The sequence below is a fragment of the Piliocolobus tephrosceles genome, chromosome 5 (assembly GCF_002776525.5).
Source record: "Piliocolobus tephrosceles isolate RC106 chromosome 5, ASM277652v3, whole genome shotgun sequence".
In the NCBI taxonomy this organism is placed as follows: Eukaryota; Metazoa; Chordata; class Mammalia; order Primates; family Cercopithecidae; genus Piliocolobus; species Piliocolobus tephrosceles.
In genome coordinates, this window is record NC_045438.1 from 24,742,326 (window position 1) to 24,991,054 (window position 248,729).

The 248,729-nt window shown below is 38.6% G+C and overlaps 3 protein-coding genes across 13 annotated transcripts in view; all 3 read left to right on the forward strand.

The window, feature by feature from the left end:
- The window catches only part of NCOA7 (nuclear receptor coactivator 7), a 149,257-nt gene extending 123,303 nt beyond the window's left edge, over positions 1–25,954 (forward strand). For 5 of the 9 annotated variants that reach the window (XM_023230601.2, XM_023230600.2, XM_023230599.2 and 2 more), the window contains 6 exons: positions 10,272–10,419; positions 15,882–16,007; positions 17,629–17,781; positions 22,502–22,597; positions 23,013–23,086; positions 23,477–25,954. In XM_023230601.2, coding sequence (XP_023086369.1) covers positions 10,272–10,419; positions 15,882–16,007; positions 17,629–17,781; positions 22,502–22,597; positions 23,013–23,086; positions 23,477–23,612 — 733 coding nt within the window. In that variant the 3' untranslated portion in view covers positions 23,613–25,954. Of the gene's footprint in view, positions 1–10,271; positions 10,420–13,770; positions 14,378–15,881; positions 16,008–17,628; positions 17,782–22,501; positions 22,598–23,012; positions 23,087–23,476 lie in introns of those variants that run through there. The other 4 variants (XM_023230596.1, XM_023230597.1, XM_023230595.1 and 1 more) reach the window with 2 other exon arrangements.
- A 22,051-nt stretch (positions 25,955–48,005) lies between these two features.
- On the forward strand, positions 48,006–67,520 carry HINT3 (histidine triad nucleotide binding protein 3). The gene is made up of 5 exons (XM_023230635.1): positions 48,006–48,469; positions 59,203–59,320; positions 59,601–59,670; positions 62,512–62,638; positions 65,345–67,520. The coding sequence occupies exons 1-5, from the start codon at positions 48,269–48,271 to the stop codon at positions 65,375–65,377; spliced, it is 549 nt and encodes a 182-aa protein (XP_023086403.1). The 5' UTR covers positions 48,006–48,268; the 3' UTR covers positions 65,378–67,520.
- Positions 67,521–73,650: 6,130 nt separating this feature from the next.
- TRMT11 (tRNA methyltransferase 11 homolog) lies at positions 73,651–201,331 on the forward strand. Of its 3 annotated transcripts, XM_023230695.3 has the most exons (14): positions 73,651–73,852; positions 81,911–81,976; positions 84,137–84,210; positions 86,410–86,491; positions 86,580–86,672; positions 86,905–87,039; positions 87,807–87,963; positions 96,820–96,900; positions 99,663–99,827; positions 101,167–101,239; positions 101,357–101,488; positions 110,252–110,372; positions 198,324–198,379; positions 201,306–201,331. In XM_023230695.3, the coding sequence occupies exons 1-13, from the start codon at positions 73,781–73,783 to the stop codon at positions 198,345–198,347; spliced, it is 1,275 nt and encodes a 424-aa protein (XP_023086463.1). In that variant the 5' UTR covers positions 73,651–73,780; the 3' UTR covers positions 198,348–198,379; positions 201,306–201,331. The 3 variants fall into 3 exon arrangements, with proteins under 3 accessions (XP_023086463.1, XP_023086462.1, XP_023086464.1); XM_023230694.2 differs by lacking the exons at positions 198,324–198,379; positions 201,306–201,331 and adding an exon at positions 129,661–130,232; XM_023230696.1 differs by lacking the exons at positions 73,651–73,852; positions 86,410–86,491; positions 198,324–198,379; positions 201,306–201,331 and adding an exon at positions 129,661–130,232 and having other exon boundaries at positions 81,912–81,976.
- The last annotated feature ends 47,398 nt before the right edge of the window (positions 201,332–248,729 follow it).

Here is a 248,729-nt window from a genome sequence, read left to right on the forward strand (position 1 = left end):
TTTTTTTTTTTTTTTTTTGGGGTGTGTGTGTATTTTTTAGTAGAGACGGGGTTTCACCATGTTAGCCAGGATGGTCTAGAACTCCTGACCTCAAATGATTCGCCTGCCTCGGCCTCCCAAAGTGCTGGGATTACAGGCATGAGCCACCGCACCTGGTTAGGAATAACATTTTATTTATTTATTTTTTTGAGACGGAGTCTCGCTCTGGAGTGCAGTGGCCGGATCTCAGCTCACTGCAAGCTCCCCCTCTCGGGTTTACGCCATTCTCCTGCCTCAGCCTCCTGAGTAGCTGGGACTACAGGCGCCAGCCACCACGCCTGGCTAGTTTTTTTTTGTTTGTTTGTTTTGTTTTGTTTTGTTTTTTGTCTTTTTTAGTAGAGACAGGGTTTCACCATGTTAGCCAGGATGGTCTTGATCTCCTGACCTCGTGATCCGCCCGTCTCGGCCTCCCAAAGTGCCGGGATTACAGGTTTGAACCACCGCGCCCGGCCTGGAATAACATTTTAAAACTCTGCCACCTTCCAGAAAATACCGGAGCCAGGTTTGATTTAACAAAGGGCACATACAGAAAGGTGAATAAAATCAGAATAGAAGAGTTCAGGAATGAAAAGGAATTGGGAAATCTGCCAGCCCAGATGTCAACAATATACTCTAAAGGGAAAGTGAGGTGTGGGAGGCACTTTGGGAATAAATAAAATCCGAACACTTTTTACAAATTATTTATTTTTATTATTTTTATTTTTTGGAGACAGAGTCTCGCTCTGTCACCCAGGCTGGAGTGCAGTGACATGATCTCGACTGACTACAACCTCCACCTCCCGGGTTCAAGAAATTCTTGTGCCTCAGCCACCCAAGTAGCTGGGATTTTGCAGGTGTGCACCGCTACACCTGGCTAATTTGTGTATTTTTAGTAGAGATGGGGTTTCACCATATTGGCCAGGGTGGTCTCCAACTCCTGGCCTCAAGCAGTCTTCCCACCTCGACTTCCCAAAGTCCTGGGATTACAAGCATGGAATTTATGGATCCAGATAAAGGAGACAGGGGGATGGAAAGGTTGCAAGGTGGGGTGGTGGAAATAATTGAAGAAATTCACCAGGGAGTGGAACCCTTAAAAGTACAGAGAGGAGGTTAAAACAGGTCAAAGAGCAGTTACTGCTTTTGAAGAAAAAGAGTGCTAAGAGGGATGGCAGAGGGAACACATTTTAATAACAGTACAATAGAGAATCTTCCATTCTGAGAGGAGGCAGGTAGGAGAGTGGGGTGAACTTGAGAAAACGGAGGCTAAATAGGTACTGTGTGAAGTAGGAAAGAAAAAAAGCTACAGCCAACTACGGAGCTGTACCAGGAGAGGGTTTTTCCTAGCCAAGGTTAGCTGCCTTTGTAGCGGACCCATTAAGCCCAAATAAGCAAACGAGCTACATTCATCATCCCGAGAGAAGAATGGGAAAGATAATTGTGTTTGTTTCTGTGGGAAGGTGTTTGGAAAGGCAGGTGCAGAAGGATCCCTGCTGTAGGCCTGACTCTAGGGGGCACTGGTGAGGGTGAGCCTGAAAGAGAGATCCTAAAGTAGATGAACCCAGGAGACGCCCAAGGCTGGGGAGAGGAGGAAGAGGGATCAGGGCGGGAGCATAGCTGGTATAGCCAGGAGAAAGACATGGGTGAGATGGAAGGCAGAGGGATCAGAAGGGGAATTTCAGAACTTAAGATCTGTTTCCAGAGGGCAGAGTTGAGTTCTGGGAAATGACCCACTGGGAAAACCCAGTGAATGAAAAGAACATTCCAATAATTAGGTTAAATAAACAAGGCAACTCTAACCTAGAAGGAAAAAAGATGAAATCATATCCTCTCCCCCAACTAAATCTTAAAAATAACATAAACAAAAGATAGAGAATTGAGCAGAAGGAGAGCTGGGAAGAGGGACATTGAGTCCTTCCACCTGGTCTCCAGAGGACTTAGAACTTAAGTAAGCAAATTGATTCTACATGAATCGTAATATCCTCTTGTGGGACAGGCCATGTCCCTTCTTCATTCCCCCTTCTCTTCCCTCAGAGGCATAGCATGCGGGCTGTGTCTACATGACAGAATGAGGGGATATTATGCGGGAGGCTACCGTTGAGGGAAATAGGAGTCTGCCAGTGCCCTGAACATCTCAGAGGAAAGAAGAACAAGCATTTCCTGGCAGAGTGCCCCATTGCAGATGTACCTTTGAGGTTTCCCATCTCACCTCCCCTGAGGCTGCCCAAGGTTGGGGCGACTCTGTTGACTGCAGAGACAGAGCGTACCACCTGAGCGATGGGGGAAGCATTCAAGGTGGCTTCCCCTTCACGCTCCCCAAACACAGAGCACAGCACTGATGGGCTGGCCCCGGTGGTGCTGTGAGTCCCTCATCAGTGGAAGGTGCAGGAGCAGGAATAGCAGGGACTGGGTTGCATGTGCCCTAAGGACCACTCAGGACATCGCACTAATACTCCTTTAGATTTATTAACGAAACCCAAAGCCAAGGAAGTAATTGGCTCATACTGTGACACAAGATCTGACTATGGACAGATATAAAAATGTTCCTGCCTCCTTGGACTTAGCATTTATTTTTAAAAAGCAGGGATTGGGGAACAGTTTAGAATTACTGGAACATTTCCACAGGTGGGGTGTCCGGGCACATTATTCAGTCTTCCCAACTCTCAATTTCCTCAACTTTAAATTTGGCACAGTAATACATACCTTGTAGAGTTACTGTACAATGTAAGGTCCTTGAGGCAGAAAATCACAGCTTTTCTTTTTAGGTAAATGGTATATTTTACCAGCATTGCTTAAAACATAAGTTTGCTTTTCTGCTTAATGTTAAGTGTTTACAACTCTGAGCCTCTATTGTGTGATATATTGAGAGTGCTTTTCCCTCTTCTCTAGAAATCTTCCTCCAGTGGTAAGTCCCAAGAAGCCCAGTGCTTACTCAGTTTAAAGGGTTGGCCATGGCTGCTGCAAAATAGTCCACTCTGGGAACAAACAAACCCAGAGCCTAGATTTACTACTCACAGAAAACCCAGCAGTTCCAAAAGAGTAGGCTTGGGATACGCCCTCTTACCTGGTCACCCCAGATTCCTGTCCTAGGCTGAGATATTTCTTCTAGAGAAAATGGCACCAGCAGGGTAGAATGCATGCTTTATGCCAAAATTGACACCCCAGTACACTCCATCGCACATCTTCTTGTTAAACCTAAGAAACTCACACATATGCACATGCAGCCATTTCCTTCCGTAACATGCCCACAGTGGCAGGGGGCTTGATCTAAGTTTCAGAATCAGTATTACACCATGCCTCAATTTGTCGGCTCCTAAAATGGTTATAGTAAGACCCAACCACTTCTCCAACCGCTTTGGAGAGTTTCCTTTCAGGAACAATGGATTGGAGAAGGGATGTTGTCTTTTTCTGTGAACTGAACTACTCTAGGACCACCCTAATTCATCAGAGAAACCCTAATAATATTGAACTTCAAAAGAGATGGTATTAGGCATTTGATTCCTCCTCAGAAAATCGTGCAGACTTCATATAAATCTTCCTTCTCTCTGGCTTCTTACCCCATCCACTTTCCCAATGGGTTGTAGGAATGATGAGTGGTCTTCATCAAACAGGGTATACTCAATCATACCTCTCTCCAGAATAGTAAGTCCTACTTATATCTGCATAATTAAACAAGACAGTACAATCATGTCCCTGAGCAACTTGATGTTTTTGTCACCACAAAGGGAAATGACTGGCAATTGCAAAGATAGTTTCTCTCCCTAAAATCTGAATTGACCTGGGCTTTTCACACTTCACTTTTCTTGCAAAGTCTAAGAAGAAATGAAAGCTTAACTCTAAATCTGTGATTACAGTCTTGCAATCACGTTCCCTTGCAGTCCCTTGCACAAGAATATTTCATTGCATTAACTCAGCATTCTCAGAACGTTTCCTTTTTCACTTGGTGTTTATGCTTTACAAAGATTTCCCCAAAGGAGAGTAAAATGTTAGAGGAAAAGTGAGCAGTGCCTAATGGAAAGTGGGTCCAAAAAGTGATAAAAATGTGTCTTATGTTGTAACTAGAAAATTACCTGGGAAATGGTTCAGAAACCATTGTGGAATGAGAGGAGGACTTTTTAGTGTGACAGAAAGAATGCTGATTGCCACCTCAGGAGATCTAGTCCTGGCTGTGATCCTGATGTTTTCATTCAGAGCCCTCGTTCTCTGATACCTAGGTAAAGTTAGTTGAATTAAATGCCATCCAGTGTCCAGCTCTAACATTCCAGAAGGTAAGCTTCATGAAGGCAGGGTCATTGGCACACAGTGGGTGCACAGGAAGTGCTGTCAAAGGAAGCAATGCCCTCTAGACAAAGACCAGCAGGAACAAACCTGTAATTGAGTAAGTCAGGTTAACTTGTTGCAGTGAGGGAGAACACACACCATATAGGGAACTATGGGTTACCTCAGTAAGAGGATATTAGAAAGGAGTGGCTCATGCCTGTAATCCCAGCACTTTGAGAGGCCAAGGTGGGCGGATCACGAGGTCAGGAGATGGAGACCATCCTGGCTAACATGGTAAAACCCCATATCTACTAAAAATACAAAACTTAGCCGGGAGTTATGGCACACGCCTGTAATCGCAGCTACTCAGGAGGCTGAGTCAGGAGAATTGCTTGAACCCAGGAGGCAGAGGTTAGAGCGAGCCAAGATCGCGCCACTGCAGTCTAGCCTGAGTGACAGAGTGAGACCCTGTTTCAGAAAAAAAAAAAGGAGTTCTGGGATTTAGGTTTGTGTTAGATGATTTAGGGGAGGATTCAAGGAAGCAGGGCCTTGCTCTAAAGGGGATGCTGTCAGGAAGTACGGGTGATTTTAACAATGAGTATTTTATTAAATCCTATCTAGAAGGAAGGACGACTGGAGAAACTAATGCTGTAATTGGGAAGGAAGCACAGTCATTCTCATTACCCAAATTAGGGGGACATTTGGTCATTTTTGTGGCTGGACAGTGTTTGTATTCTTGTGTTCAGCTCTGATTACAGAGTTCTTGTTTTTGTTGTGATTCATCATGGTCATAGAATGGCCTTATTTAGTGTTGATGTTCTGGAAAATTATGTTAAATAGGAAAACATTAGGCATAGCTGTGAATGCTAAGCCAGCTCTTAGTAACGCTGAGGCCTGGTTGATAGTAACAGGCTCGTTCTCAGGTATTAGGGACTGCATGCCTTTTTCTCTCAAGTCAGCTAGCCAGCAACCTATTAGGAACTAACTCAAGCCCATACATTTTATCCAGTGTGGCTGTGCGCATAATATATATTTCCTTTTCCAAAAGTTATAGTGAAGCAGAGTGGGTTCTCAACTCTACTTCAAAACATATTTAAGATGGACTAAATTTTTAAGTATTGAAAAAACTAAGAGATGTATAATTGTATCTTTATCAAACCTCTCTGGAGTGATTATTTCATGTTTTCTAAGTTAACTTTTAGTAGGGAAGTTCATTCTGCACAACGAAAATAGTTCAGCAGTTCAAGAGAGAGAGATAGCTGGTGGGAGGGCAAAAATAATATAATCCCTATACAGAGGAATGTGAGGTTATATGTGAAAATGACAAGTGAGTTGTTCCTTTTACAATGCAGTTGTACTCTGAGAATGTCCTGTGGCTTTACCTGTACACATGTGAAATGAGTTACATGCAAGTTTAATTCATCACAGCATTGTTCGTTATGGTACACTCTTGAAAACAACCCAGAGAATGGTTATGTAAACTATGATAAATCCAGTTAGTGAAGTACTGTAGCTGTAAAATAAAGAATGAGGGAGCTGTCTATATACTGGTGTGGAAGCTATCTAGGATATATTAAGTGAAAAAGCAAGATAAAGAGTAATGTTGGGGTGATCGGACCCAACACCAGGTCGTGGGGGTGACAAAGTCCTGTGGAGTCAAAGGACTGAGAAAAAGACAGTGAAAGAGAAAAAGGTGGGACACCAGGGGACCATCGCTATTGTATAGAGACTGCGAAGGCGCTGAGCTCTGGAAGCCCACGGTGTTTATTGGTAATCCAACAAAGAAACAGGTGTTGAGAATGTGGTGGTCAAAAGAGTACATTGTATTAAGCACATGATTGACAGCTGTGATGGTTTAGCATGTATGTGGAACATGTTCTACCTGAGATAATGGGAATAGGAGCCTAGGAGGGCTAGAAGCAAGGAGCTAGAAAGTCTAGACACATTCCAAAGGACATTATGCAAGCCCTGCCTCAGTTTCCCTCCCAACACTCAGCTTTTTCCCAACATGCCCCCTTCTTTTTTTTGTAAAAAAGAAGGCATCATTATTACTATCATTATTATTAGCATAAGAGGTGACGTCTTTTAATTGAGCAAGGCAATTACAGGCTGTGCGGCCCTTAATTGCCAGTCGGTGATCCAGCTTCATTTTTCTTAGCCCTTATTCAAAGAAGTCGCTCTGGTTTGAATGCTTCCCACATAGCTCCCCTTTCCCTTTTACAAGAGGACCCTTAATCCTAGGGGTTGCAGAAGGATGAAGGTCCGTCTTCTGTAACTTCTTCATGCTGAATAGGGGCAATGCTACTCCTGCCTAACTATTAGGGTCTTGTGTATTCAGAGTAGAGAGGAGCTGAGTCAGAAAGCATTGGTCCATTAAGCATCGTGACTCTGGTTGGTCTTTGTTCCATCTTCGCATTCAGATTCAACTGGCTCATGACTCGTACTAGAGGAAGCCGGTCCAGGGTTGGGATCCATGGGTCCCTCCAGTCTCCCGTTCCATGGTCATACACATCTTGAGGGCATCCACATGGTTCGTTCATCTCCTGCAAAAACACAAACATACCCTCACTCCCACGTTAGTAAGTCTACTGAAACAGAAACAACTTTCTGTGGTTGTAGCCGGGAGGCATGCCGTTGCTGAAGCATTTAACTCAGTTTCTGCCTCTTTGGTTAATTACTGCGAGGTAAAACTTTCCACTGATAATGAGAAACAGGCCTTCTCTGATTAACAGAAGGCACAGGGAAAGCAAATCGAGGCTTTTAAACCTTCAATTCGTACTGTACAGGTGGGTCCACTAGATGCTGTGGCTCATGATAGATCTTCAGATGTTTGGTGGGCACCCATACAGTCACCTGATTGTCATCTGGAGAGACACAAGCAACTCCTCTTCCCCATAAAATTATCTTTAGGCAGGGATCAGAAGAAGTAGATTCAGAGGTAAGGAGAATTTTGGGGGCCTAATGGCTTCCTGATGTTTGATAGGTGCTCCCTCGGAAGTTAGGAATTCCCTTTCTCTCCATATTGCTGCGTGGGCATGGAGGACTAGGTAAGCATCCTTAGAGTCGGTATGTATATTTACCCTTTTTACCTTCTCCTAATTGGAGTCAAAGGATTGAGAAAAAGAGGAAAAGGTGGGACACCAGGGGGCCGTCACTATTGTACAGAGGCTGCGAAGGCCCCGAGCTCTGGGAGCCCACGGTATTTATTGGTAATCCAACAAAGAAACAGGTGGTGAGAATGTGGCGGTCAAAAAAGCCTGCTGCATTAAGCACATGATTTATAGCTGTGATGGTTTAGCGTTTATATGGAACATGTTCTGCTACTTGAGGTAATGGGAATAGGAGCCTCAGAGGGCTAGAAGCAAGGAGCCAGCAAGTCTAGACACATTCCAAAGGACATTATGCAAGCCCTGCCTCAGTTTCCCTCTCAACACTCAGCTTTTTCCCAAAAAATAATAAGACAAAAAATACATATATATTCATATTTATATCTACATAAATAATACTACAAATATAAGAAGTGAATAAAATGGTCACCTACGGGGCTTGGGGTAGACAGGGATGTAAGAAGGAAACTTACATATGCCTTTTAAAATATAATTTTGATGTTTGAATCATATAAATGTACTACCTATTCCAAATATTAAAATAATTTAAATAAAGATATATATACAATATAAAATGTATTTCTCCTACCCCATTCTATTCCCTAGAAGTAACCATTTTGATCTGTTTCTTTTATAACCTTTCAGAGTAGTTTATTGTATAACATTAGTCAAGGTTCTCCAGAGAAACAGAACTAAAATATATGTATTATACATAGAGATCTATTTTAAAGAATTGGCTCATGCGATTGTTAAGGGCTGGCAGGTCTGAAATGTTCAGGGCAGGCTGTCCAGGCTGGAGACTGGGGAAAGAGTGCGTGTTGCAGTATCAAGTCTGAAGAAAGTCTGAAGGTAGAATCCTTCTTTAAGAGACCTCCGTCATTTCATCATTTTCTCTTAAGGCCTTCGCCTGATTGGATGAGGCCCCACATTATGGAGGGTAATCTGCTCTACTCCGAGTCTACTCATATAAATGTTAATCACATCTTAAAATATCTTAATAGCAACATCAAGGCTGCTGTTTGACCAAAAGCTACGTACCATGGATGGCCACACCGAGTTGAAACATAACCATCATACCCATGTACAATCATAGTATCTATCAATATCTATATTTACTTTTGTAATCGAAATGGTAACGTGTCATATACACTGATACACACCTTGTTTTAGGTGACAACACTCCATGTTTTGAAGGAGAACTCTATAAAGAAATACACCTTTAAAGTATAAGAAAATTGGTAAGTCTGTACTGTGGGGGAAAAGACATGATTAATATAAAAAGGGAAACAACAGCTCGGAAACACATTTGATAGTTGTGAATGTTCACCTTACATAAAGACTCCCACCAACTGAAAAAAAAGAAAAACATTGATACCGCATATCACAGAAAGCCAGTTCACGAAAGAAAAGCTACAGTCAGGAAGAAAATTTTGAAAAATGTTCAGGCGCTTAACACTCAAAGGAATGCAGATGGACTCTGGTAAAACTTTATATAAACTAAAAGGATAAGCAAGGTTGTTATGAAACTGAAGACACAAACTGAAATGCTGATGTCACAGCAAACTAGTCAGCCTTTCAAGAGCCGTTTGGCAGGATGAATCACAAGCGATAAAATCATGCCCCTTAGCCCAGTAATCCCTTTTCTGGGAACTAATCTTGAGGAAATAATTCAAACCATAGTGAAAGGCATACACTGTATGGATATTTACTGTAACATCATTCATACAATTAAAGAAATACAAACAAACTAAATATCCTGACAGTGTAGGAATACAGGCTAATTATGGTTTATTAACTTCATGAAATGTAGCTGTTAAACATGACTACAAGGACTAGCAACGTGGTAAAAGTATATTATATAATGTTAAATACAACAATTATGGCTTGGCTCTGACTGCCATGAAAAGAAAGCTGTATAAATGATGTACACATGTGGACAAGAACAGATAGGAATGCAGAAACCTTAAAAATGGTTTGATCTGTTGGGATATCAGAATTGTCAGTGGTATTTCTGTTTTTGTTTTAGTCCTATTATTATTACAATTTTATGTAATTATGAATTTTAAAAATCATAAGTTAACATTATCCCAAACAGTAGCCTTAAATTCAAATTATCATTTAGTGATTAGAAGATACTTTAAGAATCATTTGATTATATTCATCGCCCTTTCTCCTGTTGTGATGGTTATAGTATGAACCTTGGAGGATATTTCCGGAGCTGCAGTTTTCACAGCTCTCATTCTCTTCCTAGGAACTGGGCATATTTCTATTGATTAAGCCTGGAGAGATACTTTGGAACCTTCATTCAGTAAATATGTATAAGAGAGCAGAGAAGTTGGAAGCAAAGAACATTCCCGTATCAATAAAATTAGATTTCTTTCTAATATTAAAATAGTAGCCAGTATTATTCCTGACACTTTCTAGTTGTCAAAGACGTTTTATTACAATTACAACGCAATAGTACTTTGATCTACATAAAGACCCCTTGCAGTATTGTTTATCTTTGTTCCTCGCTAAAGCTTCAGATGTACATTTTTTTACTCAATGAATACAAGTATCCAATAAATGAAGACTCAATGAGGAAAAAATATTTGGTATAAATATTTCATTGTGTTTTTCAGTTTTACGTTCCATGTCTTGATCTTCCCGTCAAATTGAAAGACAGTTTTAACAGTTTTGCAGTGCCTGTGGACTTTTACTTTATTTATTGGCTCTTAATTTTGAGTATGGAAGGCTACTCGTAGAGATAACCTTGATAGTGGGAAATTTTCCAATTAGTAAAATGGATTTGCCAAGCAGGGAAAAGATGGTTTATGTACTGCAGTCCGCACTAGCACCTGCCAAGAAAGTAGACTTGGTGTTAACATCTGTCACAAATGTGTTTTTCAGGGTGGATCATTTGTACACATTCTTTGTTCAGTGGTCTCCTGATGTGTATGGGAAAGATGCCAAAGAGCAAGGCTTTGTGGTGGTGGAGAAGGAAGAACTGAACATGATCGACAACTTCTTCAGTGAGCCAACAACCAAGAGCTGGGAGGTGAGCACTTGGGCAGGGTTAGACCGTCATAGTTCCTAAGGTACAGTAAGCAGTCTTGCATTCAGATTCCAAGTAACAGGCTAGTAAGAAACTAGAGTCCCCATGCACCTATGAAATCACAGAGGAAAATAACTTTATTCCTCCTTTTGAAAAAAACACCACCAGCAGCACCACCACCATGGACACAGGCACACAGTTCATTCTGACCACACTAGACAGATCCACTTATATTCTCACTCATGTCTCCATGCCTTAGTTCAGAGCTCAGCACATTTTTTTTTTTTTTTTGTAAAGGGCAAGATAATAAATATATTTGGCTTTGTAGGCCATAGAATTCCTGTTGCAAGTACTCATAGCTGCCATTATAGAACAGAAGCAACCATAGTATGTAAATGAATGAGCATGACTGTGTTTCATTTCACATAGTTATTATGTGTCACAAAATATTGCTATTAATTTTTATTGAATCACTTAAAAAATATAAAATCTTTCTTAGCTCAAGTACCATACAAAAACAGGTGGTGGACTGGCTTTGGCTGACAAGCTGATATAGTTTGCCTCCGCATCCCCATGCAAGTCACATCGTAATTGTAATCCCCACGTGTCAAGGGAGGCACCCTGTGGGAGGTAATTGGATCATACGGGTGGTTTCTCCATGCTGTTCTCATGCTAGTGAGGGAGTTCTCACAAGATCTGATGGTTTTCAAAGTGGTAGTTTCCCCTGCACTTACTCACTCTCCTGCCGCCTTGTGAAGAAGGTGCTTACCTCTCCTTTGCCTTCTGCCATGATTGTAAGTTTCCGAAGGCCTCTCCAGCCATGCGGAACTGTGAGCCAATTAAACCTCTTTTGTTCATAAATTACCCAATTTCAGGTAGCATCTTTATAGCAGTATGAAAATGGACTAATACACAAGCTGTAGTTTGCCAGACCCCAGTTCCCTTCATCCAGTCAAGCAAGCATGTATCAAGTACTTCTTTAGGGGAGGGCCCTGGAAATATGATGATGGATAACATAAGCTCTCAGTACTTAACAAGCTTGCAGAACTGGGAAGCTGGGAGATGAGACTAGGAAAAATAGGTCGACCCCTCCTTCCTGTTCTGCTACTCTCTTGAACCACACTTAGTGTTTCTTCTTTCCGAGCTTAGACAGATGGTAAATGAATTCAGACACATCCTTACCAGGACTTCTGAGTTCCTCCACCCCCTCCCATCCGTTGCACCCATCTAGCCTGCCTGCAGTCCTGGATGAACCCACCCTCACACTTTTCTGCTCCTAGGCAGCCAAGCATTGCTGGGGAGAACCTGTCCACCAAGGAGAATGGTGCCATTACAAATACATGGTTCCGAATTCATCTGTGTCCATGTATAAGTGACCCTGCGATACTACTGTAAACTCTACTCAACCTATAGTTGCTTTTTTGATGTACGATAGATGATATTTTTAAAAGTCAATTTTTTTCTAGCACTATTTAATGATTTCTGATGTTTCCTTCATCATGTTGAAAGATCTTACATATGGTCTGTAGGGCTGTCTATCTTGTCATTTAAATATACAAGCAAGCTTGGATACTCTGTGCTTAAAACCTTCAGTGGCCTCCTTATTGACTCTGCTGATTCTTACCCACCTGTTAAAATAACTACCTGGGAATTTTAAAAACCTAAATCCTAGATCCTTATTACTAGAGACATGAATTCAGTAGGTCTGGAGGGAGGAATGTTAGAATCTGTATTTTTCAAAGCTCCCAGATGATTTTGAGGAACTGTCATGTTTTGGAAACACTGACCTGTAGGGTAAGTTCTAAGCTCCTTCATGGCATCAAGGCTTTTCATTTTCTTTGCTCTTGTTCCCTTTTCTATCTCATCTACCTTCCTCATCACTGCCTTCCTTGCTGTCTCTTCTCCAGCCAATGTGAACCCAGAATTCATCTCTGCATTCCTGCTGTACCCTGTCCCTGGAACATCTTCTCATACCCTATGCTTGCTCTCAAACTGAAGCACCACCTCCTCTGTGAATAAGCTATCTCAGAACCCCCCAGGTCACCCCAACCTCCTTTGAGCCTCTGCTGTAGATTTTGGCATCTGTCTCCTATGAACCAAAAGGGATGCCTGAGACAGCTCTCAATCAATTTAGAGGTTTATTTTGCTAAAGTTGAGGATGCATCTGGTTGGGGAGGGAAAAAGAGACACAAGCCACAGCAGGATCTGTGGCCTGCACTTTTTCCAAAGAGGGTTTTGAGGGTTTCAGTATTTAAAGGGGGAAAACTGAGCTGGAGAGGAAGGAGAAAAGAAAAAAAGGAGAGTAGAAAAAATGAGACAAACAGTTACTTTCTTGTGAGGCTTTGATTAGTGTGCACTGAATCCACATGTTGCATGTGCAAAGGAGAGGGTAGAGGAGCCCTCCTTTATGTATGCCTTGTGCACAGTAAATCTGCACTTTACATAAGATACAGTAAACAGAGTCGTGGAAGAAGTCCAGTATGCATTGGTCTGGGGGTGAGCAGTGGGACAATTTCTAGTCTGCTCTTGTTTCCGACTTGTGAAAATAAGCTGTTAATTTACACTGTCCAGGTGAGGGAGACCACCTGGGGAGACAGCTGTTTAGAAACAAAAGGAAAGATGGTTTTTGTTTGTGTGTCTCAGTTTCCAAGCTTAACTTCGCCTCTTGTTGTAGTGAGTTCGTGATCCCAAGATTTTATTTGCCTTTTACAGTCATATGGAATGGCATCCATTTATTTAGAATTGTCTCTCGCCTATCTCCTCACCTGCTGGAGACTGTGAGCAGCTTTATGTGTCTGGCAAAGCACCTGGCACCCACCATCATATAGGAAATACTCAATAAATGTCCGCTGTCCTGGAGTCCCAGGGGCCCAGAGGAGAGTGTTGTCTTGCTGGCATTCTGCCCCAGGTTGTGCTCAGGCTGTTGCATTGAGAGTCAGTTCTGCTGGCCTGGGACTGGTCTCTAAGTATCTGCCAGAGTCTTCTTTATAACTGACCCCCAGTATGAGCAATACAGTACACCCTGATCCCCACAGCTGTGCCCAAGACTGAAAGGCCACTCTGAATCTGGAAGAGTCACAGAAAGATCACTGCAAATTGATCCAGTGCTGATCTATATTTCCTTCTAACCTACTGACATCTGATCTGAAGTGTAGAGGAGGACTCTTCATGCTTGTTAGTCAGTAAGACTAATTCCAAATGTAAAAACATAAGTATTACTCTGCCAACTGTTTTATAAAACTACATGTAAGATGACATCATCACAGCCTCATGTAAACCAGATGTTCTCCCATTCTTTTAAGTCCCTCCCACCGAGAAACATGACATAGTATTGAAGTGAAACGCCGTTTGTTGTTTGTTCTAACTGTAATGACGCCTACCTCCATTGAAGGCTCCTTTTCATCCTTCCTTTGAGATTCAAGCTGATACCAGGGATCACGCATACCATTTTAAATGGAGCTTTAGCCTTAAAGAAGGTGCTGGGGGGAAGAAAAAAAAAGGAAAAAAAACTCTGAAAAGGCAGGGCTAGGAAAGCTATGTTCACTGGAGGGACTGTTAGGACGAAAAGTATAAGAAGGAAAAGAAAAAATAAATGAGAACATAACAATGGGGTTTTATCATAGTGTTGGGAAACCACCGTTTCAAAGGTGAAAGTGTCCTTACGATGCCTGGCAGGAAGTGTGTTTGCTCTAAATCCTAATTTGGGTGTGTTCCTGTAGAAATGTTGAACCTTCTCCTGAGGGAAACAGAAACTCAATCGTGCAGGAAACTAGATACTGAGAAAACAGTTGTAGCTCAGCGTGGCTACAAGTAACTGGTGTAGAAGCAGAGTGGAGAGAAAACTTGTTCCTCATTAGAGAGAGAGCCACGCTTCTCACTGCTCACAATGAGAGGCCAAAGATTATCCTTGGACATCCAGGTTTTCTATTGTGCCAGACCTGACGAAGAGCCTTTTGTGAAGGTATGTTGGAGTGTGTCCTGAGGACTAATAAGGTGCTCGTGAATCCTCAGTGATCTGCCTCCGAGTTTGCTTTGAAAGTCGTTCTAATTAGAAAGTATTGTGCTGTCATAAAATACCAGCAGGTATTTTATTCGCTGTGGAGAGGGTTATGGTGTGGCTGCCTCTTCTTGTTGGAGCCAGAAATCCATATTTGATTTTTTTTCATTCCACAGCTTCATTTTATACTTGTGATAAATACAAAGTTTGCCAAAAACGGAGTGTGTTATTTCATTCATTTACATGCTTGGTTTGTGATTCTTGATAGTGTTTTCACTACGGAAACACTCCCCCAGAAGATGGTAAAATTAGTAAGCTTAATTTTCCTACTTGTAAATCTGGCTCAGACGCCAGCAGGTACTTTGTATCTGTCATTGTGCATATTGGAAATTGAGTAATACACTACTGCCTGACAACTTGCACTGGATTTAACTTAAATGTTTTTCTCTATAATACAAAATAATTAGTACTAGTAAATTTTGGTGAATTAGTTGTCTAATATAATCCTTCACTTGATCTTACACAAAAGGCCAAGAAGCCTAATATACATCCTTCAATTTAAAAATAATCCAGTGATTTATCCATAATTTAAGAAGGGCCAAAAATGGATTTTAGGGTAAAATGAACTTTGATAATTCATAAGCATAGCTATAGTTAAATAATAAATGTTTTGTACAATCTGATGTTTCTGGGTTTAGAAGGGGAGAATATTTTTGTCATCTCTGAACGGTACATAAATAATTGTAACCTGGTTGTAATTTAGACTAAAGCTTCACACTTCTTTGTACTCGTGCTCCCAGTAGCTGTTATCATTCATTATTTCTAACAGAAGTGGTTTCTATGTGTACAACCTAAAGAGAAAACATCAGGAACCTGATTAAAAACTATCCTTATCATTGCAAACTCCCTATGTGTAGAAGTCTTACTGAATGATCTCTGATCAGTCCTTCAACAATTCAGATGCTAAATCTCAAGGCTGAAGGAGAATCATTTAGGGCATTTCAAAGGTAGAAAGCTGTACTTCTGGTGTTAAATACTATTCTCAGTGACTGAGCAATCAGCAGCTATAGTAAAACTGGAAAGCTCGTGACTTTATTTATTTTATTTTTATATAGAGATGGGGGTCCTGTCATGTTGCCCAGGCTGGTCTCAAACTCCTGGGCTCAAGCCATCTTCCTCCTGCCTTGGCCTCCCAAAGTGCTGGGCATACAGGCATGAGCCACCAAGTCTAGCCTTGTGACTTGTGGCTTTAATTTATACATATTAACTGCCTCGACTGTACTGTTTTAAATTGTGCATTTGTTCTGAAACTGAAACATTAGCCATTTCCCCAAAGTCCTGTTCAGCTGATTTCCTGTTGCTGAAGTGCCAAGTTTTCAGGCAGCGGTGCCCCTGGAGTGATTTTTTTTATTAACAGTTAGAAGAAAAGCCAATAAGTTATTTCTCTTGGCTTGTTTTCTCATTTCAGATCATCACTGTTGAGGAGGCAAAGCGCAGGAAGAGCACGTGCAGCTACTATGAAGATGAGGATGAGGAGGTGCTGCCTGTCCTACGGCCCCCCAGTGCGCTCCTGGAGAATATGCACATCGAGCAGGTGGGCTCGCCCTGGCCACCAAGGGTTGAGCTTCCTAGGCTTTTAGAAATATTTCCCTTTGCCAGGCGCAGTGACTCACGCCTGTAATCCTCGCACTTTGGGAGGCCGAGGCAGACAGATCACTTGAGGTCAGGAGTTTGAGACCAGCCTGGCCAACATGGCAAAACCACATCTCTACTAAAAATACAAAAATTAGCTGGGTGTGATGGCGCACACCTCTAATCCCAGCTACTTAGGAGGCTGAGACAGGAGAATCATTTGAGCCCGGAAGGTGGAGGTTGCAGTGAGCCGAGATGGCACCACTGCATTCCAGCCTGCGTAACAGAGTGAGACTCTGTCTCAAAAAAAAAAAAAAAAAAACTTCCCATCCCTGAATGCATTTGCCCTTCTCATTTGGGCTGAAGGATGAGGCTTGTGAGGAAGGAGGAACGCCAGCAGCCCACTAAGGCCAGTGCCCCCTGCTCTGCCTCTGAAAAGTTGCATTCCCTGCTGCCTTCTTGGTAGTACGAGGAGTTGGTCAGACACTAACATCCTTCTCTCAAACCTGAAGGAAAAACCATTTCTAATCTTAAAAAAATAAAAATTGTCAGTGTCCTACCATAGTCCTAAGACACTTTTAAAAGGATCCAAATTTGTCCTCATAATTATTGCAGAGTTCCAATAGCTTTGATGTATCAGGCTCAATAAAAGTAAAATAGCAAATACACTCTGTTTGCTTTATGAAAAATACCTACCTGTGGATAATTTTTCCTTTTTCTAGAATTTTCTTTGTGTACTTTATAGTTTCTGAATGTTTACTTGAGATGTATGAAATATTATAATGAACTTATGTTTGACCTGTAGTAAGGAACCTCTGGCGCTTCCCTCACCAGTCAGCTTAGAGACATGAATTTTAGAGACCTTAAAGAATCCTTAAGTTCAGCTCCCAAGTTTACCGAGGAACCACGAAAGACCCAAGAAAGCCAAGAAGCTTGACCCAGTAATTATAGAGGTGGGAGATTCACACTGACACTGGAACTGATTTTAAGCACTCTGAAGACTCAGCACTTCATGGCCTCCTTTGGTAATATTCTTGAAGAGATATACATTATTGGTTATTTATGGCCAAGTTTAAATATTGATACAGGTGAAAGATATAGGTGCAATAAGAACAGATGACACCTGACTTCTAACACTAAACGTCCCTGTTTTTTTGCCCTCACTTCTGTACAAAGCTGCAGTTGTCAGTAGCAGTTCTGAGCCTCTGAGTGTTTAGAAAGAAAACTTGGGAAAATATGAACTGTTTCGTAAAAGCCAGGTTGAAGTGGAAAGGAACGGCGTGTGTCTAGATTATACCTCTTTATCCCGCTTATTCTGCATCTTCAAATATATAGTAGGATAGGGACTCCATAGTCATGTCCCTGAATGGGAAAACACCTCCTGGGCAGTATCCTTGCCAAGGTAAACACTGTCCAACAATCATTTTCTTGATTTAGAATAGCAAATATTTGCCAGAGTAAGGAGGGGCACTATGTAAGTGTATGACACTGAATTTGAACAATAGGCATTCGTTTTGTGCCACATGTTCATGAGCAAGTTGTGTGTGAACCTTCCGTTTACATGTCTTCCTTTGGCTTTGTAGCTGGCCCGACGCCTTCCTGCAAGGGTGCAAGGGTATCCATGGAGACTGGCCTATAGCACGTTAGAGCACGGGACCAGCTTGAAGACGCTCTACCGGAAATCGGCATCACTAGACAGTCCTGTCCTATTGGTCATCAAAGATATGGATAATCAGGTGAGGCCTGTCCCTCTCATAAAGAATATTTTTTAATGATAATTTTTCAAAATTCCCAACAGTAGAGAGACTAGTACCATATACTTCCATCACCCACATTCCACAGTTAACAGGATTTTGCCTTCTCTTTTTTTATCCTTGTTTTTTCTCTGTTGAAATATTTTGAAGTAAATCCCAATCATTATGGCCTTCCACCCTTACATATTTCAGAATCATCTCCAAAATGAAATGGATCATACTTCCAAATACAGTCACATTCTAAGGAGCTTTATGATATCCTACAGCCTAAAATCTGGAAAGTTGGGGTAGAGTGAGATCTGGATTTGGAAATAGTTGCAGAAATAAGTTCCAGTGCCATACCAGCTCCTTTCCCAGGTAGCCAAAGTAGTGCCCACAAACCTTGCCTGCATTTTGGATATGATGGACAGCCAGTCAAGGCCATAGTGTGTTGTGCCTGAGGGGCCCAATTGTTAAGAAACCACAGAAAATGCACTGTACCATTCTTGATTGTAGTTTTGCCTGTGTTACAGCTGGTCTTTCTTGGAGAAACTAGTGAAAACTAGTTATTACCCCTGTGTCCCTGCACTGTTACCTCTTCCCGCAAGTCAGCTCAGATTGTGAGTGGAATCTGGCCAGGTTTTTTTCAGTCACTTCCCAGTCAGTCTCTTCCATCACGAAAGGAAGGCATCATTCATATCTGCTCATTGCTCATTTCAGTTTGACTTAAGATTTTAAGATGTGGCATTGACCACATTTTCTGGCATTGAAGCAGATTTTACTCAACATTTATTCATTAATTCATTTATTCATCCATTCAGCAAATATCTAGTTAGTGCCTGCTGGGTGTTAGGCACTACTAAGCATTGGGGAGCTTACTATGAAGCACAGCATTTTTATACTGAGACATATCCACGTCGTAATGAGCCATATACATGGGATCATTTTATGGGAAATAGAACTTGGCTGTCATGATTTGTCTTGAGAAAAATTAGGGAACAAATCGGGGTACCAAAGACACTTTCTTAACAGTGATCTTTGTGACTTTATTGTAATATTATTGTAGCTTAAGAGTTGTGGGAATTAATTTAGCTATCATTGTTACTATTGTTATTTCCTGATTGCTGACATTTTGCTTAATAATGATGCAAGCTGAAAGGTGGGTAGAGTCAAGATAAACAAATTAAAATAATGATAACATGTGGTTTAAAAGGGACTTAGGAATTGAGTGAAATGTTTGAGAATTGGACGTTATGTTTTGGATGAAGTATGGCTATATTATCTTAGAGCACACACACAGACTCTCACCTAAGTATAGATTGTTTGTCCTGTTTATTTACCAAATTATCACACTTGTTGAGGAATGCGATGGTTCACACAGAACAGGTATTGATGAAGCACAGTTTTACCAAGCTTCCTGTGAGGTTTGTAAAGGAGGCCTACAACTGAAGGTTACAGTCTTGTCACTGGGTGGAGTCTTGCTGAGTCATGTACCCTGGAGGCACTTGTGTGATTTGAGGACAACCAGACGCTAACTTTACTTTCTGCACCCTGTCTACCCTGAAGGGGAAACTGTGGCTTTGCTGTGTTTGAGAACATGATAGAACAACACCTGCAAATGTGTCTGAAAATGAATGATATGAAATTCTAACATAAAAGTGAAAGAACCTAAGCTTGTAGAAATAACAAAAACAACAATCACTTAAAGTCTCTAGAAATTATTCTAAGCAAATGAGGGAATATTTATTCAAGAAAATCGAATTAATCTTAGTTATAACAGTGGGATTCTGTGGCACTTGAGGCACAACCCTCTCCCTTCCCTAACCTCCCGCTGAGACTGACCGTGGTTCCACTCTGGGCATGTGTGGCCAAGAAGATGGGGCACTGTCTTCCCACAGCTGCCAGTCAAGGGTTATGGTGTCCCTCTCTCGCTGTGGGTCCTCTGCATTTCTTATCTCCCACCCAAGGTCTGTGTTTCTAAAGCTAAAATCCAAGCAGGTGTGGCCTAGAGGTAGGGGGCTTTCTTCTACCCACCCTCCACTCACAGAGCCATGCTGTACCGTAGGCATGGCAGGCTGAGAATACTGGAGTCTCTACTACTCCTGTTTCAGCTCACAGGGCAGAAGTTTTGCACCAGATGAGGCAAGCCAAGACCAGAGGCTACTGTCGCTGTCTAGTCCCTAGCTTCAGAGCAGTGGGTTAGAGATTTTTTCCCCAGGGGAAGAGGCAGGCCACAGGGCATAGAGTTCTAAAGCTCTACCCAAAGGAACTGACTTTGTTTAGACACACATGGGGAAGTTCAAACCAAAGGGCACTCTAGAAAACAATGAGAATTTTGGTGTTAAGAAGAAGGTTGTAGCCAGGAAAGCAAAAAATTAAACTGTAGACCATCTACTTTACCAGAGAGATCCAAGAAAAGAGATAGCTAAGGAGAGCCTTTCTGGATTGAGGGTAAACTTCATAGTCTGGCCAAAGAAACTGTCCATGCAAAGGAACCTACATTTAAGTGAATCAGACTGCAGAATAATTGATACCACCAGGCATTGCTGAAAACGATAGAACAATCATCAGGCAGTTAATAGAGACTAATTACTAACTTCTAGTGAGGTATAGAAATATTGCTCCTATTTTGCTCGACTACATCTTTTAACTTTTTGTGGTACTAATGTTATGCATCTGTATATATTACAAATATAGCAATAGATTGTTATGATTACTATGTTACATAATTTTATGTCTGCTAAGGAAGTTGAGAGAAGAAAGGAGAGCAAATGTACATTTATATGTTTTGTTATATGACTTTCCTTTTATCATTTCTGGGTTACTCTTCATCTATTCCCTTGGATTCGTTTGTTCTGCTATTACTAAATGTATTACGTTTTTATATGGTATAGGCTGAACAACAGTATTATATAAAAGTTGTTTTATATAATTTCTTTTTAAACACATTCATAGAAAAAAAGACATTTTCTCATAATCACAATGCAATAGATCTAACAAAATTAACTGTAATTCCCTAATATCATCCAGCCCTTAGTCTTTAAATGCATTTCCAGAATTGCTAAGAAAATTTTAGCTATAAGGCCAGGTGTGGTGGCTCACACCTGTAATCCCAGCACTTTGGGAGGCCGAGACAGGTGGATCACCCGAGGCCAAGAGTTCAAGACCAGCCTGACCAACATGGTGAAACCCCGTCTCTACTAAAAATACAAAAATTAGCCAGACTTGGTGGTGTGTGCCTGTAATCCCAGCTACTCAGGAGGCTGAGGCAGGGGAATCACTTGAACCTGAGAAGTAGAGGTTGCAGAGGGGCCGAGATCACACCATTGCACTCCAGCCTGGGCGACAGAGCGAGACTCTGTCTCAAAATAAAAAATAAAAAAAATTAAAAATTAAAAAAGCGGGGGGGTGGGGTGGAGAATTTTAGCTAAGAAAGAAAATAATTATTTAAAATTCTGTGAAGGTTGTGAAAATAAAGATAACTTTTCTTGTTGACTGATCAGAGAGGGACTCATTTTCTTCCATGTATGGCCACGGCCATTTTTGTCATATTTTAATGCCATGCTTTAAAAAATAGATGCCTATTTTGATTGTATTTTAGTTATTTTTCTGGACGATCACCAGAAGAAGGGCAAAGTATTTTTTTATGTTTTGTTACTGTGCTATATTTCTTTGTTCTTGGCAGCTCTAGGGAAAGGTTTGGTAGCAGGAAGTACGAAAAATACTGGTTAGAAAGAGTTTCTAGCCTTCTACCTAATATTTAGGTGTTTCAAGTAGCCAGGAACTGAGTGTAAGTGGTGAAAAAGACAGCAGAGATTGTGATCTAATTGAAATAATTGTTGAAAAATGCTATGACATTTTCCAGATAACCTACATTTAAAGCAATGTTCTTCAAATGGGATTTGAAATAGGAAGAATGTCTGAATCACCTAGGGACATTTTCAAAATACATGTGCTCACCCCTGCAAGAGCTGCTCAGGATGTGAACAGAAGGATGAGATGCTGAGGCTGTGGGCGGACACATTCTGAAAACAGTGCTCCTCATGTAGCCTGGCTCCCCTTCCAACCCCGACAAGAAAAAGTACAAGAACCATTGATTTAAACACATCTAAGTTACCTTTCAAGGCCATGATATTACGGAGTTATTTGTTTCTTAAAAGTCACTTTGAACTAAACTATAGTAAATCGGTCATTTTTAAGCATATAATTTTAATTGAATAAGCATATTAATAACTCATTGTTACAAATCAAAAGAAAGGAAAGTTCATTTTCTCTGGGGAAATGCCCAGCCATGACTCCACTTATAAAATACGGAAGAGATGTGACTGTGTTTTCCCAAGCATTCATTTCTGTGCGCAAGATGTATCTTGTTGCTTAATGTTTCTATTATGTTACGCATGTTCAATAACAGAAATTTGTCTCCATAGTGAACTTTGGAAATCTTTTAAAATTGGAACAAATTATTAGCCTTTGGCAAACAAGTTGTCTGAGCTTTGTCAGATGAATTTTGCATGCATCAGGAATGCTGGCTACTTGGGTTCCAGTTAGAGCTGAGGATACTTGTTTATTCTTTTATTTGTGGTCTTTTTAAGTTTGAGTGCCAGTTTAGTAATAATCTTTGCGAAATAGATCTCAGAACATGATGTATCAAAAATACTCCAGAAAGCCTTGCTTTGGGGATTTAGGTTTGAATGTAGGTAACATTTCTGTTTTCTTTTGACAGATTTTTGGAGCATATGCAACTCATCCTTTCAAGTTCAGTGACCACTATTATGGCACAGGCGAAACTTTTCTATACACATTCAGCCCACATTTCAAGGTACGTAGGTAGGAGAAATATCCAACTCCCATATGTCAACAGTGTCCGCAGTTGGGGAAGGGGATAGGCATTGGGGCAGTTAGCTGTCCTGTAACTTCTCCTGAACTGACTCCAAGCTGGGTCAGCCCTTTATGACTGTAGCTCACAAACTGCTTGGGGTCCTGGCCTTCTGGGCTGCTCAGGCTGGGATCCAGAGAGTCACAGGTCAGAGACACCATGTGTCTGAAAGGTTTTCCTTCCTTCATAACCCCTTGGGAGGTCTCATCCTGGTGCGGGCCAAGTCTGGCAGTCAGAAACTTCCTCAGTCAATGGGGTGAGGTGGTTCCCTTTTACACATAGATACTATTTCATATTTCCTCATTGCTAATTCTCCAGATTAAAATGTCTGTTTTCTTTTTTGTGTTTCTTCCCCAAGGTCTTTAAGTGGAGTGGAGAAAATTCATATTTTATCAATGGAGACATAAGTTCTTTAGAACTTGGTGGTGGAGGGTAAGGTTTTTGTTGTTTTTGTTTTCTTACTGTTATTTTACCACCTGACCTGAGTGGGTCTGTTTTGACCCACGTAGTTAAAACTTCGGTGTCAGGTTATTTTAGCTAGTCCATGTGCTTAGAGGAATTAGGACAGTGGCCTAACACATGACACAAAGAATCAAAGATAGAATATTTATGTGTCTAAATGAGGGACTGTTACCACTTGTCTTTTAGGAAGACTAGTCATTTAAATGAAATAAAGGAAATGTCTCCTGGTTTTATAAGCAGTTAGGAATTTTGCCTGTCAATAGTGTAAAGGACAGAAGATGGGGGCAAGAGAGAACAGTGTGCCATATGCCATGTAAGACAGAAGTGTTTTCACCATTTTTTTTTTTTTAACCTTTTCAGGGGACGATTTGGTTTATGGCTAGATGCTGATTTATACCATGGACGAAGCAACTCTTGCAGCACTTTCAATAATGATATTCTTTCCAAAAAGGAAGACTTCATAGTTCAGGATCTGGAGGTGTGGGCATTTGAGTGAAATTCAGACTGCCTTAAAATATAACATTTAAAAGACTGGGTTCGACCAGCCCTCCTAAAGCTGGCTGGAAAAAGAAGCCCCAGCCCAGGCTGCCTCATCCCACCCCAATGCTTCCCTTTTGCCATCATCTCAGAGCATGATCACATTGCAGAAAGGTTCTGGAAGGTCCACGTGGAGGGCAGACATTGAAGAAAGAAACTTAAAATCCAGGTTGTTGAAAAGACTTTGTACTTCCACTTCCTTCAAATCCATACAGTGAGGAATCAGAGTGTTTATGGATATATGAGTTGAATGCAATTTTTATTTTTGGTAACTGTGAAAAAAAAAAGATACTGTGGATATATACATGCCTTGTGTATTTATCAGCATAATTTTCATTACCAAAATGTACAGCTATTATTTGCCATGGAAAAAGTTAGTCTCGTTTAGAAAAATTGTAAGTGCACAGCACTTAAAGGGAATATATGAGGTTTTTTTTTAAAAAAAAAAAACAAACTTTTATTTATTATTTGTAGTGTATTGTCTGAAATGTGTCAGCAGTTTTTTTTCTTTTAATGTGTCAAATCTTGAAATATTAAATGTATACATTTTGTGCTATGTTTTGGGAACAAATCTGTTTGATTTATATAGTTTTATATTGAATTTTTTTTTTGCCCTGATTGTTTAGGGTGATAGGTCCTAAGCAGCATATGTCTATGTATCTGTATGTGGATATATAAAGATATATGTGTGTGTGTATGTATATGTACATATACATATATATGAGTGTATAATTCTAAATTTCTAAAAACTCATTATGAATATTCATCAATTTGACTATTATAGGCCAGCTTTCCATTTAGTCAATAAAAGGGTACATTTTTAGTTACTTACCTTGAACATATTCATGTGAAAAAGAATACATCATTTCTCACAGTCTTAAGTTGATATTTATAGAAATGAATACCTTTGTGAACCTAGACTTAGAACACATCCTGCTTTTGAAAAAAAAAATGTTTTGCTTCTTATAAAATCATGTGTGTTAATAACAAAAACTTTATTTTCGGAATGTTCTTTGTATAACTTTTCCAAACTTTTACATTAATGAGCAGGCCTCTGTCTTAAAAGAGACTCAGTATATTAATTTCTGCATTTTTAAAATCAAATGAAAAACGTCAGATTGACCAATTGTCTTGGTTTGTAGACTCGTTTATTTGAGAAAAAAATACAAAGAAATGCATTCATATCAAAATTGGAATAGAAAGGAAAACCTATTTTTAAGATGTCAACTTATTTTCACATCATAAAACGTCTATTACATAAAATAAAGGGCCAGGCACGGTGGCTTTTGCCTGTAATCTCAGCACTGTATTAGGCCGAGGCAGGTGGATCACTCAAGGTCACAAGTTTGAGACCAGTCTGGCCAACATGGTGAAACCCCTTCTCTACTAAGAGTACAAAAATTAGCCGGGTGTGTGACAGGTGCCTGTAATCCCAGCTACGTGGGAGGCTGAGGCAGGAGAATTGCTTAAATCTGGGAGGTGGAGGTTGTAGTGAGCCAAGATCGTGCCACTGCACTCTATCCTGGGTGACAGCAAGACTCTGTCTCAAAAATAGTAACAATAATAATAAAGACTTAACCAATATTATTGATTACCAGACTTTTATGAAAGCCAAAGACTGCTTGCTAGTAGGAAAAAATTTCTAATAATAGCCAAAGCTGAAAAGTGGTCTGTCATAAATTATTTCCCCGGTAATTTTTGAAAGGAAAAAATTTATAACAAGTACTATTTGCATATCCGCATTAAAAAAAACCAATTCTTAGAATATTTCCTTTACATTATTCTCCTATTTTAGACAATTTGTAAAAGAGAACAAATTGTCCAGTGGCCTCCTGTCAGATCAACAATTATTATACTCCTTACATTCCATGCAAATGTAAATGAATGCTAGAAAATTTTAAATCTGTAGCCTGGGCGTACATTTCACTCAAGTTCTCCTACTGAGAACTCTTGACTAACAGCATACTGGCAGTTTCACCTTAGCCTGCTCGCTAAATAATGTGTTGGTGTGAGATATAAGGAATGTCTCATGATATCACGTTTACCATTTACACCATCTGCAACCATATGCTATTAATAAATAAAATGGAAAAAAACAAAATGGTCATTTTGCATATACTTCACTCTGACCTATTTTAGTCCATGATACTATAATTGTGAGAGCATATCCACATGCTGTGTTCTCTATGTAAAACAGTATTGTCCATTCAGAAATGTGTGACCCTTCATTTATGGATATTGACTATATGTAATGCAGTGCTATCCCAATATTTTCAATAAAGGAATTTATGCATTCAATGATTTTCTTTCCCAAAGATTCATTCATCAGGTATTTGCTGGGTACCGGAGTGTTTACTTTTGTGAGAAGATGGTGAAATATCCAAGACTAAACAAGGTCCAGAGCTCATGTTTTCACTGCTGCCCTGGAAACTCCCTCTTCATTCCCTGTAGCCACCCTCCTAATTATCTCATCAGTGCATGGAAACTGCTCTCGTTATATTTACCAGAGATAACTCTTGGCTGTATCTAACGGTCTCTTTTCTAATCTTTCTAGCTGTACTATGAATGACGACTTCCTCCTCTCAACATCTGTCTTAACCTACTTCATAATTTCCATGAGAGACATCTTAATCTCTGATAAATTTTTTTTGGCATCCTGACACCTAGGCCCTAGATGTCAGGCTAGATGAAGACCCCAAGCAGTCTTCATTGCTTCATAATTCCTCAGTTCATAAGTCCATATCAAAGGACTTGGGTGGGAGGGGGCAACCAAATGTTTCTTCAGAATCTATTGAAAATGATTAGATGCATCTCCATGCTACAAGCCACCAGAGACATCCTGCACTATTATAAGTATACCTTCCCTTAATTTCGTTTCCCTCTCCTTGATGCCTTTTAAAGTTTTACAGACACATTGATATGGTTTGGCCCTGTGTCCCCACTAACATGTCATTGGAATTGTAATCCCCACATGTTGAGGGAGGGACCTGGTGGGATGTGATTAGAACATAGGGGTGGTTTCCCCCATGCTGTTCTCATGATAGTGAGAAAGTTTTCGTGTGATCTGACTGTTTAAAAGTGTTGGGCAGTTCCACCCTCAGTCTCTCTCCTGCTGCCATGTAAGATGTGCCTTGCTTCCCCTTTGCCTTCTGCCATGATTGTAAGTTTCCTGACGCCTACCCAGCCATGTGAAACTGTGAGTCCATTAAACCTCTTTTCTTTATAAATAACCCAGTCTCAGGTAGTTCTTTATAGTAGCGTGAAATGGACTAATACACACATGAAACAGCATTAATAAAAGAATTACTCTCCTTTTGAGGAAGGCATTGAGAATCTCTTAAGCCAGAAAGGGGTGTTATGTTTCATGCTTTTCTTAGGATGCCTAACCTATTTTTACCAATTTAATTCGATACAGAAAGGTAAGGAGGTCAGAAACCAAGGGAAATTCCAGAAAACTCAAGAAAAGTGAAGCCACACTCATTTCTTGTACATGTTATCAAAAGTGCCTTTGACCACTTCCTTCTGCCCAGTGAGGTCACATACTCTTAATCTGAGGAAGCCCTGACTTCAAAGCATCACATTCTGTGTCACCTCCTGGCTTATGACCATTATTCATAGTAAGCCCCTAACAGAAGGTGTCTTTACTGAAAAAAATAAGCTTCACTCTTCACACCAAACTCTTAAGATCTTATTCCCTTTCTATTTCAAATCTCTAGTGGTTCAGAATAAAAATTCGATATGAGCTATCTGGTGTGGTCAATCAACCCAACAAGATATTGTCTCTTGACAGAATATCTTTGAGGACTTTTTGTTTCTCTCTTGGATCAGCACCGTTCAATAGAACATTCTGCAATGATAGAAATGTTTCACAAATTTTCACCGTCCTTAATGATAGCCACTAGCTATCATATTAATGTTGAACAATTGAAATGTGCCTTGGGTGACTGAGGAGCTGAACTTTTTATTTAATTTTAGTTTATTTAAATAGCCACATGTGACTGGTGGCTACCACATTGAACAGCACACCTCTAGATCAGGATGTTATTGCCAAATTGTATTTTCATTGGCAAGTAAGTCAGACTATGACTCCTTCACCAGCAGAGAACCTTTAGTTCCCAGCACTTTGTCCATGCCATTACAGATCTTCACACAGATTGGTACCATCTAAGGTTATCTAGTATGTCTCTCACTGTTTAGGTAGTTAGCTTATAAAGTGACCAGATAGCTGAGTTCCCTAACAGTCTCCCTAAACTGAAAAATTGGATCAACATGGGATTACAGGTCCCCATCTCTAATCAAAGGTGATGAAAACTGGCCAGGTATGGTGACTCACACTAATCCCAGCACTTTGGGAGGTCGAGGAGGATGGATCATCTTAACTCAGGAATTCAAGTCCAGGCTGGGCAACATGACAAAAACTTGTCTCTAGAAAAAAAAGAAAAATTAGCCAGGTGCGGCAGCATGCACCTGTAGTCCCAGCTACTCAGGGCAGAGGCAGGAGAATCGCTTGAGCCTGGGAAATCGAGGCTGCAGTAAACCAAAATCATGCCATTGCACTCCCTCCTGGGTGACAGAGTGAAGCCCCTTCTCTTAAAAATGAGGCTGAATGTGGTGGCTTACGCCTGTAATCTCAGCACTTTGGGAAGCCAAGGCAGGTGGATCACCTGAGGTCAGGAGTTTGAGACCAGCCTGACCAACATGGAGAAACCCTGTCTCTACTCAAAATACAAAATTACAAAATACTAAAAATACAAAATTAGCCAGGCTTGGTGGCACATGCCTGTAATCCCAGCTGCTCGGGAGGCTGAGGCAGGAGAATCGCTTGAATCCGGGAGGCGGAGGTTGCGGTGAGCCGATTGCGCCATTGCACTGCAGCCTGGGCAACAAAAGCAAAACTCCATCTCAAAAACAACAACAACAACAACAAAAGAAAGGTAATGAAAACCTCTCCTAGTGCCCAGGCCTTGTCTGATATAAAGTTTTCCAGGCACGGCCTTCCTCATGTGTTTTTGTTCCTGTGCTGGGCATTCCTCCGCTTATGGCAGCACTGTAGTATATCATATCCCTTACCAGGCACCCTCTACAGTGCACGATGGTCTGCTGAAAATACAAACAACCCATTCCTTACATAGAATTGTGCATTCACTCCCAAACCAACAGGAATAATGGAGCATCTCAGAATGCCTTACACAGTGCTATTCAGTGACCAATGAAGATTCAGTAATCAACCTTCCTTAGCAAGTTTGGCAGCTGGGATGCCCACTAGCCCTTCAAAGAACTTGCCTGTACGTGGAGAAAGTTTTCAATAGCAACTTGTTAGAATAAAAGGCAATCAAAAGCCATAGGGGATAACCCATGAGGTAACTTTAGTGTCCGATTTACCATCAACAAGGGCCCATCATTTCATCAATCTCTTCACTTCCAGGGTTAGAAAAAGTAACCCTGACCTAGCTTGACATAACCTTTGAGGAAAATGCTAAACAAGAAACACAAGAAACATGTTCACTGTCAACAAGCTTAGGTGATAAAGCATGTCTTCTTGTGCCTCTGCAGCTAAAAAAATCTTCACCTTGACATCACTTTGAAAATATAGGAATTCAGCCAAGTAATTCAGCTTTCCATCTCCATGGCAGTCCTTCTTGGCTTAACCTTATTTTCTACTGGCTGATGGATCAGCCACATTTTACCCCACAGTTGCCTGAGATCAGCCCTTTTAGCTTTAAAGACAGCAATTAAGAAGAATGTTTCAACAAAGATATGCTGTTATGCTGTGTTGAGGTTTTGTGTCGAACTTGAGAGCTGTTAGAAGGCCCTGTTATTACTCCACGTGCAAAAAGGCCCAGTCTTGTTCTCTTGTAGCATCTTGCTTTTCCATTAGATCCTGCAAAAGATCAGAAAAGTGGATAGGTTTGACCTGGAAGTATCCTAGAAAGAGTTTGGGGTGTATGATATGAGCCCCTTTGCAGGTTATATAATTAGATCACCCAGGTAGACTATGCTAAAAATTTCTAAAGACTTCAAGAAGCATGGCTGGGCGCAGTGGTTCATGCCTGCAATCCCAGCACTTTGGGAGGCCGAGGTGGACAGATCACTTGAGATCAGGAGTTCAAGACCAGCCTGGTCAACATGGCAAAACCCTATCTCTACTAAAAATACAAAAATTAGCTGGGCATGGTGGCAGACACCTCTAATCCCAGCTACTCATGAGGCTGAGGCAGGAGAATCGCTTGAACCTGGGAGGCAGAGGTTGCAATGAGCCAAGATTGTGTCACTGCTCTCCAGCCTGAGCGACAGAGTGAGACATCGTCCCCAAAAAAACAAAAAGCAAAAAGACTTCAAGAAGAAACAAAGCATGGTTAAGGTATAGATTCTCTAGAGTCAAATGTCCAAAGTTTGAATCTCAGCTCTAGAGCTTACTAGCTATGTGACTAGCTATTTTACCTCTATGTGCTTCAATTTTCTTATCTGTAATGTGGGGATAACAATAACCAGCACCCATAATCATACAATGATTAATGCACTTAAAATAGCCTGTCATGAAATAAGCATTACTAAACACTAGGTAAATAAAATAATGGAGAAATTCCTTCATCTTATGGAGGAATAACCTAGTGATGTAACTAACAGTTGCAAAGGAAAGTTCATCTTTTATGATAATAACTTATTTAGTTTTTAAAACTAATTTCAGAAATATTGTAATGCCTCTTATTTGCTGTTTAAATATTTTAACTAAGGTTTTGTTTCCTTCTTTTTTAATTTAAAAGTAATATATGTTCACGGTAAAATTTTTAAACAGTACAGAAGAGAATTCAGTAAAAGGCAATGTTTCCCTTTCTACATTTTCAGTGGTAACAATCACAAAAATTCTGTTTCCTTATAGAGCATTATTATGCATATATAAGCTAATTTATATCTTCTTCATGTAAAAGGAAATGTACTCTATATACCATTCTTCGGTTTGCCTCTTTAACAATATGATGTGAACATTTTATATCAATATATGTAGCCATCTCATTCTTCATTGCATGGGTCTATCATTGTTTAACAGTCTTCATTAATGGACCCTTTTTTGGCTGTTACAAACAATTCTTAGGAACAACCTTGTATCTAGAGCTTTGTGCATTTATGAATTGCATATTCGTAGGATAATTTTTATTAGCGAGTCAGAGTAAAAGTACCTTTTATTTTATAACATGCTATCAATTATTCCTCCTCAAAAATTACATTGGTTGGCCAGGTGAGGTGGCTTACACCTGCAATTCCAGAATGCTGGGAGGCCAAGGTGGGCGAATCACAAAGTCAGGAGAAGACCAGCCTGGCCAACACAGTGAAACCTCGTCTCCACTAAAAATACAAAAACTTAGCCAGGCACGGTGGTAGGTGCCTGTAATCCCAGCTACTCAGGAGGCTGAGGCAGGAGAATCACTTGAACCAGGGAGGCAGTGGTTGCAGTGAGCTGAGATCGCACCATTGCACTCCAGCCTGGGCGACAGTGCAAGACTCTGTCTCAAAATATATAAATAAATAAAAATAAATAAATTACATTAGTTAACATCAACTGTGTATGAGCATGCCAGTTACCACACACCCTCACCAATACTGGTTATGTCTATCTCTTTTTATTCTTTGCCCAAATGGTATCTGTTTTAATTTTCACTCTTTAATCATAAATGAGGTTGAACATCTTGCCACATGTATTGCCTGTTTGTACGTCCTTTTTCCTGAAGAGTCTGTCCATGCCCTTTGTCCACTTTTTATTAGTTATTCATCTTCTTGCAGAGTTGTAAGTGTTCTTTGTATATTCACAAAATTAGCCCTTTGTCATATATATTGCGAATATTCTGCTAGTTTATATTTTTAAAACACTTTTTATACATAAGTTTATTATAATTTCTTTGTAGTCAGATTTCTAATTTCTAGACCATACTTTTTCAAATCAAGCCTGAGGACTAAGCTCTGATTTTTTTATCTTACCCAAATTCCTACCTAAGGGGTCTGGGGAGTCATGCCCTGCAAACCATAAATTATCATCAGATGGGTTTTATTTGATGCTATATATTGTGACTTACTTTTCAGTCTGACTCTGGTATAACATTATGAGACAAGGAAAAATATTTAACCTCAAAATATATTTCCTTGCCATACCTTGAAATTGCCCTGCAAAGTCCCTTGTGGGAAAAATTCACATTCCATAGAGCATCTCCTTCCCCCTTTGCTTTCCTTCCTTTCTTTCCAGATCCAGGAGATAATCAGCTAAGAGCCAGGCACTCTTTTAAGTCCAATAAGAGACCATTTACAACCTGCTCTCTCTGAAGGCTGCTGTTTGAGAGCTTCCTCTGCACAATAAAACTTGGTCTCCACAATCCTTTGTCTTTAACCTAAACATTCCTTTCTATCGGTCTCAGGTCTTTAGACAAACTCAACCAATTGTCAACCAGAAAATGTTTAAATTTACCTATAGCCTGAGAGCCCCTGCTTTGAGTTGTCCCACCTTTCTGAACCAAATCAATGTATTACTTAAATGTATTTGATGTTTCATGCCTTCCTAAAATATATAAAACCAAGCTGTACCCCAACCACCTTGGGCACGTGTTCTCAGGACCTCCTGAGGGCTGTATCATTGGCTGTGGTCACTCATATTTGGCTCAGAATAAATCTTTTAATATTTTTTACAGAGTTTGACTCTTTTCGTTAACAAGTCAAATTCGTTCAGCATGATTTTCACTTCTCAAACGTCTCCCAAAATTATGAATTAACAGCATCTTTATCAAAATGCATCCTCTTGCTTCTTCTATGCTAAACTGCATCTTAACAAATACTTCAGAACATTTAGAAATAACCTTCTTGGAATCAATTTTAGTTTGCACTGGCCTCTTAACATTCCTTTAATGCATGTGAACATCTTCAGGAAAGATCTGAGGGCAAGAACTGAATGTTCACCTCAATGACATCCTCTAGTGAGGAAGCTAGGACTAAGCAAGGTTGATGAACAGATATCTACCTAGATCTCCAGACCCTGTCACAATGCCTGGCTAAGGAGCAACTTATATACTAATAATAGTGATGAAGAGGAGGAGGAGGAGGACAGGTAACATTTACTTAGGATGACTATCAACCCTCCTTTTTACATACATTATCTTATTTGATCTGCAAAATGAAGATAGTACAATTATTATCTCTGTTTTAGAGACAAGGAAACGGATTCCTCAGAAGGGTAGGTAACTTGCCTAATATCACGAAGTTAATGAGGGTCACAGTGAGGATATCTCTGTTACTTTGGGCCCTAGAGCTCTTACATTGGGCCCCAGAGCTGACCTCTTACTTATAATAGTATGCTAGCATTGTTCACTTTTCACAATGTTTCCACCACCTGGATACCCACAATCTGCTTAGCCACCTTAGCTACCATGATGCACAGTCCTGTACTCTAGAAAGAAGCTCCTGAATGGCTGGAAAACTCCTCTATGACCAACTGTGTCTTATTCATCTTTATAGCCCAAAAGCCTGGCCGGGTGCATGGCACTTAGGAAGCTTTCAAGAAGTGCTTGTCGGGTTTAACAGAATGGAAGCGTAGAAGTGAGGGAAACGAGCCCCAGGGAAGTTAATGGATTTGTCCAGTATTCTACAACTAAGTGGCAGAGCTGAGACTAAAGCACAAGGTTTGGATTCCCAGCTCTCCTCCTGCCCCACATACACTGCTGAATTACAAATTTACCAGCATTATTCTTAAGAGGAAGCACTGTGATGCTGGAAGGAATGATCTCCCTTCTAGCTGCTGGTTCTTCCTTTAAGGTTTTAAGGGTGAAAGTAAACAAATGCTGGGAAGGAGATTTCTGGGTGATGATTGTCCTGGGAGAATTCCTTTATTTTCATGTCTCTTATTAAGTTATTAGCATTCTGAATAATGTAGACTGAAGGAAAATTCCAGGGCCTCAGGGCGTTAGGGCGTTGGCAGTGAGTCACATTCTGGGTTTCCAAAAATCATGCTTGGAAAATGGTTCAGAAGATTACTTAAATGAAGTTCAAACTCTCAGTTCATTTTGCACTTAGGTGATAGAGCTGGGAGAAGAATGCAAAGGCATGTGATTAACCAGATTCTCCAGTCCTAACTTGTTATGTTAATTTAGGAAGACATATCTGGCAAAAAAAAAAAATATGACATTTTATAAAAAGCATCTTTCATGAAACAGATGATCTAGGCAAAGCAGTACAGTGGCTGGTACTGTGTATGCATCAAAGAAATGTTAGCTAGATCTTGGCACCTTCACTTGTTAGCACAAGTTACTTGAGCTCTCTCTGCCTCAGTTTTCTTATCTATAAAATGAGAGCAATAGTACCTACCTCTAATAGAGAATTAAATGGGTTAATATATGTAAAGTGTCATTACATTATATAGCTTTCATTGTTAGAAACATACTCATTTCCTTTGCCTTCAAGATTGTTCTAAGATTCATGGCATTACTGTAGATATGTGTCCCTTGTGTACGTGTGTGTGTGTGTTTGATATTTCTCATGTGAACATACTTCTCTACCACTATTTATCTACTCTCCTGTCAGTGACAAGGTTGCTTGCACTTTTGTGCTTTGGGGGTATGTGAATTTTTGGCTTTGTAAGGTAAATAACATCACAATGTTTTGCAAGGTGATTGCACCATTTATATGCCCATCAGAGTATCTTTTCCAACACTCGATATTGTTAGACTTAGCTTTTGCCAGTATCAAGCGTGTGTAATGTTATCTCACTGTGGCTTTAATTTGCATTTCTCTGATTACTAATGAGGATGAGCATCTTTAAATGTGTTTCTTAGCCATTCTTTTTTTCTCTTTTGTGAGATCTCTTTTCATGTCTTCTGCCTGGTAAGTTTTTTTTGTTGTTTGTTTGTTTGTGTTTGGCGAGACAGGGTCTCACTCTGTCACCCTGGTTGGAGTGCAGTGGCGCCATCTCGGCTCACTGCAACCTCTGTATCCCAGGCTCAAGTGATCCTCCCACCTCTCAGCCTCCTCAGTAGCTGGGACCACAGGCACACACCACCATGTCTGGCTAATTTTTTGTGATTTTTGGTAGAGACAAGGTTTCACCATGTTGCCCAGGCTGGTCTCAAACTCCTAAGCTCAGGCAATCCACCAGCCTCAGCCTTTCAAAGTGCTGGGATTACAGACATGACCCACTGTGCCCAACCTGCCTGTTTTTTAAAGTCTGTCTTCTTGGAAGAGGTCACCTAATGTCCTTGCCATTCCTGCCTTAAAAATAATAGACATTCATCAGTCTGTTAATCTTATATACTTTTGATGAGGAAGACAAACAGCTAACATGATGGTGTCAGACAGTCTCAGGCTTTACCAGGGAATTTTCTCAAAAGTTCCCTTAAACAGGCAATATAGAGGGAGAGGAATGAAAAAAGAAGATTTTTGTCAGTTTGTGTTTTACTTTGCACATCTGGACATATATTTGCACTTATTAATTTGGTTACATGACTTTTTTAAGGAAATAGCATCAAGAAGTTCAGTCGTCATAAGATTAAGCATTTACTGAATACTTATGTTCTAGGTACTATTCTAAGCACTTTACATATATTACTTCAATCTTCATAATAACTTGTGCTAGTCATGAATAGGTACTACTACTATTTTCCAGCCAAGGAAAATGGAAGCCATAAAAAATTAAATGATTTATTCGAAGTGGAATCACTACTAAGTGGTAGAAATGGGCTTCAAATTGAGGGAGTCTGGATCCCCCAGTCTATGCCTTAAACCACCAGGATAACTACAAGAAATAGAAAATTAGTTGGGAGTACAGCAGAAAGAGAGAAGCTGTGGTGGGCGCCCAGAAGGAATTCAGGGAATTAGTGGCCGCTAGAGTAGGCTGGATAGGGAAGGAAGTACAGATGGGAGGGTGGCTGGAAGAGTTAAAGAGAGAAAGATCAAGAACAGAAATTGCTACCATGTCAGGAGAGTACAAAAGTTGCTAGGACAAGTGCTGACAGAGCTGTGAACAGTCATTGATGTTCAGGTTTCCAGATAATCCGGGTGATTATAAAGTTTAGATTTGCCACAGAGGTGAGTTGTGTTAAAGAAGAATAGAGGCAAAGGGCATTGAAATCCAGGTGTTTGAGAAGCGGTGAGTCACGGACAGTGAAGTTGTCTAAGATAACAGCAGGAGCTTGGCAGTGTTTGTTAGCCAGGTGCTGAAGCTCTCTGTGAATCTGGGCGTGATCTAGAAGCGGGTAGATGAAGGTGATTATGCTCCATGCTATAGCATGAGACTCCAAAGAGGGCAGAGGGCTGGGGACTGTGGCTCATGCCTGTAATTCCAGTACTTTGGGAAGCCGAGGTCACCTGAGGTCAGGAGTTCGAGACCAGCCTGGCCCACATGATGAACCTCCATCTCTACTGAAAATACAATATTAGCCAGGTTTGATGGCACACACTTGTAATTCTGGCTACTTGGGAGGATGAGGCAGAAGAATTGCTTGAACCCAAGAGGTGGAGGTTGCAATGAGCCGAGATCGTGCCATAGTACTTGGGTAGGAATGGAATAACCTGGAGCTGGCAATTAGAAGCTAGGAGAATGCCAGCCCTGCTTCCAAATCTCTCAGCGTGTTGAGAGGAGAGAACAAGCAGTTTTTGCTTGTCAAAGCTCAAGGGAAATAATATTCTTGCAGGAAATCCAAGTTTCAGTTAAGGAAAGAAGGTGAAGGTATCGCTCTGCTAAGAGGTTGAGAGTATAGATTAGAGTAAGTACAATAAAATTGTGTTTTTTTTACAGTAGAAAGAGCTTCAAAAGAGGTTAACAGTGGAAAAAAGTTTGGGGAAAAGAAGCGTGGGAAAGTTTGGGTATGAGTAAAGACAAATTTTTACCTTGAGGGTAACTAATGAGAACAAGAGTTAGTGGTGTGGATAAGATATATTGGCCTTGAGATGATGAGGAAATATAGGTGTGAGCTTGACAAGAAAATTGACATTAACTTCAAGATGTCGGAGGTATGCTGATTTACATGGTAGCTGTTTCCTGCTGCTTTGGGGGAGATAAGAAATGCCCCCTGGTGCTGCTAAAAGGCCTTCAAGACAGACCCATCTATCATCCACCAAGTAAATACATCTTCCTGTGTCCTATTTTCTCCATTTCTAAAATAGGGATAATAATATCCTCTTCTCTGAGTTGACATGAGAATCAATTTGTGTATATGAAAGTGCCTTAGAAAATTGTAAAATGCCAGACAAAAGTAAGTTAGAAATATGATGGTGTTAGTCACATCAAACTTTGTTTATGCTGAATTCTTTTTTTTTTTGAGACGGAGTCTTCCTCTATCGCCCAGGCTGGAGTGCAGTGGCGGGAGCTCAGCTCACTGCAATCTCCGCCCTCCCGGGTTTTCGCCATTCTTCCCCCTCAGCCTCCTAGTAGCTGGGACTACAGGCGCCCGCCACCTCGCCCGGCTAGTTTTGTATTTTTAGTAGAGACAGGGTTTCACCGTGTTAGCCAGGATGGTCTCGATCTCCTGACGTCATGATTCGCCCGTCTCGGCCTCCCAAAGTGCTGGGATTACAGGCTTGAGCCACCGCGCCCGGCCATGCTGAATTCTTTATCAAAAATACAAAGTCCAGGTGTAGACGTGTTCCTGATTAAAAAAAATAAATAAATAAATAAATAAATTACTTTCAATGCTTTAAGGACATGGCTTTTAAGATTAATATTATAAAAAACAGAAATGTCTGCATTATATTCTGTAGACAAAGCAATTTATCAAAGAAATAGGGATGGGAAAGTTTTGCTTTTGTCATTCTCTCCATTAGAAATAATTTACACTGTTTCCACTTAACAACAGATCGGGACTTCCCTTAATGTCGGGCCACCGGCCAGTATTTGTTCAAAGAGAGCTGTGAGGCAGTTCAGTAATCAGAAACTGGAAATTTCTCTTTTCCCACACACAAGCACTCCTTCCTCCCCTTATTTTGCCGAGACATTTCACACTTATTACAACATATGGAGGCCAATATACATGCAACATTTAGTACCAGGCAACAGCCACCTTAGCCTTAAGTCTTTCTTTTATTGTTTTTCTTAAGGAGGGAGAAATGTTTTCATGCTTGTTATTTTTTTAGCTTTGGGAAAATCTAATATTCTTCAGACAGTGGTGAAAGAGCAAAAATTTATTGGTATTTACTAAATATAAGACAGGAATGGTCTTTGTATTCGTGCTCAGGAGATTTCTATTTAGGATGCAGAAAATGATATGCCTATTATCAAGATGATATTTTATCAGATTAGGACAAACCCACAAACACACTTTCCACATCTTCACTATAAAATGGAAAGAAACATGACATTGTATCATGCATATGGTCATAGCAGCTCAATAGTCCACCTCTGCCAGAAATACCACGAAATCTGCATGAAAATGCCCTACATCTTCTGACATGTCATGAACAACTCAAAAATATATGGAATAGGATTATTTATAATGCAGAGAATTATTAGAGGAAATAAAGTTCATCTGGAATCCTGAATCTTAAAAAAAGTTGATCAGGATGTTTTACTTGCGACAAAAGTTTTGGTGAACAAGTAAAATGTAGAGATAAAAGAGAGGGAAAAACATCTACCTATAGTATGTCCATCCAGAGACCATGAGTGAATTTATTTTTTCAGCCATTTTCTTATAAATACTTAATTATATTTAATAAACATGGAGTCATACTAGCCATACTCTTTTGTAATCTATTTAACATATTCAAGTTTCCATCAGACTGCCTGGCTCTGGGTTCCAGCTCTGTCACTGACGAATAGGATGACATTGCACAAGTTACTTAATCAACCTGCTGATAAGAATGGGAATTTTGAGCAGAGGAGTCAAAGGCTCTAGAGCTACAAAGATTAAGTTGTCATCAGACAATGTTGGAAGTCTGTGAATAAAAGATTTCTAGTAAAAAAAAAAAAAAAAAAAAAATCAGCAGTTCAATCTATCAGACACCTGAATGGAAATATCAAGCTTGAAGCTTGAAGCTGAATGGAAATATCAAAGCATGAAGAGTTAGAAGTGTAGGAGTCATGGACATATAGATAATTAGAGCAGTGAGATTGGATAAAATCAAGGGAGCAACTGTAGATAGAGAAGAAGACCAAGAACTGAGCCCTGGAGTATTCCAACACTAAGAGTTTAGAGGGGAGATACAAAGGGAAGGGAAAGAACTTATGAAGAAAAAAGGAAAACAAGAGAATGCAGTGACCTGGAAACATATGAAGAAGGTGTATTAAGGAGACAGGGATTATTAAAATGTGCCAAATGCTGCTAATCAGGTAAGAAAAGGATTGAGAATTGGCCATTGAATTTGGCAATGTGGAGGTTCCCAAGATCAGTGGGTATGGAGAGAAAGTTTGAAAGAAGAGAAGGTTTACAAGAGAACTGGAGGAAAGAAATTGGAGAGATTTTGTATGGAAACTTATTTCAAGATTTCCTGCTAAGAGCAACAAATACATGGGACAGGTCTTGGTGGGAAAAGTAGGCTCAAAAGAAAGTTTCATTTTATTTTTCTAGGGTGGAAGAAATTATAGCTTGTTTGTAAGTGGATAGAATGGTCCCGTAAAGATAATAAAATAGATGACGTAGGACGTAACGGGAATTTCTGAAGTGGTGTTCTTGCGTGAGCAAGAAGGAATGGAATCTAGCGTGTAAGTGGAAGAATTAGTTTTGATATGAGCATGGACTGTTTATCTTTGGTATCAGTCAGGAAGGCCAAGTGTATGAGTCATCATTTTGGAGGGAGTCAGTTGAAGTTCTCTTCTGAGAGCTTCAGTTTTCCCATTATGTCCTTTTTCCTTGTTCATGTGAATTACACGGGAAGCGTCAGAGTCCCAGGGCACCCCTCATTTCCAGGTCTCTAACCCTCATAGAGCTCTGTAATTCCCATAAATGGTCTCCTATCCTCCCTCCTGAAACTCTTTCTTCATGTCATCAGAAATGTAGAGTGCATCATGTCAGTTGTGTAGGAGAGTGTTTATTTTCCTGTGCCCTCACGATACAAATGCTATTACATAAAGGAATTTTTGCCAATTTAATTGGGGAAACGCTTATTTCATTGTTATTTAATGTAAATGTCTTCAATTTCTAGTAAGGATGAATATTTTCTTCACATTTTTTAAATTGTACTTTTTCTTTTAATTAACTACTTTCATAAAAGCTGCTTATTTTTTCTGCTGGGGTTTTCAACTCTTTTTTTTTTTTTTTGAGATAGGATCTTGCTCTGTCACCCAGGCTGGAGTGCAGTGGCATGATCTCGGCTCACTGCAGCCTCTGCCTTCCAGGTTCATGCAATTCTCCTGCCTCAGCCACCTGAGTAATTGGGACTACAGGAATGCACCACCATGTCCAGTTAATTTTTGTATTTTTAGTAGAGATAGGATTTCACCATGTTGCCCAGGCTGGTCTCAAACCACTGGCTTCAAGTGATCCACCTGCCTCAACCTCCAAAAGTGCTGGGATTGCAGGTGTGAGCCACTGTGCTGGCCTCAAATCTTCCTCATTGTTTTGTAAGAACTCTTCCTATATTAGTTTATTAATCCTATTTCTCATGCATGCTACAAATATTTTCACTCAAATTTCCACTTTTCTTTCAATGCAGTTTTTGGCATTTTTAGATACTTTAAAAAATCTTATTTTACATCAATCAGTAATTTATTTAATGGAATCCATTTTGAGCACATAAGCCCTTTCCTTGCCACCCCCAAGGCCAAGTAAATATTCACCTACATCTTAAAGAAACCCGTAACAGTTCTTTGGTTTCAGTTGTTACATTTAAATAGCTAATTTCATCAGAAGTATATCTGAGTGCATGGTATAAAGAAGAGATATAATTTTTTTGCCCCCTGAAATGGTGGCCAGTTGTCACAACTGTCTTTAAGAGCTAATCTCTCGTACTAGAAGGGTCCACTATCCCCTTCTAAGGGTACGGCCCAGCCAGCAGTTTCCTGCTGAGAGAAGATGCCCTGGAATGCTCTTGAGAAAGGATTGGTCATCAATTAGGTTGGGCCTCTGTGCCAAGGCAGCCTCTTAGGTTCATGACGGCCTGCCAGGAACAGCCCCACCCAGAATACTGATATTAACTGGTGTTTGAAGCAGCAATAAGAAGAGTATTATGCATTTAGCATCAGGGAGAGAAATAAAAACCCACAAAAAGAAAAGTTGAACTTGAAAGGACAATACCAGTAGCTATGCCATTAGTGATGCCATTGAGAAAATCAGATTTCACTGTCCATTTTCTGATATGTACAATGCATCTATCCATTCCCACAGTTAATATTTTTCCACTGCCTACTGTGTGCCAGGTACCAGGCTGGATGTTATGATAAAGAAGGCCACATCCCACCCACAGGGAGTTTGCATTCAAGTAAGTATTGGGAACTGACAGGAACATCTAGAAAGCATCTGTCCCAGGTGTAGGATGTAAACAGCATATAATAATGGAATAATTTAACAATACATTAATAGATAAATCAACATATCAGGATATACAACTTGCAAACTGAAGCAAGTGTATACAATGTTTTAAATGTGATAAAGGTAGAGTTAGAAAGCTGGTGGGGAAAGAATGGTAAGTTAGTTGAGTTTCCTGAGGTTTCAAGGAATGGAGACACCTGAGTAACTAAACAAGAAGGAAATGTATTTACTTTGTGTTGGTAACAGTGACTTTGCTCAGCCACTCCAGCGTCTCTACCTATTCTGGTCTTTATCAGTGTAGCTCATAGTCTCTGATATGTTTTGTGTACCTTCTCTTTTTTCCTATGAGTAATCTCTTTGGTTGTTGACTTACTGACTTAAATTCCATTTTTATCACTCTAAAACCAACAGGAATTTGGTCTTTCTCCCCAGCTCTAACACTAAAACTTCTTTTATCAGCTTTTCCAATGGCCTCAGCTCAATTCTAAGTCTTCTTCTTTCTCATACTATTAGTGGCCTTTGGCATAGTTGATCACGCCTTCCTATTTGAAACACTCTTTGCTTTGCCTTCAGGACACCATTCTCTCCTTGTTCTCCTGTGTCATAGGACACTTTTTCTCATTCCTGTCTGACTATTTCTCTGATTTCACAATGCTAGAGTGCTCCAAGCTTGGTCCTTGGAATTTTTCTCTTTTCTACTTCTACTTACCCCCTGGATGATCTCTTCTAATTTGATGAATGTAAATACTGTACTATATGCTGAAAATTCTAAAATGTGTATTTCCAGTTTGGACCTCTGTCTTGAACCTCAGTCTCAAAGGTTCAATTACTAATGACATTGTCACTTAGATGTACCAAATAGGCATCTGTAGTGGAGTGTATTATTGTTCATAATATATGTTGCCTTGTCCAGTGCCAGCATTATATTTACCCCGTTCTGCTGATGTCAGGGCTGGCCATGGGATTTGCTTTGGTCAATGCCATGCGGTGCAAGTGACTTAAGTCGTTTTTGAGAAGAAGTCTTAAAAGTCATCATGTGGCTCCATTGTGTTATTTCTTCGCTCTGCCCTGACACCAGAAACATTCCAGATGGAGGCTGCTCCTTCAGCCGGGGTCATGAGATAAAGTTCACAAAGACACAGTAGGCCTGCAGTGGACACAAATGTGAGTGAGCAAGAAATAAACTTTTTTGCTGTAAAGCATTAAGATTTTTGGAGTTGTTTAGTTTCCTTCAAGAAAATATTTATTGCATATTATTAGTGATTATGTTTTACAGCAAAATTAAATATATACACTTTTCACAAAATGGGAATCAAGGCAGCTATCAAATTTAAATGTTGAACCAAGTCCTGGTTTTCAGAATTCAGCAGTCAGTCATGATTCTGCACCAGCGTCACTAGTCCATGATTTCCAATAGTTGAGGATCTTTTCAGTAACTGGGACAAAATCTTCTTTATATGTGACCATCCTTTCCACATAAAACCCTTTTGGGCATTCAGATCGTTCACTGGGTACTTCACTTGTTGGGATATCCTTTTGTTCTACTTCATCATCTGTTGGCTTCTCCTTTTTCTGGCCAAAGTAAAACATTGAGCCCACCAAGGTCCAGGTGCTGACCACGGACATCCGCCAGTACCAGGCTGTGAACTGGTTTTGATATGTGGGGATGCCAGCGAGGGCCTCTATCCTCCTGGAGTTGTTTACTGCAAGAGACATAGCCTAAACTGAATGATATAGCATCTCAAATTAACATACCCAAAACAGAATGCCTGATCTTCCCTGTCCAACCCCCAAACTGCTCTGCCCACAGAGTTCCCCATCTTGGTAATTAGCAGCTTCAACCTTCCAGTTTTCAGATTAAGAAAGTTGGAATTGTCCTTGATTACTCTCTGAATCTCACACTCCACATATAGGCACTGAAAATACATCAATGAACACAATAGACACAACAGATAAAAATTCCTGTTGAGATTACATTCAATAGGGATGAAGCAGACAATAATGAAAATGAATAAGCCCAGTAAGCTGAATATGAGGACTTCAATATATGTAATACATATTACTATATAATACTAAATATTTAAATGTGTAGAAGTTAATGCATGAGATGGAAAACACAGAGCCAGTTAAAGGGGAAGGGAGTACCTGGGGTGAGAGTGAGCGTGTAGGTTGCAAGGGTAGTCTGAATTCAACTGATGGAGACAGAAACATTTTAGCAAAGGCTTGAGAGCTGAAGAACTTTCGGCATGTAATAACTCTGCCCAAACCTCTACACTAAGAGATGACTAAACTGCAGCATTGCTTCTAGCATCATAAGACCATGTCCCTAAGATGGTCCTGCCATCCCCATTCTCAGTGTATGAACAAGCCCAATAGGCATGAGCAGAACTCAAGGATCTGGCTTACGTTTTAAAAGGATCACCCTAGCTGCTATGCTGAGACTAGACAGTAATGCGGGTTGGAGGGTAAGGTTAGAAGTAGTAAGACTAATTAGGAGGTTGTCAAAATAATTCATGTGAGAAGGGATGGTAGCTCAGTCAAAAGTGATAGTAGAGATAACAGCAATGTCTAAATGTACTTTACAGAATTTCTTTATGGATTGGCTAAGAGTAGCTAAAGAGAAGTGTCAGCTGTGATTTCAAAGTTTTTGTCCTGAGCAGCTGGAGGAATGGAGTTTCCCTCAGCTGAGATGGTAGCAGGTTTTGGTGGGGTGAAAGAGGAGCTCTCCCCATAGTAGCTCATTCAGGCCAATTTACAACATTTATTAAACATGGGTATGGGGTGGTTGAGTAGGCAGTTGGATATTTGAGTCTGAAGATCAGGGGAGAGGTCTATATTAGAGATTTAAATTTGGGAGTTATTTGCAAATATATGGTATTTAAAGCCATGGACTGCATGAGACAACCAAAAAAGTGAGTGTAGCTAAAGAGAAGAGAACCTAGGACCAAAACCCTTAAATGATGAGAGAGGTTTGGAAGAAGAGGAAGTAGCACAGGAATCTGAGAAGAAACAGCCAGTGAAGTAGGAGGAAAGCAAACAAAAAAAAAGTGTGGCATCCAGGAAACCAAGAGGGGAAAGTTTTGTCAAGGGAGAGGGAATGACCAACTGTTGCTGAAAAGATGAGGACTGAGAAGTGACCATTAGATTTAGTAATATAGTCACTGATGATAACCGTAGTTTGGACCAAGTGGTGGCACTAAAAGTCTGATAGGAGGTAGTGTGAGAGAGAAAAGAAGACAGATTGAGAAACAAACAGATACCTTTTTTGAGGAGTTTTGTTGCAAAGAGGAGCAGAAAAATAGATCCATGAGTGATGGGAAAAGCAATGTTCAAAGTTGGCTCTTAGAGTTTGTTACTGATAACAATAAGATTTATATCCATATCCTAAGTTACTTTCAAACAAGTAATTTGATGTGTCATTCTCATGGTGGCAGGAGGCAGACAGGTTCCCAGGTGGGAAGGGGCGGGTCCCGGGTGAAACCTCAACTTCAAGCCAGTGACAAGCCAGCTGGGCCTGGGATTCCAGCTCCGGGTGAAATCCATGGCTTTTACACAAATCAGCTGAAACACACTCCTCACCCTCGAACATGAACCCACACTTGCTGCACTGCAGTACATGTGAAGGAGAGAAGAGCTGTGGCCCTTCTTGTAGCCCAGACCTTGGAGCTCCCTGAACCAGGGCTGTGACATACTGTAACACCCTCTTTGGGGCTCTGTGGTTCCTGGCGTCTCTGAGCTTTCCAGCATCACCACATTTCCCTTGTCCAGATGCTGGTGCCCACAGCAGAAGCTGCTTGCGATATGTCTGGTCCAGATGCTACCTCATACAGAGCCAGGACCTGTGCGGGTGCCTGCTCCACTGCAGCAGCCAGCGTGCCTGGCTGTATGCAGGGGCCAAACCGCGCGCTCCCTCACACACCCCTCACTGCTCTGCACCTGGCTTGCCTTTGGCAAGTGTGGGATCCGGGCCGGTTGTATGAGCTGAGCGCAGCCTGCTGGTCCGAGTGGGTGGAACAAGCCCAATGGGCACGAGCAGAACTCAAGCAGAGGGGCTGCTGGCCACAGAGGCTTCCAGCTGGCCAAGCGCCTCCTGAAGGATCTGTGACAATTCTACATGCAACACGTTCATGCATTAGGCATCATTATTATCCCCATTTTATAGATGAATGAACAGAAAACCTCAGCACAGGAAGAGAAATAATTTGTGTCTCAGCAGAGAAAGAAAAATAACATAGCCCAAGTTTTCACAGACGGTAAGTTGTAGAGTAGTCTGACTCCAGAGCCTGCTCTGAAGCAGGGCTCCTGCTAGCCCATATGGTACCCCTGTGAAATTAGCAAACAGCACTTGATTTCACAAGCAGATTTTAAGTTAGTATATTGTTATGGAACCGGAATGGCTGTTCCCCAGGAGGGTTATCCAGAACACCCACTGGCAGTAGTCTTGCCTGTGTACACACAAGTGCCTGTATTTTTGCCTGATTCCACACAGGACACATTGTCTACACAATTTTCAAGTACTTCATGTTGCTCCCCTCATTTCCATGGTGGGAAATGATATCAAGTTCAAAGTTGAGGAATGAGATGCAAGCCTTGGAAAGTGCCAGGTAAGTGAGAGAAGCAATCTCAGGTGTCACTAGGAGTGCAGTCAGAACAGATGCAACTTATGAAGGTGCATGTGCTAGTATGTAGGTGAACTATCCCGTAAGTGTATGTGTGTGGCCATATGCACCCAATGGGGGTTCATATACAAATCAGCTCTCCACTGCTCCAGAACTTAGCCTGGAATCTCCAGTTCTGCTTGTGCTTTTCCATAAGTTAACATATGTGTATGATATGAATCAGCACACTCTTATCTGTGGTACCCTTGCACACTGTGAAACCTGAACACTCTCATGCAGTGACCTTGCTCCTAACCAGTCTTCATTAGAAAATTGTTAAATATCTACCTACATGCAAAGCACTGTGTTGCGGGATAATTCAGGAACCAGAGAGACCAAGGCGTTGAGGAGGACTTATTATTTAGGTGCACCGGCCCAGTCAGATTAACATCCAAAAAGACTGAGACCTGAACAAAGGGTCAGGTTACTTTTAAGCATTTCCTGGGGCGGGGGAGACCTATGCAGGGGGAAGCATATTACAGAAGCAAAAAGCAAAGACAGTTATTTAATTGAGACATGCATTATATCATTTTTTACTTTTCAAGGAAGAACATGTTTCATGACTTGAGTTTATCTGTCTACTGACCTTGCAGCTGCACAGCCAGAGAAACGGGGTCTTCACAATGCCTGGGAAAGGGACAGATAAGGCTCACTAGCCACAGACAGAAAAATAGGCAGTTAATTTTTAAAGGACTCCACCTCTTTCTCTTCCTCAGGGGGAATTGGGTTTTCTTACACACAACTGAGTTTTTGCTTACACATTCTTTAATTTCTTTTAATTCCTGTTCCAACTGTACTAGGCATTATGGAAGATTCACACACCCAATCTTGTTGTCAAGAAACATAATTTCTAGCAGGATAAGTATTACATAAATAGCTATAAGATACAAAGAGACAAATCCTACAAGAGAAATATTGAAAACCTGTTACATGAATTTACAAGAGGATGTGTTTAATTTCAGTTTGGCTAAAGAAAATTTCATGAACGAGGTAGCATTAGAGGGGTGGTTTGGAAGGTAGAATTTGGAGTGAAGAGATGGAAACAAGAATATTTAGGAGGGAACTGTGTGAATCAAAGCAGAGTGATGTGAGAGTGCAATACAGGCATGGAAACTGTGAATACCAAAATTTGGCATAAGTCTAATGTATTGATTCTGAACTCTGCCTTGGGCTGCTGAGGGGCAGTGAAGCTATTGTAGTGGTTCCCACAACTACTGGCCAACTACAAAAAGGAATGAAAAATGTCTTGAATGTATATATACAACAATTCAAAACACATACAACCAATTTTTTATTACAATACAAATCCATTAAAAATCATTCCTGAATTCCCAGTTGGTTTGTTATGTATTTTCTCAATCAGCAAATACCAAGGGTATAACTATATAGTGAGCTAGTCCAACAAATTTTTTGGTGTTAAAAAAGGAGTGCTGCATGTCAAAAAGGTTGGTGGGTTTTGGAGTTAGAAAAACCTTGATCTTAAACTCTGTCACTATTAATTAGTTGTGTGGGACTGGGCAACTCTGAGTTTGTTCCTTCATCTCTAGGGCGATGGTTATAAAACCAACCTTGCCTTGTTTGACAATTAGAGAAATACATGGCATGTTTTAGATGCTCAGCAAGTGCGAAGTATCACAAAATGAAAAGTTGAGGTCAAATCAGAGTCCACCTTGAACACCAAGCTAAGGAACTAGTACTTTTTAAGCACATAGTTACTGAAGGTTTTGTCTGAGTGACAGGAAAATCAAGAAATAAGTTAGAAGGTGATTGCGTTGGTCTAGGTGAGGCATTATGAGGCACTGGCATTGAATTTCTGGGATATTTCAGACTATTAACTATAGGACTCCACATTTACCTGTACGTGAGGAATGTGAGATTAAAAAAAAAGGTCGCTATTTTGATCTAGCTGTTCTGTTAACAACAATAAAAAGTCAACAGAGATGTAAAGGGTTAGTTTTGGACATTTTTAGCTTAAACTACAAATTATCTTGGCTGAAAATGCAGCAAACATGATATTTGTTGAAAACAAGGCTTTAGGAATTTTGCTCATTCTTTAAAAACCTACAAATTTTAAAAATCAAACTTTAAAAAACGTTTTTTTTGAAAAACGGCAGCGTAATACAATATTTGGACACGCTATACTATGGGCTTTGAAGAAAGCCTGTCCAGAATACCCAACATGCTCCCTAATGACAGACGCTCCCGCGCCTCGGTGATGTCACCACGACCCGCGGCGCGCTCTGCGTCTTGGCAGACGTCGTGCGTCATTACCAACGAGGCGCAGGGATCAGGACGACTCTCGGCAGCGCCATCGCTCGCCCTCTAGTGGCAGCTGGTTTTGAAGTCGGCCTCAGGCTTTGAAGTTCCCCACCGCTTCTCCTTCCTCCTCCCCTCAGCCTGGATCACCGCCCAGCTTCAGGCGAAGGGGGACGCCTCGAGGTAAAACGGAGGAGGTGCGGGACGCGGAGCCTGCGCGGGCCGGGTAGCCCTGGAGAGGCCGAGACTCTAGGCCGCGAGGGGCGGGTGCGATGGCGGAGGAACAGGTGAACCGCAGCGCCGGCCTGGCGCCTGACTCTAAGGCCTCGGCGACTGCAGAATCTACGGTTTCCTCAGTGGAGACCCGTGAAGCCGCTGCCAAGTCACCGGACCCCAAGGATTACGACAGCACCTGCGTGTTCTGCCGGATCGCGGGGCAGCAGAACCCGGGCACTGAACTCCTGTACTGCGAGGTGGGCGGCGACGTGCGGCCGGGGGTGGGTGAGGACCTCGCCGCCCCTTGGAGCTCCGGCAGGGAGGCCTAGCCGGTGTGGACCGGGTGCAGAGGATCCCGATCGCTGCTCAGCTCGCCGAGGCTCGGCTGCTCTGTGTGGATGGGGCTCGAGGCAGCTGGGGATACGCCCACTACGGGCCTTTCTGCGGGGTCCAGGTGCGGATGACAGACGCAGCCCTAGGGGACGGGCAGGCAGTGGCTCCAGCGGTATCTTTGCTGTTCCGAGGGGCAAAGAGTGAATGACAGGGCCGAATGCTTTGGCCTGTGTTTGCAGGTACCCAGGTACTTGATACAAATAACATTTTGTGGCCTCTGCTTTTATTACAAGGATTCTCCCCCACCTTCAAGATACTGATTTTAGATCCTGCACACTCTAATACCGATACTCATGAGAAAACTAGTAGAAAATAGGTAATGATAATTGTGAAAAGCTGTCTGTTAGATTGGCAGAAAATAGGCTGGAGGGAATGGGTCTTAGGTGAAACTATTACTGAATTGCCTCTGAATTCCACTTTGTCAGTTGGGATGCGTGGACATTTTCAGAGCATGAAGACTTTGCCCAGATATTTTTAAATGGATAATCCGGTACACACTTTATTCTGTTGGTTTTACTTGTCCATATAGAAACAACTTTTTGAGAGAATTAACTCCAAAGATTGTGTCTTTTGTAGTCAACCTTCCTTTCTTTTTAAAAAATAAATAGAATTCCTTTTAAGCACCTTGTTTTGGAGGTTGTTGAGCAAGATAAGGGACAGTCTGTGTCCAGATTTTACAGTCTAAAGGGCGGAGTGTATACAGAGGAGGTAGCCAATTACGATGCCTCGTGCTGTGGTCAGGTGATTTTACAGTATTTTGTAAGCTTATGGGAGGAGCATCTAACCAGATCTGAAGAATTAGGGAAGGCTTTCCAGAGGAAATGAGACTTGAAGAAGTAAGTAGGAGTTGATCACATGAGGAAATGGAGAGAATAATGTCCCAGGTAGAGAGACCCCCCCAAGAAGTTCAGTTTGTGTGACAGAAAAACGAACAGAAATTATCTAGTGCGTAGAGTTTGAGAGGATGAAACACAAGGCTGGAGAGGTAAACAAGGGGCCAGATTATTAAGTGTGTTGGAATTCATGCGAAAGAATTTTGTCTTTAGAGCAAAGTGAAGCTTCACAACGTTTAATGGTGGACTGGGAGGAAGATGTTGCGGAGTTATAGGAAGGAGTTTGATCTTTGAAAGGTCATTCTGGGATCATTGTGGAGAATGATTTGGAGGAGACCAGCCCGAAGGTATGGAGATCTGTTAGAAGGCTATTAGAGTAATCTACCCTGATGATGGCCTGAAATGAGAATGTGGTAGAGGAGATTATGAAAAGTATATCAATTTAAGAGATACAGTATTCAGGAGGTAAAACAGGCAGGACTTGATAGATACAGGTCAGTGATTCTCAACTGGGGGCAATTTTGCCCTCCCAGGGGACATTTTGCAATGTCTTGAGATACTTTTGATTGTAACAACTTCTGGCACTTCTGGGGGTTGCGTCTGGGACCTAAATAATTGGTAAAAGCCAGGGTTGCTATTAACATGGTACAGTGCACAGGACAGCACAGCCACCCCCCCCATCCGCCACCATCAACACACACACACATAAAACAGACTTATCCAGTCCTCAAAATGTCAGAAGTGCCAAGGTTTAGAAACCTTGATTTAGATATAAGAGAATAAGGAAAAGAAAGAGGGGGAAGTAAAAGATGATTTCTGGGTTTCTGGCTAGGGTAAACTGGTAGTGGTACTACCATTTCATTAAGATCAGGAACATAGGAGGAGAAAAGATAACCAGGGGAGTGGTGGGGAGTAGCAAAACGATGAGTTCAGCTATGGAGTCATGGAGTTTCAGGTGAGTTTGAGCCATCTAACTGGAGATGTCTTTTAAATGGTTGGATAGTCTAGCACTCTGTAGAGGGATCTGTATCTCTAAACCAGATTACAGGAACTGTCAGTTTATAGATGGAAACTGAAAAAAAGAAGGGAAGTGATGAAGTCACCTAGGAGGTTAAAAAGTGAAGGGGAGGCCTACACAGAACTCTGAAGAACACTAACATCCTAAGGGACAGGCAGAGGAAGAGGACCTGAAAAGGGAAGAGAGAAGGAACAGAGAAATAGAAGGAATGCTGGGAAGGCCAAGAGAAGGGAGTATATCAAAAAGAAAGGAATTGTCAGCAATGTCAGCAGCCATATCAGCCTGCCTTCATCCTCAAATCTGGGTTAGGTGACCCTTATATGTCCTTGCAAAGAGGCCAAGTCAGATCAGGACTGGTTGTGTCCCCAAAGTGATGTTCGTTGACCTTGAGGAGAGCAATTTTATGAAGTGGTGAAGCAAAAGGCAGATAGCAGTTGATTGAGAAGAACTTGGGAAAGGAAGGAGTGAAGACAGCAAAAACAGACAACTCTCGCAGGAATTTGGCAATCCAGGGGAGGAGAGAAAGGTAGTGGTAGCTACAGGAGAAGTTGGGGATTAAGAGAAAGCTTTTAAAACAGTGAAGACGTTTGTGTGTTCAAATCTCATGGGAAGATGCTTATAGAGAGAGGTTTAAAATGGTCCAGGGGGTAGAATGTTGCCCCTGGGAAAGAGGAAACTCATTTCTCACTGTGTGCCAGGCAGTGTTGGAGGCATGGGGATACAGCCATAAACAAAACATGCAAAACCCCTTGCCCTTATGGCACTTACATCGTAGTTGCAGAAAAGGATAATCCTCAAAATAGTAAGTACAATTTATAGCTTATTAGGTGGCAGAAAATAAAGAGGAAGGGGATGCAGTTTAAAAATTTCAGTCTGAGGCCGGGCGCGGTGGCTCAAGCCTGTAATCCCAGCACTTTGGGAGGCCAAGACGGGCGGATCATGAGGTCAGGAGATCGAGACCATCCTGGCTAACACGGTGAAACCCCGTCTCTACTAAAAATACAAAAAACTAGCCGGGCGAGGTGGTGGGCGCCTGTAGTCCCAGCTACTCCGGAGGCTGAGGCAGGAGAATGGCGTGAACCCGGGAGGCGGAGCTTGCAGTGAGCTGAGATCCGGCCACTGCACTCCAGCCCAGGAGACACAGCAAGACTCCGTCTCAAAAAAATAAAAAATAAAAAAATAAAAATTTCAGTCTGGAAAATCTGCACTAAGTAGGTGACATTTGGGTTAAGCCTTGAAAAAGGAGAAGGAGCAATTATATGGTTATTTACAAGTAAAAGCTTTGAAGTAGCTCCTCTGAAGGCTGGGAGAGAGAATTAGGGAAACAAGGATTGTTGTACAGCGGGTCACGTGAGGTTGAGGACATTCAATTTCAGGTCATGTAAGGTTGAGGACATTCAATTTCAGGTCATACCAGTCTGCTCAGTTGTGTGATTCTCTATCCACTTTCCAGCAGCAGCCTAAGGCTGGGATTATACAAAGTAGGCAGTTGTATTGACCTAGGGTTGGGGTTTTGCTATGTAGGTGTTATAGAAGTGTAGTGAGACACAGTTAAGAAGTTATGGAGATGGGCACAGTGGCTCATGCCTGTAATCCCAGCACTTTGGGAGGCCGAGGCAGGCGGATCATGAGGTCAGGAGTTTGAGATCAGTCTGGCCAACATGGTGAAACCCCATCTCTACTAAAGTTACAAAAATTAGCTGGGTGTGGTGGCAGGCACTTGTAATTGCAGCTACTTAGGAGGCAGAGGGAGGAGAACTGCTTGAATCCGGGAGGTGGGTGAGCCAAGATGGTGCCACTGCATTCCAGCCTGGGTGACAGAGCAAGACTCTATCTGGAAAAAAAAAAAAAAAAAAAAAAAAAAAGAAGTTATGGCAAGCAAGTGGCTGAAGTGGTAGACCATGGAATATATGCTGAATAGGAGAAGGAAGTAAAGACAGCACCTGACAAGGAGAAAGAATACGCACACCAGTTGTCTGTTTGCAGACCTCTATTGGACTGAACCATAGAGTCAGGAGGGACCTAGTTCTGCCTCTTCAATCTCCCTTTATTTTACTAAATATAAAAGTAGGCTAAAGAGAGGTAAAGTGCATTTTCAAACTCAGAGTTCAATATTTAGTAGATCCTTAGAAAGTGCTTTTAAATTTTGTATTCTGCAATTCCAATAATGAAACTCAAGGAAAATAGATATTAGTAGCTCTAGAAAGCTTTGTCTAAAAATAGTCATCAAAAGGGGTGGAATCCAGACTTCTATCACATCCAAGGTGAGAATTTTTCTTGGTTAGGAGCAAAGTAAACAATATGAAGAGCCTGGGGATATTTTCATGGTGGAAATAAGACATAATCAGTACTTTGGACTAATTTACACCCTAAATTAGGGAAATAGGGTGAATATATACAATAGTCCATTGTCAGTGGAAAAACACAAACTGATTTTTTTGTTTTCCCATTCAACAGCAATCAACACAGAACTCTTCTGTGACCAAATGTATGGAGGTGTTCCCACACACACCAAGCAAACAATCAGTTTTGCAGCAGACACCAGCTCAGTGTCCTCCATTGCAATTCTTATACTAACTACCTGGTGATAGCATCAGATCCCACAGGTTGAAGACTCAGTCCCCAAGACTGGCCTGCCCTTCCCACCAGTTGCAAGTCCAGGCCTCTGGAACTTCTGACCGACCAGCTTGAAGTTGGGGATCCCACAACCTTCTCTTTGGGTTCTAAAACTTGCTAGAGTGGCTTACAGAACTCAGGGAAACACTTAGATTTACTGGTTTATTTTAGAGGATATTCCGAAGGATACTGATGAAGAGATGAATAGCCCTAAGTATGGGGAAAAGGGGGCAGAGCTTCCATGTCCTCCTCAGGTGTGTCCTCTCCCAGGAGCCTCCATGAGTTCAGCTATCCAGAAGCTCTCTAAATTCTGTTCTCTTGGGCCTTTTATGGAGTCTTCATTGGATAGGCCTGACTGACAATTCTGTATTAATGTGACTGGACAAAAAGGGTATGATCTAATACTGGTAGATGGAGTGGAGAAACCCAGCAAGGCCTGTCCAGATTCTTCTTGGCCTCTGTGTGCAGCTTTCCTTCCTCCGGGGTATGAGGCAGAATCCCTTCAGAAATGAGAGTCTCATGATCCACAGTCAGAAAGATCAGGGAAGATTATAGTCCTGACTTGGGCAGGTAAAGGGAGGGCAAAAGAAGGTCAGAGAGAATGAAAGAGAGATTCTTTTTCTGAGGCCTGTCTCTGAGGCCTAAAGTGCCTCAACATGATTAAAAAAAAAAAAAAAAAAAAAAAAAAAAAAAAAAAAGACTGTTGGGCCGGGCGCGGTGGCTCAAGCCTGTAATTCCAGCACTTTGGGAGGCCGAGACGGGTGGATCACGAGGTCAGGAGATCGAGACCATCCTGGCTAACACGGTGAAACCCCGTCTCTACTGAAAAAATACAAAAAACCAGCCGGGTGCGGTGGCAGGCGCCTGTAGTCCCAGCTACTCAGGAGGCTGAGGCAGGAGAATGGCGTAAACCCGGGAGGCGGAGCTTGGAGCTGAGATCCGGCCACTGCACTCCAGCCTGGGCGACAGAGCGAGACTCCGTCTCAAAAAAAAAAAAAAAAAAAAAAAAAAGACTGTAACAAGGGCTTTGGGAGTTATGAGCTAGGAATCATGGATGGACCTATATATATATAACACACATATCCATATAATACAGAACATAAGATACATATGCATGTATAATAGTGCTCCCAAAAGTTGTCTATCTTTTTCAGATTGAATTTAAGATGACTATGTACAAGAGCTCACTCATTAAAGATTAAAGATTAATCATTTTAAAAAGAATAATTATATAACATAATTCGATGCTTTATATAATACATTCGTATATTCATTAAAATATATTCATTGTAAACATTTAGAAACTGTTGGGTTTATATAAAGTGTAATTCAAGTATGAAAGAGAAAAATTTCCATTTGGAAAAATTGGAGATACCAGCATCATGAGAGGTTAGTCTGGCAAACCTTTCAGCAAAAGCTATAGAAGATTCTTCACTCCATAAACCTTCATATGGTGTTGTCTAATTGTACACTGCAGATTTAAAGCTAAGCAAATGCTGAACCATGCATTCTCAATGGGGCAAATGACACTCCCAAAGGGGTGAAAATTGGTTTTTGGTGGTGATGGGGCAATATCTTACTTTTTCATATATGAGGCACAGACATACATAGAATAAACAGAGAGTATAGCTGTGGTATTAAAATCTCATGGAGATGGGATTAGGGGAAAAAAAGCCTTAAAAGGCTCATTAGATAAGCAATAATGAAAAAGTAATTGAGTAACACTGGACTAGAATTTACCTTGCTTGGAACTATACTGAGGAAGTAACTCAGTGTCAATTTAACTTGAACGTTGTCCTCATTCTTTAATCAAATTTTCCCTAGCACCTTAGATGATATGATACTGAAATGTTTTTTCAAATGTTACTTTTAACATTTGCTTTAGATGTCAGTCAGGGTCCAGTTGCTGGAAAGAAAAAAAAATTTAGTTACTGAAAGCAGAAATTGATTTAATGTAGGGAATCATTTGCTTAAAAAACTCTTTAGAAGGGCTGGTGGAGCAGGTTCTAGAATATCCTTCAGGAATGACACCCAGACCAGCACTGCAGAACTGTTTATTGGAGAGCTGCTTTCTCTGACACAGTGAGGAAGGCAGGAGTCACGTGGCTGCCATTAGAACTTTAACCTCAGAAAGATGCTTCTTTAGTTGTGATTCAGAGATAAAGACGCAGTATGACTGCTACTTGTAAGTCATGTTTCCAGTGGGAATGCTATTGGCGTTTTGCATACAACTCTACTTTGTTTTGTGGGACTGTTTCTCCTGTTGCAGGATGGTTAGCATCCCTGATCTCTGTGCACCAAATTCTAGCAGTATCCATGATCAAAAGAGCATCTATGTATTTCCATCTCTGGTTGAGAAACACGGCTTCAGAGCCACACTCCATCTGCTGGGTCCATGCTGGCAGCTTTTTCCCAAGAAAAAAATAGATGTCTTGCCATTCTTGATATCCTTGAAACTAGTGATAAGGTATTCAAAAGGGGGAGGAGGTGAAAGATAAAAGAAAGAAAAGAAAAAACCTGTCTTTGTAGTCTTAGAGCTGGCCAAGTTTGGAAGATGGATGATAACAGAAGCAGCAAAAACATGGCTTTTTGATTGGCACGATCTAAATTCCCTCTGGGATTTTTAGCTTTTTTAGTTCTGCATTACAGAAACCACAAATATTTAGAATGGAGGTTGAGTGCCAATCTGCCCTATTTGGGTTTTCAGATTTAAAGAAATCTGAAAGAGTTATTTGTTGTGTTTAAATTGATGATTAGAGTCAGTGGTGATAATGAAGTCAGGATAGGCTAGCTCTTCCTCTCATCCATGTATTACCAAAAGGATAAAAGTTGGTTCTTCCCTGGGGTGGAGCAGAGGTGGCAGGAGAAAAACATTTTTTATTCTTTTTATATGTAAAGCATAGGTATACCATACAGAACATAAACATATATACAATGTATCTGTGACATTAAAACATAATGGGAGGGGGCAATCAGAAAACGTCTATAAAGGCTCCTCAGGGAGGTGATAATGAGAAAAGGTTGAGACACACTGATCTAATTCAAAAATAGCCACAATTCCAATTTAAGAAGGGGTTTTGCAAAGAGAAACTGAAAGATCATAGAAAACCTATCTCTGTTCCTGGAAAACTACTTGAAAACCCAAATGACACACCATTTTTTAAGGGATAGAGGAGGGTGTATCAGTAACTTCATCTTCTGTGAAGCATCTGTCATTTATTTATTCAGCAGTTTGGCAGGTGTACTTTGTTATTCACTTGGAGTTCAAAGATGAATATGGCATGCCCCACATTTGAGGAGCTTTCCTATGATCCAAATTCAGTGCAGGAATAAAAATGTTCTTTTAGTGGATGTCATTAGGGATGGATAGGCAAAATACTGTATTTTAAAGTCACTTGAAATAATTCTTTTCTTTGAATGGAATGATTATGCTACCAAAATGACATACAGTTAGGTTCATTTATTGTTGTTTGTCTTTTATTTTTAGGGATTGCTTTTTTTTTCTTGTGAAGTGTGAAGTATACATGTTAAATATTTACATGTTTTCAGAGTCCAAATTGTAAAGCAAGGTACATTTGGAGAAATCTAGCATCTGTTCTCTTGTCATCTCTACCATGTTCTCTTTCTCCATAAGAAACTTTTAAAAACTTTTTTGTTTATCCTTCCATTGTGAGTAAATAGGTATTCACATGTCTGTATTTCTATTCGTCTTTCCTACACACAAAAGATAGCTTAACCACTCTTCTGCTCCTTGCTATTTTTAAGAAAAGCTTGAATATGTTTTAGAAATAATTTCATACGTATATGAAAATCTTCCTCATTCGTTTTTAGAGCCACACAATACTCCATTGTGTGGATTTGCCATAATTTATTAAACCAATCTCCCAGATGCATTATGAACATTTGGTTTATTTTTTAGTCCTTTGCTATCATGAATTATGCTGCAAAGAATAGTTTTTACATATATATATACACACACACATATCATTTCACATTTTTGCCAGTGTATCTGTAGAATAGGAGGATCGTTTTTCTTAAGATGAACTATGTAAATGATGCCTGGATCAGCAGTAGGAATGGGACAAAGGGTGACATCAGAGCTAGTTTCATTATTTCAGAAAGCTTCATGAAACTCTAATTTAGTCAGGGTGCAGGCTAACTAAAACATCAAGTTTCTTTATTTTTGAGAGGAATTTTATCTATTCCTGGTGATGAGAGTCATGTTGATTGGTAGTTTTTATTAGGATTGGGATTGGGTAATTAATTAATTAAAATTGGGAAAATAAATTATTGATATATGAAAGTTGGTAACCAAAACCTTTCAATATAGGGGTTGGAAGACAAAACTAAGCATTTTGGTTCATTCTTATGGCTAAGTTATGCAGTATGAGACAGCAGATTTTTAGGAACCTCTTTAGCTTTTCTCCTACTAGCCATTAGACTGGCACTTGCTAGTTCTATTAATCTAAAGAAGTGTTATTCCTGCTGTGAGGTAGAGTACAGCTACATCATCTCAAACTAATTTTAACCAGGTTGTATTCTGTACCAGAAAGAATTGCCTCTGGATTTTGAAAAATTAATGCCATAATTGAGGGGAAATAAAGATACATAACATTATTGTGTTATGAATCAATCTGGGAAGTATGATTGTGGCAATTTTCTTGTACTAGATTTAACCCTCAATTTTAATTGTTTCTGAGCTGGAAGTATTAAAGAAATAATGGTAATCCCAGCACTTTGGGAGACTGAGGCAGGAGGATCGCTTGAGTCCAGGAGTTTGAGACCTGCCTGGACAACATAGGGAGACTCCATCTCTAGAAATATATATATATATATAGCCTGGCATGGTGATGTGCATCTTTAGTCCCAGCTACTTGGGAGGCTGAGGTGGGAGGATCAACTGAGCTCAAGAGATCGAGGCTGCAGTGAGCCATGATTGTGCCACTGCATTCCAGCCTGGGCTACAGAGAGAGACCCTGTCTCAAAGAAAGGAAAAAAGGAAAATTTTAAACAATCAAAAACATTGTAGTCCTTGACCTTATCCTTTTCTAAAACATTCCATGGATATCAATTTTTAATTTTAATACTAGACAGAAAAACCATAATAAAATGATAGAATTGGATTAAAATCGATATATAATGGTCATGTTTGTTAGCTTAGGATAACCGGGATTACTGGAATGGATATGACGCACTTGTTTGAATTGAATTTTGGCTCTTGGAATGGAGAACTATTGAGCAGCATTGCATTCATGGATTTTTTTAAAGGGAAACTCTGCTTATACTGATTTTAATTAATTTTTATTTACTATAAAGTACTTATAAATTAATTAAAATCAGTATAAGATACTTAATAAGGTATTCACTATCAGATACTTAATATGGTTATTTAGCGAATATAGATTTTCTCTTAGGAAAGTTTGAAATTCAAATGTTAATGGGTTGAAACACGCTCTTCTTCCTCTCCTTTTCTTTTTTCTGTAGATTACTGTGCGGAGTAATTTAAACCAGAAAACTGATGCCATACATGTATTGTAGTGGGCCCATAAATTAGTACAATATACTGGAATTTATTTCAGCATTTCGGTCTTTTTAATACTGTAAAGTGGCAAGTAAAAAAGTATTTGGATATAATTGCTTCAAAAAATGTTTAAAAAATGCAGTCCCTGGACATGTAAATGCTAGCTGATGTTCTTTTTATAGTTGAGGAAAGTGCTACGTTGGGAAAAAAATTAAATGTAGAAAGGAATTGATCTATCTTGCTGTGATTCTGTAGCCAAACCTTAAAAAATATGTATCAAGAGTGAAAAACTTTAGGGTAGGGATAGAGAAATGTGTAATGAAATAATAAACTCTGAGATTATTGGTAATGAAGTTTTAGTGAACTTTACTCGTAATTGTTTCTCCAAATTTGACTTTATGTGTCTTTTTTTATTCTCTGGAACAAATGAGCATCTCATGAAGGAACTGTTATGAACTTAATGCATAATTATAAAATTGCCCAGTGGGGGTTAGGTGTGACGTATGTATCATTTCCCTGTCAGACTGAGATTAATGATACGTAAGTCATGCCAGAACAGCATTAAGAAATTCTTTTTAAAAATTTACTAGCAAATGTTTTTTCCTTTAGAATGAGGACCTAATTTGCTTCAAAGATATCAAACCAGCAGCAACTCATCATTATCTTGTGGTGCCAAAGAAGCATATTGGAAACTGCAGAACTCTAAGGAAAGATCAAGTAGAACTGGGTAAGATGATGGCAGTATTCTTCATGTTTATATCATCTTCAGTTGGTATCAGTGATGGCAGTGAAGATTAAAAAGAAAAGTACTGTGAAAAAGGAGCACTATGACTTTTTGAAATTTTCACTCTAAAGAATTTTAAATTCATTAAAAAATAGTACAATACTCATGTTTTCATTATGCAGCTTCCACATTTAGGAACTCATGGACAATTTAAAAAAATATATTAACCTTTGTGAACTTAGTGTCTTCTCTAGTGTAATGTTGTGTCTTTTCTGTTTTACAGTTGAGAACATGGTAACTGTTGGAAAAACCATTCTTGAAAGAAATAATTTCACTGACTTCACGAATGTGAGGTGTGTATACTTCCAGATGGAAACCAATATTATACATTATTGGCTTTTTTCGAAATGTTATTTCTCCATGGAAAATGGAAACAGAGGTGGCAGTTTGTGGTTTAAATGTAGTTTTCCTGAAAGTGAGAATATAGTTCATTGGTAGTATAAATGTAATAAAACTTCCTCTTGTGTCTCAATATCTTCCAATAATTTCCACTTGTAGTTTTGACAGACAAGTCTATATGAGCAGTGGGTAGGTAAAATAGTTACTAGTCTACTTTTTAAAAAAATTTTTTTGAGACAGGATATTACTCTGTTGCCCAGACTAGAGTGCAGTGGTATGAGCAAGGCTCATTGCAGCCTCGACCTCCCAGACTACAGTATCCTTCTACCTAAGCCTCCAGAGTAGCTGCGACCACAGGCGAGTACTACCACACCCGGCTACTTTTAAAATTTTTTGGCCGGGCGCGGTGGCTCAAGCCTGTAATCCCAGCACTTTGGGAGGCCGAGACGGGCGGATCACGAGGTCAGGAGATCGAGACCATCCTGGCTAACACGGTGAAACCCCGTCTCTACTAAAAATACAAAAAAAAACTAGCCGGGCGAGGTGGCGGGCGCCTGTAGTCCCAGCCACTCGGGAGGCTGAGGCAGGAGAATGGCGTAAACCCGGGAGGCGGAGCTTGCAGTGAGCTGAGACCCGGCCACTGCACTCCAGTCCGGGCGACAGAGCGAGACTCCGCCTCAAAAAAAAAAAAAAAAAAAAAAAAAAAAAAAAAAAAAAAAAAAAATTTTTATGTAGAGACAGGGTCTCCCTATGTTGCCCAGGCTTGTCTCAAACTCTGGGGCTCAAGTGATCCTCCTGGCTCAGCCTCCCAAAGTTCTGGGGTTACAGGTGTGAGTCTCCACACCCAGCAAGTCTGCTTTTCTTTGTTCCATATGTGCATTCCTATAAAATTGTGTGCAAGTTGAATTTTCTTAGGAAAATTTTATATGATTTAAAAAGCACATGATTATAATTCTAATGTGACATTTACTTGAATTTGTCTGCTGAACTCTGGCATAAGCACATGATGTTCAATTTTTCAAATTTTTCAACTTTTTTTTTTTTTGAGACAGAGTCTTGCACTATCCCCAAGGCTGGAGTGCAGTGGTGTGATCTCGGCTCACTGCAACCTCCGCCTCTCAGGTTCAAGTGATTCTCTTGCCTCAGCCTTCCACGTAGCTGGGATTATAGGCGCATGCCACCACGCCTGGTTAATTTTTGTTTTTTTTTATAGTAGAGACAGGGTTTTGCTATGTTGGCCAGGCTGGTCTCGAACTCCTGATGTCAAGTGATCCGCCCGCCTCAGCCTCTCAAAGTGCTGGGATTACAGGCATGAGCCACTGTGCTGGGCCTTTTCAAATGTTTTAATTTATCTTTTTCTTTTTAAAAGATTTCCAATTTTGCTTCTGTGACCAAAGCAGGTATAATGGAGATTACTTCTAACACTTTTAACCTAGAATTCAGAATAGACTTGAATTCCAATGCCATCCATGCTACTTGTGGTGTACGCTACTTATAATGTCTGTGTTAGTTTAGACATGCCATTTAGCCTCTCCAAGATAATACCTGCTCTGCTTGCTGGTAGGTGCAAATGAGATTCTCTGTGTGAAAAATCTTCCAAAAACTGTTAAGCATTACCAAGTGTGATAATGATAAGGAACAGATGGTGTTTGAGACCCTTTGGCCAGAAGCCACACATTTCCTACACAGTCATAGGATGCTTATTAGAAGAATGAACATTGGACAAAGATTCGAGAGCCCTGAGTCTCAACTCCAGCTCTACGACTGTCTAACTTTGTGACCTTGGGAATATTTTAAACTTTCTGGATCATGGCTTCGCTATCTTTAAGATGAAAAGATTGAGTGAACCTTTGAGTTGCTTCAAGCTTCTAGATTACTTGATCCTACATTATATGACTGTTTGGTAGAAAGAAAACCTGGTCTCCTCTTCTAGGTAGTGGCGGAAATTTCAAAGTATGTACTGCATAGCTGACTCCACATTGCTAGTCCCAGAGGATCACTGCTGCAGTATAGCACTTCTCCTATGCCTCCTTTCCACACTTCCACTCACTGATACCTTGAACAGGCAAATATTTCTAGGCTTTGATTATTGTTACAGGTGTGTCTTGCTCTGCTGAGCATAGGTGGACTTGCAAAACTTTTTGTAAGCTTATTTTTAAGAGTTTAAATCATATTGAAAAAACTTTGTAACCATTTAAAGGAATTCTCGTGTATCTTTTAGAAAGCACATAATTATCATGATCATCTAACTTATTTTAAGTATTAACCAAGAAACCTGGGTGATGATGAAAGTTTTTTATGATGACATAATTAATCTCACTACTGAAATATTGTTGGTTTGGTAGGAAATGTCTGAGTACTTTATTAAAGGAAAAAGTGTGCCATCTACTGGCTATGTATTGAATAAATAACCACAACTACTTGATTGTCCAGTGATGTTTTAAAAAATTCATTGCAAGGGCGTATTTTAAGTGAATGAAAGCTTAAGCTGATAAAGACTGAAGTGATATGACATTATGCCAACTCAGAATTCATAAAGATTATACTGAGGCATAATATGCTTTTAAGGCCTTCCTTGATGATGAGCTTATGTTACTACGAACTTCAACATCAAAAGAAGAGGAAGTGTGTGAATCCTTAGAAGTGCATAAAAAGAAACAGTGAAGTTTGTGACAGTCTATTTACCTTAGGAACTTGTTTTGGATCTCATTAAAATTTATGTGTTTCCACCTGAAAAATGACTTTAAACTATTTTAGAACTGGTTTGTCAATCATGTCTTTCCTTCCTGTTTTAGGATGGGTTTTCATATGCCGCCATTCTGTTCCATTTCCCACTTGCACCTTCATGTTCTGGCACCAGTGGATCAGCTTGGCTTCTTATCCAAGTTGGTTTATAGAGTCAATTCCTATTGGTTTATCACAGTGAGTATTCTTGTTATGTCAGCAGCATACAAAAATATTTAAAATATCCTTTTCGTTGTAGTTTTTTCTTCTCAACAGTAGGTACTTACAGCTCTCATAGGCTTGATTACCTGTTTTAACATACTGCTTGCACATATCCAAAATAATATTTTTAATTTGGGGGATTTTCAAGATCATCAGTCTGTAGGAAGAGAAGCTATGGCTAAGTCTTCCCCATTGCAAGTAGCGGATACGATATACAAGAACCATGGTATTCAGGGTTCTGACTTTGGAGTCAGATCTGGATTCAAATTCTGACTGCAGTGCTTACTTGAGGGTTCATGTAAAAGTTACTTACATTTTTTAAGGCTCAAGTTCTTTATCTGTTACCTGCATATAGGTAATAGTGCCTACACCTAGGGTTGATAAGAGAGTTGATAAGATAACTTATGTGTAAGGCACTTAAAACAGTACCTTGCAAATAGTAAGTAGTCAGGAAATGTTACCTGCTACCTCTATTGTATCATCAACATCATTGTAGAAATTTAGTTTTTGTGTTTTTTGATAGTTTAAACTTCTTAGAAAGGAGTTTTAGTAGTAGCATCACTTACCAGATCTTCGGCCGAAGGTGTTTTTTTTTTTTTTTTTTTGAGACAGAGTCTCACTCTGTCACCAGGCTGGAGTGCAGTGGTGCAATCTTGGCTCACTGCAACCTCCGCCTCCCGGGTTCAAGCGATTCTCTTGCCTCAGCCTCCCAAGTAGCTGGGACTATAGGCACGTGCCACCACGCCCAGCTAATTTTTGTATTTTTATTAGAGATGGGGTTTCACCATGTTGGCCAGGCTGGTCTCTATCTCCTGACCTCGTGATCCACCCGCCTCAGTGTCCCAAAGTGCTGGGATTACAGGTGTGAGCCACTGCGCCCAACCCAAAGTTTTGAGTCTAAAAAATTACAGCATTCTGCTTTGCCAAAGCAAAAGTGGAGTAGAATTCAGCTGTTTATACACCTGTGGTCTGTTTATATACCTTAGTTATTAAGTAGCTCTGGGGTCCCTCTAAGGCCAATTGACCACTAATTTACCAGGGTGTTATTTTATGTGTCCATGATGATAAAGTGATCTATAGTTGCCATATCTGAATAATCATCCAATAGTATTTATTTATCATTAGTTAATGAATGGTATTATTCTAGTCATAGTACAGAAAAATTTAAAAAGTGTCTGATTTCTGGAAACTTCATATTTCAAACGTATTATCCCTGTTTTCAACTTGTTGCCCAGATGATTTTATTTAAATAATATAAAAATACAAAAATTAGCTGGGTATGGTGGTGCATGCCTGTATGCATGTCTCAGCTACTTGGGAGGCTAAGATAGGAGGATCACTTGGGCCCAGAATGTTGAGGCTATAGTGAGTGATCATGCCACTGCACTCCAGCCTGGGTGATGGAGTGAGACCTTGTCTCAAAAAATAAAAAAAAATTAAATAATATGTAAGACACATATATATGTGTGTATATGTGTGTATGTATTTGAAATTTTAAAAAGTGGAATATTCTGCTGGACAGCTGGGGTTTTTTTTTTTTTTTTTTTTACAAAGGTTGTGTAATAGAAAAGGTTTTTTTTTTCCTTATTTGTATTTCTAATTTTCTATAAGAGCTATACCTTTATAATAAAAGATGAATGAAAATACATTTTTGTAATATTTTGACTGTATTTTCTTACAGGAAAGACTTTTTTACTTGGAAAACATCAATGTATAAAAGTATAAGATATATTGTTGGTTCATCCTGAGAATCTGAACTCTTCTTAAATCTGACTTTGTTAGAATATCTAATGAGACTTTGAAAAAAATCAAGATAAAGATATTGAAGTTAATTTCAAAATCTTACATAATGATCCAGATTATATAGTGTGATTGAGAAAAACACTGAAATGATGTAACTCACAGACTTGAGTTTACCTTTTTTAAAAAATAGACTTCATGTTTTAGAGCTGATTTAAGCTCACGGTAAAATTGAGTAGAAACTACAGAGAGTTCCCAAGTACCCCCTACTCCTCCACATGTACAGTTTCCTCACTATCACATCCTACACCACAGTGGTAAATTTGTTACGATTGATGAACCCCATTGATAAATTGTTATCACCACAGTCCATAGTTTACTTTTGAGTTGACTCTTGGTTTTACATTCTGCGGGTTTTGATAAATGTATAAGGACATGTATCCACCATTATAGCATCATACCTAATAGTTTCACTGCTCTAAAAATCCTCTGTATGCTGCCTATTCATCCCTCCTTCCCCTTTAACTCCTGGCAACCACTGATCTTTTTATTGTCTCCATAGTTTTGCTTTTTCCAGAATGTCATATGGTTGGAATCCTATAGTATGTAGCCTTTTCAGGTTGGCTTCTTTCACTTAGTAATATGCATTTCAGGTCTTACTTTACTTTTTAAAACTTTAGTGTTATATTTATTTTCCTTTTCTTCTTGAAACTTATTAATGAATTTGTAATGTAGGCAACAATCTGCCTATTTATATACAATGTAGAATAATTGTATATAGATATTATATTATACTGAGAGTTTTTTTGTAAGATATTTTTAGGAACAGAATATGTAGTACTCAACTCTTCTAATGTGGCATATTATAATAGGGATACCAGTAGAATTATTTGATAGAGACTATGATATCTAGAATTAAAAAGTATTTTTTTTAAATTACAGGCTGATCACTTGATTGAAAAACTAAGAACATGAAAATGTCAAGAGTGGAAGATTTTTCTAATCTTGGTTCAGCACGAAGTGATGTTTAGGTCCCTTTTAAGTCTAACTGCAATTTTAAGATTTGTTGGGTTTTATGAGAGGCTGTTACTTAGTGACCTTAAATCTTTGCTGAATGTCTGTTTCCTGAGATCTTTGATACAGTTATATCAATATTTTGTTACTGACTTGTTTCAATGGTTACTTGTATAAGGATTTTATATATATGATATTATAGATAAAATCCTATGTAAGACAAATTCTGTTAATCAAGAAGGGCTCTGTATTTTTTTAAATTAAAATATTTTCACTTCTCAGTAAGTAGTCAATTACAGTAATGATTTATTTATGAAGAATAAACTACTATCGAAAGTACTTTATTGGAACCTTTATTACTGTGAAGGAGAAAAAGAACTTAGCTATTTCTTGACAGTTCTATAGTTTTACACATAAATTTTCAAAATAAAAAATACCATACTACATAATGATCTCTGATCTTGCTGAGGGAAGGAATGATATATGTGCCACTTTTTCCTCAAATTTAAGATGCCAGTTTTCACTTCTTGAAGCCTTACATCTTTTTAATAAGTCTATCCTGAAAGCTACATAATGTATATAATTTCTATCAGTGAATTTACAATAACTATCAAATTGGCTATTAGAATTCAGTGTAATGGAATTTTGCCTCTAATAACATAAAGGGGGGAGAAACATAAAGTGGTTCTCTTAATAAAACTAGCAGAAAATGTTGCTTTATGGCATGTTTTTGTATCAAAGAGAAATTAGTGGTTAAACTTTGCTTTTATAATGAAAAAGGCCTGATTTGAAAGTAGAGATAGGCTTAGATGAGAAAAATTGATAACACGATATTAATACTATTGATATATCATTTCATGAGGCATATTTTGTTAGAAATTTTTTTTTTGGTGCTAACCTATAGGCACAGTAGTGAATATGAATGAAGAGTAGGTGCTGCAAGTTAATCCTACATTGTGCCAATGTATAATAGTACCATTCATATGAATATGAATAAATGAACATGAGGATTAACATATTGTTGAAAATAGACTGAGGTACTAGTTTTCTTTCTTTTTTAGAGGGGGCATGATATTAAACATAGTTTTAAGTAACAAATTACTTATTAAAAAGTTACAACATGTGGAATCAATACTGTTCTATTTGTTCATTAATTTATTCATTCAGCAAACATTTGTTGAACATTTAATGTGTACCCGATATTGCCAGGATCAGGAAATAAAGAAATAAAAACAGACATTCAGCCTGCAATTGCTAGAAGAGGCCAGAAGAGGCTGTGAAGGGATAAACACTTCTGAGAGTGGGTGGTAGTAGAACTGAGTTTTCAAGACTGAATGTTGGGCAGGTAGACAGTGACTGTTTAGGCTGAGAAACCCATAAGTACTTTCCTTGAGTTCTGCTTCCACTATTACTTACTTTACAATAGATGTTAATGTTCAGATTTCATCTTATTTACTAAAGGTGGAGAAAGAATGTGGAAGTAGGGGTTATGAGCTCTCAAAAGTAGATTTATAGATTTTATTTTAATCACTGTTTTGTGATATAGTTCACTGACCACTTACATAGATTAACAGTTACAAGTTTCCATAAATCAGTTAGACTATGACAAGCTTCAGGGAAAGAATTTTCAACAACTGCAATCTTTGATTGTTTTACTATGGGAACTTGCAGGGATATAATTGACAACATTATAACAATAATAGGTAAAGTATTTAAGGAATTCTCAAATGCTTTATGGACCTCTTCAAAAATGTGGTTAGCCAATTGATTCAACTTTTATAGGTTTATATGCTCTCATATAAACCTATTTGTTAAAAATCCTTGGAAACACATTTTTTAGTAGAGGTTCTCATTTACTTATAAAGATTAATAATAAAATTACTACAATTAATATCCATTTAGCTTTTTCAGTAGTCTAAATATTTGGTAACTCCTTAGCCATCTATAATACTAGCTCAAAACAAGGCTAATTCATAACCTGTATTAAAAATGTTTGAAGTGGTATCAAGAGCATTGTTTATGCATGTTGTGATACTATTTGTGGAATTGTATAAGGAGCTATTTCCAACTGCTAGAAGAAAATGAAATAAAAATGGGAAAATACCATCAAATTTTGCCTGTCTGGACTTTTTAAATAGTACTAAAAACAGAAATTCAAATGAAAGATGTTTTATAAATTGGCTGATCAGTGTATGAAAGGTATGCTGTAGTGATGTAAACACACCTCTTTCATATAAAGAATCCAAGGTTAAGGACACAGCCTTTATTATTGTAACACTTATAACTTACATACGTCTAGATTTTGATATGAAAAAGTCATTTATAAAAGCTGGTGCCCACAACTTTCATTAATTTTTTAGTATGTACTAGGTACAAATACTCCAAGTCACTAAAATGAAACTAATACTTGTTGATTCATCTATTTATGAATGAGCTCTTATCCTTGCAATATAAATACAAACAACAGATCTGACTCAGCTGAAATCAACTTAATGAAAATATCTAAGTCCACTTCTGATTGAGGAGAATGAGATCCTCATTACATGATTAGTTATTTAAAATCACAAAAGTAGAGATGGATTCACAATGAACAATCATGCATTAATTAAACCAATCCTTAAGCCAAATATCTTTTAAGTATAATATTTTCTATTCATATGAAATAGACATCTCAAGCTTAAAATGTTCCTCCTTCCCAACCTGTTCCTTTTAGTTTTTCCCATCTTCATTAATGGCAACTCCAATCTTTCCATTGCTCAGGGCGAAAATCTTGGAGTCATGCTTGAGTCCTGTCTCTCACACTTCATATCTAACCTATTAACAAACCTTGTTGGCAGTACCTTCCACATATATTCAGAATTTGACCACTTCTCATCACTGCTATCACCTTGGCCAAGTTATCATCATCTCTTATCTAGATTGCAGGAGTAGCTTCCTCACTATCTCCCTGCTTTTATCCTTTCCGACCCTATTGTCTCCTCTCAACCCATTTACACATTCAACAAACAGAACATGTATGCTTGAGTGTTCTGTCAGACCCACAGATCCTAAACACTGCCCTCAGATACACACAAAAAGTTTTGGCACGGGGTTGTCCCCTTGAAAGGCCCTGAAACAGAAACCAATTTTCTTTTCAGTGCCTGGTGTCTCTGCCTTTGCTGATACTCATTTTCTCTTTCCTTGAATGTTGCTAGAAACTCTTGACTAGATTTCATGCCTCCAGATACTCCCTTTCTAACACAGCCTCATCAGAGTTCTTCCTAAATTACTGACTAAATTACTAACTTGATCATGCAATTTTCTTATGAAAATCTCACCATTTACCCTGAAGATAATTTATCAGCCTTTTCAGCTTTGTTTCCTACACTTATACCAAAGTGCTAGCCATTTTTACTACTACAACTAAACTGGGCACACCTTTGAAAATCTGTTCCCATTAAAGTCCAAGTTCAAATGTTTCCTAATCCATGAAGTCTTCACTGAAACTTCTCATCCCTAATCTCGGCAATACTGTTTCTTCAGCTTCATTTCATGGTATTTTGTTTATCTTCCTAGAATAGACCTTATACAATCTAGCCAAGATGTAGTGGGATATTTCTTGCTACTGGATTTTGAGCTGTTTTGTGGCTGGGGGATTTATTTTTAAATTTGTCTTTGCATCCCCGTTGCCTTAGTCTAGTGACTGACTCATATTCCTGGTAAGTACATCTGTTTAAATCTCTTGAGTTCCTTAAAATGTTTCCATAATAAACCAAAATCTGATTGAAGACCCTAATTTCAGGCAACTTTCAATCCAAAAATCAAGGGTATAACCTAGATGTTAGCTGGACCATCCTGGCATTATGTCCTTCAGGTCAGTATCCATGATCAATATATAACTCAGTTGTGAAATGTCTTGAGTTTCCAGAGAATTCACCCACACTAGGTAGTTCAAGAATTTAATAGCCAAACTTTTACAGGGCTATATAGCTCCTGCCATCTTCCTTATTGTCTTCCTTCACTTCACTCCTTGCTTTTGGAACACATTTCTTTTACTTTCTCATTAGACATGTTTTAACTTTCTCTGAAGCCCTAGTTCTACCCAACATACCTAACCCATAGGAAATCACCTAACTTAAGTAGGATTATTCTAGATATTTTCTCAGCTAAAGAGATTCTCTCAAGATTAGTTATTGGCCGGGCATGGTGTGGCTCACGCCTGTAATCTCAGCACTTTGGGACGCTGAGGTAGGTGGATCATGAGGTCAAGAGATCAAGACCATCCTGGCCAATATGGTGAAAACCTGTCTCTACTAAAAATACAAAAAATTAGCCGGGCATGGTGGTGGCCACCTGTAGTCTCATCTACTCAGGAGGCAGGAGAATCACTTGAGCCCAGGAGGCAGAGGTTGCAGCGAGCCGAGATTATGCCACTGCACTCCAGCCTAGCAATGGAGCGAGATTCCATCTCAAAAAAAAAAAAAAAAAAAAATTAGTTATCAATCCAGCTAGTAAAAGAAGATTTTCTTCTTGTTACATCTTCCTCTGAGAAAAATATTTGAAACACTTTGCAACATTATCACATAAATTCGCTCCTCAAAAGCAAGTTAGAAGACAATAAAACATGCTATTTATCTGTGGTACCCGAGCCTCCTGGGATTCATAGCCCGTCAATCCATCCTCTTTTTCCTCAGGCAGTTACTCTTAAACTTTCATGTGCTTCAGAACCACGTGCTGGGCTTCTTTATAACACACTCCTAGACCTACTCCCAGAATTTCTGATTCAGCAGGTTTGGGAGTAGGGGAGGATTCTGTATTTCTAAATGACTTCCAGATGATATTGATGCTGTCTGTCCTAGGATGACACTTTGACAACTCCTGCCATAAGTAGTGCTTAAATTTGGCTGCACATAAAATCAACAACTGGGGAGCCTTTAAAAATCTTTATGTCAAGGCCACACCCCAGCCAAATAAAATTTGAATCTGGGGGGATAGATTCCGGGCCTCGGTATTTTTTAAAAACTCCGCAGGTAATTACAATGTTCAGTTAAGTTTGAGAATCTGTGCCCTATGGGATTAAGCATAATTCCCCTTTGGGCCTTGTTATGGTAGACTCTCAAGAAAATCTCTTTTTTTTGGGACCTGAGACTATCTATACTAAATACAATAATTTTCCTACTCATGAGAAGCAAATAGGAGCAAGAGATAGGGATTACTGGGAATTGTGCTTAAACAAGAATCTGTGTGATTTAACAAGCATGTAGAAGATGACAGGCATACCTACTTTAAATGACTTGCCAGAAGTCTTTCTTTCTTTAGAAATCATGATTGCTTCTGATTTAAAGGAGGAAGGAAGGATAAAAGACATGGCTCAAATGAGGTAAATGTGCTGTAACCTTTGTTACCTCTGGTTCACACATTCTGCCAAGGGAAGTAATAAATGGCATCCCATTCAAATGGAGTCTCCAGCCTGTTTCCCTTCACATTTTTTCTATGCATAGAACCTGCTTTCCAGGTAGCAAATTAGAGGGCATAGTTTGTAACTAGGGCTTCAAGTTTGCTTCGGGGAGTCTTTAGAAAAGAGGATGGGATCTACATTTCTCTGCTTCTGGGGATCTTGTTGGAAATTTGACCTCAAGTAGCTGAGTCATACTTAAATCAACTCCAGCTACTTTAAGTCTGAATTGGTGCCTCAGAATTTCAACTCATACAGGCTTGTTTCCTTAGAGTAGGCAGTATTATTTCTCTCTTTTCCTAAATTATCTTCATTAAGATTGACAAGAGGGGAGACCCCTCTGGGACATGAAGAAATTCAAACCTCAGTAATGCTCCGCTACAGTAAAATTTGTGCAATTCTTATGTAACTTATTCCAATAAAATCTTATTCTCCAAACCATTCAGAAGCCTCTTTTTACTAATTGCAAAACTCGTGGTCTTAATACATATGAAGAGAACTTTTCTCCCTCTTATTGATGTGCAAATCCCTATGGTTCTTTGTGATACCTAGACCCTTTTCAAGTGTTAGATGCAGCCTGAGATAGATGCACGGGCAGTTTTGATATTACATATGACCTCTGCTGCTGGGACCTGTTAACTTTCAATTCATTTCTCTGAGTGTGTCTACTAGCCTCAATGCTTAAGTGGCATATTAAAACCAAAACTCAAAATTCCCCTTTCCAATTTCTGATCCTTACTTCCCAGGAATGTCCTCTGATTTTTTTAGTGACAGGCAGCCTATACCATAGTCTTTAATATTTGCACAATAGCTGTCTCACAGAAGGAGCCAGGTTCTAAGAGGTCTGCCCTAGAAGATGGAACATGGAACATGGATGGAACTTTGGGTCAGTTCCCAGAAGTCAGACTATGAACCTCCTTGCTCCCTATAGTTAAAAAAAAAAAAAAAAAAAAATCCTTACTCTCCTGCTGCTTCTTGACCACTCTTGCAAGCTCAAAAACTTTGAACAGTTATGGTTCTGAGTTCCTCAAAGGCAGTTTAATTGATGTCACAGTAGTTCCACACTAACTAGTGGCCTGTGCAAGGTTAACCTCTACTTCTACAATCAGGTATCCAACAATTTAGATTCATGATGTAAATACTCTCCTGATTTTTGAAGTGGAGATTTAGTATAGATTTAGTCCTGAACCGTAGCACAAAGGAGCTGGGTTAAAAATCAGTGACACTTAATTCCATTTGGGTTCTCCAGGCCTTGTAGTCTCATTTGTTATCTCTATATAGCATTATATTAATCCAGGCGTGAAAATCAGCAATTCTTTGATATTCTCTATAAAGTTGCTCCATCAAAATTCCATATTAATTTTGCTGAGGATTTGACAAGTTCTGGGGATGGGGCATATCAAGCACTGCACATTATTCTCCCAACATCTCATTGGTTTTCTGTCCCAACCTTGGTCTCTCTTGTCAAATAGTAAACGACTTTTTTTTTTTCTTGTCTCAAAGTACTTTTATCCCCTTTTATGAAGTTTTGGGGTCAAGAGACATCTATGCTTCTGAGAGTCACTTAGCACAAGTGAACTTGAGACATATTTCTAACAAAAACAGATCTCTTGCTAACAAAAGTTCTCATGTGATTTTCTTAAGAAAAATGTCAAGTGCCACTTATTGACCCCATTCAATATACCAGATGTTATATTCAACACCTTATGAACATTATTTCACTTAATCCTTGTAACAATCCTTTGCAGGAGGCAGTGTGTTTTTCCATTTTTAAAAGAAAACTCAGGCTCAGAGAGGTTAAGAGCACATTGATGGTAAATGGTGGAAGTGAGGTCTGAATCTAATATTGACACCACAGCCTATGTTCTTAATCACTACCACTACGCATCAACTACTTTTCTGGCACATGCTGCTGGGGATATGCCAGATACATACTCTTTTGTACGTTGTGCAATACCGCAGAGGAATGCAAAAGAAATAACTCTCAATGGGGCAAAGGGCTCAGTACTCTCAAAAGCAGAAACAGCCCGGAGGGAAGTCTTGAGCCTGTAATTCTAGCACTTTGGTAGACTATGGTGGGAGTATCCCCTGAGCCCAGGAGTTCAAGGTTTAGTGAGCTATGCTTGCGCCACTGCACTCACCTGGGTGACAGAGCAAGGCTGTCTTAAAAAAAAGTCACATATATACATGGAATATGCAATTAAAATATATTTTATAAACTATCTGCTATGAAATCTGTGCCAGTGTGAACTTTCTCCAAATTTTAATTTATGGCTGGCTGTGGATTTAGTCCTGAGTCTAACAAATAACACAACCTAATAATTATTGCCTACTTTGAAGAAGATACTATTTTGGTTTTTATTAAGAATAGAGTGAACCATAAGAGATTATCTCAGACCTCAAGAGTTTATCCTAGTTGGGTTATAAGGCATGTGCTCTCGAAAAGTTGTTACATAAATACGAAAAGTATACTAAGTGTTAAATGACTGGTCCAGCTAAATCAGTTCCCGAGGACTGTGCTGGTTAGACAAGTCTACAAGGAAATGGTGAAATTTACAAGGAAATGGTGAAATTTCAGTCCAGTTTTGAAGAACGGGTTTTGAAGGGCTGTAGAGAAAGCTGGAAGTACACTCCAAGTGGAAAAATCACTGGGAAATACACTGTCTTACAACCATACGCCGCTCCTGAAAACCACGCAGCCCCGCCCACCAGCTACTAGCGCTGGGAGACCCCCAACCACTAGGCACTCGCAGATGAGGAAGCCCCTCCCACAGCGGCCGGGGTTTCGGACTCCGAGCGCGAGAAACATCGGGATAGCGCCTGCCTTGCCGAGCTTCCGCTTCCGGCCCTTCAGGCTCTGTCTCCGTTTTGGGAGGGAGAAAGAGGTGGGACCGAGCGCGGGCCGCGCAGGCGCACGGTGGGCAGCTGCAATGGCGCCGTCGTGTACCCTTAACAGGTATCTGCTGCTCATGGCGCAGGAACACCTGGAGTTCCGCCTGCCGGTGAGTCCGTAGGGCCCTCCGCAACTTCCGACGGAAGAGGACGCTGGAGTGGAGTGGGTGTGTGGGTGGAGGTGATTTGCATAGCTCCAGGAGGCTGGGATTCGGGGGTCTGTGCTGGTCAGCGCGGGTCACGCGTCCCCAGTCCTCGGGCGGGGTGAGCTTGGCGGAGGGTGTCTGTGAGAGAAGTCCGAGACTAAACCCCTCGGCCTGCTTAAACGTTTTCATTCATTCGTTTGCCCGTGTACCAAGTACCGGAGTTAGGCAGGTGAATGTGACCGGTCCTCTCACTCCCGGAGCTCTTCGTCTAGGAGGATAGAGACATCTAGCAAATGCTCAGGCTAGTGTTTTAAGTATTGGAATCTACGGATCAAGCTCAGTGGAGGGGATGGTGGTAGGGATTAGATGATGGGGCACTTGAGAAGAGTGTTTTATTTATTCGAGAAACGTTTTCAGAATGCATGTAGTCGAAGATGCGTACACTGGGCATATAACGATGATGTAAACAACCTCTGTCCTCTAGGAGCTTACTATTTAAAGGCTGAGCAGACACATAAGCGTTGAATGACAAAATAGTGTTGGTAAGTGCCGTGATAGATGCACATGGAAATATGAGAGCACGTGGAAGGGAAATCTAATCTACTTGAAGGATTTGGGATGTTGGCCTTTAAGAGGGATTCCAGAGGAGATGACACTTGAAATAAAGGATGAATAGGAGTTAGAGGACCAAGGGGAGAAATCAGTAAATTAGAATTACAAGCTGTTCATTATTACTGGATCACTAGTTATGTGGCTGAGAGTGGTAAGAAGAGGGCAGGGGAAGTAGAAAGGGGCAAGAAAATGAAAGCCTTGAAAACCCTGGAGCTTGGAAGGGGGATTTATTGAAGAGCCTTAAGTAAAAAAGTGACCACAAAATTAAATCAGCTTGACAACACTATGGAGGATGGATTTGAAAAAAATAAGACTTGAGCCAGAGAATAGTTAGGAGTCTGTAGGAATAGTCTTGTTAATAGATTAAGAAGGTCTGACCTATGGCAAGGGGTAAGAGGATGGGATAGACTGGGAAAATATTTTGGCCATACAGTAATTAGGGCTGGGTTGATTGAATATGTGGGAAAGGGGCACTGGTCAGGTATGACTTCTGGGGTGTATATAGGTAGGAGTGTCTCCATTTAATATAGAGAACATAGGCAGATGTAAGATTTAAATTTTATTTACACTGAGTTTGATGTGCTCGTGTAACATCAACCTGAGATGACCAAGAGGCAGTGGATATATGAATATGCATAGAGTATGGCAGAGTCATCTGGACTAGTGATGAATATTTGGGAGTCTTCTTCATATGAAGACTAGGAGAGGGGATGAAATTACTCAAAGGGTAAGGTCAGAAGAATAGTGGGCCAAGTATAGATGCTTGGTGAAGGGGTGGTCTACCCCTCCACACCTGTGGGCATTTCTCATTAGGTGGAACGAGAGACTTGAGAAAAGAAATGAGACACAGAGACAAAGTATAGAGAAAGAAGAAGTGGGCTCAGGGGACCAGCGCTCAGCATACAGAGGACCCACGCCGGCACTGGTCTCTGAGTTCCCTTAGTATTTATTGATAATTATCTTGACCATCTTAAAGAAAAGGAAGTGGCAGGATAATAGGATCATTATAGGGAGAAAGTCAGCAGTAAGACATATAAATAAAGTTCTCTGTGACATGAATACTTTTAAGGAAAAGTGCTGTGCCTTGATGTGCATATGTGAACATCTCCATAAACCTTTTTATTGCCTGAAGAGCAGCATTGCCGAGATGTTCCATTGCTCAGGGACGGGCAGGAGACAGATGCTTTTCTCTATCTCAACTGCCAACAACTGCCAAGAGGCCTTCTTTCCTTCTTGTACTGGTCGTCCTCAGCACAGACCCTTCATGGGTGTCAGGCTGGGGGACAATCAGGTCTTTCCCTTCCCACGAGGCCGTATTTCAGACTATCACATGGGGAGAAACCTTGGACAATGCCTAGCTTTCCTAGCAGAGGTCCCTGCGACCTTTGGCAGTGTGCGTGTCCCTGGGTACTTGAGATTAAGAGAATGGTGATGACTTTTAACCAGCAAGCTGCCTTCAGGCACTTGTTTAACAAAGCACACCCTGCACAGCCCAAAATCCTTTAAACCTTGAGTCACCATAGCACATGTCTCTTGCAAGGACAAGGTTGGGGGTAGGGTCACAGATTAACAGCATCTCAAATACAGAACAAAATGGAGTCTCTTATGTCTACTTCTTTCTATATAGACACAGTAACAGTCTGATCTTTCTTTCTTTTCCCCACACTTGGAAGCATTGATATTAAGGGAAAGTCGGAGGAGGCCATGAGGAAGATGGGCAAGTGCCAGAAGGTGTGAGACCGCAGAAATTAGAAGGGTAAAATTTTAGGAAGCAGGGACAAATGGATAATGTCGAATGCAGTTGTTTTTTAGTGAGAAAAGAGTGAAAAAGTGTTCATTCATAGTCCCAATTAGAAGATTATTAATTGGTGAATTTTCCTAAAGCTGATATGTTGAGTTTTAGTAGGAGAAGCCAGGTGGCTTGGTTTAGTAGTCACTGGAAAGTGAGGAAGGGGAGGTAGGATAGACTGAGTGCTCTTAGCTAGAGCACGAGGGAAAGTAAGAAATTGGTTAACAGTTTGAGGAGGACCTAGGGTGAAAGGAGGATTCTCCCCATGGAGAGAATGAGATTGAGCTTGAGTGTATTTGTAGGCTGATGGGAAGAGAAGGGATAAAAGGGCATGGTGGAAGGGGTTCTCTTTTCAGTAGGAGGGGAGATTGGACAAGGAAAGTTAGGTGGGTGTGGAGTAGTTGCCTGAGGGCTTGTTTTGTAGGTAATGAATGAGTGAAAGTTATTTCTTGAGAGATGATGGGCCAGTAGTTGAATGTGGAAATTGAGACAAATAGTAAAACTTGAAATAGTCATTGAGAGTAAAGGGGAGAGTTGACAAGGAAAAGTAAAACGATTGAGTGGAGAACAGCATAGGTATTAGAGCAATGCTGAAAACCAGCTGAAGGTGAAAGTCGTATATCTATAATCATGCTAAGATTCTGTGATTTTCTTCAGTTGTGTTTAACTCATTAGCCTTAGGAGTCACGAAGGAAGATTGTGGCATTGATTCAGTATTAATGTTTTGAGCTTCATGGAGGAAATACATTTTTAATTAAGTCTTAATTGACAAAGGACATGTTCTGTTGGTGAAGAGGATTGGAAAGGCCCCTTCTGTGAGAAACAGAAACAGGCTTAAAGGCACAGAGGTGTGATTGATTATGGTAATTTGGAAGACTTGGGGAGGGAGGTTGAAGTAGTGGGCGTTGAGACCAGAGAGATGGTAAGATCTAGATTTGCAAATATTTTGACACCATTCTAAGGAGTTTGGAATTGTTTTTTTTTTTTTTTTTTGAGACAGAGTCTCGCTCTGTTGCCAGGCTGGAGTGCATTGGCACGATTTCTGCTCACTGAAAGCTCCGACTCCCGATTCAAGTGATTCTCCTGCCTCAGCCTCCCAAGTAGCTGGGACTACTGGTGTGCGCCACCACACCCAGCTAATTTTTGTATTTTTAGTAGAGACGGGGTTTCCCATGTTGGCCAGGATAGTCTTGATCTCTTGACCTTGTGAGCCGCCCGCCTCAGCCTCCAAAGTGCTGGGATTACAGGCATGAGCCACCGCGCCCAGCCAGCGGTTTGGATTTTTAGATTTAATGGGTAGCCACTGACCATTTTTCGTTTTAAGCCAGGAAGTGACAAGATCATTCGTGTTTTAGAAAGATAATTCGGAAGTACCAGAGAAAAGATACCACTTAGAGAATACTGGACTAGAACTGGAGAGGCTCAAGAGTGTGTGTAAAGTAAGGCAATGCTGTGCCAATGGAGTGGTTAGACTGTGGTCTCCATCATAACAACCTTAGTACTTGGTGATTTTTACTTGTTCTTTCCATTGTAAATTCTTCTTAGTCAGTGTATTACCCTTGTGCCAGTTTATTCTTCCAGAAACTCTGTTCTGTTTTACACCTTCATTCTTCTTAAGATGAAAATCTTTAGTCAGGCATTCAAGGTCCACCACTGTGTGGTTCTTTCCTTTGTGCTGTCACTTCCCACCTAGTCCTTAGTGCTGCCAAAACTGACTCATTATTCCCTAAATTCCTGCTTTCACCTTTGCTCTCCGTGCTTCCTTTAGTCTGGTTTGGGTCTTTCCCATTCTTTATTGATTTTTACATAGTATTCATCTAGAGTTATTCACATATTTATTTCTTTTAGCTTTGTATGTTTTACCTGATTCTTTTTCAGATCCACAGTTTCCTTTTTGTAGTTTTTCCTCCTCTGCCAAAATTCTTATTTTTTTCTTCAATCCCCTTCAGTATAGAAAGCATAGTTTTGTTAAAGTATATGATAAAAGGGATCCTGTGGGTCTGTTTCTATTGTTTCTTTGGTTCTCTTTAATGTAGTGTGCTGGGCTATTTTTTAAATATATGCCAGATGTTGTATTTGAAAATTTATTTGAAAACATAATTTGAGGGCTGGGATGATGTACATCCTCTTGAAGAAGATAGGAACACATAGGAGCATGAGGAATCTAGGATGGGTTTAACTCATTTTCAAGCGTTAAGCCCTGTTCGTGTTCTGATTCCCATGTACTCACAGAGTGTAGCTTTTTGACATCCTAGTGTAAATTAGGTGTTTCATCAGGTATCCTTTTCTCCCCCTGGATGGCCCTTTCTCTTTTTTTCCTTTTCTGTCGGGCACTCAGAAGGGCTGTTCATTCTTGCAGCTGTTTTTGCATTTGTAAATATCTCAGGGAAAAATCAGCTCCACCTTGGAATTTTTGTCCTCTCCTGGATGTTGGTTTGGTAATTTTTGTTATCTTTCTATGCCTTCAATTAGATGGCCAACTTTTCTAGTTCTTTTCAGCAGGAGGCTTAATCTGAATTACGTCTTTTGCCATCCCTGAAAGTTGAATTCCTCTGTCATTGGGTTAGATTTTTTTCAGGGATTAAGGCAGTTTCCGTGAAATTTTCCTTCTCAAACTGAAGTAATCTCTCTTGTACTCTAATGCTTTTTTGCTTTTACCTGTTTAAGAACATGTACTGTTTTTTACACTTTACATTTCAGTTGTGAGGTGGTTTCGTTAGTTCTACTAGACCTTAATTTCCCTAAGATAAATGTGTGTGTATTTTTACATAGTTCAGGGACTTGCACATATTAGTTGCTTAAAAAATTTTGTTTTGGGGAGGGCCAGGCGCAGTGGCTGACACCTGTAATTCCAGCACTTTGGGAGGCTGAGGTGGATCACAAGGTCAGGAGTTCTAGACCAGTCTGGCCAGCATAGTGAAACGTTATCTCTACTAAAAATACAAAAAAGTGGCTGGGTGTGGTGGTGTGTGCCTGTAATCCCAGCAACTCAGGAGACTGAGGCAGGAGAATCGTGTGAACCTGGGAGGTGGAGGTTGCAGTGAGCCGAGATCATATCATCGCACTCCAGCCTGGGTGACAGTGCGAGACTCTGTCTCAAATAAAAAAAAACAGGTTTTTTTTTTTTTGGAGACAGTTCTCTCTCTGTTGTCCAGGCTAGAGTGCAGTGGCATGACCGTGGCTCACTGCAGCCTCAAAGGCCCAAGTTCAAGCCATCCTCCCACCTTAGCTTCCTGAGTAGCTGGGACTACAGGTATACCACTATGCCTGGCTAATTTTTTTATTTTTAATTTTGTAGAGACCAGGTGTTGATCAGAGGCTGAGGGTTGGTGCGAGGGGGCAGGGCGGGGTGGGGGTGGGGGAGTTCTTACTGTGTTGCCAGGGTTGGTCTCGGACTCCCGGTCTCAAGTTATCTCTTTGCCTCAGCCTCCCAAAGTGCTGGGATTGCAGGTGGAGCCACCACACCTGGCTGCTTAAAATATTAAAATCAGTGATATAGAATCTCTTCTGGGAAAGGCAATCCAAAGGACAGTCTATACTTTTGGGCCCATCTACTGCATTAGAACTGATAAGCAAGGACGCTATAATGAATGGCTGCCTTTATGAATTAAAATGAGAGATCAGATCCAGTTTTGCCTCTGATAGAATTAATCAGGGCCAGTTATAGTTGGCAGCTACTTAATGTAGTACTTATTGTACTAAGTAATGTTTACTGAAGTTCAAACTCCTGCACTTTATTGCTTGTCCTGAAGCAACCTTTTAAATGGATGAAAAAGCAAGTAGCTGAAATAACAGAAAAGCTCATGGAATTAATGCATCACACATGCCCCAGATTGTGCTACATTTTTATTTCCAATGTTCAATATAAATTCTTTTTTATTCCTAATGTAGAAAGAGTCTCAACTGGAAAGATGAATTTGCCATAAGATTAATTAACATTTTGTGTTTTGCTTTTTCCAGGTAGGTTGATGAAGTACTGTAAACATGTTTTGCTTTTCAATTTGAAACTAGGGTTATCATATTTATTCTCAGTTTTAAGTGGCTGCTTAAGTTTTGGGTAGTAGAGATAATGCTGTGCCATAAAGCTCTAGTCTCTCACTTTTTTTCCCCCACCTAACTCTTAGAATCTTTGTATTTTAGCCTGTTGCAGCTTTTTAACAGTGTATTCCAGGAGCAGCAAACTTTGGTGTTTTAACTTGGTTGTAGTTGGATGTTTTAAATGTAAAGCTGACTTTACAATATGCTTTAATACAGAACAAACAACAATCATGCAAGATCAAGTAACTTAATCGATAACTTTATTTTTTTCTTTTAAGTGCTATAACTATCAGTCTTGGTTGACTTCTTGAGCCACTGGACTTCTAGGACAGTTGTCAGGGTCTTCATCATTTTGATTCCCTTAATAACCGCCTATGTTCTGTGCTTCCCTCTTTGTAGTTCACCTAACGTGATGAGGTAGCTATGATTCCTGTTTTACATATGAGGGAACTAAAAGTTGGAGGATTTAAGATTTTTGTATAAAGCCACATCGCTAGTATTTGGAAGAGCTGAAAATCAGATTATGGTCTATTTGACTTCTAAGTCTCATGATGTCTCCTATTCAGATTTGTGTTTTCCTTGTTGCAACATAACCTTTGGGCTGCCTTCACTGATTTATCAGTAGTCTTTGATAGTTCTTGGTCGATCCATCTGATTGAACTGAATTCAACCCCTCTAACACTGAATTAAAAAAAATGATTTGTTGCATAGACAAAGAAAAAATAGAAATTGTGCTAGTAGCTTGAACTTCTCCTTCTTTTTGATCTTGGGTGGGGGGACCTTCCTGGTCTGGGTATGTTTTCCCTTTTGATGGCTGCTGGGCTTGGTGTTAAAGGCTCTTCCTTCTGGTTGGGAAGAAGGGGGATGGTAGGCAGCCAGCAGTGGGACATTTTCCTCTCATTAGGTTCCATCCTCCGTAAGACCTACAGAGGAGTGTGATTCTACCTGTTTTATGTGATTTAAGGAGATAACTTGTTAGTCATACAAATTATAAAATTTGTATAATCATTTGAGTTTATCAGTACAAAGTGATTACTTCAAAGAATATAAGCACTATCTGGACGGATTTCAACTTTGCATGAATGATGCTTTTAAAGTATCTATTATATTAGTTCTCTTTCTAGTTCTGTAACTTTATGCAGAAAGAAGATGAGATTAACTCAGTTACTTGTGCTTAATGAATACGTAGTGGTATGCCCTGGCTGATTATTTTTTTCTTTTCCAAACATCTTCAAATCATCTGTCTGATTTTCATTTTGACTTTATTCACCAATTGTCAGTCTTACTAATCTGCACTTTGTGTAATCTGTTTTTTTCCTTTTCAAAGTCAGGGAATTTTCTGATCAAGTGTTTGGTAACTCTTCTGTTGTCTAAAATTTCTCAGAAATTACTTACCCATGGTTTTTACTATTAGATTTTTTCTGAACCCTAAATTGTAATTGTCTGATATTGAAGCTTAAATGCCTCAGTTAGATCATCAGCCTACTCTTTTTTATTTTTTAGCTATATAATACCTGTCTTCCTTAGTACAGTTTTAGTTCCTTTTGTTAAAATGTCTTTTCTCTATAATATTTTCAATACAGGAAATAAAGTCTTTGCTTTCGCTTTTTGGAGGTCAGTTCGCCAGCAGTCAAGAAACTTATGGAAAGGTAAGTTAAATTTTCATTAGACCATATGGAGTATACTTAGAAATAGAGCCTTGGGTTTGAAGAGAAGAAGTGCATATCTTAAATTTATATTTGTGTGGTTACTTGTATCTGTTTCGAGAGGCAGTGGAATAAACAGGATATTTTGGGAAACACTGTGGTTTTGTTAAGTAATTTAGATTTATTTCTAGTATTTTATTTGTTTTAAATTTTTAATCAACAGTTGCATCATAATTTGTATCTGTCCTTTCACTTAAAAAAGGGCTGTGCCCCATTGGTGAGTTGTGTTTAGAATTTGAATTTAGAATTTAGCAGAATATTGGGCTCATATTGAGAATCATTTTAAAATTTGAAATTGTGCATTGTATGAGATTGTGAATATATGAGCTTTGTATTTTGCATAATACTGTAGTTTATCAGTGTATGACAGAAGTTTGGAAAATAGAAAAAATAATTTGCAGTTCCTCCTTGACATGACTCATAATTTGGGGATGCTGCCTTCCAGTTTTCTTTTGTTCGTGTACTTTCTTTTTCCCCTATTGTAATTCTACTTCTGCAGCCTGTGTTTCTCACCTGATAATGTCAATATAGGCATAAGTTGTTACTTGGCCTTTATCTCTAACATAGTTACATAATATTTTTCATTGACTAGCTCCACCATAATTAATCTAACCGTTTAATTTTATTCAGGTTGCTTTAAAAATTTTCTCAATAAAAGTAATACTAAGATGAACATTTTTTTCCTGTTTGGATTAGTTTGAATTTTTCTGTTGGGTGGGGTAAATGTTGGAAGAAAAAAGATGGGGTATATACCCAAAGTAATATAAGTCATTCTATTATAAAGATACATGCGTGTGTGTGTTCATTGCAGCACAATTCACAATAGCAAAGCATGGAATCAACCTAAATGCCATCAGTGATAGACTGGATAATGAAAATGTACATATACACCATGGAAGCCATAGAAAGGAACGAGATCATGCATACTGTGCAGCCATAAAAAGGAACAAAATCATGTCATTTGCAGGGACATAGATGGAGTTGGAAGCCATTATCCTCAGCAAACTAATGCAGGAACAGAAAAGCAAACACCAGGTGTTCTCACTCACAAGTGGGCGCTGAATGATAAGAACATATGGACATGTCCAGGGAAACAACACACGCTGGAGCCTGTTGGGGGTGGTGGAGTTTGGGGAGGGAGAGCATCAGGAAGAATAGCTAATGGATGCTGGGCTTACACCTAGGCGATGGGATGATCTGTGCAGCAAACCACCATAGCACACATTTACCTATGTAACAAACCTGCACATCCTGCACAGGTATCCCTGAACTTAAAAGTTGAAGAAAAAAGAAAAAAGCTAGGTGTGACAGGAAGGATTTCTTGCAAAAGATGAAAGAGCTTCAGTTGAAAGTCCTGTAGTGTTGGGCTTTTATTCCTGAATGACTTTCAGTTATTGAGGGGAGGAGGAAAGGAAAGAGAGTGTGGATATAATTGGCTAAGGGTGATGAAATGAGGTCAGGATCCTTTTGGATTTTGCTGTATTCTGGCAAGAGGTGATCTGGGTGCAGCTTACCAGAGCTTACAATCTTGGGTGTTGGGATGGAGGATTGGGAAAACACCCCTCATGCACTTGGAGCTTTTTCCCCCGAGACAAAATGTAAAATAGTAAAAGTTAATGAGAATTTAATAATGTACCTCATGATTTTCCATCATAGTTGTTTCAAAGGGCCCCTCCTTCACCCTCAGATGGCCACAATTACCTAGAAAAAGGTCTCATTTAGCAACTAAGAAATACATTACTTAGAAATTAAAACTAAAATAGCTGTATTATAAGGGATGATTAGCCCTGGTGAATTTCAAGATTATACTTTGGGATATAATATGCATTAATTCCTTTAGTAAAGCTACATAAAAGGGCAGATACAAAATTAATGTTTAATTTGAGGATATATTCATTTATGGGGTCCTTATAAAATGTTTTTACTATATTATTCTAATTTACTCTTTTACTATTGGAACGATTTTTATTTTGGTCACAGTCAGATCAGATATTCTTACATGAAAGTAGCAAATAGGCACTTCTCCTTATTGACTTCTTGAATAAAAGCATATGATGCCATTTAGCCACTTAGAATTAAGTTGCATATTGTTATTTCTTTCAGTCACCATTTTGGATTCTTAACATTCCCTCTGAAGATATTGCAAGAAATTTGATGAAACGGACAGTGTGTGCCAAGTAAGAGAAACTTATGTTCTCCTGCACGAATATTCTGGTACTTCTCGTAACTACTCAGTCCTATTTTTTGCTATATTGGCATAAAGTAGTGTGGAGGCTCAGTTTAGCTTGCAGTTACAAACAACTGCCACTGGGTGGCGGTGGGCGACCAGAGGAAATTTACCCGCTGAAACCAAGAATCTCTGGGGAAATGTAGAGATTTGTTTTCGAATAATTTTTTTAAACTTCCATATTATGTGAGAATATAGTATGAGATATAAACACTATGTTCTTACGCAGGATAGATGCCATGTATAATTATAACCAAAGTGCTGAAAATCCAAAAATGCTTTCTTCATAGATGGTTTTTAATGGGATAAGCAGATTAGTGAAGTGTAAGGTAACAAAAAGTGAGGAATGCCATGAGATATGGTTTACTGTTTCAGTTGGTAGAGAAAAGAATTATGAGTATCAAATCTTGATATAAATTAATGTAATGATGCTGTTCATTATTTATCCTCAGTGTTTCCAGATTTTATCATTGGCATCCACTTTTCTTTCATTTCTTTTTTCTTTGTACTATTGGAAAATTTTCTGCTATCAGATTTGAAAATTAAACTGTATTTTTAACTCGCATCTTAAAGATCAAACAGCTTGTGTTATCTTTAAGCTACTTTTTCTTCCTGAACATTTTGGCAGATTACTGAAAACTTCTTTTTCCTTAGAAATTATATTTGCTAATACAGTGCAAATAAGAATTTACATACATCTAGCTTTATTAACATGGTTAGCAATGTTTTATATCATCATATGTAATTGTTGTATTATGGAATTGGATACAACCCTATATTTAGTTAACTTCATCCTATTGAGAACTACCTGCAGCCTTTAATCTTTTACAGTGAAACTTGTTAACAGGCCTTATTATGAAATAAAAATGACTAGAAAACAGAAACATAACTTTTACAAAACTCTTTTTGAATAATTGCTTGTTGGGTTTAAAATAGCCACTGGAGTACTAAGAACTTGTATGCTTCTTTCAAAACTCTTATCTTCTAATTCATATATTTGATTAATAACAATTAACAATTATACAATTGTTATAACAGTTATACAATTAACAATTGTATAAGATAATTTTTAATTGCTTTTTATTATCTGTATATTTTGTGTAGCTGAGGTATACCTTAAGTGATAGCTAAGTGAGATTAATATTGTAGAAGCCTTTTCTCTGTAAATTCAATAGAAAAGGAAGAAATCGTTTGCAAAGCAAAAAATTTACAATTTAACTGTATCAGAATGAAGGTAGACTTTTATAAAAGCATAGATTCAAACCAACTTAAATTCAGATTTTTCTGTGGTAGAAGGGGATTGAAAGTTAATTTATTATTAACATGAAATATTTTGAGCATGCGACAAAAAGGTGAAAAATATAACAAGTACCTAGGAATATACCTTATTAGATCTCAACATTTTGGGTAACTTAGTTACTAAAATTGTGTGTGTGTGTGTGTGTGTGTATGTGTGTCCCTGTGTGCGCATGTGCATGCATGACAGAGTCTCACTCTGTTGCCCAAGCCGGAGTGCGGTGACATGATCTTGGCTCATATTAGTCTCAAATTCCAGGGCTCAGGTGATCCTCCCACTTCAGCCTCCCAAGTAGCTGGGGCTACAGGTGTGTGCCACCATGCCTGGCCAATTTTTTGCCTTTTTTGTAGAGACAGGGTTTTGCTATGTTGCCCAGGCTGGTCTTGAACTCCCGGGCTCCAGTGATCCACCCACCTTGGCCTCCCAAAGTGCTGGGATTACAGGCATTAACCACTATGCCTGGCCAGCTAAATGTTAATAACATTTTTATTTGGTCATTAGTCTTTTTGTATTATGGAGAAGACATTGGGAATAATTGACTTTTCTGCAGCTTTTTACACATTTATCTAAAATAACTGATTTTACTGTATCATTTGTTCTAGACTAAAAATGTGAAAACTTAGAAAATATCCTGACTTATTGAAAATCCTTCTTTCCATGTCAAGTTTAACTTCTGTGTGTGGTTTGGGCTTAAGTTATATTTGTTTCCAGGGCACATAATTTTCATTTATACTTTGCAAAACATAGGCAATAATCAGTGGAGTGTGCATAAAGAACTAGTAAAATGACTGTACGTGTTACTGTGTGAACTAAGTTCTTTACTGAGGTTAGTACCAATCATTTATTTCCTAGGTCTATATTTGAACTATGGGGTCATGGACAATCTCCTGAGGAGCTGTACAGTTCTCTTAAAAATTACCCTGTGGAGAAGATGGTGCGTAGTAAAATGTGGTTTTACATAGGCATGCATGCAGATTCTGTAGAATTAAAATGCTCAAAAAACTGATTTCCTTTTATTTTAGGTTCCATTTCTACATTCGGACTCTACATATAAAATAAAGATACACACTTTTAATAAGACATTGACACAAGAAGAGAAAATCAAGCGAATAGATGTAAGTAAATTTAGCAAAACAAAAACCCTACAAGATGAATGCAGTCTAGCCATTGTTGATATATAGGAATACCTAATGTCTGTGAAGTGTTTATTTTGTACCACATTGTGTGCTAAGTGCTTTTCATGTTTTATTTAATGTTGACTCCAGGCTTACAAGGTAATGGTATTAGATAAGTGCCATTTTTCATTGTAAATTATTATAAGACATTAGCATTTCTTTTGTTTTTTAGGCACTTGAATTTCTGCCATTTGAAGGAAAAGTGAATTTAAAGAAACCACAACATGTATTCTCTGTTTTGGAGGATTATGGTTTGGACCCAAACCGCATCCCTGATAATCCACATAATATTTATTTTGGTAGATGGGTGAGCAAGTGTTCTTTCTACCTGTGTCAGTTTGTTTTTTTGAAAGCTACATATTAGGCCTTTTGTTGACTCATATGTAGAAATTTAAAGCAGCTAAAGGTCAGAACTACTGAATGGATTAAAATTGGTGAGGAGTATGTGATTATGTTTTGTTTTGTGTTTTCCCAGAGATTCTTAAATGAAGTGCAAGAGGCTTGTTAGATATAGCCTTGTTAGATATTCCAGGTGGTATACCTGGAAATGTTAAAGCAAGACTTACTAGAACATCTGGACTTTTTTGTTTGTTTGTTTGTTTTAATAAAGCAGAGAAAACACAGAGTGCTGTGGTAGTTGAGGAATCTCATTTGTGGAGATTTCCAATCTGGGCCTTCCATTCCAAAAGAAATGGAATTACTGTAAAGCAGTTCTGCTGACTTCTCTGAGGCTTTAAGTGGGTGATTGGAAGCTGTGAGTGGAAGCTGTGACTTATGTTAGAGATTATTGTTACGTAGGAGAACAAAGAAATGGGCATACCTTAACACCTACCTCTGGAATAATTGCATTCAAATGCAGTTCATACTTGTTTTGAAAAGACAAAGTAAATGGAATGACATTAAGCAATAAAAGCTTTTGTTCATAACTACCTCAATTACATTATTTTAAAGAAATTAGAGCAGTAATAAGTGGAAAGAAGTTCTTATCAGCAAAATACAATGGTCTTATTGTGAGTGATTATCTTAAGTCTGTTCTGTATGGCTGTACTAACGTGAGAAATATCTCTGATTTAGATTGCAGATGGACAGAGAGAGCTTATTGAGTCATACAGTGTCAAAAAGAGACACTTTATTGGAAATACAAGTATGGATGCTGGTTTGTCATTCATTATGGCTAACCATGGAAAAGTGAAAGAAAATGATATTGTCTTTGATCCATTTGTTGGAACAGGTATTTTTATTTAACTTTTAAGCTAGTGTAGAGATGTTGCTTATTTATATTAATGAAGGTCATGGTAATATTTTTGCTAAAAGAGTAAATGGATCATTGTTTAATTGTGTTTGGATAATGGCCAAGAGACAACCACGTACTTGTATAATAGCTAGTATTTAACACTTTGCCACTTCAAAGATGATGCTGATAGAATTGTGTGGGTTTTTTTCCAGATAAACTACTGGGGGGGAGCATCCATCTAATTTTTTTGTAGCAGAAAAACTTTCAATACCATACATTGTAGAAATGTTGTAAAGCTGTATAGTTTATTTAAATAGGAAAACTCTTGGTGAAAGAAAGACTTGAATGACAAGATCAAAAAAATGTATTCATCCATGTTTAAATTCATAACTGTATATGTGGATGGAGAAAAATAGTTAATATATCCCATCTTTGAGTTGGTTTGTGGAGGTTTATAAGTAAGTGTGAAAATAAGAAAAGTGTCAAAGTATCAATGGGCTAGATAGCCTGGTCGCTCTGGCAGTGACCTTGTTTTTTTGTGCACATGATTGGGATAATTTTTTATGGAAGTCCTAAAACTCCCAAGTTTACTTCATCTGACTCTGTGTAGACTTTTTCCTACTTCCACTCAGTTTTGCTTGATCTTGCCCATACCCAGCAAATACTTGTATTTATATTTGTTTGGCCAAACTCATTATGGCTCAGTTTGTGGTTAGAGCCTATCCCTGTAGCCATCTTTCCCCTTGGGCAGTGATGATGCAGAGCTAACATTTATTGAATAGTAAATGTATCAGGTACTATACTTTGCACTCTGATGCTACTATCTCGTTTAATTCTTACAACAACTAACATGGAGATACTTTAAAAATTTGCTTGAGGAAATTATGGCAGAGAGAAAGGTGAAGTGAACTGGCCAAGGTTATACAGTATATTGGTTTCATAGGATTCAAACTCAAGCAGTCCAACTCCAGAGCTCATGCCCTTAACTTCGAGCTGCCTCTCTCTGCATTAGGATCTGCCAACCAGTGATTACACCATGTACTAACTTAAGGGATATGACCACATATGCTTAGGAAGAAGTAGTATCAAGGTGAATCAATTTCTGATTGATGGAATGACTTTCTCTGTTTATTGTTGAATTAATTCACTGGTGAGTCTTTCTTCTCTGCCAGTTTCTCCATATCACCTACCCGCAGCCTACTCTGTATTCTTTTGTTCCCCACTCTCATTATCCTAAGTAACTCACCCCAAATTTTAAACTTTTTAGTGGAAATAATATCAAATTTTCAGAAAAGCTACAAGAATAAAAGTAGAACAAAGAACATCCATGTATCCTTAACTTAGTTTAAGCTGTTGTTAACATTTTGCCTCATTTGCTTTATCATTTGTTCTATTTGTTTATATTTAACATAATATTTTCTTTCCTGCATCATTTGAAAGTTGTATCCATCACATCCCTTTACCCTTCAAGTAATTATTTCTCAAGAATAAGGATATGTTCTTCTACATAACCACAGTACCGTTTTCAATGTTCATAGATGTATTAATATAGTACTTTGGTGTTCATATTCCAGTCTTGCCAGTTGGCCCGGTAATATTAATATTTTTGACAGCATCCTTTTCCCCTTCCTGGCTAGGATCAGGTATTATATTTTGTTGTTAGTATTTCTTTGATGTCTTTGATTTGGAACACAGCCAAAGTTTTTTTTCTTTTATGAAATTTGCACCTTTCAAGATGCTATTTCTCTTCCCTTTATTTTTTATCTAAATTTTTTCTCATTTTGGGTTGTTTGATGTCTCCTCAAGATTAGGATTAGGTTATACATTCCCAGCTGGACCCCTATATCAGTGATTTTCGTGGCCTTCTCAGGGCTGTGCGCATGATGGCATTCTGCCCTGCATGGGTATTGGTAATTTTGATCATCTGGTCTAGGTTGTGTTTGATTTTTTCCATTCATAATCATAAACAGAATTACTGGTAGTTTTATTTTATTTTATTTTTTTCTTGCTATTAAGCAATCTGTGGAGAGACACATTAAGACCATGTAGTATTCTATTCCTTATCCAAATTTCCTCTCACTATTCAGGTCGTCAGGTTTAGTAGCCATTAATAATTCTTTCCTGAACCAGTCTTTACTTTGATGGTTTCAAAGGTATGATTTTCCAACTCTAGCACTCCCTCCACAGTTATAAGTCAATGTTCATTATTCTACTGTAAGCAAAAGCCCTTTCCTCTCTTCCATGTATTTGTTTTTCTATTTGTTATGAATATGAACTAGTGGGTTCTTCTTTTTAACCCCAATGGTCTGTAATTCATTATATTTCTTAATTTTCTTTTTTTTTTTTAATAAAATTACTTTTTTAAATAAAATACTTTTTTTAAAAAATTACTTTTTTTAAAAAATTACTTATTTTTAAAAAATCAATTACTTTTATTCCTCAAATTGTGATTTGCCCAGTCAGAGCTCTTTCACATTGAATCTGTCTTTGTGACATGTTCATATCCTTTTTTCTTTGGAGTACTTCCTTCCTTTCTCTTCTATTTGTTGAAGCTCTGGTATCAGTCATTTCTCCAAGGAATTTTTGTTTCTTTTAGCAGGGAGATGAAATCTGGTTTATAGATCCTTTCAGTGGACAAACTAGAAAATATATGTGCATATATACACAATATGCATGTAAGTGCATGTGCAAATATACGTATATATACTCTTATATACTGTGTGTATGCACATACACGGGCATATACATATTTTAGACACTGTGTATTCGCACATATACTACAAATTGCAGTCAGTCCTTACAGATTTCTTTTTGACTACCCTATTCTATGTTTATATGCACCTTCTACCACAGTTAGAACCCTGGTTCCTATCTACATCAACACATTTACTCTTTTTCTCATTTCTATATCTGAAATGGTTTCACAGTTGTTTTGCTTATGCCACTTAAAAAAATCCTCTGAATAAGAGTTCAGGATGTGTTTTCGGTTACTTACTGTAAGGGGCAGTAAAGTCAATTACTGTGCCTGCTTTTTCCCTTTTCATTTAAAATTCATTTGGGTTCATTTGTTCCAGTTTGCCCTCTGTTTTAAGTTTTTATCTCCCATCCCCTACTCCTTGTTGATTTACTTTTATTTTCAAATATGTATAAGATGAACTTGCTTCCAGAAGTCAGAACTACACAAGAAGTGGTACTCAGAGAGGTGTCACTTTACCTTTATAACACTTCCAGCCTGTTCTCCCACCTATCCTAGGTGACTAACTTCATTGTTTTCTAGTTGATTCTTCCTGTGTTTTTATTTTGTAATGATAAGCAGATATATATACATTTTCTTATTTTCGTTACTTTCTTACACAAAAGGTATCATACTGTGTATGTTGGTTTTAATTTTGCTTTTTTCACTTAATGGTATTTCCTGGAAATCACTTCCTGTCAGTTCATGGAGCTTATCTTTATTCTATTTTAGTTTTGCTCCATGAGTGTATGTATGTAATTTATTCAAACAATCTCCTATAATTGGACATTGGTAGTTTTCAGTATTTTACAGTTACAAGTAATGCTGGTAATGACTAACCTTATGAATCTATACCTTTGTAATGTTGGAGATGTAGCTCTAGGGCAAGCTTGTCCAACCCGCAGCCCATGGACAACATGTGGCCCAGATGGCTTTGAATGTGGCCTGACACAAACTTGTAAAGTTTCTTAAAACATTATGAGAATTTTTGCAATTTTTTTAAAGCTCATCAGCCATCATTAGTCTTAATGTATTTTATGTACAGCCGAAGACAATTCTTCTTCTTCCAGTGTGGCCCAGGAAAGCCAAAAGATTGGACCCCCCGTCCTAGGGTAAATTCTTACAAATAGGATTTCTGGGTTGAAGAGTGTATGCATCTGCAGTTTCATTAGATGTTGCCAAATTTGTCTCCATTATACTATTTTGGATTCCTACCAACAGTTGTAGGAGAGTCCCTGTTTTTCCACAATCTCACCAGCAGAGTATATTTTCAAGCTTTTGAAGTTTTGCCTGTTCTGTTGGGTGAAAAATGGTATCTCAGTGTAGTGTTAATTTATATTTCTATGGTTATGCATGAAGTGTCACAACCTTTTATATTTTAAGGGCCATTATGACTTTTTTTGATTTGTCTTTTTTTGTCTTTTGCCCATTTTTTGATAGCAGTTTTGGTCTCTTTCCCCCTCATTTTTCAAGGTCCTTTTGTAAGCTTGGGATACAATCCCCTCACACTTCTCTTCTTTTTCTGTGATGTATGTTGCAGTATTTTCCCTTGGCTTGTCATTTATCTTTTGACTTTGCTACTCATTGATTTTTGCCATGCAGAAGTTTTCCCCACACTCAAGTTATGCAGGAATTCATTTGTGTTTTCTTCTAGTACTTTTGTAGTTTTACATTTTTTCGTTTTAGATCTCTGGTTCATTTGGAGATTATTCTCTCGTATGATGTGAAGAATGGATTTAATTTATCTTTTTCCAAATGCTAAAGCTTTTATTCTTAATCTTATTCTTGGACTTTAAAAACTTTTTCTGTCAATTGAGAATAATTCTTTTAGATACATACATGTACAAAATGATTAATACATATACATACATACAGACTAGACCACAGAGTTAAAAGATATGGTTGCCAGTATGGGTAATATTTTTTGTTGAGTAGATGAGGCTAGATTTTGAAATTATCTTCAGAGCTGTCAATATATGAACCATTCGTAGTATGTCAAGGGTCAGGGAGACCTGCTCCTGTTTGCTTTAGGGCAGCTCCTCACAGTGGGTAGTATATTGGGAACATCTGACTGTTCATATAGGACAATTAATAGAAAATGGGAGGAGAATCTTTACAAATGGACTGCTAAAATATATTTTCATAATTTGTGTTTGTAGTTTAAGTATAGCTTTAGGACATCAGTCAATTTTTGGCACTTTTGTTTTGAAACGTAATAACCAATAATTGTCAATAGACACAGGTCTTAAGCACAGTTTGTCCTCTCTTGGGCCTTTTGCCTCATCAATGGGTAGTACCTTCTGAAGGACTGGAGAAATATGTAGGTCTGTGCCCTCCTCCATGGCCATAGTTTTCACAAAACACAAATTGTTGATATTTTTCTTTTGGTTGCCTTTTAAAATAGTTTTTAAAAAAAATTCACGTGTCTAATCCCCTTTTTATTTTAAAGGTACAAAATTGAAATATATGTAGTTTCCCAAATGTATTGCCCAGTTACTACTCATGGTTTGTGATTTTTCTCAGGGATGTAGAGTAGGGCAGAAAGCTTCTGGGAGACTGAAAGGAGAAAAATAATCTTTTCATGTCTAAATACTTTTCCTTGTTTCTTTTAGACTGTTTGCTACTGTTGTTTCGAATGACATCATGGGCGACAGAAACACACTTTTTTTTCTATTTTAACAAATACATTTGTTTTCATTTCAGTAAATTTTTTTTTAAATTTTGTGTGTGTCTCTACTTTCCCAAAGGGGAAGAGACATAGCATTGTGTCAGCTCTTAGTTATTAGGAAGTGCTACTATTCTCATGTGAGTTTGGCTAAAGGAATGATCAGCATGAATTTATTGAATAACTATTAATGGCACAGTCCTGTCTGTGATACAGTACAAGACTTGTGAATGGCATATATAACACTCTTATTAACAGAGTGTGTAGCTTCTTTACTTAATATAATTTGTTTAGTAGCATATTTTGCTTTTGTTTATCTAATTGGTGAGTGAATATGTTTTTACTTCAATTGGTGCTAATCCCAAAGGAGGTAGTATGATGTAAACAAAAGAATAAATAGAGCAAAGTTTAAATCTTTTTACCAATTAGTATGTGACTCTGGGCAAGATTCTTAACTTGTCTGGGTTTCACTTCTATCATTTGTAAAATGGCAATACTAATATATTGTGAGGATTAAATGAGTCTATATGTATATATAATATTTCTATGAAGTCACCTGACACATGGTAGACATTCAGTGAACTGGAATGGTTATCATTATTACTTTTTAATTATTATTTTGATAAGATTTTAGATGCCTTTTTGGTGAAAGATGTTAGATGTAGCTAATATTAAATGGTGATGATAAAGAGTTTGACCATAAACTCATTTTCTAGTATTCTTTTTGGCTAATTTCCAAGACACTAGTAATTTGCAACTGTTGGCAGGTTATAGTAGCAGGCAAGGGAATTGAAATATAAAATTATAAATGTCTAATTCTTCGTTTACAATTAAAATAATATGTGCAAGTGTATGCCAGTTGCTTTAGGTAGCACAGAGCTCTGCAGCAATAGGTCTGATTCCCTCTCATCCTCTCTGTCAAGTGAGTCAGCTCTTCCAGTGATGAGAATTCACCCAGGAGACTAATGTATACTCCTTGGCCATGTCTACCTTCAGATGACCCATAGGTCGAAGGAAAGGAGTATAGCTCCTTTTGAAGTTTTATCATTGCAAAATAGTGGACACAGAAACCATGTGTTAGGGAACTGACTATCCTGGTTCTGGGAAGAGAAAATGGGGAGAAAAAGAGAAGGTTAGGAGAGTGAGATAATGGATCTCTGTAGGTTTGTATAATATTCTCTTTCCCATTTTTTCTCATTACCCTTTGTAGTCCCCTTTTCCTGGAATCTCATGGTTTGTCTAGTAGGAATCCCATTGCCTAGCCATATTCTTTTGCTCAGCCTGCTAGTTTAATTTATTTAAGTAGAATTCTTTTTTTAAAAAAAGATAAAATAGATGCAATAATATTGCCATTTTTCTTTCTTTTTTTCTCTCAGCAAAACCAAAACCCGGTCTCTCATTTCTCCACATTTGCAAAACTTTCCAGTTTTCTAAAGATGAAAATCATGAATTAGTTTTTACATCGTGGAATAAATTAGATTCTTATTGTATTATTTTGCTTGTAAGATATTACCCTACCCTTAAAGTGCTCATTACTATTTAAGTAATGAGAAATTGAAACACCGAGTTACTAGCATAGATCATATATGCAGTATTTTTACTTTTGGTAACATAAAAAGAAATGGGTGAGTCATGTTACTTGCCTCCTTGACACTTCACTTTTTTTTAGCACCCCTTCTTTCACCAAAAGACTCCCTCAAAAAACTCCACCTGAGGTATAACTAAATGTAAAAAGTGCTTCAATTTAATCAAAAGAACAACTAGATGACTACCAATGATTACCCAGTGATCAGTTCAGATAAGCTAATTTATTATGATTTTATTTTAAAAAAATAAAAGCTTAAAAGGCACGAAGTTAAGTATCAGATGCAGTCTAACAGATTATTCATCTCCTTTCAGCAGTGTACTTGTAGATTGGGTCTTCTCAAAATTCACTGTAACCAAATGGATAAGGTTCTGTTTAAGGAAGCACAGGAAAGCTTTTCTGTTCCCCTTGACAACTAGTTCTTCTAGGTGAGTATCTGCCTTAATTGGCAGAATTGTAGTAATTCCTTGTAATTTGGGTGAAGTGACTTTGTGAATATTCCAAGTCATCACTTATGCTGCCTTTTCTAAATATGGAGTGTTGTTCCATTTCCAGAGTAAGAATTACAAGGACTTTTTAACCTTCCCTCTCACATAAATGCTTTTTGTAGTTAATATGAGAGGACCTAGGTTTTGGTTTCTGCTGTACTTTTAGTCTTTCATTTCTCTTCTTCATGGGTTCCAATAGGAACTAGTCAGTTATAATATTTTCATGAACAAAATATTTTTAACTCCATGCTACCAGACTGTTTTAAATGGCTATGGAAGGAACACCATTAATTTATGGATCTTGACCCTCCAGAGGCACTACCCATCTTAGTTGCAGAGATTACATCTCAAACGGATATAAGGGAAAGAGCCCTAGTTTTTTTTACCCTTGTCCAAGTCTGTGCATATTTTGTGGTCTAAGAATATATTTATGATTTCAGCTTGACTAGCAGGCCTTCCTAGAGTATAGCTAGTTAAGACTTACCCAAGCACTAAAAGCATTTTAATTCGAATGATTAAAAAAAGTGAAGTTTAATTAAAAGTACAATTATTAAAAGTTTAGTTAATTTTGTACAATTTTTTTCTTAATTTAAAAATGCTATTACCTTTTATTTTAAAGAGTTTCATTATTTAACCTTTATTAAGATTTCTCTTCATGCATGAGCTGGTCACATCTGTCACATTACTTTAACTAGTCAGATTGTATTGGGACAGTTGTTCTTTGGTCACAGCACTAATAAAAAGTTTATTAATTATTTTGTGCATGTTTGATAATTGTTATTGAGAAATTTATATTTACAGTTTAAAATGAGATAATTACTTGATTGGTTACAGGAGTAACTATATTAAAATAGATAATTCTTACAAAAATTGAAATATGTCCTAACCTTTTAATTTCTGTAAGAACTAATGTCTCACATATTAATTATGCCCTCTTTATTTGTCTGAAACTCTGACTTCAGTGGGAATCGAGCCTAGTTGTCAGAATTTATTCTATTTGTTGCCAGCTCTTTGTGTAAACAGTCTTGTATGCTCATTTTTAAGAAAGGAGCAGAATGCTTTTGTGTACAGCTCTCAAAATAAGATGAAAATGTCTCAATATATATTATTTTGACCAAAAAAAAAAAAAAAAAGATAAAATAGTGCTGTTTAAAATAATGATGCCAAGGTATACATTAATTTCTCTACTTCGTAACCAGTTTAGTGAATATAGCTTAGGGGTTTGTTTTTTCAGTCCTGAGGCTTACTAAATATGTTATGACCAATGTCATTCTAGGATACTCTGCCTGCAGCTAGTTTCTAAGACTGGATGAAGTTAAATAGGAATGAACCGGAGTTTGGGACTTGCTGGTTAACAGGTCAAAATTGTGTGATTTTTCAGGCGGCCTCCTGATAGCATCTGCTCATTTTGGTGCATACGTATATGGGACAGACATAGACTACAACACAGTTCATGGCTTGGGTGAGTAGAGATTATAGACAGTGTTGTAGTCATTGCTGTGGTACCAAATGTACCTTTAAAAATACAGTTGACCCTGGAAGAACACAAGTTTGAATTGAACAGGTCCACTTATACTCAGATTTCTTTCCATCTCTGCCACTCCTGAAACAACAAGACCAATCCCTCCACTTCCTCTTCCTCCTCAGCCTACTCAACGTGAAGATGATGAGGATGAAGACCTTTATGATGATCCACTTCCACCTCATGAATAGTAAATCTATTTTTACTAAGTAAAGTAAATATAACAGTTGGCTATTAGTAGTTAAGTTTTGGGGGAGTTAAAAGATATATGCATATTTTTGACTGTGCGAGGAGTTGGCACCCCTAACCCCCCATGTTGCTCGAGGGTCAACTGTAGTTTTAGATGGCATTATTTTAATCTTCAAATACAAATCTGTGATATAATTTTACTTGTTTTTATAAGACTTCATTGGGTATCTACTTTTATGAAATAATCCAGTGTGTACAGAGTGATTTCCTGGGGGAACACGAAGATGAATGAGAAAAAGTCCTGCTCTCAGAGGATTTTAAGGAAGTGCAGGAAAGTGATGACCCAGTGACCAGTCCAGAGCTATAATTTATTAGTTATAATTAATAAGTATGCATGATAAACATATTTGTTTAAGGTTATCACCACTCATTTAAAGATTATCACCAAAATTATTCACTAATCATACATTGAGTGTATACTGATTGATAACTAGTCTCTGAGGTACTATTTATGTTTCTAATTTTATAACTGAGCAAAACCTCTTTAAAGTAACTTTAAAGAGTCTGCCTTGAACTGAGGGTACTTCAAACAGTCATTTGCTTTACCTTTCAGGTAATTATGGAAAATATTTTAAACTCTCGAAGCTTCAATAATGATGTGTGATTGGATGGAATTGAATCAAACGGAAAAAATATTTCCTTATAGCTTAATGTTATTAAACATGTCATTTGATTGACGATTTTGAGATGGTTTGTGTTTATGTTGGTATTTCTTTATAGTAACTGGGATCAGCCCTTGTAATACTCTTTTCCTTTTCCTCACCCACTGTAAGTTACTGTATTGGTGAGCATTTATTATGCTTTATTTTCTTTTGAGGAAGTAATTTGATATCTTGTACTGATGACCTGTCTTTTTCCCTACCTTGACTGTAAAGAATTTATTAACACTTATTAGGAAGATGAGTTCTAATTTATTAGGTATAAATGGGCTAGGAAGAAAAAGATACTCTTTATCTGAAATTTGTTTTAAAAAGTACTAAGAATTACTCCAATTTGCTTTTAGTAGAAGCAGTATATTTCTTTTAAGGAAATTGTCTTATATAATTTACTTGAATTTTTATTTATTAAAGTTATGTTTGGAAACTTACGTTGTAACCTTTCGTCTGCTGGGGTAGAAATCTGATTGAGGTAGAGTTTCCTTAGAGCTTATCCAAGTACTGTTAGGTATGCCTCTGTTTCCTGTTGTTCTGAACTCTTACTTTATCCTAAAATATTCTCAAGTTTCTCCTGTTTTAAAAGTACAAAACTTTTAGCAAATCTGTAGAGGCTCTCTAGCTACCACTTTTCCTCTTCTGTTTGCCAAAATGCTTCTTGAAAAACTACTATAACTTCTTGTCTCCTCTTCTTCATCTTTCACTCTCTTCTGGCCATTATTTTCCAGCTTTTGTGCCTATCATTCTGCTGAAAATGCTTACAAAGGCCACAAATTTATAGCATTTGACAGTGTTGACCTTCATGCAGCCGCTCTTGGTTTCCTTGACATAGGTCTCGGCAGGTGGTACTTTCACTTTTTTGTTTCTTCTCAGTCTACTTGAGGCCCTGCAATTTTCTTTGATTTCTGTTTATTTATTGTTTTTTTTCCAGGCATCTACCTATTTTTGACCACTTCTCTTGTCACAATGCATGTTTTTCAGAATCATGTTGTTCTTCTTTTGATTTTATAAGAATAATTATAGAGCAAACATGTAACTACCTCCTAAGTGAACAAAAAGAATGTTATTCAGCCTTATGGAGTCAGTTTAAGATTATATACTGATAACTCCCAAGTCTGTGTATTCTGGCCTTCAACTACCTGCTGCAGGTCTCCAACTGCATATCTTTTTCTGAACGTTCTGCAGGTACCAACAAGGTACACCAAGATTGATATATCTCAAATGAATCTCATCTTTTTTCTTAAGCTTGTTTTCCTTCCTGGTTTCTCCAATATTAATCACTAGTGTCATCATCCTAAACTATCATGTCTCCTAAACAAGGGACTTACGAGCTTCTTCAGCCTTCCATCCACTCCTACTTTAACTTTCACTAGTAACATCTCCATTTTGCCTTCCTTCTCCATGGTCACAACTGCGGCATTTCCCAAGTTCGCTCTCTTTATTTCTGTTCATTTATCTGATTCATACTATCTCTACACAGGACTGTTTACTGCTGGAAGAAAGGAACCATATTCTCTTCAACTCACTCCTAACTACAAAAATCTTCATATTTGAAAATATCGAATGAATGTTTTAAGGCAGTTTTATTTGAAAGTTGACAGAGCAAGATAAGTTAGACATGAGTACATTTTACTGTTGAAATCAAAGTAACTACTTGTATACGTAAAATCAAGATTTTAAATGAAAGCAAATTTTGAATAAATGTAGGTTTCGGTGAGTTAAAACATTACTTTTTCTGCATGACAGGAAATCAGAATACTCTGTTTAATACTTTCTCTCTTCTTTTTTCTTTCCTTTCAGGAAAGGCTACCAGGAAAAACCAGAAATGGAGAGGACCAGATGAAAACATTAGGGCCAATCTTCGTCAATATGGTTTAGAGAAGTATTACCTTGATGTCCTGGTTTCAGATGCATCTAAACCTTCCTGGAGGAAGGGCACATGTTTTGATGCAATCATTACTGATCGTAAGTTTATTTTTATACAAAAGTAGGAGTAGTATTAGTAAAATTTACCAACACATGCACAAAATGCCAACTTGTCAGTGTTTCTCCCATCCACCCCCAACTTCCTCATCTTGCAAGGAGAAACTTAGGAAGGTAGAGTGGATTACATACTTAACTACGTTGTTAAGTGTTTACTGTTTTGTTTTTCTAAACAAATATATTGACTTGCCATCCACTTTTATATCCTTTTATATTAACTTGTCACCCATTTTCCCCTTTAGCTTAGTTTTTTGAGGCATATATTTAGTATTTGTTTTTGTATTGACTATAATTGGTTATTATTATACCAGCTGGAGCTCAGATGTCATTTGCAATTATGGTGTCAAATTTTGAAGAACAGAGTTTCAGATATCACACACTTCTCTATGTGTAAGCATTTGTGTTTTTGTAGTGCCTGTTTTCACTGGCAACTCCTTTCTAGCATTACAAGAAATTTGGGGTTCTGTGGAACCACTGGGCCTGTGAACCCACTGAGCTTCAGGAATGTGCATGAAAATTTATTTTCCCATGCCTCATGAGGTCGTGAGTTTTTTAGGCAGCCTAAGAATAGGTCTGCCTTTTCTATATAGTATTTGACAGTAAATCTGTAAATAGTGGCAAAATTGAGCCCTGCTATCTCAGCTCTCTTTAGTTCTTTGCTAACTTAGATTTTTTTCAAATGTAACAAAAATTATCAAGGCATTATGGTTTCAGTGTGAATATACTTTATGAAAATTTGGTGGTTTTTAAAACGTAACAGTTTGCTTTATTATTTGCTCTCCCACTCTGTGTTTACTTATATAAAATACATTTTTTTTTTTTTTTTCTGATCAATTTGAGAGTAAGTGGTATACATTGTGGCCTTTTACTCCTATACTTCAATGTGTATTTACTAAGAATAAAGATATCCTCTTGGTAGAAATACAGTTATCAATTTCAGCAAATTGATAAAATACTTTCATCTACAGTTTGCCATTCAGTTTTGTCAGTTGACTCAGTAATAACTTTTATGGTATATATTTTCCCTCTAGGACAGGATCTACTCTAGGGTCAGGTATTGCATTTAGTAATGATATCTTTTAGGCTTCTAATTTGTAACACTTCCACAGCTTTTCTCAATGACTTTTATGACATTGACATATTTTAGGAAGACAGTTGCTCCTCCCCCAAGTCTTTATGTTGTACATTTTCAGTTGGATTTGTGCATCGGTAAAGCTCTGTTCTTTTCAGGGTGTCACGTTTGAAGGCAACATGGCTCTTTGTCCTTGATCACTGATTTGGTGACTTTTGACTATCTGTGTTACCTTTGTTTTCTGTGTAGCTCCATATGGTATCAGAGAATCTACAAGAAGAACAGGTTCACAGAAGGAGATACCAAAGGGGATAGAAAAATGGTAAGCGAAATTTAAATATGATGTGTTACTACTTTCAGAAGAAGCATGTAGCTTCCCCAGTAACTTAGCATTCTTAAAATTGTTCACTGATTTTGAAATATTGTTTCTTTTTTGTAGTCCAGGAAGCCATGTTCCTGTTTCCTTGAGTTATCATCTGAGTGATATGTTTCTTGACCTGTTAAACTTCGCAGCTGAGACCCTTGTGTTAGGTGGAAGACTAGTCTATTGGTTACCAGTGTATACGCCAGAGTATGTAATCTTAATTTTATTTTTAATATCATTTTTCTTACAATATTTGCATATCTACTATAATTTTTTCTTTATCTCTTCTTGCATTTGGTGCATCTTTGTATTTAATTTGTAATAGCCTTTGTTTGCCTTCACATGTGTATAAAATAGTCTTTTTATTTATTTATTTATTGAGACAAGGTCTTGCTCTGTCACCCAGGCTGGAGTGCAGTGGTGCGATCATGACTCACTTCAGCCTTGACCTCCCAGGCTCAAGTGATCCTCCCACCTCAGCCTCCTGAGTATCTGGGACTACAGGCATACGTCACCATGCTCAGCTATTTTTTTTTTTTTTAATTTTTTTGTAGAGATGGAATCTCACTGTGTTGCCCAGGTTGGTTTTAAAGTTCTAGGCTCAAGTAATTCACCTGCCTCAGCCTCTCAAAATGTTGTGATTATAAGGGTGAGCCACTGTACTCATCCTCCTTCATCAACTGAATTGTTGTGACCTCCTTATTTTATATCGGGGGGCAAACCATGGCCTGTGGACCAGATATGGTCCTTAGCCTGTGTTTGTAAGGTTCTTGAGCTAGGACTAGTTTTTAGATTTTTTTTTTTTTGAGACGGAGTCTCGCTCTGTCGCCTAGGCTGGAGTGCAGTGGCCCGATCTCGGCTCACTGCAAACTCCACCTCCCGGGTTCACGCCATTCTCCTGCCTCAGCCTCCCGAGTAGATGGGACTACAGGCGCCCGCCACCGCGTCCGGGTAATTTTTTTTTTTTTTGTATTTTTAGTAGAGACGGGGTTTCACCATGTTCGCCAGGATGGTCTCGATCTCTTGACCTCGTGATCCGCCCGCCTTGGCCTCCCAAAAGTGCTGGGATTACAGGCGTGAGCCACCGCGCCCGGCCTAGTTTTTAGATTTTTAAAGGTTGTTAAAAAATATCCACACAAAATAATATGTGACAGAAACATACAGTATGTGACCCACAAAATCTGAAATATTCACTCTCTGGCCCTTTATAGAAGAAGTTTTGCCAGCCCTTTTTGTACCCTACACTTAGCTCAATACCTGTTGATCACAGCTGTTTTACAGCTCTTTTGCCAGTCTTTAGAGGTAATTTTCAGCCGCTTAGCTAAAGGATTCATGCATCTACTACCTTCTAATGCTGGCTTTAATATATATTGGCTATTATGATTATCTTAAATACAATAAATCAAAAGCTAATACCAAAATAAGAGCTGTGCATATATTTAAAGCCCTAATTATGTTCAGTATTATTGCTTTGAGTTTTGTTATTCAGTAACTATTAAATATAAATAAAGCTATATTATTAATAGTAAAAGACAAGATGTTTGAACAAGATGGAATCTTTAAATTTGAAAGGTATTGCCAAGCCCAGTAGGTTATTTCTTCAATCTGCCATAGATATATTTTTTAATACAATTATTTTAATTCCTATATTTGTATTTTATTTTATTTTAGTTATTTTTTGAGACAGGGTTTCGTTTTGTCACCCAGACTGGAGTGCAGTGGCACGATTTCATCTCACTGCAACCTCCACCTCCTGGGTTCAAGCGATTCTCCCACCTCAGCCCTCTTACTAGCTGGGATTACAGGCGCACGCCACCATGCCCCGCGAAGTTTTGTATTTTTAATAGAGACGGGGTTTCACTGTGTTGGCCAGGCTGGTCTTGAACTCCTGACCTGAAGTGATCCACCCACCTTGGCCTCCCAAAGGATTATAGGCGTGAGCCACTGTGTCCGGCCAATTCCTATATTTACTATACATAATTATACAGTGGTAACTGTCTTTTTCTAGAAAGATTGGTAGTCCCTCAGTATTTGGGACCCTCAGCTATTTCTTGTTGTTTGTTTTACAAATGCTGTATTTAAAACTACCATGGCCTCAGTTTAGTTATGCATTTCATTATCAGCTGATCAGAGAGAATACATTTGTACCCAGACCCCTTAACACTGAGTTTGTTTTGTTGCTAATGGCAATCTCATTTAACCTGTTTTAGAAATGAGGAAACTTAATTCCAAAGAGTGAAATGACCTATCTAAAATTAAAAGCCAGCTAGCTAATTTGTTTCCTTATTCCCAGTGCTGTATTCACTTAATTCAACATCCTGCCAGATCTCATATACTTAGTACATGAAATGATAGGTGAAGTTTTATTAATATTTTCAGATAAGACTGTATTTGTTCATGTCTTTGTAGAAAGGGTTTCTACCTTAGACAAACTGAATTCTGGCAACAAGCTACTTGCTTTTTGTTTAATTCAAGTTGTAGGGCTAAAATTAAAAAAAAAAAAATTACTGTGAAATAATTTCAAACTTACAGAAGTTTCAAATACAATACAGAAAACTCCCATCTCTACTTATCCAGATTTTCCCAATATTAACATATATCTACCTCCCCTGACTCCTGCACGTATCTGTTATCACTAATCTTTTTGAAACCGTTTGAGAAGTCATTGGTATGGTGCCCTCTTACCTCTATATATGTCATTGTATTTTTCAGAAACAAGAACATTCCTATCTAACCATGATCAACCCTCCAAGTCTGGAAGTTAGCATTGATAACAGTATTCCATCCAGATCATAGACCCCATTCAAATTTTACCAGTTGCAGTCCATGTAGGAAACGGTGCTGTAATCATCTATCCTATCTTTTTTGGTCTTCTCTGGTCCAGAATATTTTCTGTCTTTCCATATCTTTTGTATCCTTGGAAGTTTTGTAGGACCTGGCTTATATTCTGAGGGTTGACTCTCAACCGGGGCCATCTGATATTTATTCTCTGACCAGACTGAGGTCATGCTTTCTTGGTAGGAATACCGCAGACATGATCTTCGCAGCACATCACAGGGCACACAGAGCCACGCCTCCTGGTAATGCTAACTTTGATTGTCTGGTCAGGCTCTTCTCTGACAGATTTCTCCTCTCTGACTCATCATTTTCTTCTTTGATTTGTATTTTATGGGGAAAATAACAAGATGACACGAATATCTTGTTTTTCATCAAACCACTACTCAGATTGATGACTCCATTGTTGACAGCCACTGCTGTGGTGGTTGCCAAGTGATTCTTCTATTCCATAATTTCTTCTGCATTTGGAAGTTGGTATTCTATAAGAAAGAGCTTTTCTTTCTGCCCCATTTACTTCATTAATTATTTATAGCGGTATGGAGTCATGGATTCCTGTCTTATTCATTGGGTTGTAATTTATTAGTAGTAGTATTTTGTTGCTCAAATTGTCACAGATTTGACCAGAGGGAGTTTCTTTGAGCTGGCTCTTCTGTCCTTTTGAAATATCCTCAGTAGTTTTTTATGTAATTCCTTCCTTTTTAGCATATCTGACTGTTCACTGTTTTGTAGTTTATTATTTAATTATAATTGAAATCATATGTGGTTAAGAATTTATTTTGGAGTTCTTTTATTCCTTTATAAAAAATAATATTGGAGGTTCTTTAAACTGAATGTATTTCTAAAGACTTTAAAAAGTGGCCACTGGATATTTCTTTAATGACTTCTCTATTTTAGTAATTTTAGATGAGGGAAGATTTCCAAATACATATAACCAAAGTGATATTTCAGAAAGGGAAAAGGGAGACATGTTGTAGTGATTTTTTTTTTGTTTTTTGTCTTAGATGTTTTATCAATGTTTTATAAATGGATAGATTTCTTCTAGTTATGGGGCTAACACACATGGGAAGACTATGGTGGCATTTATTTCCCTGAGTTTCTGGCCCCTGGAGAGTTATTTTCAGATCCCCTGATGTTCATTATTACGTCTCTATAGTGTCTTCTCTCTTTAAGCCTAAAGCGATCTTATTAATTATTAATAGTGAACTAAATTTGTATTGCGTTTATGCGAGAAAAATGAACTGTTTTCATATTGAAGGTCTTTACTCTTTTGAAAATTCTTTACTCTTTTGAAAATAACACAGTATCAAGATGAATTTGAGTCTAAAGTCACCTGTAAAAGTTTGAAATAATATTCTTCCGAATTAAGCAGTTTAGAATTAGTTTAACTATGTTATATTGAAAATGTAGCTTTATATTGGACCAGGAATAAAAAGGAATTCAATTTACAGTTATACCTTAGCATAGTTTAATTTTAAGACTTCTGTATTTTTGGTGTGGTGGATGTAGGCTGTTAGTTCTATTACTGAATTAATTTACTCTCAGCCAAACCCTGTTATATGATTCAAGTTACACATTATAACCAAGTTCAGGTATTATTTTAACCCAGGATTGATTGAAAAGTATAAGACATAAAAGCAAAATACTGCCTAAAACCTTAGTTGTATATGAAAAATTGTGAGAGCTGATGATTGAAAAGGATTTTCTCACTGTTTGACAATTTAAATTGCAGTAAAGAAACTGCTACTCAGAAACTTCTGCTGTTCTTTTTCCTTCTAGTCTAGACTCTCCCTACTCCAGTATATCAGACTTTTTGCCAGCATCAAGATACTCTGTGCATTTTATGTCCTTTCACCTTTGTTTATTCTGACCCTACTGTTTGAGATGCCCTTTCTTCTTTCCTCAACTGGTAAAATTCTAGTCATTTTTCTAGGCCTGGCTTAATTGTCAACACTTCTGTGACACTTTCTCAGATACTTCTCAGCAGAATTCATCAGTCCTTCCTCTGCGCTCTCATAGTAGCTTGTTTTTACTGCTTACAGAGACTTAACACGTAAAATTACTGTAGACTGTTGGTATTTGTGAGTTTATTATTTACAATTTTGACTACTTGCAAATGACCCAGATTATCTGTGTTACAATCATGTGTACAGGGCGTCAATCCAGTGTGTACACATACAATCCAGGTATGTTTGATGTCATAGGACTCAGTGTGCTACTGAGTGAGTGTAGCTGCTTGCCCAGGCTCCGTATATCCATTTAGCTCTATCTAATTTCATTGTACACAGATAACTCCTGAAGTGATTAGAAATAGTATTTCTTTGTAAAAGATGACCTTTATCCAGCTGCTAGTGTTAGTGATGACATGATGACATACTTATATTAAAATAGCACATTGTACCCCCCAAATGTATATAATTTTAATTCATTAATTAAAAATTTTTGAAAAGGTGAGAAGCTAATAATGTGCCCCAAAGTAGGACTTGGAGATAAATTTTGATTGTAGTAAGATGAACTTTGCAGTGCCTATAATCAGTGAAGTGAACATGTTTTTCATCTCTTAGGAAAGAGGAAGAAGTGATTTTTTTTTTTCTTTAAGTTCTAGGGTACATGTGCGCAACGTGCAGGTTTGTTACATATGTATACATGTGCCATGTTGGTGTCCTGCACCCATTATCTCGTCATTTACATTAGGTATATCTCCTAATGCTATACCTCCCCCCTCCCTACAATAGGACCTGGTGTGTGATGTTCCCCTTCCTGTGTCCAAGTGTTCTCATTGTTCAATTCCCACCTATGAGTGAGAACATGCGGTATTTGGTTTTCTGTTCTTATGATAGTTTGCTGAGAATGATGGTTTCCAGCTGCATCCATGTCCCTACAAAGGACACAAACTCATCCTTTTTTATGGCTGCATAGTATTCCATGGTGTATATGTACCACATTTTCTTAATCCAGTCTGTCACTGATGGACATTTGGGTTGATTCCAAGTCTTTGCTATTGTGAATGGTGCCACAGTAAACATACGTGTGCGTGTGTCTTTATAGCAGCATGACTTATAATCCTTTGGGTATATCTCCAGTAATGGGATGGCTGGATCAAATGGTATTTCTAGTTCTAGATCCTTGAGGAATCGCCACACTTTTCCACGATGGTTGAACTAGTTTACAGTCCCACCAACAATGTAAAAGTGTTCCTATTTTTCCACATCTTCTCCAGCACCTGTTGTTTCCTGACTTTTTAATAATTGCCATTCTAACTGGTGTGTAATGGTATCTCATTGTGGTTTTGATTTGCATTGGAAGAACTGATTTTTAAGCTGTTTTTAGTAAATGTTCAATCTTTGCAAAATCTGTTTCTCAAATGGAAGCTGAAATTCTAGTGACATTTGGAAAGTAGTTGAAGCATTAAGATTCACAGGAAAATGAGTGACAGTCAAAATTGATTCGTGGAAAATCTAGGGGCCTATGTACACAATTATTTTTGTTTTTTTAAAAAAAATTGAGATAGAATTTGCATACCATGAAACTCACCCTCTTAACGTATACAGCTTCATGGTTTTAGTTTATCCACAAAGTTGTGCGACCATCACCACTAGGTAATTCCAGAACATTTTCTTCACCCCCGAGAAGTACCCCATAGACATTAGCAATTACCACCTCTGGCACCACTTGTCAGTCTCTGTGGATATACCTATTAAGGATGATTTAGCTTTTAAATAGATAACTCAGATTGTAAGGGGATATTAATAAAAATGGGGAGTTAATATAGGATTTGGTACTGTTGTAATGGCCCAGGCAACATACAGATTTATACCTTCTACTTAACCATTTGCCAGCATTCCACTGAAATGAAATATGTTGGTAAATATACAGTGAACTATTTTATTTTATTTTATTTTATTTTGAGACAGAGTTTCGCTCTTGTTGCCCAGTCTAGAGTGCAGTGGTGTGATCTTGACTCACTACAACATCCACCTCCCAGGTTTGAGCGATTCTCCTGCTTCAGCCTCCCAAGTAGCTGGGATTACAGGCATGTGCCATCATGCTTGGCTAATTTTGTATTTTTAGTAGAGACGGGATTTCACCATGTTGACCAGGCTGGTCTCGAACTCCTGACCTCAGGTGACCCCCTCGCCTTGGCCTCCCAAAGCTCTAGGATTACAGGTATGAGCCACCACACCCAGCTGAATAATTTTTTAACTGCTATTTTTAATCTTTTTAGTATGGTACTTTGGGAGTATATTGTTAAATTGATTGGTTCATTAATAGAATAATTGTTAAAAATGAATTAAGATTGAGTCAAAAAAGATCATATGAAACATGCAAATATGTTTTTCTGCTGTTAAACCAAATGCAGCAACTTAGTTCAGCAGTTTAGCATCATTCATGCCATAGATGTTAATTAAAATTGTATTGATTTTGTACTTTGGGATTGGATTGATAAATTTGCTTTTTGGGTTTTATAGTTATATTAGGGATATAAGCTTGAAGAATTTATATCGAATTTATGCTTGTGCATATTTAAGTGACATTTTAATAAAAAATACTTTAAGTCAGTCCACCAGGAAGTAAAAGATTTTTTTCCTTTAAAAAATAGTGTATTACTTAGTTTGACACACACTGTTTCCAGCATCTGTAGATCCTACGGTTTGTAAGTGTAAGGTTAAGGCTATATCTTCTTTCTGTTAGCACTTATTATTTTAGTCTCAACCATGGTGTAGAATATATTCTTTCTACTGTACTCCATCCTGGGCAACAGAGCAAGATCCTGTCTCTGAAAAAGAAAAAAAAAGAATGTATTCTTTCATGTCATAAATGCATTACATGAAGATTCAAAATTTGATGTCAGTGTTATAAGAACTACAACATTTCTGGCTATGTAGTGAACATTAAAGAATTACTAGATGAGGTGAAATCTGAAGTGCTCATTACTTGTTGGAAAGCTCTAGGAAGAAGTCAGAGAATGACTTCAAGATAATTCTTTCCACTGATAATAAAGTGAAGTGCATTATGAATGATGCTTGGGAAGTGGGTGATGATGGGTTTGAGCATATGATTGAGGTAATAGGGAGAGCTCGTTGAAGGTCAGTGGGACCTTGAAAAGTTCAGGAAAGAGTGGTGGGGAAAACAGTGTTGATGCATTAAAATAGGTAGCTGAGATTGTGGTCCTTTACATGAAAAACTAATCAGCGCCTTTGCTATTTTGAATCAGACCTTTAAGATTACCTGTATAATAAATGTGTGCAGACACCATCCAAAAAGGCATACAAAATTGCAAAGGAAACATAAATCCTGGCAACACAGTGTTCTTGAAAGTACCCATGCCTAGTGAGTCCCCTCCCTTGCTGTTCTTTCACATTCTGTTCCATAGCTGTTTCTCCCACCTCTGTTACCTATTTCTTTGGCCAAGATTTATGCTAACCTGTCAGATGCCAGATTCTGAATTCCTGCTATTGACTGTCCTGCTTTCTAGACGTTGTCATCATCTTTATCCATGTAGGACATGTGCTGTACAGCAGCAGTCTCCACCACTCATTGGCATATTTTTGTTTTATTTCCTGGTTCATATGACCAAAAGACTGATGTAATCTGTAGCGTTTATTTTAGTTGTAGTTTATTTGAATAATTTTACAAATAACTTTGGTTCTATATGTACAAACGTAATAGAGGTCTCAAGATGTTATTAAAATTTTGCGGGGGCACTTCATTTTAGAGGGGAAAGTATATGCTGTAGTGGATTATACACTTCGGGAATTTATAAAAATCTACAGATGGTCAGTCTTTCGTGAATGTCAAGGGATGTTCTTGAGTGTATTTTTGTCTACTCTTACGGAGTTCTGTAGGGTGGAATCACCTTGTACTTTTGTGGTTTAAATATTTGGCGTTCTTCAACAAAACATACTTACAATATTTCTTTCTTATTCTACAGGTAAAGAATTTAACTGCATTTTTGGTGTATGATAAAATTAAGCTACTTTGCTTATAGATAGTTTTGGATCATGTGGATAGTTAGCATATGTGGGGAAAAAGAGCACATAGTGAAGAACATCTCACACTACATTGGACGATCCCCATGATTCTTCATGGGCCACACATGTGAGTGTTCCTAACAGTCAGCTGTTCTTCCTTCAGGTACACTGAAGAGATGGTGCCTTGGCACCCTTGCCTGAAACTCATTAGCAACTGCGAGCAGAAGCTTTCCAGTCACACATCAAGGCGCTTGATCACAATGGAAAAGGTGCAGAAATTTGAGGTAAATTGCTTTAGTATTTTTGGGATAAATTCTGAAAGAATCAAAAGTAGTCGTTTCTATATCGTTTTCCTGTGATAGAGTTTGGAAATGTTATTCCATGATATTTTAAAAATTACAGATGAATTTAGCAAGAGGCAGAAGTTGAAGAGATTTGTGGCATCCAGTTGGGATTGAAGGGTAGGAGTTGGATATAGACATAGACATTGAGTAGAGTTCAAATAGATGTTGACCCTCACTTCTCAGGCTTTATTTGACATCCTTGTTGCTAACTCAGTTATAAAACAGCATTCTTAGACAACTTATCTAATTAGCAATGTCCTAGGTACCATTTTTCTCCAAAAGCAGAACCTACTTGATTGCAGACTGTAATGAAGAGAATATGTTGCTTTATAAATAAAGAGAGAAAGTAAATGTCCCCAGTTTGTTGGGGCCCAACACATTCTCTGTCTCCTTTTCTCTCTCTTACATACAAAATTCATTTAAGCTTAAGAAAGAATGAAACGTTTGTTATTTCATGCCCAGACGAGGGTTGACATGAATAGTGCCTCATAATGGAGCTTAATTAAATCTACAAAAGCTCTTTGGGCTGTACTTCTGTCGATTGACAACTCTCTTAATTTCACTGGAAACTTGGATGACCCCCGTTCTTGCTTTGGACCTTTAGGGTAAACAGAAGAAAGGTGGTACTGTGAAGAGTCTTCCTTACTTTTTTTTTTTTTTCTTTTGAGACGGAGTTTCCCTCTTTCACCCAGGCAATGTCGGCTCACTGCATCCTCCACCGTCTGGTTTCAAGCGATTCTCCTGCCGTAGCCTCCTGAGTAGCTGGGATTGCAGGTGCCTGCCACTATGCCTAGCTAATTTTTTTTTTTTTTTTGTATTTTTAGTAGAGACAGGGTTTCACCATCTTGGTCAGGCTGGTCTTGAACTCCTGAGCTCTTGATCTGCCTACTTTGGCCTCCCAAAGTGCTGGGATTACAGGCGTGAGCCACTGCCCCAGCCTGAAGATTTTCATACCCATCTCTAGCCTGCATTTGACTTGTTTTTATATAGTTCTATCTTATGGATTATTTCATAGTGATGAAAACTAATATTTATATGGTGCCTTTTGCATATATTATTTTATATCATTGTTTTCATCCTTTTTATTTCCATTTGCTATCTCTAATTTAGACCGTTATTACCATACACCTGGTTTATGTTCACAGTCTCCTAAATGATCTCCTTCATACCTGTAGTTTATATGTTAAATGAATCTTCCTAAAACACTGCATTCATTATGTCACTACCTTATGCAAAATATTTTTTTATTACTGAAAAACGTTCAGAATTTTCATTGTGACATAAACTGTCTTCTGTAATCAGGCTCCAATATCAGGGCATTTCAGAAAGCTAACCTATACATCTATATAAGTAGTTGATTGGTATCTACTATATGTATATATAGGTATCTGTGTACCTACATATAAACATATGGATGTATAGATATATGTGGTGTAATTAAAATGAAAATGTATGGCAGTCATTTTTAAAACAAAAATACTAGAAGTTTATATTCAAATGACATCCTTGGAGTGGAATCTTTGTACTCATTCTATTTCTGTCATAATTTTTCAGCATATTCTTGAAACTTACCTTTAAGATTTGCCTTTAAAGAAGTTTTTTTTTATTATTAATCAATTATTTTGTTTTATAGTAACACTTTGCTTTTCTTAAAATGATTTTACTGGACTTTGCTGCTCTTATTTTATACCAGACTAATGATTTAAAGTTGTTTTTGGAAATCAAATTCTATTTCGAGGATGATGATTTGCCATTAAACCATTAAACATTTAAAACATTACAGATTCAGAAATTCTATAAATAGTTTCCAAATTGTTTGGCGTCATTACAGCCTTCCAGAATGAAAATTTTAAATGAGTAACATTTATTTGGGTATACAGTAGAAGCCCTCTTATCTAATGTCCGTTTCAAACCCCGTTGATTAACCAATACTGGCCATTCCTTCTCTAAAACACACTGCCTGGGCCGGGGGCGGTGGCTCTCATCTGTAATCCCAGTACTTTGGGAGGCCGAGGTGGGCGGATCACGAGGCCAGGAGTACGAGACCAGCCTGGCCAACATAGTGAAACCCTGTCTCTACTAAAAATACAAAAATTAGCTGGGCATGGTGGCACACACCTGTAGTCCCAGTGACTCGGGAGGCTGAGGCAGGAGAATCGCTTGAACCCGGGAGGTGGAGGTTGCAGTGAGCCGAGATTGCGTCACTGCACTCCAGCCTGGAGACAGAGCGAGACTCTGTCTCAAAACAAACAAACAACAGCAGCAAAATAAAAACCACGCTGCCTGATGCAATAATATGTTGTATGTTGAATACTTTCAGCTGGTGAGTTGCTTGATCTCTACTATATTTATATACAGTACTTCTGCTTCTATCAGCTGATTTATTTGTTTAACGAGTCTATTGTGGTATTCTCAGAGCTGTTTATGCCAATTATATTTGTTACGGTAATTATGTAATCTACTTAAATACTAGTTAGACCAGTGAAATATTTGTGTAAGAATACAGTTGTAATTTCTATAAAAACTGAGTTAATGCTTTAGAAAGAACAAAGTGAGTTGCTAAAAAAAAAGAAGACTTGAACTGGGAATGACTTTGAAAAAAGTAACTGCAATCTAGGTTTTTGCACCCAGATTGCTTTGTAAGCTCTTGCATCATTTTATAGAAGCCAAAACTAGAATTCTTTATAGGTCTTGATTCTGTATGAATATATACAAATGAATATTGTTTTTTAAGTTAAAATAAGTTTAATATGTTTACAAAGCATTTTAATTTCTTCCTGCTTTTATTTTATCCAATAAGCTAATTGTATTAGTGTGCTTGGGCTGCCATAACCAAATACCACAGACTGGGCGACTTAACAGAAATTTATTTTCTCACAGTTCTGGAGGCTGGAATTTCAAGATTAAGGTGTCAGCAGACTTAGCTTCTTGCAGGTGTTCACTGTCTCGCTGTTCTCACAAGTCCTTTCCTTTGTGCATCTGCACTTCCGGTGTCTCTTCCTTTTCTTTTTGTTTTGGATTTAGACAGTGTCTCACTCCATCACCCAGACTAGAATACAGTGGCACTATTATACCTTACTGTAACCTCAAACTCCAGGGCTCAAGCCATCCTCCAGTCTCATCTGTCTGTCTTCCTCTTATTAAAAGAATGAGAGTCCTATTGGATTAAGGCCCCACCTTTAAGATTTCATTTATGTGTAATTACCTCCTTAAAGGCCCTGCCTTCAAATACAGTCATCTTGAGGGTTAGGGACTCAAAACATATGAATTTTAGGGTAGAACAGAATATTCATTCCATTACACTAAGGATTACCAATGTCCATCACATTGAATAAGAGGAGTCTGTTGTATGTTAGAGGATGCTTTTTTTCTCCTCTCCTAGTCACTTACTTCTCATGTATATGTTTGTCTTTTGGTATTTTAAAGGAAGTAAGGCATTTTGATAATTCAGATGGTAACATTACAGCTCTTAGAAATCATAGCATTTAACAGAATCATTCGAGTTAGTAATATAGTAGTACCTAACATTTACATGCCAGGCACATGAGTAATACATGTAAAAAGCAAGCATTACCTGTAGATTTTACAGTTTTAAGTCGTGATATTAGAAAGAAAAGTAAATGGCATTAGCATTCTTTATTGTGTGGCCTACATAAATAGTATTCCAAAGAATTAGGAGGACGAAGCTGTGAAGACTCTTTAATAATTCATGGAGCTGCATAATAAATCAGCCATTCTATTTTAATGGGAAAATTTAAAAATTAAGATCCATTGTGGACTAATTTTTATGCTTGCTTTCTGCTGAGCTCTATTTGTTTAAGAAAGTTTGATATTTTTTCTCAGATTTATAATATTTCCCTAAGCAAATTTATTTGAGACTCAAGGAAAACTGGGCTTTTGAGGATTTTTGTCCTATGTTAAAATGATAAATGAGGGTACTCACCTTTGGTATTTTTAAATCTGTAAAGGCAATGCTTATTTTTGTTGGGTTTTCTTTTTATCATTTTACTTTCTTCTTTTCAAATTGATTAAAAAAAAAAAAAAAACAAGGAAAAGCCTCAAGTAATTTTTTGAAATGGTCTTCCCTATATAAGATCAAATTTAACTAGTGAATTTTTACTAGTATGATGTTTATTGTAACCGAAAATACTTTGTCATGTTAAATTAATCATGTTTGGTTTTTAATTAATTACTTCATTTCTACCTTTTGTTTGTGTGGAGAGAAGTGTATATAATTGCAGCAAGATCTCAGTCCTTTATAATGTAAGTGGTGACATAAAATTGTCAAACAGTTCTCACACACGTCTAACAAATTATTCTTGGGCTTGTTCAGCATTGTTGATTTTGGCAATGGAAGAAGACTATTAGTTTTAGATTTTTACAGTTTTGTATACTGTGTCTCTTCATTTTTGATTTGTCACTTGTTAGGTTTAACTTAAGTATAACTTTTGGCCCGCTTGGTATGTTGTTATAAAGTATTCTCCCTATTCCTCTTTTAAAAGTGTAAGTGTAAGTTACAACAAAAATTGTCTAAGGAATATTGATAATTTATAAAATTTTGAAGTTTTATATTATTGGCCATACCTTTCAGACTGGCTTATGGCACATAAGTAGTAAAGAAGAAAATTATTGACAACTGTATTAAAATTTTGAAATTGCCTGATAAGAAGGGCCAGGTTTTTTCATTATTCCTTGTTGATATATTCTGAAAGCCAAGTGAATGATGAGTAACACTTTTATAATGCATTGTTGTTTACAAAACTTCCCTATCCACTTGACTTTATTAATGTAACCATTTTAGAAATGAGAAAGAGTAGCCTGGGACTATCCCAGTTTGCTTAAATAGTTAAGTGGCAGAGTTGAGACCAAAACTCCTCTTTGTACTTGAAATTCTGTGTCCTTTTTTCTACATCTTGTTGCCTCTCTACTGAAGCATATTTCTACGTTTGGAATATGCCAAGATTAAAAGGTAAATATTCTTTTTATTTTTTATTTTTATTTTTATTTTTTGAGATGGAGTCTCACTCTGTTGCCAGGCTGGAGTGCAGTGGCGCAGTCTTGGCTCACTGCAACCTCCACCTTCCGGGTTTGAGCGATTCTCCTGCCTCAGCCTCCCAAGTAGCTGGGACTGCAGGCGTGCGCCACCATGCCCAGCTAATTTTTGTATTTTTAGTTGAAACAGGGTTTCACCATGTTGGCCAGGATGGTCTCGATCTCCTAACCTCGTGATCCGCCCACCTCAGCCTCCCAAAGTGCTGGGATTACAGGCATGAGCCATTGTGCCTGGCTCTAAAAGGTAAATATTCTTGAGTGACATATTACTAGTTTGTTTTTAAAGATAGTCTTTCTTTGTCCTGCTGTATAGCTAGTGTTACTTTTGGGGCCATGGCGGAATGTGTGGTTTTTTTTTGAGACGGAATCTTGCTCTTTTGCCCAGGTTGGAGTGCAGGGGCTTGGTCTCGGCTCACTGCAAGGTACGCCTCCCGGGTTCACGCCACTCTCCTGCCGCAGCCTCCCAAGTAGCCGGGACTACAGGTGCCCGCCACCACGCCTGGCAGATTTTGTTTCTGTATTTTTAGTAGAGACCAGGTTTCACCCTGTTAGCCAGGATGGTCTCGATGTCCTGACCTCGTGATCCGCCAGCCTCGGCCTCCCAAAAATGCTAGGATTACAGGCGTGAGCCACCACGCCCGGCGGTTTGTTTTACTAGATCTTGCTGTCCCACTTAACACAACATGTAGTTGATGCTGCTATATGTGGTTGTAGTCACAGTGGTTACTTCTATAAAACATTTTTCTTATATGAAATATATAGAATACAAATGCTGATCTCCAGAGTTGTCCACAACAGACTGAGGTGTAATAGTCACATTTTCAATGACGGTCACCTGAAACAATACTCTCTCAACCTTCTCCATAGAATCTACTTGAACAGATGAAAAGAGTATCCAGGGTTGCCTTTTCAAGGTTTCCTTGAAATCTTTTTTAAAAATTCATGCAACTTTTATAGTCTACTCTGTCATGATTAAATGTAAATGATTAAATATAAAAAAATTAAATATAATTAAATGATTAAATATAAAATGATTAAATATAAAAAGACATACATGATTAAATGTAAAATGATTAAATATAAAAAATTAGTTTAGATTACCATTACATTAAGTGGGCCATCATGTGCCCTATTTATTTTGTGGTTTATTTACCTGACACGCTACCTTATATTCCTAGTGGTTTGAGAAGTATTGAAGTTTGGGTACGTTTAATTCAAGATATTATATGGCTATTAATTTAGACTGAAGTTATAATGTATAAATCAGTTGTCTTTTTTTGTATAGCTACATCATATAGTTTAGTATAGCTACATCATATAGTTTAGATTATTTAAAAGAGGAATACTGGAAGGTCACAGTGGCAGCTGATGACAGTTTATGTAATTTTTTATTTTGGATTGAATGAAAGAGTCCAGTAACATGAAGCTGATGAATGCATTAATCAGAATGGAGTGTCGCCAAAACTGAGGGTTTTAACTAAAGGACTGAAAGATTTTGAAGCTATGAAGGACAAGAGAACCATTAGCTTTATAACAGTATTTTTTTAAACAAAGGAGATAATAGACACTGAGGTCACTTCAGAAAATGACTTATAGATGGCTTGAAGTGGAAGAAATTAGTCTTTATGATAAATAGTTTACATATTAGAATTATAATAGTGTTACTGATCATAAACTCTGGTGTTTTGCTGGCATAATGCTGATGCCTATTTTCTTTACACATTATCCTTTCTCAGGATTAATGTTGTTAGTTGTGTTTTTCTTTTGCAGCTATTTGAATTACAGTGTATCTCTTCTGATTGACTTTTCCTTCTGAAATATTTTGTAATTTTTGCCTATCTCTTCCCAAAACTGTGGGTTCCCTTTTGATTAGAAGTATAAAAGATTAGAGATTAGATATGAAGCATTTAAAACAAAGGGTAAGATAGATAAAGGTAATAACCTCATTTATTGGTGAGAAAAACAAGCATGGTGACACTAAAGACATACTGGACATAAACTCAGTCTAGGTCTTCATACAATCCAGTACTTACCACCATCAGAGTATGTGTGTGTATCTGAGAGAAAGAGAGAGTCTTTTTAAAAATTATTTTGCATAGCAAGTCAGAAGGGAACCAATTTGCATTATTTATAAATTACGACTTAACTTGAGGTGCTTAAAAAAGACTCGGAGAAGCAGACAGCAGCCTGGTGATGCTATGTATCATGCTGCCTGAATTCAGTTTTCAGGTTCATTTGGTCCACTTAGTTCCAAATGAATTTTCTTTTGCTGTTGGTGGTACTTTTTCTTGAGTTTACATCGTGGAAGATCATTTTTCTTGTATACTTATGCAAATAAAATGATTTTGTTAAACGGGGTTTTTTGTTAAGTTAATGCTATCATAATAGTTTTAAACTATTGTTTCTGATAAACCATGAAAAAGCAAACCTCTCTTCCCCACTAGCTCCAGGAAAGCAGGCATTTAAGATATCTGGATCCTGCATCTTATGGTTCTGTTTAGAAAGACTATTTTATTTGCAGAAATAAGCAGTTCTCTGAAGACTGAGAGAACGTATGTCTTTTTGGTTCCAGCATGTTTTTAAACTATGCCAGTAAAACAGTTTTTAAAGTACTAGTGTTAAAAGAATCTTTGGCATAGGTCAGTTGAAAATATAAATATAACTCAGGGATTCCAAGGTATGAATGATTTAGAGAAATGGGAAGTTTCTCATGTATATTTTTGTATTTTTCCTCATTGTATATTTTTATATTTTTCTTATTTATCATATGGTTATTTAACTTAGAATTATCTTTCTGGTGTTTTTCAAATTCACATGTAAACTTACGTCCTCTTTCCACTTTATGATCTTCTAAGAATCTAACCCTGAGATTTTTAATGTGTATTTTTTACATAATGTACAATTTAGTACTTATAAAGTGAATGTCCATGTACCTGCCACCAAGGTCAAGGTTATAGAATAATGCAGCACTCCAGAAGAACCCCCCTTTTGTGGCCATTGTTAATCATAAATACCTCCCTCTGCAGTGTAACCACTATTCTGACTTTTATGGTAATCATTATCTTGCTTTTCTTTTGTAATATTGCCACTATTGAATTCATCCCTAAGCAATATAGTTTTGCTTGGTTTTGATCTTTGTATAAATGCATATTCGTTTTTATTAATTTTTATTTTAATGGATTATGGAAATTTAAAAAACTCACCTAGGAGAGGAATAATCTACATTAAAGTGACAGCATATATATGTGCATGCCTGCACATGTTTTGGTCTGCTGCTCAAGAAGGTGTAACAAGATTTTTAGTTTTAATGAAATATTAGATACAGTAACTAATAAGCGGTCATTAAATGTTTATCTAGTGTGTTGACTTTGTATTCTTTTATCATTTGAGATAAAGTTTTGAATTTTATAAAGTATAGATTCTAGCAGATAGCATGTAGAAAGTGTTAATACTTCTGTGTTGTCATGGTAAGGACTAATATCCCCAATGCTTTTTTTATAATTATTAAGAAATTACGTATTGAGTGCCAGCTGTCAAAGTTTAATGGTTGTCACTCATTTTGAACACTCTAGATACGAAGATTTTGATACGTATTAAAATATTTTTGTAGATTTTAGGTAACATGTAGTGAAATTTTTAAAAAGTATAGATTATATGTAAATACCTAATTCAAGGATGAAGATTTCCAGTGGTACCTTGTTCTCATTAAGAATAATGCTAGAGGTTTCTCTTGATAGTATTGGATGCCAGACTTTTGACCTGCTTGTCCTTGGTTTGGAAATGGCCTAGTGCTGTTTATAGTTGTATAACTTTAGCACAAGTGGTTTCTATAGCTACTGTCCAGTACCAGATGTAGAACAGTGGGAAGCTTTGATAAGGAGAGCAGGATTTTTAAACAAAAGCCGGACATGGGTAATTACCCTGAAGCTGAACTGAGCCCCATTATATTCAGCACTGTCATTTAAATTTCATTTCAGTCTCTGCTGATTACAAGAAAATAAACCGACCCATTGTTTTTCTCTTCCATCTCTTTGCCTTCTTCCTCACACCTTACTTAAGAATGTATATCGTAGCTTTAACTGGTTCCATGAATCTAAAAAGGTTTTCCCCACAAAAGCAGATAAACACTACCAGTTTGGTGGCTTTCACTATGGTGACAGCATCACTGGTTTTCACTTATCATAGAATAAATTTCATAAGCCATTTGTATTCAAGCATTTGCAATGAAACTGCTGTTTTGTGTAAACTACTGTCACTTTGAGACTATAAATGACTTAAGGTTAATACTAGTGAGGTAGAAGAAATCATTATCTCATTATCAGGAACTGTCAGTGAGTAAAAGGACAGCTTAAACTTGACCTACAATTAAAATAGAAGCCATTTGGTTTTCTGCTGAATGACTATGGAGCTCTCTCTAGAAAGTGGACGTATCGTATTTTTAAAGAATAGTGATTTTATAATTTAATGATCATCGTTAGATATTTTAACTGAAGTTTCAGGAATTCTATTAAATTAACTCTTGGCAATGAAGGGACACCAGGAGAGAATTTTGTCTTTATCATTATATTGATAGGGACTGGTGCAGGAGATGAGACTTCACAATGAGGTGAGTAGGAGCCAGTTTGTAGTAGAGGATGGGCATGGTGGTTGGGGCAAGGAGGATGATGAGGAAATTCATATCTGATAACTGCTGTTTGCTCTGTAAAGAAGGATGCACTTTTTTTTTTTTTTTCCTGAGAGTAAATAGGCAGATACTAATGTAAGAATTGAGGACAGGTGAACTTTTAGAAAAGGTACTATGACAAATAGGAAAAAAAGCCATTCGCTTAACAATTTTTGCATTCATGTACTTTTCCTATTTTTGTACACTTTATTTCTCTTACTTAATTACCTCTTCCTTGAGAGGAAGGCCATAGTTTTCATCACACGACATGTGTTTATGAGACCATTTGTGTCAGGTCTTGGGGCTGAACAGACTAAGGCTTCTTATCCTTAGAAAACTTGCACATTAGGAGAAATGGCCACTCAAACCATATTCCAACACAGCATCTTGTGTTCTGTAGTGATCTGTGAGAGGTGTTGTGTGAACATAGAAAAGCACCTACCTAAGGAGACGGTGCTTTTGAGGCAAGAGAGGTGGGGAATTTGGTTGGAAAGCCAAAAATTTAAGCAAGGTACAGAATGAGAGGCATTGTGGTACATGTGGGGAACTCTGGACTTCAGCAGAGCTGGAAATACTGAGCAGTGTGGGAGGAACAGCTGGAGATAACCTGGAAGACTAAAAGAGGGAAGCCCAGTGTTGAGGGACCTTACTGCCGTAGAGTTTCAAGTTTATCCTGTTGGTAAAAGGGCAAGCCCATGAGGGATGTTTGCAGAGTGGCAGAAGCTCTGTGTTCTGTGAAGGGCCTCCGAGCTTCACTATGTTAGTAAATTTGAGCTGTGGAAGGATACCTGTGATACCACTGAGGAGGTTCCTGGTATAGTCAGGCAAAGATGATGAGGCTATGAACCAAGGAAGCTAGAATAGAGATTGTAGAGGGCATGGTGGAATTGAGAATTTTGCGGGGAGGTAGATGTGGCAGGACTCGGTGACTAATTGGATAATTGGGGTGAGGGAGATGAGCTAGGGATGAGGGAGATGAGCTAAGGGTGATATTTCAGAAATCTGGCTTGGGACAACTGAGCGGATGATTGCTTTCTTGTATGTTTTTATTCCCCACCCCTGCTCCCAGGACCATGGTGCAGTGCTGCTTTCTTAGGCTGCTGTAATAATCTTCTACTGATTTTTCTGCTTCTGCAGTTTCTTCCTCCATTCCATGTCCTACATGGTGGCCAGAACACCTTTCAGAATATAAATAGATAAGGAAATTTCTCTGCTTAAATCTCATCAGTGGCTTTCTGTGGAATTTAGAATAAAATTCAGAATCCTTTACATAACCTTTATGTCAGCCTGATCTGCCTCTGACCTGTCCAGTCTCATCTTGTGCCACCTTCCCTTTTGCTTGCCAGTTGTTATCCACCCTGGTCGTCTTCTTTCAGGTCCCAGAATGGATTTACCTCCTGTTAGTCTCAGAGTCTTCTCACACACACTGCATTTCCTCTTCCTAGAATGTTTTCTTCCCCTCTTTTCATGTGAGTAAATTTAATTCATCCTTTAGGTCTCAGATAAATTTCACTTCCTTAGAGAAGCCTTTCTTGTCCTCTCCCTTCACCCCTTCTGAATAGGTGTTTCCTTTTATTCTTACTGCACTCTTTTCTTCCCAGTGTTTAATCACGGTTTGTAAGTATATGCCTGGATGTATATTGTTTAATGTCTGTCTCTCCCACCACTATACAAGCTCTGTGAATTCACAGACCTTGACTCTTTTGCTCACCATGCAATAAATATTTATGGAAAGAGTAGTAACTTTTAAGTGATTACTCTGGGCCATTCTAGTATAAAAACAATCATATCAGTGGTATTTAAATCATCCATTTGAAGGAAGAGTACGAACAGATAGTTATGGCTAGCTAAAAGTTTTCTGTTAGAAAATACATTGAATTTTATCATTACCCTGATATTACTCTTCAAAAATCAGTAGGACAAAAACATTTTAATCCTATGATTCCTAAGCCTCATTTCTCATGAGAAGCAAACCAATAAAGCAGCTGAATTGACATGTTGTGGAAAATTATAACACCTTCCCTTTATTTAAGGAGGAGGTGATAAAAGAGAATAGCAAATTCCTGGGAGAAGGCAGTAATTAGGAGGATAGTTTTATCTAAGTGGAATTCTCAATGAAGAATCTTTCGTATCTTGGAAGTCTGAGCAGTTTATGATGGTCAGTTTGAAAAACCCTTTTTTATATATACATTCTCACGGTATAATCCAGAGGGTCATGAGTTGCGTTTAAAGCATCAGTTTCAAATATGACTACAGAACATACAGCTTGATTTATTTTCTTGAGAATGAATTCCCCATTAGATTAAAATTTATTACAAGTGGCTGAAATACTTTTAGCATCTTTTTTTCTTTTTAATGCAGTATTTTTGATGTATGGTTGTAAACGTAAAGATTGACTTGAATAAGGTCACGTTTATATACTTTTTCTTTCTTGTTCTAGAGAGTAATTTGGAATTTTAGGTTGGACACTGAGACAGTGTTACACGTTAGAATCGCTGAGGTGAATATGTAGTCGTCTATTTCTCCATCATTCTTTAAAAATGAAATGGTGTGAATAAATGCTGACATTCCCTGAGGAAAAGGCCAGCCTGGTCATGTTGGGACTGTGGGACTCGATGTTTACAGCAATCCAGGACTCACAAACAGCTATCACAACAGGGTGCTCCTGGCAGATGCATAGTCTGCTGTGCTGTAAGCTATTTCAGTTCACATCAGGAAGTACTCCAAAGAAGGGTTACTATGCTCCAGCCAGCAGAGGGTAGTGTACACATAAAAGTAAACTACCAATTTGTAAGCCTGCCTTTGGTTTCTTTGGCAAGTGTGTTAAAATTCCTCGAGTGGTTTATGTTTAGAATTAGCAGTACTGATAGGACAGGAAATTGGCTGGGTGGGACAGTGGTTAAAGGAGTCCTGCCTAAAAGTTTAGATCTGAAATATGTGCTACCATAATGTTGCTGTTCAGTGAGGAATGTCCTCTAAATGTCAAACTCTATTTTGAATGACCCACTAATCTGCCATGTGGGAAATTAACTCTTTAGCCATTGTTTGATGTAATTTCTACTAAAAAAAAAAGAGAATCATAATGGGAAAAACATGAGTTTTGAAGTCTGATTTAGGCTACAATTCTGGCAATGCTACTTACCAGCTGTGTGATTTGTGGTAGATTATTTAAACTCTTTAGCCTCTTTGTGCCCCTATCTGCAAAATTTAGATGATACTCTTCTGCAAAAAGATACAGAAAATTAAATAATTATGTAATAACACATAGTTGGTAGGAAATGTATCTTCCTTTCTTGAATCATAACTTGTATATTTCTTTTAATGTTTACGATTGCTGATTGTCTTAAAAGGATCAATGATAGGGCTGAATGCTGTGTATCTTCCTTATGTAGCCATTTATGGCTAACACAAATTTACCTACAGAAACTCTTCTGATTATAAAAAACGATAATAGTATAATCAATAGTCTTAATATTTTATTCATATCATCTAAATTACTACCAGTGGTTAAGAAATTTGGAAAGTGTAGTCATTTTATCATCATAGTCTTCTTTCTTGCCATTTCCTAATTCTTGTGTGTTTTTATTTTTCCATCAAATATGTTTTGCTTACTAAACATTGGCAGAATGTGGGTTTTATGATACGTAGATGATATCACAATGACTAGTGGTAGACAGATTTGGAAATGTTAGCAAAACCAAAAGTCAAACACTGGGGTGAGCTTGAGTTAATGGGGGGAGATCAAATATTGTATTTGCTGAGGATACTCTTCTCCTTTTAAGTAAGCACTTTGGCCTTTGAGATACTGTGCTGAAAAAAAAAAAAACTTGCAGATATTCCTGGTTGAGATGTGCAGGGAATGTGAATAGAGAAGAGTCATGAAAAGGTGATGAAAAATATGTAGAGTTGAGTATCACCATCTCAGATGTAAGCCCTGGCGAACTAAACTGAAGATAGGATGAAAGAGAGGTAGAGAGAAAAGAGAAAACAAAAATGAGTTTGCCATTTTTTTTTAGCATTAAGGTAATATAAGTTCTGAATGCTGCATAGAGTGTAGTTTATTTCATATGGTCTGGGTGTATTTTAAATGTGTATTGTTCATAGATATGTGTTATTTATATGTATGATTTATATGTTTTCTCAATAATCGTTAGCATACATTTTAATCATTACTTTTGGATTTTTCAGGCTTTTGCTGTTCATTCCCAGTCTCTGACTCTGATCTTTATATTCTCTGACTTTATTACCAATACTTGCCCTATTTCTATCCCTCCGGTCAAAGACAAGCTATTTTATTAAGCCCTTCCTTTGGTTCATGGAGGAAGCCCATCTTCCGTTGTGCTTTGGGCTTTGTCTTCTGCCTCCCTCTTGTGAGCTGCATAACCACAGCTTAGGTCAGCTAGGTATGCTAGTAACTGAGCCTGGGTCAGTTTGCTGGAGTCATGTTTCTGTCCTTCCTTAGTCTCCTTACTACTGCAGTTCTAGAATATTCCATGAAGTAATCCACAGGCAGTTCAAGGGGGAGAGGGAGGTGATCTTGCATGGCCTAGAGGGGCCATGAGAGTGGTGGACACAAGGGCAGAGCTGGGAAGTACTTTATTGCCTGACTGTATTCTGATTCCCCTTGTACAGAAGAAAGTGAGATGTCATTCTGCAAAGTGATAGGTAATTGAATGTAAGTCCCAAATATCAAGGGAAAAGTCTGAGAATTATGGACAATTTGAACTTATTTAGATTTTAGCCAAGTGGTTGGCATATTAAATTTGCATTTTAATACATTAGATTTGGTCTCAGTATGGAGAATACACTAGAGAAGGAACCGCTGAAGGCAGGGCAGCTGGCCATTTAGGGAAAAGAGGCAAGGATGAGGGAGGCCTAGATTAAATATTGGAGATATGAGTGGAGAGAAGTGGATTTGAGATGTTTAGGATATACAAGCTAAGATTTTAGGACTGACCAAATCTGAGAAGAGGGATTTGACCCAGGTTTCTGATTTTGATGACTGGATGGGGAACGATGCCAAGAATTGTGGGGATCAACATAGTAGCCGAAAAGATGACAGCAACTGGACATAGCTTTAAAATAAAACCAAAGAGAAACATTCTGCCAGGATTAAGCTAACACAGCTCAGGAAGTGGTCAAGTTTTCTAGTGATCTTACTGACATAAGGACAGAATTTCGAATACCTGGAGGAGTAATTGATGGACTTCAGTCAGACTTTTGATAAAAGTTGAAGTAGTTGACATTAAATGGTGGAACATTGTTCTGTGTTGCCGTTGTCCTGGCACAGTCCTGATTATGTGGACCAGCATTGAGTCCACCTGTGGAGTCACTTGTTCTTTCAGGGTTTTGTTATCCTTCAGCTTCCCTGTGGTTCTTATACCTCCTCTTGATATGAAAAGTCTGTGCCATTGAAATATATCCTTAGTTAATAGGCCTTCATTAGTAAGACCTCTTATCCAGTTCTACTCCTTTCTTGGTGGGCAGCTCAGCTGTCATGGCCTCAGTGCATCACCTGTATTCTCAGAGCTCCTCCTGCTTCTTAAGTTGGGGAAAAAGGTAGCTCTTTTGGAGTAAACCTCATTACCTTGTAGTTAAGGGTGCAGTCTTTAGAGTCTAACAGATCTGTGTTCAGAGCCTAGTTCTGCCACTTACCAGGTGTATTATCTTGGTCCTGTACTCTTAAATAATTCCTCATCTGTAAAATGGTACTAATCTTTTACTTATTTCTTAGAACTGACAAGTTTTATTAGGTAGTACATATAAAGCATTTAGTACTGTTTTTGGTCCATACAAAACACCCAGCAAATGTTACCTTTCATTTGGTATCTTTAGTTGTATACCTACACGTTGACTCTCTAAAATTGATCTTTTTGGGGATTGCATGTAGCCTGAAGTTATTAATAGTAACCTTTGACATGTTTTCATGTGCTTGCAGGAGTTTGGAACTGTAATATACTTAGGTGCCATAAAATTTCAGTAGCTACCTATTTCTTTTTGACGAATCAGGAAATCTGGGCATGTTTAATTTGTAGTAATCTGAGTTTTTGGTGTGATTTTAAAAATACATGTGGCAAAAATAGTTTCTGAATGAACAAATGTGCCAACATTATTTTGGCTAAACCTGGATTTTTATTAATGCTAGGTATGATGGAAAAATGAAGGTACTCATTTTATTTTTTTGTTTGTTTATTTATTTATTTTTTTATTGTTATACTTTAAGTTCTAGGGTACATGTGCATAACGTGCAGGTTTGTTGCATATGTATACTTGTGCCATGTTGGTGTGCTGCACCCATCAACTCGTCAGCACCCATCAATTCGTCATTTATATCAGGTATAACTCCCAATGCAATCCTTCCCCCTCCCCCCCCATGATAGGCCCTGATGTGTGATGTTCCCCTTCCCGAGTCCAAGTGATGTCATTGTTCAGTTCCCACCTATGAGTGAGAACATGCGGTGTTTGGTTTTCTGTTCTTGTGATAGTTTGCTCAGAATGATGGTTTCCAGCTGCATCCATGTCCCTACAAAGGACGCAAACTCATCCTTTTTTATGGCTGCATAATATTCCATAGTGTATATGTGCCACATTTTCTTAATCCAGTCTGTCACAGATGGACATTTGGGTTGATTCCAAGACTTTGCTATTGTGAATAGTGCCGCAATAAACATACGTGTGCATGTGTCTTTATAGCAGCATGATTTATAATCCTTTGGGTATATACCCAGTAGTGGGATGGCTGGGTCATATGGTACATCTAGATCTAGATCCTTGAGGAATCGCCATACTGTTTTCCGTAATGGTTGAACTAGTTTACAATCCCACCAACAGTGTAAAAGTGTTCCTATTTCTCCACACCCTCTCCAGCACCTGTTGTTTCCTGACTTTTGAATGATTGCCATTCTAACTGGTGTGAGATGGTATCTCATTGTGGTTTTGATTTGCATTTCTCTGATGGCCAGTGATGATGAGCATTTTTTCATGTGTCTGTTGACTGTATGAATGTCTTCTTTTGAGAAATATCTGTTCATATCCTTTGCCCACTTTTTGATGGGGTTGTTTGTTTTTTTCTTGTAAATTTGTTTACAAGTTCCTTGTAGATTCTGGATATTAGCCCTTTGTCAGATGGGTAGATTGCAAAAATTTTCTCTCATTCTGTAGGCTGCCTGTTCACTCTGATGGTAGTTTCTTTTGTTGTGCACAAGTTCTTTAGTTTATTAAGATCCCATTTGTCAATTCTGGCTTTTGTTGCCATTGCTTTTGGTGTTTTAGACATGAAGTCCTTGCCCATGCCTATTTCCTGAATGGTATTGCCTAGGTTTTCTTCTAGGGTTTTTATGGATTTAGGTCTAACATTTAAGTATTCAATCCATCTTGAATTAATTTTTGTATAAGGAGTAAGGAAAGGATCCAGTTTCAGCTTTCTACTTATGGCTAGCCAATTTTCCCAGCACCATTTATTAAATAGGGAGTCCTTATCCACCACGATCAAGTGGGCTTCATCCCTGGGATGCAAGGCTGGTTCAACATTCGCAAATCAATCAACATAATCCAGCATATAAACAGAACCAAAGACAAGAACCACATGATTATCTCAATAGATGCAGAAAAGGCTTTTGACAAAATTCAACAGCCCTTCATGCTAAAAACGCTCAATAAATTCGGCATTGATGGAACATACCTCAAAATAATAAGAGCTATTTATGACAAACCCACAGCCAATATCATGCTGAATGGGCAAAAACTGGAAAAATTCCCTTTGAAAACTGGCACAAGACAGGGATGCCCTCTCTCACCACTCCTATTCAACATAGTCCTGGAAGTTCTGTCTAGGGCAATCAGGCAAGAGAAAGAAATAAAGGGTATCCAATTAGGAAAAGAAGAAGTCAAATTGTCCCTGTTTGCAGATGACATGATTGTATATTTAGAAAACCCCACTGTCTCAGTCCAAAATCTCCTTAAGCTGATAAGCAACTTCAGCAAAGTCTCAGGATACAAAATCAATGTGCAAAAGTCACAAGCATTCTTATACACCAGTAAGAGACAAACAGAGAGCCAAATCATGAATGAACTTCCATTCACAATTGCTTCAAAGAGAATAAAATGACTAGGAATCCAACTTACAAAGGATGTAAAGGACCTCTTCAAGGAGAACTACAAACCACTGCTCAGTGAAATAAAAGAGGACACTAACAAATGGAAGAACATACCATGCTCATGGATAGGAAGAATCAATATCGTGAAAATGGCCATACTGCCCAAAGTTATTTATAGATTCAATGCCATCCCCATCAAGCTACCAATGAGTTTCTTCACAGAATTGGAAAAAACTGCTTTAAAGTTCATATGGAACCAAAAAAGAGCCCGCATTGCCAAGACAATCCTAAGTCAAAAGAACAAAGCTGGAGGCATCACGCTACCTGACTTCAAACTATACTACAAGGCTACAGTAACCAAAACAGCATGGTACTGGTACCAAAACAGAGATATAGACCAATGGAACAGAACAGAGTCCTCAGAAATAATACCACACATCTACAGCCATCTGATCTTTGACAAACCTGAGAGAAACAAGAAGGTACTCATTTTATACAGGCAAAAATATTTTTGCAAAAATGAAAAAATACTTTGAGGATTGTTGTATTCCAGATATATTTTTATATTTTTAGCTACCATTTTGATACTGAAATCAGGATAAAAAATCATGTTTTCCATTTAAGTCTCCACACTTGTCTTCAACATCACATTAATCTAGGTGTAATTGAATATGAATTTATAGAAGTACGTGGGAAATGAGATTTTATGTCTAATTAGATATTTTTCACAGTTGGATGAGAAGCCAGTGTTCCAGTGTTTCCTGCCAGGAACCTCAATTTTCTAAGCCAAAATATGTTTGACATTTTCACCCAGGTTGATATTACCATTAGATGTCAGTCTGAGCAGTAGTCCTTACTTGTCTGTGAAGTCTACAAGTGTGGAAATCTCTTGTTTAGCCTGTATCTTCATCTACTATGTTCACTTAAAGTTTCCACTAATTGTTTTATTTCATTAACTGAATATGGAAATACCCCCAGACAATTTTGTGTGTCTGTATGACCTCACACAAATGTATTATTTTGTTGGTTCACAACTTTTTCTTGAGTAGAAGCTTCCTTGTTTAGTAATTTTTATCCATAGGCACAGATGACTTCAGCATGTGCTGAACTTGGAATCAGAAGAAAGTTATAGCCTTGACCCTGTTACCTGGAACCATTCTCTTTGCCCTGAGGTAAAAGAAAGAAAGAAATTTGTCCTCTGTTCGGAGGACTTTTGTGAGGCTTCAATGAGGTAAATGAAAACACTTTGGATATCCAAGCATGATAAGGATGTAAAGTGATGGTATATTTCTAATTCAGGTAGTGAAGGAAAATAAATATGCACTAGAGAGTGAGATTTTGCTTAAGGTAAACAACTGCTTTGGTATAAGCTAACTAAAGAAATAATTTTTACATTTTGTATTTTCCAACCAAACAGAATCGGGACCAGTATTCACATCTGCTAAGTGATCATTTTCTGCCATACCAAGGTCATAATTCCTTCCGTGAGAAATATTTTAGTGGGGTAACAAAAAGAATTGCCAAGGAAGAAAAATCCACCCAGGAATGAAAATTAAGATTTTGACAATGAAGAGAGATTAAGAATTTGATTTAGAAAGACATCTGGATGTGAACTTTCATGTATGATCCAGAAAATATGTACTGTTTTAAAATATTTTATATAGAAAAGCTACAAAGTAAATTGAGCAATGCTTTTAAAGTTATCTTTGTTTTATAGACTTTTTTGTTGTATGTATTACAGTCTTTATAATCTTATTTAATGTATATTTGTACTTCCAAGTACTGATGGAGATGGACTCAAAACAGTTATTTTTTTACAATTAATCTACAAAGGGAGTTAATATTGTTGACTTTTAAAACATCTGCTGGATATATTATAAGCAATTAATAGTGGTTAAGAATGCATTCATTTGGTAGATATGTTTATTTGGTTTTTGATGGTCATTGATTTACATTGCCACTAATAAACCATATTGAGAATTTCTAAAATTGTGTCATACCTAGTTGTCTTCAGGGGGGATGTGATGAGGGAAATAAATTTTTATTTAGAAATTCCAGACAAGGAAGTAATAACAGTGCTAATAGTGATGATAAGAAAGGCTAAGACCTGACAACCTAAAAGGATTCCAAACTCCTTAAGGCCTGTCTACATTCGAAGCTCTTTTGTACCTTGGATTTGCTCCTGCATTCCTAACCATTGACTGTTGGTCAAGTTAACTACCCACAATTTTTGGTTTAGAAAGTAACTGATAGTTAAAAGCAGTAACAACAACACAAATGCTTGATGGTTCCCTAATAGTATTAAGCCTAATCAGTGCCCTTTGAAATAGAAGCTGTATTTTTCTTGAAGGAGAAACTTTGCTGAGTCTACATTGTGTCCATCATGAAAATATCTTGCTTGAAAACCACTATACCCATTAATTCAGGATGCTAATAGCTTTCTTGCCTTTGGTGGTCAGATGTACCTCAGCAGGGTGGCAGTAAACGGATCCTCTCTCTCTAACCAGAGCCTATATCATTTATTATTATTATTATTATTATTTTAGTGTTACTGCTGACTTTTATGGACTCAGAGTATTAATGTGCATGACTTAGGACCTCTAAAAGCTCAGTGCTGCCCAAGTAAAGAGACATCAGGCTATCTGCTTTAGTCTCTCTTCTTTTCTTGTCTTGCAGCTCGGGATTTCAGCAGCAGATCTCAAACATTTCACTGATTATTTTGTTTGGGTTTCTGGATGTGATTTGTGGTACACTGGGGGGAAATCTAAAAGTATTCAAGGATGATTTATTTTCAGTATTTCTGTTATAAACCATCTTATTTAAAATGTTTCGAGGTTACATGGGGGGTGAGTTTGAAACTTCGTCACTGACTCAATTTGGAATATGAGATTTTAGCTTAGCCCCTTTTTTGGGTGGTCACAAAAATTAGTCCAAATAGTTCTGGGAAGTTGCAATATTAATTTTAGTCACATTATCCTTAAAAATTATCCAGCACTTTAAAAAATATTTGAAATTATTTGTTATTATTACTAATTGAGGTCTTCTAAACTATAATTCCTATTATGAGGCTTATTTTCGTATTAATCAGGAAGTTCACTTTCCCATTCCTGAAATGTCACTAGGCTCAGAGTATAATTTGTTTAGTTGGTACTCATAAATAAAAAAGAAACCTGATTACTTCCAAACTAATTTTGGTTTTAGAGCATAGGTCTCGAGCCCTCTTAACGAGAGAGTTTTATTTTTTGGCGTTAGGATCTTATTACTTTCGGCGTAAGTTACAGCAGATCATTTCCAGGATTGCTCTTGTTTTCTGTGTTCATTGTATTCCTCATGTGCTTACAGCAACAATATCACCTAGCAAATTGCCTGCATTTCAGATGGTTCTGTAGTCTGGATTTATAGTATAATCTGTGAAGGAATTCCAGGTGGTCTGTGGACTGGCCTATTTTAATGTTTATAATATGACAAAATCTGTAATTTTGTTTCTGGTGTATATTAAATATCCATAAAATCCAGACGGTTACCTTGGTGGTGTTTCATCAGAAGTGCCTCCTTCCTGTCTATTCTGGTGAGTACTTTTTGCTGTGATAGCTGGGAGGGAATAGTGGAGTAGGTGGTCTTTGTGTTTAGCCGAAGTGGCCAGCAGATTTTAAACTTTTTAAAGCCACTTCCTGCCCAGGGTGACCCAGCTTTGGGCCAGCTTGCCACTGACTTCCTTATGACTAACTCTTTAAATACAAGGATTGAGCAATAAAATATTTTCAAACGGTTTAAGCTCTGGGAGGTAAGTCAGTATTGCCACTATTTCCTTGTTGAGAAAACTCACTCAAATGTTGAGATTCCCTACATATTTAAGAAGAATGGCAATTATAAGTAAAAACAAAACAACAATAACCTTATTTCAAGTTTCGTAGGGGAAAGTAGAGTATGTATTAACATCACAGGAGGCATTGGAGTGGGTGTGTTTATTTTATTGAGTTAAAATTGTGCTTTAAAAGTTTGAGACATGGAAATAGCTTTTAAGGTAATATGTTTTATACTCGTAAATTAAAGAAGCAGGGATTTGACTTTTTTTCAACACTGGGAAATTAGATGTTGAGGTTGTGTTACATAGATGCCAATATAAGCAACTCTGGTTCTTGAATAAAAGTTCTTAGTTGTTTGGTGTTAGAAGAACTGCTGACATCTTATGCTGGAAATATTATCACATATTCCTTATCCAAAGAGATATGGAATAAAACATAATGTTTTATTGTTGAAACTGTTGAAACTGAACAGTTGAAAACTGAAGGTGACTTTTTTGGGAAACGATCTTATTTTCCATCCCATTGTAATAAATCTCCCTTGAAAAAGCACAGTGGAACTAAGTTCATGTTAATAGTTCTAATAGGAAAAATATGCTTCGTAGATAAAGCAAGGCATAAATAAACTCATTAATGCATTGCAGTGGTGAAAATGGAGGTAAGTGTTGCCAAGGCAATTGATGACCTTATTGTTGACCTGCTTGACCGAAAGAGAATAAATTATGCCAAAATAAGAACCTTGGCTCTTTTTGCTGGGTTATGGTTCTGTTCTATTATAAAGTTATTTAGAAAACTAAACACTTGCAAGAATCTTTGTTCTTAGAAGGATTGTATTCATAGAATAAGTGAAATCTACTTGGATTTTCAACTCACCCACTCCCATTTTTCTCAGATATTTATCAAGTAATGTGGTTTGTAATCCAAACAAAAAAAAGTGCCTTAACCCAGAACATACACATGGAGACAGTAACAGCAGACTGATGGTGTTTGTACTTTACTAAAACATTGAGATCTTCTCTAAAACAGAGTGGTTTGAGAGTATAACATCTAGAGTGTAAAGAATTATAATGGAATGGTAAACATACTGTGATTCTATCTGGTCACAGAATCGTAGAGACCAGCACATTCCTGTCTATCCTTTGGGGTGAAAAACTAGGGAATCTGACCCTTTTCCCTTAAAAGAGATCTGCCTTACAATGTTCATATGTTTCACTGTGTGGGATAAGCAAGTTGACATTTAGACATAACTGAGGCCAACCTGGAATTTGGCTCTTATCCCTTCCTTTATAAGCCGTTGTAGACAGGGCTCTTTGGGGGATGGAGGTTTAATTGTAATGGCAGTCTCTTAAGCCTGGGTCATGGAACAATATAGGGCTTAACAGATGAATGTTAAGATAAGTCAGCTTCCCTTATGTAACTGTTAGCCCTATTTCTTGTGCTATTAGGATGTGGTTAGTATATTTTTGTTTTAAAATTTGAAAGTTCTTACTAAGATAATCATGTTGTAGTCATGCCAAAATGAATTGCCTAAAAAGGAACCTGTTTTGACCTCTATGACTTTAAAAACCTCTCCTTTAATCAAGCTTCCCTGGCTTTCTCCTGAGGATTTATCGGAGGAACTCCATTTTGGCTAATGTGCAGCAGTAAAGATTAGCTGGGCTTATGTGTGAAGTTAGTCAAATTAAAAGAAAAGGAGAAGGCTGAGGAGAAAATTAAAATTGAAAATGTAAATGGTACTTACGATATTGGAGTTGTGCTTTGATGGACTGCCAAAGTAATGTGTTGTAAGTTGGGGAAGTGGGTCAAGATGGGCAGAGTTGTTATTGGTGAGTTTTAAAAATCTTTAAGAGTCCCTTAATATTTGTGTATAAATCTTGGAGTATCTCACCACAAGTTGGAGTGAATTCTGCACAAAGAGCAAAATGGCTTTTGCATTTTTCCATTTTTCTACAGTTTATACCAATTGAGAAGCAATTCTCCATAGATCTCTTGCATTTCTATATGTCTTTCTAAGGGAGGCACAGAATTCTTGTATCCTGTACTGTCTTTTTGAGGATATTTGTATAGTGAACAATCTTGGAAGATACAGAGTCTCTCCCCTGTCTCCCCCTCCCTTTTAACTTCCAGAGCAGAGGTTTAAGTTTGTGCACGACCTCAGAAGATAGTGTCTTCCCTTCACAGTAAAGGCATGCTTACTGCCCATTATAAAAGATTGGGTTCCCTAAGCTTAAGATTTCTTCTTTGTAATAAAACCTACTGTAAGTGCAGGCACCCATCTGGGCCTAATCTGGTCACTCTTCTGGGACTTAGGTATAAGGAATAACTGATTTTTAAAATGCTGATTATCAGGGCAGGCACAGTGGCTTATGCCTGTAATCCCAGCACTTTGGGAGGCCGAGGCAGGTGGATTACCTGAGGTCAGGAGTTCGAGATCAGCCTGGCCAACATGACGAAACCCCATCTCTACTAAAAATACAAAAATTACCCACGCGTGGTGTGGTACACGCCTGTAATCCCAACTACTCCGGAGGTGAGACGTGAGAATTGCTTGAACCTGGGAGGTGGAGATTGCAGTGAGCTGAGATTACACCACTGCACTCCAGCCTGGGTGACAGAGCGAGACTCCATCTCCAAAAAAAAAAAAGGGAAAAAAGGGATTGTCATGCCCTGCTTACTGTACCATAAGTAATAAAGTTCTTTGTATGTGACCTAGGGGTATGTCTTTTACCAGTGTCGATGAATATGGCAGGCGCTTGCAATAGAGCAAAATCTCAGACCCTTCACAGTTCTTGATGGTTTTTGGTCATGAGGATGGGATGCTGACAGACACATAGCTTTCTGGAAGAGGAGGAGGGCTTTGGGGCTCATTAATAGGATTCATAGGAAGTCCTTAGTAATTGTTAGCAAGCATGTTGACCAAATTTCATGATCAACCTGATGATACGTGGTCCTCAACTTCATTGCCTGTTAATGAGGAGCAAATGGGGCAGTAGTTGCAGGCCAAGTATCTGAAAGTAGGTCCAGTGATAGCTACCCAAATGGTTCCTTGTTTTTTGCTAACCCTTTTCTGGGCATGGGGAGAGGTGTTTCCTCACCAGTTTGCCAGTTAGCTTCAAGTCCACCCCACTGTAAAAATTAGTACTAAGATATATCCTGGGTGCGCTGAAGGATGTACCTCCTTAGACAATAGGTGAATCAGTAGAACTTTGGTTGCTTTGCTTGGGACATATGCTGGCAGGGCACATCATGGTTGTTAAGGAACAAGGGCAACAGGTGGCCTATTTTATGGCTCAGCTCCTCCTGGCAGTCTGTCATGCCAGACTTAACATCCATTCAGAGAAAATAAAGGATTTTTGTTTCCAGTAGGTCTTGGTTGCTTTCAGAGAGCATTGGCATCTCAGGGATATATCCCTGAGACAAACTCCTGTTAGAAGGGATAGAAGAGGCATTAACTAGTATTTGGTCTTTTACTGCCCTGAATTGAGTTTACTATGCTGATGAAGGTGACCTACTGAAGAATGAGAAACTGACCCAGAGAATTCTAGATAAATTCTTGCAGTTGGCCCCCTAACCTTGGAAAAGTGCTCTACCTTTTATGTTAAAACTAGGCCAGAACTTAGGAGATATTTCTTGGTAATGGTGAAGATGCTGTTAATTAAGATGAACTCCTAAAAAAAGAAAAATGTCAATGTAACTCAAGCTAGAGTCAGGTAAAGGACACAAACCCAGTGGCTTCAGTCTGAAGACCATGTGTCCATGGTTGCTGAGTCAAAGGGTCCCCAATGCCAAAACACTGTCAGATTTTGCTTTGTTTTCAGGACCAAAATCATTGGAATTTCATTTATTTGAGCTCCAAGCAGCTGCTATACTACTCAATACTAAAAGTAGATGTAAAGTCTTGCATACTGGCATGGTACCTCCCACCCCAACCCCGTGTTCCCTCGTTTTTCCCTCCACCTTTAACCTGACCTCAGCTGCTTTAAGGAGAAAGATGGTTAGGGATGGGGCCCAGGACTTCTTATCTCAAAGGAGGACCAACCACCACATGTACCCATCTGAATATGCTGGGGTACTTTATAGGAGAAAGGGGTGCAAACTTTTATGGCTGTGTTGAACACAGGTGCCCAGTTCACCATCTCACACAGTCCTGCGGGGGAAGGGTCCACTCAGTTTCAACTGATAGGGTTTGGGCAGAGTTCATAATAGGAAAGGAAAGTTAACATGACCTTGTGGGTATGGCCTGTTGAACCAACTCAATGCACTGTTGTTCTTTTTGCATCTGAATATATAGCAGAAAATGACATGTTATATGCTTGAAATTTTCTGCCCCATATGTGCTAGAGCCCAACGAGAAAGAGCCCCGTTTAGGTAGGTACTGGTATCTTTGAGGCTACACAAACCTAATGATACCTTTGAGCTACAGAATATCCCGTAACTGATTACTTTGCTGATTGGAGACCCTAGTAAAAGGAGACACCCTTCATCCAGAGATGCCCTTGGAGTTTTGGATGCCTGGACTCCTTGACATGGCTGGCAAGGTACATGCCTTCTGAAAAACAACTAAGTATTAGCTACTACTGATATGGACAGAGAGCAGGGAAATTCTGGGTAGAAGAGGGCAGTGCCCTGACAAAGGCCCCACCCTCAAGCCTGGAAACCCGCGGCCCTAATTGGGAACAGGCATTCCTGTTTTTTTTGCCCAAATGTTGCCTTTTGGCCTGCCATTCCCCCTTAGCCTGTACCCATATAAACCCTAAACTCCAGGCTCCACAAGCAGAAGAGTGGCAGAGAAGAAGAGAAGAAGCATCTGAACGTCAAGAGGAGTTTGGCTGGAGACGGTTGGAGAGAAGATTGGTTGCAGGATGGCTGAACTCCAGGAGAAGATCATGGGGAAGATCATCCTCCCACTCCATCGCCTTTACAGCTCCCCATCCACCCCACTGACAGCCACCTCCACCACTCAATTAAAGCCCCACATTCACCATCCTTCAAGTTTGTGTGTGACCTGATTCTTCTTGCATGCTGGACAAGGACCCGGGTATCGAGGTCAGGGTGTAAAGGACTGTCACCCTGACTCTCCACTGAGCTGGTTTAACACTTAGCTGTCCACAGATGGCAACTGCTAAAAGACCATTAATCGTAACACACCCCTAGACACTACTGTAGGGCTGGAGCCCAAAAGCGCTCGCCCCAGCTCCTGCATCTGCCTGTCTGCGTGCTCCCCTTCCCATAAGGGGTTTGAGCCACACCCCTGTCGCAAGTTCCATGAAGGAGTCAGGCAACTCTCCTGTTTCACTACTGGGCTTCTGTCAAAACTGAACACTTGAGCCATCCAGTCTGCCGTTCCCTTTTTGGAGTAGATCAAACAGACCTCATGACTACTAAAGTGGAAAGGGTCCAACTAGCTTTGCTTGTCGTAGAAAATCATTATATACAATAATCATTAATGCAACAGACCTAGCCCCAGTGGCATCTAGGATTTACATGAAAAAGTGGCAGCTAATCCTTTGGGGAAAACTTTATTGCCTATTCCGTTGCCTGAAACAAAGCCCCTGGCTCAGCACCCTCATTTCATAAAGGTTACATGTAGGGGATTTAAAAATATATTTAGGTGGCATTTAGGAGATTCCTCGAAATGCCTGTTGCTTCTTTCACTGACAGATTGGCTAAGCTGAAAACCAGTGCCATTTCAATGGACTGCTATGGCTGTTCAGTCTCTGGCAGGTAGCAGAACTGAAAATGGATGTAGTTGATCTGGTCATTAAGTAGAATTCAAGGCCATTCTCAAAGCTCTGACCAGTACCCTCCTTGAGGGAGCCTTGTTACGTTTTTACTGACTGTTAGGTTGTTGCTAAAGACCTATGGTTTGATCTGCCACTTGGAAAACAACAGATTTGCAGATTGAAGACATCCTTCTTTAGGGACTTCAAACAGTGGAAACAAATTGTGGTGACTAATAGAACTGTCGGGGTCATTCATATTGACATCCATTGTAAAGTCTCATTCTCTGATGAGACCAGCTAGAATCACTCGGTTAGCTAGCACCACCCCAGTTGCCATCATTGCTGCCTGGATCCCTTATTGTACTGGACATGGCAACACATCCACTGTTATAGACAGGGTATAAGTAAAGTACTCAATGTTTCTGATGTAAAGGCTACCATTTGGTGCTAGACTTGTGACTCCTGCCAAAAGTTGACCTTGTTGCCTCTTGGTAAGGAAGAACACACTGCATGGGGTGTTGTCTCCACTGCTCCTGGCAGATTGATTACCTCAGACCTTCCGCCACCCCTCTTTAGCGCTACTGGTTGTTCATCAATTCTATTGACACTTTCTCAGGTTACAGGGTTGCTGTTCCAGTGCAATCATTTGACTCCAGCCACACCACTTTGGCCCTTGAAACTAATCTTTGTCATGTGTTTGGCTTTCTGGATCATTTCATATGACAATGATACACCTTTTATTGCTAAAGCCACTCAGTCATGGGCTACAGTCAAGACATTTGACAGACTTTCCATACTTCCTGCCATCCACAGGCATCTGGAATTTGTGAGCTTTGGAAATTTGCTCTACATTTGTTCTATATTTTCTCTGGCAACCCTTTGCCAAACCTTCACAGAAAGGCTCAGCACCTTGCTCAAAAGTTACCTCTCAACAGGGCAGTCTTCTGTCCTTTGTGGGATGCGTAAATCTTTTAATTGATGGTTTTAACTCAGACAATTGGTGATTAATAGTTTGAGTCTCAGGCTGAGAAGATTTTCCAAAACCAGCACCCGAGAGAGTTGTAACAATCGGTTGAAAAGGACCACTTTACCTAGTATGCTTTATTATTGATGTTGAAGCAGGCAAATAAATATTCTAGTTGACCTATTATCTTCAATCTTCTTTCTCTTTACATTTTTCTATAGATTCCAAGAGTGCTAATTTTTTTTTTCTATTTTAATGTCAATTGTTGTTTCTCTGTATTAGTTGTATGTGTAACTCTATTTTTCCTGTAACACATGTTCTAAGGCTTGTCTATTGGTGATTGGTTGATGTCTGTGGGAGTTCCATGCATGGATTTAAATAATGACAAAGGAATTTACAGTCTGGTTGGGGTGATGAGACCTACACATAAAAAGATAGTTAACACAAGGCAGAATGAATTAAGTACCCAGGAGAAGCCTCAGTGGAGTTTGGAAGGATGAGAATTTTCTTCAGAGTAGAATATTTAATAAAGATTTCACAGAAGATGTGGTGCTTAAGCCAGAACATTACACATTTTTTAAAAATTCAGTTAAGTGGAGAGAGGAAAGAAGCACATTTCAGATTGGGGGTGTGTGTGAATAGTGTGAGGAAAGTTCAGATGTGAGAACGTGTGAGTCAAGTTCAGAAGATGATAGGTACTAACTAGACTAACTAGAGGGAAGGGTTCATGTGTATGATGGTGGGAGAGGACTTTGAAAAAAGTAGGCTGGGGTCATGTTGCTAAAGACCTTGAATGTCAGTCTAAAGAAATTGTATTAATAATTATAGACAGACTGGACATGGTGGCTCATCATGCCTATAATTCCAGCACTTTGGGAGGTGGAGGTGGGCACATCACTTGAGGTCAGGAGTTTGAGACTAGCCTGGCCAACATGATGAAACACTGCCTCTGCTGAAAATACAAAAATTAGCTGGGTGTGGTGGCACACACCTGTAGTCCCAGTTACTGGGGAGGCTGAGGCAGGAGAATTGCTTGAATCTGGGAGGCGGAGGTTGCAGTGAGCCGAGATTGCACCACTGCACTCCAGCCTGGACCACAGAGCAAGATTTCATCTCAAAAAACAAAACAAAACAAACAAACAAAAAAAAAACAGACAATAGAAAGTTGTCATGGGACTAAAGATTTGAGAACAGGGACTGATTTCAGAAAGGTGATTTGGGGTGTTGGTTGCAGTGGCTCGCACCTGTATCCTCAGAGCTTTGAGAGGCTGAGGTAAGAGGATCACTTGGGGCCAGGATTATGAGACCAGCCTGGGCAACATAGTGAGGACCTGTAATTACAAAAGTAAAATTGGCCAGGTGTGGTGGCACGTGCCTGTAGTGCTAGCTATTCAGGAGGCTGAGGTGGGAAGATCACTTGAGCCCAGGAGTTTGAGGTTACAGTAAACTATGATTGTGCCACTGTACTCCAGTGTGGGCAACAGAGTGAGATGTGGTCTCAAAAACAAAAAAAGTGATTTTGGTTTTCTGTTCTTGCGATAGTTTGCTGAGAATGATGGTTTCCAGCTGCATCCATGTCCCTACAAAGGACACAAACTCATCCTTTTTTATGGCTGCATAGTATTCCATGGTGTATATGTGCCACATTTTCTTAATCCAGTCTGTCACTGATGGACATTTGGGTTGATTCCAAGTCTTTGCTATTGTGAATAGTGCCGCAATAAACATACGTGTGCATGTATCTTTATAGCAGCATGATTTATAATCCTTTGGGTATATACCCAGTAATGGGATGGCTGGGTCATATGGGACTTCTAGTTCTAGATCCTTGAGGAATCGCCATACTGTTTTCCATAATGGTTGGACTAGTTTAAACACCGCATGTTCTCACTTATAGGTGGGAACTGAACAATGAGATCACTTGGACTCGGGAAGGGGAACATCACACACCGGGGCCTATCACAGGGAGGGGGGAGCGGAGACGGGGGAGGGATTGCATTGGGAGTTATACCTGATGTAAATGACGAGTTGATGGGTGCTGACGAGTTGATGGGTGCAGCACACCAACATGGCACAAGTATACATATGTAACAAACCTGCACGTTATGCACATGTACCCTCGAACTTAAAGTATAATAATAATAATAATAAAAAAGTGATTTTGGCAATGGAATGCAGGATGTGCTTGACACAGTTAAGGAGGTAAATAAATAGTCCACGTGAGAATCTGTACCAACAGTGGGAAGAGACCACAGAGACAGATGGAAGACACGATACTCATCTATTCATTCATTCAACAGATATTTTGTCCACATTGGTATGTTAGGCACTACAGGGTCAAAGATTAGAAATGATAATCCCTACCCTGAAGAAGCTTGGAACCTTCCATAGTTGTACAGATAAATAATCCTAGCAAGGCATCAAGTGCAGTGAGATATAGGGGGCCCTGTGGGAACATGCAGGCAAGGAATCCAGCCTGCCCTGGGTCTGGGGACGTGGGAGGTGGTTCCAAGAGGAGGTGTTTCCTGAATTGCCTTTTGAAGTTTTTGTATCGGGTTTAATAACTTTATTGTGAGATACATTATTTACACCAAAGAGTGCATAAAGCATAAGTGCAGTTTAATGAATAATTACAAGGGACATCCCTACAGCACTATCCCTGAAATGAGTTTTGAAGGGTAGGTAGTAGTTAGCCAGGTTAAGCAGCAGAAAGATCCGGGAGGACATAGCAAAGGAATAGAGAGCATGGTATGTGGGGAAACCGCATGCAGTTCATGGTCACTGAAGTGTGAACTGAGGATCAACAATGTAAAGTCAGAGAGTAAGGCAGGAAGGGGTTTGCATTTCTGTTTGATTACCTTGGGCATACTACCCACTCCCCCCACCCTGGATTTTTGCTGGGGAAACCATATTATCAGACTTGGTCAGGCCATCACTGTGATTATAGTGGTTTGGAATGGAGGGAGATATGAATACAATCTGGAATGCTGATCAGAAGATTGATGTGGTCATCCAGGTTAGACAGCGGTGGTGGTAGGGATTGAATGGAGAAATATTTAGAAGGTGAGTGAGCAGGTAGGTTGGTGGTTGAGAACCAAATGAGGAGTCAGGGATGATATCTGAGATTCCAACTAGGGCACTGGGTGGGTGCAAACTGAAATAGATGATAATGGCAAAAGGATGAGTTTAGGTTTGGACATCCTGAACAAGAGGAGCCTATGGTACAAACATGAAGAACTGCATAGCAGGCTTTTGAGTATCCAAGAGCGAAGTCAGGCAATGATTACTTATGCGAGAAGTGGAAGATCCCTGTATGAGACCAAAAAAACCCAAACCAAAACAAAACAAAAAACAAAAAAACCACTGAGTCAAGATACGTTGTACAGCTCTAAGATTCCTTCTGTGCCATTTTCCCGCCAGCATGATATATATACATGGCAAAGAGCATTGACATGACCCGATACTCTTGAGACTGAATCAGGCAATTCTAAGTTTATTACAAGAAATTTATACTAGAATTAATGAGATGAAATTTCTCCATTGTGCCGCTTGAAGCTGCTGAGAACAGCACTGGCTTTGGGTGATGTGCTTCTGCCTGAACTGGATGGGTGGACGTGCTACCTTTGCTGTATAAGTTAGTGAGTTACATTGCAGAGTGAGGACATAAAGAAACTGGTAAGCTGTTGTTAGTTGTCTCTAAGAAAAACCTGCTAAAGAAATACACAGGCCACCACTGTTTGGGCTCTGGACACAGAAAAATAACAACCCAAAGGGTTTTCCTCTCCTCTCATCCTTTAAAATTAAAAATACTTCCCCTTCCTCTTTCTTATTAAGTAACTACATAATAGCTTTCGGGCAGCATCATAAAAATTACAGAGTCAGCCAGAATATGGGGAAAATTTTAATTAAATCTGAGGTTTTGTTTGTTTTTTAATTTATTAAAAAATGCCTGGCCAAAAAAAAAAAAAAAATCCCAATTTCCCTCTGCCCCCTCTTTATATATCCGTATGCATTTGGCAGAGCTCATGACAATGTCTTTCCAGCTGTGGACCAGCCGAAAGCCTTTTCTGAAGCTCCTACTAATTTGACTTCAACTGACTGGTTAAAAGCTTCCAGAAATGCTGCCAGGAAAGTCATGAGGTCTTATGACATTTAAATCTATAGTCTTATCTTTTGGACCAAAATAAATGAACAAAGATTTAGTTTTTGATCTTGCATTTGTTAGCTTCTTTTCTTTCTTAGTTTTGGAGAAACAGATCAAGAACCTGAAAACAGAAGAACCATGCTTTTGCCTCCAGTCTGGCTTTCCGAACCCAAAGAGAAGATCTTTCATGACCCTAAGTGGATTCCTAAGGAAAGGAGAAGGGCAGGATGGTGCTATGTGAAGAATCAGGTTTCTAGGGAAGACCTGACCCATTTCTGCTGGGTTTAATGGCCCAGAAGACTTGCTTCTATGGCAGGGGATGTCACCTGATGCATTGGAACCTAGGGCTAGACCTTGAAGTCTATCAAGTTCATCTCTCTGTGCTTTTTTGCCTCTCAACAAGGAATAAGACGTAGTCCTGTCCTCAATGAGCTCATGGTCTGGAGGATGGCGGTGGTATGAAACAAAGAGGTAAGTAGTCAATTAAAATAGTGTGATCCGTTTTTCCACAGGGGAAGCCCAGGGTGAGTCTAAGAGGAGCACCTAGCCACTTCTAATAGTCGTAGTGTATTAACCATGTGTTTCTGATATTTTGACATCTGGGACTTTGCCGATCCTGGAGAGAACAGAACCAGCCAATTCCTAGAAATAAAGGTTTCACCTTCCTTCAAGTGTGTCTTTGATACAAACTAACCAGTCCAGAGTCCACTCACTCTGTTTCCTCTTTTATACAGCTTTTACGCTTTGGGTCACGATTTCTCAGACCTAATCACTTTCGGGCCAGGTATCGGGTAACTTAGGAACAACCGCTGTACTCCAGAGCCTGCTGAAATTATTCAAACTGGCTAATCCTATGCCTGCTTATCCTGCCTCACCTGTTCCTTTCTCTGGAAACCACAACAAAGGCTCTTGTCCACATTTTCCCCTCCCCTCTACCTCCTGAACGACCCTGGTGCTTCCCCACATGGCCCTGCATGGCCTGGTGTATCCTCTTCTCTTGGGAGCTTCAAGGGACAAACTGTCTTTTCAATGACAATTATCTTCTGATCTATTGGTCTCACCATACCTGAATAATAATAAAACCTACATTTAAAAACACGTGTGAGGCCGGGCGCGGTGTCTCAAGCCTGTAATCCCAGCACTTTGGGAGGCCGAGACAGGTGGATCACGAGGTCAGGATATCGAGACCATCCTGGCTAACCCAGTGAAACCCCGTCTCTACTAAAAAATACAAAAAATTAGCTGGGCGAGGTGGCGGGTGCCTGTAGTCCCAGCTACTCGGGAGGCTGAGGCAGGAGAATGGCGTGAACCCGGGAGGCGGAGCTTGCAATGAGCTGAGATCACGCCACTGCACGCCTGGGGGACAGAGTGAGACTCCGTATCAAAAAAAAAAAAAAAAAAAAAAAACAAGTGTGAGAGAGGACTGGGTCAAGGAAGAAGTCTGAGAGAAGATGACATCTAAGTAAAACCCTAAAGAAGTGGAAGTTGCTTGATTATGTCAGGGGGTGAGGGTGGGAAGGGGTATTCCAGGCAGAGGGAATAGCACTGGAAGAGCATATTTGTTTGGGTAACAGTTCAAGTAGTTAGTGTGCCAGGAGCTAAATGTGTTAGCTGAAGAGGAGAAATGAAGCTGGGCAGGTCAGGAGAGCCAGATCCTAAAGGACTCGTCCGCCCTGCTGCAGAATCTGCACTTGATCCTGGAGAAGCCCACTCCCTGTGACCTTCTCTCCCCTTTGGTAATGCCAAGGCTCTTTGGGAAGTTTGAATTTCTTTCAGAATGGTGTCCTTGGCTGAAGTGCTTGAGTTCCTTGAAAAAGGGTGCCTGTGGAGAGGGAGTTTGTGGCTTTGCCTTTGCTCCAGGGTCTGTTTCTGGCTTGGTTCTAGGTCTCAGTTAATGTTCTCTTCTGAGTTGGGTGAGTTGCATAGCTGAGGCTGCCTGAATTAAGGCATTGCCACCGCAAAGCTTCCATTTCCGCATCTATAGAGTCCCCTTAGGTGCCCAGTTACACTGTGGTAAGAGATTTCCCAGATAAATACAGCAGAAACCTCCCTGACCCTGACTGACAGATCCTTGCTCCAGAGCCAAGAAACAGTCTCTTGTTGGCCTCCTGCATGGAGGGAGATGATTTTTATTGATTTCACTCTTCACACAGTGCTGACGGTGTAGGCCTGCAGAAGAGCAAGCTGATGAAAATAAAGATTGTGGGTTGCCAGCTCATGTTTGTCCTTATCTCCAAGGCAAAATACAAACACAGTTTCAGGGAGCTGCTTCTCCACTCCAAGATAAATGAGTTGTTGAAGTGTCATGATTTTAAAATCCAGTGATATACATAAAGGATATTTTACTGATCAACCTCAAGGAATCTGTCGTAAATAAAAAATGGTTTGTGACTCGAGCACTGTTGCCTATTTCAGAATTTCATCTTGGAGCCCACGGTGCTGTCTTCTAAGACACAGGGTGTCCCCCAAAAGAAAACAGCTCAGAACTCCCAACACTTCTCTTTCCCATCTTTCTTTGAAGATGCTTACCAAGAGCAACCAACCTTTTTGAGTCACCATATGCTGATGAACATTTTTGTTGTTTTTTGAGAGAGGGTCTGGCTCTATAGCCCAGGTGGTAGTGCAGTGGTGCAATCTTGGCTCACTGCAGCCGCAACCTCCTGGGTTTAAGCAGTCCTCCCGCCTCAGCCTCCTAAGAAGCTGGGACTATAGGCACATGCCACTTCACTCATCTAATTTTTATATGTTTTGTAGAGACAGGGTTTCTCTATGTTGTCCAGGCTGGTGTTGAACTCCTGGGCTGAACTGATCCCCTTGCCTCTGCCTCCCAAAGTGCTACAATTACAGGCATGAGCCACTGTGCCTGGCCTTGATGACCTTTTAAAAACCCATTACTAATGAGGATGAGAGGAAAGACTAGCCCTTGCTTATGGCCCATCTGGTTTTCTCTAACACTCCCTGCCTGCTTCTCCTTCGCCATTTACTGTGTGCCTGGCATATGCCAGCCAGCAACCACCATGAATATCGGATGAATAAAAGATACGTATCTTATGTTGAAAAGTTGTACACAGTTCTTGGTTAAACTAATTTTTGTTAAATTGTTAAGAAGCCATATTTATTCTGAGTCCCAAATTCTGGCACTTAAAAAAAAAATACACAGAAAACAAGACTATACCACTTTCAATACACGGTTTTCTGGATGAGGTACTGGGTGAGATTGGGAAGGGCAGGAGAGGTTTTGTGGGGTGCAACATCTGATCATAAAGGAATTGACATTTTTTCCGTTTAGTATGTATGATTTCTTTGTATGACTAAACCCGTTTCTTTAAGTGTTTATGTTTCCTCCCATAAAGTTCTACAGCCATCTTTTTCATGTTTCCTCAGTGTTCTATAAAGTTCTACAGTCCATTTTTTAAAGCTTTTTATTTAAAATTTTTGAATAAGCAATAAATTTACATGGTTTAAAATTCAAAAGAGCTCAAAAGTGTATACCCAAATAAAAGTTTCCCTCTTTCTTCTTTTCCTTCCTGTGGGTCCCTCATACACCCAGCTCCCTGCCTTGAGACAATCACTGTCACAGATGGCTTAACTCAATGCCAAACGATACAAGAAAGTCCCAATGTGAAGCCCTCAGTGGAGCACCCATGTGGAACAATGGCAAAAGCAAAGAACCAGGAGTAAGATGGCCCATCCCAGTCCTCCCAGGACAGCTCTGAATTCATCAGTGTCTTATTTCGCACTGTTAACATAAGAATAATGACCTTTCCGTAGCTATCTCTCTTGGAATGAGAACTGTTGGGATGATTTGTATGAATGCATTTGGAAAAGTTTATAAGGGTTATAAAGACTAAGAAAGAGAAAACACAGAGCCTAAAACTAAATCCATTAGGGGAGGAGTTGAATCATGGGAAGGAGTCAAATTGTTCAAGATGTTGCCCAAGAAGACCTTTTATTTGATTTCAAAGCTTCCACTGCTGAGATGTGGGGAGGTTATTGGGCCAATAGGGAAGGATAAAAGGTAGATTTATTTTCTGCCAGTTTTCAGATCCTCTCTTGAATTCTCCCATCACCTAGCCAGAAGCGATAGCCTCTCTTAGGTGCATACCTAAGCAAAGAATGTGACCTCCTTTGCAGCCTCCTGATTGACCACCTTTGGGGTCAGCTGAAGCTTATTTCCTGGGCTACTCAACTCCTTTCTTGTTTGTAGAGTGGTTTCCCATCAAGTAAAGATATGGGCCAGGCGTGAGAGTTGGGAGAAAATACAGACTGCTGTAAGGCTATTACTTCAGGACTGATGTCACCATCCTCCTTGAGGCAAAGCTTGCCATTTACTTCAGAGGAAGTTTTGCTTGGGAAGGAATGCAGACTCTGATGTGCAGTTAAATGTGCATGTGTGAAGGGGAACTGGCCTGATAGCTAAGGGCTGGAGCCCTTCTTTATCCACAGAAGATAGGAAGCGAAGAATGGTGATAACGTGGCTTTCACTTCTGTGTGCCTGCACCTGGCCCCAAAGCTGTGTCTAGTGAGATAGGAGCTCTGGGTTGGGCCCACTGAGGCTTTCTTGGTGCAGTAATTATGGAAGGGACCAATGTCCTTCTGTTCAGTGAAGTCTGGTGCAATTTTATCAAAGGAACCCTAAGCCTATGCCTTTTGTATGTTTCTTCCTGTTTTTAAGTGACAATTATTTATTTGCAGAGTCTCAACAAATAATAAACTTGTCTTGAGCATTATCTTTCTTTTACAAAGCAGCCTGAGCAAAGCTGCAGGATTTCTGGGAGAGTGTTCACGGTTGGCAAGCCTTTGCAACTCTCCTCTCTTCCTCTTTCCTCTCACCCAGTCCTCTGTGGCAAGAAGTAGTCTGATGGTGTCTATGGTTCTCTTGATTTTCTGATGCCAGGAGTTGAATTGAATTCTTATGTCTTCGGTTATCTTTGAGCTACTTATCTCTCGTGTTAGGGAAAAACCAGTACTTTTTGAAGAACTGATGTTGATGAATTATGGTGGGATATGTGGGTGGAGGCACTGATTCTATTAGCTGCCCTATTAGGGGATGTCTAGAGAAACTTTGAGTACCCCATTGATTGGAAGGGATTAGTGGCTTTTTGGTCAGTGTAGAATACAAATCAGAGCTCTGAATACTGTAATTCTGTGATTTAAGGAGAGATCATTCTGTCCAATGGACCAAACAGGCTTGGTTAAATAAGTTGCTTAAAATTCACTGAGACCAGGAGCTTTGTAATATGTTTGGAAACCATTAAAATAGTTAAAATGCTTCTGCCTAGGCAGTAATTAGCCTTCAGGAAAACACAGAATATGTGTCATCTACCCCACCGCAATCAAACCCGGCATCTGCCTGTGAGTTGGTTTTAGCATTTTGACAGCACTGGGGCTCAAGGAACCTAGGTCAAGACCTAATGGCCTGAGCGATTGCCTCTTCATTTCCTTGGTCTTCAGAGTCTTTCTATTAGAGCAGCTTTGCTAACGGGCTGGCAAAGATTGAAGGGCTTAGCTAGAGAGCTCCATCTCCCCAGGGGTATTTCTTTTTTTCTTTCTTTTTTTTTTTCAATTATATAAGTTCCAGGATACATGTGCAGAATGTGCAGCATTGTTACATAGGTATACACATGCCATAGTGGTTTGTTGCACCCATCAACCTGACATCTACACTAGGTATTTCTCCTAATGCTATCCCTCCCCTAGTCCCCCACCCCCCGACAGCCCCAGTGTGTGCTGTTCCCCTCCCTGTGTCCATGTGTTCTTATTGTTCAACTCCCACTTATGAGTGAGAACATACGGTGTTTGATTTTCTGTTCCTGTGTTAGTTTGCTGAGAATGATGATTTCCAGCTTCATCCATGTCCCTGCAAAGGATATGAACTCTTCCTTTTTTATGGCTGCATAGTATTCCATGCTGTGTATGTGCCACATTTCCTTTACCCAGTCTATCATTGATGGGCATTTGGGTTTGTTCCAAGTCTTTGCTATTGTGAACAGTGCTACAATAAACATATATGCGCATGTGTCTTTATAGTAGAATGATTTATAATCCTTTGGGATTATAATCTCAGTAATGGGATTGCTGGGTGAAATGGTATTTCTAGTTCTAGATCCTTGAGGACTCACCACATTGTCTTCCACAATGGTTGAACTAATTTACACTCCCACCAACAGTGTAAGAACTGAAGGAGATAGGGACACGAAAAACCCTTCAAAAAATCAGTGAATCCAGGAGCTGTTTTTTGGAAAACATTAACAAAATAGACCACTAGCCAGACTAATAAGAAGAAAAGAGAGAAGAATCAAATAGACACAATAAAAAATGATAAAGAGGATATCACCACTGATCCCACAGAAATACAAACTACCATCTGAGAATACTATAAGCACCTCTATGCAAATAAACTACAAAATCTAGAAGAAATGAATAAATTCCTGGACACAGAAAACCCCAGTGGTATTTCAAAAGGGTAGGGCCCACAGAGATGACTGAACTGGCCAGATTTTGTTATTATACCTCAGAGAGGCCTAGGAGCCTACCTTGAGTTTTGAGGTTCTTCTCTTGTATTCCCCTGGAGACTGAATTGAAGAATGAATTGGCTCCTTATGCCTCTTCTCTCTCTCTCTGTCTCTACTTATCTCTCTCTTTTTTGTTTTGTAGAGACAGGTTCTTGCTGTGTTACCCAGGCTGCTCTCAAAATCCTGGCCTCAAGTGATCTGCCTGTCTTGGCCTCCCAAAGTGCTAGGATAACAAGTATGAGCCACTGTACCCAGCCTATGTCTACTGTTTATTGGGACATGCAGTCTCCCTGTCAATGCCCAGGAGTTGGAACAAATAACAGCTTTACTATAAATTGGGTTACTTACTAATTTCTGAGTTTCCATCCTCTCTAAGATTTTGGACCCCGAAAGATCCCAGAGTTGGTGCATGCCAAGAGCAAATCACACTATTCAGGGTGGTCCTTCTTACTCTCCTGATATATTTTGGACTGGGCATTATTTGGCTAAAAGGAGTATCTGTGGCAGCTTTTATAAACAGGACAAAAACATGAATAGCAAGAAAAGCAGTTCATGGACACAAGGCAGGGGCTGTGAGTGAGAGATTCACTTAGCTGCAGTACTTATATTAATAATTACTAGTATATGCTAAGTATCTGACATTGTGATAAGTGCATTTTATGTGACCTTTAATCTTCATAACCATTTTATGTCCTAGGGATTATTATATCAATTTTGTAGATGAAGAAATGGAAATTCACAAAGCTTAAGCAACTTGAGCTATTTAATAGTGAGTAATATGGAGGTGGGATTTGAACCTACATCCGACTGATGAGATCTGTGCTTCTGACCATTTTACTCGACTATCAATAGCAATTCGCTTTTGTCTCCTCTAGATAGTAAGTACATTTCTCTAGGATAAAGACCCTGGCCCATTCATCTCAATGTCTAATTGTAGTGTCTGGTTGAATGAAATTAAATCCTCCTTCACAAAACCCTGAGGCTTTCATTGGCATGGAGCTGCATGTCACCATGTCCAAAAAGAGCTCTGAGGAAATACTCAGAAAATGTATCTGGAGGAAAAGAAGGATAGAAGTCATGGTCAATGGAAACGTGGGCAAGAACTGTTTCTGCAGACCATGATGTTGTCACTAGTCTGCTGTGCTCCAGCATTCTAGTGAACATGAACTGTCAAGAACCATCAAGGACCAGAGAAAGAGTATTTAAACCCCATGAATTTACCTGAAAAGCCCAGGAACTTTTCCTCTTCATGAGCAGGTTCTGTTTTATTCTTCCTTTCTTCATGCGGTGGACCTGGTTGCAGGATTTTTATTAGACTTTTTCAATTCAGAATTTTAGGTCAAGAACTCAAATGTCAACATTGAGGAATGTTTTCTTATAAGTGTTAGCTGCTCTATTACAGTCTCTAAAAATACTGTTTAGCCTCAGAATCTGACATCTGCTGTTTCTTTTTAAATTTTATCTTATCACAGGCTCTTTGGCTCAAGCTGTCCACCAGAGAAGTGAAAGGCCAGAGGGGCCGTGCAGTACTCCCACCTCTCCTCCAGGCAACTCAGACCAAGTGTAGTCTAAGAGCCCTGTTGATGCTGCCCTCTCTTCAGAGAGAATAGTCCATTCACGAATGGCTCCATCACTCAGTGTGTCTGTGACACGATGCAGATCAAAGGGCGTCACAGCACCCAGAGAGTCTGGGTTGGCCCTGCTCACAGGATGTGGCTAGTCACTGCTGGAGGTGAGGACAAGGCCTGGGCTCTGTCCAGAAGGCACATAATAGCTGAGTTTTCAAAGTTTCTTCTTTTTTCTTTTGATTGAGAAATGAATCCCCCAACCCTGATGACAGAACAGTGCCCCATTTGAAGGGCTGGGGGTAAGTCACTATATTAGATTTCTGAGTCTTGCAGCATTTTGAGAACACAACATAGACTACTCGTTGTTTGCTTTCAGATCAGAGAACAAAAGGATTGTTTATGTAGTTTCTGTGCTCGGGGACATGGGATCACTGGCATGAGTGAAATCCACAAAACTTATTGGAGTGGGCAGTTTCAACTTCCTTCCCCACCAAATCTTTCTAAGAGTTGCCAACAGACAAGTGGTTTCTAGGAACTGGAAGTGCTGGTGAGAAGTACAGTGGCTAAAAGAGGTCCCACATAACAGAAGGGGAGAATCACGGATCCCTACAGGAGCAGAGTCTCAGTCCTCCTGTACTTGGGCTATTCAAAGTGTTGGCTATGGACCAGCATATCCGAAGCCCCAGAACTTGTCAGGAATGCAGGATCTCAGGCCCCACATCAGACCTACCAAAGCAGGACCTTTATTTTAACAAGATGCCTGGGTGATTTCTATGGATGTTGCAATCTGGGAAATATGGTTCCAAACTCAAAACAAGATACCACACATGCTGTAGCTGTTGTCTGCTGGCGGAGAAGAAAGATACCTAAAGTCATTAATATAGTTCTTAAACTTGTGTTATTTAGGTGAATTATTTGTTTATATAAAGTAAAATGGCCTGCTTTCTCTGAAATCACTTATCGTGCCTCTCAGTAAACTGTTGTTTTAAATCCACAGGCTTCCTTACTTTCTATTTGCATGACAGTTCTCAGAATGAACTAAGGATCAGTCAATTTTTTTTTTTTTTGCTATTAATACCTGTAAACAGTTCAATCTGACATTAGAAAATACTGACTGTTGCTGTTATCTGCCCAGATACCTATTTCTCCTTCATTTGGTAATGGCACCTTCCACGTCAGAAGCCTGCAGGCTGGTGGAGCTGTCACATACAGTCCTCTCTCCTCTGATGGCCCCTCCAAAGTGAGGTCAGCTGGACACCCTCTGATGAGACTGAAGCTCATCTGCTCTATTATACTAGCTGAAAGGACCATTTCCTGCTCGATCCCAGAGCTTCCAGATGACCATCCTGCCCAAGACCTGGCTCTTCAGCTTTTCCTTTATGCTACCCTATATCCAGTCTTTTTCAGTTTTGAGACAGGATCTCCCTCTCTCACCCAGGCTGGAGGGCAGTGGCGTCATCACAACTCACTGCAACCTCTACTTCCTTAGCTCAAGGGATCCCACCTCAGTCTCTTGAATAGCTGGGATGACAGGTGCACGCTGCCCCACTTGATTAATTTTTGTATTTTCTATTTTTTTTGGTAGAGATGAGGTTTTGCTATGTTGCCCAGGCTTGTCTCTAACTCCTGGCCTCAAGAGATCCATCCACCTTAGCCTCCCAAAGTACTGCAATTACAGGTGTGAGCCACCATGCCTGGCCAATATTTTTCATTTTTATTTGCCTGAGGAAGCCAGGATCTCTTTCTGTTGATTCAAACCAACAATGCTAGCTGAGCAAAGGAATCAAAATATAGTTCATGTTGTGGAAAAATACCAATTTTGTTCTTAAGGCAGAGGGAGGGCACTTTTGAATCACTACAACTTTACACTTTGTGATTGTTCAAATTTTATTTACAGGTTTTCTCCTTTACCTTGAGGTACTTTATTATAATATGTATATATCTGTGAAAAGACTAATACTGATTAATAATCATCAGGATATGGGTAACCCACTTTCGTGGCAACTTCAAACTTAACTGTGGTGTGGTTTTGTTTTAGCTTTCAAACCTAGGACTTAGGTCTTCAGGTGCTCTTAGAACATCCAAGTGAGTTGAAAATTGGCCCCAAAACAAAAAAGAACACATGAATAACTTATCAATCTGTCATATGGAAAACAGCAATGTTAATACAGGCCAATCCACTTAATGACCGTCAAAAGATATTACTTAGTTGACAGGTTTTTAGCTTTATCATTCATAGAGCTGCATAAAAATTCCCACATCTTTCCCATAAATGTGTTTATTTTTTATTAGTGAGCATAAAGGACTGAAGCTGATACAAATTTTTTAAATGAATAAATAATACTGCCTTATAAAAAATAAATTGAATCAAGCCTCAAGAACAACTAACATATAGCTCCTATCCTATTTTCAAAATACCTTTGGGAAAGGATGGCAATGGATTCTGGTGAAACACTGGCCGATTTAATATCCTGTATCATCAGTACTCTTCAACCATTAAACAATATCATAAATTAGTATTTACTGGATGTGTTTCATAATAAATAAATAATAAAGGGTATCTATCATGCAATCACATTTTATAATCTGCTATGTATAGTAATGTTACATATAAGTGAAAGTATTCCAATGTCTTACAGTTATCTCTGGGTAGTTTTGTTTATTTTATTTTATTGACTTGTTTATTTCATTCTAGTGATACGTATTTTGTGATTTTACTATCAGATACATTTTGCTTTTTTAACATGAAAAAAAGAAAAGGCTATTTTTGGTTAAAAATAAACTAAAGACTCAGTGGGCTTTGTGCATCAATTAATATGAGAAGATATGTTAAGGTTTAGCTATCCAGACTGTACCATGTTGTACCATGCAGAGTAGTATAGAAAGACTAAATTTCCCTAAGAATGTGGAAAAGTCTTATTAGCTTTTATTTTTAATTAACCAAATTCAATGGAACTTAAATTAAGAAAACATTTCTGTAACCGTCCTGTTTGATTTTGTAAAGAGATCTTACAGTTGGAGATTTTTCTTAAAAGGATAAATTAAACTTCGTGTTACAACAGACATTTCTGCTTTCTAGACCACAGCTTCTCAAATGTTAATGTGCAGACGAATCCCCTGGGGATCTTGTGAAACTACAGATGGGTCTGAGGTGAAGCCTGAGATTCTCTGTTTCCATCATGCTTGGAGGTGAAGCCAGCTGCTGCTGATTCATGCGCCATTCTTTGAGAGGCAAGGGTCTCTAGACAGAAGTTGTCATTCCTAATGACTTTGTAAATCACTCTGAGCCAAGGAAAAATAAACAATCGTCGAGCAAAAGCTTTTACAGCCCAGGGTAGAAATCTGGGAGGATCCGAGCCTTCTGGTTCTGAGGCTTGAAATGTGTCTTCAGGGTGGAACTAGGGTCGGAGATCTAGGAGTAATAGTGAGGCATGGGATGTTGGATCAAAACAGGGAGGTGGGCAGAGAAAGGACCACAGGAGGAGCAAGGCCATGTCACTGATGTGGTTGTGTCCTACAATATGATTTGGCATCTTACATTCCTGAAGCTGCCATTGCAGGGTTCCTTCAGTCAGTGGATTAGAAGGAGCTAGAAGTTGGCAACCTTTGGCCAGGAGAAGTTAGGAGAATGGTGGGCTTGTGAGCATTGGGGGAGGGAGGGAGAAGATGGTGGTGAGTTCTGACTGTTGGTGCTGACTCATGAGCCAAGGTGGGCATGGCGGGGTGGGAGAAAGGGCCCAGGCAACAATTTGTGACCCTTGACCTCTGGTGTGTCTGAGGGCAGCCCAGGTGTCTCTGAAAATCTGCCTGTGAGCTGACTGATGCCCTGGATTAAACCGCAGCTCTGTGGACCCCTTTAAGCCCTTGTAAACAGCTCCAGAAGGATTAGTACCTTCTATTCTCAAAATAGGATTCCAATAAATGTAATACACAGCTGCCAGGGTAGCCAAGAGCAATGGGCTCCTGGATTGAGGCTGTGTAGGGGTAAGCAAGGCAGGAGCTATTAGATCACATTTCCTGACTGACTTGCATTCTGAAACTGGAAGGGCAGTCTCACAGGAAAAAATTAATTTGCCTCCAAGATAAAAAAAAAAAAAAATACCATGAAAGATTAGAGACAATTTTGAAACTGTATTTAATAACCGTGACAATTTATGGCAAGATAAAAACTCCCAAACCATAGAGTGCAAATTCTATTTTGAGATCAAATACCAGATCAGACACACGGTTTCTGCAGGCCAAAAGATTCATGTAAGTTAGGCCCAGATTCACAGAAGAGGAAGGAGCCAGCTCTTAGGCTGCAGATTTATCCTAAGGTCAATGTTTACTTTAAAAATCTTTGATAATTTGTTCCACCCAGAGGTGGTTTTTGTCTTATGTTCCACCTCTTAATCATTTGTTGAGCAGACTTGTTTTATGTTTGTTTAGTTAGAACCTTCTGGTGTGGAGCAAGGATCATTAAAAATTATAATTAGCTGTAATTACTTAATACTAGAACAGAACTGCTTTTACTTTAGATGTATGAGCTGATTCCCCAGGCCGGGTTGGTGATCCTGCTTTGAGTCTAGGAGCATTTCCATTCACGCTGAGTCCTTATCAGCAGAGGTGTATAGAGCCACCTCTCACATGAGAGGACCGAGACAATACGGAAGGAGAAAGAAGAGGGAAGGGTCATTTCTGAAGATAGAAACTACTGGATAATATCTCACTCACAAAATGTGAACTATTTGCCTATAAAAGGAGAGCTAAAAAACCCCAGAGAACTAAGTATGAAATTTTTTCTTTTATTGTTAGGTACATAATTCAACAAGTCTACCTAGTAAAAAGGGAAAATGTTAGCTAGAGTAGTGTAAAGGAGAGAAGATAATTGGTTAAATAATCTTGTTTTTCTATCACGGGTCCACTGCTGGAAAACTCCTGCCATGACGATAAGGCAGGGCTGGAGTGGGAGCTGAGAAGTGACCACAGAGAACCACGACTTCAGGCAGCATGTACAATACCCTCTTTGTGTTTCACTCACTGGTAGTGACCTGCTTTTGGTACATCTGGAGATTTCAAACTTCCAAACCCAATAACCTACCCTTTAATTCTGGGGAACCATCGGCTAAAGTTTGTGGTTAAGCAACCTTGGTTCATTTCTTGACTCCTTCATTCACTAATTCTTACGATCTTGAGAAAATGACAGTTTCTCTGTGCCTCAATTTGTTTAACTGTGAAACGGGAATAATAGAAGTACTTATCTCCTAGGATTGTGGGAAGAATTATAAAATGAATACTTGCGAAGTGTTTAAAACAGTGCCTGATACATAGCAAGTACTCAATAGATATAATATTAATAATAGAAATTCTATTATTATTATTCTTTAGCTGTATAGTCTTGGGCAAGTTGCTGTGTTTCTCTGACATTGTCCTTCAGATGAGATTGGCAGCATTCAGGGTGGTATGACTGTAGACTGAAGTTGTCCTTCACATGTACAATGAAAATAATAGTACCTATCATGAATTTATCATGATCATAAAAGGACAGTTGCTGAGACAGATGCTCAGACTATAGAAAAACGGAGCTCAAATGCTGCTAGACAAAGTTGGGAATGTCCTGGGTGCCTGCATAGCTATTTGCATTTACATGGGAGCAGAGGCTTCTTAGGGAAAGGCACACCACCCTTTCCCTCGTTTGATGGTTGGAGGGAGCAATGATTAAAGCTGGATTGTGAAAGTAGGGGAGCAAGGAAGCCCTCTGGAAGAAACTCACTTTGAGGGCCAGGACGAAAGCTGACCTCTGCCTGTAGGCCAGGGTGTGGCTGGATACTGTGGGGTTGGAACTCATCCTGTCTGTGCCTGGCTGTGAGTAACTCATTCTGTCAGTGCCTGGTTGTGAGTGAATCACAAGTCCAGGCCCTTTGGGTGTGGCCTTACATGAACTGTCAGTCAGTTTGGGCTGCTGTAACAGAATACTATGGACCAAGTGACATAAATGACAAACACCCATCCCTCACAGTTCTAGAAGCTGGACATGCAAGATCACCGTGCCAGCATGGCTGAGTTCTTGGGAAGAGCACTCTTTGTTATGTTCTCATATGGCCTTTCTTGGTGCATGTATGTAGGTTGAGAGGGGAGATGGGAGAGGGAGCTCTAACCTGTTTCTCTTCTCATAGGGACACTAATCCTATCATAGGTGCTCCACCCTCATGATCTCATTTAAACCTAATTAACTCTCAAAAGCCGCACCTCTGAAACCATCCCTTTGGGGCTGAGGTTTTAACCTAAATTTTGGGGAGACACAATTATGTAGTCTGTAACATGGACTGAGTTACAATCCTGCAGTCAGGATACTCCATTCCTTTGCCTAGAGATGCTAGTAAGCCCTAGGTGAATTGTTAGACTTGTCCTGAAGGCAGGGCAGTGGACAAGTCACATGGCTTATCGATGATGAGGCTTGGGGCAGTGCCATCCACCCAGCCAGCCAGGACGTTGGTGTCTGGTTTGTAGCCACAGTGAAAAACAAGGGTGAATTGCTTAATGACTGCAATGCTGGGCAACTGACCAACTTCACTCATGACTAATAAAAAAGAAAAAAAAAAAAAGGGCCGGGCAAGGAAGCTCACGTTTGTAATCCCAGCACTTTTGTAGGCTGAGGCAGGCGGATCATGATGTCAGGAGTTCAAGACCAGCCTGACCAACATGGTGCAACCCTGTCTCTAATAAAAGTACAAAACTTAGCCAGTTGTGGTGGTGTGTGCCTGTAATCACAGCTATTCAGGAGGCTGAGGCGAGATAATTGCTGCCGAGATTGTGCCATTGCACTCCAACTTGGGTGACAAGAGTGAGACTCCGCCTCAAAAACAAAACAAAAAAAAAGTTGTTTTGTCAGTAAAATGCATAAAATGTGCCTATTGCTCAATAAATTGTCACAAAGTTAACTTCATGTAATCACCACTTAGATCAAGAAATAGAATACAGTTTTGCCAAAGTTCTACTTCAGAATCGCCTCTGTGCCTTCTACATGTAAGCAATATCTTGACTTTTAGATAATCCTTCATTGCTTACTTGTATAGTTTTACCACTTAAGATGGCATCTTCAAACAGAGTTTAGCTGCTTATTTTGCTCAACAATTTTGAAGATTCATTTATATTGTTGCTTCTAGCTGAAGTTTGTTCATGTTCTTTGTTGTGTGGGATTTTACTGTGTGACTATACTTCAGTTTAAGATTTTTATCCATTCTAGTGATGATGGACATTTACATTTCTCTAGTTTTTGGCATCCATGAATAATATTGCTGTAAACATTCTTTTACATGTTTCCTGGTGAACGTACATATGCATTTGGTTGGGTTGATACCTCAGAATTTACTTGTTAGATCATGAAGTATCTCTATTTTCTACTTTAACGGATTATGCCAAATTATTTTCCAAAGTGGTTGTACCAATTTACACTCCCATCAGGAGTGGTTAAGAGTTTGAATTGCTCCATATTCTCACTGACACAATCTTTAAATTTTATTCATTTGAGTAGGTGTAAACTACTTTTGCCTGTGTTTTTTAAGAATAATAGCTTGGATAAGATATTGTTTCCATGCCATACAATTCATGCATTTAAAATGTACAACTCTTTAGCATGTTAGTTTTTAGCATAACCACAGAATTGTGTAATCATCACTTACTGCTTATAGTTTTTATTTTTCTGACTCCTAATGAGTATGAGAACCTCTTCCCATGTGTACAGATCATTTGGATTTCTTCTTATGTGATGTATCTTTTAAAGTCTTTGACTCATTTTTCTGTTGGATTGTCCATCATTTTTTATTATTTCATAAGAGTTTTTAAAAATATTCTGCATATGAGCCTTTCTTCTACTTATATTATAGCTTTTTACTCATTTAATAATACTGTCTGATAAGCAGAAGTTTTCATTTTTGTGGCAGTTAAACATTTTTTCTTTACAGTGAGAACCTTTCTGTGTTTTGTTTAAGAAATACTGTATTCTCTTGGCTCAGATCATGAAGTTATATATAATCTCCTATGTTATCTTCTAGGAAGTTTGTTATTTTGCCTTTCAGGTTTGTTTAGATCTGTGGTTCATTTGGAGGTGATTTTAGTGTGTGGTGTGAGATAGGGATGACAACATCATCCATGCCCCACTGCTTGGCAGTGTCATCTTTGGCATAAATCAGTATCAGTTTATGCATGGGTCTGTTTTAAGGCTTTGTTTCTTATTCCATCAATATAATAACACATCTTTGTGCCAATACCATATTGTTTTAATCATTGTAACTTTAGATGTGATTTGATATTTTATATCTGTCTAAGCAAGTCATCCTACCTTTTCTTATTTTTCTTTTTCATTCAAGAGCATATTGACTATTCTTAACTCTTTGCATTTTCCTATAAATTTTAAAACCAAGTCCCACAAAAATACATTAGAATTTTGACTTTCCGTATCCATCTTTTTTCTTTCCATTTTTACTAAGTGAATCCCCAAAAGATTATTTCTTCTTACTTAGTGAGTTACAATATGCCAGGTCTACCAAGTTCAGGTGCACTCTAGAAATGATGGTTGTAACAGCACTCTGGCATTGGTTTCTGTAGGAACTAACCTTTGGGCCAGCAGTTGTGGAGTTGTCCAGTCTTGAGAGCCATCTGTGTTTCTGCCCTATCAGATAGGCCACAAGTAATTCAGATGAATCAGGATATCTGGGGATTCTTGGACACATGAGAAGGCATGTGTCTGGGCAAAGGCAAGAGTCTGCTAATTTGGAAAGTCAGAACTTGGAGTCTTTATAAGTTAGGGTACCTAGGTATACACCTTGAAGCTGAGGAAATCCAATCATTTTGGTTCCATGATGATTGAAGGAATGAAGGATATCTAAGAGCCCCAAACAATATCAAGTCACAGAAGATGCTCAGTAAATAACTGACCTCATCCCCTTCTCTGGCTTTGCCCTAACCACCTGTAAGGCTGTGCTTGACTAACAGCTTACCAGCTGAACAGGTTATATATGTAACCTGTTATAGCTGAACAGGCTGTAATAGCTGAACCAGGTTATAAATGTTGGACCACATGCTACAGCAGCAGTAGACCAATGGCTTTGGAGTTTGTGATCAGGGAAAGGAGATTCTTTTGGCTTTGCCGTGTTGTCCATGATGCCAAGGAGACAAAGCTGTGAACACCACCAGAACAAATGTCTATTGACTGTGCCTTGCATTTTCTTTGCTGTTTCTGGGCAAATTCTGAAAATATCCCCAAAGCAATAATCATTCTGGTGTCTCTGATTTCTATCTAGTTTTCTTTTCTTTTTTTCTTTCTTGCTTTTTTTTTTGATGAAGTTAACTTCTCAAACAAAACAACAAAACTCCAATACTGAATTATGCCTGGTTTTGCTGTCAGACCCTTGTCCGAGCCATACACTAGGAAACAGTCATCAAACTGAGAAGCTGCATGTTATCCTAACTCCCCTTCGTTAACAGCTTTGTGTTGGCGCCTCTCCAGTTGCTGCTGCCAGCAGAGTGTCTCTGTTTCCAGACCCTGTCATCTGGGACTTGCCAGCCTTCAGAGGCATCCTCTTCTCTGGTTATTGGAGACTTTGAAGGAACACTTTTCCTTTTGTTTTCGAAGGCAGTAACTGTGGACATGATGTGAGAGGTTGACAGTAGTGATACCTTTGGTTTCTGTAGATGAAGGTATTTTTTTTCTTTTTTTCTAGTTTTGTTGAAACAAATGAGAATCTGTCAGCAGAAATGTCCTTTAAAATCACCCTTACTTTTGAAGGGTCAAATAGAAGAGTTAAGATATGGCTACTTTCCAACTGGTCCCCCGGGGAGGGTTTGGAGCAGTTAGAGGGTCCTGTGAAAGCAGAATGACATGAATCAAAATAAAACCAAACATATAAATGACACATTAAGTAGTAGCCATGGGCTACCTTTCCTTTTCTGATTTCTCTGGATAGAAACTAAATGCAGGAAAGAGATAAGTATCTGGAGACAGTGCTTGAAGTGTGCTTCCCATCAGAGAACCAAGGAATTTTCACTTTTCGGCTTTCTCTCTGGGACTCCCATATCAGGATCAAGAGACAAGTTGGTTCCTATAGTGGTTTCCAGTTTGCGTGAGTGGTGAGAGTTCAGAGAACTTCAGCAGTGTGCCAGACTTGACTTTGCAGCACAGACACCCTCTTCTCTTATTGTCTTTATTTTTGCCCCCTCCCATATACCTGGTACTCTCACACATTTCTCTTTCTCCAAATTTGAATAAAAATGACTCTCAGATTTTACATTCATCCTAAGGGAGAAATGTTTGCAAAATCAGATAGACTCATGAGATCAGAAACCCGAAATGAAGAAATAAAACTCTATAAGCAGAATTCCAGGAATCAACCAGTTAGTGAGAAAGTTTTGAGTGGTTTCTCTCCTTCCCTCTCTTTTCTTTTGCCTTTCTTTCCTATGACAAAGTCACAGACCCACTGCTTATTCTCCAGAAACATACATCTAGTTAGTGACACCATCCTACATAAACCAAACGTGAGCAGTAATGACAATATAATAGCACAATGTATTCAGCATTTACTGAAACAATGTGCCAAGCAACTTAAATAAGTCATCTCATTTAATTCTGAAAAATAATAATTCTATGATGTTAGTAGTAGTATTCACCGTATTTTTACAGATGGGGAAACTGAGGTTTAGAGAGATTAAGAGCTTACCTAACAGCACACACTTACCAAGTGAAGAGTCGGACGGGTCTGACTTCTAGTCGCTACGCTAATTCAGCATCACACTGTGCCTGGAAGGCCACAGTGATTTTGATTGTAAGAGAAGGAAAGAAAAGGCCAGTGAGGGAGGCTTTTCGGAGTTGATGGGACCTGAGCTGGTCATGAAGAACATGTGGAAGGAGGGAGCAAGTGAGCGTCACGTATGTCCTTCTTACGCCCTCAACCCTGATCAATTCTTTCCTTCAGAAGTAACAGTTCTTCTCCTTCTACACATGAGCCTTTGGAGTCCAGTAGTTTTCCACTCTCAGTGAAAACTGGTTATCATGAATCACTGTGTGCAGCCCTGTTTCCTCGGGGGATGGGGGAGCTTCTTTTGGATGCTGATAAATCTTTCTAATTAGCTGTAAAAAGCATGAAAAGTCGACGTCATGTTTTAATCATAAACCACTTGGGCCATTGGCATTCATGTCCTAGCTTGAATTCTTTTTATTCTTTTTTTTTTTGTTTACCAAATTGCTTTGAGCTTATAACATTTTTAGTAAATCTCCTGTAAGTCCACAGAGCTTGGGATTATAAAAGCTATAAATTGTTTTCAGTAACTCGATCAGACTCAATCAGAGAAAAGCAAAGCAAAAAAAAAAAAAAAAAAAAAAAAAAAAATGGCATTGACACATTGTCAGTGGTTTATTTTCCCATGTGTTGGTGGAATATTAAAGATCTTTGAGATCTTTTTAGATAATTCAATGCAGGCCTGGTTCTAAGAATAAAAGCTGACATGATGATCAGTGAGAGAGTAAATGGGTTTGCTTTCGCTTTTTTTTTTTTTTTTTCCTCAGAAGCTAAAGTGAACTCTTCCAAGAATTGGGAAGAAGAATGTGGGATTAGAAGTCACACTACAATTGTCCTTTAGCGTTGAGTTGTACTGTCAGAACAGTTTCAGAAAATCAAGTCTCAGCTAAAATCTCTTCCATGTCATGGTATATCAATGATACTCAAACTTAAACATGGATCAGAATCATCTGGAGAGTTTTTTATGACACAGATAGCTATGCCCCAGCTCAGACTATCCGAGTTAGTAGGTCTTGGATGGAACCAGAGATTTGCATTTCTGACAAGTTCTCAGATGATGCTGATGCCTCTGCCACCAAATTTTGAGAGTCTGACTTCAATCTAAGCTCAGTGCTAACCAGCTGTGTGATTGAGCACTTCATGGCTCTGTCTCCTCGAATCACTTGCACCTAGTTCAGAGCAGGTTTAGAAATCACTGAGAACCATTGTGATACAGTTAACAGCATCTGCTAGGATCCCAGCTGATAAAAATATGTACTCAGTGTTCCTTCCAGTTTGAGTAGGATTTGCTTTTCCTGAAATGTTGATGGAGATTTTCTATTTCTGGGGAGCTCTGAAGTTGAACTAATGCTGCCCTTTAGCATAAGGTCATAGAACGCATGCTTCTGAGTCTGATCCTCATACGAATGTAAAAGCCCCAACATTGAGCACAGCATATTGTGGCTTGATATTTTCTTTCAGCACTTGTATTATGAAAGGAAATCGCTGTTATTTCTGCAAATCCCATGCTTGTGTTCTTATCTTTGGATTCAACAGCACTTAACAGAATGTCTTGAATATGGTAGGTGTTCAAAAAATGCTTACAAAGTTGAAACATTACAACTTAAACTTAATACCAAGAACACATCTGTAAAATAGCGTATATTGAGTATATAAAAATAATCAGAACAATTACATTTTATATGAGTATCATAGTTCAGTTCAGGCTGCTATAACAGAATATCACATACTCGGTAGCTTAAATAACACAAATTTATTTCTCACAGTTCTGAGGCTGGAAAGTCCAAGATCTAGGTGCCAGTAGATCTGGTTTATGATGACAACCCACTTCCTGTCTTGCAGATGTGTCTTACTGTGTTCTTACATGGCAGAGAGCAGAAATCTTCTCTCTTATGTTTCTTCTTATGAGGACACTAATTCCATTCATGAATGTTCCACCCTCATGATCTAATTACCTCCCAAAGACCCTTACCTTCAAATACCATCACATTTGGAATATAGACTTCAACATATAGATTTTGGTTGGGGGACAAAACATTCAGTCCTTAGCAGTGTGTCTTAGGATTTCAACAGAGTTGGAAAACAAATATTTGTCTTCTTTAACCTTCACAAAAGTTACATGAAATGGTAGAATCTTTGGGATTCAGATTATGGAAGATCCTACTTGAGTTTTAGTGATCCCCTGACCAAGATTTCTAGGAGCAACATTCTATCTCTACACCCTGTGGAAGGCATTTTTCCTGTAGGTATCGATGGTTAGGTGTCACATGTGATTGGACATGCAGCTTAGCAGATACACTGAGCCCAAGTTGAGTACCACTACAAAGGGAGCATTGTCCACCCTGAGCCCAGGAGAATGAGTGCTCTCCTTATGACTACTACAATCAGAGACTACCAAAAAGAGAGAGACTACTGAATTCTCTTCTCTTGGAAAATACAGTCTGAATCACTGAATGCAGTATGCCAAATACATATTGATAATTCCATTTTCAATTTTTAAGTGTCAGGGATTTTACCTAGTAAACAAACAATTCATGTGACATGAACATAAAATTGTTCCTAGTTTTTTTTTTTTAGTCTTCTATTACAGTCAGTAGATATCAAAAAGTTGACTATATAGTAAGCCAAGATACTTTTATGATTCTTATGTTATATTATTTTTCATTGTCTTAGGGAGGACTCTGTGTATTAGTCTGTTCTCACGCTGCAAATAAAGACATACCCAAGACTGGATAATTTATAAAGGAAATATGTTTAATTGACTCACAGTTCAGCATGGCTGGGGAGGCCTCAAAAACCTTACAATCGTGGCAGAAGGGGAAGCAAACACCTCCTTCTTTACATGGCGGCAGCACAGAGAAGTGCCCAGCAAAGGGGGTAAAGCCCCTTATAAACCCATCAGATCTCATGAGAACTCACTCACTATCATGAGAACAGCATGATGGTAACCACCTCCATGACTAAATGACCTCCCACCAGGTCCCTCCCATGACACGTGGGGATTATGGAAACTACAATTCCAGATGAGATCCGAGTGAGGGCATAGCCAAACCATATCACTCCAGGAGATTCTTTTGGATATTACTATTAGGAATATCAGTATTTCTCCTTAACAAATAATTTCTTTTAATAGTGAACAATATGAAACACATAGCTAATCAGGTTTCTCTTTTACAGTAGCTGTTAGGCAGTGTGGACTATATTTGTGACATCTATCAATAGTGTATTTAACTTTATAGAATATGGTTTTGAGATTTTTGCCTTTGTATGTGTGCACATATGTTCCTATTCCTTTCTCACCTACTTTATAAAAAAGACTTTCTGGTTGTAAAATAATGCATATTTATCTTAGAATATTTGGAAGCTATAGAAAAGCAAAAGCAAAAACCAAACCAAACAAACCCAGAATATTTTTGTAGTCTTCTATGCCTATATACATCTCTTTATTTAAGTAAATTGGCATACAGGTATGGTGGTGTGCACCTGTAGTCCCAGGTACCCACGAGGCTGAGCCCGGGTGGTTGAGGCTGCAGTGAGCTGACATTGCACTGTGGTACTTCAACTTGGGCAGCAGAGTGAGACCTTGTCTTAAAAAACAAGAAAGAAAAAAAGAGATATAAATAAATTGGCATAATAGTATGTAAACTCTGTTGTACCTGTGTTTTTCTTTAAATAGCATGCCTCTCTTATCACTTGCTCTTAAGTTACACCATTCTTCTGTTACTTTTAATTTATACCATTCTTCTTTGTTTCATATGTTTCATAAACTACCCAGAAATCCTTTTAAAACAAGGGAGGCTAGGAGGTTCCAAGATGGCCGAATAAGAACAGCTCCAGTCTGCAGTTCCCACCATGAGTGACACAGAAGACGGGTGATTTCTGCATTTCCCACTGAAGTACCAGGTTCATCTCACTGGGGCTTGTCAGACAGTGGGTGCAGCCCACGGAGCAGGGTGGGGCATCGTCTCACCTGGGAAATGCAAGGGGTCAGGGAATTCCCTTTCCTAGTAAAGAGAAGCTGTGACAGACGGTGCCTGGGAAATTGAGACACTCCCATCCTAACACTGCGCTTTTCCAACGGCCTTAGCAAATGACACACCAGCAGGTTATATCCTGCGCCTGACTAGGAGGGTCCTATGCCCATGGAGCCTCACTCACTGCTAGCATAGCAGTCTGAGATTGAAATGCAAGGTGGCAGTGAGGCTGGGGGAGGGGCACCTGCCATTGCTGAGGCTTGAGTAGGTAAACAAAGCAGATGGGAAGCTCAAACTGGGTGGAGCCCACCACAGCTCAAGGAGGCCTGCCTGCCTCTGTAGACCCCACCTCTGGGGGCAGGGCATAGCTGAACAAAAGGCAGCAGAAACTTCTGCAGACTTAAACGTCCCTGCCTGACTGACAGCTTTGAAGAGAGTAGTGGTTTTCTCAGCAAGGAGTTTGAGATCTGAGAACAGACAGACTGCCTCCTCAAGTGGGTCTCTGACCCCTCAGTAGCCTAACTGGGAGACACCTCCTAGTAGGGGCTGACTGACACCTCATACAGCCAGGTGCCTCTCTGAGACGAAGTTTCCAGAGGAAGGACCAGGCAACAACATCTGCCGTTCTGCAATATTTGCTGTTCTGCAGCCTCTGCTGGTGATAATAATGGGAGACTTTAACACCCACTGTCAACATTAGACAGATCAATGAGATGGAAAGTTAACAAGGATATCCAGGAATTGAACTCAGCTCTGCAGCAAGCAGACCTAATAGACATCTACAGAACTCTGCACCCCAAATCAACAGAATATACATTTCTTCTGAGCACCACATCTCACTTATTCCAAAATTGACCATATAGTTGGAAGTAAAGCACTCCTCAGCAAATGTAAAAGAAAAGAAATTATAACAAACTGTCTCTCAGACCACAGTGCAATCAAACTAGAACTCAGGATTAAGAAACTCACTCAAAATCGCTCAACTACATGGAAATTGAACAACCTGCTCCTGAATGACTACTGGGTACATAACGAAATGAAGGCAGAAATAAAGATGTTCTTTGAAAACAACAAGAACAAAGACACAACATACCAGAATCCCTGGGACACATTTAAAGCACTGTGTAGAGGGAAATTTAGAGCACTACATACCCACAACAGAAAGCAGGAAAGATCTAAATTTGACACCCTAACATCACAATTAAAAGAACTAGAGAAGCAAGAGCAAACAAATTAAAAAACTAGCAGAAGGCAAGGAATACCTAAGATGAGAGCAGAAATGAAGCACAAAAAACCCTTCACAAAATCAGTGAATCCAGGAGCTGGTTTTTGAAAATATCAACAAAATTGATAGACCACTAGCAAGATTAATAAAGAAGAAAAGAGAGAAGAATCAAATAGATGCAATAAAAAATGATAAAAGGGATATCACCACCGATCCCACAGAAATACAAACTACCATCAGAGAATACTATAAACACATCTACACAAATAAACTAGAAAATCTAGAAGAAATGGATAAATTCCTGGACACATACACCCACCCAAGACTAAATCAGGAAGAAGTTGAATACCTGAAAAGACCAATGACAGGCTCTGAAATTGAGGCAATAATTAATAGCCTACCAACCAAAAAACACCCAGGACCAGACGGATTCACAGCTGAATTCAACCAGAGCTACAAAGAGGAGCTGGTACCATTCCCTCTGAAAGTATTCCAATGAATGGAAAAATAGGGAATCCTCCCTAACTCATTTTATGAGGCCAGTATCATCCTGATACCAAAGCCTGACAGAGATACAACAAAAAAGGAGAATTTTAGACCAATATCCCTGATGAACTTTGATGCAAAAATCCTCAATAAAATACTGGCAAACCGAAACCAGCAGCACATCAAAAAGCTTATCCACCATGATCAAGTTGGCTTCATCCCTGGGATGCAAGACTGGTTCAACATAGGCAAATCAATAAACGTAATCCAGCATATAAACAGAACCAAAGACAAAAACCACATGATTATCTCAATAGATGCAGAAAAGACCTTTGACAAAATTCAACAACGCTTCATGCTAAAAACTCTCAATAAATTAAGTATTGATGGGACGTATCTCAAAATAATATGAGCTATTTATGACAAACCCAAAGCCAATATCATACTGAATGGGTAAAACCTGGAAGCATTCCCTTTGAAAACTGGCACAAGACAGGGATGCCCTCTCTCACCACTCCTACTCAACATAGTGTTGGAAGTTCTGGCCAGGGAAATGAAGCAGGAGTAAGAAAAAAGGGTATTCAATTAGGAAAAGAGGAAGTCAATTTGTCCCTGTTAGGAGATGACATGATTGTATATTTAGAAAACCCCATCATCTCAGCCCAAAATCTCCTTAAGCTGATAAGCAACTTCAGCAAAGTCTCAGGATGCAAAATCAATGTGCAAAAATCACAAGCACTCCTATACACCAATAACAGACAAACAGAGAGCAAAATCATGAGTGAACTACCATTCACAATTGCTTCAAAGAGAATAAAATACCTAGGAATCAAACACACAAGGGATGTGAAAGACCTCTTCAAGGAGAACTACAGACCACTGCTCAATGAAATAAAGCAGGATGCAAACAAATGGCAGAACATACCATGCTCATGGATAGGAAGAATCAATATTGTGAAAATGGCCATACTGCCCAAGGTAATTTATAGATTCAATGCCATCCCCATTAAGCTACCAATGACTTTCTTCACAGAATTGGAAAAAACTGCTTTAAAGTTCATATGGAACCAAAAAAGAGCCTACATTGCCAAGACAATCCTAAGCCAAAAGAACAAAGCTGAAGGCATCATGCTACCTGACTTCAGACTATACTACAAGGCTACAGTAACCAAAACAGCATGGTACTGGTACCAAAACAGATATATAGACCAATGGAAAAGAACAGAGGCCTCAGAAATAATGCCACACACCTACAACCATCTGATCTTCGACAAACCTGACAAAAACAAGAAATGGGGAAAGGATTCCTATTTAATAAATGGTGCTGGGAAGACTGGCTAGCCATAAGTAGAAAGCTGAAACTGGATCCCTTCCTTACACCTTATACAAAAATTAATTCAAGATGGATTAAATACTTAAATGTTAGACCTAAATCCATAAAAACCCTAGAAGAAAACCTAGGCAATACCATTCAGCAAATAGGCATGGGCAAGGACTTCATGTCTAAAACACCAAAAGCAATGGCAACAAAAGCCAGAATTGACAAATGGGATCTTAATAAACTAAAGAACTTCTGCACAACAAAAGAAACTACCATCAGAGTGAACAGGCAGCCTACAGAATGAGAGAAAATTTTTGCAATCTACCCATCCGACAAAGGGCTAATATCCAGAATCTACAAGGAACTTGTAAACAAATTTACAAGAAAAAAATCAACAACCCCATCAAAAAGTGGATGAAGACTATGAACGTACACTTCTCTAAAGAAGACATTTATGCAGCCAACAGACACATGAAAAAATGCTCATCACTGGACATCAGAGAAATGCAAATCAAAACCACAATGAGATACAATCTCACACCAGTTAGAATGGTGATCATTAAAAAGTCAGGGAACAACAGGTGCTGGAGAGGATGTGGAGAAATAGGAACACTTTTACACTGTTGGTGGAACTGTAAACTAGTTCAACCATTGTGGAAGACAGTGTGGCGATTCCTCAAGGAAATACCATTTCATCCAACCATCCCATTATTGGGTATATACCCAAAGGATTATAAATCATGCTGCTATAAGGACACATGCACATGTATGTTTATTGCAGCACTATTCACAATAGCAAAGACTTGGAACCAACCCAAATAGCCATCAATGATAGACTGGATTAAGAAAATGTGGCACATATACACCATGGAATACCATGCAGCCTTAAAAAAGGATGAGTTCATGTCCTTTGTAGGGACATGAATGAAGCTTGAAACCATCACCTGAGCAAACTATTGCAAGGACAGAAAACCAAACACTGCATGTTCTCACTCATAGGTGGGAGCTGAACAATGAGAACACTTGGACACAGGGTGGGGAACATCACACACCAGGGCCTGTTGTGGGGTGGGGGGAGCAGGGAGGGATAGCATTAGGAGATATACCTAATGTAAATGATGAGTTAATGAGTGCAGCACACCAATATGGCACATGTATACATATGTAACAAACCTGCATGTTGTGCACGTGTACCCTAGAACTTAAAGTATGATAAAAAAAAAAAAAAAGAGGCACTATGTGAATAATCAAACATAAAACAAACAAACATGCATCTGGTGACTTGCTGAAGACTGATAAAGGAGGGATAGAAATCAAACGAAAAGTGAAACATTTAATGAAATCCCTTGTGGTTTCCATAAGCAATGATATTTTTGATGGAGTAACGAATAAAGTGTGTACGCATCTTATAGATATATGCCACCTTCATATCAAAATATATTACTGATCTCCCCCCCAGAAAATATGGCCTCTAAGTGTTGTTTTCATGACAGTGGCAGATATGTACCAATTTAGCCACAGTCAGGTGTTGACACGACTAGGTAAAGGTCCACTCCACAGTCAAGGACCAGAAGGCAGCTCACTGAATCACACAGGGTTTAGGTGCAGGTTTGTTCTTATTAGTCACAAACTAGTTCAACCTGCAGGTCATCACCTGCCTCCATTCTGGCTGGCTCTCTTGGGGTTCCTGACAGTCCTTGCAGGAGAAAAAAATGTGAAATGCTGTATCTTAGCTTCATGGGATGAACTGATGGGCAAAGAAAGTTCTCAAACCAAAGATTCATGCAACACCCCGTGAAGGTTCCTTCTGAGAAATAAAGCACAACTTACTTGGTTGTAAAATCAAGTCTTTTGAAAAGATGTTTGATGACCCGCCAGTTGGCTCCAAATAGATTCCTGAATATCCTGATTGCATAAGAAATGCAACCGGCTATCTTCCTTGCTCTCTTTCCCTCTGTGCTTGAGCTGTCTGCCTGGAATCCCCTTCTTTTGGATTTTATCATTTTACCATAAGCTGAACATCCTTTGTAGGGTGTCGAGTTTCTGCTGTTGTGTTCTAAATGCTAGTTAAGTGCTCTGTGTAAGAAAAACACATATTATCTGAAAATTAATCAGGAAGACACATACAGGATACCTTGAAACAACTGCTTTTCACTCTCTTATTAAAGGAAAGTGTCAATGTAAAGAAGTCTTTACATTGAAATGACTACATGAGATCCATAAATAAGGCTTTATTTAACTGCTAGTTCTTACTGCTCTGCAGGGGCTGTGAAATGGCTTGGATTCGTGTCCCCACCCAAATCTCATGTTGAATTGTAATCCCCACTGTTGGAGGAGGAGCCTGGTGAGAGGTGATTGGATCTTGGGGACTGATTTCCCCCTTGCTGTTCCGGTGATAGTGAGTGAGTTCTCATGAGATCCGATTGTTTAAAAGTGTGTAGCAGCCTCCCTCCCCCACTTACCTCTCTTCCCCCTGCTCTAGCCAGGTAGCACTTGCCTGCTTCCCCTTTGCCTTCCTCAATGATTGCAAGTTTCCTGAGTCCTCCCCAGTCATGCTTCCTGTACAGCCTGTGGAACCGTGAGCCAATTAAACCTCTTTTCTTTATAAATTATTCACTCTTAGGTAGATCTTTATAGTAATGTGAGAATGGACTGATACAGGCTGCTGAGAAATGGTAATATTGTAGTGAAGGTAATTACCTCTAGCTGCTGCAACAGACAAATCCCCAAGTTTCCCCCCAAAATAAAATAAAGTTTATTTTTTGCTCACGTGGGTCCAGTTTGTCCATCCATCTGGACCATAGATTCTCCAAGGTCATGGTTACAAAGGAGATGCAAGATGGAAAAGGCACATGGCCTTTAACTGCCTTAGCCCAGAAGTGACATGTGTCACTGTGGTTCAGCATATTTGGCCAGATCTAATCACAGGGCCCCAAGGAACTGCAGGGGAGGCTGAGAAATGTATTTTATGAGTGCACATATGGTTGGTGAACACTAACTGCTTTTGCCTCTATATTTTTGACAACTAGAATTGTATTCATCCCCCTTTTCTACTTAGTGTGCTAGTAAGATTAGTAGGTTGTGGGGGGTTGGGGGGTGGGAGGTAAGGAGAAACAGGATACAAGGATATGCATAGTGATATCTTCTATCTTTTCTAGTAGAAACATCTGTCTCCCAATTACCGCTCTTATAGTCTGGCTTGACTGTTCCCTGGGCTGGGCATGTGCCCTATACCTGACCAATCGGAGATCACTGTAGGACAGAAGAGCCGGGCCATATCTGCCTATGGAGACAATAATTGTGCCCATGTAATGCCCTCAGTGAATGTGTCTTTTTGAAAATGAAGCCAAATCAAGAGACTGTTGAGCCAAGAGAAAAGAGATAATTTGGATGGCATTGATAGATAGAACCTTTGGATCGAGCACTGTCAGTTCCTATCTTGACTTCCTCAATTATGCCAGCCAGGTATTCCTTTAGTTTGAGCTAGCTTGAGTTGGATTTCTGCAACATGTAAATGAAAAAGATGAGCTAGAGGTTTTCACTCCACAAAACTTCAAAACACCATCCTTTCACCCTTTTGTCTCTAAACTCGAGTAACTACCCATTGCCTTAAAAAGTACTAATAATTATAGCCTCTACCTTTACACAGTAGAATTGTTGCTTTTATGGTACAGGTACCATACAAATAAAAAATGTCTAATGTCCTGTGTGTGTCTCTTCTAACCCTAGTTCAACCATCAGTAGAGTTATTTAAATTAGCAGTTGGCTAATTACTACCTGAATTAAAATGGATTTAATTTTGGCAGCTTATCATTTCTACCTGTGAGAAATGAAATAGAAAAATCAGCTTGTAGAATAGTAAGGGAGAAACTCCCTTCTATTCTGATCATCTCCACAAAAACCAGACTATTAGTCAATAGAAGGTTTTGCAAATATCAAAAGTCAATCTGAGTAATGTTTTCTGTGGCCATGGCAGTGTAAAGACATAGATCCCACAGCCAGATCCAAACTCTGTGGAGTGTTTCAGGGGATTTGGCTCAGTTACCCTATTTAACCCAACACTTCACAAGAAAAGTCTGAAAGAAGATATGCAATAAATTTCTGGTGAACCAAACTATTGCAACCTCAGTCTCTAAATCACATGACATTTGTTTACTTTCTTTCCAATGGGCTGATTAATGATTTGTGTTTATTTAGTGTTCTAAATCAGGAGCCAAAAGAAGTCGGAGCAGCTGGGGCCAATTTTTACATGTAAAACTAACAGAACAATTTGGCTGTCTGATGCCGAACTGAAGAGTGACTTTCCTTTAACTTTGTCATCACTACAGCATCCAACCTGCCCTGTTTCAGATGTGCAACAACTGGGCTTTGAAAGAGTGTGACTAGGAAATTAAACAAGGCACGTGGACACACAAAGGAGATAAGAGGCTCCAAGAGATCACGTTCCTTTCTTGTGTGATTTCTTTCATCTAATTCTGTCAACATTTACTCTATCTGGAACACAGAATTCTTCCTCTTTTACAAGCAAGGCAGTAAATGTAAAGAAAATTTTGTTGTCCAAGATTATTAAATGAACTGAATAAGAATCCACATGAAAAATTCCCTAAATCTTTCCCCATAGAATATTTTCAGGTAATAAGTTGAATTAAACCAAACTTCTCTTACTGGCTGCATAGAGAGTGTTACTGGCCCTAGCTGGGTGGGTGCCCTGGAGAAATCAAGATTCCTTTTCTGGCTGGGTGTGGTGGCTCATGTCTGTTATTCCAGCATTTTGAGAGGCCATGGCAGGAGGATCACTTAAGTCCAGGAGTTTGAGACCCTGTCTCCACAAAAAAATGAAAAAATCAGCCCGGTGTGGTGGCAAACCCCTATAGTCTCAGCTACTCTGGAGGCTGATGTAGGAGTACTGCTTGAGACTGGGAGGTCAAGGCTGCAGTGAGCCATGGTCATGCCACTGGACTCCAGCCTGGGTGAAATAACAAGATCCTGTTTCACTGGGCATGGTGGTTCATGCCTGTAATCCCAGCACTTTGGGAGGCTGAGGTGGGTGGATCACTTGAGGTCAGGAGTTTGAGACCAGCCTGACCAACAAGGTAAAACCCCGTCTCTACTTACAAAAGATTCCTCTTCTAAGAGAAATATATTCTAATTATATTCTAATGCATTTCCTTTATTCCACACTGGGGCAGTTTTTCCTTCAACACACAGAAAGTAAACATTATTTTCTTCACTATGTTAGAGTGAGGATTTAATAACTCAGCTGACAATTTCAAATGGCAATAATTGATACACAGCAAGTTTGACAGTTTTAAGTAGGGCTATTCAGGTAGAGAAAGAAGTTATCATTTGACTACTAGCTGCTGCTTCTTCCTCTTCTTCTCCTCCTTCTCCTTCTTCTTTTTCTTTCTTCTTCTTCTTCTTCTCCTCCTCCTCCCCCCTCCTCCTCCCCCCTCCTCCTCCCCCTCCTCCTCCCCCTCCTCCTCTTCCTCCTCCTCCTCCTCCTCCTTCTTCTTCTTCTTCTTCCTCTTCCTCTTCCTCTTCTTCCTTCATTTTCTGTATGACAGAGTTTCTCTTTGTTGCCCAGGCTTAAGTACAGTGGCACAATCTTGGCTCACTGCAACCTCTGCCTTCCAGGTTCCAGTGATTCTCCTGCCTCAGCCTCCAGAGTAGCTGGGATTACAGGTGCATACCACCATGTCTGGCTAATTTTTGTATTTTTTAGAGATGGGGTTTCGCCTACTGGCCAGGCTGGTCTCTAACTCCTGACCTCAAGTAATCTGCCCTCCTCAGCCTCCCAAAGAGCTGAGACTACAGGCGTGGTGAGCCACTGTGCCCAGACAGCTTATAATCCTAATCAATCATAATCCTAATGATCATGTTAGAACAACATCTTATTGTCAACCAATCATTGAGTATTTGTTGAGGATATTCTTCGTGCTACATTAAGTGAACGCAGGCAGCAGATCAAGTCTCTATCTTTTTCACAACCTAGTTTGGTGAGATAATGTTAGTATAGATTAAGCAATTGTTACTAGCAAAAATCAGTATATCACTAATACTAAGTTATATGGTACAGACTAGAACTCTCAGAAAAGAGGCTGCAATCATAACAAATATGGTGAGAGTCAGAGATCGTTCTGGGCTTTGAAGAGAGGCTTAATCATAGACTGTGCAGCTACCCTGCTGCTGAACAAGACACATCCTTAGTTTTAAGATAGACTGGGGTTTGTGTCTATGGGTAGCTCTGTGCTAATGCATCACCTCACTGAGGAAACGGGGTTTGTATTCTACTTACTGTGGTTTCATTGCATAAATTTTACGCACATTAGAGAGAATATTTACTTATAATCTAGCCCATCCGTTCTTATAAAAGAGACCTCTGAAAGGTAAGAGTCACTTTCCTGAGGGAAATGTAGGACTCTGGGAGAGAGAGGGCACTTCGAGAATGGGAAAATTGCCTGTGAAATCAAATTTAGGGGAAAAGATAGCCCAGCAGCCATACGTAAATGATTCCCTCATGTAGGAGCAATGCTGTGCACTGGGTAATTCAATAGAAAACATTAGTTATTTATCATCCTTAATTATCAGCTATTTCTAACTGCATCTGGTTTGCATTTTTTATTAGAAAGGTTTTTTTTTTTTTTTTAGTTGGACTCAGGCATTTTTTTTCTTCCATTCCTGATTTCATTTTGTTATTCTTTTAAAAATTCCATCACTAATTCCCATGATGTGGAGAGGTTTCTATTTCATAAGACACAATAAATCAAGCAACGCCTCTGTTGTAACGTCGTCCTTACTGCGCATTTGTCATGGGCCCTGGATTGCTGAGTTTACTCAAGGTTAGAGAGTCAAGCTGCTTTGAGGACACACTTGGCCAGTGCCGTGAGTATGCACGTGGCCCCATCAGAGGAGCCGAAGGTATAAAGCCTCCATCAGCTTGAGTGAGCACAGCTGCTTCAGAAAAGTCATGGCGCAAAAAGTGACCCTGGGAGATTTTGGAGTTTGAGGGCTCTTGTCCTGGCACTCTGGACACTGTATGATGGCCACGTCACCCTTTTATAGGAAGAACTCGTGGTAACAAGTCATGTTTTTCTCTCATAGAATAATAGTAACAGCTAATATTTATTAAGAATTTTCTGCATGTTCTGCATTGTGCAATGTACTTTTAAAATACATTGTCACATTCAATTCTCATGATAACCCTTTCAGGGGGGAAATATTATTTATGTCTTTTAGATGAGTAAACCGTGGACTTAGAAAGATGTAGTTGCATGTTAAATTCTCAGCTGATGAGTCCCTGGACCATAAAGGTAAAATAAATCATAACCCTAAGCCTTCAGGAGGTAGGCCTATGTTACAGTGTCTCCAGAGAGAATCATTTTAAACATGAAAATCCCAGGACAAGATAGCTAAGCTCTTCTTTTTTTTTTTTCTATGGTAGAGGATTTCTTTTTTTACTGAAGTTTTAAGTTTATATGTTTAATTTTAAAATAATGGTTGTATTTAACAATTGGCTCATGAAACTTCTGAAAATTTAACAGCCTGCTCTTGTGAGCTGGAGTGAGCTGGCGTGAGCACACTCCTGCCTGTATCTAATGAGGATGAGATGCCACAGCTTCCAAGGCATGATGAGGAGGAGAAAATCTGAAGACTTAGGCTGTTAAAGTGGCTGTATCATGCAAGCTGCACACTCATTCCCAACTATATTCTTCTGGAAAGCGCACAAGGTATCTTCTTCACTAAGACTTTGGTTTTTTAAAATTTTATTTCTTGTTATTTTGTTTTAGTTTGATAGCATGTTAGGAGGAAAGTGAGGGCTGAAAAGCTGCCTATTGGGTACTGTGCTCACAACCCGGGTGATGGAATCATTTGTACTCCAAACCCCAGTGACATGCAATCTACCCAAGTAACAAACCTGCACATGTACCTCGGAACTAAAATAAAAGTTGAAAATGGAAAGAAAAAAAAGATTTTGAACTATACATTAGTGAAGGGACCACCAGCATCTTTGCAAAGCTCCGTGGTTGCTCTCATTTGTAAACTAACTATGACCATAGAGGATGTGCCATTGATATGGGGATTCTGATTTCAATGGGGGTGGTGGATTTCTGGAGTAGTAAAGGCCAAGTAGCGACATTGATCCACCAAACACAAGGCATGCACATTCACTATAGAGAGCAGCAGTGATACTAGTTATTGGAAAGCATTAGATCTTTGGTGGTGGCTAATTGACCTATTTCATTTCTGTGGTCTGCTAGTGTATTTTTTTTTATGTAAAAGGAAAAATAAAAAAAGGCAACTCTGGTTCCGGTTTTTTTTTTTTTTTTTTTTTTGGAGACAAGATGTCACTTCGTTACCCAGGTTGGAGTGCAGTGGCGTGATCATAGCTCACTGCAACCTCAAACTCCAAGGCTCAAGTGGTCCTCTGTACTCAGCCTCCTGAATAGCTAGAACTACAGACATTCAGTTGTTTTGCTTCATTTATTTTTATCTTAATTTTTTTGGTAGAGAAAGGTTCTCACTATGTTGCCCAGGCTGGTTTCAAATTTCTGGCCTCAAGTAATCCTCCCACCTTGGCCTCTCAAAGTGCTGGGAATCAACAGGCATAAACCACCGCTTACAGCCTGAAAAACTCTAGTTCTTATAGCCAAAAATCTGACTTAAGTTTCCATGATGGAGAGTCAGGGTCACTCACCAAGTATACTGACCTAAGCTAATTCACAGATTTAGAGTCCCTTGATTGCAGGGGAGTCCAGATCTCCTTGAGGAAGGATTCCGCATCATTGCTGCAAGTAAATACTCTGAATCTTCATCCACGTGTTTTCTCAAAGAGACCTGTGGCTATTTGTTAGAGTGACTATGCACTTTGGAAAAGGAAATGTCCAGATATTTCAGTAATTACTAAATAATCTGTCTTAATTATGCTAACTCCTGTGACCTAAACTACCCATGGTAGCCCACTAGTTAAAATGGGAGCATTCAATGTTCAAGATACAGATGATATCTGAGCCCAAGTTTAACTCACAGTGGACTCAGTTGGTGGGTTGACCCCCCAGTAGTTATTCCCCCAGTTCCTGAACGTATAATGGGAATAGACATATTTGGCAACTGTCAGAATCTCCACATTGGCTCTATGACCCCTAGAGTTAGAGCCATTATGGTAAGAAGGACAAAGTGGAAGCCTCTGGAACTTCCCATTACTACAAAGATAGTAAACCAGAAGTGATATTGCATCCCTGGGATGAATTGCAGAGATTTGTGCCACTACCAGAGACTTGAAATGTACAGGGTGATACCTACTACATACCCATTTTACTTACCTGTTTGGTCTGTACAGACATTGAATGGATCTTGGAGAATGACTATGAACTATAAATTTAATCAGGAGGTAATTCCAATTTCAACTGCTATCCAAAAAAATGGTATCTTTACTGGAATAGATAAACACAGCCCCTGGCACTTGGTGTGTAGCTAGTGACCTGAAAAATGCCTTTTCTTCCATATCAATATGCAAAAGCCACTGGAAACAGTCTGCTTTTATCCGGCACAGCCAAGAGTAGACTTCACCCTCTTGAGTCAGGGCTATGTCAATTCTCATTTCTTCTATTATACAGTCCACAGAGAAATTGATTAGCTTGACATTTCACAAAAATGTAGGGGACACTGGTCTTCTACATTACAATATTGATTGGCTCGAATAAGCAGAAAGTAGCACATCAGATGCCTTAGTAAGAAATATGTAAACTAGGGAGTGGGACATAAACCCTACAAAAATTCAGGGGCCTTCTGTGAGGTGCTGGGGCTTCAGTGGTCTGGAGTAAGGGGATAAGTTTCTGCTTCTAATACCATCTACCATGAATAAAGGGGTAAAATACTTTGTACGCAGTTAAAAAATTTTTTTTGGAGATCACATATACTACATTTGAGTATACTACTCCCACCTCTGTACTGAGTTACCGAATAGGCTACTAGTTTTGAATGTGGACCAAGAGAGAAGGGGCCCTGCAGCAATTCCAGCTTCAGTGACTGCTGCCCTAAAACCTGGGCCTTATATTCCAACAGATCCAGTGATAATATGTGCATAGCAAATAGGGATGCTGTTTGGAGCTTCTGGCAAGTACCAAAAGGAGAATCATAATGCAGATCTGTAGGGTTTTGGAACTAATCTATGCTCTCTTCTTCAAGTAATAATTTTCCTTTTCAAAACAGTTTCTGGCTTGCTACTGGACCACCCAAAGACTAAATGCCTAACCACGGAACACCAAGATACTATGTGATGTGAGCTTCCTATTATGAATTCAGCGTTGTCTGATGCACCAAGACATAATGTTGAGTGTGGACAGTGCAATCTATGATTAAGTGGCATTCCTTACAATCAACTAAATGACAGATCTTGAGCCTAGTTTAGAGACGGTCTTGCATATTATGCTGATACACTGAAAGTGGACAGCTGCATCATTACGCCTTGGGGGTGACTCTAATAATACGTATGTCCTATTGTTTCTGTTTCTTTGAACCCTGGTTAATAGAATATATAATATTGCTGTAATATAATAAACTGTATTATATTATCAATATATTATTGCATATTTTATTAAAATACTGATATTATATATTACAATGTAATATCAATTGTGCACTATAATATACATATGAAATAATGTAATAGCAATGGATCATTCACTTTGTGTTCTCTTGTTGGAAGACTTGGTTGCCACCTTGCGGAATCTTTATGTTGACTTTTTATAGTTTCTTTTTCACATTGAAAATTAGTCTTAGGTCATATCCTCTATGCTCTAAAATAATTTATAATCAAATTGTGATCTACTCTATGTCAGGTTTCTCAGTGTTCTAGTTTTGAGCCAGGAAACTTTATCAAATGTATAATAGGGACTCATAGAGCCTTGAAACTTAATCAAATTTATAAAAGGGACTTTATTTTTATTCCATTTTTTTGCCATTTTGGAATTTTATATCCTATTTAAATTGTTCTCTAGTTTTTAATTCAAAGGCCACTGTTTTCAACAGATAAAGAAGTAGGTACAAAAATTCACCTTAATACGTTAAGCGTCCTTGAAAAATTATAGTTAAAAACAAGAAGTGGTTAAATAAAGAAGTGGTTAACAAGGAAACAATAAGCAACATGAAACAGCAGCCTACAGATTAGAAAAAAAATTTGCAAACCACATATATCATAAGGGGTTAATATCCAAAATTTATAAAGAACTCATACAACTCAAGAGTGAAGAAACAAATCACTTGATTATAAAATGGGCAAAAGACTTGAATAGATATTATTCCAAAGAAGACATAAAAATGGCTAATAGTGGTTATGAAAACCTCTTCTTGTTTTTAACTATGATTGTTTGCTGGAAGCCTCAGCTTATTTGGAGAGTTTCACTTTTCTGACATTCTTTTGGTCCCTGACAAACTGATGTCCTATCATGGTTTCTCTCTATGAGGTAACCTGAAGTGCCATCATTGAGTTTACCAACAGTAGTCTCCAACCCTTCTTTCTGTTTGGAGTACTCTCCATTTCCATGACCCCAGTGTACATAAGCCTAAGCATTAATATCTTTTGCTCTGGAAGATCTCTGACTCTCTGCACTAGGTTTGATCCCTTCAGTTAGATAATCTGCTATTTACTTCCATAGTATTCCATACCTTCCTTTTCCTAATTTTCAGCAAACTTTCATTATTGGTTAAGTGTATTTTTTATAAATACATTATATTGTGCATATGTAAGGTATACGACATGATGTTACGGGATACATATAGATAGTATACAGGTTATTATAGTGAAGCAAATTAACGTATACATCAGCTTACACACTGCCATTTTTGTTTTTGTTTTTGTTTTTGTGGCAAGAGCAGCTAAAGCTACTCAGCATGAATTTCATATACAGAACAATTTTATTACCTAAAGTCCTCATGGTGTACATTAGCTCACTAGACTTATTCATTGTACATATCTGCTACTCTGTATCCTCTGAACTACATCTCCCTATTTCCTTCCCTCCCAACTGCTGGTAAACACTATTTTGCTCTCTTTCTGTATATTTGATTAAAAATATTCCACATATAAGAGAAATTATTTTCTGTGTCTCATAATGTTCTCCAATCTGATGCATATTGTGATATTGTGGCAAATGGCAAGGTCTCATTCTTTTTTAGGACTGACTAATATTCCATTGTATATATGTACCACAGTTTCTTTTTCCATTTGTCCATTGACAGATACTTAGGTTGTTTCCATAGCTTAGCTCTTGTGAATAATGCTGCAATGAATATAGGAATGCAGGTATCTTTACAAGGTGGTGATTTTATTTCCTTTGGTTACATGCCTAGAAAATAGATTGCTGGGTCATACAGTAGTTCTATTTTTAATTTCTTTAGAAATCTCCATACTGTTTTCCATAATGACTATACCAATCTACGTTCCCATCAACAGTGTGTAAGAGTTCCCTTTTTTCCAAACCCTCACCAACACTTGCTATCTTCTGACTCTTTGATACCAGCCATCCTAACAGTGGAAGGTGGTATCTCATGATGGTTTTGATTTGCATATCCTTGATGAGTAATGATGTTGAGCACCTTTTCATACACCCATTGGCTATTTTTATGTCTTCTTTGGAAAAATATCTTTTGCCCATTTTATAATCAGGTGATTTGTTTTTTTCACTCTTGAGTTGTATGAGTTCTTTATACATTTTGGAATGTTAACCCCTTATCAGATATATTCCAATCCACAGGCTACTGTTTCATCTTGTTGGTTGTTTCCTTTACTGTGCAGAGCTGTTTGGTTTGATGTAGTCCCATTTATTTATTTTGTTTTTTGGCCTAAGCTTTTGGTATGATATCAAAAAAATCATTACCAAGGCCAATGTCCAAAAGCTTTTCCTCTCTTCTAAGGAAACATAATTTTATATTTAGGTCTTTTACATATTTTGAGTTGACTTTTGTATATAGTATAAGGTAAGAGTAATTTTGTTTCAGCCTTAAGAAGAAAATCCTACCATTTGTGGCAACATGGATGAACCTGGAGGATATTATGCTAAATGCAACAAATCAGACACAGAAAGACAAATGTTGCATGATCTCTATGAGCCTAAAAGAGCCAAACTCATAGAATCAGAGAAAGAAGGGTGGTTACCAGAAATTGAGGGGTGGGGAAATGTGGAGATGCTGGCCAAAAGGCACACACTTTCGCTTAAAAGGTAAATAAGTTCTGGAGACCTGAGGTACAGCATGGTGACTATAGTTAATAATAATGATGTTCTGCATATGTGAAATTTACTGAGAGTAGATCTTGAGTGTTCTTGCTCCTCCCTAACAAAATGGTAACTATGTGAGGTGCTGGGTATGCTAATTAGTGTGATTGTGGTAGTCATTTCCCAATGTACACAAATATCAAAACATCATGTTGCACACTTTGAACATATATAACTTTAATTTGTCAACTATACCTCAGTAAAGCTGAAAAAAATTATTCCCCTATAACGTCTATCTTTTTTACCAGCCTGTACATTCTGCTAGGGCAGGGGTCTGACTTGGCTCCTGACATATAGAATCAGTTAACAACTGCCAGGAAGTACTCTAGACCATTAATTATTTAGGGAATGAACCTATTCTAATTTCATAGGAGGCCTTTTTCCCGTTTTCTTTTGGTCTCTTGCTGTTTCGAATTCCTTTACCTTCTAAACATAGCAAACATTAGAAAAATATTTGCTGTGTAAGATGGCATAACATATTTAACATGAAAAAAGTATCCTCAGACCCTGATCATGCCTTAATGTCTTCCACGTACTCACGAAGTCGTACAGTGTCAGTAAGCTGCAACAGGCCAATCCTTGACACAATTGAATTCAACAGTCAATTGACACCCGGCTGAGTTCAAGGTGATGCCTGCCTGTTATCTCTTTTCTAGACCCAGTGGTTAAAACAAATGGATGATTTAGGGCAGTAAACATACTCTGTATGATGCTATCATGATAGATATATGTCAGTATACATTTGTCCAAACACTCTGTACATCAGGAGTGAACCCTAAAGAAATACGTACTTTGGGTAACGATGTGTCAATGCAGTTTCAACAGTTGTACCAGGTGTATCACTTGGAGAATATTGATGATAGTGGAGATGATGCATGTGTGGTCTGTAACTTCCTCTCAACCTTCTGCGCTCTAAAAAGTAAAATCTTCCTGAAAACAACAACAAAAATGACACACACAAAACAAAACACAAAACAAATGAATGAGAAGTGGTATCAGAAGTCTATGGTTTTAACAGTTGGAGGAAAATGTCCTTAGATGCTTCATATTAAAAGGTTGCATTTCCTAGTCTCTAATTCTTAGGCTGATTTACTTTAAACTAACAGATTAAAAGGAAGAACTACTCAATTCAGATATTATCTAAATAAAAGTGTGAATGAAAATTTGCCCAGTTTAATACATCAGATCATGAATGAATTACTTAAACATCCATTGTTACCTAAACACATTTGTTTCACTTAGTTCCCAGCAAAATCTATTGAAGCCACAATGAGTGTAAGAGTGGATAGATTAGTTACAGGCATCGTATCCATCCAGTGTCCTGAGCTAGAAACCTAGATAACATTCTTGATTGCCCTTTCTCCATTCCCATACCTATCCTCATCAAGTCATTCACCAAATTTTGTCAGTTCTATCTCCTACTGCCTCTCAAATTCATCCCTTTTTCTACATTTGAATTTCTACTACTATGGTTCATACTCTCATTATTTCTCAAGCGGATTGCTGCATCTACCTCATCCAGTCTCCCGGCCCTCAGTCCATTTTCCAAATCACAACCTGGGTAAGTCAGATCGTGCATTTCCCTGCCTAGAGTACTTCAGTGATTCCATGTTGTTACAGAGTTAAGTTCAAGCTCTTTGGCATTGCGTACTAGGTCTTTCGTACTTGACTCCTGTTCACTACTTTGTCTTATCTTGATCACTTGCTTTATTTTCTAAGTTTCATTATATCGTGTGACTGAAGGTATTTGTGTATATTGCTTCCTCTGAAGGCCTGAAGTGTTCTTTTCTCTTTTACTTGTTCAGCTATAACCCTTTGCTTTGACCATAGTGGGGGCACCACTCTGAGAAGGGTTTCCTTTCTGGCCTCCCCATAGCTCCCTGTGCATACCTTTATCATGGTATTTTTCATTTTGTGTTCTGGTTCTCTTTTATATTTTTCTACTCCTTCTCAATTCTCCAAAGAATTATAAGTTATTTAGAGGCAGGAGCTGTTGAATGAATGAATTAATGAATACAAGAAAAAGAGTAAATATCTAAGAGTTTCCTACTCCCTTTATTAGTTCACAAACTTGGTCAAGTTAATAGTTTACCAATTATAAACCATCATAAGCTCTATGCGGGAACTCACTTTTGTTCTAACGGAACACACTATTCTTCAAAGACACAAATGACATTAAATGTTTTGTGAATGAACCCACTGGAGTGCAAGAAGAACATTTATTGGAAAACATTAAACAACCTGAAACAAAAAGCAGATCATTTCCCAACAACAAATTGCAAATTAAAGAAAAAAAAATTTCTAAAGCAAGAGTAAAACCTACTTTAAAGTAAGTACTGCCAACACTTTAAAGGGAGGCACAGTCAAATCAAAAGGATGAAGAAAAATGGTAAACTAAAGAACATTAGTCAAGAAAATAAAATGTCAGGAAGCCCACTTGGACAATGAGTGAAAATGAAACAAATTCAATTTTTTAAAATATTTGATTTCTATAGTATTGCTTTGTTTTTCTCCATAAGCTGATCTCAGAATCCTTTGCAGGAAGAGGCTGTCATTTTATCATGGTGTGTGTTTGTTCACATGCCACACAGGCAATGAATTATGAAGAAAGGAAAGCCTTGTAGGAGGCAGGGCCAAGCTGTTCTTGCTTTTAAACTAGGTAGCCACAAATGAGGCTCAGTTAGAAAAAAACAACTTGAAAACGGAGTTCTTCCCAACGTATTACACATCCCAAAAGAAACGCTGAAGTTTCTTCCTCTTTTCTCTCTGTTTCTGCAAATACTATCACTTCAAGACCTTAGTTTCCCCAAGCTTCCAGCTTCCTCAGAGATTCTGACCACTTTGGCCATTTCTCCTGACCTCCTTAAGAGCTTTGGAATCAGACTATTTAATTGTTCATATTATTGCATTATAGTTATCTCTAATGATGTTTTTGTGTGTATGCATTGCCTCTCTAATCAGATTATTCCCTCTGCCAATAACTCTGTTAATCACTTTTAAAAAATATTTATGACCGTTATTAGCACAACGTGCAATATATATAGTAAGCACTCAGTAAGCATTACAGTTAAATTGAATTAAATTTTAAGACAGATATTATTTTCCCCTTTAAAACTATTAATGTAAACAAAAATCAGACTGTGACCATCTTCATCATCCCTGTATATAACAAGTATTTTCTTTTTTCCTTTTTCAAATTATAAGCTTATGCCACACCCGTGGTTTTCAGCTCTGGATGTACATTTGAATCACCTGGAGAACTTAAACAATTACAGATGGTAAGGCTGCTACTTAGACCAATTCTGCCAGAAGGTGTAAGGAGTTTTAAAAGATCCCAGATGATTCTAACATGCAGACGGAGTTGAAAAGCACCGGACTATACCAATTGATAAGTGAGCCAGTCTGTAGGATTTACTGAACGCTAGGGCCAAACTATTCAAGATGACCTTGGTAACTGTTCCTGTGAGTTTCTATCAACTGCCCAGTATTTTAAGTGTGCAAAGCTATATATGAGCTTTTAGGCTTCTCAAATATCCAAATGTCCACTTTGTGTATAGGTACTTTTCTTCTAGACATCTCTTTATATTAATGATATGAGCATCTTTTAACTAGAGAGTAAAATGGGAGAACCAAAGTCCAAGAAATGTAGGGGGTTTGGTAAGAACAGACATTTAGATTGATTTTATATATTTAAATGGAAAATGAGAATTGACTGATGTTGCCAGAGAAATCAAATCCCAAACCGTTTTCATCTGAAACCTACATCACCTTTTTATATCTAAAATAGCTAGTTATTTCAAATTAGCCAGCTAATTCGAGAATGAGAGTTACTTCTCAATTATTTGGATAATTGCTTACATTGCTAGTTTTGGTTGTATTTATTTACAGACCAATATCACCTTGTCTTATTTTGTAATTTTAAAATTATTTATTGAGCTCTCACTACATATTATGCTCTCTGCAAAGCTCTTTACATGTAATCTTTTTTTTTTCCCCGAGATGGAGTCTTGCTCTGTCACCCAGGCTGGAGTGCAGTGGCATGACCTTGACTCACTGCAACCTCCATCTCCTGGGTTTGAACAATTCTCCTGCCTCAGCCTCCTGAGTAGCTGGGATTACAGGCGCCTGCCACCGTGCCCAGCTAATTTTCGTATTTTTAGTAGAGACAGGTTTTCACCATGTTGGCCAGGCTGGTCTTGAACTCCTGACCTTGCGATCCACCCGCCTCAGCCTCTCAAAGTGCTGGGCTTACAGGAGTGAGCCACTGCACCCAGTCTACATGTAATCTTATTTAATTATCAGACTATTTATTTGAATCATGTGCTAGTATAACACCTGTTATACACACAAGGAAACTGAGGCTGGAGAAGTTAAAAAACTTAACCTGGGTCACATGGTTACTGAGAAACAAAGGCAAGATTCAAACCCTGGTCTGTCCAGTTGCAAAGCTCTTGACCTCTGCACTGTGCTCCCAGTAATAACTTCTGCCACCTTGTCCTGCTGAATGAAGAACTGAATGAAATGTTTAACCCGAAATCCAAGGGTGATGGAAAAGAAATAAATTGTAGGGTTTTCTTCTTAATTAATCAACTGTAAGTCATTAGGAATTTATGTCTACTGTAACTGTGTTTGTAACTTTCCACTAGAATGTGTTTTGGATGATCTTGTAAAATTTCACAGAAAATTCATGGGGTTTTTTTCCAGTGTTAAAAGATGAGGAAGAGCAGTAATGTGGTGCTAATGCACAGTTTATTTATAAGGAAATTATAGATTACATTAATACAACTACCTTCAGCTTAAATCCAATGACAGTTCAACTCCTGGCTCTTGAACATGCTGTGCCATTTCATGCATCTGTGAATGTGCACATGTTGTCTGCTCCACCTGGTCATGTGTCCTTCCTCCCCTTGGCCATGTCTATGTGTCAATTGCCAGCCAGTCCTCCAAGACGCTCAGACATCTTTCCCTTATTGAATTCTTTTTACCCCTGCCCTGGGAGCCTAAACTTTTCTTTGCACCCCTATCACAGTCTGTACCTTATCTCCTGCTCTTTTACAGTGTTCACAGATCTCATGGCAACTCTTTCTCATGGCAACTCTGTCTATTGAGGAGTGACAGGACTCTTTGGTGGAGGACTGTTTTTTGATCCTTGTATCCCCAGTGCCAAGCATACAGTATATGTTCAATAGACAGTTGGATGAACTTTTGAGTGAAGTATGACTTAGACAAATTGCAACTTACCTAACAGACCAAGCTGTGAAAGTTGTGCAAAGCCTTCACCCTGATCTGATTAGATTTCTACTACATTTGAAAACCTGTCACCCTCCTAAATTTTTTAAGGGAAGTGTATGTACACATATACAAGTAAACAATTTAATATTGGCTGGGCGTGGTGGCTCATGCCTGTAATCCCAGCACTTTGGGAGGTCCAGGCAGATCACGAGGTTAGGAGTTCGAGACCATCCTGGCTAACACGGTGAAACCCTGTCTGCACTAAAAATACAAAAAAGTTAGCTGGGTGTGGTGGTGGGCACCTGTAGTCCTAGCTACTTGGGAGGCTGAGACAGGAGAATGGCATGACTCCAGGAGGTGGAGCTTGCAGTGAGCAGAGATCGCGCCACTGCACTCCAGCCTGGGCAGCAGAGCGAGACTCCATCTCAAAAAAAAAAAAAAAATTAATATTGAACGTAGACAAAGCCTTCTCTGGAAGCAATTAGTTGATTTACAGTGCCATTGGTGGCAGTTTTATGTATGTGCGAGTGTATGAATGTAAATCTTGGCCTCATGGAGTCATTTCTCTCTTTTGAAAATTTGAGATTCTATGTAACACTAAAATTTAATACAGCAAGACATCCTTAGAACATGTTTGCTCTAATACGTAAGACTGGTTCATTCTGACATTCATTTGTGGCATTTCCATGACTGAAATAACCACTTTGAGAGAGAATCTCAATCCATACACGTGCGGTGTGGGTGTTAGTTAAAATGGGAAACAGTATCTGAATCCAGCCTCTTTCTTCAAAGCTTTTCTTTGAAACAGATGTCCTCTCTTTTACCAAGAAGAGACACTTGGGGCATCTTGTTAAATTAAATTGAGCCTAGGCCGGGTGCAGTGGCTCACCCCTGTAATCCCAGCACTTTGGGAGGCAAAGGCTTGCGGATAACTTGAGGTCAGGCGTTTAAGACCACCTGGTCAACAGAGCGAAACCCAGTCTCTACTAAAAATACAAAAATTAGCTGGGTGCGGTGGCAGGCGCCTGCAATCCCAGCTACACGGGTGATTGGCCAGGGGCGGCCGCTGAGGGAGGTGGAGGTTGCAGTGAGCCAAGATCGCGCCACTGCATTCCAGCCTGGATGACAGAGTGAGACTCCATCTCAAAAAAAAAAAAAAAAAAAAAAAAATTAGCCTAAAGCTGCCTTCTTACATATTTTAAGTTCAGCTTAAACTTACTTCATAAGCAGTGAACTGTAACCTAACTGGATGTATAAACAGGCTGTAACCTACGTGTACCAATCACTGACATTTCGCCACTCACAGGTGGCCAACTGTTTAAATGGTGTTCAAATAAGGCAAATGTTGAGCTGTAGCCAATCCAGCTGTTTCTGTACTTCACTTCTGTTTTCTGTACATCACTCCTTTTTCTGTCCATAAATCTTCCATCAAGCTGCAGTGCCAGAGTCTCTCTAAACCTGTTCTGGTTGTGTTGGGGGAGGTGGCTGCCCCCTTCGCGAATCACTCTTTGCTCTCTTAAATTTGGTTATGTTAAATTTGTCCAAAGTTTCTCTTTTAACAGTCTCTTGGGTGCACTTGGTCACACCCTGTTTGTCTGGCTTTGTGCTAGGTTCTTTGTGCAGATGCTCAACAGGAAAAGCCTGATGTCTCTCATGGTAACTCGATTGTTTGCATAGCAGCCTAAGGAGCACTAGTTAACATTATTTTGCGTTGAAACAGTAAAACTCCAGCAGCTATCTCTCAGCCTAAAGAATGCCATGCAGCTTGATGACACATTGATTGCTTTCCTTCAGTCTTTTCTGGCCATAAAATCGCCACATGGAAATTCATTCAATTTCTTGAGATCCTTTCAGTTTGCTCAAATGCTGACTTCCTAAAATCTTAATATGTATCCCATGTGTTTAAATGATTTAGAATTGAGGTGTTAAAAATAACTCATCACCTACGTCTACGAGTCCTAAGAAACATTTAAGTTGTACGTAATCATATGATTTTAAAAGTTAAGAAGTTGTGCAAGAAATATAAAATGGCCAGTTAAGGTAGTTATTCAGATGATTCAGATTTGAAATAGTCTTGTAATAACTTTATTTGGTGTGTTTAACTATGATGACTTATAGTGGTTGAATTTTCTATGTAGATTTAGTTTTAATTTTAATTCAACTACCACGCCTGGTGTATTAGTTCATTTTCATACTGCTGATAAAGACATACCCAAGAATGGGTAATTTATGAAGAAAAAGAGGTTTAATGGGCTCGCAGTTCCACATGGCTGGTGAGGTCTCACAATCATGGTGGAAGGCAAAAGGCACATCTTACATGTGGCAGGCAAGAGAGAGAAGGAGAGCCAAGTGAAAAGGAAAATTCCTTATAAAACCGTCAAATCTCATGAGACATATTCACTACCATAAGAACAGTATGGGGGAAACCGCCCCCATGATTCAATTATCTCCCACCAAGTTCTTCCCACAACACATGGGAATTATGGGACCTACAATTCAAGATGAGATTTGGGTTTGAGTTTGGGACACAAACAAACCGTGTCATCTGGTTTTCTAACTTTGTTAGACAGAGGAACTAGAGAACACAATGAATACAATCTGAGCTTTTTGCTCTTCTCAGTGATTGGTCTATTTCTTTATTTCTTTACTTTTGTTATGATATTTGGAATCCTTGGCAGTTGCGACTTCTGCATTTGGCTTGGAGATTTCTAGAAATGTCAGGAATTTTTACCAATCCAGTGTTTCTGTTTCCAAAGATTATTTGCTGGCTGATCAATTGGATATTGGAATTATCACCAATAAGTAAATGTGATATACTTTTAATCTGTGACTCAGACAGTGAGTTCTGGTTATCTTGGTGGAGACAAATGACACAGTTCTAGAAACACACAGTCAAGACTTCTAAGCTTATTTCAATGTACTCTGGATCCCTTGCTCAATGTTCTTAAGTGCTGGAGTTTGTGGGAAAAGGAATGTAATATTTTAATCTGCCCCGTGAACTGTTTATTATTTATGAAATATTTCCCACATTGCTTACATAATGGAGGTGGAAAGAGGAAGCCTTTTTGGAAAAAGTATTAAATTATTTCTTTCCAAGTCCAAGCATAATTTAGGCAGTTTATAAGTTATCCTCACATTTGGTTAGACATAAATCTGAGTTATCTGAGTAAAATAAAAACAAATAACAAATTGGTAATTTTACCTAGCATATTCATTCTATCACATTGCTTAATATGAAAGTCAGACACCTGAGAGAGAGAAGTAAACACTATTGGCTCTTCCTGTGGAACTACAAGATTTTTTTTCCTCATTTCACACTCTCTGGTTTCTATGTATTTGAAATTTTAGGGTAAACTGACTATAACAATAATTAATTCCAATGTATGTGAGATGAGAAGTTTGGAGACCAGCAGAAGGGACATGTAACTGCTTTCTTATTAGGATTATAATAGTGTTTGGGAAAAACTGGGGCGATGCTGCTTCAATCTTCAAATTGTCTTAGTTGGTACTCTAGTGTAGATAACAGGACATATATATATATATACATATATTTTTTTTCTAGTCCTGGAGGATGAATTAGGTGCTGGAACTTGTTCAAGGGCTTAGAAATAGAAAATAAGATTAACTCCTTAGAGTATTATACAATTAACACAGTAAGTGGGAAAGTGCAGTTAATCAAGCACGTAGGTAGCTTGAGGCTTATAGTACATGTATATACTCTAAAACTAGTAAGTTAATTTAGCAACTTCATAGGGAATAAGATTAGCCTATAAAAATAAATTCCATTTCTAAATACTAACAATGAATAATTGCAAATTTTCTGAATGAGTAAAGACTTAACAGAATGCTTTACTCAGCTTCAGAGCTTTTCCAAAGTATAATGTGAGTGGCAAGGGAATTGAGTGCTTCGTGGAATCTTGTCTTTGAGCTGACTTTCAGAGTAATGTGTTCTTGAGCAGTTGGCCCTTGATTCATGGTTATCTAAGCCAAGTAGTGTAATAGAAAATGTGATACACACACACACCACACACACACCCCAGACTCTGACTACTCTTTTTTGATGAAATGACTGGGGGATTGTCTCATACTCATAGCTGTTGAATTTTGTGTGCTTTCCACAGTGACAAAATCTCATGTGTCATTTAGAGCATGGTAGTATCCTTAAATCCTGTGTGGAGCTAAGAACTCTGTCAAAGAACATACATTCAGCAATGGGATGGAAAAGTGTGCTCTTTTAGAAAAAGAATTTTCTCATTTAAAATTTCTTGTCACATGGCACCATCATACATATATAATTGGCAAATTTTTGTGTCAGTGTTGACAGTCTTAAGGAGCTTTAAAAATTGCGGCCCTGGTCACCTGAATTTGCCATTCTTGATCTTGCCATAGAGAAACAGAAAACCTTTGGCTTGTTTCGTCAGACTTTCTGCCCAACCCTTAGGCCACAGTAAGCAAACATTTCCACATTTCCTTCAGCATCTCAGAGGCAAGACCATTTCCTGGTTGGTGGGCATAGAGAATGCCAAGGATTTCATCTTGGCCTGGCCCGAGTTTGAATGTAGAAAGAAGCAAGACAATGGTTCCTTTCTGTAGCTCTTAATTACTGATGTGTGAGCTGAATGTTCAGGAACATTCTTGGGACAAACACCGCAGGCCATATTAACTACGGTCTATTTTCTACCTAATTAATCAAGTATATTATATGGAGATTTTTCCAAGAACTCTCATATGTGTTAACTCTACCAACACATACTACCTTATTTTACCTTCACAATCATTTTGTAAGGCAGATGAAGATCTGCTTTTTGAAATAATGAAAGAAGCCTGGCTTGAGAATCAGATCTAGATTCTAGTGACTACCTTATAGCCTCACTTTCAACTTTCAAGTATGATGCTTCTAAAATGTTCATTGTTTTCATTCTACATTAAGATGAACTACGAAACTCAGAGATTATTTCTTCAAGGTCACATTTTTCATTAGGTCTGGCGCTAACCTTGCAATAGCATGCATCTCTAGAGTTTAAGGACAACATACTTGAGATGGTTGGATACCAGGAATGTTTGGAAATGGATACTAGTAATAATCAACACACGACGGATAAGAATGGTCCTTCTAAGCGATAATTTAAGCAACCAATCTTCCCCAAGGAGACAGGTAACCTGAGGAGTACAGACCTGGAAAATAATCTCCTGGGCTATATTGCCTACTGATGATTGATGAACAGTTGAATTGTTTGTAGGAATCTGTCAGGGTTTTAAATGTAGTCTAAGGGAGAGGGAGCCACCATGGTCCTTGTGGGAGATACTGCCCTAGGATGGAGTTGATTGCATAAGCTAGAATTGCTGGATGACCTGCTCACAGGGAATATTTAACACCCTTGCTTTGTCTCTTTCTTTGCAGTATAACCTTCCGATACCAACTTGGCTTTCAATGTAGACTCATGTTATTCAGTCAGCAAACATTTCTTGAGTCTGCCAAGTGCTAGGCTTCACACATTCAAATATGAGAAATGTGGTCCTTGTCCTTGTGGGGCTTGTGGTCTACTTGGGGTGGAGGAGGGGAGAGAAACCAAACATATACAAATGAGATACCTATTATCATAAAGATACGAACAGAATGTAATGGAAGCAACTAACTATGGTTTGGGCCCAGGTCTAAGTGGGAGACAAAGTAATCATAAAATTTTTTACCTAGGGGCTGACCATCTGACTCTCACAGTGTAAGAGAGAAGGACAGAGCTTTTTAAGTGGGATCCGACATTTCTAAGGCATAGAGGCATGAGAAAGCATAGCTTATTGAGAAAGAATGCCAGGTTTTGTGTGATTGGAGCTTGGATTCTGGGGACCTACGAGAAAGGATGGGAGAAAGAAAAGAGGTAACACTGGAGTCACATGGTCCGACACTGACAGACTTTGATTGCCAGGCCAAGGTTTTTGGGTTTTGTTCTGCAGAAAATGAAGAGCTAATTTCATTCCTTCTCATAAGAGGGAGAAGAGTTTGGTGTGTCCAACCAGTAGGAGAATTCTGTTTCTCTTGGAAGGTAACTCTTGATGGAAGAGTAGAAGTTTGGGTTTTATGTATAGTCTTTCTTTAGGGCCAGTAGATCCATAGAATTCCAGGTGCATTGGCAATTAACCTGATTGGCAAAGTGGTGTTCTAGTTTATCAGTCATTTTGTTGTAAATTTTGTTAGCTTCAGTCTTCTCTGGGATCTGATCAGCTATGGGTATCTCCAGGAAAGTTGATTTTCTGGATCTTCACAATGGAAGAACATTTTGTAGATCACAGGTCACCTTCTGTGGTGTTTTCTACTTCTGTAACCAGCTTGTGTCTAACTTTTAGTTAGCAGCAGATTGATGTTGGACTCCAGGTTCTTTTAATCCTAGCCCATTACTTACATCATTAGGTCATGCCACCTCTAATTTCAAAAGCTCAAATAAATTAGACTTAAGTTTTTTTTTTTTTTTTTTTCATGAGAATCAAATGCTTTAGATAGCATGCTCACCATGGGCATTAGGGCACTAGTGCTGATTGCAGCCTTGTCTTTAAGCCTCTGTAAGTTGGGATGGGTCTTCTTAATCTTTGTATCCCCCATAGTCCCTAGAATGATCCTGTACATGTAGCAGAAACTTAGTAATTGTTCACTGAGGGATGACTTCACAGTCATATTTCTCCTATAAATAGTTTTTGACTTGTACCGGGAATCTGTCTCTTGCTAATATTTTGCATTATCTATTAATATGAAATTGATTTAAGTTCATTCAACTTTCTTGAACAATTTCCGTAGGAAAGAAGCTCATTATAACAGAAATGAGAAAGACCAAAATTTGGAGAACGGAATTTAAGGCAGTGAGTCACTACTGCAGATATAAGCTTGGGGTTTATAACCACAGTCAATGGCTGGAATCATTTGTAATTACAGGGAACATTATTTGTCTCATCAGACTATTCTAGATTGTAGACTTTTCTTCTTTCAAACAGCATAACTTTGATGTTAACATATTGAACATTTGTATTTTCCCCGAAATGTATGATTTGAGGGTGGTAATATGAAATAGAGGAATGTTCTGATAGTACTGTTAGGAGAGAAGTCTGTCAACTAAGGTGTTCTAATAAAATACTTCGATTAGAAAATGACTTCTCTTCCTGGGAAGGTAATCTTTCTTCCTCAGCCACTCTGTTTATCAGCATTGTTGGTGACCCACTAACTGCTAAAACACAGCAATAAATAATGCTTACATCACAAGACCTATATTTTACATCAAGAAGACCATACAGTAATAAATAGTAATTATTTCAAATAATACTCAAGGGAAGGCAAACTTCCAAAGAATACATTTTCAATGTCCCAGGCTGATGAATAAAGGAAGCATTTTACATCATTTTAGCTATTCTTTCCTTAGGGCAATAGTATATAGTGGTGCTTGCCTGATAAACATGACACAATTTTTATTTTATTGCATGTGTATCAAGCATGAAATTTTCCTTTATTTTTAATAGTGTCTGAAGCATGGTTCAGGAATTTTTTTTTTAAATTCTCATGTTCTCTAACTGTTTAATCAATTGAAATTTTAAAAACTCTGAACTTCAACCAAGATTTTATCTCATTTTTACTTCTTTTGTCTCTAGAGATTTAGTTGGCTAATGAAGACTAAAATTTGTTTAATCCCTCCATTCCTGAACTCTTTCTATCCTTTATATTTCAATATGTGTGTGTTCTTGGGGTGGGGGCTGGGGGTGCGGGCAGTAGAAAGAGGAAGTGGGGAAAAGTACTTAAAAATATCTCTTATTCTTTTAAAGAAACATCTCCAAACTCTTTTTGTTTATTCTTATGGTAAGTGGTTTTACAAAGTGCTGGGTAGGATAATTTCCCTGAAAATTTCCCTGGATTTTAATGACCTGAAGAATTATTCCAAATTTCTTCCACAACACTAACTGGAAGAGCGTGTGGTCTAGCCTGGAGTTTCCCCACTGTTTTTCTGGATGGGTCACACCTCTAGCCTCAGAAGGCCACCCTGGAGGAAAAATCCTTTCCTCCTCCTTGCCTTCCCTACCCGCTAAGTTTGAGGTACTTATTGTGCTTGGCATCCACTCACTTCCCACCTCTGATCTCCTGATGTGTTTGCTGCTGCGTTCATTTCCTTGGGGGCAGGCGCTGCACAGCTCTCCCACAGGTCTTGACACCTTCTCCAAGTCCTGCCCACTCCTAACTCTTCCACTCTCCTTAGAATTTGTCTTCTCTTTGTTTCAGATGCTATTTAAATTTTGAAGAATAATTGTATGTGAATTGTGTATGTTTCTTTTAGACGTATTTGCCTTTTATAAAGCATACTTCAGATGCATTTTTGTAATGGAAAAGAAGGAACAGTGGTTATTTCTGGTTCCATAAATGTCTGAGCTTTCAAAAAGTGTACCTCAAATCACTCCCTATAGACCACAGTGACTGTACAACCCTTTTGCATCCTGCCTCAACCGCTCCTCTCCCCAGCAGTAATTCTCTGTCTTTCACCTCCAACATTGCTGCAATTACCTCCTTTCTTTACTCTCTTGTTAGAAATCTGTGAAATGAGATTGGCAGGGGATAAGGGGCTACGAAAAGTTGGAGAAGAGTGTAGTTAGTAGAAGCCGACTAAGGAGTATTAACATCCCTGTGACATTCCCTCGCTCTAGTGATCACTCAAGGATCAGTTTCCCTTTTTGTTACATGGGCCTAGATAAACAGATGGGTACACCATTTTTGTTCTTTCATGTTTCAGTAGTTGAGGAAATTTCCACAAAGGGGATTTTTTTAAAGTAGTTAAGAAATTATGGGTTTAAGCTACTAATTAATTCAGAAAATGTAGGCATTCAACAAGATCCATTAACTCCACAAATATGTATTGAGAACTGGCTATGTGTCACTCACAGTTGGTAGGTACATAATTAGGTAGCTGTCACATAGGATTAAATCTACCTAGAAGTTGCTTCTCAGCCTCCCACTTTTGGAAGTTACTTCTCATTGCAAGAAACTTGGTGACATTCTTAAATTATTCATTGTTAGCTTCTTATCATTTGGCTGTCCTTCAGGAATATATTGCATTTATATAGAATTGTATACTTCTTCAAATGTGTTGTATTTTGAATTCAGGGGAGAAAATTGTCCCCAGATTTCAGTAAATCTGTGCACTTTGGTGTGGTGTTAATACCGCACATCTTTGCTCTCACTTGCACATTCTCTACTTGCTCAGCAAGACTCTGAGTAATAGTTTTGATCTACATATCCTGTATTAAAATGAAAATAAATTTAGTGCATCAATCAAAATTTGGCCACCTACCTGTGACCTGATATGAGAACTAATGGGATTTAGGTAATTGACCTTCCGTATATTTACAATTGTGTTTAGTGCTGAGATTTTCCAGATGACTCTGATCAACTTCATGGATGACAAGTTGGATCCCTCTACCTTCCTGGTAATAACAGCTTGCATTTTTTGAAGTCAGCAAGGCTGGGTCTTACACGTAGTATCTTATTTAATTCTATGCCAATGCTATGAGGATGGTTCCATTTATTTCTCCTATTTTACATTTGAGAGAATAGAAACTTAGATTAAGTAATAACTTAGCAGATAGATAAGGGAGTTTCAAAACATCAGGTTCTTCTTGGGCACTTGAGACATAATAAAAGTACAGTAAGAGAATTCTTTCCTGAAAACACTTTGATAAGGAAAAAGAAAACAAGATACTCTAAGGATTGTGAAGTCCTATCCACATCTTTGTAAAACTGAGTGTGACAAATAGCAGGGAAAATTAGACCATAGTAATACAGTGTTCATATCATTAAATCTCTTCATTTTTGATATTTGTATAAATCTGAATATGAAGCAACTCCAAGTATCAGGTTATTTTCCTTTTTCTTCAATGAGAAGTTAAAAAAATTGTGACTAGTTTGAATACATAAACTCTTTCAAGGTTACATAAAATAGGTAATTATACCTATAATATGTTTTTGATTAATTAGTTGCCTAAACATATTTGAAAAACATTTTATATAAAATATTGATTTATAAATACTTCTTTTTCCACCCTTACATTTTATGAAAGAATTTTACTTAAATTCCTTACATAGATCTTCAATGTTAGTATCATCTTTGTTACTGGAAGAACTTTTTGAATCATCCATCAAAATTTTCAAAACAGTGTCATCCTTACCTTCACCGAAGTTATTATATTGTTTGATTCTGTGGATGATGCTGACACTGGGGATTTCATTCTATTTGTAATTTATGTATTGTAATCTCTTACTGTAAAGTTATTTTCAAAAGGCCTACTTGCAATGCTAAATCTATATTAAGTTTCTCTGCTCCTACTTAGTACTCCGGGAAAGAGGTAAGCTAAGGGGAGTGGGTGATGCTACACATAGGTAGCTCCAGAACCACGGAAAGAAGTAGAATAGGCCGGGTACTGTGGCTCATGCCTGTAATCCCAGCACTTTGGGAGGCCAAGGCAGGCAGATCAATGGAGGTCAGGAGTGCAAACCCAGCCTGGTCAACATGGCGAAATCCCATCTCTACTAAAAATTCAAAAATTAGCCAGGTGTGGTGGCGGCCACCTGTAATCCCAGCTACTCGGGAGGCTGAGGCAGGAGAATCACTTGTACCTGGGAGGCGGAGGTTGTGGTGAGCTGAGATCATGCCACTGCACTCCACCCTGGGTGACAGAGTGAGACTCTGTCTCAAAAAAAAAAAAAAGAAGTAGAATTAACAGTTGTTATTTTTATTTTTTATATCCCAGAGATTGAAAAGGAAAGCAGTCAGACTCCTGAGTTGATTTTTGAGGCTAGAATGAGACAAGAAGTGGATGTGGGTCTGGAAGAGCTGGGCACCTGCACCAGACTGGGTGTGGAGCCTGGTAGGTAGTTGAGACTTCAGAGGGGACTGGCTGAGCATGAGCCTGGCAGGTCTCAGCAGCCTGGGTGGAGTATGGTGCCAAGGGAGTAGTGCTGCTGGCAGTTTTTCCCTCTTTCCAGAGACCATGCCATATGATGACACTCTTTGCATGCTTTGAGTTGAAAGTTAGGTGACTCTCCTCTTTAATTTATTTAAGCCCCCTAGGGTTCTCAGGAGATGACGCAGAGGAAGGAGAAGTGGAGGACCAAGCAGGTATGAGATTGTTGAGTTGGTTTCAGCTATATTTGGTGAAGTAAGAGGATCATTTTTGCATCTTGAGGGTGGTGAGAATTTCAAGCCAATTCCATTTTATAGATATAGGATTAAGGCGCTGTGAGATTATGATTTGCTGTGTCACATGTCTAGTCACAATGCTGAGATTTCAATAGCTGGAACCAAATAGCTTAGGCAGTCTCACTTCTTATTTCTCATTTCTTATTCTATTATTTTCCATTAAAAAGATTACTTTCCCCATTTTTTAGTTTAGCTCGTTATTGTTTTAGGAATCTTTCTTGTTGGTTGTGACAGAAACTCGACCTGAACAAGCTTGAACAAGAAAATTTGCTACAAGGAATGTGTTGTATGGATTTGCTACAAGGAGTGTGCTGTCACATACCCTGAGGACAGGAATATCGCCAAGCCTTAAGAATATCATCCCAATAAGCTGTGGCCAGGCCGAACTTGTGCTACACAACAGCGGGCCTCAACCTCTTCAGCACCAGGGGCCAGTTTTGTGGAAGGCAATTTTTCTACACACAAGGGTTGGGGGAATGGTTTTGGGATGATTCCAGTGCTTTACATGTATTGCACACTTTATTTTTATTATTATTACATTGTAATATATAACGAAATAATTACACAACTCAGTATAATGTAGAATCAGTGGGAGATCTCAGCTTGTTTTTCTGCAACTAGAAAGGTCTCATGTGGGGGTGACGTGAGACAGTGACAGATCATCAGGCATTTGATTCTCATAAGGAGCGTGCAACCTAGATGTCTCCCATGCATGCTTCACAGTGGGGTTCACGCTTCCATGAGAACCTAATGCTGCCGCTAATCTGACAGGAGGCAGAGGTTACTCACATTACTCAGGGGTAATGTGAGCAGTTGGGAGCAGTTATACATACAGATGAAGCACACTGCTTACTTCCTGCTGTGTGGCCTGGTTCCTAACAGGCCAAGGACAGGTACTGGTCTGTGGCCTGGGGGTAGAGAACCCTTGTTATTCAACATGGAGACTCCTACAAAGCTGGTGAAGTCTGGACTAGGAGGGAGATAGTCGAGGGGGCAGTTCCCAGAAAAGATGTGCTCTTAGGCAGACAAGAAATTGTTTAGTACAATTAATAATAACTGTGAAATTAATGATATATATTCCACTTACAAAATGATTCTATGAAGCTAATAATAATACTATTCCATATTTTATAAGACTATATATGTTACTCATATTAATCAGAATCACAACTACCCAATGCAGTAAAGCATCAGGTTTATCTGTTCCCACTTTTATAGATGATGAAACCATCATCATCTATAAACAATGTGCAGAGAGGTTATGCAGTTTGCCCAAGGACACACAGCTGGTAAGTTGTAGAGATGGAATTCAAGCTTTTTCCTCCATATCCTCTTCCTATAGGCTTCAATTCTTAAAATAAATCAACTCAGTTGTTCAGTTTCCTTCCTTTTTCACCTACTTGAAGGAAACAACATTCTGGATTAATTTTAAGTGAAAATACCCTGGAGGCACACTGAATTTTCAGACGCGGACAGCTGATCATCTGAGGAAGCTGCCGCGTTTCCAGTTCTCTTTTGGTTGGGAGAAAGGCCATTCTTCATGCTCCTCTGTTCTTTTGATTTCCTATTGGCATCTCCGTTTCCCTCCATACTTTTCAACATTCAAGCCAGATGCCAATTGTCTATGTGAAAACACACTGCATCGCAAATATACCAAGATGCCATAATATTTGACCATATGTGAATATTCCAGTAAACTCCTGGGGACTTATGTTCCAGTGTCAGTGCTGAACAACAGGAAGACTGTAAATACCATCAGCTAACCAGAAGACTCACATATGCCTCATGTTTATAAATGCCTGACAGATGTAGTGCGTTCTAAATTTGAATTTTTGGTGCAAGAGAGGGGATGGGTGCTCGCTCCATGGCGGAAGTCACAGCTTGCAAACATACAAATGGATGGGACCTCCTCAGGTTGCTGCTGATCCTGGCAATCAGTTATTGTGGAGAGACTTGCAAACAAGAAACATCTCTTGAGATGAGCTCTGAAAGAAAAGAAGAAAAGAATGTGTCCATGGTAGCCAACAGATATATTAAATAAAATTAAGTTTGAACTAACTATATTAACTGGTCCAGAAAAATTCCCCTGAAGCTGGACAGGGTGGGATTAAATTCTAAAACCTTAAGCAAAACATTTCAAAGGACACAGGATGAATTTTGAACAATATCTTTATCTTTGCCACCCCCTTCAGTCCCCAGCCTCCTGTGATGCTGGCCTCATCATTGAAGAAACACAAAAGCAAACTACTTCAGGAAGATTTGCTAGATACCAAGCTTTGTTTTGGACCTGGTGAGAGTTAAGAAGATGAAACAAACAAGCTCTTTCTTCTCGAGTTGCCCAGTGATTTAGTATGAGAATCTTTATGGTCATAAAAGCGCCTAACAATGCTAGGCAGGAAGGCAGGAAGGCAGGAAGGCAGGAAGGCAGGAAGCAGGAACTGAAAGCAACGTGTCCTTGGAATGGCCCACAGAAGAGGCTGAGACTCTTAGCTTGCCTCTGAGCTGACTTAAAGTGTCTGGTATAATGGCAGTTCTTTTACCGAACTGCACTCTCTTCTAGTATGTATAAAAAAGTTCTGTTGGCAATAATAATAGCAAACATTTATCAGGTTCTTACTGTGCTAAGCACTTTAATTCTGTTATTGCACTTTCAAAACAACTTATTGAGGATGATACCATTACTTTTCCTGTATTACAGCAGAGGGAACTGAGCTTTAGAGAGATAAAATAATTTGCCACAGTCATATAATTGTTGTCTTATATAATTGTTCATCCCATAGAGAATGACATTTTCATTTCTACAGAGATCAGAGTGTGTTAATTGTTTTCTATTTCCTGTCTCAAGCGTGTTACTCCTCATCTCTGCCAAAGCAAGCTCTATTTATCCTGCAAGAACTGTGGAACGTCTTCTACTTCCATTGTAAACTCTTCCTGGGACCCGGTGACCTCTCTTCCCACAGCATACTTGGAGAATTTATGCCTGCCTCATGTATTTGACAATTGATCATAAATGGTCCTATCCTAATTCTCATTTGTCATATGATATTGTATAATTTTGTTTAATCTTTCCATCCAGATTGTAAACTCCTTGTTTCTAGCTTTGTCTTAAGGATTAAAAGTGAGTCTTTTATACTATTCACTACAGTACACAATTGAGTTGTCTTTGTATTTATTTGAGTTAAAGTTGTATAGGTTATATATTGCTGCTTAACAAATTTCCAAAAACATAGTGGCTTAAAACAACACACATATATTTCTGCAATTATAATTCTGTGGGTCAGGTATTGGGCATGTCTTAACTGGCCCTCTTCAAAGTTGCAATCAACGTGTTAGTTGAGGCTCAGTTCTCATCTGGAGGCTCAAGTAGAGATGGTTCTGCCTCCAAACTCACTTAGGTTGTTGTTGGCAAAAGTCATTTCCTTGTGGTTGTAAGACAGAGGGCTCCAGCTTCTTGCTAGCTATTAGATGAAGCCCTTCTCAGCAATTAAAAGATGCCCCTTCCAGCCCAGGTCCATGCTACATGGTTCTCTCTCATGTGCCTTTTTTTTTTTTTCTTGAGACAGAGTCTCGCTCTGTTGCCGGGGCTGGAGTGCAGTGGCCTGATCTTGGCTCACTGCAAGCTCCGCCTCCCGGGTTTACGCCATTCTCCTGCCTCAGCCTCCTGAGTAGCTGGGACTACAGGCGCCCGCCACCTCGCCCGGCTAGTTTTTTTGTATTTTTTTAGTAGAGATGGGGTTTCACCGTGTTAGCCAGGATGGTCTTGATCTCCCGACCTCGTGATCCACCCGTCTCAGCCTCCCAAAGTGCTGAGATTACAAGCTTGAGCCACCGCGCCCGGCCCTCATGTGCCTTTTTACAAAATGGCAATTTTCTTCTTCAAGACAGCTACTGAGAGTCTTTGGAGCAAGTTTGCTGGTAAGATGGAGTCTTACATAACATAATGTAATAATGAGAGTGACTTCCTATCACCTTTGCTGTATTCTATTGATTTGAAGCAAGTGACAAGTCTTAACCTAATCTGAAGGAGATGGGGTTATACAAGGACATGAACAACAAGAATTTGAGGGTCCTGGAGGGACCACCTTGGAGCCTATCCACCACAGAAATGAAAGAAGCAAGAAATGTACAAAGATTTGAGACAATTATATTTCACTTAGGAAATTAAAAATAGCACTTACAAATTTAGAAGCATGATTTGGATCTCCTTGTTTCGACTACTAAATAATCACCATCAAAATTTGAATAATCTTGGCTAAATAGCAGGTTTGGCTTGTGGAGATGGAGCTCAGGAGATAAAGGATCAACTAGGAGGTATGTACTGAGGGAGATAACTTGCTATGAATAGTCCCTGTCCAAAGTGACGAAGTCAGTTCAAGCTCTCCTCTTGCTGAAGCTGAAATACAAGGCCAACTAGTAAGGAGTGGGTGGCAAGAAACTGCGTGTACTAGGACTGGGGTTCAGTCAGCCTTTCAGAGAGAGAAATTGGAAAGTCCAGGTAGTTGGTCAAGAACCCAGCCTGGAAGAATAGGAATATAGCCTCTTGATTCAGTCACTATCAGGAAGCTGAGATTGAGCCACAGCTGTGAAGAATGGATGAACCAACATGCAGGTGGGCCCAGTTAATGTAGGATTGTGGCTCAGTGGGCCTATCCCCATTTATAGGACTATCATTGGCTGCACCTGTGGACAGGGGTGAGGCTCTTAATACTCTCCTTATAGAAGAGTCACTGAAGGAAGGGTCTAAGAATTATTGCATGACATTTAGGTTCTAATTCCATATAGGTCAAATTTGCAGGAAGCAGTACATACTTACATTTTGTTTTTTTCCTAAATATGAGACACATTTACTTATTTAGAAGATTTCATTTTTATGCCTTTCTTTCTCTTCTTCTCCCATTGTTTAAACACCTTAATTTTCATGAAAACCCTTAGATTTCTATCCAGTCCTTCTTTTTTCATTGAAACCTAATGATAAAGATATTATCCTATTGATGGAACAAATTAGATCAGATATGCTTTTCTGCATATTGCTTATTTGTCATACACCTTCCTATGCCTTTTTAAATAATACATGTTTTATGGAGTCTTTCTCCTGTGACTCATTTTTGGAGCTGATCCGAGAAGGAGTTATTCTCCAGACGGGGCACCATTGACCCTCATTTCAAACTACATTTTTAATTTATTTTAAAAAAGATATTTCATTCGCAGAATCCCCACTGAGCTTTTTATTGTGAAAAATTAGGACCCGTAAATCATCCCCCTCAGAAAACTATAAATTTTATACAATTGAAACATTCCATGGACTGAGCTTGGCACTTTGATGAAATCACTCCTTTGCTTCTCTTAATTTATGAGCTTTCTCCATTCTCCTCCCTCCTGCTCCATCATCACCTTGCCCTCCCAGCAAGCGAGAGGGTGGTATCGTGCCTTTAAATTGCTCACTGGGGTTTACTGAGTATAATTTGTGAGTGAATTTATATGAACCCACAATATTGCAATTTATCCAAAATTATGAACAATAAAACTTTTCATTTTCTTCTGGCAGGCAGAAGGGACATGGGTTGATCACGCAGGAGGTAGCTCAACATGGTGCACTGGGGAAGAACCAAGTACCTGGAAGCCAGATGACATGGGGTAGAGGCACGGCTCTCCCGGTTGTTCTGAGACTGAGGCCTCAGTTTCCTCAGAGCATGCATGACATTTAAGGCTTTTTTTTTTTTTTTTAGCTTTCACACATTCTGATTCTATGGATTGAGATAGTTTTTTGTCTTGTTGCTTCTTTTTAAAGGGTAATTATGAAAACCAACATGATGTATCTTAAAAGTTTGATTTTTGATATGAAAAGTTAGCTTTCATTTTTTAGGGGAAAGAAGGGATGAGAGTAAGGAGAAAGCACAACTGTGTAAAAGAGCAAAGTGCTCCTGATTCTTGTCTGTGAGGTTTGCACTGGATTATAAGGTCCTTGAAACCAGGGGCTGTGTCTTATTTAACTTTGAGGCCCTGGCTCCCAACACAGAGAAACCGATACCTAGGTTTCTGATAAAAGTGTTGAATTAATATGAAAAGTCCAAAGATGGGTTACCCCCACAAATCCAAGTGCCTGGAATAGTGCCAGACACATGGAAGGTGCTCAACACATAATTGTTGGATATCCAACAAATGGGCTACTGGCCATCACTGGGATCTTGGTGTTTCCCTGTTTCCACTCCTGGTCCATGTGACATCCTTATTGTTTATATCCTAATATTTTTCTTGACTAGGATTCCAGATGGATTTTTTTTTTTAATAGAATCTCACTCTGTCACCCAGGCTGGAGTGCAGTGGCATGATCTCAGCTCACTGCAACCTCTGCCTTCTGGGTGCAAGCGATTCTCCTGCCTCAGCCTCCCAAGTAGCTGGGATTACAGGCACCTGCCACCATGCCTGGCTAATTTTTTTTTGTATTTTTAGTAAAGACAGGGTTTCACCATAGTGTCCAGACTGGTTTCGAACTCCTGGCCTAAAGTGATCTGCCTGCCTCGGCCTCCCAAAGTGCTAGGATTGCATGCATGAGTCACCGCACCCAGCCTCCAGATGGATCTTTTAAGAAATTGCTAGCTTTTTGGCATCACTACTTTTCGCACTGTTAGAAAGGGTTTTGCTGCTGAAAAAATAGGCTAGAATTAGAAGATAGAGGTTGTATGGCAAAGTGGCTGAGCTTCGGCTCTGGAGAGAGACTTGGGTTTGAATGAGGCCTTTATAACATAAGCTCTGTGACCTTTGGTGGAATGTTTTCCTCCTGCTAAGCTCTACTCTCCTTCTCTGTAGAACGAGGGATAATAATTATTCTTACCTCTTAGGGTAGAAGTGAGGATTCAAAGCAGCTATCCATGTCAAGAGCTTAGCCCGGTGCTGGCATATAGTAAGTATTCAATACATATTACCTATGACTTGAATTTAATTATTATTAGGAGTTTTGGTGTATACATCAGTAATCACCACAGTTTTTACTTTTGCATTAAAATTCAGATTCTTGCCACTGTACTCCAGCCTGTATAATAGAGTGTGAACTTCTCTCTCTCTCTTTCTCTCTCAAAAACAAAACAAAACAAAACAAAACAAAAAAAGCACACTCTGTGCGAACACTGTGATTATTGTTGTATACACAATTTATTTAGTGTTAACCTTTTCTTTAGCTTTTCAGGGTATATTTTGAGATCCCTGTGTTAAAAGAAAAGAGTATCACTGACAGTATTAACAGAACCTCACCATTTTGGATAGAGAGCATTGCTTGGATTTCTAATTACTTTTAAGTGTAGTTTTATTTCAATTTCAGGACTTTACAAAAAAAATAAGAATATAGTGCTGAAGCATCTGGTATTTGTGTTTTTTCAGAAGATGGAAAATTTCCTTCCCAACAGTTGTTGCCTTTGCCTATGTGCAATTATAATACAGCACACTACTGTTTTAAGAAGAGTATCATTAGCGTCAGAATGCAAAACAGTCTGAAATATTCGAAAATCAAGGTGAAGCCAATTCCCTTTTCTTTGACCTGCTTGCAGGATACCTTGACAAGGTATGAACTGGAGTATGTGTCTTGGAACTATTTACCCCTTAAATATGAAAAATGTAAACAAGCGATGGAGTTCGGGGTGACAGAGGATCTAAAGTGATGGCCACCTAGACCTTGCGAGTAAAATATGGCTCACTTGATGACATTTCAGTCCTAAATCATGCACAGCAGGCGAGTTTGTGGGCTGAGCGGGTTGCACAAAAACATTCCTTCGGGACCATTTAAACAGGCTGAATAAGCAAGGAATCCTGTGTGACAATGATCAGAATACCAGAGGAGCGGTTCAGGTATACATATTATTGCCTGTGGCTCCAAGCCCAATAACCTTTTCCTCACTGAGATAGATTCCCTGGACAGAAAACATATCCTTTCCAAGTTAGAGAACTTTATCAGATTTATCTCTCATTGTCAGATCAGCATGCAGGAAACAAATGAAGTCTGCAGCGTGATTCATATTAGAAGGAGAGCAATTTACAATGCTTACTGGCTTCTCATAAACCTTATTAATGTTTGGCATAGGGTGCCAAGGAGTCATAAAGAATCATCCTGCTGAACATTTATATCTGCTTAGTCGCTGATTATATGTCCTCGACACAGCTTAAATAATGGCAGACAGAGCATCTCGTGAGCAGGAAATGAGAAAGTAACACATGTTTTTGTCTCATAATCAAATATTCTTCCCTATCTTTTTAAAGTCTTCCCCTGGGAGGCAAAGAACTGTTTTTAGGTTTCTCGGTTGCTGCTCTTGCTTGTAATTTCCACTTTGTTTAGATTTGTCACAGCCCTAAAATGGAATTATATTTTATAATTATGCTCATGTCTTCTGTCATTTTGAATTTGCGGCATTTCTTAATTCAGTCATGGCTATACAGTTGCTCCGCTTCACATTCCCTTTTGATTTCTAGCCCATTGTGCCTTCGTGATGTGAACTCACTAAGGATAGTGCTAACTTATTTATGAGGTTCTTAACATTTTTGACCTAATAATACTAACAGATGACATTTGTTTAATGCCACCTATGTGGCACATAAAATATAAATGTATGTGCCAGGCACCTTGTATTTATATTTTATTTAATCCTCATATCAACCTCATGAGGTAAGTAGTATTATCACACTCATTTTAGAGATCAGTTACCCTGGGATACGGTGCTACTAAACAGAAGAGCTGGACATTGCACCCCAATGATCCACTCTTTACTGAGCTGCACTCCTTCTCTAAAACATTAATTTATAGTTCATTGAATGTGGTGCTCTAGAAAACATGAGCATAACAAAGAGAGAAGAGAGGAGGAAAATGGGAAGAAATAAGGTTAAATGTAGAAAGATGGACAGCATGACATTCTGCCAGCAATTGAGCTGAGGGACTATTAGTTGCACAATTGACTCTTGTTGAATCAAATTGGCTTCTCAGGTGCCTTGCTAATGGCTAGTGATGTGAGTGGACCATTCGACCCTTCTGATAACTGAAAAGGACACTCTTCTACGATATGGAATTAATCGTTTTGTAATTTTTTATTTTGAAATAATTTTAGACTCTCAAAATGTTATGAGTACAAGGAACTTCCATATCCCTCCACATATAATATCCTAATTATTAATGTTTTACCACATTTATTTTTATCATTTTCTCTGTAATAGACACTTATTATTTTATGAATCATTTGAGAATAAGTTGCATGCTCAAATCCTTTGGTGTGTGTTTTCTAAGAAAAAGTAAATTCTCATATAGCCACATTATAATTATTGCAGTCAGAAAGTTAACACTGATTCAATGCTAACATCTAAAGTACAAACTTATATTTCACCAGTTGTCCCAGTGAAAAGGTTTTGGGAGGGGATGTTCAGGGAGCAATCTAGATTACATGCTACATTTAGTTGTCTCTTTAGTCTCTTTTAGTCTGGAACAGTTTCTCTTTGTCTTTTTTCATTTTGACAGTTTTAGAAAGGGTATAGGTCAGCTGTCTTTCAGACTGTCTCTCAATTTGACTTTGCCTGATACTTCCTTATGGTTGCACTGAAGTTATACCCTTTGGGCAGGAATGGAATGACACTGAAGTGATGCTGTGTTCTCAGTGCGTTGTACCAGGAGATGCACGTTATGCTAGTTTGTCCAACTATTGGTGATGTTAACAGATTGCTCTAATGTAAGACTACAATTTTTCAATATACTAAAGTTAAAATTTGATTTAGATTCTAATTTCCTCAGAATTGGGTTCAGATCAAGTCCATCGCTTAAGAAGCTTTGGGTATTCTGAAAAACTAGCTTCCTAATCTGTAACTATCAAGATCAGTAATGGAAAGTGGTGTCTGGCACATGTACTTATATTTTATGTGCCACATAGGTGGCATTGAACAAATGTCATCTATTAGTATTATTAGGTCAAATATGTTGAGAACCTCATGTAAGTGTTGCTTAATGTCTTGGAACATTAAGCAGACACAGGGACTTGGTACTCCAACTCCAGGGAACAAACCAGAAAATGGCAAAATTATTGTACAAGACCAGGTCTGGGTTGGCACCAAGCATGACTTGAAGAAGGTGCCATGGATGGGGCTAGAAAGCTAGTTAAACTTTTAGCCTCAAATCTGGCTAGGTCTGAGTGACTGAGGAAGTGAATCAGATTTCAGCTGGGGGAGAAGCAGGGCACAGTGTGTGGACTGAGTTTGATGACGTGACCAGCTTATGCTGCCAAAGACCTGAGACTCATAATCAGCAACTGTGCAATCAGCAATAGCAGTTGTACCCACCTCATCTGAGCCGCCTTACGGAGGCATGATTATTGGCTTTTTTGGGGGGTATTTAATGAAAATTTCTCTCTTTCAAGTTTATTCTTCAGCCATACATCACTTGTGCAGTGCTGAGAAACACATAGGATGATTTGGCCTGGGTTCCATATCCTTCCCAGGAACATCTTAAGACTGAGAAATATGGTCTGTTCTCCATACCTCTGAGTTCTGAGTTATGTTTACATGGACAAAGAGAATCAGAATGCTCAGTGAAATATGTATTCATAAAGAAATGTACCAGAATAAAATTACATTAGAAAATAATTGCTTCTAAAAATCATCACCCATTCTTACCCTCTGTTATTCTGTTCTCTTTCAACTCCCTGTATTTTAATCCCTTTCTTCTTCCCTGATGTTTTCTATTCATTTAATTTAAGCAATGTTTCTGGATACCATAGCAATAGCAATGAAGTGTTGTATAAACATACAATGGAGCAGAATGGAAATGCTTCCTATGGTATCAGAAACCATAGAAACATGTGTGTGTGTGTGTGTGCGCGTGCGTGCACGCGCACACACATGTGCATACAAAGCTGTTTTGGGGTCAAAGCTTTTAGAGTTCATACAACTAGGAAAATGAAGTGTTTCACTGTGATCACATTGCTGTTTGCATCTATTGTCATCATGATTTAACATTTATTGCATGCCTGTAGTCCCCTGGACAGACCCTGGAACTAGATGTCAATTCTACTTAGTGGATTTATGTTTGAAATTAGATTGCAAAGCCACAAAATGGAAAAAGATGAGAATACTTCCAAAACAGAAATATTGAATAATGCATTTTCAGAAAAATTAGGTAAGGAGAAAATGAGTTTGACCCAGGCAGTTAGGAATGAAAGATATGTGAGGAGACTTAAATGTCTAGATTAGGAATGGTTTGCAGCCATTTCCAAGAACCCTGGGAGGGACTGCTTATGCTGCATGATCTAACACTTTAATCCTCTTCTGCCACAGCTCAGACCCCATGGGGTGGAATCTTGATGAGACTCCCTGTCTTGGATAATAATAATAAGCTGTCTTTTCTGTAGGCAGATTTTCAGGTGGAAGTCTCACTCTACCACTCTCATAACCAATGCAACAAATAATCAAGTCCTCAAAGTGCAAGGAAAATTTTGAGGGGATTTTTTTACAGATGTAAAGATCATTAAAAAATGAAGAGACAGTTTCTTAGAGTAAGTTTTTTCCCTCCTTTGCCATGTGCCTGAAATCATCCTTTTTGTCTACCTTAGACACCCCCCACACTTTTTATTATTAAAAATCTCTTAATAACAAAAGTAAACAGCATGTTATTTATGGAAACTGCACAACACTAGCTTTGCTAATTACATGGTTACTCACTTTCCCAGGACCAGATCACCTCTTATTTGTTTCCAACTGCTGTGGCCACCATGTGTTTTCTTTTTCTTTTTTTTTTTTTTTGAGACGGAGTCTCGCTCTGTACCCCAGGCTGGAGTGCAGTGGCGCGATCTCGGCTCACTGCAAGCTCCGCCTCCCGGGTTCCCGCCATTCTCCTACCTCAGCCTCCCGAGTAGCTGGGACTACAGGCGCCCGCAACCGCGCCCGGCTAATTTTTTGTATTTTTAGTAGAGACAGGGTTTCACCGTGGTCTCGATCTCCTGACCTTGTGATCCGCCCGCCTCGGTCTCCCAAAGTGCTGGGATTACAGGCGTGAGCCACCGCGCCCGGCCCACCATGTGTTTTAAGGGTAAGACGAAATAATAAACTGCAGGTTTCCAGGGTAATCACATATTATTTCTGCAGTTCACACAGGGAACGTACCATCTGGGTTTGAAGGGCACATCATTCCAAGATAGAGTGGAGTGAGCAGGGCTTTCCCCATAGAGCCACTGACTCTATGGGGAAATTTCAAATGGAGTTTTGGGGTCAGAGAGACCCGAGCTCAGATGCCTGGCACAACAGCTTCCCACTTACGTGAAATCTTCTTTGCCTTATCTGCAAGTAACTTCTCTGCCTCTTGGCTTTCTGTATATAAACTGGGGATAATGGTGCCTAATTCCTAGTGTGGCTCTGAATCTTAAATGAGGTGATACAATATGGTACTTGCCATAGGGTAAGTTATTACTGAATGATGGTCTTAGTTTCTTTCTACTCCATTTCTGTCTCTTCTAAACTCCTAAGAACTGAGTTGAGAAGGCATAAAAGATGACATATAAACCATTCAGCTCAAAATCCAGAATAAGAAGCCCGAACTGGAGTCTATTCTGCAGGAGATTTGCTGTCTTAGGGAGCTACTATTAGCTCAGCTTTAACCCTCCTTCCCATCTCTTTCTGGTTAGTGAACTGGTGCCACCACCAGCCCATTAGAGAACCTGAGCTATTTGTTCAGTGATGCATGTCTCTGGATTCTAGCACTGAGCCGGCGTAAACTCCCAAGTCAGTCAGCAACACTGTGCTAACATCTACTAGGAATGGTTCAGTCCCTGTAGATCTGGGAAATAATTCCTGTGGTTACATCAACTGCTTGGATCTTTGGATCCATAAATTTTTTGTCTCTTCTTTTTTGAAGGGTTTTCTATTTGAATGCTGTTTTATCTCAAAAGGCAGTTGGTTCCATTCTGACATGGTAGAGATATGAAGCTTCCTTCAACTGACACAATTTGGCTAGATGCCATCCAGGAGTACCTCCAGGATATTTTGGCTGTAGGATAAGTTACAGATAGCCTGGCCTTGCCATCTGCAATGATTGGTTGTAGTAATAACAATCTCTGGGTGCACAACTGGTTGTCTGAAAATGTGAAACTTATTAATTATCCTGCATTTCTGCCTGGCTGCTAGCTACTCTGTCTAGACCCTGTTTCTTGGCATTCTCTCATCTGTCATTTCTACCATAAATCCCCTACAGATCTTTAGTTGCCTACTTTCCTGCACTTCATTGTCTTTCTTTCAGCCATTGGCTTTTACTGTGATTTTTTTTTTTTTTCATGAAATCAGAGTTTTAGAATTTTTTTTTTATTATAGGGAAAAGAAACCAAGTCTCCTTGAATCAGTTTATCCCAATGTCTTCCAGTTTCCTATGTTGGCTACAGCCAAGATAACCTATTACTAAGGTAAGTTGTGTGTTTCTAGACCACCAAATCCATTCAATAGACCTTTTTGCATCTGAGTGATCAGGTCCTAGATGACACTGGAGACATCGAGGTGAACTCCCTCCCTGGCCTTCAGGTGCTCACATTACATTTGGGAACTTAGGCCTTAAGCAAACAACCATGATACATGTGCTAAGTGCTATCACTAAAGTATAAACAAAGTGGTTTGAGGGGTGTTATTTTCCCCCATATTGACCTGAAGTTGTAGTATTTTGACTGTTTCTAGAGTACCTGTATGTCTCTGTATGTTCAGGCAGTCTGATTTATTAACAGGGCCCTCTTTTAATCTTGGAGTCTCGATGTGGATGATAAATTGTATGGTCTTCCTATTTATAAATCAAAAACCAACATAGGAGGCTAATTTAATTTGTGAACAAGTATGTTTCTATCTATGAAGAATTCTTGAGTTGCCTGCCTCTGCATTAGTGGTTGAGGCAGTGGGGTGAGTTCCTGATCTAACTCACCTTTCTCACCAACAGTGATACTTGTACTTCAGCATATACCTGAGAGACTGAGTTGATTCTATAGCCTAATTGGAGTTTATTCATTCCTTCATCCATCTACTCAATGAATCAATTCTACATTTACTGAGCACTGATTGTGTGCCAGCCAATCTACTAGGCATGTGGGATACAGTGATGATCTATACAAATATATCTCTGCCCCCACAGAACTTACAGAGTGGAGCCTCAAAAAGTGATTTCAATTTTATCCATCTGCTTTGTGTCTTCTCTTCAAATCCTTGCCACCCAAAGTAGGCTCTCAATATTAGCAGCATCGGTGTCACCTGGAAGCTTGTTAAAACTGGAGAACTTAGGCCCACCTCACACCTATTGAATCTGAATCTGCATTTTCAAAAGATCTTCAATAATCTGAGCAGATTCTGATTCGGTCGGTCTAGTGTCTTCACTTCTGACAAACTCGCAGGCAATGTCAATGCTGTTGGTCCATGGATCACACTTTAAGGGACTGCCTCAATGCTTTACAAAATGTGGGTTGCAACCCAATAGTGGGTCATGAAATCAATATACTGAGTCGTAACTAGCACATGGAAAAATATTTTAAAATAGGATAGAGTATACAAACAATTCAGAGTGCATTTCATGTCATGATGAAGGCACTGTGGCATGAAACTTGAATCAGCTTTTTATACACCTGCACACAGACACACACAGATGTATATAGACTGAGTCCTGATGAAAACGTGTTTCTTAATATGGGTCGCAGCTGATAACAGTTTGAAAGTTATTGTTCTAGACAAGCTTTTCTAGGCTAGAAAGAAGTCCTCAGAAGTGATTCCAGTCTAGAACAGAGAGCTCAAATCAAAGGGGTTCTGTTAGTATTAGAACTATCCAGAATCCCAGTGAGGACATCCAGGAAAAAGTAGAACAGTGGGGCTAGAACGATCCTCTGCTAGGGATGACAGCTGTGTGCTGATTGGATGATGAGATATCCATGATTAGTCACTTGTACCAGTGGGCATTAGGTTTTTCCATGACCCAAGATTTTCGACTGTGAGCTCCCTGAAGGCGAACCCTGTATGTTACTCCTAGAGGCTAAAACAGTGCCTTTCCCACAGGGGTAATTTCCACAGTATACTGTGACTTTTTATATCCTTCATACTACTCAATATACCACATGTTACAAATGACGTCTCTTCTGTCCTTCCACTGGGAACCATGTCTTATTCATCTTTGCTTTTTTCTAGGGCCTAATCCAGTATCTAGAACATGGCAGATATTCATTATGTTTATTCACTTAACAAATATTTTATTTGTTATGCAGCAAAGAAAATTTTCTCTCAGCTACGTTACATCAGTTTTAGAAGGCACACAGGTGAACAGGCTTGATAAAGAGCAAATATGTGACAAACAAACACTTGTGGACTAAATGATATCACATTTACAGAGCTGTAAGAGAGACACAAGTCACCCTGGGCACCGAGTTTTATGTTGTATTGTTTAACTTTCCATTTCCCTTGGTTCAATTTTAGTTTCTCTCTTAAAATTGTAATTCTACCCTTTGCATTCTCACCGCCAATCATTTATTGTTGCATGTGTCTTTCCCCCTCCATATACTGTGCTCCTTAATTCACTAAGGGACTGTGCTAACATATAGCCTAAATACTCACCTTCCAGCCAGCCTTCAGGAGGGTATTAGCTATATTTGTGCACAGTGAAGGTGCCTTCAAGGCAGAGGGCTTCCTCCCCTACCACCTCACTTCCAGACCTTTTTCCTTTCCACAAATGCTAGTGCTAGGCAGCTGTGCTCACTATTATCTGCCTTCTCTGTAGTTCTCGACTTTGCCTGTACATTATAACCACCTGGTATTTTAATATTTTCCATGTCCAGGTTGCAGTCCAAACCAATGAAGTCAGAATCTCTGGAGGTGGGACAAAGGCATTTGTAGTTTTTAAGCTTCTCAGATGATTGCAGTGTGCAGTGAACATTGAACGCTATTGCTTAGGAGAAAATGCAGTCACTTGATATTTGAAGTGTAGGTAATTTCTTTAGCCCTCAAAATATGTTCATTTCTTTTCTAGTCCTTATTATCCCGTCCAAGTCTGAAGATATGTACATTGCTATTTAATCAGAAGTAAAGCAATTAAAATGTACGTGTTACTCAAGAAGAAGAAGCATTAGACTATTGCTCGACTTATCACCTGTGTGGTTATTAAGCTATTGTCTCCACTTTGAAAACACCTTTCTGTATTCTTTGTGACTCTGGGTTTTTTTCACCATCTGGCTCTTAGGTGGCACTAGAAGAGGACCACAAGCCTGCCAGAGGGAGGAGAGTATTGCTTCTTCCTGTTCCCATTAGTGTCACCTCGACAGTGACTTTTCACCCTGGAGTGGCAGGGAAGTTTCTAGATTATTTGGGTACTCCCAAAATCAGTCTTGTTGCATCCCCTGAGAGATACCAGCAGCAATGAAGTGTGAGTCCCAGATCTGGGCTCCCCATCCAAGATTCTGTGTTTTCGTAATCCCTTGTGCTTATTATTGGTGTTACCTTAGTGTCCGCTTTTTGTTGTTGTTGTTGTTGTTTTTTTAATTTTTCAATACTTGTCCAGCAAGTTTCCTATACTAAATTGCTATATGGAAACATGTATTCTTCTCTTCTTTGACTGTACCTAACTCAAAATGCCTTCTCATTTAACAACCAGTGCTCTGCAACAAGGTGGGCTTCCTAGGAAGGCAAATAACAAGAAGGCTCAGGTTGGCTTGTCTCCATCTGGGGCAATAGGAGTGTGCTGGAAGTCTTCCAAGTGAATAAGAGTGAGAAGAAGATGCTAGAATGAAGAGGTGGACAGACATAGGCAAGGAAAGTTCACTGGATACAAACTTTATTCCCTTCATTATTTTCCTAGGTCTGTCTTAGCTGAGAGACTCTGAGAGTATTAATCAGAGATAAATGGGAAGCAAGTAAGAGTCCATAGTAATCCATAGTGACATTTATTAATAACACACATCTTCTGCTCTGCATCTCTCCTCCTTCCTATAAGCCCACAGTTTGTCCACACATGAGCAAATGTGGTTTTGTCCTTAATAATAGGGTAGTGCAAATAGTTAATTACTCCTACTGCCACGAGTGGCACGCTGGAGACCATCCTGTCTGTTCTTATGTAACTTGTCATAAATCCACGTGGCTATGCATCTCATTAAGATAACCATTTAGGCTTTGCTTTTTCAGAATTGTCTACTTCGATCAGTAGTATATTAACTGCAAAATAAGGGTGGTTTCACTTGGTCCAAGTGTCCCTACTGTATCTAATATATTTAACTTTACAAACAGTTTTGTACAAGCAGTACATTGTCCAATGAGCTGTAATGAGTAGAATTTGGATGTTCATGAGGGAGATTTAAGTTCACACATCATTTTCCTAGACTTCTTCACTGTCTTGACACTTTCCTATTATTAGCTCTCTTTTTGGAGATATTTTGTGTTGAAAATCCAAAAAGTTCTCAGTGACCTCCTGAGAATTTTTGCATATATAACAATGTAAATAAAAACTAGGTCTTGCTAAGATGTAGTACCTAGGATCAACTGGTAGTCTAGGGATTTGACTACGGTCCACAATTCAAATTGGTGAGCCAAACAATAACAAAGGTGGACTTTTGGCGTTACTTTGGTACATTCGCTTTTTGTATCCTCACTAAAGAGGTGAAGTAACTATTAGCCAGTGTGTGGGGGGGAAATTCAGTACTGCCTGGAGGCTCTACTGTGTATTCTACACCTCCTGGTCTCCAATTAGATCTTTAGTTCTTGTTTCTAATACTTACTATTAACTGTAGAAAAAAATTTAGTTCTAGATCTGGATACTGAGCAACACTGCAGCTCTCTTTCTTAGTTCAAATAGTCTCATCTGCTTTTCTTTGATGAATCTGTTTCTTTGTAGGATCTGTTTCTCTGTGGGATCAACATTCTCTCTCTGTGTGTTGGAAAGGATGTCTTATACTGTTCTTGACAGGGAGAGTCACTTTCTGTTTGTATGTGAACAATCAAAGCAATCATCCTTCTCTCACACTGAATGAGTAGGTCAAACAGTATTGGTAATATTGCCTAGTTTACTGTTATATTGATTATATTAGTTTATTTGCATTTTTTGTGATCTAGAGCTTCAGTTGAACCTTTCATTCTTACCATGATTATTTAGTAAGACCACAGATCCACCCACTAACTTAAAGGACAATGAACAGCTAACTAACCGGGCCATCTGATTAGGAAAACAAAGAAACAAAGGCAATAAAGCCCTTCAAAAATGTATGTAACCAGAAAGCACTGCATAGTAGAAATATCACTGTAAATGGAGTCAGGAGATGTGGATTCTAGTCAAAGCTCTACCACTTATTAACCGAGTGACCATAGAATGTTGCTTAACCTCTCTGAATCTTAGTGTCCTATTCCATAATGCAAAACGTAAGTTATAATATGCATTTTGTCCACCTTACAGAGAAGGATCTTTTACAGAGGCTGGAAATTCCTCCAACTCTTCTGTTCAGGTTGACTTTCTGGAAAAGTGCTTTATTCTCAGAGGATCTGATTATTGAGTTATCTTTCTATTCTGCTGCTGTCAGTAGATTTGCCATAAATGTTTCCTGAGAGTCTCTCTCTTGAAGAGATTCAGGCCCCAGTTAAGTTCATCCCAATTAAAAATAGAACCCTGAGATGCAGCAGCTGTAGCACCTCTTAAACCTCTTCAAATAACATTGAACGATTAAGTGGCTGCTACTGTGGAGATAGTGCACACAAAACCAGCAGCAGGCCCTCTCGGACAATGATAACACTCTAAGTGGCTGTCAGTTCTTAGTCATTTCTAGTCATTCAGGGGATGTTGCCTTATCTTCTACGAGTTCTAAAGTTCCTGGGGAGAGAAGAATCACATAAATTCTTTATTTTAAAAAATCCCCTTTCCCACAACAAAATTCTCTAAAACAATGCTAAACAAGCAGGCATGCACAATTCTATCATTTGAGTGGAAGAGAATGCTATACTTACGAACGTTTCTGTCTGGCAGTTTTGGGGTAAAAGTCTGATGAAGTGATATTGTCTGGAAAATGAGCATTGATTCCTAGGGAGATGGAAGAATTTACTTCTTTTCTTCCTATTTCTTGAATACATGACTAGCTTTCAAATATACGACTCAAGAATTAAATTCGGCTTGAATGGATTGTTTTCTGACTTTGTTTCTTATTTTCTTCTGATTTATCAAGAAGAGTTTAAAAATAAACTTTCCTTATCCCATCCATAATAGAAATTTCAGCTATTAAGAACTTACCAAGTGAAAAATTATAGAAGTCACTAAAGCTCAGAGGGAGATCTCTTTATTATATATTTCAACAACTATTTGCTTTGGAGACATTTCTTTTCCCCCTTTGTAAAGCTAAATTGCGCATATCATTATTTATTAATAAGCAGAATGACAACTATTTAGGCTGCCAAATCTCTTTTATAAACATTTCTTTAGCTAGGTAGGATTTTTATATACTTTCCCAAAGGGCCAAGTTGACAGACATGGGCTTTTGCTTTATTTCCATAGAGATCTGGATCCAAATCCCTGGGTCCAAATATATGCCATTCACTTCCCATATTTAGTCCTGTGATCTCTCTGAAGACTGGCCCAAGAGAGACCTTTCTGATGAGACTGTTAGTACAGCGATTACTCACTAGATAAACATGTGAATGGGTCCATTTGCAAAGTGAAAGCTCCCTAAACAGAGGCTTGTCCTTTACAAAAAGAGCAGGTCCAATTTTCCTTAAAAGTTCATGGCTGCTTATGTGGTGTGATTTGAGAAATCTTGAACCTTCTGTCCCTATTACTTTTCCTGTTGAGCTCTACATTTCATAGTGTATATCACTCCTGTAGATGAAACCTGGCCTCTCCAGGGCATTTTCTCTAATAAATGGCCATAGTCCTGGGAAAGGTCCTGATGCCTTAGTGTGCAGTGTGCTTGACACCATAAGATCCTTTCTTCTTTAAAAAAAAAAAAAAAAAAAAAAAACTAAGACAAGAAAACTGGTGGCTGTTGGGGAAAGAGTGTTGAAAGAATGAAGGAAGAAAACTGATGCATGGAAAGGAAGGTGAAGTACCAACAGACTGGTGTGAGTCCAGTTCTGAATTTAGGAGTGAGGACTCAAATATGCCTGCTTGTTTGGTTAGCTTTTGGAACGATCCTATGAACATATATCCTATGCACATTATAGAAGTCACTAAAGCTGACTGTAAATTGAGAGTATCTTTCTGGAAAACCAAATTGGAAATATTTATCCAAGGTATAAAGAACTTATATATATTTAGAACGAATACTTTCAATGCAGGACTCTATTCTAAGAAAAACAATTAGCAATGAACATGTTTCAATCCAAAGACGTTCACTGGGACATTATTTAAAATAGCAAAAATATTAGAACCAGTTACATGTTTATTAACAGAGAAATAAATACTATGGAAATAAATTTATGCTATAAAAGTGACCAAATAAGGCTGGGCTCAGTGGCTCATCCCTGTAATCCCAGCACTTTGGGAGGCTGAGGTGGGCAGATCATCTGAGGTCAGGGGTTCAAAACCAGCCTGACCAACATGGTGAAATTCAGTCTCTACTAAAAATAAAAAAAATTAGCCAGGTGTGGTGGTGCATGCCTGTAATCCCATCTACTCTGGAGAGTGAGGCAGGAGAATCACTTGAACCTGGGAGGAGCAGGTTGTAGTGAGCCAAGATCGTGCCACTGTACTTGCTCTGGGTGACAGCAAGATTCCATCTCAAAATATAGTATATAAAATATGCTAATAATATGATCTCAGACATATAAAACAGGTAAAAGAAAGGAATTTCAATGGTGGTTGTCCATGGATGATTGCTATTTTTAGTTATTCCTTTTTTATGTTTTCTAAATTTTTCAGAGTGGTCTTTTATTACTTTTAGATACAAAAAAGTTATTTAAAAATTCATCCAAAAGCAAATGTTTGTGTCAATGTTACAAACGTAAAATATGGATGTCCTCTAAGAAGGCTGACTTCAGCTATATAGCTATTTCCCAGTGGATAATTAAAGATCTGTCAGACTTTCTCTCATGTATGGGTCCTTTATGTTTAAGGACTGTAATTCTATATAAAATGTCTGCATAGAATAAAATTTGGCACCTGATGTTTGATTCTGGATAGTATTGTAGTTTTCTATGGCCAAATTTGAGACTAAAACAAGTTAGATGGAGGTTAACATCAAGAGATGTTTTCTAAGCTTTTCCCCTGGAACTGGACAATGGCAGAAATGTGCTGGAAGCAAAGGAAGCCTGTGGAATAAGTCTCTTTCATTACAAAGTTATATTAAATAGTTTCATCTATTCACCAGACATAGATTTGAGTCATCAAACTTCTTCCCTAAGTTTGGGTTGCTTCCCAAGTTTCAGATATATCTGAAGAGCAGGTCTGGTGGCCTCACTGCCTTGGTACCATTTTGGTGATTTTCCCTTCACCTGGAATGCATCTTACACTTCTCCTACCTCAGGTTTCTTAGGCCCACATTAGGTAATAGCTCTTTGAAACCTCTACTATTGCCCCCAACGGGTGTGATCTCCCCATCCTTTGAACTTCCATGGCACACTTATGGTGTTTCTATATTAACTCTATTAGGTTATCAATTTCTTATACACAAGGGCTGCTGTGCCTTACTCAACTTTGTGTCCCCCATGTCTTCCTCATCTTAGCAGAACTAAATTTGTTTATTTAATAAGTCAGGTACTAGTTTGGCTGGTCCAACGTCTGACTTTCTCACTTCATGCCATTTAGATATGATGCCCATTTATTAGTTCTAAAAAATCACTACAAGTAAGAATAACAATGAATTTTTCAAAACTTCTCAATGAAATATCTTTCTAGAATAACCTATTTAGAAAGTAAAAACATAGAGCACAGAGCTACAAACTTAAGTTACTAGGGTTCCCTACCATGGTTTATTGAACTTTAGTAGTGTGGAAGAACAACCTGGGCTTTCATGTTAGAAAGAACTGGGTTTGAAGCTAACCTTGACAATTATTAGCAGTGAAATTTTGGATTAATGTTCTATCTTCTTCATGGTTTAGTTTCCTCATTTTCAAAATGTGGAATTAGTTAATTAATGGCTGTCTCCTAGTGCTGTTGTGAGGGTTATATAAAATGATGTATGAAAGCACTTAGCAAAGTATCTGGCACACAGATTTAAGTCTTCATGCTCATGAGGACAGAAAATCCATCATGTCCAGGACAATTTATGTTCTCTTGGAAAGTCAGGGCTATATTCCCTAGACTTTGCAGGGAAGTTAATTTCTGGGTCTACTACTCTGAAATCACCAATCTACCCTCATAACCCAACCCCCCCGACACCCACACACAAATAGCTCATTTGAAAATTTTGCAGGAATACTGATGTTGGGCTCTGATATGATTTGGCTGCCCACCCAAATCTCATCTTGAATTGTAGCTCCCATAATTCCCATGTGTCATAGCAGGGACCTGATGGAAGACAATTGAATCATGGAGGCCAGTTTTCCCATGCTGTTCTTGTGATAGTGAGTAAGTCTCACGAGATCTGATCGTTTTATGAAGGGGCGTTCACCTGCACATGCTCTTTTGCCTACCATGTAAGACTTTGCTTCCCATTCATCTTCCGTCATGATTGTGAGGCCTCCCTAGCCATGTGGAACTGGGAGCCCATTAAACCTCTTTCCTTTATAAATTACCCAGTCTCGGCTATGTCTTTATTAGCAGCATGAGAACAGACTAATGCAGGCTCAGAATATAATACCTCCAAATGAGAGCCTCCACAGCAGCCTTAGAAGAAAAAGTTTTTCTCTGACTTTCTCTTGCCCTCCTATTTCTCAGTCCCATTTTTCCTCAAGGCATAGAAACCAGAATCCTTCCCCAAGGGAGGTCGTAGAAAGCAGTACCTCTTTTCCCAAAAGCCAGCCATAAATTGGAAAATATTTTATGTAAGAACTGGCCATAAAGAAATTATCTGACCCACATTGTTTGATTCTAGGTCATAAGACTGCTATTCCAGAGAGGGCTCTACCCCACACCAGAAGGAAGGAATGCATGTTCAGAGAAGCCAAGAAGAATCTAGACTGACTGGCCCTGCTAGACTTCCCCACTCATTCTCTTAGCTTTAGCTTGTACCCTTTTTGTCCAGTCATATTTCTACATGACTACTCATACTTTGTTGAATCTAAGCATAAAAATGGACAATTTCCCCTATATCTTTGGGTTTTAATTATGAAGGCTCTTATGTATACACATTAGATAAATTTGTATGCCTTTTCTTTTGTTAATCAGTCCGCCTCATATCAGTGATTTTCAGCAAGCCTCTAGGGGCCAGAGCCCTGGTCCTCACATTGAGCTGGAATATTGAAGGAATTTCTTCAGTGAAATAGTATTTGGCTATACATATATAATCTGTGAACCTCTTAAATAATTAAAGCATAACTTACTAATAAAGCAGGAAAGTTTAGTGGGCTCCAGAACTGAAACCAGTTGGATTAAAAATCCTGCTGCTATACTTAGCCTCTCTGTTTCTGAGTTTTCTTATCTGTAATGTGCGATGATAATATCTGCCTTGCAGCCTTGCTTTAAGGATAAAATGAGCTAATGTCTAACAAACACTTCAAACAGTGCCTAGTACATAGTAAGCCATCAACAAAAGCTAGCAATTCCCAATAAACTGATTTAAAAACTGGAGTTCTTAAAGGACTATGTTGAGCCAAAGTATTCCAATAACTAAATTAAGCTCCTGTAGTACAGTTGGAGCCATCTTTTGGGGGACAGGCAGGGACTGTATGGAGACTTGTGCCTTACAGTGGTTTGGATTTGTTAACAGCACTAGTCAAGGAACACAGTGCACTGAAAAAGTTGCCAGACGCCAGATGAGATAAGGAGCGTCCTGTGAGTAACCACAGACTTGAACACTTCCAGCACATAGACAAAGGAAGTGATGGCTCCACCTAAGAAATCTTGTCCTTCAACCTTGACTTTACTGGATTTTTTTTCAGATGCTGCTAGTCATGTAAATAAACACAAGAACTTCCTGATAGTGGAATATCTCTTTGTTTTCGGATGTAATTCCTACCTCTATTTGCAACATGGGTAATTAATAAAAGAGGAATAAAGAGGCATGCTTGAATGGATAATCAAATAACCAGATTTTATGATATTAAAAAAATAAAAGAAGTATATAATTTGCTCTGGGTACCTGGTCTGTATTTTATAGCTAAATCATTTTAACATTTCAGGGACTTTCTTCTTGTATAATACCTAGACTTTTCCTTTCATGTGTTGCAACTTCTCTACTGATTGATTATGTTTGTTGCTGTTATTCTTTCTCACTTATTTCCATTTATTGTCTGTTGTCCTTTTTGAGTTTTTTTAAAAGCTTAATCTTTTGATTGAATATCTGTGTTTTTAAAATAATAGTTTTTAATTTATAATTTAAGAGATGATTTACTTAGTTTTAAAATTTTTCTTTGCTTCCTGCACTGTTTTCTCTGAGTCTCTTTCTAGGTTTTTTGTTTTTTGATTTTGGTTCATGCATGTTTTGTTAGGGGATTTCCTCAAATGTCTGGAGAACCTAGACTGTCCATTCATAATTATAAGTGATGCACTAAAAAGGTGTTGGTAATGGACTTAATAGCATATTAACAAAGAGTATGCAAAATTCCTTATGGGAGGAGATCCCCAAAATGTCTGTCTTAGTTCTTTTCTCTTGGGTCCGTTAGTTTCTCTGGAGAGGAATATTATTCTATCTTGCAGGTCTTAGGTTGAATGGCAGTATTCTCAGAGCTGAATGTGGGCATAGGAATGAGTGGTCTCACTGTTCAGCATTCAGACTTTCACTTAATTGCCCTCTTTTCTAGTACAGGTGTCGTAGATTGCAATAACAGCACCAATTCTGCATGCCTCCTTGTATTCACACCCTTTGCTGTGTGACTGTAGTTCTTCTCCCTGAATAGGTGGGGTCTTTTTATGGGGTTCCGAGTCTATTCTACTTTGGGCAATAAAATATGACAGGATTGACACTGTATCATTTCCAAGGTTAGGCTTCAAAAAGTGTGCATTTTTACCTGTTCTTGCAGGCCTGTCACTGGCATAAGAACATTTTGAACATGGCTGCCAGATGACGAAAGGCTTGTAGGTCAGAGTGGAGTCCACATAGTCACCCTAGCCAAAGCCATCCTAGATTAACCAACCAATGTTACAGCATGTGAGCATGCGCAGACAAGATCCACCTCCTAGACAACCTTCAGCTAACACCGTATTCCTAAGCAATACTGTTGTATGGTTGTATACCGCTGTGGTTATGTGGTTGTTTGCTATAAAGCATTATTGGCATAACAGATAATTACAGGGTTTCACCACCATCCTCATATGCAAATCTCTTTAGAAATTAACCTCGTGTCTTTTGCCCAGATTGGGGAAAAGTCACCAAGCTATGGGGATGAGGAGGGATCAGGACATCAAATTGTACCTTATATTAATCTTTAATTAATCTGGGCCCCATACTCAGAGATCTCTGATGTGACAATTCCTGAGCTTTTCCAGGGCCCTGTGGCTCATTTGTCCCCTGTGGGGACATTTCTTTTTGAATCTCTCTCTGCAGGCACCAGGTTTTGACATGATCTATGCCCAGACACTTTCCATTTTTAGAGGTTTTATTGTTCACTCTTCTTTGCGTTGATACCTTCCTTGGTTCACTTTGCCCATGGGGTTTGGGGTCTTTAATTTTTTTCCTCTTATATGAAGACACTTTAGGAGGAAGTGGGGGTAAACATGTGCTTTAATATTCCATGTTTAGCCAGAAATATCTCCAGGTTTTAATTTTTCTACTTGGCTTTAAAACTTTTTTTTCACTTGTAAATGTTCATCTGGTAGGTGTGATTTACTTCAGGGTGTTAAACGGCATGATTGTAAACATCTCTCTGAATAATTTAATGTAATAGTAATTGGCTCCTATCCAATGCTTTCTCTGTTCTTCATTGAATCTCATGTATTAATTTATTTCGTGGATATTTATCAAGGGTCTATTATGGGCCACGTATAGTGCCAACATTAGTGAAAGAGTGGGAAACACAACAGACATGGTCCTTCTCCTTAAGGAACCTATGACATAGTGGTCTATCAATAGTCATCCTGAAGTACTTCTTTCTGCCTTGTCTTAGTAAATATCCTAAAGTCACCCATCACCTACTCCATTGTTCACTGGAGTTTATAGTGTGGTGAGCCGATGTAAGAGTGGAATCACAGGGTTGTCAGTTTAAATATTGGGCAGTAACTTATCCCTTTTTAAACCTTGGGATCTTCAGTGTAGGATGAAGTGTTAAAAAAAATTAGACTACATTGTCAACATTTAAAAATCAAGATCTCTCTCTTCTTTCTCCCAAACACACATGCATGCACATTCTGATTTCTAGCTTCCTTCAAAAAAATCAAGATACTGCAATATTGGGCCACTTTCCTACATGATATTAAGCAGAACTCAGTATGGGCTGGCCTCCTTAGATGGGCGTGGTCTGTGTCATTTGTCTAGGACACTGCCACTTCCCATTGTAGTAAGAAAGTTTTATATATTTGCGTTATTTGTCTGGCCTCTCTGGGCATTTAAGTTTTCCATTTGCTCTAGATATTAGGAAAAGGCAGTGCTATTCAAAAAAATTCCTAAAGGAATATTAATCTGTTAATCTGTAGCTTTCAAAGACATGAGACATTATATTTTTCCCAGATATCATAGATCAGAAGTTCTTAAATATGAATGTATTTACTCATATACACATTTAGTCATAGATTTTAAATATATTTCAACATTTAGTTGTTTTACCAGTACTTGTTAATGACTGGGTTGCAGATTCTGAACTAGCTTTGGCTTTGTTAGATGTTTCATTTTGTGAAATCCATTATTTATTTGATTTCTGGCCCTTTGTGTTAACTCACTGGACTCAATTTGCTCTCTTGGTCTACAGCCTCCTCTGAATTGTTTCCGCCCTGTTTTCACTTTGATCCAGTTTCCACACAGTTCTGAACCCATGGCTCCATTTACCAAACCTCATGCTGTGCCTTCAGAAGCAGTCTTCATGTTTTCTCTCCCTGGCATTTGGGCTATGGGCATCCCTTAAAGATCCCAGCCTGGCTCATTCTTCTAGTCCCATGTGCCTCTGATTAACTTTAGTGGTTCAACAGAACTGCATCTCTGCGGGCTCTTGCCTGGTCCAGCCTTGCTTAACCCACCCCTCCTAAGATCAAAAAAGAGGGCTCAAATATCTTGTTAACCCTAGGGTGCTGTGATGGCTATCCAAGTTGAGCAGACTACTCTTGAGATATTAAGATTGATTTGAACACTTGAAGTGAACTTCCCATCCATGAAAATGCATGAATAGGATGTTCCTCTCTTCCTTAGGAAAAAAATAAATATTTGTTCCTCTGATAATCCTATTGCCCTTGTATTTTGCCTAATTTCTTCAACAGATATGCACTCAACAAAAAATCCAATATAATTCAAGGATGTTGTAGTCGAGAACAATATTAGAAGAAGGAGGTTGATGACTGGTCTCCTTCTCTGCAGTGTTCAGTGCACTTCTGAGAATTGTGCTTTGCCATGCATACCACCAAAGGAGGGAGGGAGATGCAGATAAACTAGAGGTTGTCCTCAGGAGAGCCTTTAGGATGGATTGTGGGAACCCATGTGAGGAGTGGTTGAGAAGTCTGGGGAGAGTATGCTTGCAGAAGAGGAGACTTTGGGGCCGGGGGGTGGTAGTTGGAGAGAGGGCAGGAACATAGCTGTCATCAGAACTATCAAATTGTCACGTGGAAGAAAGAGTAGATGACTCCAAAGGATTGAAGTTGACTCAATGGGTAGAAACCTCAGAAAGATATATTTGGGTTCTGGTTTTCTTTTTCTTTCTCCTTTTTATTTAAAGAAGAGCCATCCAAATCTTATATAGTCTAGACCTCTATGCAACTAAGCATAAAGTGGATGACCACTTGGTGGGGATATTGTAGAAGGGATTGACTCATTGACAGGATGATTGGACCAGATGATCTTTAAGATTTCCCTCTATCCTGAGATTCTGCAGTGTTTAAAAATTGTCATGACAGGAGATTCCTGCACATTTTAAAAATTAAAATCAGAATATTGTTTGTGTTTTAGAAAGCCTAGGGGAATGGATTTAATTCTGCCTATTATAGTGATAATAATGAAATATTAATATGTGGATATGTTCGGTTTATGGATTACTCATATAGAAAAATTAGACATCTTTATTGGTCAACAAGTGCCACTACACATTGTTGGAATACATGTGGCTGCTTTTTTTGTAAATTAATCATTGGGGTCAATTAAGATGAGAACATAACAAATGTCAGCTCATAATAAATGTCATCTAATGCTAGGCCCCAATTTATAGGTGAAAATAATATGTATTCATTTTCTTTCCTCTCTCTTTCCAAATTAATAGAGAAAAGATGTTAATATTCCTCTTACATCATCACTTAGAGATAAGGATATGCTAAGTCTGGAAAATTCTGTTAGGAGGACCTATAATGGAATAATTCAGTTTCATTTCTTTCACATGAGATAAAGTTCACTTTTATTAATATTTCTACCTAGAGTCTTCCCTAATCTTCTCAATTTGAGTTCTTCCCATTTCCTCTCATGTCCCTGGACCACTCACTGTGTTTTAAGTAGAGCATGTCTGTTTTCCCCAGTGGATGGCAAGAAGGAATCTTCCTTGCACATTTTTGTAATCCCCACAATACCTACTGCCTTCCTGCATGGCGCGATTCTCAACAGATGTTTGTGGTTTGAAATCATTTCAAATCACAAATAAGCACCTTCACTTAGGCACTACATGTTTGGTCCAGCAGTTAATATGATAGTACTCATTAAATATCCCATGTGATATTGTGATGAATTTGCTTTGGAAGTTATTGATCACGACCATTATGTGAGAAGACAAACCTGATTACTCTGAACACATAGGAGCATGGCAGAAAAGAAAATGCACCTAAAAGGATTTTTGTTTTCAGTTTTGTTTTGTTTTGTTTTTGTTTTTTTGCACAGTTTCAAGTGCAGACAGCTTTTTCTTGTTGTCTAGAGTCATTGCCTCCAGAGCTTATGAGGAGTTATAAAAGAGGTCAGGACACCTGGGTCTAGTCTCAGCTCTACCACCAACCAGCAATGTGGCCAAGCACCAAGGCTTTCTGGTCTTAGCTTTCTCATGTATAAAATGACAAAGCCAAGGTTAACTGGATTTCTAGTCCCTTCCAACTCTAACATCTCTAACAGTAAGTTGAGTGATTTTTCTATCTCTGACATTGTTGCCTTTCTTTCCACCTCTCACAATGTGGGCAACTTGAGATAAGTTACTTCATCTCTGTGTGACTCAGCTTTCCCATGTATACAGTGGGAGATACCTATTTTTTAGTGTTGTGGTTAGGATTAAATGAGTTAATGCATGTGAAGTGTTGGAACAGTGTCTGATGTGGAATACTCACTGATGTTAACTTTTTTATTTTGCTAGTTTGCTGAAAATATGTTAGTTTATTTCCAGTTGTTAAAATTACAGACCAACTCCTGACATGGTGCCCAGTATGGGTTTTCAATCTATTTTATATCATTCCTCTTTATTTTTTAATTTTTAGTTTTTGATACAGTGTCTCCCACTGTTGCTCACGCTAGAGTGCAGTGATGCAGTCATAGTCATGCATGCTATGATGCATCATAGCCTTGATGTCCCAGCCTCAGGTGATCCTCCTGCCTCAGCCTCCTAAGTAGCTGGGATGACAGGCATGTGCTACCGTGACTGGATTAAAAAACTTTTTTCTTTTTGTAGAACGAAGTATTACTATGTTGCCCAGGCTACATTCCTCTTTAAAGTGGCATTATATAAAATTATATTTCCATCTGTTCTCAGAATATCTCTGATCATTCACACACTGTAGTCTATAATTTTCTATCTGTATCCCCTACCCTGTGTTGCTCAGTGTGTTTGTTTTTACACAACTAATCTTTGGCTTCTGGCTCACTGTCCTGTGTTGGGGGACCATGTAGAAACTTTTGTGTTTGCCTTTTCCACGCTCACAGAACTCATTAGTACAATAGATGGAGACACCTGGTACATAGAGATGGAGGACTCAGCAAAAGAAAGTCCCATTTTCCAGAGCCCTCATTTTGACTTGGAGCATGATGAATGTTACACTGGCATAGTTAGGAGGTCCATCAGTTCAGTTCAGTATATTATAAGTAAAATCAAATATATTGAGCATTTGATCTGTGATAAGCTCTGTTTTAGTTTTGTGTATATGAGAAAATATATCCAACTGGAGGTAGAAGAGAGAAAGATATGAAGAGAACAACAGCGGGGTCTTTGGTCTCAAGGAGTCTGCACTCTTGCTCGATGTGATGCTCAAGGTGTCAGGGAGAAGTATGCCTTGAAAGATAATAATTGACACCTACATCGAAATTCATTGGGTACAAAACCCTTTTATATATGTAATATCATTTAATCCTTCATCACTATTATTTGATTTAATCCAAAGTTTAACTAAGTTTTGCAGAGGTTAAATAACATGCCAGCAGGCTGTCCAGCAAGAATGTAAAGCCAGAAGGGTCTTCTGACTGTAGGGTGTGTGCTCCAATGTTCTTAGAGAAGAAGAATGTGATAATGGATAAAACACAGAGGTTCCTTTTACGTTTCACTGGTTTTATTGTTAGTCTGTAGTACACTTCGGATTCTCCAAAGTGGCACACAATTTTCCAACTTTGAATTTTTGACAGAGTCATGATTTAAAGCTTCAAGCATATGATTATGAGCTGGTGGTTCTCAACACTTACCACAACCGCCCAGCAAACCACACAGCAGTAAACTCTCAAGATTTCTTCCAGGAGGGTAGAGGGATTTTTCTTTACCATCCAACTCCATGGGAAAGCATTAGCAGTGACAAATGACTCTGGATGAATGCTTCAATCTGAGGTAAATATGAGCCTTTGCTCCTACACATAAGAAAGGCACCATCAGCGTATTCTCTATGAATACATTAGAAAGACATCATCTGATCAATTTTGGTTATTATCTATTAGCCTTCAGGAGAATTTCTATAACTACGAAGCAAGCAGTGGAAAGTGTTATTGCTTGGAACCAAGTCTATTTATGTTGATATTTATAGATATTTACATTTATTTTCTTTCGCAGATGTAGACAAACACATTTCTGAAAACCACTTTGTCTGTGGAAAAATGAAGCAGAATATACTTTTAAAAATCTACCACAGAAAGGATAATAATAGCTTTCATGTCTGAAGACAACAGACAGGCATGAAATATAAGAATTATTTCATCCTGGACAAGAGAATTGGTGTTATAGCAAATTTGGACCCTGTCACAGTCTGGATAACTCTTAGATTTAAAACTTCCACTCGCATAGACCTCAGTCCACAGAAGAGATAACTGATCTGGGGCTTAGCAGTATTGGCAGGGTGGTGCATTATGGGATTTAGCTATAGAGTGTTTGCTCCCCAAAGAGAGAACTGCAGGAATTTTAAGAACTTGCATCAATTCCCCTGTGTAGAACAGTATGTCTAAGTATATTTCAAGTAAATCCTCAACTCAACACATAAAGCTGCAGTTACACCACGCCTTTAAAAGGAAATTAGAGCACAGAAATGAGGCCAGACTGCCCTTCCTGGAGACAAATCCCCTGTTCATCTCTTCAGTTGCTGTCAGTCCTTAAGTATGTTCACCTCCTGTCCCACCAACCCCACTACCACATCAGTTTCAGGCTCTTGATTTTTTCTTCCAGGCCTCAAAAAGCATGTAGCAATTTATATTATTTTTTTAGACATAGTTTTTTCTAGCAAATTGATTCAGATAACAATGCTTTTTGTGATGAATTTTAAAACATTGATTATCATTTCTTTTTTTTTTTAAGAAAGTCCTCAAAAATGGTCTTTGAAGGGTAGATTTGCTCTGATGAGTATGATATAAAACCTTAGCCTTTGAATAAACATGATATGCCTTGCTGGCATAATAACTAGGTTACTTGGATGAGGATGCATACTAATTAGGGCAACTTAATGACATAATGACTAGGGTCATTTATTCATGGTTGGCTGTTCTTCAAATGTAATTTGGAAGAGAGTGCCAACACATACCCATTCTACCTGCTTCAATAGAGACAGTGAAATTCCACAGGTTTATGGGGAAAAATAGGACAACACTGGTAATTTCACAAATTTGCAGTTAGCAGTTTTCTATTTGATACCTACTGTTTTTAATGGTTTTAGCTCCAAACATGTTAGAATTAAACCTCATTGCTTGTAGAGTTTAAAGACAGCATTATCATCTATGTGTGTATGAGGTGGCAACAACTTTGAAGACAAACATAAGGAATAGGTGGCACAGATTCAAGGACCTGTCACTCTGTGGACTCACTTCTGAATTGTTTCATTGCTTTTGCTCTTAGTCACCTGCATCTAGTAGATGCATTTTGAACTATCCCAAGAAAGTGGAAATGACCCAAAATTATTCAAGCTGTGCTTTGGTGTTTCTCCTGTTGGCCTTTGCCTGTTACTTGACTTTGGTTAAGTAAAGAGCTGTGACGTGGATATCCTATTATTTCATATTCTGGCCTAGTCCTATATCTATCTCAATGTGTAACTTTCATGCAGTCTTACTGTCTGATGAGTGCTAGTGAGAATTACATATCATAGGTTTAAAATAAGATCTATTTTTATTTTTGAAGAGTAATGAACAATATGCCATTCCATCTATTTGACTGAAACTGATTGCAGTAGTAGATTATATTCTCTCCAAAACAGTAATGACACCATGACTGTTTTTAATGACTTCCAACATAGGAAGAAAAACTTAGAACCCAGAACTCAGGGGTGGGTGTGGTAGAAGAATTATCATATAAAATCCATATGTTTTAGAGTTGGTTGTGCTGTAGTAGAAGAGCTCAGGTATGTTTTGGGTTAGTATAGTCCCTCAAACAATTTCTTTCAAATGTTTTCTTTCAACCAAATCTGAAACACATTTTGCCAAAACCTTTTTTCCCTTAATTTTTAAAGGCATGTGTATTTAAAGGGACATTTAATCCATATGTTTTGGCTCATTTACACTTAACTCATCAAGATATTGTTTTTAAGAGTTATTTGAGCTCCACAAAACCCATTTTGTAAGTCTTTTCTTCCTCAGTACTAGGAAGTTGTGTTTTGCTGGAAACAGAAATTGAACCCACAAAATAATTAAGTACGGATGAAAATTGAGAATGTACAAGGTTTTTGAGGGCCACTAAACTTAACTTAGAAAAGCATGTTATTATCTTGCAGTATTTTAGTTACTTCTAGACACCAATATGCTTTAGCCAAGATGCTAAATTAGAACATCTTTTAAATCTTTATTTTGCAGTTAAATATTTAATGCTTATTTCCCAAAATACCATCTTTAGTGTAATGGATAAAAGCAAGGTTAAAAAAATAAGCCTATACGAAAAAGTGAGCTCTAAATTTCTTTTGAGGTTGATGCAGAGCTATGATTTTGAACTTTCAGTGTGCCTTTTCTCTCCTTGCCAGTCTTTTCATGGAATTCTGCCTGCTTTGCCCATAAAAGTTCCTTCTGCTGTGTTTCATGAAGGTGGGTAGCTACTGCTACACAGGATCTCACTGTGTCTACATCCTCAGCACCTTCAGAGCCCTCAGATATTTCCTGCTGGGTAGAAGGATGGATCTTGAGAATTTATTAGACAATATAGTGAGATTTCCCTTCTGTCTTGTATTTCTCAGGAAGATTAGTATCTGAGGATATTCCTGGAGAGATCTCAAGAAAATCAACATATGCTTTAGATAGAGCAAATATAGACAATGTCCCTGAAGAGTTAGGAGAGAGATAAAGCCCTTCAGATCAGCATTGACCTGAAGTTATATTCTTATCATTTCAAAGAGAAGTTGATCACCTCTGAAATAACTTTTGTCTATTGAACCTCAATATCTAACGAAAATAATTGCCCTTTCTCAATAAAAAAAATTACTGCAACATTTTCCACAGGCCCCAGAATTCCTTGGGCAAAGCTTCTGTAATGAATTGAGTTGTTGATACTCCCCTTTTCTCCTCATATTTGGGTAGATATCTGAGTAAAAATCAATTTCAATTACAGAACTTAAGAGTAAAAAATTAATAAGATTTTTATAGTTCATAGGAAAATATAAAAATGTGTATTAGACAATATTTAGTAAACAAGTAACAAAATGGCAGTAGTAAGGCCTTATGTATAAATAATAGCATTAAATGTAAATGAACTAAATTAGTCACTTAAAAGACAGAATGGCTGAATGGATTAAAAAATAAGACCCAATTATATGTTGCCTACGAGAAACTCACCTCACCTGAAAAGAAATACATAGACTGAAAGTGAAGGGATGGGAAAAGATATTTCATGCAAATATAAACCAAAAAGAACAGGAGTGGCTATACTTAAATCAGATAAAATAGAGTTTAAGTAAAAAATTGAAAAGAGAGACAAAGAAAATGATTATATAATGATAAAAGATCAATTTAGCAAGAGGACATATCATAGTAAATACATATGCACCCAACACTGAAGCACCCATATATATAAACAAATATTAATAGATCAAAAGAGAAAGAAAGATTACAATACAATAGAAGTAGGATACTTCAACACCTCACTTTTGGCAAGGACAGATCAGTCAGAAAATCAACAAACAAACATTGCTGTTTGACTGTATTGTAGATTAAATGGACTTAACATACTTTTAGAGAACATTTCATTCAATTGATATAGAACACACATTTGTTTGATTACCACATGAAACATTCTTCAGGACAGACCATATGTTAGGCCACAAAACAAGTCTCCACAAATTATAAAAAGGTCTAAATCATATCAAGTATATTTTCTGACAACAATGAAATAAAACAAGAAATCAACAGCTAGAGGAACTTCAGAAACCATACAAACACATGGAAATTAGGCAAAGTGCTCTTGAACAACCAATGGATCAATGAAGAAATTAAGAAGGAAAATAAAAAATTTCGAGAATCAAATAAAGAGAGAACACAATATACCTGAACCTATGAGATACAGAAAAAGCAGTACTGAGGAAATTTTATACCAGTGACTCCCTACATCCAAATAATAAAAAAAAATTTTTACATTAACCTAACAATTCACTTCCAGGTTACTAGAAAAGCAAGAACAAATCAAACCCCAAAATAGTAGAAGGAAAGAAATAACAAAGATTTGGGGAGAAATAAATGAAACTGAGACTAAAAGAAAAATACAAAATATTAACAAAATTAAAAGCTGGTTTTGAAAAAATAAACAAACGGACAAATCTTTAGCTAGATAAACTAAGAAGAAAAGAGATAAGACCCAAATAAATAAAATCAGAAATGAGAAAGGAACATTACAATGGTTAGCACAGAAACACAAAGGATCACAAGAGACCATTATGAACAACTATATACCGAAAAATTAGAAAATTTAGAAGAAATGGATAAATTCTGAACACATACAACTTACCAAGATCAAACCATGATAAAATAGAAAACCTAAACAAACCAATCATGAAAAATGAAATTAAAGCAGTAATCTAAAGTTAGTCATCAAAGAAAAACCCAGGACCTGAAAGATTCACTGCTGAATTCTACCAAACATTTAAAGAAGTACTAATACCAATTATACTAAAATTATTTAAAAATTAAAGAGGAAGGAATACCTCCAAATTCATTGTATACAGTCAGCATTAAGCTGATACCAAAACCAGACAAAGACACACACACAAAGTAAAACTACAAGCCAGTATCCCTGATGAACACAGAAGCAAAAACTCCCCCGCCCCAAAATACTAGCAAACAGAATTCAACAACCTGTTAAAAAGATCATTCTCAATGATCAAGTGGGATTCACCTCACCAATGCAAAGATAGTTCAACATATACAAATCAATAAACACAATACATTATGTCAACGGAATAAAAGAAAAAATCCATGTGATAATTTTTATAAATGCTGAAAAAGCATCCCTTTTTGATAAAAACCTTTTTAACATCCCTTTATGATAAAAACCTTCAATAAATTGGGTATAGAAGGAACAAACCTCAACACAATCAAGGCCATATATTACAAACTCACAGTTAATATCATACTGAAAGTAAATATTGAAAGCCTTTCTACAACGATCTGTAATAAGACAAGGATGCCCACTTTCATCATATGTATTCAACAAAGTACTGGGAATCCTAGCGAAAGCAATTAGGCAAGAGAAAGAAAGAAAGGACATCCAAATTGGAAAGGAAGAAGTCAAATTATTATTATTATTATTGTTATTTTTTTGCAGAAGACTTGATCTTATATTTAGAACAGCCTAAAGACTCTAACAAAAAACTCTTAGAACTGAAAAACAATCTTAGTAAAATTACAAGATACAAATAACATACAAACATCAGTAGTGTTTCTATATGCTAACAGAGATCTATCTGAAAAAGTAATCAAGAAAACAATTTCATTTACAATAGCTACAAAAATACAAAAATATAAATTCAACCAAAGAGGTGAAAAATCTCTGCCAGGAAACTATAAAACACTGATGAAAGAAGTTGAAGAGGACATGAAAAATGGAAAATATTCCATGCCACGGATGATAAAAATTAACATTGTTAAAATGTCTATACTACCCTAAGTGAGCTACAATAAAAATACCAATGACATTAATCACAGAAATAGAAAAACAATCCTAGAATTCATATGGAATTACAAAAGACTTGGCACAGCTAAGGCAATCCTGAACAAAAAGAACAAAGCTGGAAACATCATACTACCTGATTTCAAATTATATGACAAAACTATAATAACCATAATAGCATAGTACTGGCATAAAAACAGAGACATAGACCAATGGAAGAGGATAGAGAGCCCAGAAGTAAGTGCATATATTTACGGTCAACTCATATTTGACAAAGGCAACAAGAATATACACTGGGGGAAAAGGACAGTCTCTTTAATAAATGATGCTGGGAAAACAGGATATCCATATGTAGAAAAATGAAAAAAAAAAAAAGATCCCTACCTTTCATCATGTACGAAAATTAACTCAAATTGGATTAAAGACTTATATGTAAAATCTGAAACTATAAAACTAGTAGAAAACATTGGGGACATACAGGACATTGGACTGAGCAAAGATTTTTTTGGGTAAGACTTCAAAAGCACAGGCAACAAAAACAAAAACAGACACATGGTATTACATAAAGCTAAAGAGCTTCTGAACAGCAGAGGAAATAATTAACAAAGTGAAGAGACAACCTACAGAACAGGAGAAAATATGTTCAAACTATCCATCTGAAAAGGAATTAATAACCAGAGTATGTAAGGAACTCAAACAACTTATTAACAAAAAAGCAAGCAAGCAAGCAAGCAAGCAAGCAAGAAAAAAATCTGACTTAAAAAAGAGCAAACGATCTTAATAGACATTTCTCAAAAGTAGACGTACAAATGGCCACAGGTATATAAAACAATGCTCAATATCACTAATCGCCAGGGAAATGCAAATCAAAACCACAGTCATATATTATCTGATTGGCTTTATCAAAAAAGACAAAAAATAAATGCTGGCAAGGATGCAGAGAAAGGAGAACACGGGTACACTGTTGGTGAGAATGTCAAGTAGTATAGTCATTATGGAAAAGAGTATGGAGGTTCTTCATAAAAACAAAGATAGTACTACTATATGATTAATCAATTCCATTGCTGGGTATATGTCCAAAAGAAAGGAAATAAGTATGTCAAAGAGACACCTGCACTCTCATGTTTATTGCAGCAGTATTCACAATAGCCAAAATATGGAATCAACCTAAGTGTCCATCAACAGATGAAAGGATAAAGAAAATATAGTGTATATACACAATGGAATATCATTGAGCCATAAAAAAGTTAATGAAATCCTGTCATTTGCAGCAACATGGATGGGACTGGAGGTCATTATAAGTGAAATAAGCCAGGCATGGAAGGACAAATAATGGATGTTTTGAATCATATATAGGGGCAAAAAAAAGTAAATATTATGGATACAGAATAGAATAGTAGTTACCAGAGGCTGTCAAGAGAAGGTGGAAGAGGATAAAGATAAGTTAATGAGTACATAATATAGTTATGAGTACCAAAATTAATTAATAGAAGGAATGTGTTCTATTATTTGAAAGTAGAGTAGGAAAATTATAGTTAACAATAATTTATTGTGTATTTCAAAATAGCTAGAAGGATTATAATGTTCCCATCACAAAGAAAAGATAAATATTTCAGTTGATGAATAGTTCAATTACTCTGACTAGATCACTATATATTGTATATGTATATTAAAATACCATGTTCCCCAAAATGTGTACAACTCTGATATATCAATAAAAATACAATAGAAGTGAGTTATGAATAGCTGAATATCTGGTAATATAAATAAAAATCTTAAAAATCTTAGTCTGAACACTAGAGAGTAAATTTTATTTCTTAACAGACTTTTACTCTAGACAGTCAAGTTTGTCATGCAATATTAATGGAGTGTAATGAGTTTGATAGGGCAGTTCTATGTACATGCTGTCTTCCCTTTGAGAATGACTATGAATTCTTTTCTGTCAACATTGCATATAGAGAACATTAATCATCTAAAGTACACACGGTGGCTATACCTGAGGTAAGATGTTCTGGTGTCAATAAATGAGTCATCATCAGAGATTTACATTAAATTCTTGAAAAGTTTGCTATTATTTTTAAGGCAAATATTTAATTTGGGAACAGATGTCCATCTTTCTGAATATTTGAGGCTTCTAAAATGTACAAAAAGGAATCTGTTTAACATTTCTGAGAAATAAAGAGAAATCCAATGATATAAGAGTCTTTTCTGAAAGCATTAAAAATTTTAGTTATAGTCTTGAATAATAACTTTCAGTGTTTTATCACAATGAAAGTATTCCATTGACCCAAATTAATGGACTGTTTATTATTTTTATATTGTAATGCTAGTGAAGTTGTAGGGAAAATTATATACTTAGCTATGTATTTGTATAAATACATAAATCTTCTCAATATCTGGCTTCAGTAGTCTTACATTTTATTTATTGAAATTTGAAAACTTTAGTAAATCAGTTCTCATAAATATTAACCATGAAAATAGTAAAGTATACTTAGCAACAAGGTTAATTTATGGACCTACATTTGATATGCCCTTTTATTTTCGTGGTTCAATCCCTGGATTAAGTAATAATTCAAATTTTAAGAAATAATATGAAGTTATTCAAATAAATATAGAAGTAGTTGAAACTATTTTTTGCATATTTTAAATTTTATTATATTTAAAAAGTAAAACTAATACATATATCCAGACTATAAAATAAAAATACTATAGGTATGGCTACAATCTCCTTTGATCATTATCATGAATCTTGATCCTTTTTTGAGAAGTAGCGACAGCATTTAATTTGATGTGTATCTTTTCAGAATATTTTATTTTTATTTATGTAACAAATATATATAAATATTTTTTTGAGACTGAGTCTCGCTCTATTGCCCAGGTTGGGGTGCAGTGGTATGATCCTGGCTCACTGAAATCTCTGCCTCCCAGGTTAAAGTGATTCTCCTGCCTCAGCCTCCCAAGTAACTGGGATTACAGAGGCCTGCCACAACACCTGGCTAAGTTTTGTATTTTTTGTAGAGACGGTGTTTCACCATGTTGGCCAATCTGGTCTCGAACTCGTGACCTCAAATGATCCGCCCACCTCACTCTCCCAAAGTGCTGGGATTACAGGCATGAGCCACCACGCCCAGCCTATGTAACAAATATTATGGCCACATACTATCTGTATTAGTTTTTTTTTTTTTTTTTTTTTTGATGTGTGTGTTTTGAAATGTAAATAGTATTTTAATGTATGTGCTTATTTTTTAACTTCTATTTGGCTACTTTGCTAAACTTTCTAATGTGAACTCTAACAACTCACAAGTTTATTTCTTAGAGTTTTTTTTAGTAATTATTATATCATTTGCAAATAATGATAATTTTATCATTCTGATTCTATATCTCATTTTTTATTGTCTTGGATAGACAAGGGTGGTGCATAAATGCTGGATAGATAATGATAGTATTTTGTATTATTCCTTACTTTAAGAAATTACTTCTAATATTTTATCCATTAAGTATGGTACTTATTACATATTTCCACCAGTGACATTTATTAAAAGGTTTTTCTTCTATTTCTAATTTCAGAAGATTAAAAATGAGGCATTAAATTTTAGTCAATAGCTTTACATTACTTGGTTTTTGTCTTTTGTCTTTAAATATAGAGAATTGATAGGTTTTCTGGTATTGAACCATCCTTGTATTCCTGGGATAAACCCAATTTGGTCCTGATGTGTAATTAAAAAAATATATCCCCATATCTGATTTGCTAATATTTAATTCAAGGTGTATAATTCAAGGTGTATAAATTCAAACTTCATTTACAAAAGTTATTTGTCCATGGTTTCCTTTCTTGTGTTTTCTCTTGTTTTGGTTTTAGTGCTATATTTGCTTAGTAAAATGGATCACATAATTTCTTTGTCTTTGCTTTGAAAGGTTTATATAACACAAAAATTATGTGTTTTTTAAGGATATGATAAAATTCACAAGCAAAATCTTGAGTTGGGTGCCATTTCAAGCATAGTCTTTTCTGTTAGCTTAATGTATTCAGTGGTTACTGATGTGTGTGTTTTAAAAACTCTTCTTTGAGCTGATTTTGATGATTTTTCTAAAAATGTGAACTTTTTCACTAAGTGCTCATCTAGGTATGCTAAATTTTCAACCTTAAAATGGAAGATTCATTATTACTTTCCCACTTGCCAGAGGCAGAGAAATTGTTCTACTTGCCAAGTTAATTTTAGCTTTCCACCAACAAAACAACCTACAGAGTATTTGTATTATATGCTGCTTTAGTTTTTGTGGTGTCTCTCAATGAAGTCACTTATTTTGCAATCAAATAATTATAGGAAATTTTGCTTTTAAAAAAATCAAGTGACAATGTATTTTCATAATGACACCTTCAATTCCAGAATTCAGGAATCATATACTTAAAAAATGCTTCTAATTTTCTTAAACTCTGTGTTTCTTCACCAGTAAAATAGAAAATAATAAATAACAATCTCATGAGGGTAGTTATGTTAAAGTACATAATTACTGGCCTTCATACATTTGTGTGTGTTAAGTTATAGGGATAAGTTTTTATTAACATATGCCCTTTGCTTGAGGGAAAATGTACTTAGCAAACTCTGTATTTGAATAAGATAGTTTTCCTCCATGTGTAAGTAATTATAATTGAATCTGGGGCTTGGACTATTTCTAGTCATCCTAATTAATTAGCAGGATAAAGCATAAATTGACTATTTTGTCTAATTTTGGTTATCAAACAAGTGGGCCTGTCAACTAAAAACAAAATGAACAAATAATTAAGTGATTGCATGTAGCTAGTTATAGCTTTAATCAATGTAATCAGTCAAATTAGTTAGTCAAAAGTATTTATGTTTTCACATACATGTTAAATCAATGAGAATGATTTTGTTGTCTTACTGCAATTGTAGGAAGTAGCAAGTTTGAATATATCATTCAAGCATGAATATATCATTCAAGCATGAATATATAGATTGTACTGCTGTTGCAAAAATTAAAAATGGCAGAAAGACAAATTTATCTACTCCAAGTCCACCAAGCCTGGCAGGCCAGTGAAGGTGATGTGAGAAGAATGGTCAGGAGATGAGGTCAAGAACCTGAACTATATATCCTGGTTAAGTCTGGGACACAGTTAACCAACTTAAATCTGTTATTTTGGTAAAGGAGATTATATATGGTGTATATTCAGTATCAGCTGAACAACCTCTCTTCAGCAACATTTGCTCAGTTCTGGCCTTTATCTTTGACCTTCTTTGCAAGATATTAATAAATGCCTTTTATTCTAAGCATAAGTGAAGTCAAGTCTAGTTAATTAAATAATATTTTCTTTCTCATAGTGTTGCATTAAGACTTCACTATTTCAAGACTTTGTCTCAACTGTCCTTGCCATTTTCTCATCAATTTTAAAGTATTTCCTTCTCTACCAGGGAAAGTGCTTCCAATTTCTCCTCATAAGAACATTTGTCTTACTGTCTTAAAATTTCAAATCAAAGACATGGGTTAAGTGACTAGAGGTTTGTGTCCTTTTTATACTCCCTTGCATTATTCTCCTCAATAAAGTTAAACTGTGTCACACAGCAATAAATCTACATTTTTATTGATGGAGGTTCCAGACTTTTTGTGATTAGGAGATTTTTCTATCTTTTACCTAACTCTTCATCCCTGGAGAAGAAGATGTGTGATACATAGTGAGAAGAAATAATATACTGGAGAGAGGAGGGAAGGAGTGATTAAGAAAGTCATATTTGCATTGTTTTATAGAGCAAGGAGCAGACCTTTCAGCCCAACAACTCCACATCCTGGAGAGATGCTCCTACCAGAGTGGGGCACAAATATCAGATATATTGTGATTGCTTTCATGGCATTTGGGTTTGATTTCTATTTGTATTATAATTTCTGAATATCACTATCACATATTTTATTTTTAAATAAATGAGTGGAATTGTCTAAATGGCTTAATTGTAACTTTTGATTTGCAGGTAGAAATTGTATTAAGAAATAACAGAAAGAACATGAATTTATTGTCAGAAAACCCAGGTTGGAATTTGAGCTGTGCTATATTTTAGCTGTATAAATTTGATGAAGGCACTCACAATTTCTGAATTTTAGTAGACACATCAACATGAAAGATAATATTTATCTCATCAGGCTATTGTGAAGATAAAATAAAACATTTTTGTAAAGCAGTAGTAAGCTGTCTGACACCTAAAAGAACTTTAATGTCTATTAATTCCTCTTTTGCTCAATAGCTATATTAACAGTGCTGAGAGCAAGGAGACTCCAATTATGTCCCAAGCTCCATTTCTCAGAAACTATCTGACCTTGGTAGTTCCCATAAATGTTCTGAGTCTCAATTTTCTAAACTGTAGAATGAGAAGAAGTATCTGTTCAAGTAAAAGGTCTGTCTTAGAGAAATTTTTTGACTGTTAAATGAGAAAATAATATGCAATAAACTTTGAAAATTATAGAGTGCTAAAGATATATAAGCCATTTCCTTTAAAAGAAAATATTAATTCCGGCACTAATGTTGTATACATTGTATTTTATCTCAAAATCAGAATAAATAGACATTCAGGAAAAAAGAGTTCTTAATATTTTAACACATATTTCCTTGTCATGTTTCACCACATTTATCCTTGGTCATTTTTCTAAGTCCATGTGCAAATAGGACTCCAAAAAATAACTTTCTTCTGACTATTAACATTTGTTATTTTACAAATGTAATTGTGGGTCACTGAAAGGCCCTTAGCTTCCTAAGAAACAACTAAGAGTAGCTTGAATCTTCTCCTAGAAACTATATATACATAAGGGTATGGAGAATATTGGGAGTTTTATTTTGAATGAAGATAAATGGAAAATTTTAGGTTGAAAGAAAAATGAGATTACTTATTAAGATCAAATAAAATTAATAAATATTATTTTTTGAAAGTTAATACTTAGCTAAAAGAAAGGTCCCTTGACAGAACAAATTTGCTTGAGCTGCAAGTTTTCTTTTTCTTTTACTTTTTGATAATTTCATCAGATTTGGAAAAGAATTAAGAATTGTCTCTGTTATTGTTATTTAGACTTTTTCTGAACAATAGAACTAATTTACCAACACAGAAGAAACATGCTAAATCACTGACCATAGCCCTTGAAAGGAAGGGTTTGGTTTTTAAAAAAATTAAATTAGATCCATAAGTTTGATAAATTTCAGCATTTTAAAAATAATTCTTTATTTTTGTGAAATTGGAAAAACTCATGACATTGCTTTATGTAACCAAGTGTTGCTTGGCTGCATACATAAGCTTTGTGCTGATAAGTGGGGAGTCTGTTATAATGCTTAGAAATACTTGGAGTTAGTGTCTGGGCTCTAGGATGGGGCCACTTGACTCACTGTGATCTGAATTGGAACACACTGTTTTATTCCACAGCCATCTAGACAGAAAGTGAGGACAACAATTTACCAGTTAAAGCAACAAAGCAATTGAGGTAGACAGAAAGTAATTAGTTTTTAATGATCTTTTGGAAGTCACATGAATAGATTGATTTCTGTTTTGATCTTGTTTGAATTAATAGCTGCTTTTTTGAGTCTTCAATCCCTCTTGAGCATGCATTGTTTCTCCATTTCACGGTCTGGTGCTCCTGAAGTTTAGGTTTTGCTTGGCCAATTGTTCCATTTTGTAAAGCTCAGACCAGTGTTTTTGTGTTCTTTAGCTTTAAACATTGCTGTGGTGTTTTCCTTTTATTTCTATAGCTGTTTCCTCTTGGGAATTTGATGGGGCTATTATCACTTCCACAGGGCTAACATTCAAATTGGAGGTTCTTATTTGGAAGCTAAAATTGGAAAAAATTGGTGTGAATTCATTTCTCACTAAAACCGTAACCCAGGCTCCGTGTTCCTTGGGAAGAGCATTTTCTGCTCTTGTCCTGGTTGCTGCCCAGACTTTTTCTTCCCTCCTTTTTGGATTATGTGAGTTACTTAGAACCAGCTAATGAGGGTGCAGGAAGCAGTTTGTATGGCCGGTGCCACTGTTATGACTAAAAAGCTTTTCCCCAAAATAAATAGTAATTTGCTTCTCCCCAAAGCTTTGCAGACAATGAATGACAATATCTCTCATTTTTGCCCAAACATTGTCCCTGTTTTTCTTATCAGACAGAGGTCTACATCCCTTCACTCTGCTTCCCTCTTGCCCATTTGATTCTCAGACACTCTTCCTTGTCAGGAAGGTAGGAAAGGCTTAATTTCTTTTTAATTCTCTCTTGTTTGTTTGTTTTTGATAAATCAAGCTATGCATGTATGTTTTCATAAAATTGGTTTTTGAGAAGATGTGGAAGATGAATAAAGCCAAATTTCTACAGAGAGGTTTTCAACATTTTAAAACAGACCTCCTGATTTTCTTATACAATTAAGTTCTTTAATATATGACTTTTTAATACTGTTGTGCTTCAAAATAATTTTTCAATTAAAATGGTCACCTTTCCATGCCAATAAATGTAGATCTCCATCCTAATTTTTAAAGACTGCCAGTAAAAGTTTTATATCTCTGTAGTCCTAGACATTAGGGTGACTACAGGAAGAAAATAGATGTGATTTGAAAATAGAGAAGATCAAATAAATACCACTTATTAAGTCCTTCTAGAAAGGAGACATGAGAAGAAATGGTTTGAAAAGGTCAAAAGGAATTGCAACCCGGTGTGAATCAACAGATTTTAGAACAGTAACCAAACACTACACTTACATTAAGTGTGAATGAGCATTTTGAAACTTTAATAGATTGGTGCTGGGATGCTGAATCTCCACCACACCTCACTCCCTAGGACAGAGGAGGGAAGTAGAAAAAGAAAGAGAGTGCAGGGACATGGTAGAAAATAAGATGCAGGAGCCACATTGGAAAAGAAGGACAGAGAATGCTGGACTAGCAGGTTGGGAGAAGACAGAGAAAAGGAGAGCGGGCTTCGGGATATTTACAGCCAACATTCCATTTAGCATCAGGCCCCCAGTGGAGAAGAGACAATTTATCCTTGTCATAGCCCTGGCTGCCCCGCTGCTCCTCTTGCCAGGCATTTTGCTCCCAGAAGGGGCTCCCCAGTAATGTAAGGAGAAGGTGGGAGAGGGGGAGAGAAGGTCAGTAACGGCTTCCATGGTCAGCACCCTAGTCGTTTTCAGCAGCTGTTTCAGGGTTCTTTAACAGCCTTGTCACTTGATCTACTGTGTCTGTTTACTTCTCTCTGGATTTCCATTTTATGTTTTGTATAGTTGGGTGTCTCTAGCTCTCTATTTCTCCCATTTAGCTGAGCTAAAATTAAATTTTAAAATTTTGTTTAAGCTTTAAGCTCCTTTTCTATGTTTTATATCATCATTTTGCCCTCAACCTTTTACTTTCAATAGGTTAAAAATCTGATATTTTAAAAATAAGTCTCCAGATTGACCGAAGGTTCATATTAATCCATCACCTTTGTGCTTTTAGTATTTCATTGGCAAATATCCCACATGATTATTTTATCTCATACATTTTATTTCATGAAGATATATGAATTTGGTCCTTTTGCTGAATCCTGGAGAACTTAGCCTTCAGGAAAAAGACAAAATGATTGCCTTCCTCCAAGCCAGTGACTCAGTTTGGATATACATGACGGGAAGTGTGCATCTGCCAGTGACCTTTGGGATAATTTGACCTTTGGCATTTTTCCAAAATAAGGAAGCAGTAGAACAGTTGTCTTGTTTTATGAATTCAGTCTCATTCATAATCCAGTATATTGGAAATTTCCCACCTTTTCCAGCAGAAGTTGCCTGGCTCTAATACGGACACTGAGTATCCTCATCATGAGACATGGTTTGTGTAACACTCTGGCCTATTTGCTCCAGACGGAAAAGTAGCAGCAGGACTAGGTGATGGATTCAAATTCCAACTCTCTTCCTCTATCAAACTGATCTTCTAACTGTAGTTTGGTTTCTTGATGTGTTTAATGAGGTTTTAATAGTGTCTACCTTATAGGATTGTTGTGATGACTAAATTACTTTTTTTTTTTTTTTTTTAAGACAGAGTTTCACTCTTCTTGCCCAGGCTGCGGTGCAATAGCATGATCTCGGCTCACTGCAACCTCCGCCTCCCAGGTTCAAGCAATTCTGCTGCCTTAGCTCCTGAGTAGCTGGGATTACAGGTGTCTGCCACAATGTCCGGCTAATTTCCTGTAATTTTAGTAGAGATGGAGTTTCACCATGTTGGCCAGACTGGTCTTGAACCCTTAACCTCAGGTGACCCACCTGCCTCAGCCTCCCAAAGTGTTGGGATTACAGGCGTGAGCCACTGCACCCAGCCTAAATGACATTTTATTTGTGCTTAAGTTCTCCATAAGTAGTAACTACTGACGCTGCTAAATTATTTATATTGTTTCTACTAATAGTGATTATTAGACATAATGTCAAGATGCTCGTATTCTGCTTAGGGGTTAAAATAATTAGGCATTAATTACCTAGAGGATATTGAAGTGCTAAACTGTATGGTGATGGTCATATTTTCAATCTTAGGCTCTCAGGTTAAGGAAAGATTTCAGCAGTTCAGCAAGTGGGAATAAGATGACCTTCCTGAAGAGGTGAGGACTGAATTGGGCCTGGAAGAGTGGGTAGAATTTAAAATACACAAAAGGGAATTTAAAGTTCAAGAGAGGAGGTCAGGGGAGAAAAAGTATGAATAGGCATATAACAAAAGAGTATAGAGTTTTAGATCTATTTTTGTGGATTTTTTCATTCTCTCTTTCCCCCTTTTATTGGTATCCTTTTATGAAATCTCATTTCATTTTTTAGCTGTTACCTGTGCCAAAATAATAAACATTCTCATAATGTCATGTCACTTTAAATCTCTAAGAATCTTGGCTTACTATTCAGCTGTTGCTTTGAAAGTGCACAATTCTGGAATTAATTCTGTGGAGCTATGTTTGTAGAAGCTCTTATATTTAGGAAAATTGAGAGTTTATATTCCTAGAGACAACATCAAATTGCTAAGGAAAAGCTGCATTCCACAAACCAGGAAATACAATCTAGTGTTCATGACGGCTGTTTGTCCATGTATTAAGGAATTTGTACTGAGTGGTCAACTGCAGTAAGTGCTACTGGAAAGCTTCGTCCCTGAGGTACCTTACCTCGTGTCCTCACTCTCCCTCATAGTCACAGGCTGTGAAGGAAGCTGTGGAGGTGGGGATTTAAAAAGAAGAGGAAATTATTGGAGAGCCAGGGGGCTGCTTAAAATTCTGCAAGTGAAGCAGGTTAAAAATATAACCCAGCATTTCTCTCTTTGCAACTAGATGCAAGATTAGGAAAGCATTTAAAAAAAAAAGTGGCAGTTGAACAATGAGAACACATGGACACAGGAAAGGGAACATCACACACTGGGGCCTGTTGGCCGGTAGGGGCTAGGGAAGGGATAGCATTAGGAGAAATACCTAATGTAGATGACGGGTTGATGGGTGCAGCAAACCAGCATGGCACGTGTATACTTATGTAAAAACCTGCATGTTCTGCACATGTACCCCAGAACTTAAAGTATAAAAAAAAAAAAAAAAAAAAATCCTGAGATAGTATGATGCGCTCTACAAAATTTAGAAAGAGGTAAAATTAAATAATATTTAGCTATTTGTTCATTTAAATATTTCTACCACTCCTGGTATTGCCCTGTTTACCTCTCAGTTAATCTGGTCCATGGCTGGAGCCTGGCTAGCCAGGCCACAGGTCTCTGACCAGAAGACCATCTTACCTGGCAAAGGACACATGGCTTCCTTCAATGTCGAGCATTATCAACCCAATGTAGAAATGACAGTGAATATCACAAATGCATTTTAGGCTTTAAAACTTTAATTAAATGTAGGGGCAGTTTATGTGATTTATTTAATTACATACATTCTTTCTCAAAGCACCTTATTTTCCATAAAAGCCCCTATAATGAAGGTTCCCCTGGTCACTGTATCTGGGCATCGCTTGGAAGGATTTTAAGTGAGGCAATATAGTGCAGCGTGTTTGAAACTAAACAGATGTGGATTGAAGTTCTGTCTCCACTACATGTTAGCTGAATGATCTGGGATAAGTTATTTAACCTCTCTAAGCTTATTTTCCCCCGTTAAAGTAAGACTAATAATAGTATTACTCCAAAGTTTTTATTATTAATAAGACCATTTAATTCATTACTTTGTGGTGCCCAGCATTGAGTCTAGCTAGTAGCAGATGCTCAAGTAATACTTGTGAATACGAGGACACAGTGGTTTCTCTATCATCTGTGAAGCTCAGGAGACAGGACTGAAGGAATCTGTGCTTACCGCTCCTCCTCCCTGCCCTCCAAATAGGCAGAACCAGTTATCCAACTTGGTTTTAAAACATTAGTGTTTCAGCGGTCATTAAAAGTACATTGCATGTTGCTGTTCCTGAATTCTTGCCCCTTTTCTGACTAACATGTGACCTGATAGCTTACGGTCTCATTTGGTCACCAGCACCCTTCTAGGAAGGGATGTTCTGTTCCTTGAATCTGGCTGAGTGATGGGTGCCTTACAAAGATGATTTTTCACATCAGCTTCCTTAAGTTGTAGATCCATTTTTTTTGCCCCCTCGTGTACTTTGAGTAATGGAGCTATTACTAGAGCTGGGATGTGTTTTCTAAATGGTTGGCTAGAGCAAAAGCATCATATCACATTTTTAAAGAAAGGACTTTAATTTATTAGAATAATTAGTTTTCATTTTCTACCTGTTAACCTTTGAAACATTATTTACTTTTCCTTCTCGCATTTGTGTATACCTCAGGGTTATTTTTCTCTTTTTATATCTATCAAATATACTTTCATATATTGTAAATGTATGCAAAGCACTTCAGGTTGGCACGAGTCCTTTTCAATTACTAGTTAAAACACTATGATGCTAAGTTTCACATTTCTATTTATGAGTCCTCAGTTATGTTACTTGCTTAAGATCCCTTAGCAATTAAGTAGAGGAATTAAAATAAGAACTAAACATGCCTGATTCCTAGTTATTTGGCTTCAATATTTTTTAAAAATTTTCCCTTCCTCTTCCCTCCCTCCATGATTTCTTCCTTCCTCTCTTTCTCCCAAGGAACTCCATTACTGAGTTTCTTCTACATATTATATAAAATTGTTAATTTCCTTACTACACTTGTAACTTACACTTAGAGCTCAGGGTAGACCCAAGGAAAGAGCGTTAACTTAGGTCAGACCTGAGCACTGTGGGACCTGCCCACCCTCTCTCTCACCTTGCCAAATGCCTCCCACTTTCATAGTACCCCCATCATCAATTTCTTGACAAAAGTAGACTATCCCCACTGTCTCCTACCCTTTTATTCACCTCTTTTCCTTCTTGCCTCCCTTCCTTCCCTTCCTTTCCTTCCTTCTCTTCCTTTCCTTTTTTGCATCCTCTTCTTTCTTTCTTCTTTCTTTCTTTCTTGCTTGCTTGCTTTCTCTTTCTTTCTTTCTTTCTTTCTTTCTCTTTCTCTCTCTTTCTTTCTTTCTTCCATCCTCTTCTTTCTTTCTTCTCTCTCTTTCTTTCTTTCTTTCTCCTTCTTTCTTTCTCTTCCTTTCTTCCTTCCTTCCTTCCTTCCTTCCTTCCTTCCTTCCTTCCTTCCTT

Excerpts from the sequence above, each read along its gene's own strand:
- HINT3 (XM_023230635.1), top strand. The coding sequence starts at position 48,269 with ATGGCGGAGGAACAGGTGAACCGCAGCGCCGGCCTGGCGCCTGACTCT. Across the intron at positions 48,470-59,202 it reads CTGAACTCCTGTACTGCGAG|AATGAGGACCTAATTTGCTT; the intron begins GTGGGCGGCGAC and ends TTTTTCCTTTAG. Across the intron at positions 62,639-65,344 it reads ATTCCTATTGGTTTATCACA|GCTGATCACTTGATTGAAAA; the intron begins GTGAGTATTCTT and ends TTTAAATTACAG.
- TRMT11 (XM_023230694.2), top strand. The coding sequence starts at position 73,781 with ATGGCGCCGTCGTGTACCCTTAACAGGTATCTGCTGCTCATGGCGCAG. Across the intron at positions 86,673-86,904 it reads AGAAAATCAAGCGAATAGAT|GCACTTGAATTTCTGCCATT; the intron begins GTAAGTAAATTT and ends TTTGTTTTTTAG. Across the intron at positions 99,828-101,166 it reads TGATGCAATCATTACTGATC|CTCCATATGGTATCAGAGAA; the intron begins GTAAGTTTATTT and ends TTTTCTGTGTAG.